This window comes from Ceratotherium simum, chromosome 7 (assembly GCF_057802395.1).
Source record: "Ceratotherium simum simum isolate JZ-2026a chromosome 7, ASM5780239v1, whole genome shotgun sequence".
Lineage (NCBI taxonomy): Eukaryota > Metazoa > Chordata > Mammalia > Perissodactyla > Rhinocerotidae > Ceratotherium > Ceratotherium simum.
In genome coordinates, this window is record NC_141906.1 from 2,084,140 (window position 1) to 2,341,499 (window position 257,360).

Consider the following 257,360-nt stretch of genomic DNA (forward strand, 5'->3'; position numbering starts at 1 on the left):
ATAGAAATTTACAAGCTGGTACTAAAACTTAGTTGGAAATGCAAAAGATTTACAATAGCCAAAACAATTTTGGAAAAGAAGAATATAGCTGGAGGACCTATAGTACCTGACTTCAAGACTTAAAAGTTCAGTAATAAAGACTGTATAGTCTTGGCACATTGGCATAAGGACAGACAAATAGATCAATGGAATAGAACAGAGAGTCCAACAACAGGCCCACACTTACACAGTCAGTTAATTTTTGACAAAGGCTCCAAAGCAATTCAACGGAGAAAGGAAAATCTTTCAGTAAACTGTTCTTTAATAACTGATATCTGTATGAAAAAAATAAGCCACAACCATGATTTCACTCCGTATACAAAAATTAATTTGAGTTGGGTTATAGACATAAATATAAAAGTAAAACTATTAAGCATTTAGAAGAAAATGTGGGAGACTATTTTTGCACCTTGGGGGTAGGCAAAGATTAGGCAGGCTACAGAAAACAATATCTGTAAAAGAAAATATAAATAAACCTAAACTACATCAAAATTAAAAATTGCTGCTGTTCAAAAGTCACTGTTTACAATGAACAGGCAAGCCACAGACTTGGAGAATACATTCACAAAATATATATTCTGAATATGTAAAGGGCTCCTACAGCAACTCAATAATAAAAAGATGAAAAACTTAATTTAAAAATTGGACAAAAGACTTAATAGACACCTCAAAAAGTGGAGCACATGAAAAAGGTATTCAATTCCATTAGTCCTCAGGGATATGCAAATTAAAATCACAATGAGATGCCACTTCACACCCACTAGAATGGCTAAAATGAAAAAGAATGACAATACCAAGTATTTGCAAAGTTGTAATGTAACTGGAACTCTCATACATTGATGGTAGGGATGTAAAATGGCCCATTCACCTTGGAAAAAGTTCTGGCGGTTTATTATCAAGTTAAACATGCATCTACCCTTGACCCCATAATTCCACTCCTAGTTATTTATCCAAGAGAAATGAACACATATGACCACAAAAGACATATACAAGAATATTTATAAAAACTTTAATCACAATAGACAAAAATGGAAAACAACCCAAATCTATAAATCATGACTTAGGAAGAAAACCGTGAGAAATGATGGTATGTTCATACAATGCAACACAAAAACAGAGTGAATTGCTAACCACACAACAAGAAAAACGAATCTCATGGATGTGCTGAACGAACGCAGCCAGACACAAAAGTGTACACGCTCACAATTCCACTTGCATGTTGTATACTTTTATGCTTGCATATATTTTAGAATAGACAAAACTCATACAAGGTTAAAAAACATCAGGAATGTGGTTACTTCAGGGGCCGGGTTTACTGGGAAGGTACAGGAGGGAACTTTCTCAGGAAACTGAAATATTCTATGTGATGATAGAGAGGTGGTTACCCAGGGACACCATTGGTCAAAACTGCAAGACTAAAATTTGTGCATTTTAATGTATGAAACTTTTACCATAAAAAACTGTAAAAATTATAATAGTTCAGTGGAGGAGGGGGTATTAGATGGAGGTAGAGATGACACAAAAATGCCAGAATGTTGATAATTGTTGAAGCTAGATGATGGTAACTTGAGGGTTCCTTATACAATTTTATTTACTTTGTACATGTTAGAAATCTTCCATAATAAAAAATATTTTATACAATCAAAGATAATTTCTATCAGCATCTCATGCACATTTATCTTAGCTCCATACTGAGCACATATGCTTTATAAGAATAAGGTTTGGGACCTATTTTGGCATTTCAATATCACACTCGTAAGATTTACTCTCTGAATAATATATGCACAAGAAAAATCACTTTTATACAACCAAAGTTTGTCATAGGCTGGATAATCAAAAGGTATTTTCAAATAATCAAACAAACAAGCCAACAAACCAATGATGTAAAGAATATAGTGGCGAAACTGAACATTTTATATTAAAAATCAGTTTATAAGAATAGTAAGACCATAGAATTAAGCATGAGTACAATGTAGTAATAAAACCAGACAAAAATGTCCCAACATCAATCAGATTCCAATAGAAAGAGAGAATCCACTCTGAGTGTTTAAAACAAGGGGATTTTAATGCAGGGAATTGATTACACAGCTGACAGAGGAGCCAAAAAGCCAAGAGCAGACGACGAGGTAACCCAGAGATTAGCAATAATCAGGAATGTCTACCACTCCTATGCTAGAGAGACAAAGGGGTGCTCATAAACAGAGCCTGGGGCTGTAGGCTCTTGTTGGAAGTTGGATCCATGAAGAGTTCATCCAGTGGGACCTGGACCTGCTGAGGGCAGGCAGTTGCTTCTGCAGGTGTCCCTCAGCCAGAGGGAGGGGGAGCAACTCCCTGGCTTCTCCCCTCTGCCCACCCTCCCGTCTCCAGCCAGAGGCTCCCGTTGGCCAAAGCCAGCTGACCTGGGAGGCTGGGAAACTCAGGCTGCAAGGGATCCAAGAATCCTTAGGTCCAAGAAGAGAGTACCCCCAAAATAAAGTAGATAATAAAGGAAAAAGATAAAAGAAAGCTTTGGCACAAAGCCCATGCTTCAGCCTCTATCGACTTACTGAACGGGTCTTCGGTTTCGTGTTTGATATTGCAGTAAGCACAGATGCTCAGCGTCTGAAGATTACTTATAGAGCTCTCCATCTTCTTCCTCACTCCAGTTAGAGGTGGATTGACAATGCAGCTAATGATTCTTAAACCTCAGGGCCCCACCCTTGCTCCAGCCTCGCCTAATGTCCTAGGAAAGATCCTAGCAATTTTTAAAATTTTATAATTGTATATTCTTTTTTAAAATAGAGGATCCAAAACGTTGTACAAATGTCTTGTCCCATAAAATCTGAATCTGCCCCTTTCCTACCTGCTCCCCGCCCCCCACCCATTGTATCCAAGTTAGCTTCCTTTCTCGCATTTCCTTCTTTAACTCCTAGTTCATCAAATGAAACCAGGACCCAGGACCAGATGAGCTCGGGAAATTCTAATTCCATCTAGCAAGGTGTAAAAACATGTTATTCCCTTCAGGGAAACTTTCTTTACAAGGAGAATTACAAACTCAAGCTCTTTCAGGGATCCAGGCAAGCGACGAATGAATGAATGAATGAAAGAGCACAAGTGGGGACCGGAACAGCCCCAGGCTCACGCACAGGTCGAAGGGAGCAGCTGAACTCAGCTCCAGCCAGTTGTTGCGTGGACTTGAGCTCACCGTGTCCAGATCTTCTTCTTTTTTTTAAGAGAAACTGAAAATATAATTTTTTTCCAAGTGAAAATGTGAACTCTTTTGATTTTTAAATGTACACTGAAAAAACTTAATGCACTGCCGAGCAAAACCAATCACAGCCATGTGCTACACTGAATGGCCCCAGCTGCCGGTTCATAACATTTGTTTTACAGGAAATATGCATAACTTGAGAAATTTATAACCATTCTTTGCAGAAAGTCTGATTCTTTCTTTTCCCAACGTCAAAATCAAGAGAAAGAAAAGAATGAAGCTACTTCAAGAAGTCTCTGTTTGAGTTCTGTAACAGGTTATTATTTATTGTAATAAAAAATTAGAGTTAACAAAATCAGTTAGTGCCAAGCATGTTGCTGGTGCTGGAATATAAAAGTGGGAGAGTTGAGGACAAAAGAGCGGAGGAGGCCAACAGATATATGACTAAACAGAATACTGTGATGATAAACTAGCTAGCATTTACTGAGTCCTTACCATGTGCCAGACACTTTGCTCAGGGCTTTTGTCAATCAGACAGTCAGTCAACACTCATTTGTTAGGCCAGGCATCATTCTATGTGCTGGGATAGAGCAATGACAAGACAGAGGACCCTGCCTTCTGGAAACTTAGAGTCCAGTAGGGGGAGATAGAAAATAAACGTGTAAACAAAGAGACACATAAGATGATTTCCATTGTTCTGTGATATAATAAAGAATATGGGGTAATGGAGTAGGGGAGATAAGAGTTGTCACGACAGGTCCAGGAAGGCCCCTCTGAGGAAGTGACTTAGGAGAAGAAGGCAGTCACAAAGCAAAATTTATGAAGTTTGCTCCAAGCCGAAGGAAAAGCAAATGCTAAAGGTCCTGAGATGCTACAAGTTTGGCAAAATTGAGTGGTGGAAACTGGGCCAGTGTGAGTGGAGTGAGGGAAGAGTGGAAGGAGATGGGCTCAGAGAACAGCAGGACCCACGAGCCTTGCAGACCACCATCAGGAAGTTGGATGTTCATCTCCTCCGTGCGAGGAAGCCCCTGGGACCTTTAGGCAGTGCCTGGGACGGTTTGGTCTAAGCACGAAGCGCACTCCGGCTGGTCAGTGGAGGAGGACGTGTGGATGGTGTGCAGGGCTGGCCTAGGCTGCAGCGGTGCTGAGGGTGAGACACGGGCAGATTTTTCATCTGTTTATTTTTAATGGACCGGCTGTGTGGTCTGAAGGCAAGACCTAAAACAAGGACAATCTTGGTTTGGAGCTGACAGGAGCTGCACAGGCCACCACTCCTGGCACCACTTCCATTATCTGAGTCCCCTGGGCAATCGCCATCGACCACCCGCCTGGTGCCGGCACCGTTCCCAAGCCCCATTACTCTCTGCCGTAGCTGCCGGGGGCTGGATCGTTAGGTGATTTATAGAGTCAGTAAGTAGAGGATTTCTCTTTACCAGCCGGTATGGAAGTATTTTAATATTTTAACAACTGATACAGCCATACCAGGGCATACAGCTAAGTAGCTCTCTCAGACTCAGGAATTTGAAATCTATCCTGCTGGACATGGGACATCAGTGACAATGTCTGGCCAGCGGAATGACCTGATCCGAGTCAGGTTTCCAGGCTGCTGACCTGGCAGCTGTGTGCATGTTGAGCGAAAGTGGAGGGAGAAACTGAGGCAGGGAGATCAATTAGCAGACTGTTCCAGAAGAGGCACAAGATCAGGTGAGAAGAACACGAAATCCCCCTCGATTTTGCTGTGAAAGTCAGACCTCGATGGGAGGAATGTAACGCAATCCCTCCCCCTTAAAGTGATTTGTTGGATCTTATTACTGAGGGGACCAAGTGAATATGGGGCTGTCACCTACATGCCCTGTGGGTAAATGATAACATTACCCTCCCTGCTTCCTCTTTCTTGAGGGAATGAACTTTAGAACTCTGCAGTAGGGATTAGGAGTGAATTCCTGAGGTAACTTGGTACTTTCCCAAGACAGCGTCTATCTATGAACTTTTGACACGTTGGCTAAGCTGGGAGACAGGGAGAGATGCACACCTTACATGGAGAGCATTCAAAAACCCTTGAAAATATCCTTAAAATATATCTTTGCTTACTTATGACTGTCAGAATAGACAGAACAATTGAGGGAGAGAGAGACAACAGAATCGTTAACAGTTGAACAACTGGTGAATTTAGATGAGTATATGGATAATCTTTGTACTGTTTTGCAACTTTTCTGTAGGTTTGAAATATTTCAAAATAAAAAATGGGGGAAAATAATTTGCTAGTTTTCTAACTGTTCTTTCTGGGAACTAGCTAACCTACGGTTTTTAGTATAGGTAATTTTAACAAGTCACTTTATTTTCTCTCTTGGCCAGATCTCTCTGTAGGTTGAATAATAAAGTGAGTCCCTGCGTCTGAATCAAGGGACCAAGGTCTTGAGTATCTCTTAATGTGCAGTGGCTTTTCTCTTCTGCTTTTAATTTTTCTCATTATTACTATACAGGCAAGGGACCCTCTTTCCTAGGGTTTCCTAGGAAGAAGCTGCCTGTGCTTCTCTTTGCCGTTTAATTGTTATTAAGGTTGACAGAGAAAGCCCTCAACCCAATCACTAGATGTTTTGTGTTATCCATTTATGATTTGTTCTTTTGAGTCTGTGATAATTGTGAAAGTGTCTGCTGTGTTGAACAAATCTGTTATAATATTTAAGAATGTCAGAGGATACTTTAAATTCTATTTATTTTTCAGTCCATCGCTTCAAAATACAATCATGAAGTAAAAGTGTTCAAATCGCTGTAGCTTCTGTAAACTGGAACAAACTCCAGGGCAACTCCCATTACTGTTAGAATCCACAGATAACGTTTTTGCCTTGTAGTTTACTCAAATTTTAAAATATTAGGTTGAAGCATATAAAATTGACGTTTTGTAAATCAAAAACAGTCAAATATTGACAATTTCATATTAAAATTAAATTAAATATTTCATCGACAATTTCCTATTAAAATCAACACATATCCTGTAATGTTGACATCAGATAAAAATATGATTCATATTGCCTTTTTATATTGTTTTCTCCCTGATGAAAGCTCATAGCTTACAGAAACATGCAGACGTACAGTTTATAGATCCTCAGAGCATGAGCACATGCTCTCAAAGCAGTTGCTAGTACAAATATAAATGCTCATGTAAACTTACAAATGATAGAGTTCAGCATGCAGCTTCCAACTCACTATTATTTTGTTCCATCATCTGGAGGCTGGCAGCAACAGAAGCAAAGAAACTGTTGATTAAGTTTAGCTATGTTTTTTGCATATTCTGTACATATCTGTACAAATTTCACATATTCTGTACGAATTCTAGAAACCATTTGAACGCCTTTCCAGTGGATTCCCATGATTGTCATTGTCAGAGAGTGCCACTTTGCCTGTCAAATGGAAACCCACTGAAGAAGTTGAAAGGTCACCAAGTCATGTTAGTCTACTGGGCAACCTACAGCTTTTTCTTTCATTTTTTTCCTGAATTACAGCTTCCGATAACCTCTGACAGGTGAAAAACCACTCAGGATTCTCTTACTCTTTCTTTTTAACAAGTGGATATTTTCAATTTAGCATGTATCATACTTAACTGCCAAATCCTGAACGCACCAATGATGCAATAGAGCATCGATTATCCTAACTGCTCTGGTAAGTGCTATAAAAAGAGTCTGAATAATTCTCATAATTTGGCCCACTTACAACACGGGACTATCTCTTCTTGACACAGAAAATGTATTTTTCCCCTCAAATGACTACTGTTCCCTTGGATATTTCTCATTAATATCCTTAAATATCATAGTCCTGAGAACTGCAGTTTTTCCAGAAGCAGAAAGTTATATAGGTTTTTTTTTATTGAGGTAACATAGGTTTATAACAATTTTTTTAACCAAACCCTCTTAACAGAAAATAGAATATTGGCGCTTCAGTACAACAGAGCTGCTGTTTCTATCACCTCTTCAAAACTACAGCAGCAAAATGAGGGAGGAGCTGAAAGACAGGCTTCTTTGCTTACTGAGTTCACTTAACAGTTTTCTTTTCCAGGTGCTTTAAAAGTTCGCTATTCCAGTCAATAAAGAGTTTTTTTTCTTTTTTGGCAGAAAACGCACACATTTCCTCATGTTACATGCCTATCCCAATAGTAGAAATAAGCAGAGGAGAAAAGGAATAGGAAGTTAGCAGCACAAAAAGTCACCTGGAGAAGGGGAGGCCTGATGAGGAGAAGTGACACGAGGGAGACAGCAAAGACGGATCATGAGGGGTCACGAGGAAGAAGCTCCTAGAGAAATCCCAGTGTTCAGTGCACAGACAACACCGCCCGGGGCTCAGGCCTCATCGCAGGACCTCCGCAGGTAGCACGTGTGGTGGCTGACAGCCTGGACGCCGGGGACACAGGCCTGGGTCCAAATCGTAGCTGTCCTTGGGTGATCCTAGATAAACCGCTTGCGCTCTGTGCCCCGGTTTACGGGTCAGTGAAATGGGTATAAGAATGGCATGTGTAGCTTTTATAGTATCTTAGTAATTTCTTTTCTGGCCTTCACAGCAGAACCCTCCAAAACGTACACACAAAATCATAGTCCTTGGCAACAGCTTTGGAAAAGAACTCTGAGAATTATATGGATTCAGACGAAATCAAAATATAAGCTAATTGGATTTCGCAATGGTTGAGCAGCCGTAGCAACTTCATCAGATGCGCCTGCAGAGATGCAGTGTGCCATAGTGGACAGAGAGCGAGCTCTAGAACCAGGTAGGCCGGATGCTACTGTTAGGTGTGTGACCTTGGACAACTCATCCGCTCTCCCGGAGGCTCAGTCTCCTGACCTTCACAACAGGGATAACAGCACATCCACTGTAGGATTGCTGTGGACTAAGCAATGATGACCTGGCAGGTGCTAGGCGTGCCATGGCCTCTCAGGAAATGGCAACTCTCCTTCTTCTCAAGGGTGGGAGGAGGCTACTCAGTGCAGTCAGATGAGAATATCAGAAACCCAGCAGGTGACAGAGTCAATGCAAGAAACCTTCACACTTGCTTAGAAAGCTTCTGGCATAAAGTGATATTTTTAATTTACTCAAAATTTCTTTTGGTCACCCTGCATTCTCTTTTATTGTCTTAGATGTTTAAACTTTCACAACTGCAAGAAATTTGAGACTGAGGTCAAATAAGATAAAACCAAAAATCCACCCCCAACAAGAGCTCGCTTTTCTCCTTGTCACTGAGCCTCTACTGTGCGTCCTACACTCGGGTCTGCGGCCAATCTGAACCGAGTCTGTTAGTGCTCAGATGATCTTAGAAGCATTACCTTAGAATGCAAAAGCAATAGCTGAGTTTCAGAGATGTGAAACAAGTCACCTATAAAGCTAGTTAAATACACTGCTAATATTATTCAGTTCTTCGTCTGTGCCAAGTACTGAGGTAAGTACTTATGTGCATTATCTCATTTAAATCTCAATCCATCCCCTGAAGCAAATATGATCATTTTCTTTATTTTATAGGTGAGAAAACTGAGTCTTGGAGATGCACTGTCCAATGAATAGCCACTAGCTGCATGTTCCTATTTAAATAAAGTTAATTTAAATAAAATTTAAAATCCAGTCCCTCGGTTGTGCAGGCTAGATTTCCGGTGTTCGTTGGAAATCTAGCTGCTGTGTTGTTCACCTCAAATTGTAGAAGACAGAACTTCATCAGAGAAAGTTCTATCAGTTTGGACAGTGCTGGCTTGAAGCTGAGTAATCGTCGAAGTGAGTTCAGCCAACACACGGTAGAACCAGGACTCAGGGAGGCGACGTGACTCCTGCACTCGTCCTCGCATGCCCTTTCTGCCAAAGGCAGAACCAAGATGTCCCAACGGCCACCTCAAGGTTCTTTCCATCATCCATAATTTCCTCTTAGAATATCACTACAAGCCTCGGTGAATTACATGCTCCATGGTGGCATGGCACTGATAATCATGAAACCAGAATTTTCCAAACCTCAGCCATCATGTATTACTTCATGATGTTTAACACGTCTACATCCAGACTTATTAGTATTTCCTCAGTTTTTAAAATTTACTCACATTTTTATTCAAATTTATTTATTTAAAAATTTATATTGCTATAGTAAATGGCATGTCTCTATTACTTGCCTTATATTTGTATTTATAAAAATAAATACAATGAAAGAGAAATACTTTTTTATGTTCTATTCAGATACTACGAGATTTTCCTTTCTACACAAGAAGGTTTGTGTGTTATTGGTACTAAACATAGACTAGTATAAAACAGATACTTTTACTTGTCCTAATCCCAATTATTGAAAAAGAATCAAAGAGAGATTCCATTCCTCACAATGTGACACTCCATTCCTCACTGTTCCATGCCACATCCGTAGAACCACCTAACATCTCCTCTCCCCCCGGAGCTTGTGTCTCGCACTTTAGGAGCTCTGCAGCAAACGCGTGGGGGAAACAGCAAAGCCTGCAGTAAAGGTCAGAGACAACCACGCGCACAAACTGTGACGCAGACAGGGGTCCAGAGACGCAGTGGCTTTCAAGGAACAGGTTCTTGGAAGGATGTAGAAATGGGCTTAAAAGTGGAATAAAATGGGAAAGACTATTTTGGCCAAACATGCATGAAAGAAGGAAGGTACAAGGAGTTCTGGGGGCAATGAGACCATCAGCATGACTAGCATTACAGGGACACCTTGGAGAATTTTGGGAAATACAGTTAAGTAAATTTGGCGAGGATCAATCTGGAGAGTGTTGATGCTGGATTAATACAAACTGAGAAGAAGTGAGATCAGTTTAGAGGAGGCTTCATCTTGCATACAGAAGGGCCGGGATGGAAGCTGCCGTATTATTACTATTACAGGAATTAAGAGCAATGAAGAGCTGGATAACATCATAGAACCAGAATATTCCACACTTTATCACCCGTGAGTTGGAATTCAGGCCCCTTTACATTAATATCCCAATATCCTTCATAAGCCAAATCCCTTTACTTGATTTAACAAAATCCAGTTTTCTAAAGAAACTCCTTTCCCAAATGTATTTCTAATCCCCAGAGGTGATATATGTCATCACTACCCCACCGGTCCCAAGGCTGGATGCCTGGCTCAGGGCTGGTGTGGGAGCAGTTCACAGCCACTGCTGACTGGAGGCTGGACATGTGGAAATCCACCCTCGGCGTTTTCATTTTCACGACTGGTCCCCCACACGGTGGAGAAGAGAACACACCTCCCGCTGTGGCACATCTGACATGGCGTGGTTTTAGACCCAAGTGAGCTGAGAGGGCTCTGGAGCCACACTGCTTGAGTTCAAACCCAGCCTAACCAATAAACCTTACTCCTTCCTCTTATTTAAAATGGATCAATAAAACAATAATACCTATCTCACAGTGTTGCTATTAATATTAACAAAATAATTCATGGAAAGCATTCAGCTCCTGATTTAATTCATGCCAGATGTCTTCCTATTATTAACCCCAAATTATTATAGCTCTGAGTCACTCATACACAAGCACGCAAGCACACACACATTCATATTCCCCAGGAGGTTCACATCCCAGTGGGGTAACTGGTTTGGCATCTTTCCCAGTATTGGCCATCTTATCTACCAAACACATCATCACCATCACCACCCTCTGATACCTGAGCCTCGGTGCTGGCTTGCTGAAGCTGACTCCCTCACCTCCCTGCCTCCTCACTCCAGACACAGTCCCTACAGGGACTGTCCTTTGCCTCTACTGTGCCAAGCTCTCACCTACCTCAGGATATCTGTACCTGTTAAACCTTCTTCCTTCAACAGATTAGTGCTTACCAGAGGGGAAGGGGATGGGGGGAGGGCAAAAGGGGTAAAGAAGCACATATGTATGGTGACAGATAAAAACTGGACTGTTGGTGGTGAACACAATGCAGTGTATATAGAAACTGAACTAGAGTGATGTACACCTGAAATTAAAAAAAAAAAAAAACCTTCTTCCTTCGAGGGTACTCTGCCTGATTAATTTTTACTCAACCTTCAGGTCATTGAGAAGCCTTCCCTAAACTTCCATCTAAATGAGTCACTTATTTATCCATAAATGTGCATGTATGTATATCCTTTCTTTGTCATTTCCAACTTAAGAAATTCATAGACATTTGTATAAACAAAGCTTTGCTTTGGAACAAAGCCCAGTCAGCTCTGTTCACCAAGGACTGAAAACACAAGTGGTCATGTACAGTCACTTTAATCTTAGTCATCTTGTTGCACTTTTCTAAGTTCTCTAGAGTTTGTTATGTTTGTGCTTAATTTCGAGGTGTTTTATGAGCATAATTAATCTCATTATGTCCAATGAATGTACAAGCAGTGAGAATGATGGAAAATACTAATTAGCAGTGTAAGATTATGATGGAAACAAAGTGAAATCTAACATTAATTGATGTGTGTGTTCATCACTTGTAGAGCATCTTTTTGGACTTAGGAACAAACAGACTTATGCATAGTCTTTGGAAATTTAACTCATCTGTACCCAGAGGAGCCTCTATGTTAGGTTTTCTGATTATATTTTGATCTCTCTCTCTCTATCTCTAATCTAAGTTCCATGAGGCTAGGAATCAATGTTTTGTTCAACATGGTATTGTAGAGTGTCTCAGAGTGACCGGAATGACCTCTGATACTAACTACCTAGAGTTAATTCATGGATTAAGGGCACAGTTGTCCACAAGACTGCCCTCACTTTAGACACCAGCCACAAGTTTGAGTCCCCAGGCTACACTCTGACCAGCTGCTACAAATTCAAAATTTCCCACTACCCTTTCAGGTTTGATAATTTGTTAGAACAACTCACAGAACTCAGGAAGGCACTATACCTAACAATTATAGTTTTATTATAGCAAATTACACAAATCAGAACGAGCCAAAAGGACAGGTGCATAGGATGACATCTGAGAAGGTCCCAAATGTGAAGCTCCTTGTCCTGAGGATGCACGTTACCCTCTAGGCACACCAGTCTGTGTGGATATGCCGGGTATTTGCCAACTGAGGAAGCTCACCTGAACTTCAGTGTCCAGAGTTTTTATCAGAGCTTTCATTATGGAGGCAGGATTGGTTGAATCATTGCCATGTGACTCAATTTCCAGGCCCACCCCCTTCCCCAGAGGTCGGATTTATATCACATAGCTCAAAGCCCCAAAGTCTAATCACACGGTTGGTCTTTCTGGCATGGCCAGCCCCCATCCTGACTCATCTCATTAGCATACACGTCTAGGAGCCCACCACGAGTCTCCTCATTAGCACAAACTTTCAAATGTGGTCTGAGAGGTGTACCATGAATAACAAAAATACACCTATCACTTGAGAAATTCCAAGGGTTTAGAGGTGACCTTCCAGGAACCAGAGACAAAGGCCAGTGAAATCCATTATTACACAGTGATGCGTAGTAGGTGCAACAAATACCTGTTGAGGGCCGGCCCCGTGGCTTAGCGGTTAAGTGCTCGCGCTCTGATACTGGTGGCCTGGGTTCGGAGCCTGGGTGCGCACCGACGCACCGACGCACAGCTTGTCCGGCCATGCTGAGGCCACGTCCCACATACAGCAACTAGAAGGATGTGCAGCTATGACATGCAACTATCTACTGGGGCTTTGGGGGAAAAAATAAATAAATAAAATTATAAAAAACAAACAAACAAACACAAATACCTGTTGAATAAATGACCCACTGGGGAGTTAGGTCAGGCTCAACTGGATATTGCTATGACTATGTCCAGAAGAAAGATAAGAGAAAGCATGTGATTGAATCTAGGAATTAGGTGATTGTAGTCAAAGCAGTTTCAGATGTTAATTGATTAAAGAATAAATGGGAGTTGACGTTTTGTAGACTACTCTAGTGAGATGTTTGTTGGTGACTAGAAGGTGGAAGATATAGGATATAGAGACATCAACATATCTGTAGCATGATGGGAAGGAGCCAGTGGATTAAAAGAGATGAAAGAGAGAATTGACTGGGCGAGTCTGAGGTGACCTTATGGGTGACTGAGTCCCCAAGCACTGCTGGTGGCCAAATATAAGCCTCAGGGATGAGGTGGAGATGATTCACTCAACAGGATAGCTTCTAATGAGCCTTCTGAACCTCTGTATAAATACCATTGTTTAAAGAAGTTTGTTTCTTTAGGCAAGCAGTTCTTAATCGAAGGTGATTTTGTCCCCCAAGGGACCTTTGGCAGTGTCTGAAGGCACTTGACTCAGCAATTCCAGTTGTGTCTATATGCTCAAAAGAATTAAAGACAGAAACTCAGATAATAACAACAATAAACAAACACATAGGGACAGAGATTGGATTGGTGGTTACCAGAGGGGAAGGGGGGAGGGTGGAGGGTGAAAGGGATAATTCGGTACATGTGTGTGGTGATGGGTTGTAATTAGTATTTTGGTGGTGAACATGATGTAGTCCATGCAGAAATAGAAGTACAATGATGTACACCTGAAATTTTTGCAATGTTATAAACCAATGTTACTGCAATAAAAAAAAAAAGACAGAAACTCAAACAGATGTCTGTATACCACGTTCACAGCAGTGTTATTCACAACAGCCACAAGGTAGAACCAACCCAAGTGTCCATTGACAGATGAATGAATAAACAAAATGTAGTAGAATGGAGGTTACCAGGGGCTGGGGGGAGGCGGGAAAGGCAAGTTATTGTCTAACATACAAAGTTTCAGTTTGGGGAGATGAGAAAGCTCTGGAGAAGGATGCTGGTGATGGTGGCACAACAATGTGAATGTACTTAACGCCTCTGAACTTGACACGTAAAAGTGATTAAAATGGTAAATTTTATGCTATGTATATTTTACCAAAATTTAAAAAAAAGACTCAAGTGCTACTAGTAGCTACTAGGAAATGAAATAAACCATTTTAGCAATGATGTGTTGTTTCAGTGTATATTCTGTCTAAATATAGGTAATCTGATTTAAATTCTTGCGAAAATCATGTCTTCTACAGATGACTTTTCTACAGAAAAGGAGGCACCCTGGTTTAAAGAATGTCTTTATTTGTCTTGTTTAAAATCATAGAGAAATCTCAGTGATGAAAAATCATTTTTTCCCCTGGGTGCACTATCTTTTAAAAGGGAATAATGTCTCCTGTTAAATAACTAAAACAAACTAAAACTTGAATGAACCATGACAGTAAGGGAAAATTATCCTTTACATTTTCTTCCCATGGGGCCACTGGATCAATGGCCTTTCAATTCAGTCAAATAAACCTCCGATCCAGTTGAACAATCAGTGAGTCTTACCATTTTCAAGAAATTGAGCAGCTCATTTGATTGAAAATGATGGAGGCAAGTGTGTGTGTGTGCGCGCGCGCACGCACATGTGCGTCTGTATGTTGAGCCACCACATTTGACACAGATTAAATACAAGTGAAAAAGGACTATAGTTTGAGAAACAATGTCCCTGGAAAGTTTTTTAGCATTTTATTAATTTATTATTTGTTTATTCCTCCAACTTATTCTAAAAAACGTTTAAGGCAACTCTGAGTATTTTTATAATCTTCAGGCTCTTGTCTTGTTTGGAATATTTCATAGACTGGTTCGTAAGTACTAAATTATTAAAGATCATTAAAGAAAGAAAGAAAGGAGGGAGGAAGGGAAGGAAGGGAGGGAGGAGTCTAATGTCTCCTAACACCCCATGAATTCCTTTATCTTGAAGACTATTTCAATAACTTCATTCAACAACACCATTAGCAGACAGGACATACATTTTACTTGTAATTAATTTGTATTCAAGGATACTATAACTATAGAAAATTGTTTAAGCAGAATGAAGTGTGGGCTGAAGGGTCTCATTGTTTTTTGACTTTCTGTCATCCATTTGCCTTTCTGAAAAACACATCAATTTCTTTCCCCCCACGTGACAGTCTTGGTGGGGACGACAAACCCAGGTACCCCCCATCCTCCTGGGGAGTCCCAGGAGCTGTTGGGGGATCTTTCTACCAAACCTTTTCTGCATCACTCAGGTTCAAGCAGGGGTGGATTTACGGTCTCGCTCGGCCAGAGGATGTGCTCTCCAAGACTTTGACTCCTAAGCCATGATGCAGGATTGAGGAGACATTGGAGCTGAGTCATCCTGGTGGCAGCACCATGACCCCCTCCTAATGCTGCAAGAGATTCCTCTAGATCCTGGCTCCCCGATCTCGGCGTCTTCTCTCCTTGATTCCCGCTTCCTGCCCAAGTGTTCCAGTTACTACAGCTGTGTAACAATCCACCCCCACCCCCACCTTAGTTATTTAAAACAACGACAATAACAATGTCTACTTTGCTCAAGACTGTACAGTCTGGGCAGGCCTCTGCCGGGACAGCCCGTTGCTCCTCTGCTCACTTTAGCCTGGGGGGCTGGACAGGCAGGGCTTGAAGCCATGCTTGCACGTGGTCAGGGAAGGCTGGAACAGCTGGGGACATCTCTCGAAATCTTTATATGGTCTTTCCAGTATGGCGGCTTTAGGGTGGCCACACTTCATACGTGGCAGCTCAGGGATCCAAAGATCCACACCTCAAGAGAGATCCATGCAGAAGCCCTATCTCTTTTACTGCCTAGCCTGCAAAGTCACCCAGTGTCACTTCTGTTGTAAAAGGCCACCCACGTTCAAGGGGAAAGAACATAGACCCTCCCACCTCTCGGCAGAGTACCGTCGACATCGCACTGTGAGAACACTGGGATTAGAATATATATTGGTGCAATCACTTTGGGAAAACTTAATCCACCACCCGGTGCCTTCTGATTGATGTAATCCCGTTACTTTTCAACAAACTCCCTGTTGCCGGTTTTAGCCAGGGTCAGATTCGATTACTTATAACTAAAGAATCCCAATCTAATAGAGTGAGGATCTGTTTTATTAATCCCTTGGTAATTAAATGCCACTTTAATGTTGGATATTTAATTAATATCACCATCAACAGGTTGGTCCTTATTCATTAATTAATTACTAGACACACCTGCGTGACTCAGAAGAAGGCTTTGCTTTACCGGTGAACGACTCTGACTATTTTATCAAGCCTCACTCCGTTGCTGCAAAACAGACACGATTACGAGAAAAGAGCTGAGGCAGAGAAAGGTTATTTGGTTTATCACAGATGGCAATGAGGAGTGCTTCCAGAAACAGACCCAGAAGTTTTCGTTCCCTCGGCCAGGCTGGACCTATTAAATCACATAGAAATACCAGGAAAGATAAGCTCCATGAACCAGCGATGGCTGGTGCTAACCACTCCAGAGAGCTCAAAGAGCCCTAGGGCCTGCTGTTTATTTGGAAAACCAGAAAAAAAAAAAAGTGGTGAGAGCATGGGAGGGTGGAAGCCTAGCTACATATTAGCTTATGATTTTATCTGAACCAGGCTTATTGGAAGAATTTACATATGAGGGGTGCATGAGCTTATGAATCTATGTGTTTAAAGTACTTTAATCCTTTTCTAAAAAGCTTCAGGGTACGTGTACACATTTTAAATAAAAGTGCATGTTCCAATAAATATCATCACTCAATCATCAAAATATCATCCTAAAAAGAAAAGAATTTTAACGTAAGAGCAGAAGAATGTCAAAAAAGGCAGGTTAGAAAAATAGCAAAAGATATAACTAACATGTAGACTATGATGTTGCTTTACTAAAGATGAAAGTGTGAAAATAAATACTGAATTCAGAGAATAAGTTTGTTGTTTCTAGGAATATTCCATCCTTCCTTCTGGAACTTATTAGGCAATTTCCCTAAGATGCCAGAAGGTTCTAGAAGATTTTTTTAAAATGTAATAGTGTGATTGACTGCCTATACTTTCAAACTCTTTTATTAATGAAGTTGTTGGCAATAAAAGAGAAGAGGAAAATATGGCTGTGATTCAGGCCACTGATGTTTTCAGGCTTTAATTTTAGTGTTCACATATTATATTTTCATCTGCTCTGAGTCTCTCTCTTGCACACACTCCATTTCCACCTCTTCTCCTCTCTTGGTTCCCTTCCAGAGCTGCTCTTCCCCGTGACAGACGTCTCCGCGGGCTGTCCTTTGTCACCACCCGCTGTGTTGGGAGGACTGTTGTGGTCCTGCTTTTCTTCACGCCTGTCAAAGGCCACGGAGTCTGAAAACAGCCCGAGCCAGCAAGGGCCCCAGAGACTCTCCACGCATCTCCATAAGCTTCCAGTGGCCTTCCTTTTACACACAGCGTCTCACTGTGGATGCCACGCTTGATCTGAAAAACATCACACTGAATAGCACTGTGGACGAAAAGGTCCATCCAAACGGAGAGATGTTACTCAGGATTACACCGAATACCTTGGTTTTTCTCCGTCGTGTATAAAACCACTACTAAAACCCAAGAAAAATCATTCCTGTTTGCTTTAGAAGCACAAATGTCCTAAAACCTTTGATTTGAAACCCCTGTGGCCCAAGCATTTTAAGCCATCTTGCAGAAAATTCTATGTGTGTAAACACACTTGCTAGGACTATTTTTCCAAGAAATGATTCTCAAAGGATGTTAGTGGAACACCTTTCTATTAACTAATTTTGGAGCTATCACCTCACTCTTTACTCTTTATATGTGTTTATCCTATTTATTAGCAACTATTGCTGGATTCAGATGTATTAATATTGGGGGGCAGCCGGGTTTTTTTGTGTTATGTTACAATACGATAGTACTTTTAAAATGTGACATTTTTACCTCTGTGTGAGTACAGAGCCATGGAACTAAACAACATACAGAACTCTCAATCTATCTTCTGCATTCCCTTTGCATTAGGTGTAACACTGGCACAAAAATCAGAGCCCCTGCTCCAATTTTTCCAGCTGTCTCTGTTGCCCTGTGATCTTTTGGTACAAATTTTCTAGCCTGTTTGAGAAGGCAGGCTTGTACCCCTCTTTGATTGTGCCTAGGCATTCTGCCAGCCTGAGACATGGATTAATACGAGCAGAATCACAGACGTTTCTGAACAGAAGGCATTTACGTGCGTTAGTGGCACACAGAGCAAGAAAAAGGCGGACCTCCATTGCCTGTGTTTACAGAGTCTGGATAGGTTTTGATTCCACTCAGTCAAGAACAAAGCAATCTCTGACTTTTCCTCAGACTCAGCCCGTATGGAATGACTTCTAATGACTTCACGAACTGCTAGCCTTCAGATGACTGGTGCATTTTTCACTTTCTAAGTTTGCTCCTTCCACAATGTTTCATGATTATACCTTATGGTGCACTTCTGTTTTTGTTCTTCATGATTTTCTGAGTGCTTAAAGTCTATAGTGAACTTTTTTAATCCTTTGGCCACCGTCACATGTGATTTTCAGTTTGGGGATAATGTGGAGCGAGGGTGTAGTCCCGTGCCAACCCAGACGCCGCATTCCCTAGTGAACGAGCCAACTCCGTCCCAAGTCTGAATGATTTGAGGAGACGTGATGTCATTGTCTACTTAGAGATAAATGGAAAGGAGTCTGGGTGTAGACTTCTGCAGTGGTCTTTGTAATAATAGTAATTAAAAGGGCATTACCTCATATATTTAAACTTTTTGTACATACCATGTGCTTTTCTCATTTTTACCCAATATTACTCATAAAGGGCTAGTGGTTCTGTTCATTATTTTTGAAGCACTGTTTGATGACTCTGGTTTAACAGTTTCTCACAGTTCACTGCTTCAGTTTTCATCAAATTATATTTCTAGTTACAGTAGACACTCTCATCATCAATTTCCATATGCCTCAAAGACACGCAGGGACCAGTTTGCCAACAGCAAATTCAGATGCAGGATAATAGCTGCTGTAGAACACAGTTTTCTCTTGGTACAGCCTTTTCTAAAATGAAAACTTTAGAATCCACCAGGCCAACCTCTTGATACCCAAACACTCATATTTGTCTTAACTCAATTAGCCTGTGTGTGAAAGTTGAGGATTACCATAGACTATTTAATTTTGATGTGCAAATCTTATGATAAGATAAACACTGGCTGTATACACCTCCACATACTTCATATCCCAGCTGGTGGAAAAGCAGCAGCCGTACAATTTGCCAAAGAACTGCCAAGTTCCAAAGAATTCTTAAATCCTCCCTCCCTTAAATTCTACAATTTTCCCATGTTCTTGCCATCACATCTCCAACCTCCTGTTGTCAAATGAATGCTGCAGATCAGGGCCCATTATATTATCTAAACCACTCTGAAGTATGCAAATAAGTGTTAAATCAACAATTGGTGGTAAAGTTTAAATATCAATTAGTCATCGCTTCTCAACAAACTATCAGCTTACTTGTTTTGCTTATGAATTTAAACAGCATAAATAACCAAAAGCTGACTGCAGCTAGCAAAACATAAAATCCTTAATTTTCTTTTTAGAATATTATTCATGCCTCAAAAAAAGGGAATTAATAAACTAAATGCAAATATTTTGGTCTTTCAAAGATCAGTTCAATCATTCCCATAAATATGAATATCCGGAGGATTTTCTTAATATGTTTTAGGACTACTGAATCCTTAAGGGAACATCTTTTAAAGTAATCTCCGTTATTACAATATGTGTGCAGTATCCTGAAATGGAATATGGACTGCTGGGTATTCTGAACTTATAACACACATAGCACTTCTTTTAATGAAAGTTCTGGTCTGTAGAGGCATGGGAAAGATGTTCACGGTATTCTACTCATTTGAAAGAATAGGTTATATAGGTGATGGGATGTAAGGGAGAAAGGGGGGAAATTTTTCTTCTTAATGTACTTCTGTATTTAATTTATTTACAATGACTGTGTATTAATTTTGTATTAAAAAGATTTAAAAGCAGATTATAAAACTGTATAATAATTGCTTGATATGCATCAGGCATTACTCTAATCTTTAAACAATATTAACTTATTTAATCCTTGTAACAACTCTATGAAGTAGGTACTTTTAATATCTCCTTTTTACAAATGAGGAAACCAAGACACAGAGGGTTTAAGCAACTTACTGAAGGTCACATAGGTAGTAAGAGGCAGAGAGGAGATTCCAGCCCCGCTTTGCTCTCAATTACTATACTATACTCTTAACTGCATTCTCAATTTTATTCCATTTTTGTAAAATACCTTTGACTGAAAAACTATGTAACAAAATATTAACAGATACTTCTGAATGAGGAAATAACAGCTAATTTTTAATTGTTTCTGCTTGCCTGTATTTTCCATTTTTCACAAAACGATCAATAGAAAAAGTAAAAAAATTGGAAAGGAAAAAAATAATCTTTTTAAAGCTGCTTCTGGACTCAGCTTGAAATGAGGATTTTGATATAGCACTGTGATTTTTTTTTTAACTCTCCTGCAGTAAACCTTCTTTTTATTTTAGCATCTAGTAAAACCATGTGCCCAAGATCTTGGCTCTTCAACTGTTCTCTTGTGTGCAGATTTTACTTTGTTTATAGATGGTCACTATGGGGAATCATGAGAACAGAAGAAGAAACTGATGGAACTTTCAAAATGTGGAAATGCCAAAAAGAGGTAAAGTTAGAAAACATAGTTACCTTTATAGAAGTCCCAAAATGTTTGTATATATTTCTGTTGCATCTTTTCTTGGCAGTCTGAGTTGCTAAGCAGCCATAGTGACTTAGCTTGTGCCAATAAGGAACCCAGCAACTAGAATATCTTCCTTGCAATGGGTTTGTGAAGGCTGATTGGGTCCATGTGGAATAATCCTGCACCAAAAGAAGAATATCGTTACTTGTAATGGGTGTCTTTGTATTTCCTCTGAAAGCATATCTGTTTCTTTGAAGATGTCACTTAAAAAACAACCACTTGTTAAGAATTCCTTAATATTATTTGGAATATTAAATACAAGCAAACTAGTTCCGTTGAGGACAGACATGGAATTGATGTAGCATGTAAAGGAGAACAGAAATACAGTTAGCTCCCGCATTTATACTTCATACGAAATAAGAACAAGTCCATATGTGGGCCAAAAATGGGTGTGGGACACTGAATGAGGGGATATAGTTTTAGGATCTGTATGTTTGAACAAAGTTAGACTAGTGACATTTTATGCCAGCGTTATACTTAGTACTGCAGTTCTTCATGACAAGACAGGATTCTAAAAGGTGTGCGTAGGATAGAGTGGAGACACAGGGAGACTGGGCTGTGAGTGGAAGGAGGGGGTTAAGAAAGGGAGTCGTTAGGTTAGGATGGCTCTCAGCCCTTCTGGCTGGGTACTACCATACCTTCAACCAGTATTTCAAGATTCTGGCAATCTTTGTTTTTATTAGTAATTATTCAGCTCTCTTGAGTCCATTTATGTTTCTCCATGTATCATCTCTTCCAAACTGTCCTGCTGAAGGCCACCATCACCTCCAGCTCCACGTCTGCAGAAGCTCTGCTTGGCTTCCCAGTGTTCACTCCAGCCCAAAAATCCATTCTCCATGCTGGGGGAAGAGTGACCTTTCAACACACACATCTAATCATGTTAGCCTTTCTGCTTAAGATCCTTACATAGCTTCCAGTTGCCCTCAGGATACAGTCAGACATCTTGAACAGGGCCTCAGCTGTGACCTTCCACGTCTTAACTTGGCCCTTCTGTTCTGGCCTCTGAGGACAGATCCAGGTCCAGAGCCCTCCACGCACCTCGCAGTTCCTGGCTCAGCATCTGCCATGCTGCCTCTCCCTCCCACGACGTCCTTGTGTCCCTTCCTCCAGAGATGTCTTCACTCGACCTCAGAGGAGAAAAGTCTCCCTATTTTATGTTTTATTTGCAGCAGGTGCCTCTCCTCTTCATAGATATAATTTATATTTATTTGTGTGATTATTCAAAGTCAGTCTCTCCGTGCACCCATGAGATTACATAATTCGTAATGCAGGAGAAAGCTCTGCTTTTTGCATCTTTAGTCCATTGGCATGGTTTAAGTACTCTGCCTGGCACAGGGCAGAGCTTAAAAAATATCTGTTGAATAATCCAACCATACATTAGTAATACAGAGAGAAATGGGATTCAGATTCTGCTGTTCTCTCAAACTCAATTTTTAAAAAATTAAAAAAAATGTATTCATTCATTTATTTTTGCTGAGAAGGAAAATTACATTATATAATGCTTACTCAAAATATTGATACATCTTATACTAGCTTGTCAAATTGAATTATTAAACTTGAAGACCCCCATGTACATTTTCTTTAATCAGGTTATTATGGGTTTTCCACACTGCTCATCTTTCAAAAGAGACGACTTGGGCTTTCGCTTCAGTGAGAATGCTCTTCTGCCATGACTAGCCCATCCCAAGTACCACCAAATTCTACCACCGTTCCAGAACTGGGACCATGACATGGGGACAGACAAGAGAACATTAACTGAGAGCAGAGATCATGCGAGTCTGTGAGGATGGAAAACACACTAACACGTGCTCAGCATCTTGTTCAGATTTTTTAAATTAATTATTAAAATTATGATGGCATAAATAACACTTTTCTGATTTGTTGACACATGCTAGATAGACATTGGCTAGTAAGTATGGTAAGAATTAGTGAGTGTTTTGCAAAATTTTAAGATCTCCACTTCCCTCCATGTTTGTTATTTATCTGCTGGATCAAATTTAGCCTTTCTAAGATAATGTGTACAAAATTTATTTTATGAAATAAAATTTTCATCAGTTCTAGTGTTTCATGAATCTTGCTTAGCCATGAACATTTTTACTGGTTAACCGAAAGGAAATTTTAAATACAAAGGACAAAAAACATTTTTATGCTTATTTTGAGGACCTCAAAGAGGATCTATCAAAGAATTAGGTTAATCCCATTAGTTTCTTTTGAGACTATATCTTGGTACATTATCTCTGTAAATTTTAAGATATAAAATTTACTCTGCATTATTATTATTTTTTTTGACATCCTACTGTATTTAAAAAGAAGGTTGCCTTTAAACAGACATGATACATAACCTTCAGTTGCTCTCTGAGAAAATCCATTTCTGAAACAGTCTTATGTATTATTTCATGTTTCTAAAGACTTTAGCAAACCCCTTTAAATGTCCTATTTGAACTCCACGGGAAGTCCTTCGCTCTTATCCTGACCCTGGCCTCCTGACATCACTTCCGCTCCTGCAGATCTGGAGCCTTTTCCTTCCCCCTGTAGCTGCCGCCTTCATCCATGCTTTCTCTTACTCACTTTCTCATCTATTGACCCACACGGTCGTTTAACAAATGTTTCCAAATTTCTACTATGTGCATAGTACATAAGCATGAAGGGCACAAAGGAATACAGGACACAGTTCTTAAACTTGAGGGGATTACAATGAGAACATCTGAGATACGTCAAAAAAATGTAAAAACTGTAGGAATTTCGAATAAAGGTATTTGTTGGCAGATTTTTCTCTCATTGCATCATAATAGTAGTTCTATTAACAGACTCTGATTTCTGGTAATATATATCTTAGCCTTTGCTGGAAAATGATAAAAATGCAGACAATTTAAAGAAAAAAGAGGTAAAATAATTGCTGCTTGTTTCTAGAGTTAGATTACTGTCTATAATTTCAATGAAACGATTCAATGAAATGCAATAGTTTCAATGAACATCTTTCTGAAGAAGAACCACAGGATTGAACCAAGTTTCAAGTTGTCCCCAAGTATCCCTGAAGTGTTGGAAATCCTGTTCTCCGAAAGAGAACAGAGGCCACTCCAAGTGAAGTAGTGAGCTTTCAAGGGAAGAGGCATTCCCGTCCCGAGCCTCCACCTACAGTTCTCCCAGGCGCCCCCCTCACGTTCCCCCTAAACGCATTCTGAAAGATGATTTAAAGGATGGTGCAGCAGGCTATCAGGAAGCGTATCTGCCAGTTCCTTGATGAAGTCACTGGAGAAAGGGTCCAGATTTATAGCCCATTAAAGGAAAAAATTTGTAATATTTGCATAGAAGCAATCATAAACTTGGCATTTAATTTTTATTCTCTTTTTCTTTGTCATTATAAACAATAAAAATTGAATTTAACAACAAAAAAATGGAGCTTATAGGCTCACTTATCTTAAAAAAAAAAATCGAAGCCCATTGCATTTAAAATTTGGTATAATGAGGCTGGAAGTTTCAAAGCTGAAGTCAGGGGACAGACATGGTTCACATCCAATCATTTTAAAACAAGCTTTTAGTGTAGGTAGCTACACTGGTGGAGAATATGATTTAATAAAATGCAAGATGTTCGAATCCATGCAATGAGAATTATTTGAGAAGTGGCTTCCTTTTGTTCCTGATTTATTATTTAAATTTACTTACATTTCTCCAGCTTTGTTATTTTGGTAGCTTAATGGAAATAAAAACTCAGAACCCTAATGTAGCTTGGCCACTGCTTCTCTCAGTGGGTAATTGATCAGCAGGGACACAGTAGAGAATGACTTATTCCTACACTATGTCACAATTTTAAGTTTTTTTGCCTCAATTTTTCCCCACTCAGTAAAATGATACACAAATCTTCACCAACTTTGTAAAGGATCACTCACTTGATTTTTTATAGCATTACATATCCTGCAGAATGTGTCACTGGAGTGGGACACATTATTATTTATCATCTGTGTGCAAATGTTTAGATTCAGGATCATGTACAAACTAGTTTGGCTGTTTTGATTGACTACCAGTTAGTGTTGTTTTTTTTTTTTAAAGGAAGAAAACCACAGAAATAATTTGGTTGTTGCTTTTTTTCTTTTTGACTGATTAAATCAGCCCGTATCAGTCTAAAAATTCAAACCATTTAGATAAGAGGAGAGTATGGCTAACCCAGAATAAGGGAAACAAAACCACACATTTCTTCAAAACCATGATTCTTGTCAGCATTCGCTGCTGGGCTGGAAAACAAAAGCAAAATATAAAGCTGCCCCCACCTCATCTCTGTCATCTTCTATGTCAATGTCCCTGGCAGTGATTTGTGTTGGGCCAGGAGTCACTGTTCTCTTGATCCCAGCACATGTGACCAGTCCCGACACTCTGGGCATACCGCACAACAAAATAAATAGATGAGTAAGACCATTTCCCCTCCATTTCAGCCCAGGCATGAGAGATAGGTTACTTAAAATTCAAGTGCAGGAAAGCCCATTGTAAAAGGGAAATATTTTCAAGTGAATTCCCTTTGATCTTTTTTTATAGGGACTCCTACCAGCCTGTCTCCCTTCCTCCCAGACCCTGGAAACCAATTAGTCTCAGCACAGAGGCCACAGACCAGGTTGAAATGGCTCCTTTTTATTTTTAGGGGATATAATTTCAGCCGGGATGTGTAGTCAGCTGTCACACAGTCTACCCAGCACACGTCTCTCTCTCTCATCCACTGGATTTCCCTTTGGAGAACGACTAGATCTCTGAGTCTGACTCCTGGAAAGGAATTAGATCTGGTTGTCGTCCAAATCTTTCAGCCCTGACAATGGCATCACTTCACAGACAGCCCCACCAACCAAGTTTTCTGAACGCCTTCTCTTCCTTGTTTTCTAGCATTTCTGCACTTTTCCCTTCCTTCTGTGGTTTGCATACAATTCTGAAAACCTTTTCTTCCATTATCCAAAGTAGGAGAGAATAGGGGACCAACTTTGATTTTTAAAATGATTTTGAAGCGCTTATTTTCGGGGAAAGCGTGCCCCAAAGACAAAAATGGAAATAATTAGTCTTTGCCGCTCCTCACCTCCTCACCCTGATCCTGATCCTGCCTTCATTCACGGAGGTGAAAAACATTATCGTTTAGGTTGGCCTTTTCTTTCTCAGGCACAACACTGCAGAGAGAAAGGGTGTGTTTGTGTGTGTGTATGTGGGGGGGGGGGGGTGTCTGGCGCGTTGAAAGGCTTCAGGAAAGGGAGCACTGCTCTCCCCCAGGAAAGCCTCAGCTCTCGGACCCAAGGGGACCCAGGGTCGCCTTCCCTGGTCTGAGCGCAGGGCTCGAGCCGCCCCCTTTGCCCCCGCGGCGAGCTCTGCGCCCTGGAGCTGTGCCAGGACTCCAGACAGCGCCTGGCAGGTCGGTGGGTGGGGGCCTGGGTGTTCTCTTCGCAGAAGACGCCCATTTGGAGGGGAAACTCCCTTTATTTCCCTGGGACGCGATAACCACCCCCCCCCGGGGTCCCCTATCATTTTTACGCTGATCACACTCATGATGATGAACTTGCAGCTCGGCTTCCTGCCGCCTGCTTGACCCGGGAGCACCAGCAGGCTGCGGGCCTCGCCCTCCGCTCCCTCCTCCTCTCGCAACCCCGGGGCCTCGGGGCGCCGGCGGGGGTTCCAGCGGCCTGGGCTGCAGGAGGGGCGCGCGGGGGCGCGGGGTCCCGCCGGGGAGCGCGCACGGAGCGGCGCCTCGGCCGCCCCGCTTCCTGGAGCTGTGCTCCTTTGACCCCAGTGGCAGTCCCTGTCACTGCACCGCTCGCGCTCCCTCCGGCTCGCCGCGCCCTCGCTCCCTCTGCTCGCCCCCTCGCTCGCTCTCTGCCCAGATCGAGGCTCTCCGGTCCTTTCTCCCCCGCCTCCCCCTCGCGCCGCGCCCCCGGCCCCCCGCCCCGGCCCGCGGCGGGACCTCCGGGGTCGAAGGTTCTGGCCCGCCCGCGCCCCCGCGCCCCCCGCGCGCCTGCCGCCGGCTCGGGCCGCTCGGCGATGGATCGCCTGCTCGCCGGGCGCTGAAGGCATCCCCGGACCGGAGCGCAGCCCGGAAAGGTAATCCGCCCGGGAAGGGAGGCGCGGGCGGGGGAGGGGGAGCGGCCGGGCGCCCGGTGCCGCGCGGAGGAGGGGAGAGAGGCGCACACAAAGCGCGGCCGGGAGAGGTGCCTGGTCGGAGGCGCGTGCGGGCGCGGGGGCTGCGGACCGCGGCCGCCCCGGGGCCCTGGCGCTGGCGCGGGCGGGCGCTCCCCGCGCAATTCGGAACCCGAGCGGGGCTTGTTTTCCACCCCGAGCGAGGGCGATTCCTCTTTGGGAGCCGTCTCCGCGCTCCGCATCTCGCCCCTCTGCCCTTCTCCCCTCCCCCGCCCTCGGCCCCGACCTCGCGGGTCCCACCTCCCGCCCCCTGCTCCGCCGGTGTCGGCGGGGGCAGCGGCCGAGCGGCGGCGGGGCGGCCGTGGGGACGAGGGCACGGCGAGCGGCCGCTGCAGGTCCGGGCTCCGCGCCCCGACCGCCGGCCTAGGCCCGGTGCATTGTGTCGGCCGAGCGCGGTGCGGGCCGGGGAGGCGCCGTCAGCTTTGTGCTCGGGCCGGGCCCGCCGCCCGGCCCCGCGCCCGTCTCCACGGTCCAGGGCGCAGCCTGCCCACGAGCCGGCACCCGCCGGGCGGGCACGGCCGGAAAAGTAGCCGCGCCGCCGATGGCTCCTCGGCAGAGGCAGGAGTTTCTTTGCTATTTACACGTAACAGGGAGACCTTTGTAGGGCCCTTGAATTCCGGGGTTTTGCGGCCTAGGAGGTGAAGGGGGCATTTTTCTGCAGCTTGGGGAGCGGGTTAGCATCCACCAGCAAGAAAAGAAATTAAGGATGCCCCCGTGGGGAAGAGTTACAGCACACTTACCTTCCCCCTCCCTCCGCACACCCCAAATTAAGTGCAAATGCGGGTCATGAAAAATGTGTAATTGATTTGAGATGCTGCAAACACGCACAGGTCAGCGTGGAAAAAACAAACAAAACTTTAAGTGAAAGAAGAGGTGTCCAAAGCCGGGACCCGCGGCCTCCACCCCCCGCCGCTCCAGGGACGCAGCCGGCGGCTCGGGGACAGCGGGGCGGCGGGGCTGCGCTCCGGGGTTCGGGGACCCACGCGCCCGGGGCGGACGTCGGGGCGTGGGGCGGGGATGCTCGCGCGCGGAGGGCGCTGTCAGAGCGCCGGCCGCCGGTGGTCATCGCTCAGGTCGGGGCCGGCCAGAAGCACAGAAAGACAGACAGCAGCGCCAGCAGCGGCGGCGACGGCAGTGGCCGCGGGGGCCGAGCGGGTCGGGCGAGGGGGTGCTCGGGGACGGAGGGGAGCTGCAGCCGGGACCAGCGGGCCGGGTCAGGGCGAGAGTGTGCGTGTGCGTGCGTGCGTGTGTGTGTGGAGTCGCTGCAGCCCCCACCTCCCGCCACTGCCCACCCTAGATTTAAAACAAACAAACCAATCCAAAGTGGAGGACCGGGCGCCCCCGCCCCGCCGCATTTAGACTCCGGCGTGGCCCGCGGCGCGGGAGAGAAGCCCTGCCCGGCCGCGGGCGAGGATGCGCCGGCCGGGCGTCCGCAGTGCTGGAGACGAGTGCAGGTGTAAGAGCGGCGCTCCGCGCACACGCACGTGGACTTGCGCGTCCCTCCCAGAGCCCGGCGGAGCAGCGCCGGGAGGTGTGGGCATCGCTCCGGGGTACGGGGATGAGTAGCCGGAGGTGGGCACGACGGAGGAGGGGCGTGGGTGGAGAGAGCGCCCGCTCCGTGCGGCGGAGGGAGGAGAGCGCGAAATTTGGCGGCGTCGGAGCAGGAGCAGGCGAGTTCCCGGGTCCGGCAGGCGGTCCGGCGGGCGTCTCGGGCCAGTGAATGAAGTGAGCATCCTTGTTAAAGGGGGAGAGCGGGCTCCTGCCTCGTGGGCCACGCCCGGCGGTGCTCGGGTAGAGAGGTCATGAGCTGGTGCTTTGAAACTTTTGGTAAATTGGACTTGTGGTGTCTGGGAGGTGGAGATAGTTATTTAATTCCTCAGCTTTTAATCCCTTCATTGCCAGCAGACTTTAAAAGGGTTTCCAACTAGATTCCTGAAAAAAACAGTGCAAGTTGCACAGCTTAAGGGACAGGAGAAGTGATTGCTGTCTAGGAAATGCAAAATGTGCTCACATGTTTTTTCTTTTTTTTAAAGAGCAAATCAGTCTAGCACCAGCGTGAATGTTTGGCAGTGTGAGCTCCTTGTAGATTTTTCTTTAGGATTCCTGGCATTTAGGACTGGGTTCCTTTGTTTTGTGGAGCAAATGCATTGAAGTATAAAAGGAAAATTAAAAAAAAGACTACTGGTCTCTTTAAATATCGTATGTAAGAAGTAATGTAAGTGTGGCGAGGATGAGGTGCTCTGGAGCCTGACCGTTTGGAAGGTTTTACCGCCTGAATATGTGAAGCCGGTGAGGCAGCTTCTTGACGGTTTTCTGTCTTGTTTCAAGCTTTTTCCAGATTTCTCAGGTTGGAGGAGGGGACCACTGTCTGCTGTCTCTGAGAGTTTATCCAAAAAAGTCTTCCCGTGTGTTGGGGTTTAACGTTCTTAGGCTGTGTTCATTTTGTGATGTTAGTGGGGGTGAACATAGCATTTTAAAAAATAAGGCTTGGACTTGCCTTGTCTGTAAAGATTCCTGTGAAAGTTTTGAAGCTCTCTGCCTCAGTCTGACATTTTCTTCAAAGGACTCCAGATTAAAGAAGATAGACACTGCAGGTGCACTGTTTCGATAAAACATTTGAAAGAGAACATGGCAAAGAAGAATTCAGATGAGGTGCCAGCCACCCATTTAGCCCTTCACAGTTCCAGGGGCCTGTGCTTGCTGATGAAAAGATGTTCTGTTTGTCTTGCTGGGGCAAAGGTGCAAAGAGGAACGATGTTCACTTGATAGAAAAGGCAGTCCTCTGTTGACTTAAGGGTAGATTGGGCCATCTGGGAGTGTGAGTTGGTCACCCTCTAAGTTCTGCTTCTTCTGGCTTCAAATGAGGGTCTAATGCAACTCCTGTAAGTCTTTGCATAGATATTTACACAATAGGTATGTATATTTCATGTCCAGGACGTTTTGCTTAGTTTAATTAGTGAGTTGGCTCCAGGAAAATTTAAACTGTTTCTGGTACGGGGTGCAGAGATTGTTCCTGAGAGGTCACAGTGGTCTAGACATGGATTTTGTTTCCTTTGCTTATTAATGTTCTGCCTTTCACACAATAGACACTGATGGCAGGAACATAAGAATTGCCTTGTAATTTTTACACCACTCTCTAATTTATGCAAACACTAAGTTCTCGAAGTCTGAACATGTGTATTTTTTCCCTCTGCGCTTTGATGGCTAACATTCTTTTTAATGACAGTCATTTCTATAACAGGAAGATGTTTTCATTTGTATTTACTTTTCAGCCTGGTGCAATTATGCAGTTTTGCGCTTCACTAGTGTCTCAGTACTTTGTGTCTCAAAAGAGAATTACAGTACTTAGAACAGGACTGCAATTTGAAGCAGGTGTTGTGTTTTACTGTTATGCAAAATAACAGTAAAATATAATTGTGGGGGAAATTAAGGAAACAGCTGCAAACTTGGTATGAAAACTGCTACATTATGATTTGTAAGCGGTTCTTATAGATATCTTACATCAGAGGCGGGGAAAGGTTTTAATTTAGTTAATCCTACTGGCCTGGTTGTCTATCAACTGGTGCTTAGGGGACTCGTACCTCCCATGAGGTCAGGAAGAAGGAGCACCCTAAGCCACACTTTGTGCACAGTGCCGGAGCCCCAGGGGGTCGAGTCCCCGCATTGCCCTTGTGCACTGGGAACGCAGGCCAGGTGGGGGTTACCTAGCTTGCTCTGCTGATAGGAAGAAGGCAATGCTTTGCGTAGAACACTGTGGAATTTCTTAGCCCAGCTAGCATATGGAGGACTACACAAGCCCCGGGTTGTGAAATAATAAAATAAATGGCCTATGGCAGGCCATCTGCCTTTGCTTGATATTTAAGGTGTTTCATGCCAAATTTAAATCTAATCTTATTATTCTAAATATTTTTGTTTGAGATAGCAGCTGATTCCGGAGCTTAATGGTGCACAGGGCAAACCTATCCTGATGTGGAGCACAGAGAGGAAGAGTGTGGGTCACCCCCGGGGTTACCCAAGGAGCTGCTGCCGCTTCTCTCCAGGCACTGATCAGTTGCAGCAGTTTCGAGGCCTGGATTTGCTTTCCTCAGTGTCTGCACACCTGAAATAAAAATAAACATCCCCAGTTCTGAACCTGGGGCAGCAAATAATGTATTGACGTTTATAAAAGAATCAAAACTAATGGAAAATTTTTAAAAAGTATGAAACTAACTCCTGAGAATTGTGCAGCACCAAGGAAGAAGGAGGCGGTAGACGCAATGACTGCCTCCTCCGCTGCTCCGTCGGGCTCAGAGAGGGGCGCTGATGCGTGCTTCCAAAGTGGTGGTCCCAGCCTGGGTGTGTTTGATTTCCCCCCAGTGACGGAGGGTTTAAAGAAATCATGTTACATGCAGCAAGAAGGATTTGCTTTACCATAAAGTTCTCGGCAGGAGTGGAACGCATATGTATACCAGGCATTGAGTACCTATGCACTTTGGGAGCTGCTTGTGAAAGAAAAAATTAGGTGTAGTGTGTGTATATATTAACGTGTATATTGTGGTTACACACAGGTATCTGTTATGAGCACAGCATTTTAAATGTACATTTGTCATTGTGTTATACGGCTGTGTGAAGCCTTGAGATTTCCAATTATTGTATGACACCAACTTTGTACAGACCAAACATTCCAATTAGCAGGGAAGGTTTGGAAGATTCTCCACTTCGAGCACAAACCATTTATAGTTAGACACCATGGCAACTGTGGATCTGCCCCTTCCGTAACGCACGTTAAGTGCCATAATTATAATTAAAGAGGAAATCTTAGTGTGAACGCCATTGAAATGATTTACTAGCAGCCACAGTGTCACGTGGAGTATGGCGTCCACTCTGAAGGGCACGCAGGGCAGAGAGTTGGGAAAGGTTGTATCCAGGAGGCAACAGCACATATTAAGGTTTTTCCTGAACCACTTTCATGTCCAGGTGTCACATTTGACATCTCTTAGAACACGCTCTTGTTCTTTGTTCTCATTTCATAATTTCTTTTTCAGACACGCGCAGCAGTTTTGATGAGCAGATCCTTGGGGGCAGAGGCTGGCTGAGGCGCACCATGCCTGCTTCCCTCCTTGGTTCCGGAGAGTTGTGAGTTGCTCATGCCGATAGGGAGGAAGGATGGCACATGGGATTCCCTCTCAAGGCAAGGTGACCATAACGGTGGACGAGTACAGCTCAAACCCCACCCAGGCCTTCACGCACTACAACATCAACCAGAGCAGATTCCAGCCGCCACATGTACACATGTAAGTATTGCTCGTGAACTTAACAAACGAACAGTCAAGAAAATAGTAAGATAAGAAAGGCACTGATGACTTCTGTCGGGGAGAATAAAAGGTCTGTGATTGGCAAAACAGATGGGTATCCGTGCTCCCAAATACAGCTCGGAGGAGTCCCCACGTCTGTGGAACGTTGCAAATTTGCAGTGTTCTTTCAACCACAGTTTGACATTAGATCTTCAGAGCCTGTGAGGGGTGGTGGCAGGTTTCCCACCTTTTGTGGATAACAACAGAGAGGTTAAGTATTGCCTAATGTCACATGCTGAATTTTGGCAGAGTCTCCTGACCCTTAGTTCAGTTTGCTTTCCGTTGCATTGCTTGACTCCATGATGAAATATTTCTTTAAAATTTTTGTATTTTTTCCCCCACACCTCACCCCACTACTCCTTTACGTTCAGCTGGGAAATAGGCCAAATTAGGACTAATTGTCTAGCCACTGCTAAGTCCATTGTCTTGCCTGTTGCTTGTAGAACGTGGGCTGCATGCTGCAGGACAATATGGGGAACAAAGGATTAAGGGGCAGGGGAACAGTTGGTTCCAGGAATTGTACTTTTCTCTCACTCCCTAATACTATTTAAGCCGCGTTGCGGTTTCAACTGTTTAAGGGGCGAAGTGGGAGAAACTCAGAGGCAGGGTTCTGCGGACCCGGATGCACACCAGTGTGTTCTGTTCCTCTGCTGCGGGGTCCGCTGGGCTTTCAGCAGAAGGGCAGAAGGTCACCATCTCCCTTGTTTATTCAGGGCCTGGTGCTCATTTTCCATGAGCCCCCTCCAGTGCCTACCACGGCTCTTTCATGGTGGGACTAAACCTCTTTGAAAACTATTATATGGTCAAGAGAGAGAGGAGGTTAGGGCTCTGTTGACTGTTTTTGCCATTGCTGGCAAAACTGAACTCGGGGCATGTCTAAGCCACAAGCTCTTTTTTTAGAAATTCTTTTATTTGGGCATTTAGAAAAATGGTAGGACTCCCCTCCCCCCCCAACACACACAAACTCAACTCCCCTCAAATTTAGAAACACTAACCAAACAAAAAGAGCCTTCTCTTGACTGCCTGGGTGTTAGTGTAAATACTAGGATGCTACTTTGCAAGTATATTCTGTAGAGCCACTCAGTTACCTGTGATGGGATTTCTGCAAAATCAAAAAAAAAAGGAAGAAAAAGACAAAGAAATTCTTGCGAACAGTTAGTGCTGAACTGTTTCTAAGAATTTCATACTTTCTTTACATCACAGTATAGTCATGATTATGAAGGATCGTTAACTTCATCTTAAGGAAAAGTTTTTAAGGTGAATAAGATTTTTCTTTGTTAAATGGCTTTTCTGAACAATAATCATGTGTTCATTTCAAATATTCCTTTTATTCCTCCGCTTATAGTGATTTCTTTTTCTTGGCATGTGTTGTAGGATCTGTGCAGGGACTTAGGATACCTCCAGCTCTGTTTTGCTGGTGTGATGTTTTATATTAAAGAATCACAAAGAACTTTGTGGATTCTGTTTCCTTTCAGGCAAAAGAAAGTTTGCTTTGCCCCAGAATCCCTGGAAGACCACTGATAGGGAATCTCGGCCTAGTCTCCATGTGTCTATGGCCGTGAGATTCCCATGGTGAACTGAGAATGCAGAGATACCCTAAAACCATGTAACCTTAGCGCTGATCTGCTCAGATCTAGCCATGAAAAATTTGAAGGATCAAATTATACCTTTTTTGAAAAAGAGGCTTGAAAATGGGGTTTGCAGTGGCCACTTGGACGGCTGCACAGCCCCGTCACCAGACTTCCTACCTTTGGGTAGAGGATTCTCCCACAGGCAGGGTGTCCCACCTGAACTCCCAGCTCCACCCTTGGCTCGCCATCACCTGAGCACTCTGGCCTTCCCATCTTGGTGCTTTTGCTGTTTCTCACAGCCCAGTCGCTCACGTTGATGCTCATCCAGAGGCCTCAGAGCCAGGCCCCTCTCTGTCTGTGAACCTCTTCTGTCTCCCCGTCCGGACTGCCTGTGCCTGTGCCCACCACAATGCCGCGGCACTTGGCGTTCGCTTCAGACCACAGCACCTCTGTTATTTCTCTCTCTCTGTTCCTCTCTTGCAATTGCATCATTGGTTTCTTAAAGGCAGGGGTTGAGCGGGTAACAGGTGCTCACAAATACCGATTGATTGATGGATCCTTTGATTTGCTTGTGCCCTGAGATGAGAAACTGTGGTTGAGAGTTGGAGGCTTTCACTGTAGTTTTCCTGTGCTGTCCTGACATTTGGCGCATCTGTGCGAAGGTGCGTGCGCATCATCAGGATGCTGGCCCACATTTCCCTTTCAGTCTTGGTGCCCTAGCACAGGGACTGGCCCGCACTGGGCATTCAAGTATTTTGGTGAAATGCAATCGTGTTATATTCTAAAAAAAATTGCCCTTAGTCTAAATAGAAACTTAAATCGACTGGAAAATACCCATAAAATATTTAGTCTGAAATTTCTTCAGTTTTTCTGAAGTTTTCAACAGGTCGTGGCAGAGCTCCACTCCTCTCCCTAAAGATCTTTTGTCTTGTCCACTTGAATAGCTGCTCATTTATTTTGCATGGGATTCTTAAGACATCTGCTTCCCTTTTCCAGTTACAGCTGAGATCTGTGCAGACCCGTGGTGGATCGCCTGGGTTGGAGTCACAATCCCGCTCCCTCAAATGACAGAAATTGTTCTCTTTCATACAGCCTAGCAGGGTTTCCTCACCTTGATTAAGGAGTAGCTCACATCCCATTAAATTCACTCAGTCTCCCCTTGGCGTTAAGACTCACCGTGGGCAATTTCCGTCCCTTCTCCAGGCCTCGGTTTGCTCATCTGTAAGCATTTGAACCCAGTGAGCGTTCTGGATCTTTTCAGCTCTGACACACTAAGATTAAGATCACCATGAAGACAACATTTATTTGCAAGGTGTTGCTGTGGGGGAGCACAGATAGGTAAGACCCGGCCCCCGTCTGCATGAAGCTTGTCACTGACTGCAGGGCTGTCTGTCACCTGGCTGTAAGAGACTCACTGCCTGGTCTTGGTTTGGTTTCACCTGGGAGTTCTGAGGAGGCTGCCACTGAACTTTCTAAGAACCCCGGGCCTGCCTCTCTGCCTGTGACGTTGGGAAGATATTTTTTAAAGAAAGCAATCCTGTGTGACCTTGGAAAAGGAAATGAAGGCTCAGCTGGAGTTGGCAGGGCAGGGTTGACCCCAGAATTGGTGCGCCTCTCTTACCAGACCCTTGAACATGTGGGATGGTTGAAAACCAGCAATTAAGAGGCTTTCTTTTTCTACAACCCCTTCATCTTTCCCAAACGGAATGTTGAGGAAATTATTTAGTGTTTTAATGATGGTGGAAGGAGGTGCTGAAGGAGCCAATAACACCATAAAGATTTTGTATGTTTTTAATGATCGGAAGCCTGATAGAGTATTATTAACCTTTTTAGTAGGGTGTCCAACCGTCTCAGGTTTTGCACTGAAGGTCCCATGTTCTGGGAGACCCCTCAGTCCCACGCTAGCCGGTTGGTTGGTCACCTCACTGAGGTTAATTCCTCACCTGTGCTTTAAGGGTTGGCTGCTAGGAAGCTCAAAGCAAATTTTGTTTTCAGTTTAGTGCCTTTGCTTGTCACGCCTTGGGTTGCCAGCACCCCGGAGTCTTCCTGAGCCCTTGTCCTTTGACCTTGTTTCTGGGAGGCAGTGTAGCACAGTGGTCGGCATCTCCAGTGGAATCAGGTCGTTGGATTTAAAACCTGGTTGCGCCAGTTACTAGCTGTGTAACCAACTGTGGAGAGGTGTATGAGCGTCTCGGTGTTTTCTCTTTCCATTTGTAAAATGTGGACGATAAAAGTAGTGCCTATGGAAAGGTTGTTGTGAAGGTTAGAACAGTATTACTTGTGGGGCCGGCCCGGTCGTGCAGCGGTTGAGTTCGTGTGCTCCGCTTTGGCGGCCTGGGGTTTGTGGATTTGGATCCTGGGCGCAGACCTACACACCCCTCATCAAGCCATGCTGAGGCAGGCGTCCCATATAAGGAAACTAAGGACGTACAGCTAAGATGTACAAGTATGTACTGGGGCTTTGGTGGGAAAAAGGGAAAAAAAAGAGGAAGATTGGCAACAGATGTTAGCTCAGGGCCAATCTTCCCCCTCAAAAAATCTTAAATAAATTAAAACAAAAAAAAGAGCAGTATTACTTGTGGAGTTCTTAGAGGAGTGCTTGGTACATGGTCTATGCTCTATACGTGTTAGCTGTTATCATAGTCTATACTCCCTACGTGTCAGCTGTTATCATGGTCTATACTCGATAAGTGTTAGCTGTTATCATAGTCTATACTCCCTACGTGTCAGCTGTTATCATGGTCTATACTCGATAAGTGTTAGCTGTTATCATGGTCTATACTCGATAAGTGTTAGCTGTTATCATGGTCTATACTCGATAAGTGTTAGCTGTTATCATGGTCTATACTCGATACATGTTAGCTGTTATCATGGTCTGTACTCCATACATGTTAGCTGTTATCGTGGTCTGTACTCGATAAGTGTTAGCTGTTATCATGGTCTATACTTGGTACATGTTAGCTGTTATCATGGTCTGTACTCCATACGTGTTAGCTGTTATCGTGGTCTGTACTCGATACATGTTAGCTGTTATCATGGTCTATACTCGATAAGTGTTAGCTGTTATCATGGTCTATACTCGACACGTTAGCTGTTATCATGGTCTGTACTCGATACATGTTAGCTGTTATCATGGTCTGTACTCCATACATGTTAGCTGTTATCATGGTCTGTACTCGATAAGTGTTAGCTGTTATCATGGTCTATACTTGATACATGTTAGCTGTTATCATGGTCTGTACTCCATACATGTTAGCTGTTATCATGGTCTGTACTCGCTAAGTGTTAGCTGTTATCATGGTCTATACTTGATACATGTTAGCTGTCATCATAGTCTGTACTCCATACATGTTAGCTGTTATCATGGTCTGTACTCGATAAGTGTTAGCTGTTATCATGGTCTGTACTCCACACATGTTAGCTATTATCATGGTCTGTACTCGATAAGTGTTAGCTGTTATCATGGTCTATGGTTGATACATGTTAGCTGTTATCATGGTCTGTACTCCATACATGTTAGCTGTTATCATTAATGACTGTTTATTGATTCTGCATTTTTTGTTGTAAGCTGTCTCAATTCCTGTTGAAAATCAGTGGAGTATAGGTAAATGAATAGATAAGAAAGTAAGTTTTGTCCTGTCTTCCTCATGGAGTCATTACCAGCACACTCTTCTAGGTGGGGCTTTGTCCGTCAGTGTTGGCAGGGATCCTGACTTCGCAGTGCCCGTCAAGACCCTGAACAGCCTGGGAGTGTCTCCCTCCCTCCAGTGACTCCACGGGGGTGACAGGCCCAAGGTGGGAGGAGTCCTGAGACCTGGGTGTCACCCACGTCTCTGCGGAATCATGGCGTCCTTCCTCCACTGGGGCTGCTCGGGGACCTTTGTACCCCCATCAGTGTCTTAGGCTCCCCACCTACGGCTGTGGTTAAAACAGAAGCATCACAGGTTAACCATAATTAACCAGGATTGAGTGCAGAGGGCACAGCGTGGGCTGGGGAGTGAGGACAGTATTCACTCGAGAGCTGAGCACGTGGTCTATAATCAGAGATTTCTGTACAAATGTTGATCCCGCCAGTCACTGGCTTGACTGGGAGATGACGGACAAATTACTGGATCTCAGTGTTCTCATCTGTAGAATGGGTCTAACGACCCTTTAAGATGGTCGTGAGCATTAAATGAGATGACGTATATAGCATATGATGCCTGAAAGACAGCGCTTGATAAATAGGCGCTGTGATAGTATGTATGGTCTCGCCCACTGGCTGGTGAGCATGAGAGAAGTGTTAACACCTTCCTTTCTGAACCGCTTGGTTGTATAAAACCTGGCAAGTCTAACTTGTGCTCTTGTTGTTTGTTGCACCATACAGCATCTGGCAGTGTTTGCTTGGGTCTTGCTAATCAAAAATGACCTGAAGCTTTTAGGGTATCTGGGTGATCATTCCATGCCAAATTCCTAGAGGATTTTGTTTGTTTGATCTGATCTGAAGTTCATTCTTATGTGATAGGAAGTAAATGCTCATTTCGGACTTGTATTAGGTATCCTTAGGTGCAAAAATAAAGTTACAGAAGAGTGTTATAGAATGGTGCCATTTGGTTAAAAAATATAAAAGTATATGGAAAGATAAATATCAATATTACTTGTGATTATTTAGGGAATACATTTGGGAAGGAATTTGGGGGAGAGACGGTTACGTAAAGACCTTTCACTTTTATACTTGCGTATAATTTGAATTATTTTTGTAACAAGTATGTAATACTTTTATGAAAAAAACGTTTTTTAAAGAATGATAAAAATGTAATTTGTCTACAAGTCCTTCTGCTTTGTCTTCAACATTTGCGTTAAAAGCTCGCTCCGATGGTCCCAGCTTCCTTGGGTGGCACCTTCTTCTATTTTATGTAATAATCCAGGAATAGACCAAAAGCTCTTCCTTGGTTCAGTATTCAACTTGCTCATGTGTGGGAAGATGAGTGCAGAGCCAGGACGCTGCCCACTCCTTCGTCCTGCACCTGAGGGGCAATCTTTAAAGTGTCTTCAGATTCATGTTTGGAAGCCAGCGGAGTATACAGGAAGTGTCCAGGAAAGGAACACTTGCTGTGCTAGACTACTCGTCAGTGTTCCCGGGAGCCTGGGTTCTAGTCCTGCCTTGGTCTCTAATCGGGTCTGTGGTCCTTCGCAAGCTGGGCCTCTCTTAATTTCAGGTTCCTCTGCAGCCACTGGACTTGATGTCCTTCAGCATCATTCCTCCCCACCCTGGCAGTCCAGGGCTTCTCCTGTTTCTCATCTTCAGTCCACTTGAAATTAAGAACACAAATCCCTCATCCTTGGTGATATTCTGGAGGCAGAGACTAAGGTAGTGAGATGTGAGGGTCTGGAGGAGGAGAGGAGAAGGCCCCTAACCCTCCCGCAGAGGAAGAGTCGTGTCGACGGACCGGTGGGTGCTGAGGCTCTGTAAAATGGCCCTGTGCTAACACGGTAGAATTCATCCTTTGCTCCAGAGCTGGGCTGCGTTAGCTGTTAGGAAAAACATTCTAGACATTTTTCTCTTGGTAAGCCACCTTCTCATTCTCATTACAAATTTATCACTGGCCTGCACATTAGCATGGCCATAATTTTTGTTAATGTTTTCAATCTGAAATTCGTCGTGGAGATGCTGAATGGCCCTTTTAGTTTGCACTCACATATAAACACAGGGTATTTTTCTTTTCCTCTCTCATTTCTTTTTTAAAATAAGTTCTTTTTCCTATCCACTCCCTGAGGGCACTGGTCTTGTGGTCCGTGACCGTTCCACTTTTTTCCTATTCTGTAGATTTCTTTGTTTGCATTCAAGCATTAAAAAGGCAACCTAAAATTGGATGGGTTTTTTTGTCCATATGGATTTGTTCTCTTAGAACTCTAGCTGTGTGTTCCTAACCTGGTAGTATTTTTTGTTCGTTTGTTTGTTTTTTGGCTACTTGACTTTTTGGGAGGGTAAAGAATTTTGATAAATAAAGCACATCTTGTGTACCGGGATTTCAAATTCTGCAATACTTACCTGCACTTACAGAGACAAAGATGCCTAGGGAAAGTGTGGCCACAGTCAATGGACAGACCTATCCTTAAACCAGGAAACCACCCATCACTTCTCCTTGTGGATTGAATCCTCCTGCTCTAAATACTGGGGGGTTTTTTGTTTTTTTTTAAAAAAAACTTCTTTCATGGAGATGTTTTGATGAAAATACACAAAATGGCAAGCAAGCTAAACAGGAAGTAGTGTGAGAGGGAGTCTGTACTTGAGACATATTTAATTTTAATAGTGAGATTTTAGAGCTTATGAAGATGTGGATTCTAAGATATAAAAACAAAGCCAGTGCGGCTGAACCAACCACATCTCGTGTGACAAACTCTAGGTGGTTCAGAACTGTTTCCAAGAAGAAGAGGGAGCTCACCGAGGCTGGGAAGATCCTCTGTCAGCTTGTTTTCTTTCCTTCCAGTGTCCTTAGCTCTCTCCTCCCGGTCTCCTTCCCTTTCAGACCCTCATGGCAGACAGGAGACGAGACGCTTCAGCAGCCGGCCCTGTGTGATTACGTGATTGGGCTGTTATTTCAGTATCAGGACGACAGAACTACCTCACTTGCGCAGACCACCGTGTTAGTCTGCCTTTTTTTTAAATGTGAAAAGTACACTCGGAGGCTTTGTCTGTGTAGAAACACTAACTCTGCAGAGAGGAAATTCTGCTGGATTTATTGGCCCGTGCAGTATTTGCGTCTGCATATTTTTGTTCTATTTTGCTTTGAAGATTTTTTTCTTAAATTTCTGTCCCGGTAGAAGGGTAAAATGTATGCAAATAAGAAAATGCATTTTGCAGGCTTTTCGTTTTCTCTTCTTTTCCACAAATCAAGAATATAGGCCCCTCTAGTTGGTTTAAATTTTTGTGCAGTTTTGTATTAAGTAGTAAAGCTCCTGACAGTAGTTGAAAAAAAAAGAAAAAGAAGAACTAGCACCGTTTAATAAAGCAAACAGGTAAATTTTCAGTACTTGGCGTTACTGAGCGTTAAAATCCCAGTGAGCGTGCAGCCATTCTTGTAGTTCCTCTGTGCGCAGCCCTTCCTTCAGAGACTGCAGGGCCCTGGACCAGAGCATGGACTCTGCGCAGACCCGTTTATTTCTCTGTGCAGACAGTCCCTGAGACCTTCCAGCTCAAAGACTCGATAATTCTTGGGTTGGAAGATATCTTTTCCCATCTTGCGGTGGGCTGTTTTGGCACTTACACTGATTGGCTAAGAGTGACTTACTAGTGGTATTTGGTTTTAGGTATTTGGGCCACAGACCAAGTTTCAAACCGTTTACATATTGTACACTTAGTTTAAAATGTGTTTTCCACAAAGACTTTAAAACTAAAATCAAGAAAAAAATGAAATCTCCCCACAGCTACAAGGCCTCAGCACGTCTCTCCGATTTCCTGCAAGATTTAGCCTTTCACTGTGACACAGACATTTCACCAGCTCTATTTTAGTCCCGAGTTTTGGAAAATTTTTCCCTTTTGTTTCATTTTGCTTTGCCTTAACAACGTCAAAGATAACCACAGAAGCCTATCAGACTGTGTTAGACGTTTTCTTGAAATCACAAATATCATACCCCCTGCTCTCAGTTTCACTTCATGTTTAATATATGCCATTTTTAAAAAAATTACCAACTTTGACCTCCTGGTCCTGCTTGAGTAGGCGAGGAGTATAATGTGGAGATGCACGTTTTATGGAGAAGAGGAGACGTGGGGTCTGTGTGAAGGAGAGAGACAGACTAGCAGATGTGTTTGTTAGATCATAACTCTTAAGCACCAATGCATAAAGATACATGCACCCCTGTGTTCATTGCAGCGTTATTCACGGTAGCCAAGACTTGGAAGCAACCTAAGTGCCCATCAAGGGACAAATGGATAAAGAAGATGTGGTATTAATACACAAAGGAATACTACTCAGCCATAAGAAATGATGAAATCCAGCCATTCGTGACAACATGGATGGACATTGAGGGTATTATGCAAAGTGAAATAAGTCAGAGGGAGAAGGTCAAATACCGTATGATTTCCTTCATTAAGTAGTAGATAATAACAATAATAAACAAACACAAAGAGACAGAGGTTGGATTGGTGGTTACCAGAGGGGAAGGGGGGAGGGAGGAGGGCGAAAGGGATAATTCGGTACATGTGTGTGGTGATGGGTTATAATTAGTATTTGGGTGGTGAACATGATGTAATCTATGCAGAAATAGAAGTATAATGATGTACACCTGAAATTTATACAATGTTATAAACCAATGTTGTAAACTGCAATAAACAAAAAAAAAAAAAAAAAAAATCATAACTCTTTCTTGCGATTATGATGTTCCTGGCCTTGGGCTTGGCCCTGGCACCAGGAGGGTCCCAGGGTCCCGGAACATCAGTCAGCAGGGAGATGAGACAAATCGCACCTTTGCTTTCCGGGTTTGCGTGCCGGTGAGTCCAGCATCTGAAAGGTCAGAGTGGCAGTTTTTGATACATTGACCTGTTTGATCCTTGAGAAGGAGCAATTTGTTAGGCCTTCTTAGGAAATTCAAAACTTTAGGTTTGTGTTTCAGGATTTAAAAAACAAATCCATTTGACAAATAGTGAACTATGAACTGGCTTTTGAGAAATGTTAGAATATCTGAAATTTCAATTTCCCAAGGTTGGCCATCTGTTAGTATCTGGGAGACTTGACCATATGTTGTGCTCCAATTCTGACTTTTACAGGTTAACTAGTTTTCATTTAGTTCTTAACCCTCACGTTTTGAGCACAGCTGGTAGCACTGAAGCCTGTTTTGACTCAACAAACTTAGAGAGAAGAATTGGGTCGAGTCTTTGGGAAGAAGATGCAGACGAGGGAGGAGGTGTAACTCCTGGAGGACGTTACTTCCCGATGCTTCACAATGCAGTTCAAGGAAGAATCTAAGGCTCCGCGTGTGCACTATAAAGGCCCGAGTCCCCCGTCAGACAGGGGTGTGGCCCGTCCTGCCCCCTGCCCACTGACACTCCTGAGAAGTCAGAGGGAGCTGACACCCCGGGAGGCCGTCTGCCCCACTCGTGCCCCTTGGTGGCGATGCTCCTCTGCTTTGCGTCTGTCCATCTCGACCCCTCCACCACGTTCATGGCAGCCGGCACGCTCCACTGTTTATCTTGGAATTTGATACCGTCATCTTGGCAACCAAACTGGACCTTTACTGCTCGGATTGTTTGTCATTTGTTGTTAATTATCTGTTACCATAAATTCTGCACTTTGAGAAAAAAGGGAATGTTTTGAAATATTTCCTCCAACATGTAAGTGGAGCTTCATTTTCTGTGGACAAAAGAGGAAAAGAAATCAGCTCTTTTGGGAATTGGTTTCAGGGAAATCAGATGCCCTGGTTTTTCAGAGGCTGGGTTAAATCCCGCTAATGCGGCCAGAATTGACAGTGAAGGAACCTTTGCAACTCGGCAATGGTCTGTGTTGGTGAGAGGGACCCCCTTTTGAGGAGAAAAATAATTTAACTTTACCTAAGAGTGTTGCTTTTCTCGCGGCCTCTCTGTGCCACGATTGTGTTGTGTTTTGTGGGAGCAGAGCCTGCTCCTGGCAGTCAGTTCCTCCCTTCAAGGCTATTAAGACAAAGCCGTCCAGAGTGAAAAGTGGCTTCTGCTTACCTGCCTTTATGAGGTGTTTATTTTGTCGAGTGTAGAATTAAAATAAGCCTTCTGGCCATTAGTGGATTTCAGTCCTGCCCCACACTCTGCAGGAAAGGTGGTGTCACCTTATAAACAGACATCGCTGTTTTGCGAGGTGCTGTGCCGAGGGCCGCAGGAGCCACTGCTGGTCTTAATACCCTAATAATAAAGGGTCCACAGACGGACCCGGGAGAGGAAGAACGAATGCACGCATTTTGGAGGGGAGAGTTCCGGAGTGGAGTGGTTGTTGCTAAGCGGAAATCTAGGCACATTTGAAAATACAAAGAATGAAATCATTCCTAAAGTTCCCCCCGAAGACATGTATCCAGAGTCCAGTCTGTCTGTCCAGCCCCGAGCCCCTGCATGCGGTCGCTTACATTCTGCACTCCTGGCTCCTGCCTTCCCCGGGGACTGCCGCACGTGCTACAGGAGGTGATGGTGGAGGTGACGTGAGGTGGTGCCTGGTGCTCGGTGCGCAGTGCGTGGGGGCTGTCACCGTTCACAGCACCGTTTATAGCACCGTTTATCGTGACTGCGTCTACGGCATCAGCACCTGGGTGGTAGCAGAGTGTTAGTGGCGGTGCGTGGCCTAGCATCACCGTAACTGTTTTTGCTGCTAAGTTTGCTGTGTCTGTTTTATTCTTGTGGAGAGTTTTTCTTTTTTTCCTCCTGCTTTAAAGTTTTTAGGGTTCTCTTGTTTCCCAAGGGATTCCCACCCCGGGAGGGGGATCAAGTCTACGTTAACCTGCGGAGAGCCCGGGGCACGGGCTTCGTAAACACTCTCAGCTCCCTGCCTGCTGCCCAGATGGTGCAGCCTGGAGAGGGGCCTTGCCTGGCGCGGTGGGCCGCCTGGCCCTGCAGCCTCTGGTTTCCACAGAACCGGAAAAAGCTCCTCCCAGGCCCACGAGGAGTCAGGAGAGAAGGGTTGTCCCTGAAATAAGGCACTGTTTCTGCCCATTCCTTCTCCATTATCTTTTGGTTTCCTCTCTGTTTTTACAGGGAGGATGGGTGCACTACTTTAGAACACAGGTTGCAGTCAGACTTGAGGGTTAAGGAATGAGTGTTAAATGAGTGTCTCAGACTTCCTTGCAGTGTGGGGGCGAGAGTAAGAGACTGGGAGGAGAATGGAGGTTGGGAAAGCACCCTCAGACTGCTCTGGGAGAAGGATTTAACACTTTGGGTTTTTAGAGCCATTAAAACTCTGATGGATCAGGTTACCTGACTGCACTTCTGAAACATGAGACTCTTGCCCTAAACCGTGCAATTGAGTTAAGCTCCAAATTCAAGGCCTCCCCCTAGGACTGGCCTCTGGGTAAGCCTCATTGTGGATCAGAAAATGATTTCCTTTGAGAGGAGCAGGACTGTGGTGAGGTTTTCATGGCCGATTGAGCCTGCACGCTGGTGCCAGCCAGACATTTGGCAGCCGTGAGGCCACCTTTGGTGATCTGTCCACCAATATTTGCTGAGCTCTTCAGTCCTGTCTGCATTGGACACTGAAGGGAAGATGCGCTGTGAATCCAGCTCACCAGGCACATCTCCTGGGTTTTTATTTTTAATTTTTCCAGGTGGAGCTGTCCTAGGAGGGTGGGGAGGGGGGTGGGGTGGGGGGTGGGCTGGCCCACTGCCCGAAACTTCCAATCTCCGAGTGTTGCCCACAGCCCTCCTCCTAACACCTTGACCTTTGTTGCTGCTCTGGGGGAACCCCACACCCCTTGGATCAGGTGAACCCTGCATATGTGCCTACAGTGCCTACAAGTGGTGCTTTCTCTGGGTTGCACTGATCATAAGTGTATGTTCTGATTGTGAAATGTCCGTCTTCACTAGGCTGTAAGCTCTCTGAAGGCAGCAACTCTATCTTTTTATCTTTATTTTATTTTTTTGCCCACCTCTCTCTCCAGCCCCCGTCACAGTGCTAGGCCCGTTCTAGACACTCTCCAGATCCCTGTCGAGTGAGTGACTGAATGGATGAAAGTTGAGTTTGCAGGGGTTTAACATCCTCTCACGCTGTGCTTCCCCAGGAATTGTGTGCTCCCCGTGATCACTCATCCATTCTGAGAGTGCAGTTAGATTTGAGGGTGAACTGGCTTTAGAAAGGGTCACTTATGGAAGTCTCACATGTTTTTTTCAGGATGGAGCTGGATGACGCTCAGAGTAAGTGTTTCTGATACTCCTGCACTAATGCCATAATCTGTCCTCCTAAACTCTCATTTCTAACATAGGAAGAACCTCAAAGTTTCACTTTCAACTTGACCCTCAGTCAAGATTTGGGTTTCCTACTTTCTTCTCTAATGTAAAATTGGAGGCATCGAAAGTATATTGTTTTAACTCCTTGTAAAGTGCCCATTATTGATCCTATTTGCAGTCAACAATTACTGGTTAGAGGCATGAAATTAATTAGGATATATTTCAGCCCGATTACCAGGTGTCTGGCAACTGCCCCTAATATGTGTAGTTTACCTGAAATGAAGACCATGAAAACGGGTCATCTGTTACCAGGCGAATCGTGCATTTTGCATAGGGCAAAACAATTTTATTCTGTACTCGTATGTTTTATAACAACTTAATTTTTTTGAAATAGTGAACTCTTCAAGCTCTTGTAGAATAACTGTTTTGACAGAAATCTGTGATTTGGGTTAAGTGCAGATAACACCGTCATAACAACATTGGCGTTATATAGCGATTGAAAACCTTTTTAAAATTGGATTTAAAGGTAAGATAAATGAAATTCAGAGTAAGTATGTAATGGGGTTCTAATTCTGGGTGACTAAACTATAAACATCTTGAAAACAAAATGATTTAAAAAACCCTGTGTAAAGTGCCAAGCTTAAGAAAGAATTTTATAGGGAGCAGAACTTACAGGAGGGGAGATAATAAGAAAGAGAGGTTTGTGTTGCAAGCCCTTTGGGGCAGGAAGTTTTCAATTTAGGTGACTGACTTCAGGGTTTCCCCCTGACTGTCCTCGTGCCTGTGTCTGCTGAGGAAAGTGTAGTATAGTCAGGCTTTCTGGGGGTGCCCTTTGGCGACGACCTAATTGAGTTCCTGGCCTTGGGTATGGGCCTGAATTGGGGGAGGTTTTTGCTCTGCAGGTGGAAGCCCTTTGATGGGCCTGCCTCTTTGATGAGTCCCTGTAGCCACTGGCCATGACATTGTTTAGTGTAGTGTGGTTTAGTAATTGAGGAGTCAGTGCTCCTTAGTATATGAAAATCTTTCTTTAAAATAGGGAAGACACCAAAATCCACATGTGCAATTTAAATGAGCTTGTATTCTGCATTATAAATATGCACCGGATGCCAAGTCGAAAACCGGAACACTCTCTCAGGATGCCGTTAGGGCCAAGCGGAATCTCATTAGGGACGGCTTCAAAGATCAGGTCCTCGTGTCCATAAAAACAAGTGTAAATTATCTGGTGCGCGCCTGCTGTTCGCAGTTGCGCTGTTGCATTATGCATGATCCAGGCTGCACGGAGGAGACGCGAGCTGCTTGGCGTTCCGCGGGATCTCTGGGCTTTCTCCACCCATACATATATATTTTTGGTGCTGAGTCCTACATTTTGGAAATTTATTGTTGTGTTACAGTTAATGGAAGGTGCTGTATATAACCTGCTGCTACATTTTTGATGAATTGGAGTCAGTTCAGAGCGGCATGATAAGGCTCTGAATTGTTTGTATGAACAACCCATCTACTCAGATTTATGTATCTTGTTCGCTCACATATGGATTCAGATTAGGGCCATGGATGTGTTCTCTGCACATAGAATTGGGTGCATTTGTTTCCACTCTTTGGCCACCTGGTTAGATTTTAAAAATAAGTGTGAACACTCAGCAAATTAAGAAAGTGGAGTCCAGTTTAACATACAAGGCTGTAATAGATAGTTCTGGAATAAATGCTAAGAGTCTGGAGTATGTTCCTGAGCTTCACTGTGCCAGGAGAGAGAGAAGCAGTAAAGTGTAGTGTTTAAGAAATAGACTCGAGAACCAGATTGTTAAGGTTGAATCTTGGTCTGCCGCTTACTAGCTGTGTGACTTCGGGCAGGTTACTTAACCTCCTTGTGTTCTTATCTGTAAATGAGGGAAAAAGTTAGTACCTACCTCGACGTAGGCCTGTGGTGAGGGTTAAATCAGTTGATTTATGTGTAGTACCCGGAACATTTCCCGGGACACAGTGAGCCCTGTCGAAGCGTTTGCTCATATTGGTGTTGTCATCATTGTCGGAGGCGGGAGACCTTCCGGTGCAGCTGGGAATGATGAGGCCAGCACACCCATAGACCGAGTCCGTGAGCATATGTGCTCGAGTGGACGTTACACATGAGGGCCGAGGGAAGGCAGCGTCAGGGAACAGTTACCTCGGGGTCAGTTGGGAGAAGCCGTCAAAAATACGAAAGACTTAGTAGGTGTGTATCTTTCTGGTCCACGTCACCCACGGAAATAACCATGCGATCTTGGGGAAGGGTTAAGAACGAGCAAGAGAGGTAGCTTTCCTCTCGCCAGAGTAGACGAGAGTGTCTGTGACGTCTTCTCCTCTTTGTTTCTCAGAGTCTAGTCCCAGAACAAGAAGCACATGGCAGAGTGAAAAAAAGAGCCGCCTTACACGGTGTCACATGACTTAAATGCACAGATGTTCTAGTTCTAGCACAGCAGACCCCACGTTGAATGTACATTTGCAAATATGAGGCAAGAACCACAGATTTCAGGGTCTCCTTCCTAGACTGGAAGCCCCGTCAGGGCAGGGCTGCTGCTGCCTGATCTTGGATCTCTGCGGTGCCCATGGGCTCAGGAATTCCAGACAGCTTCAGCGAGTCAGTCAACAGCCTTCAGTACGTGTTTGTTCTGTCCTTTTGTCCTCGTGGTAAATTCTCTCTGAACTTAAGATCTTTGTGTCCCCTTTGAGAATCGTCCCTGCCGTTAGTGTGCTCACCCGAGCCCTAGTCACCGCCACCTTGCTCGCTCCAGCTCTCCTCCATACAGTTTGCTGAAAAGGTCCCTCCTGCCTCCTGTGGCTCACTCATCGACATCTGAGGGAGGGTCTGTTGGCAGCTTGGTATTAAGTGCCTGAGGCCTTCTTTTGCGATTCTCCAGTCCTCTGAACCTTTACTCGCTGGAAGTGAGAACCTCTGACATATTTGAATAACGGGAAGTTGTTTGGCTTGGTGGGCGTCTTGGAACCATCTGCAGGACAGGGAGGAAATGGGCATGCGGAGTGGGGTCTGGGGGAAGCTGGGTGTCATTGAATGTGTTTCTACCAATGAATCAGTAAGTATGGTAGAGGGAGTGTGTGGGGGCTGGGATGGTGGCTGGTTCGCCTCCCATTTTATCCCAGGGCATAGCACAGTGCCTACCACAGAGAGAGAGCTCTTGATGAAGACACAACGCAATGAGTGTCCGCCTGGGTCAGGGTAGTGTAGCACTGCGAGCCACCCAGTCCTTGTCTGCTAGGGGTGTTTGGCCTATTTAGGGAGACAATCAAATGTGTCTGAATTAGGTAATATCTGATAAAATAATCACGTGTGCATTATTATTAATAGAATATCAAGGACTATTTTTGTATACTTGTGTGCTGTGTTCGCTGTGAGGGAAATGCATATAGAGAATTTTACATATGGCCAATCAGCAGCCCAGAGAGGTTGAGTGACGTGATCGACGTCACACAGGGCTGCTGGTTTTCAGTGCGGTCTGTCTCTTTGTGATCCTTAGTGAGTAGAAAGTGCTTAAGGAACTTACAGTTTGGGGCAGATGATACATCCTGACTGAGTAGGAGAAGGGAGGGAGAATTTCTTCAAGAACGTGTCAGAAATAAGCCTTTTTCAGGTATCTGACTTAATTCTATTAAATTTTATTTCCTAGTTTTCCCCTGTAGACATATCCAGGATAGTCAAGGTGTCTTCAGGTCTGATTCTGGTCCCAGAAGTGAAGGAGGGTGTCTCAGTCTAGGCGGCAGCCTGGTGTGGAAAGCAGCATAAGTCGCACAGGAGCAGCTGTTTTCTGCCCTGGAGGATCACACTTTGCTATCACTTCGTGATAGCTCCCCCCGTTCTTACTGCTCTTGTGTTCCTTGGTTCCTCTCAAGTCTGGCAGCATCTTCTGGACCCCAGGGCTGCAGAAACCACTGCCGTTTCTTAGAGACCACATGCACTTGGGCAGCAGTTGCATTTTTGCTGGGATGTGGGAGTCGAGACGTGTGCAGCCATATGCCGTGGGCTTGGATAACGGCTCGCATTCCAAACAAGTTCCGTGGTTCTGGCCCACTGCTTGCGCCGTGTGGAAATGAGCAGACCTTCATGCTTCTAGGTCTTCCGTTTGGAGACATGAAGATGGAAGGTTTGGTGCTTCCACACAGTACATTGTACAAAGTTCTGTTTGAGTACAGTTTTGAGGCTTGGCTATGGTTGAGAGTCAGAGATCAAGGTAACCTCAAAGGCACCTCCATTTTTGAGAAGTTCTCAGGTTATTGTGTGGAGATAATGTCTCTGCAAAAGGAAGTGGTGTATTTGCACAGAAAATTGCTTCTGTTATCCATAATTGGTGTTGGCATCACTTGGGGGACAATTGAAGTGTGTCTTCTTCATTAAGATTGAGAAACCCTGTGGCCACAAGTCAGTCTGCAAGGAGCATTTCCAGCCACATGCCGTCTCCCTCTTGGAAAGCACTGTGTGGCAGGTGTGTGGTATCACATCAAACGTCTTTATGTTAAACTGCAGCTGGGCCCAAGCTGGCTGTGGCAGTGACCCTCTTTGCCCAGGGTGCTGCAGACCTAGCTATCAATGAGACTCTAGCCAAATGCCTGGGATGTTGGTGCCACGGCTGGCAGCTGGGCCCTGGTTCTGTTGCTGGTGGTGAGCCAGAAGTACCTGTTAGAGCTTTAAAAACTGAACATGACAGAAAGTAGGAGAATTTTTCCAGCTCCTTGCTTTTCTGGGAAGTTCAGAGATGGCAGCAACTTTCGCGTTGAGTTCTAACTGTTCAACTTCGTAATAGGAAAATTATCTAATGAAAGCTCTAGTTTGGGTGATGATTAAAATTAGTAGTTCAGGAATGCTCAAGACCCCAATATAGTAGGCAGAGAAGTTCATAAAATATGCATCGTGAGGAGTCCAGACAGTGACTATATTGGTTGTAGCAGTCTGCATTTCACTGCAGAAATTACTCATTTCTATTGTCTCTATACAAATACGTGTGTGCACACACGCACGCACACCCACAGATAAATGGAGGTTTACAATGGAACAGATGCAAGTGCTTACTGAACACTTCTTATGGCTATCTGACAAACAAATAAAACATTGGGCGCAGTTTGCAAGTGGTCGAACACCTCAGCTAACGATTACGCACATGGTTGACCTTGTCGTCTATTGCGGGCACCAAGAAGCCACGTTATTAAGCATATCGGGTCAACCCGGGGCTTGCGCTACCATCGTTTTTCTTTCTGTGGAGATGAAAAGGTCTTCAGCCAGATTGTTTTCTTTTTGTTCCAGGCCAAAGAAAAAGAAGCATGATTGGGGGTAGCATGATTTTTGCATGACTGTGGGTCTGCTCTATAAATAAGCAGATTCAGGCTTTTGTTTTAAATGTAATCAGCAAGATTGTATTTGCATTGCTTGTGAGCGAATCACATAAGTGAAATTACATTGCCTGCATCTCATTCGGGATCATAAAATGTTATGAGATGCAGGCTGTTTTTCTCCAACTAAAGTGTCTTGAGTTAGTATTAGGGGGCTTGCTTTCATTTTCCTTTGTGACCAAATTTGTTGCATTCTGCGGAGCCGGGCTTGTATTTTCACTTGTGTTAGTTGCTGGAGAGGGTCTCGTGCGCATTCCCCAGAATGAGCTAAGATATTGGTTCAGTGGGGGGTAAATGGGAGTTTTAAGACTATCTCGTGTCATGTTGCTAATCACGTTCTGCCGATTGTGACAACTTCTGCCCACTACGAGTGAGTGCCAGTCTCCGCTGGTTGGAAGTGTAAAGCTTTTCAGGACGTTGGCTACAGAAAGTGGTTCACATAAAACAGAAATTTCAGTTGTCACCATATTTTTAGTGACCATTATGAAATATGTATCTTAATTGGCCCCTTAAAGAGTATTCTTAAGGCAGATGACATAAAAGTCATTTTAACATTCGCCTGCTTATTTCCTTGAAAATAAATAATTTAACGCAACAATAATAATCGCTGACTTCAAAAGTCAGTAATTTCAGCGACAAATGAGAAATGCTCTATTTCACAAATCACCTCCTCCCTCCACTGAGGTTTTCTTAATTCATGAATTTTCCATGTGGATGTGGAAGGGAAGGTGTGAGTTCTGAGATGGCCTGTAACGCAGCGTGGTTACCCACAAACGCTGTTTACTAACTGCGTTATTGATAAGCCCTGCTGGGCAGCAGGTGGCTATCGTGCTGATTGAGCCCCTGTTAAATGCTAAGATGGCTTCAGAAAGAAAGCGGGTGACAGTGACACACCAGCAGCGTGAAGGGGCTTGACACTGAATGATGATCTCTGGTTGTTTGGACAAGTATTAGTAGAGAAATGGGAAGAATTAAATGTGAGAAATAGGAAATTAAAATATGAGAGGGTAGATTTTTTTTTTCTATCAAAGAGGAGACTTAGGGATGCTCAAAAGAAAGAGTAACGTTTTAAGATAGCTGACAATTTTCAGTAAGACTGAAGGAGATGTACAGTTTTGTGTTCTCATATTATTTAAAAAAGTGTATCTAGAAAAAACATTTCTTATGGGAGGAGACGATTGAGTTTAACTTCTTTTTTAATTAATAAACTTTTAATTGAAGCATAACACACATACAGAGAAGTATACAAATTAACTGTATTCGACTCAGTGAATTTTCACAAGGGACTATCCTTGTATGACCAATAATTTTAAAGATATTTGTTTTAGTCCACGAAATAGTATTCTGAAGTCATAAGAATTTAAATATTATGCAATCTGCAATAAACTTTTATTAATAAAAATTGTGGAGACCTTTGTTACTGTGGCTGTGTGGTTCACAGAGAAGATAACTGTGCGTTGGGACCCCAGTGGCCTCACCAGGATTCTTCTGCAGCTGGATCCTGCGGGGTTTCGAGTTGCATATGTGACTACTGCGACTTTGATTTAAACTGGTCTCCAAGGCATACTTTTCATTCGTAGTCACTTAAGATTTCCTGAAACCTCCTCTCTGTGACTTGAAAATTCTTTGGATAATATTTCCAAATTGATGACCTTCTCGAGTTAAAACAATTTTTTCTAGTCTAGCTTTAAAGATATCTTTCTTTTCTATTCCATTCATCACCATTTTCTCATTGAAAAAATTAACCATGCCTATCCCACTTCAAATGAGCAGCTGCACTTTGAAACTAGATCCTTCTTTTGGCTGTAATTGTCCAAATGAGGAGGACCAGGTTTGCTAACTATTTGAAAAGAATTGGTTGTGACTGTAAAGCATTTTTATGCTTTCAGTTTTTTCTCTTCAAGTTTTGGTGTGTTCCCAGCTAGAAAAAACAAAGAAGAAGGAGGAAGGAGACAAGGAAGGAGAGAGCGAGGGGAGAAGGAAGGAGACAAGAGAAAGAGAAAGAAGGGGGAGCAGTGTATGAAGTGCCTGTGAACAAGGCAGCTCTTACCTGGGAATAGCTGAACTCTCGCTCTGGAAGAAAGAGAAAGGTAAAGGAGGCCCCCAAAGCTCAGCCTGGGAAAGACTATCGAGCTTGAAGTGCGACTATAAACTACTGACCCAGGTTTTCTGCTTCTTTTTAATTCACCAGACTACATAAAATAATAATAAAACACGTACGTCCGTGTACCCATGTGCGTGTTCAGTTTGGTGTGATCTCCTGTTCCTGCAGTGCCCACGTGTCCGAGAGCAGTTCTGAAGCCTTCTCTTTAGGGGTTGCCTTTGGAGCCAGTTTGGGGGCATGTGAGGAAAGCGTTGTCCGTATTTTCCAGCTGCAGGAATCGTCTTCATTCATACTCACTCGTGCCTTCCTGGCGGAGCCCTTCCGGTGCCCGTTCAGCATGCGCCGGGAATGGAGTTCAGCAGTGAGTTCTCACCTTTGACATTCTCACCCAACCACAGGGCTCGTTAGACGCACCAGGCGAAGGGTCTTCCCTGGTGGGACCCCTCACGGCCATCTCCGTGGAGAATCCTCATACACAGTGTACTACAGCGCCTTCCTACTTGTCCACAGAGGTCTTGGACTGACGCTGGAAAGTTGATACAAATGGTCCTACATACATGGGAACTGTGGTCTGTCAGCTTAGAGACGGAGATAATTGCACATTCTGCTGTTAGGTGACCACGATGGCTGACCAGAGATGTTTACTGATTGGTTACTTAACAAGGAGCCATTCTTCTTTTTTTTTGAAGGCAACTAACAATCACAGTAGATTATCTGGCTATATATGTATGTTAAATCTCACAGTAACTAGAGAAGAACACTTCCAAAGGCACATGAATTATAGCTCTGTTTATATACTATTGTGAAAGCTAATAATTTGTCTTCATGTAATAGCTGCTTGTGGTCTATCAGGAGTTGTGAATAAGTGAAAATACACATAACTTTCCAAAAATATATTTGAATTTTTGTATTTTGATTATACACAGTTATACGTTGTCTTCAACAAAAAGTTTGGATTGGTACCTCTAGTTAAGATAGAAATATTCTAGAACTTACTTAGCCTTATGAATAGAATGGCAAATACAGCTGTCTCAGAGTTTTGATATGTATTTGCTTATTTGGCATGATCGTTCTTTTATTCATTCACTAATTCAAATATTTATTAGATTCCTGCTTGTTCTAGACAAGCAAACTGCCTGAGTCTGGGACTGTTTAACAAATTGACATGGTAATCTCATAAATTTATTATGGGGGAAAATGGTTCAGTGTAATGCCCACTGGATGATCTGCATCAGCCTTGATATAAAATTTGTCACAGTCTACAGTATAAAACTAGCCCTTATTGTTTTGATTACTTTTCCATTCTAATGACTTTTCCTCATTTTATTGTCTTACCTTGGTTAGACAGATATTTTGGGGAACCCCTTCTCTCTTTGGATCTTTTGGACTGCAGGGCATACAGCCTAAGTTAGACCAAGGAAATTTTATTACAATAATAATAATAGTAATAATAATAATAAAATAGTGGCTGCCATCTATTGAGTGCTTATTGTGTACCCAGCTGAATGCTAACTGCCTTACTACACTATCTTATTTAATTCTCACCGTAACCCTTGGAAGTAGGTGGTGTGATTCCCATTTTGCAGATGAGTAAACCAAGGCTAAAAGAGGCCGCTTCCAGCTGATCTGGTTTCTCTGTTGGTCAGTGAAACCTAAGTTTGCCTGAGTCTGGGTCATGCTTGTCTGTCAAGGAGGCAGCGACAGACCCATAGATTAAAGGTTTGGATTTTGATTGTTTTCTTTTCCAAAACAATGCTCATGATAAAAGCATGTGGAACTGAAGTCATGAAGAAGCATGAAGTAAATACAATCCAGATCCTCACACGTATTTTTGGACGAGTTCCACTGATTGAGGCTCTGCGTAGAAGCATGACCAAAGATGACTTTTTCGCTCAGATAGAAACACAAATATGGAGGAGTTCATTATCAGGAGGCTGGGGGATCCATGGAGAAAAGCGTTTTGGATTGAGGATCAAATGGTGTAGGCCTCAGTTCCCTTATCTGTAAAATGGAACTAATACTGGTTAGAGCAGATGGTCCGTCTCCAAGGGTCCTCGCATTTCAAGCATTCTTAGATTTTAGGCCAAAGTTACTCAGAATTCCTTATATTAGTTCCTGGGCTTGCCACTCCAAGGCCGCTGGGATTGGATGACAATGCACGAGAGAGTTACGAATGGAAACGTCACACTCACATGTCATGGAATTCCAGAGGCAACACTGAAGACTGTTAACTCATCAGCTAAACACCCAAAACTGACTGTAAAAATGTGAGAAGGGGGGCCGGCCCGGTGGCCCAAGCTGTTAAGTGCGCACGCTCCGCTGCGGCAGCCCAGGGTTCGCTGGTTCGGATCCTGGGCGCGCACCAATGCATTGCTTGTCAGGCCATGCTGTGGCGGCGTCCCATATAAAGTGGAGGAAGATGTGCACGGATGTTAGCCCAGGGCCAGTCTTCCTCAGCAAAAAGAGGAGGATTGGCAGATGTTACCTCAGGGCCGATCTTCCTCACACAAAAAAAAAATTTGAGAAGAAAAAGATTGTCTCTACTGTGAGGTACATTTGGAAGCCTGTGGAAGAAAGAAGTTTCCTCGAAGAACACGTTAATATGGAAGTATGAAATAAGACGTGGAGACTGGGCCCTTACTGACTGGAATGAAGAATTTGAGATCTGTTTTTCCCCTAGTTCTTAGACATGTTCATCTAAGAATGCGTCAGGGGCCTGAGAGACTCCGGGTCTCGGAGCCTGTGGTTTCAGAATTGCCTCGACTCTCACTTTGATACTGGACGAGTCTCTCAATGTCTCAGCCTTGTTTTCTTATCTGTAAGACGTAAAGTAGGTCCCCCAAACTGCTTTCTGGTGCCCAAAACTTGTGAATCAGTGTATCTTTTGATATCACAAAGCAAGAGAGTGACAGTATTGAGGTGCTGTTGGAGTGACTGGGCTCTCGAGTGACGTGAGTTATGGCTGGATGGCCAATTCAGAGGCCCTGGACTGAGGCCGTTCCTACGGGGAGGAAGAAGAGTCCAGCACTGAGAAATAATTTACAGTTGAGTGAGAAGTTTGTTCTCTGGGATGAGTCAAATGGGTGACGATAATTCTGCCGTTGTACACGGGGGCGTCAGGAGACGGTGGAGGAGGCTGGACGGTCCAGCCCAGCACTGCTGTGGAGTCCCGGAGATTGTGTGCGTTTGGGGTTGGTGTGAGCTGCCACCTTGAAGGGACGAGAGGTCGCGTGGCTGCCTGGAGCTGCGTACAGTGAACTAATGTCAGGGAGGCCAGCGCGGGGTGTCAGGCCTAGCGCAGGCAAATGTGGGGGCTCTTCTGACCCAGAGAAGACGTGGCCACAGGTGGCAGACCTCTAGTGGACGTTCTTGAGTTTGGGGCCAGAAATTTTAAGGTAGAAACCTAGCCTTAGAGGAACAGGGCAAGGGTGAATTGACTGCAGCCCCTGGAATTGTGGTGGGTTGTAGAGGCTTGTGACACGAAGGAGGCAGAAGCCCATTTACTAGAACTGCAGTGAACGGCAAAGCTGGGGGAGGAGTCAGGATGGCTTGTCCCCGAGCTGCTTGAGACAGAAATGAGGGTTTTCTGAATGCCATCTGCTGTCAGAAGCTCAGCTTGGGACTGAAGTGAGCAGTGGGGGTAGAGCTGCCGCGGCTCCGTGTAGGGACGTGGGGGCAGGGAGCCCTGCTCTGCAGTTGTTGGGAAATTTCCAGAGTGCCCCGAGGACCCTGCGCTGAGTGAGCTGCCCCAGGACCAGCCCGGGAGTCTAGGAAGGGGGTGCATTTGCTCCCTGGTTCTTAGTTTGCTTCGTAAGGTTGAAAAAAAGCAGCAGTAGTCCTTGGTTCTTAGTCTCTAGGCCCTTGACCTCATGTTTATGGTTACTGACCCTCACGAATCGTCAGTGTGGTCTGACTGCCCACAGCCTCCTTCTGGCAGTGTGGGCTTCGCTTATTGATAAGAATACTGAAATCTTTGCAACCTGAGACACACCTGCTCTGTGCTTGGAGTTGCAGACAGTGTATCTGATACTCAGAGAGCCACTGGAGGGGCTGTCGATCCCTCCTTCACGAGGCTGAATCAGAACTCAGGCCCAGCTCTCCTCGTGACAAAGCCCATTCTTTCCACTAGGCCATCCTGACTTTGGACTTGAAGTAATTTCTTCCGTTTCTCCACCTTGTTGTTAAGAGGAACAGTGAAGATGTTCAAAATTCCAGCTGCTGTGCCTAGAAATTCACAAAGGCTGTCTTCTCTTTGCTTATCCTTTAACTGCTGAAAGCCAGCATCCCTGTGTGTCTGTTGTTTTTGACAGTGGGGCACGCGGGTGTGACTTGCAGGTTGTTTCTGAGACCACACCACCCTTCCTGGATTGAAGGGTGTGGCACTGGATTTGGGACCTTAAGATGATGGTCCTGGGTGAGCATGAAGGTACTGAGTGAGTGTTGAGAGCTGACGGCCTGTTGTCTGACTTCAGTGTTACTTCCTGTGACTATGGGCAAGATCTACATTGTTCTTTCTGCCTAACCCCTACCCTTCGGCCTCTCTCTCCTCTCCCTTTTTTTTTTTTCTGCTCTTGGGAAATATTTTGTTTATTTATTCATTTATTAAATTGAGATGTAAGTGACATAAGTTAGTGTATTAGTTTTGGGTGTATAACCTAATGAATTGATATAGAGTGAAATGATCACCACAGTAAGTTTAGTTAACATCCATCACTACACATAGTTACAAATTTTTTTTTCTTGTGATGAGAACTTTTAAGATCTCTCTTTTTTTTCCTGAGAGAAAATATAATGAACGTGATACATTACTTTAAAAGTAGGTTTTATGGTGCAGTTGGCGGCAAATAGTGTTGAGTGCTGATGGAACAGTGATTTTGGAAATAAAGTGTGATGGGGAAGAGGAGAAGAGAAGCCACCCTGTACCCTGTGTTTGCACTGGTGCACACCTGCCAAAGGGGAGGTATGTGTGCTCCCTGTGCTCACTGAGTGTGGCCAGGACCAGGGAGAACATGACTGTGTCTATCTTAGCAGAGGGGCTGTAATTGCTGCCCAAAACAACTGGCATTTGGGGTTCACACATTGCTGAGCTCCTGGTCTGTTGGCATTTGAAGAGCAGGACCCCCTTATGGTGAGAAGTTATGTAGCTGCTCCCCAAAATGGCCCGTGCACAACCATGGGCAGCCCCATTGTCAGGGCTGTGTGTCTAGATATCTTGTCTGGCTTGACAGCTTAAAAGCCTTCTGGGGGAGTTCAGCAATGGGAAACAGTTAAGAAAATTATGACAAAACTAACCCATGAAATACCCAGCAGCCAGTGAAAACGTTTATAGAGAGTCTGCAGTAGCACTGAAAATGCTGACATTATAATGGTTTAGGTGGAGCAAAAAAATCCCAGAATATAGCATTTTGAATGCAGAATGATCCCAATTATGTTTTAGAAATGCGTAGCGAAAAGATGAAATGGAAAGGTACCAAAATGTTACTAGTAGTTATCTCTGGGTAGACAGATATGGGTTCATCTTTCTTTGCTTTTTATACACATATTCTTAATTTTACTAATGTTAATTATCTGTATCTTTAGTAAGCATATATTTTATAATTAGGAGGAAAAAAGCTTTTTTCACAGTAGAATAAGTAATTTCTTGTGTTTCAGGGACCCTCACCTTTGTGGATCAGGAAACTTGGCTTGTCCTTTGCGATTCTGGTTTCTCAGGTGACTCTTACTCGAATTAACACGTTACTTTGTGTAAAATAGCACCTATTTGACGTGAGTACTAAGGTGACCTAGAGGACTTGACCGTTCTAATAGTACCAGGTGAATAATAATTTTCAGAGGCGGAGTTGAATTATGAGTTACAAACTGTATGTTCTTTCCCAGTCGGGGTGCAGGGGGTCTGTTATCTGTCCATAAGAGAGTGTTGGAGCTCCATTCGGGAGAGTATTCAGGTTGTGTCAACCTAGTGGAATTAGGAGAATCCTGAGGAGTGTTGCAGAGACAGAAATGACCACAAAACAGTAATAATTATGATAGTTATTTGTCCTTCATACTTTGCTGGCTTATCTCATTACCTCCTCACACCGTCACTAGGGATAAGTGTTTTTGTCCCGAATGTAAATGTGAGAAAACTGAGGCTCGAGGCTCGGTAAGTTGCCCACATTCTGGAGGCTCTCAGTGTGTATATCTGGGGTCTGAACCCATGCTGTTTGTCTCGAGAACTTATTATGCTCATAAAGTTTTCTGGGGATTCTAGTAAATTTCATGTAGGAATTTATATGGAACCATCTGTTTTTCTTTTAAATGAACTAAGAGATGGGAGCAAATGATATTTGCACCAGTAAAAACACCTAACAAAAGACAGCACTTTATATAGTTTTTAGAGTGTTTTCTATTGGACGATATCAAAGTGGACAAAACTAGAATTTCAAAAGTTTGTTAGGTGTTTAAAAGTAATACCTAGTATTTGAGATCCTCAGATGTGGAGGAAACCTGTAATTTCTTCAATTTAACACTGGATTTGTGTAGAAACAAGTATCGGACCAGGAGGCAGGGTAACGGGGAATAAGCCGGGAGTCAGACAGACTCCCTTGGAAATGAGGCGCACCGTTTGTGGCATCTCTGACCTTGGGAAATTATTTAACCTCATAAACCCAGTATTTCGCCTCTGTGAAGTGAGATTAATAATGCCCGCCTTACACGTTCCTGCAAGGCGTAGATGCGGTGATGTTCGTCAAGTGCGTGGCCCAGGGCCCACACGCGGGAAACAGCACTCATTGGCCCGGCCCTGCTTCTCTCTCGGGGTGTGGAGGCGGGAGCCTGGACCCAGTCCTGTTGCTAACATGGGCCGTGGGCGGGTCAGTCAGCCCACCTGGATCCTAGACTCCAAGGGCAGTGGTCACTCTGCGCTGTTCACCTGTGAGCTGAGGGTGCCGTCGGATTCTACATGAAGCAGCTTTCTGAGGAAGTGGGAAGGGTTGTACCCAGCACAGGTTAGAGGTGAAGGGAGCGGCAGGCGCATCAGAGGGCAAGGTGGCTGACTCGGCTTGGGTTTGGCTGGAGCTGGAGCTCTCTCCCACAGGGGTCTGGCGTGCTGGGAGCAGGTGGGGGGTTATACTCAGTCTCCTGTGGATGAGAGCGTTAACCCTGAAACCCAGCAGCACTGTCCACGGACTCGCCTGATTTGTGGTCTCTTCAAGAAAGGGCCTGCCCCGCCTGGCCCTGTGGGAGGCCTTACTGCGTCTCCTCCCGGGTGAGCGGAGCCTTTGGTGGTTGCGGGCTCCCTCACGGGCCGGCTGAGGCCGACCCTCCCCCTCGGAGTGTGGAGAGGGACAGCAGAGCCTGTTTCCTCAGCCGGGCAAGCCGTGGGGCAGGCAGTGTGGACGTGGGTGAGCCTGTCCGTAGTCCTCGAGCCACGTGCCGGTAAAGGTGATCTGTGGGCTCAGTTGCCACCAGTGTCTGGCAAACTCCCGTGGAACTCCCTGGCTGTTCCTGCGTCCCTCTGCAGGGCCATAATGGGAAGGCTACCCGGCCCTGGGTCCTGTGGCAAACATTTCAGAGTCAGGACAAAGGAATTATGTCCCAGTCCTACTGCACTTAGTGGCACGGGCTCGTGATCCACACCGTGTGTCCTGTGCAGTGACACACTGCAGCACGGGTGGGAAAGACACCGTCATTTCTTTGGAATAGAAGCTGATGTGTAGTTGGGGACATACTTCTTTTCAGAGACTTTCTCAGGACACCGTTCACCCTGGACTCCGACAGGAGTCACGTTGTCTGCACAGAGCCCGCCAGCCCGATGCCAGTCAAGTTGAATCTGTCAGCCAGGGCCGCTTTCCTCCGGGGGCCCTGGGGGGCTCGAGGGTGATGCGTCCAGTCTTCAGCGCCACCTTGAAGGCAGATCTGAAGGCTTGGTGGGGCTGCCATCTTGTTGTTGGGATTGTTGTTCTTTTAAAGGGCAGTTGGTGGGGGAGTGAGCAGGGGACGGGTTGGACTCAACATGCCCCTCGGCCACCCCTCCCTAAAGAATGATTTAAACACAGGCAGTGAGCCAGAGAATTTTCAAGGCTAACTTTCCCACGTGGAAGAGAAAAATTATTGCAGTGCCCTTTAGCTAAGTACACTCACTTCAGCCTTTATGGACGGCCGCAGTCACGTGTCGCCTTCTCAGGAGGAAGAGCTTGAGGCCATCACCAGCAGAACCTCGGAGCTGGCGGGCGGGGGCTTCTGACAGTATGGCACAGGGAGTACCTGTAAGGGGTTTGTTCTGCTTTGGTTAAGAAGAGAAGGATTTTGAGGAATTATCTTCCTGCCAAAAAACTGAAGTGAGTGGTCTGACCTCCCTCCTGTCTTATCCATCGCTGCTCCAGCACAAGGGGCCGGCTGACAGGCCAGTCTTGGCTGACTTGCAGAGCGCCCCCCGCAGGTAAGGGCCCTCTCCAGGGGAGCCTGCATGCTGTGTGCAGGAGGAGAAGGGGCAGAAGCGTGATGCAAACGTGGTGGACGAAGACTTTCTGGTAAACTTTTAGCAAATGTTGCCACAACCGAACTGAGAATTATCTGAAGTTTATTCCCCTTGTCCAGAGTATCCTGGAAAGTCACTGGTTTGAAATAGAACAGAGTAATTTTATATGTGAACCATCATGACAGCAATAAAAGAATGTAGAAACGACATATAACCAGGCACTGAAAGAAATTGGATCTGGCCAGGATGAGAAGCAGGCTATAATTGGATTTGTGTGTTATTTTCGTGGGTGTGTAGGAGAGTGTGTGTGCGCGCACTGAATGTAAGTGAATCGTTCAAGTGCCTTGTGCAGTTTGGCCTGTGTAAAATGTGGTCTGTACCTTGGGCTCGGGCATTCTCGGCTAATACTTTTTGTTGTTTTTATGAGGATTGGAATAAAGTAACTCTTGTTCTTGGTGGTGCCTGAACCGAGTGAGTAGTCAGAACTAGTCATGATGATTTGGTGTCCGGATTTCGTGAGAATTGGTATCTGGATAATGCATTCCTACTTGGCTTTGGCAATCTTTCTGCAGCTCTGAAGCAGAAAGAGGTTTAAGCTTTAACCACTTGAGGAAAATTCAGGTCACCTTATAAATGCAGTGTCCACCAGGGAATTACCTTCTTGTAAATTTGGCACTCTCATTCACCTTCTCACCCTCAAACCTCTGTATTTTTTTTTAATACTGATCCTTTTATGCCGAAAGACCCGTTGCCCTAGCTTGGTGAACTCCTACTACTCCTTCAAGGTCCAGGTAAAGCATACCTGCTTGTATGTTTTATGGGGATAAAATGTACTCCCCATCCCAAACAGAACTAATTCCTCTCACCAATGTGTCCATAGAAGAATCTCGATAATGATGGCCGACAGTGAACACTTAGTATGCACCAGTCCCTTTATAAACAACAGTTATTTAATCTTTGTAACCGCTTTGTGAGGCAACTACTGTTATCATCCCCAGGTCACAGATGAGGTAACTGGGGCCTAGAAAAGTGAGTAATTTGTCCAGGGTCCCAGAGCTGGGCAGAGGCAGAGTCATGGTCCACACTCAGCTCTTGTTGATGCTCTGAATGACGTAAAAGACGCCCGAAGTGACTTTGTGGCCATTCTGTTCTCTCTCATTCTCCCTCCTGCCATACCCACAGAGGCACATATAGTTTATGGTCACATCGATTACACTTTGGTATCTGCGTCCTCCCAGGTAAAACTATGAGGTTCAAGATGGTAAAAATGACATCTTGGTGACCCCATAAAAGAATAATTCTTAAAAATCTTGAATCTTATATAAAAAGAACACTTGTCAAAAATTTTATTTAACCCATTAGTAACTGAGGGAACCAAGAAATTCGTTTTAACAGGTTCATAGAACCACGAATTTAAATGAAATAAAAGAATGTTGAAATGAATTTACAAATGGATACAAAACTGGAGGGGGGTCCACTGAACCTCCACTGGACAGAATTTATTTGCATCTACACATAAAAGTTATTTGTATTGCCCTCACGTCTACAAAGCAGCCCAGAGACTAAGGCCTGTGTCCCTGTGGCCTCAGATAACGCCTGGAGGCCTCAGCATTCATCAAGAGGATGCTCATTCCAAAGTCTTCGGTTTTTTTCTTATGCCTCTGAGAAACAGTACTGCATAGCCAAGGGCAGAAGCTCGTGGTTTAGACAGGCTCCAAACCCTAAGTCCCAAGCTTACTGTGTGACCTTCAGTAAAATTTGGAGAAGAATACCAAAAAGCGTGCACATGGGCATGGGCACACGCGCACCATGCGGAGATCTTGAGAGGATTAAATGTAATGATGCGGGAGAAGCCCCTGCACAGAGTAGATACTGCTAAATATCAGGTATTATTATTGGTAATCAAGTGTCTAATGTATAGTTGTTGCTTACAAAATGTTTGTTGAGTGACAAAATCAGGGGTGGACAAACTTTTCCTGGAAAGGTCCAGATAATAAATATTTTAGGCTTTGTAGGCTGTATGGCGTCTGTCACAACTATGAAACTCTGCTGTTGTGGCTCAAAAGCAGCCATAGACAATAATTAAACAAATGAATGTCCCTGTGCTTGAGTAAAACTTTCTTTGTGAAAACACGCATTGGGCCAGATTTTGCCTATGGGCTGTAGTTTGCTGATCCCTGGACTAAATGATTAAAATGGCTCGTTCACAGGCTTGGGGTGGAGGACTAATTTCTGGTCACACCTCTTGGTAGGCCTTGCCTGTGTCACTCACCAGAGAACCCTGGGCAGGGTTGGCCGGGACTGATTAGCAGCTGTACCATGGGAAAGGGCGTGTCTCCTTGTGATGGTTCAAATCAACCACCGGCATTGCTGTCATTTCTAGATTTGATTCTCTTTTCAACCACATACTAGCTGGGAGATCATGGGCAAGTCACCCACCAGGTCTGTCCTTGGATACACCAACTGGGTGATAGTCGTGGGGAAAAGTGTACTAGGAAATAGTCTCCCAAGGTGGTGAGTACTCACTCCCAAAGAGAGAAGAGAGTTGCCCTCCATGGGTTCTTCTGTGTATGGGAACCACATGAGTTTTACGGTTAGCTTTTCAGCGGGGGCTAAAGATGGAGGGTAAAACGGTTCTCTTTGTTGTCATGAAACAGTCTCCAGAGTAACATATATTGAGTCTGAAAATTATTGTATTTGATTAATTTTGAGAGGTTGTTAAGTGTTGGCATCATGTTAAGTGGCCTTACAAACAAGCATTTGTCTTGAAATGCACTTATATGATGTCCTATATGTAGCCAAAAATGGTCTTTTTGCCTTAGTGATGACTGATTTTTTGAAAGTAAGTCAATCAACTCATCCCAAAGTTGGAAAAAAACATTACAGGCCGTTAAAACCCAACTGAAATGGCCACACACTTTAAGGAAGGACCATTAGCCATGTAAATATGAAGTTACCTGCATATCTGAAAAGCACAATTAACCAAACAGTGAAGCCATTAACAACTGCCTGTGAGACACTAAGCCTTGGAAAGCTTGGCTTTGATGAGTCGGAAAGGTAGAGAAAGACAGTGGAATTCCTTCTCCTTTGACAGAGTTTTAGTAAAAAAATCTTGTTGAATCAGGTAGACCCAACACTCCTGGTGAATGCCTCCCCAACACTTTAAAAATTAAATACTTGTGATTTTGACGTCCCTTAAGGTCCTTTCTACTGGGCTGAGCTAGACGAAGACGTGTTTTTAGGTGGAACACTGTTTGAAAATGACCCACCTTATTCTTGAAGTTGTAGTTGTATTTATTGATTTAAAAAGCTGCGTGCCCCATTTTAGGACAGCATCTGCTCTTTTGTCTGGGTGTGCCGTGTGTGTAAGAGGAGATCTGCAGCTGGAGGATGGTGGACAGCAGACACCGAGCAGTCAGCTTGGCCAGAGCCACCTCGCAGCCCTGTGCCTTTGCCAAATGGCTTAATCTTTTGGAGTCTCCGTTTCCTCATTTGTAAAATGGGAGAAAGACGGCCTACCTCTGTGAGGGTTGAATGAAAACAGGCCACGTAGAGGGCGTCTCTTGGTGCATGGCTTCTAAACGAGCACTGTTGCTCCTCATCATGGCTGTTGTTATGTTCAGCCAAAAAGTTCTGTGTCAGTAGCCAGATGTCTGGTCAGCGTGGGCTGCTGTAACAAACACCCTAGCCTGGGGGCTTAAACCACAGACGATTCTTTCTCACGGTTTTGGAGGCTGGGACGTCCACCATCAAGGTGCCAGCCTGTTTGGTTCCCGGTGACAGCCCACCTCTTGCTCTGTCCTCACATGGCCGAGAGGTCATCTTTCTCCTGTCTCTTTATATAAGGCCACTAATCCCACTCATGGGAGCTCCACCCTCATGACCTCATCCCCCCCCGAGGCCCCACCTCCTAACACCATCACACTGGGGCTTAGGTGTCAACTCGTGAATTTTAGGGGAGGACACAAACCTTCCGTCCGTAGGCCAAGATTGGAGATGAGAAGGCGGACAGGATGGGACAGGAGGAGACTGGATGGTGTAGGATGTTGTCCCTCCTGACTGCTCCTCCAGTCCGTGTGCACAGTGCACGCCTGGTGACTGTGTCTGTCTGTAACATCATTGTCACGGGTTTCTCTGCCTCTCCTTCTAGCCTCCCCTTTCTACCTGGTTTCATTCTGACCGGGCGTGGCTTTATCTTCATATGCTAAATCTTTGCAGTTAATTTCGAGCCAGCCTCCTTTCTTTGGTGCCCCCACGCCACCCTGTCCCATCCTGCCTGGAGCCACTTCAGTAGGGCCAGCTTTCCTCCTGCCCTTTCAGGGGTGAGGGAGGAGGTGTTTTCTGTGGCCTCCGGCGGGTTCAGGCCCCACACTCTGCTCTCTGTGGTCCGGCCCCCAGTCCCAGCAGCCTTTCAAGCCCCCACTGCTGCTGTCACACACAGATCCCTAAAGGTGCCGAGTGCTCCCGCGTGGCTCCTGCTGTTCCCTGACACCCCTTTTTTTCTGCCTGATTGCTCAAGTCCTGTGCTCGCTTAATCCCAGCTCAGGGTCCAGCTTTAGGCCACTCTCGTGCCTCTTTTCTCTGAGCCTGAGATCCTTTGTCCCAGGCGTTTGACATTGACACACTGCCTTGTGTTCTGTGCCCACTGTAATGTCGCCTGTCCTCCTCCCAGCCCTTGAGTAGGGCCAGGCGTTTTCTGCTTCACACCGCGGGACCTCGCACGTCCTGGATTCTAACACTGCACCTTGTTTCCTAAATCACTGTTCACATCGCCGGGACCATTGGACTTGTTTATAGCTGTCTCCTCAGCACCTAGCACAGTCTGTGGTCCATAGAAGGTTTTAATAAATGCTTGTGAAATGACTAAATGACCGAGCAGAAACCAGGCATGCCAGGAAGCATTTGTTGAGTAATGAACTGCCGGATCAACTGCAGAATCCTTGAAGGAACCACCCTTGTGGCTTCCTTGTCCTTCCAGCACCTACCATGGCACCTGGCACACAGGTGGGTGTTTAAGAAATGGTTGTTGACTGCCGGCCTGCGTGCCCGCCCGTGTGGAGTAACGGGCCCCAGTACAGTGTCACGTGCTTTCTTTTCTCAGATGCAAGGCCAGAACCCAGAAGCTTAAGCCGATTAACTTGGTTGTTAGGTTCAAACAGTGGGAAACATTTAACGACAATTAGTGACAGTACGTCTCCAGTGGGATATTTATGACCCAACGATGCGCCATCTGAGAGGCTGCAGTGGCTCACACAGTCACCAGCCTGATGGGCCCCAGAACACCTCAGAAGAGACTCGTGGAAGGACCGTGAGCTCCTACCGTGTGCAGTGCTCGGGCACTGGATTGTGACCACTGAGTATTCTTTGAACGTCTGCACTGGACTTTTGTACCAGGAAACACTGACGCGACGCTCGTGCAGGGGGTCTGTTAGCTGTCGTGAGCTGGGGATAGAACAGTGTGGATACGGCAGTTCCTCGGCTAAGGGAAAAGCGCCCTTGGTACAAACGTGAAGATGTTTGTGCATCTGGCTCTGGGATGCTGCCTTCTGTGTTTCAGCGCCGCTGCTGTTCTGGGGCACGACAGCTAGATGAGGAGAATTCCACCAGCTCACAGTTTAGAAAAATGAGAACAGCCCCGTTTCTGAAGCAACGGTTAAACACACATCCTTTAATTTCCGTCTTCTTGTGTACCTGGAATGCTGGGACTTCTTTGTTCTCTTCTGCACTTTGTTCTCCTGTTGACACTGGGAAGCTCTCTCCATAGTTCTAACTTGTAGTTTCTCTACTCTTTATATGTAAAGTCTTGCTAATTCTGGTCATATTTGGATGGACCTGGGCTGTGTTGATCTTTGCATTGTCTGGAAAGCAGAAAATAAAATTGCACAGAGGAAGAGCAGGTTTTAAGCTATTTAAGAGACTGAATTGTTTCCAAGTCTTGTGCAGACTAGTAGTAGCGTAGAAACCGTGCTGATCCTCTGGGGATCCTGGGGTCCTACTCTCTTTTCACTGAGGAGCGGAGGCTGGAGGAGGGAAGCGCTTGTCCAGGGTCCCGCAGTTCGTGGATGACCTGAGAATAAGAAACACTTTTTATCTTCAATATTTTAAAAATCAGACTTTTGTGTTGCTCACCACTGCCCCCAAATGAACTGTAATATGCAGTTTTTGAGGTTTTAAGAGACCCCATTCTCCTGGATGACATATGTGAGAGTTGAGGGGTCAGTGTACGGAGCACTAGAACTTGGATATTTTTGACAGTGAGTTCCAGTAATTTTGAGCAGTCTCTCTAGATGTTAATGGCTACAAGAGCTTAGGCGATTGATTTTCTGGCATTCTATGCTTTTTATCATTTTATTCTCCAAGTGCAGGAATATTTTTATCTTCCAAAATTGAGTGGGTGGAAAGAGAAGTGAATTGGAAGTTAGAAAACCTGAGTTCTAGTTCCTTAGAGTGGGCAAACCCTAAACAAAATTTTCATAGTTATGTGTTTATCTGAATGTGCAGTTGAAAAATACAACCAGTATATCCAATTCATGACTTTATAAATAATATTGTTTGGGGCAAAACTAAAAAAAAAATTTTGTAACAACTGTAATGCTTTTAATAAAAGTTAAGTAAGACTACACAGAGTAAGGCAAAAGCCATGAAGAGGATATTCAGTGAAATGAAACACAGGATTACTTAGTCTCTAAGGTCCCTGCCCGTCCCCAAATTCTGTGATTTACTAACTGAAGCCTGATATTTATTTATTCATCATCTTGCTGGTGGGTTTTGCATATCTTTATCAAACAGTATGTCTGGAGTGCATGGTATAACGTCACAGACATAATTTGAGCTTTCCTGCTGTCTGAATTCTCAGGATAAGAGTGGAAGCTTTCATGTCACATTGGAAAACTTTCTAGAGCTAAAGTCAGCGTAATGCATCAGCACAACATCGGGATTTTCAAGTGGAATAGGGGATGGTAAATACATCGAAATCCTGTTGAAATGCTTTGTAAGGGTTACATTCTATTCGGATGCTGAACTAAAGGCTAACCGTGTACACAAGGCTTTTACTGCACGCACGGCCTAGAGAAGAAATCCATGTCATAACAAACCTCGTGGTCACAGCGTTTTTGAAGATCTGTCAGTGGGACTCGCAGCACTGGATGAATTTGTTATTGGAAAAATAACAGATATGCCCAGAAGAAGATTCCATAGTAGAAGCAATAGTACTATCATATTATGGTTTTATGGGTGAAAAACTCTGATGTGTCAAGACTGAGTGAATGGGAATGGTTTATTTGTTTGAATATGCAGTGAACTATATAAACCTTTGACAGCCAAGCTTCAAGAACAAGATTTGAGGCTTGGCACCAAACCTGGAGACTTACAGAAACGGTTTGAGATGAGAGCTCGGGCCTCTTGGAAAGTCCAGCAGCGTGTCCAGTGCTGTGGGCTCTGTCGCTTGCACTGGTGTTTGTCTTAGATGAACAGCGCACAGGTCCATGAATTCACACGGCCCGTGAATTCTGACACTACAGATGGGGGCATTCTGACCGGTCGGACTGTACCTGGAGGAGGAATTCTGCCACCTGGGTTCTGAGGGCACTTGAAATCCTATCACACGAGGGAGAGTTGAAGAAACTGTGGCTACTCAACTAGTGTGGGGAAGATTTTGGGGGATTGTAATACATGTCCTCAAATATTTGAAAAACTGTCAAGTGGAAAAGGGCCTGAGTTCTTATTCTCCGTTATTTCCGAGCGCAGAGCTAGGATTAAGAAGGAAGTGACGGGGAGGAAATAGGTGTGTTTATTGACTGTGGATCACGTGCCCCTACTATGGTAGGTGTTGTGTTGTGACTTCCTTTAATCCTCACAAGTCCCGTGTGGTGCTCGGTGTCACACTGTTGATAGACGTGGAGTGGAGTCCAGAGCCGGATAGTCTGGCTGTATAGCCCACGTGCGTCACTCATACGTCATTCTGCTCCTCTGCTCTCTGAGCCTGTGGTCCATGCCAGACCCAGGACTTGACAGTGTATGTCCTCATGGGAACATAGCAGGTTAGGCATTATTATTCCCATTCTACAAATGAGAATAAAATGAAGCCCGAGAGAAAGAAATAATTTGCCCAAAGCGAGTAACTCAGCCAGAGTTGTTACTCGGTCTCCAGGCTCCAGGCCAGGTCTCTTTGGACTGTGCTCAGCTCTCTCAGAGGTTCAGATAGATCAGAAACCAGAATGAGCTGCCCTTGGGGAGGGGACTTGGGGGCTCCCCACCCCGAACACCTTGGAAAGAAATTTCTGTCAGCTAGGTAGGAAGGGCCAGAGTGGAGTCAAGTCCTGTAAAGCTTTGAACCCAGGGCCCCAAAGGTTCTGTCCAGCTCTGCGGTCGTACGGTGCTGTTTTCTTCTCGTCTTCCCATGTCATCTGATTTTCCCCCAGGTACACCGCTCAAATGGACCTGCAAACCCCACTCTGATGTGTGGATCCGGCTCTGGGGGTAGATTGCCGTGGTACCATACTCACTTGCTAGGATATTTGACCTGACCCCCCAAGGGAGTGTCAGGTCACCTGAGAAGTCAGCAGCATGAGCAGTAAGCAGTGAGGTTGTTACCTAAGAGGGAAGACGGAAGACGAGGCCGAGGGTCCTCACACGACCCGAGTGGGTAAATCCTCCAGTGGCTGGCGGGTCTCCCTTAAACAGGCTTTCACAGCAAAAATGTTGGCTCTCTTGACTTTTCCAAGTGCTCACCAAATGCCCCATCTGGAAACAGTAGTGTTCCTAGGTTGTCTTGACTTTAATTACATCCTTGGCACTTGCCTCCTTTACTAGGCATCTTATTTTCAGCTCTGAATGTCTCTGGGTGGAAATGTCTTCCTTCCCGTGACCCCCGTATAGTCGTCACGGTGTCCTGTGGTGTGGCCCTCCCACGCTGCACCGTCTTGTCTTCTTGTAGTTGGTCCCCCCGGTAACAGTGGACATCAGTGTCTCAGGGGCAGGGATGTATGTAAATTCTGCACTCGTGTCTTTGTACCTCCCCCTTCCCCAGTCCTCGGCGTTGAGTCATCCTCCGCAGCTCTCCGCATCCCTCCCAAAGGTCTGCTCGCTCTTCCTTTCTGATGACACCACCTTGATGGTGCTGCTGGGGGGCCCTCTCTGCCAGTCTTCTGTGTTCTTCTCATTCGTTGTTTTATTTCAGCTCAAAGCTGAGAAGACACTTTTTCTCCCTTTTTCCTGTCCCCTGTTTTTCTATTCCTTGGCCTTTATTTCGCTGTTCCTTCTGTTGGTTGTTTAAATGTTTCTCTGGAGGAGGAGGGAGGGTGGGGAAGGAAGTTGAAGCCATTCAGAAATTGACTGATGTTCCAACAGTCTTAGAAAGTTATTGCCCAATATCCAGCTAAGACGGGGAACAAATTCTTTACCATGTGTTGGTCACTTCTCTAAGCTGAGTAGATTCGTAGAATAAGGGGCCTATTCAGCGAGGGGTTTATGTCTCTGCTACTTTCTGTTTAGTAAATTCAAAATGACTATGATTTTCCTCTGATACATTCGATGGACTCGTAAAGGATTTTGATGCAGTAGTTGTGCACATAGCTTGGCTGAGTTACGGAGAGGAAGAAACGGGGCTGTGTCTATACATTACCGTTAGGCGGAGAACTGGAAAATAAAGATACATAGAGATATCTATGATTGAATTTGTTCATATATTTAAAGTCTAGTGGCTGCCTGAGTTTCCATTCACGTGGTGGTGGATTCCGTATAAGTCTTCACAGTCCCGTTCTGGTGAGCATCTGAACTTTAGGTGTAGGAATAGAATCTTACCCACCACCTTCGGAGGGTGCTGCAGTCTGCTGCAGCAGGGAACAGGCCTTTGTTCTCTGGGAAGACCACTTTTAGAAGACAGGAGACTGACAAGGTCAGAACCACTGAGGCCAAGTGTAACACAGTCTTAGTGATGGAAAGGACGACACCAAACATTTTTATATAAAAAAAAATCAACATTGGATATAACCAGGAGGGTTTCCAGGTTACTCATGAGATCTCAGTGGATTAGTGAATTTTCTCCATGGTAACAGCGTTATTAATTTCTAACCTTTACAGGAAAAATCCATTAATTTTTTGCAGAAGTTAAACTTTCTTTTGGGTTTCCAGTTAGACCCACCAGTTCACAGTCCTCCCTCCCTCCGTTCTCCTGTCTCTCTTCTTCTGGCTCTCCTTTCTTCTTGCCTTCTTCTCTGACAAAGATAAATGAAATGAAAAGATTAACCATTAAAGAAATGCAAGACCATCCAAGTTGTATACTGACGTCTTTATTTCCCTCACTAAAATTGCCATCGTTAAAACAGATTGTTTCTTTTAAAAAGGTGGAAAAAGAAAAGAAATTGAACAAAGCCTGAGGAGGCAGTGCATAGAGGGAGTCAGCGTGTCTCTGCTGCCTGCTAACCCTCGAGGGCGGGCTGTGACGTGAAGTTGCCTTATTTAATGCTTTACCCTCTGGGCTCTGCATTCCATATTTGCTTCTCTGGGACCCTCTCTTTGCATTTATAACTGCTGCTTTTCACCCATAATACAAAATAAGTGTCCATTCCTGCAGAGAAATTAAAGGAAGCTGTCAGCGTAGAGTTAATATGGTTAAAGCATCCTTAACTCTGCTACAAACCCCTTAAATAATTAAAGCTGTGTGCTTGAAGAGTCCGATTTGCATTTCTTTACCAAGTTTATTTAGCACACTTTGTTACACTCAATTAAATGGGAATGTTCTGTTTCATTTTCTTTGCTTCGGGTTGATCATTTTGATTCTTATGCCCTAGTGTAATTTCACAGTGCTTAGGTCTTTAAAACTAAACATATATTAATGCACGTGTAGATCCATACACTCCCACTAAAAGGCTTACTACTTGTACTGAGTAGACTCTGCTTACTACTTGTACTGAGTAGACTCGCTCTGACTCTGAGCGTTTGAGCATCCCCAAGTAAGCTGTCGTCTCCCTCGGGCTGCAGTAACTCACTGTGGGGAGGAAGGAACTGGACAAAGTGCTTTCAACATCCAAAGTTTTTTAAAGCCCTGTTATTTTGGCATACCCTCCCTCCCCACAATTCGATCTGTGAATCTCTTAGCAAAAACAGGAAGAAATGGATGTTGAACGAAATTAAATATAAGTACTCTCTGTCTCTCCACATCTCAGCGGCAGAGCATGTGCAGAGTATTCTCCATAAATTAGTTCATTGCTTAAGTTAGGCATGTTTAAGAAGGAATAAATTAGTTATCCATTTCCTAATGAGTAGTGGGATCAATTGGAGCATGATGAGAGAGAAAATAGCATAATTTTGCTTCCCCAGTTGGGGCTCAATATCCCTCAACTTCACCGTTAATCACTCTATCAGTTTCCTGGGTTATTGCCGACTCTACATATGAGATATTCTTTCCTTTTAATTTTCCTGCCAGGTAAGTAAGACTTGTTGAATTTGCCCAGTGGGGTTGCAGATGGGTGATGCTGTCTCCTTTGCACCCAAAAGTGTCCCTTGTTATGGTGATCCCCTCTGGCTTTGCATCAGTTTGTCTGGGTGCATTCGTGGATAAGTATCGATATGTATGTGCGATGACAATTACGAGGGTTCTAACGTATTTAACTGTTATGGGATCTGTTATGTCTACTTTAGGGTCGACCCCATCCCATATGACACTCCAAAACCAGCGGGCCACACGCGGTTTGTCTGCATCTCAGACACACACTCCAGAACAGATGGTATCCAGATGCCTTATGGGGACATCCTTCTCCACACAGGCGATTTCACCGAGCTGGGACTGCCCTCAGAGGTTAAGAAGTTTAATGACTGGTTAGGTAAGGAATGATTGCGTTCTGGCGCCCCCAATTAACCTTCCTGTCCGAGTGTCACTCACTGCGTCCTAATTGAATTAGCTCGCTTGGAAGCCAGCTCAGCCACTTCTCGTATGATGCGAGGTGTGTCCAGCTTTAATCCAATTCTGTTAATTAAAGATGAATTTTTAGATATTTAATTTTACTGTGCATCCTTTCAGTGCCTGGCCTCGGCGGCTCTGGGGCAAAGGGATGGAAAGCTTTGAAACCGATCTCATCTCGCCCATTCTGCTTTAATGAGGGCATTTGTTGGCACACATGAGACCTAGAATCATATTTTTAATTCATTGGCTCTGCGATCTTTCCCAGATGTTATGAGCAAAATGTACAAATGACCTACCAGTAAGAGAACATTTCTAGGAAATGAAGGAGGTTGCACAAGTCCCTATGTGAAACGATGGTCCTAGGTCAGGCTGCTGGGGGCATCGTTCCTAAGTGAACCAGAGGGTGTCCTAAGACCTGAAGAGATAAGATGTCCTGCTGTAAAGCTCCCAAACTTGGAATACGAAACCACCCTACATACTGTGAAAAGGACAGTGGCAACTTTGTGGTTACTGCAGAGGCACCCACAGGTCTGGTTATGGGAAAATGTTGGCTTCTGGGGCAGGCAGTTGCCAAATATTAGCATTACAAGGCAATGATGGGTTATTCTTAGCTAGATGAGATGACAGATCTTTAAGAATCTTCTTAGGTGAGGGAAAGAAGTGCAAGGGTTCTGAGATTTTAGAATCTCTAAAGAATTACATAGCAAAGAGCAGAAATCACTCTGGAAGAGTAATCTTGTGAATAATATGTCAGCCAACAAGAATTACTCAGGAGATTTAGGCAGAAACTTGAAAATTCGTTTTCCATCAAACTAAAGTAGGGTTTGAGAAATTTTTAAATATTTGATTAAATGGTAAAATGTATGTGTTAATGGAAAAACAATATTCATTAAAAACGATAAAATATTTAAAAAAATAAACAATAAGCCTAACTGATAGCATAACTATTTTGTGTTTTCTTGTGACCTTGTGCGTCTCTCTGTTTTGCATAGTTGACATCAGCGTGCATATCTGCTCTTTCAGTTTTGGTTATTTTCATTTAATAGCATGGGTAAGATTTTAAATGATTTTGCATCATTTTTGTGTTTATCCTTTTTTAATAACAACATGACATTCGTACTGTTCTATGCTTGTATTTAATAAGACATCCCTCTCAAGATGAACGTTTAAATTGATAACGGTTTTTCCTCTGATAGCTAGCCCTGAAGTGTGTTTTCGTTTGTGTATGTCTGTTTGCTTCCCCTGACTTAGTTCTTAGGGTAAAATGCTGTGAGTTAGAGCACTGAGTGAGAGGATGTGGAAAGCTTTATGGTTCTTGCTGTGTGTTGGCACCTTGCTTTCTGAGGGCCTGTGGCTGTGGGCTTCATGAGCAGCGCGTGAACGCGCCGATTTACCGCAGTCTTGGTGCCTGGACGCTGCAGCTTTGTGTTTGGTGTTGCTCTAGCAGGTGTTTGGTCATCTCATTTCAAACAGCAAGATACCTTAACTATCATTCAGCATTGTCTCATTTTTACAGGTGACTCAGAGAAGCAGAGAAATTAGGTGCCTTTCTCGGAGTCCTCTTGTGGCACAGCCAGGGCTATCATCCAGATCTTTTCACTTCTCTTTGGCCTCAGTAAAATTTCCTTTTACGTATGATTATCTCTTCATTTTAGCAGCTTTTATTTATGAACTATTAACAGGCAAAATTATTCTGGGTTGAATTTTGACAGTTTTTTTTTTGTTTTTTTTTTTTGTGAGGAAGGTCAGCCCTGAGCTAACATCCGGGCTAATCCTACTCTTTTTTTGCTGAGGAAGACCGGCTCTGAGCTAACATCTGTTGCCAAGCCTCCTCCTTTTTTTCCCCAAAGCCCCAGTAGATAGTTGTATGTCATAGCTGCACATCCTTCTAGTTGTTGTATGTGAGACGCGGCCTCAGCATGGCCGGAGAAGCGGTGTGTCAGTGCGTGCCCGGGATCCTAACCCCGGGCCACCAGCAGCGGAGCGCGCGCACTTAACCATCAAGCCATGGGGCTGGCCCTCGACAGTTTTAAACTGTTCTGTGATGACCGAGTCTCAACACAGAAGTGACCCGGCTGCACTGACAGTGTTGACCTTCAAAGAGGGAATGAGGCCGTGGCAGGCGTTCACAGAAACACAAGGCAGGATGGGTGCTGGGTGTAATCGTTGACCTTGGGCAGCTGAGTCAACCTCTCTTTTCCCCTTGGCTTCCCTCTGCAGAACTAAGGATTAATCCTACCTGCCTTTCTGGGTTGTTGTACAGATTAATCAGTGAATGATTACTGCTGGTGTGTTTTTGTGGGCCATTAATAACTGGATGGGGAATGTGGTGAATGAACCATCAACAGATATTTAAAGGGTGAAAACAAGAAGAGGTCAGAGGAATTATTTAGTAGATTGAAGTAAACACTGGGAGCTCTTCTAAGGGGAAGTACCCCATAAATGGAAATGTGCCGTAACTAAGGAAATAAAATGATAAGGAAACAAAATGCTCAGGTCCAGTTGCATGGTCAGTTCCTTCTCTTCCCGTTTCCCCCTGATCTTGTGAGGCAGGAGGACGAGCGCAGAGTGAGAGACCAAAGGGACCCCACGGGACATGGATGGAGAACTTGGGATCCCCCAGGGAGGGCCCAGAATAGCTCAGTTACCCGGCAACCTCCTGGTGCTCTGAGGGTGAGAGGTGGGTGATTACGCTGCACCCCTTGGTACCGTCGGCAGCCTCTCACCTGAGAAGGTGCTTCCAACAGCAGGAGCTGCCAGGTGGCTGGGCAGAGTGGGGTCAGGGTCACATCAGTCTAGGGCTTTTGCCAGAATAGGGCGTCCAACTCCCACGGGCACGGGTCCTCCCAGATTTGGCAGGCCCTCAGAGTCCGATGAACCTCTGCTCCACGTCCATCTTTCTCCTCTGGTCCAGACTGCGCTGATGACTGGAATCCACCCCGCCATCCCCGACCCCCCTTTGCTCTCCCAGCGGGCTCATCTGTTTCTGCTACAGGCCAGGCACTCCTGTCCCTGTAACGTCCCTCTGAGGTGCTCCTGTTGTCCCCATTGCACGGATGAGGAGCTCAAAGCTCAGTTAGGTTAACTTACCCAAGATCGTGTAGCAGATAAGAAGCTCAGAGGGGCTAAGAAGTACCCGCAGGTTCATTGGACTAGTAAACCAGGGGCTGTCTTACCCCACAGTGTGAGCCCTTGTCCTTCACTGTTCTGTGATATTATGGGTAGGCTGATGGCAGCTGAGAAGCCCGCACGTTTTAGGCTTGAGCTAAAATGCAGGTGCTTCTGGCAGCTTCATGTGGAAGTTGAGTAGCTGTGTGACCGTGTGCTGTTATTTGAAAGATGTGTTTAAGCCCTGCCTGTGTTGAATCTCACTGTGACCTGCTAGCTGCAGGGCCCTCGAATCCCGTGAGTTCCCTACTGGTTCAGAGATGCTGGGTCCTGGCTATATGTACTATGTCATCTGGCAGGCATAGCACATCAAGTTGTTAACACAAAGGAATGTGTGAGATAAGCTAGCACAGCACAGGGTCATAAGAAGAGAGGACTGAAGCTAGGCGCACTCAGAGGATGGCGAGGTGGTGTAGCATATAGTGATTTCCAGCAGCTGGAAGAACCAGCTTTGAATTTCCCACCTTTGATAAGTTGCTTAATCTCCTGAGCCTTGATTTCCTCATTTGTAAAATGGGCGTAATGATAACAATGCACCCACGGTGGTTGTGAGGATTGCTCTGTGACGAAGCTTGTACCATCTTCACACAGCCCTGGCCAGTAGATAACTTCCCACACATAGTGTGGAGAGAGACAGCAGAGCCAGTGTCGTAGGATCCAGAGCAGAACCTGGAAGGGGCCACACTGGGGATTTAAAGAAAGACTTGGCGCGTGAGGGGGAGCAGCTATGAAGTAGAGGCTGAAGACAGGCCCCCCTCTTGGCAGTTAGACTAACCGGACAGAATATGGGGCTCTAAGACGCCTTGGAGTCCCACCTCCTGCCTTGGGAGAAGGGGAAACTGAGGCTGGGGAGATGAAATGACTTGCCCAGGGCCACTCAGATAATGGCCACGTTGGGCTGGACCTTGGATGGGGAGGGGGTTGAACTGACATGTGTTGTCTTTGGGTGGTGGAGTGTAGACACAGCCCCTCTCCCCCACCCCCAGTTACACGGATCGGCCCTGTGGTCCTCACAGTGACTTGTGAAGTAGGTGTTAGCTTCTCTTTTACTTATGAGGAGACAGAGTCTTGGTGAAGTTAACTTACCAGGGTCAGATGACTGGGAGGTGACCTCAGGATCTGAACTTGGGTCCATCAGACTCCACTTCCCAAGTGTGTTCTCCTGTCTTTCTCTGTTCTCAGTCTGGGGCCTGGGACCCTGCTGGAGGGGCCATGTCCCAGGTAAGATGGTGGTTCTTTGAATAACAGCCTCCCTGACACACACGTACGAGGTCACGCGCTCAGGGTCTGCGGGCGGTGTGTGGCATGCTACAGCTGTGCTGCGGCACAGCCCCCGCCTGTGAGTTGGCCCACGGGCGGGCGTCGTGAGGTGGGGAAGCATTCTTACCATGTGGCGTGGACCGTTCCGGTGGCGGTGAATTATAGCAAAGTAAATATCCATGAAGAACTCTGAAAACACGGCCAGTCGCAGAAGCTCCAAGGGGTGGTGTAGTTACGTTGTGACGTGAGCATTTCTGCTCTCGTTTCGGTCCTTGAAATGGGCAGCCCCCGGTGGAGCCTGAACATCTTGTCTTCTGTGGGCAGGTCTCTCCCACTTAAGGCCCTTGAGTTACAAATAGCCGGTATATTCTGGCAGCTGCTGCTGTGGCCCCCAGTGGCCCCTTCCTCCAAAATCTCTGCCAAGGGTTGGGGAATGAAACTTTAAATCTCTGTCTCTGCCACCCTGGGGAGCCACCAAAATCCCTGTTTTTCACCTCTCCCCGGTCTGGTGATCAGACATCCCAGGTCTCGGTCTCACAAACAACCTGCCCCTCCCTCCACCTGGCTGGTGCCCCCGGGATTGTCTTCAAGGGAACCAGCCTGGGCCAGAGAGACACATGGCTCTTATGGCCGGGAACTTCGGGTTGTGGGAAAGACGCACAGATAAATCTTCCCCAAAGAAATACTGTTTAAAATGATAGTTAATGGGCCGGCCCCGTGGCTTAGCGGTTAAGTGCGTGCGCTGCGATGCAGGCTGCCCGGGTTCGGATCCCGGGCGCACACAGACGCACTGCTTCTCCGGCCATGCTGAGGCCGCGTCCCACATACAACAACTAGAAGAATGTGCAACTATGACTTACAACTATCGCTTGGGGCTTTAGGGGAAAAATAAATAAATTAAAAAAAATTTAAAAAAAAAAAAAATAAAAAAAAAAAAATAAAAAAAAATAAAATGATAGTTAAATCCTGTGGTCCCGTTAATACGTTGGCTCAGATATGCTACAGGTATGACGTGAAAGGGCGTGGGTGAACAGCACTGGGATCCTAGCCACTCAACCGTGACAACATTTTCTTCTTTAGCTTGGCAGAAATGCGTCTCAGTCACAGACATGGCTTAAAAAGAAACTTGCCCACTATAGAGTACTTGCCAGTTAGAATGTGATTGTTTTTATTGCGTTTTAGTAAATTCTGAGCATCCATGGATTCTGACACCACCGTTGTGCCTGCGGTACGTTTTGGGAGGCACTGGGCGGTGTATGGTCTCCTTCCCTTCCCTCTGTGTTCTCGAGACCTCTGCCTCTTGGCAGTCTGTCCTGGTGCCTCGTTCTCGTCCTGCTGTCCTCTCGTCTCAGAGTGTTTTTGGTGGCCTTCTTCTTGAATATTGCGTGTACGTCCATGGCTGCTGCACAGAGGAGCGTGAGGAGACCTTGTCATTTGATCCCACGTCCACCTTCTTCTTTCTGCCTTTCAGTTACACCCACACCCGATTTCCTCCCCGTCCCTGGATGCACGTGCCCTCCGCTCCCCATTGAAACCCTGTTCCCACTTCCTGGAATGACTCCTCCTCCAGGAGCGGGAGCTCATCCTCTGTGACTGTCAGAGAGGCCGGTTGACGTGATTGTTTACTGTCTCTCCCCCACTAGACAGCGTGTGGGCCTCGAGGGTGCCCCACGTGCCCAGTTCTGAGTGTGGGGCCCTGACGAAGTCGACACACACGAAGCCTTGTCGAATCCCTGAGTGGGTGAATGGACACGAAGGTTCAGGGCTCTTTCTTCACTTTTGGCCCCACTTCAAAATTATGTAGGACTGTATGTAAAATGTCTTATCCTCCCTTCCCTTCCTTTTCTCCTCAAAGTATTTGTAACATCCAGTTGGCTGTTATTAGTAATTCCTATGTCTGTGTGGAAATACTTAAAAAGGGTTTGTGGTTGTTGTTTTATTTCCTATATTATAATTAATATTAAATCTTGGATGGCCTATTCTTTTAGCCGAGAGTTTATCTATAACAATCTAGGCCGTCAAAATCCCTTTTAACGTAACACCGATGCCATGAACTTCTAATTTTCGCTTTTCTGTGTCTCGGTTGTCACTGAGTAGCTCTGAGCTTCAGTTTCTCCAGGCCTAAAAGAAAGAATGAAAGTGCTTCCAAGGAAAATCTCAGGAAAAGGTTATTCTCATTTGTAGGAGCATTGTATGCGGCACAGCCGGGACAGAGTGACTGTAACAAACACGCCAGATCTACACCTACAAATCAATTCTGCCCCTTTCAGGATAATCGTATTGGGAGACTGTGTTCTTCCCATGAATCTTGCTATTGGCCAAGAGTTTTGGAGCCGGTCTTGAGGGAAAGCTTTCACAGCCTGAGCTGTTTATTTTATTCTTATAATACATGTGATACATGTTCATTCCTGGTAACTTAGAAAGTAGAGATAAGTGATGGAAGAAAACAAAATTACCCACGGCCAGAGGTAACCACTGTTAACGTGTTAGTGTGAATCTTTATAAGATGTTTTCTAGTGATACATATGTACGCACACACACGTTTTACCAAAATAGAAATCTTAAGACCATGTTATAGTCTGTTTTTCAACTTAACAATATATCATGAACAACTTTCTACATCAATAAATATGACTAAAATAATCTTTCCCCCAAAATAATATTTTCAATACAAATAAGATACACATACGTTATAAAAATTCAAGTATTCGATATGTGCAAAGTAGAAAATATACATTCCTTTATAATCCTATTTTCAGAGTAATTACTAATTGGTGTATCTATGGCATTTGGGAAATTTTTCTACTTTCTACTTCTGTTTTGAATATCCTCAGTAGCAGCAATCTTCACCCTTTAAGGGCTTTTTGTTTAATGACTGTTTTTTAAAATTAATAGCGCTGTGCATATTATCCTGTAACTTTAAAAAACCTAACCTGTCAGGCCCCGTGCAGCGGAGCGTCCGGTTGTGAGGTGTGCTCTAGTTTATTCATCCAGATCTCTGTTCCTGGACACTGAGGTGTCTTCATTCTCCTATTGTCATCTGGTGTCGTGGATGTCCCTCTTGCTCTCTCTTTGCAAACGCCTTTAATTATATCTGTAGGACATCTTCCTAGAAGTAGAATTGTTGCTCTAAATGATATGTACTTTTTTAAAAAAAGTTTTATTATGTGTTGTCCAATTTCCCTCTATAAAGATTGTAATTTCTCCCTAATAATCTGAGTAGTATTTGAGAGTTTGTGTCACATATTTTTGAATGTCCTCAGCGGCAGAAAATCTTCACCCTGGAAGGGCTTTTTAGTAACGACTACAAACTCTTTTTTTAGTTGTGAAAGCTTCCACACTCTTTGTGAAAAAAATGTAAAAATGGTAACAGAGAAAAAAATTAGGATCACCAGTATATCCTCCAGTTCACAGATGACTGCTGCTGTCAGCTGGTGTGTATCCTGTTGTGTTTGCGAGTGCACGCTTGTGTGTTGATGAAGGAAAGGACAGTGTGGTATAGGGTTGAGAGCGTGAGAACTGGATTTTACGTGTAAATCCTGGTTTCAGATGTGTTAACTCTGGGGTCTTCACTTTATTCAGCTGTAAAAGGAGATCTGTTAATGCTCCGGATATATAACCTACAAGGACTATTGTGAGATCGAATAAGATGGTGGTGCCCAGCGTGCACAGGCAGTGAGTGGTCAGTAAGTGTCCCTCCTGCTACTGCGTTCTCCCAGCGTGCGGACGCTCCTTCCTGCCTGCCCTGAGCTGCTCTCACTCCCTTGGAGAGCGGAACTTCAGGGAACGTGGCCTTACAGTCTTTGTGCCACGGTGACCCCATGGCCCTGCCATCTCCTTTCCAGGCACCCCAGACCCAGCACATGTGCACATCGCCTTGGATTCTAATCAGCCTCTGGACCACACACCTGAGGGGCCAGGCCTCCCCTTTCTGTCCCCCTCTTGAGTTTCCTGTCATGGCCCCCCGTCCCCGATCTGTACTCTGGCTCACTCACTCTCCGCTCCGGTGTGACCTCCCCTCCTTGTGGTACCGTCCTTGCCCACCAGCGCCTGTCTACACACTCCAGCACGCCCAGCTTTGGTGGGATTTCAGGTTATTGCTTTAAACTCTTACACACAGAATGCTTTCCAGGCATGGCTTGCTCGTTTAAGGCTTCTGATTTTTTGAAACAGTACAGAATTGTTAGGATCTGGAGTTTGTCACATGGGCCAGTGGAGATACACCATTTTGAGTAAAAATCAATGATGTGACATAGTGGCAGCTGCTCTCCTGTGAGGTGCCTGGCGGATCCCAGAGAGAAGTTTCAGAAGTGGTTTGAGCAGAGGCGTCTCATTGGAGTGTTCGTAGTGATCTAACTTACCACTACTTAGCGATCATATCTAATAAAGAGGCCAAGGTGTGAGCTTTAAGAAGGGCAAACAAGAAGACTTCTCCCATGACTCACAGAGGAGAAGGTGCCCGAGGTCCTTAGAGCCTGAGGTGCCCTGATCCTATTATCTAGAGTTTCTTATCAAAGGACTTTCTTCGTCTTTAGCTTGCTCACAAAAACAGTATCTGACATACTGTACTTTTCAGTTTTTGATTCATAATTTGATTTTCCCAGTTACCATTCTAGAGTTATAATTTATTTAACAGCTTCTCTTTCTCTTTCAAGCAGAGTTTTTTTTTTTTTTTTCTTACTATGACATTCTAGAATTTCAAGAAGTGTCTATGAGTTGTCTCTGTGTTCTGTCGTGTGGATACAAATGTCCTGCGTTCTTGTCTGTGAGAGTATAGGACGAGTATTCGCCTAATCCAAGTAACAGTTGATTCATGTTTATTATGTACTTGCCTTCTTTACCTTGAAGAATCTTTTGTTGTAAAAGGAATGACTTCATGGTCTAATTCATATATAAATACGTTTTCCCATTGAGGACAAAATTAACTTCAAAGTATAGTTCAATTTTGATATAGAATTAAGTAAAGTACTTGAAAAAAAATAAACCCAAGCACAGAGTAGTTGAATATGCTCAAATAAGTGAGAATGGATTTTGTTCCATTAGAAAGGATCGTTAGTGACCTGAGGACGTGATGGCTAGGTCGTTGGTGATCCGTGTGAACCTGATACTCTTTGCTATGGCCAGCCATTTTCTCAAATTACGTTAATTATAATGCCTCTAATTTATATGACATCTTTCCTCCAAAGGACTTAAAGTACCGTTGAGTATATTAGATCATTAATGTTTATAATGGTCCAGGGAAGTTGATGTGGGCAGACAGCATTATCCCTGTCTTGCTGATGGATGGATGGAGATTCAGAAGGTGGAAGGACAGACTAGGGTCGTCTTGTGAGCCAGTGCAAGAGCTGGGACGAGAGCTAAAGTCACTGGTCGTTGTCCTCACTCTCCCAATGTTTAATTCTAAAGCTTCCAGCTTTCTCCTTCGCTGGAATATCTCCATCTCCTAAAGAGAAATAGCCGTGGGCAAGACTCGTTATTGCATCAGCAGAACAGAAAAAGCCAGGCCAACGATTTCCTGAAAAGGGGGAATCTTTTTGCATTTTACTGTATGAAAATTGTATGCCTATTAAAAACAAATAAAATAAAAAAGGAGCTCTTTGGAAACAGAAGAGTTCCTAACTTTTCCAAACTATCTGGCCCAAGAGGGAAATTTGAAGCCCCCAAACTATGTAATGCTAAATCCTGGAGCAGGATCTTTGTATCCCAGAGCATGAAGGGACTTCATCCTCAAGAGATTATTTGCATATGATCTAAGTGTCTTTGCATATGATCTAAGTGTCTTCTAAGGGCCAGGTCCTGCTTTGTGGTGGGCACTGAGGATGCAGAAGGGAACAAAAGAGCGTGTCACTGCATTCGGCGTCCAGCCTCAGATTGTCAGTAGTTTTGCGTTGCTTGACGGAAAACGTTCTGAAAGATAGTCATTAGGCAATTTTGTTGCTGTGTGAACGTGACAGAGTGTGCTTTCAAAAACCCACGGGGTAGACCGTACTGCACATGAGGCCATAGGGGACTAATCTTATGGGACCACTGTCAGATAGGCGGCCCATCCTTAACTGAAATGTTATGTGGTGCATGACTGTGATTTCCCGCATTTTATAAATTAGGCAGCTAGAGCTCAGAGAGTTTAAATAAATGTCTGATCCAATTTTGCGCAGGTTTCTTAGTGGAGGGCCCAGGACTAGGGGCTTGGTCTTCTGCCTGAGTGTGATGCCGTTTCACATCCTATGCTAATTCTGCACGTCAAACCTGGGAGATTATTCTCCTTCTCTGAGATTTTATTTGTAGAATGGAGTACTGATTTTATCTTAATCTCTTGCCAGGTACTTGCATCTTACTGGAGACTAGGTATTTTGCAACACAGATGGTACAAGGTACATAGATACCTCAAAACCACTGTACCTCAAACTGAGTTAATATCGCTTCCAAATACTGCTCATTCTCCTGAGCTCGCCTTCTGATTCACATGATCGTTGACCCAGGCACCTAAATCTTCTTGTCTAACTGTGACTGAATAGTCGGTTTTACTTCCTGGGTGTCTGCCGGTCCCTGTTGTACCTAAAGAAACTGCCAAGACCCTGATGCCGTTCACCTTTCCTGGAATCATTTAGTAATAACGACACTTACCGAGCCCTCCCTGCTGCCTGACCCTTCACAAGAGCGAACTCGTCAGATCCTCAGCACGTTCAGGGTGGCTGATGCTGCTCTCACCATTTTCACAGATACGGGAATGGAGGCGCAGGGATCCTTTTCCATGGAGCATCCCATCTGACTGATATATTGTGGAATGCACTTTAGGAACCACTTACTGCTGGAGTGGTCTGTGGTGGCATTCAGGGCTCTTCATGAGCTGGTCCGATCTATCTGTCCAGTTCGTCCCCACCATACTTCTCTCCTTGGCTCTTTGGGCTTTTGTCTTACCGTTTTCTCTTTCTCCTCTGACCACAGAACATTCTACTCCATGGTGGTGCCCACCTTGAACCTTTGTCCTTATCCGTTTCCTTGGTCTGTCAGTGTTGGCTCAAACGCCACCTCCCTGGTGAGACCTTATTTTTCCCACTTGTGAGTCTTCTTGTTTATCGTCAGTCTCTCTCTACTGAATGCAAGGTCTGTGGGGTCTGGATGTGTCCTGTTTACACTGTATCTTCTCTGCCTACAACACTGCCTGACGCATAGGAGCTGCTCACAACAACTGTGATGAGAGAATGGATAGACGACTGAGAGCAGGCTCCAGGAGAACAGGGGCTGAGGGAATGGATGGATGACTGAGAGCAGGCTCCAGGAGAACAGTGTTTCTCCTGCTCCCTGTTGTGATGTGGGGGTGCCTACTAAGTGCTCAATAAATTTTTGCTGATTAACTGAACATTTGCTTCTGTTGGTCCTGCTGCCTGCCTGCCAATCTTGTTCTCTTTCTTCTGTGGACTCTTGTCCATCCTTCAAGGCCCCATTCAAAGGTTACCTCTGTTAAGAAAGGGGCCCTGTCTCCCAGTTGGCTGTGGTCCCTTCCTCCCTCTATACTCTGTTCACGGCATCAGCACAGGTTACTGTATGGCCTCTGGTCTCCCCTTTCGATTTTGAGTCTCCGGAGAGCGCACTGCCAGCGGAGTCTTTAGCAAATAGGGACTGTTCAATAAATGTTGGGTTTCCTTCGCTTCCGGCTCATACTTCCCTGAACAAAATGCGTAGCTTCCCTGACCTTCAGCCCCCTGGTCTCTACAACTAGGAGACACAGTCACAGGGTGGTGGGAGGGAAGTTTGAGGCACATCCTCAGAAGGTACCAGGAGCCAGGTGATGTTAGAGATGAGCATTTTGTTGTTGACATCACATCCCTCGTCTCACATCTGAGGCCCCCGCCTGCGTGTCCAGGCCCCACAGGTTTCTGGGTAAGGACAGTCATCCTTGTACCAAAGTGGCCCTGGTTTGAGTCTGAACTTGCTGGTGCTGCGTAGATCACTTCCATGGTAGCTCCCCGCCTCCTCCCAGCCACCTGCATCTTATGTCCTGCAGCCTCTTTTCCAGCCGCCCCCGGGGGCTTTGAGTGCCATTTTCCTGGCCCTTCAGGCTGCGTGGAGAGTCAGTTCTGCTTCCACTCTATCGCCCGACTCACTAATTCTTGACGTTCCCCCTCCCCGCACTGGACTGATAAATTTTCATTCTTGGTTTTGCGTGAGAGTCTTCAGGGTTCCGCTCTGCCTGACCCCTGTGGTCACTCAGTGATTACAGGCGCCCGCCGAGGTAATTTATTCACTTTGTTTTGGTGTGAACATGTCCCAAGGGGCTTGTAACTGCTGTAATCACTTGACCCTAGTGACTGTTAAATGCTTTAAACACAGTTATTTTAAATTTATAATTGTTTTCATTAAAAATCCCTTATAGTAACTTAACTGACCTTGCTGTCAACATGGCATTATGTGCAGGGGGAAGAACTGAAAATATTATGATGCAGATGATATAGTGCTCATCAGAGATACGGGCAATCATTAGCTTGCCCTCCACATGCTCACTGGGGTCGTCAGGGAAGATGAAAGAGAAGAGAACATGATTACAGTGCTGTCCACTGAGCTCAGGACGGCCTCGCCTGCCCTCCGGGCTGGCTGCTCACCCAAGGAGCAAGGGTGGCGTGGGGACTCGCGGCGCAGCAGGAGGGCCATCACGTGTGGACAGCCCAGCTCACACCCACGGGCGGCCCCAGTTGATTAATCATTTTTCAGTTAACATTTTTATACTTCTTAATTTGAATCTAATTTCAAGTTTCAGAAAAGTTGCAAGGATAATACAATGAATTCCCATATACTCTATATGCAGATTCTGCAATTGTTAATGTTTTGCTACATTTGCCTTATCATTCTCTCTCACTCCCTCTCTCTCTCCCCGCCCCCCCCACTCCCTCCCCCTTCCCTCTCCCCCCACCCCTCCTTCTCTCTAGGTCTGTCTATCTATCTATATTTTTTTTCTGGAACGTTTGAGAGTAAGCTACAGACATCATGCCCCTTTACCCTGAATATTTCAATGTGTCTTTCCTAATAACATGGATATTCATTTACATTAACCCACTACAATTTTCAAAATCAAATTTAAATTGATACAGTTCTATTATTTAATCTACAGACTTTTTTTGGATTTTGCTAATTGACCTAATAATGTCCTTTATACCAGTTTTTTTCTATTCTAGGATCCAATTGGGTTGCAATCAGTTTTAAAAATCAAAGCAAATCAAACTAAATTAAAATACTATTTCTCACTTGCGTATCCTTAAGGAGTGAGGGTTTATAATGGAAACCTGATCCTATGAAGTTAGTGTATTTATCCCTTCATTTCTAAATTATAATTATAAGAAGAACTGTATATTAAGTGGCAAGATGCTACGTGGGTGTTTTGCAAACACATTTGTTAGCTCATTCAGTCCTCCTAGCCAGCATACAAAGAAGTTATTCTTGATCTGAAGCTACAGATGCTGCCCCGACCGTGCCCTGGGTCACACATCTCTAAGAGCAGTATCTGTGCTCTGAGCCCTGCATTTCTCCCTGGCCTACAGGAAGGCTGGGACTGCAGGGTCCTAGAGGGGCAGAGGAGAATTGGGTGATGTTATATTTCTTTCATTTCCAGTTTTTGCGTTGTACTGGCAAAGACCAGAAAACATATTTGCCTTGGAGAGTTACCTAGTTTTTTTGCTCCAAGAGATGCTGCCTGGTGTCTTAATTAATTTTAAAAGTTAGTGAGATTATTAATGAATGTTGGGTAAACTCGGTTTGTTTGATGGAAGGCTGCTAGACTGCTGGCCAGAATGTGCTGAGTACTGAGATCAGAGAGCCTTGGTATCCTGGCCGGTGGTTCTCAAACTGGCGCACTCAGATCTCTGTGTTTCTGGCCTGGCCGAGTCAGCCCTTGTGGAAACTGGAAGGCGCATTCCAGAGCCGTGGACTGAAGGTTCTTGCAAAGACAGTTGGTTAGTAGGCGTTTGTAATCTAGCCTAGAAGGGGGTTCATCTCCAAACTCACAGTTAGATCCCTACACCTGGTTTGTTTTTGTTTTTTCTTCTTGTTGTTGCTTTTCTATTTTATTACTTGGGGAAGGAAACGAGAGTTGTTCTGCATTTTCATTTAAAAATTTTTCAGTTTCTCCAATACAGGCATACCTCATTTTGTTGCCCTTTGCAGATAGTACATTTTTTTTCCTTTGGTGAGGAAGATTAGCCCTGAGCTAACATCTGTTGCCAATCCTCCTCTTTTTTGCTAAGGAAGATTGGCCCTGGGCTAACATTCGTGCCCATCCTCCTCTACTGTATATGGGATACCGCGACAGCATGGGTTAACAAGCAGTGTGTAGGTGTGCGCCCAGGATCCGAACCTGCAAACCCCAGGCTGCTGAAGCGGAGCTCGCAAACTTAACCACTATGCTACTGGCCCAGCCCCACATATTATATTTCTTATAAGACCCTCCACCAGCAAAAAGATTATGACTCACTGAAGGCTCAGGTGATGGTCAGCATTTATTAGCAATAAAGTATTTTTTAATTAAGGTATATACATTTTTTTAGACATAATGCTATTGCACACTTAATAGACTACAGTATAGCGTAAGCATAACTTTTAGATGCACTTCGAAACCAAAAGATTTGTGTGACTTGCTGTCTCGTGATATTCGCTTTATTGTGGTGGTCTGGAACCGAATCCTCAATATCTCTGAGGTGTGCCTGTATGTCATTCCTGATCAGGGCTGCTGCTTGTCTGTAAGGTGCTTTTGTACGAAGTGTAAAGTGGCGTCCCCTGGACCCGGTGGGTACGTGCTTATTGAATGGCACACAGCCCCCACTCATCCCCTTGGCTGCTGCTCGTGCGGTCAACAACCTTTGCAACCATGTACAGCAAACTTCAATTTTAGTCTTCTGTTTTGATTTGTCCCACAAATGAACATTCTTTTTATTTGCTTTTTTCACATTTTATTACATATCTTTCATTAATTTTCTTATACTAGCGTTTACGTCTATTTGTCACCTTGTGACCTTTGGATATTGTGATATATGACATTTTTATGTACAGTATTTTGAAATGGGGTATTTAAGGCATTTGATTTTTGCCTTTGGAATAGTCCACAAAACACACACAATTGTAAAATAATATAACATTTTTCGTCAAAATATCCCTTTCTAATTTTGAAAATTAGAGGAGATTTTTATGATGTTCCAGAAAAGAATTACATTGGTGAAAAAAATGACTTTTATTTTTGATTCCACTTCCTGTGTTTCCTGGCTCTTTTCACATCTGGAATTTGTTTTAAAACCCCATTTAGTGCATCCAAAATGAATAATTAAGCAGCTAACTACGGCATGCATTATTGATCTGCCAGATTCAGATGTTATTACAGCAAGTTTTGTGTGCATTATAGAACTGAAACAAAATTTTTTCCCCCACGTTTCCTAAATTCTGTTGAAATTTCAGGAGCAGGAAAGAATCAGCACATTTTTTTCTTCTAATTTCAGGGTAAAGTTGTACAATTGAACTGTTGTCTCCCTTCTCCCTGCTGTTTGTGGGAATCTCGCTTATGCTCTGCTTTGAAAAGGAGGTTGGGAGGCGAGCTTTCTCTGCTTTGGGGAGACGCAGCTTGCCTGTGAGGACAGACCTCTGACTGTAACACAAAGCCTCTGAGCCTTGGTTTCTCTGTGGATGTTGAGAGCGAGATCGTGTAGGTCTTCACTTCCTGACTCTCCATTATTGCACATTACACAGCCGTTTGTGATTCAGTGCCCACAGTCGATCCGGCCCCGACCCATTTATTCCCCGTATCACCTGGGCTTGGAATTGATCACCAACCAGGAGCATGCAGTACTTGTCTGAGTGGTGGTGGCAGAACTGGGGCCACCAGCAGGAATGCTGGATTAGTAGCTGTAATTTATGAGTTTCTTGGGGATTTAGGAAACCAAACTGATATTTTCATATTCTTCATTTTCTGGGAATCCTTTCTTCACAGAAAGCCTGGATTCAGAAAGCAGTATAACCACAAAGCCTAAGAATGACTTATATTTGAATTGATAAATGAACCTTTAAACTTGTATATTTAGCACGGTGAGAGTGAGATAACTTAAGATTCTCCTATAAAAACAGGTAGAAATCAGAAATTGGAGAGTGTCTTTTGTGGTCAGATGTAGCTTTTGCTTCTGGATTTTTTTTTTTTGCTAAGGAAGACTGGCCCTTGGCTAACATCCATGGCCATCTTTCTTTACTTTGTATGGGACGCTGTCACAGCATGGCTTGATAAGCAGTGCGTAGGCCCGTGCCTGGGATCCGAACCTGCGAACCCCAGGCTGCTGAAGCGGAGCGTGTGCACTTAACCGCTACACCAGCAGGCCGGTTCCTAGATGTTTTGTTCTTTGAGAAGGCCCCGTGCAGGTTGGGTGGTGAGAGCCGTGACTCCTGCCACCACAACCGTGAGCGTGAGCAGCTCCTGCCCGCTCTGGTCCAGTGTGACAGGGACCCGAGGGTGTCCACAGTCAGTCAGAACATCAGCAGCGGTGACACCCTGTAGCCGCGTGTGTTTGTGTTTTACTGGAAGCACACAGGCCTTGGCCAGTCACCTGGGGTGGTGCGAAGCCTTTCTGTGAATGGGACACACTGATTGGAGATCGGCACTGCCTTTCTTGGGTAAATACACGTGTAGTTTATCATCTTTATCTCAAATTTATCATATTTATCCTGTGTCCCTTTTAGTTTACTTATTGGCGAGTGAGAACGTAAAGATGCTTGGAACGATCTGAGCGTAGAGTACTTCTAGATTTTATGACTCCTTTCTTCAGGTTTTAAAGTGGCCTTGTGGACTCTTTATGCAACAGCAAATTTTACAGTTTTGCAAAGTTCGTGTGTAGTCATTTTAAGTAATATATAATTACATGAGATGATTACGGTGAAAAGGACAGCTGGCATAAACTAGTCTGGGGACGCCACACGTGGGGACAGAAGGCATGGATGTCACCAGGGGTAACTGTGAGTGTGGTTAGTCACTGCGCTGTGGGCGGCACTCAGCGTGCATCGCAGACGGAGGAGAGGGTCAGTCAGAGTGTCTAGGATTTCTAGAGAGACCTAAAACAGAGACTGTGTGGTCTTGGGTAGACGTTCTGTAGCTTGTAATTTGCCATACGCTCCGACAGTGTTTCTCAGATCTAAGTTTTTATCCTTGCTCGTGATCTCTCTGCCTGCCTTGCAAATGTCAAAAAAAAACAGTCATAGATACCACTCAGTGATAGGGAACAGGGATTTGTTCACAAGTCAGTGTCTATGGGTGTGTTTTTCGTTTTTATTATGAATAAGCAAAAATACATCTCAGGGTAAGATTCCACAAGGTATCAGGAAGGAGCCTATGTTTTAAAGAGGGTCGTGTCTCCTGGAGTATTTCAGACATGGGCTCAGTGAGGTAAACTTGGAAGCTCCCTTCCCGTGCCCAGATGGACGGGTGCATGCTCCGTGGGGTTACGATGCTTCTGGACTCTGACAGGGTGGTTTCTGAAGTGTGTCTGCCTCATCACACATGCAGTGTGCAGTGTGTCACACAGCTGTCTTTAAAATTTAACAGGGCTCCTCAGTACTGTTGGTGTTAAAAATCTCTTCTACCATATGCGTGTGTTTGAATCTCTCCTTTGTAAAAATGTGTGTTTGTGGTGTGAGGAAAACATGCTCAGTGTTCGTAACACGTTTGTGTATCCCCGGTGTGAAATACAGATGCACACCGACCAGCAACAGCGCTAAGAGGGAAATCCTGCACAAGCCGTGCCCTGCTTCCTCGTCAGCAGGAACAACGCTTTGGGGGTCGAAGAGAAGCTTTATCACTGGGGAGGTGTGGTGGGGGGGCGCTCAGCTCAGGAAGTGGGGAGGGGGAAGCGCACAAATTTTAGCATAATGCATGAGGTTGAAATAAATTTTATCCCATCATAAAGATTAGCAGGCTGTGTAATTCAATTTAAAATTGGTTGGCGTGTCCTGACTATTATAAAGCCTTTCTTTTTTTGTTTTATCGCCATTCCATTATTTCGCTTGGTACGCCAAGATAGAATGGAGCATACAGCCAAATCATACAGTCTCTGTCTGAGGTTCCACCCATCGGAGAAATTGTTGGTGAATGCAAGAGATTATCTTAAAATGAATTAAGAAAATGCTTGCTCAATTGAATGCCTCCTTGTTTTCTTTCTTACTTTTTTTTTTTTTTTTTAACATAAAATGAATTTCTTCTGGGCAAGCAAGCACTGAGAGTGAAATTCTTTTAAAAGCATTTGCTGGACACAGGGCTTGGTTCTCAAAACTCCAGCGTTAGCACTTATCTGCAGTATCTTGGGCATTACTGTGCCATTGAAAACCAAGACGCAGTAGCTTATGTTAATGCAAGACTGACGGACCCACATCTGATGGCAATTACCCATACTGGGGGGTTAATACGTGTTCTTAGAATTACTGTCTTTATTTTCTTTATTACAAGAAAAAGGGGCAGCTCCTAAGCCGTGCCTCCTGCTTCTCGCTCCACTCTTGGTGACTCGCTAATTAACTGTGTTGGTTCCAGTGCTTTATGGGCTCTGCTGAGATTAATATTCATGTTAGGGAAGTGCTAAATCCTTTTCCGAAGTAGCAGGAAAAAAGTAGATTAAATTCAGGAAACATTTATCCAAGTGCTCTTCATGAGCAAGAAATGAGGAGCCATAGAAATAATAATCGTGAGACTTAGATGCACCAGATCAGTGTCTGGGACATGAACACACAGTATTTTCATATTTTTTGGTCTCCTAGTAGTGAGAGGTCTTAATTTTTATTCCTGTTCTTAGGGAGCTTCCTCCCTGAGGTGCTTTGTTGGGAAGGATCTTCCTCCCACATCCAGACTCAGTGGGGGGGTGTGACTGATCAGCAGTGTCCGCCATGTTGCGGATGGGCAGCTGGTTGCTCATGTGCCATGTACTTGTGGTTCCCGGCTCAGTGTCGCTGTCTTTGGTCACATTCATGCTCTCTGACCGTGGTAGACAGAAGATTGCCACAGTGAAAATGTATGCCTGCTAGATTTTAACTCTTTGTGGCCAATCCAGACTGTCAGGTGTCTGCATCAGAAAGTTCCCGAAAGGCCTGTGACCTTGGCTTGGTGGGGTTTCTAGGTTTCCCTCATGTTCGAGGCCGTTCGCGTCTGCTGCAGGAGGCTCTTGGTGCAACTGGGAGGCGAGTTGGGTCCAGTATATGAGTGGGGCAGTCAAGAAGACACACACGCCGTCTGTGTCCTATAGGATTTAGGAAGCAAATTAACTTTGATTTATGACCCTAGTCTATTAAGAATTAAGGTTATCTGACCACTCTGATGGGAGTTAACTTTTGAAGCCTTTTGCACACCTACTTGAAAAGGAGTTAATTGATCAACTCAGTTTGTCCTGTCGTGTCCCCCAAATCGTGGGCAGCTCGGTTTTCTCTAGTTCCAAGTTTTTGTCTCCTTCCTAAAACTGGCTTCTTATCAGAAGGTCCTAGGCAGGTGGTTAAAAATTCAGATTCCTGGAATCTAGCTCAGACCTATTGAATCAGATTCTCTGCTGGTGGGTCTGAATAATCGGAGCTGTAATGAGCTCCTCTGCGACTTTCCTGCCAGTTCACCGCGACTGTTCTTGCTTGTGACGGTGTCGACTGTCAAGTTCCAGGGTATGTTCTGCAGGATCGCATCACCCTTAGCAAGTAGGCCATTCTTTTCCATTGTGACTTCTGTGTATTTCAGTTGCTCATCTGTAAAAGGTGATAATAGCCCTTACTTCATACGGTTGTAAGGACCAAGTGGGTTAATTTATAAAGTTTTTCGGGACAGTGCCCAACAGAGGCTAAGTGTTACATGTGTTGATTCTAAGCTTTAGAATTGTCATCGTGATTTGATTTTGTTTACCGGGTCTCTGAGTATCCATGTCAGAGGTAGCAAATCACGAATCAGGATCTCTTACCGGGCTGTTGTACGGAGGAGTACAAGGTAGACAAATAGCATTGTTTGGGGAAGCATTATTAATGAAGCATGTGGAAGTATGAACGTAGTGAGGAAAATCAGCCAGGAGGCTCTTGGCTGCAAGAAGCAAAATGGCTTAAATGACAAGGATTTATTATCTCATGTAACGAGAAGGCTGGAGGTAAAACGCCTTTGTCAGGATCCGGAGGTCAGGGGCCCAGGTTCTTTCAGTGTTCCTTTCTCCTCTCCTCATGTGTCATTAGCCTTGCCACTAGGGTTGGAGAGTGATGTTGAAGTTCCAGGCAGAGCATGAAGACACGACAGTGTTCAGTGGAAAAGGGGGCCGTGCCCTGTTTGCATTGTCTCTTCGTGCAGGTGGCCACCATTTCCCAGAAGCCCTTCAGCAGACTGCCCCTCGTGTCGCATTGCCCAGGACTGAGTGACATGAGTGTCTTTAAACCAGTCACTGGTGAGGGAAATAGAACTACTAATTAATCAAGACCCACTGGCCTGGGTCTGAGAGTAGGTCCACCTTTCTTGAGCACACGACTTCCCGGGGGGATGCATAATGAACGAATTTGGGGGCTCTGTCTGCTCTCGTGGAAGCTGGGGTGAGGCTTTGAGTAGGCCCTCAACAGTGTCTGCTCTGTGAGTCCAGTAAGGAAGCATCTTTGGTGACACCTTGGAGAGAGTAGCCTGTTTTCCTTGAGTGGAGTTCGTTCCGTGTGACTTGTGTAATTCAGGAGACAGCCTCGTGGCGTGGCTTGGCCAGTGACTGAGACGGCTGTGGGTGACACTTCCAAATACTATGCTCATCGCCTGTTTCCTGTTTTCATCTTGAAATTTTTGACTCTTTTCTTTTGATCCTTTTTCTCTTCTCTTTCTTTCTTCTGTTTCATCCCTTGCCCTTCCTGTAGAGCAACCACCAGGCCTGACGTATTAGACAGGAGGATTGGCACTAGTCACCTACGTCCCTTTCCAGTAGAAATGATGTCGAGAGAGAAGGGTACAGGTTCCTGTTATGTGGTCAGATTCCAGAACTTGGAGAAGCTGACCCCGTAATTGTGTATTCTATTTGATGGCTGTCTCTTCAGAGTAGCTTCATCTTTCTCTCTTACCATTTAGAGTTGGCACATCAGGATTCTGGAAATAGCATAGGAAGTATCCTTCTAACAATACAAATAAATCAATTGTCACCATCAATTTGTTATCAAGAGATGGAAAGACATTGGAACCTGAACCCACTGTTGCAGGGCATCGAGGATCCCCTTCTAAACCCTGTGAGAGACGTGCACAGTGGGCAGGGCCAGCAAGAACAAGAAGAGAAACAAGAACAAACGGAAATGAATGACACCGTGTGCGTTTCTAGTGGTTTTGAGCCCCACCCCTTCATAGATGAATTAGCCTGAACCGTGGTGGGCCAAGGCCTCCCTCCGCCTCTGGATAGAATGGTAGATTCCACCTCTAAGATAATGCTGGCCCCTGAGATCTTACCTAGTTGCTGGAAGATGAAAAGAAAAAATGGAAGTGCCAAAAGGGAATTTTTTTCCTTAACATCATGGGCCACTCGGAGTTAGAAACTCCCAGAGTGGAGCCTGGAATCTGGTTTCTTTTAACTCCCTACATAATTCAAATGATCAGGCGCGCACGCATGTGTGTGTGTGTGTGTATGCACACACGAGTGTGCTTCCTGCCTCCTTGCATTATGTTACACACGATCAGGAAAGTCTGTTTCTTACGTATCTTAACTGATTATTGATAAAGGGCTGGGCAGACTGGAAGTGTTGACTGATCCCCCTCAAGGACGCCTTCCTTGATCGCCGTATCCCGGTGGATTTCCCGTTACTCTTTCGTAGCACCTGCTAACTCCCTTCCCAGCACGTGTCGTGCCCTGAGTTACGTTGCAGGTTCTTCTTTGTTGTCTGTTGCCTCCAGCTGAGTGTAGCTCCACAAGGGTTTTGTGCATCGTCACATTCCCAGCCAGCACCAAGCGTACTGACGGGCAGTACCCCAGGACCCCAGGAAGAGTTGTTGAATGTTGTAGGAAGACTATGACCATTCCATGGGCATTCTGGCCCCCTGTTTTTTTATCGAATCTCGTCCTGACTTTTGAGAGGGTCAGGGATTTAATGAGATTTAATGGGATCTGATAGGATTTCTTTTCCCCAAGGCTGCTGGATTAGAAAATTAGGTTGTGACCCGACTTTGCAAGAGCTTTGAAATGAGCCAAAAGGGAAAGGAAACCACAAAGTGGGTGAATCTGAGAACATGGAGTGGAAAGAGAAATGCCACATGACAGAGGTAAGAGAAGAACAGGTTAACCTAGAGAACTGAGATCTTTCAGACCTTCCTGTGAGGAATCGATTTAGCAAGCCTGGACGGCTTGGGATAGAGGCGGTTGGAGTTCTTGGCTGTGGAGAATTATGTTAGACCCAGCAGAAATACCTTCTTTTCCTACAAGGGTATCTGATCTCCAGTTTCTGGCCAGAACACTCCAAAGGAATTTATTTAAAAAATAAATAAATAAAAGTAGTCTTTTTCATAAAAGTTTGACTCCCTTTTCAGCATTTAAGAATTGATGATACTGGCCTTACCCCTACTCTGAGGAGAATAATCCCAGTGAAAAATGAAAGCTGGTACTTCAGAGATACGTAGAAATGAAACACCCTGGTCAAGATGAGCCTGTGTATTATAAGATGTTGGTCTAGAAAATCTTTTGCTCAGACACTTGGGAAACCACCTTGGTATTGGGTGTGAAAAAGGGGTACCATATTGGCCGAGAGGAGCAAATATAGTCCCTTAGCTACTGATGGAAAAAAATAAGTAAAAATTGGAGTGTCGGCCCCATGGAACAGCTTTACCATTGGGTTTCATCAAAGACGCCTTAGTGATAGTGCCGGAGATAGAAGAAGAGCTCGGAAGGACTGTGGAGGGGGCCAGAGAGCTCATTGCTATTATCATAAGTTACTCTCTGACTTAAGCTCACAGTTAAGGTGGCCAAACAGATGCCTTCCAAGGGTCACGTGAAAGAAAATGGTCTTAAACGAAAATGGAAAAGGTTTAACAAGAGGGAAGACTCTCCCAGCACTGGACTTGGCACGGTCCTGAGTGTCTGCGAGACAGGAAGGCGTCAGTGGCCGTCCGCCCGGGTGTTGTTGGACCGCACCTTCAGGTGATGGATGATCTTAGGAGTCAGGATTTACGCTTCAGGCACCGTCTTAGGAAAAGCCTCTCGGTTTCTGCGAACCTGAATTTCCTGGTCTGTAAAGCAAATTGTTTAAGCTCTCTGCGACTGAAAAACTGACTGTAATTGTGTGACGGACTATTAGAGAAGGGGAGGATCGGTCAGGAGTTCCCCCTCACGGCTGACTCCTGGGGCGACCTTGGAGCAGCCAGTCAGCCCTGCCGCGTCTTAGCTTCCCTTTCCATAGAAGGAGTGATTCTGGTCTCCGAGAACTCTCCTGGGTTGGAATTTCAGTGAGCCTGGAATTAAAGGATGAGGTCGGGAGCACCCTGCTGCCTCTTGGTTTTCTGTTGGAAGCACAAGGAAAAAGCTGGCCCTGCAAACATGCTAGCTTGGATTTTCTCATCTGACCCAGTGCCTGGGAGCCTGAGAAGACGCACACGCGTGTCCTGTTCGGCCCGGGCAGCAGGCGCATTTGTGAAGAGTGGCCTCTGCAAAGCCAGCTGTCAAAACAGCAGTGATTTGCCTGAGAGGCCTAGGCGTGCAAACTTGCAGATGAAGGGATACGATGAAGAAGAGGTACAGGCCCCTTCCTCAGATAATGAATGGCTATTCCATTAACTCCACTATTGATTATCTCCTCTGAGCTACCCAGCCCTGGGAACAAAGACTGGAGGAATCTTTAAATGAGTAATGTTAACAATGCAACGACAGTAATTCCCTTCTCTTTTGAAATTGCAACACATTATTTGTGTGATGTGTATAGCTGATTCATTCATTCATCGTCTATTCATTTCTTCACTCATTCCAAAAATTGAGTCCTTGTTTGCAGGCCAATCTCTTTGCTCCCATCTGCTTCCCCTCTTGTAGGGGGGGAATCAGACTTAGTTTCTCAATTGCAAATGAATAGTATACCTTGTGATGTGTGTAATTGGTGATATCGTAACACTTTAATGTTACAAATGGAATCCAGAATTGAAGTCTAGCTACTCATATCCACGTGGTTCTCAGCCAGGATGAAATGATTTCTCCATCCATTCATTCGTGTGATAAGTAATTACTGAAGCCTGCAAACATGAACCGAATGTGGTCTGAGCCTCCTGAGGTCAGTAGTCAGTGGGAGAAGAGCCCTGTGGACAAATTCTCCTCTGTGAACTTCGAGCACTTGGCAAGGTCAGAGCCCAAGATTGAGTGGAGGAGTGGCTGAGCAGGCCCAGACCACAGAGCTGTGCCACCCCCCGGGGAGTTTGCTCTTTGGTCTGTAGGCAATAACAGGGATCTAGGAGGATTTTAAAGTGGGTGAGTGTAAGTGTCTGCAGGGAGTATCCACGGTCAGACCTGTGTTCTGCTAAGGTCACCTCAGCTTTAGTGCGTAGGGTGATTAAGCAAAGTCTGCCTAGTAGGAAGGTGTATTAGGCATCAAAATGCCAAGACTGGGAGGCTTAAAAAACAGAATTTATTTCTCATGGTTCTGGAGGCTGGAAAGCCAAGATCAAGGTCTCCTGAGGCCTCTCCTTGGCTTGCAGACGGCCACCTTCTCACTGTGTCCTCACGTGCTCTTTCCTCTGTGACTGTACATTCCTGGTGTCTCTCTGAGTCCATAGTGTTTCTTCTTATAAGGACACCAGTCAGACTGGATTAGGGCCCATCCTACGGCCTCATTTTAACTTAACCACCTCCCTAAAGGCCCTGTCTTCAAATATGATCACATACTTGAGGTGCTGGGGTGAGGGCTTCAACATGGATTTTAGGATACAATTCAGTGCATAAAAGAAGTGAACCCAAAAGTATGGGAAATCCATGCCTTTTCAGAGGGCATGGATGTGTACCCTAAGGGAGAGAATTGGACATAGATTTTAATGGACAATTTAAGGCTAAAGCAGTGTGTTCTCCCCTGACTTCACATGTTCAGGAACATGTTCACAGAACAAGACCACCTGTGCTCTTTTTATCATTTTACTGTCTTGCTGGGAACAGTGTTCAGCAGACAGCTGTGCTCTCCAACTGTGGCCTGATTACCTGGATTCCTTAAAATATTTAATTGAATTATTTAAAGGAGAGCTTTAAAGAACACCTTATGTATGCTTTAAGCATACTGCTTATGAGAAAAGATGGATTTAGGAAGACACAGTGAACATTTGTCTCTTGAACTGTAGCTTTAAGATGCTGGGGGCTAGGTCTCTAGAAACCAGAAAACTGTGATGTCCTAGTCCGTTCAGGTTGAAAAACACCACAGACTGAGCCGCTTGTACACAGCAGAAATGTGCCTCTCACAGTTCACAGTTCGGGAGGCTGGGACGTCCAAGATTAAGGCTCCAGCGCGGTCGAGTCCAGGTGGGGACCCTCTTCCTGGTTCATAGATGGTACCTTCTCTGTGTCCTCACATGGTGGAAGGGCTAGGGAGCTCTGTGGGGTCTCATTTATAAGGACATTAATTCCATTCGTGAGGGTTCCACCCTCATGACCTAATCACCTCCCAAAGGCCCCACCTCCCAATACCATCACATCGGGGATTAGGATTTCAACGTATGAATTTTGAGGGAACACAAACATTCAGACAATAACATATGGGTAAGGAATAAAAATGGAGAAAGCGAAATAGACCTCCATCTGTACTTCCTGGAACCTCGGGCCCCAACGGCCATGATGGCCTTCCCAGAAATCCTTTCTTCCTGAGGAGTTATACTACGTACTTCGTACCACTTCACCCCAGAGGGGAGGCTTGTGGCATTAGGCCACAGAGCTGTTCCCAACGAAGGAGATCAGAGACGGATGGAACAGGTGTTTCACTGAAACCCCAGCCTATCAGTAGGAGACTTCATGGTTTCACACCCCCAGGAAGTCTTCTCTGTAGCTTCTGATTATCTGGAGCTCTTATTAGTAGAAAATTGTGCCAGTTGAGGGCTGAGGGAGAAGCAAAAATGGAAGAGGAAATGAATGTGGCCTCCATTCCCTCTGTCTTGTCGCTGTCACTACTGATCAAAATAACCTTCCCTGAGAGATTTCTCTTAAAATTTTATCCGTGAAATGCTTCATTAAAATTTTGAGTTATAAAATGGGAAAAGTCGATTTTATTGGATCCTAAATTTTGCTCTGTGTGGCTTCCTGTCCAGAGTGCAAATTATTAAAATTGACGTAGGATGTGTGTGCAAGGTAATATCGCCTTTCGTAGGCTCTTCTCTAAATTTCAACATATTCTGTAGAGGGGATTAGATTATACCGTGAGTGGGGACTCTGCAAAGAAAATAGAATTGTGTATTGATGCCTTCAGAAATATTATTTGATGGCAATAAAATATTCTCTGAAATTCCCTTCAGAGGGGAGAAAATGGAGTTTGTTTGCGGTAATTGCATTTTCTAGCATTTGTTCTCACACTTTCCAATATAAGCCAATTGGAACCTGTGATTTGGTTTTGCTTATTGGCAAAAGTACCATGTAAATTGATCTGTGATGCATTTAAAGAAGATGCTTTGAAAGTTTGGAAATTGAGATGGCTTTTTCTTATTAGATTTCGAGAGTATTAGGGTTCATTTCTATATTTTAGTCTAATGTAATATTAGCCAAATATGTTCTTTTTCAATTTAGTTTTAATCAAGTTCTAGAAGACCATTTTCATCCAGCCCCAGTGGCGCTGTTAAGGCAGAGATTTTATTTCCACTGTCAACCCTCTGTTCTGGCTTCTGTGGACCAGCCCCTTGGAATCACCACACAATGAAATCCTGCATTCCTCTGCCCAAACATTGTTTCAGCTTGCAAAAATAATAGTAGTTATTACAAAAAGGTTTTTTATTACTATTTACGGGGTTAAGGTGGGGAGGGAATCTAAAAAGCCTCTGAAATTATTGTTTCTTTTACAGAATATGGACTTTATGCCTGTGTTATTTTTATTTAATTTGATTTTCACTATACTTAACGGTTTAAAATGCAAACACATAGGATTTGCGTTTGTTCCTCTAATTATTCAGTAGAATAATTGCCACTTGTTTTATAATTATTGCTGGAAGGAACACCTTTTTCTCAGTTGCTTTTTAAAGGCTTTGTGGGGAAAAAACAATAACATTTTATTCTTCAGCTCACATAGACTTTGTCAGTCAAGACTACCAGGTTATTAGAAATATTTATTGAATACTCTTTTAAGGTGGTAGGAAGTAGGAGATGGGCCCTGTATCCTGAATGAAGTTACAGTGCAAAATAGAAGACGGGATAAAAATAATGATAGGACTTGTCATCCTTCTGTGTGTCAGATTTGTGTTAGGTCCTTTCCTGATCTCAGTCTGTAGTGTGGATTGTACAGTCATCCTCATTTTTTCTGATGAGTAATATGAAGGTTAAATAGCATGTTTTGAGTTTGAGTTTCACAAGTAATAAGAGACAGAACTAGAACCTTGGTCCCAAATCTGTCTGACTCCAAAGCCCACGATCTTTCCCTCGTGCCTACATTCCAACACGTTTGAGTGATAGAAACATGCACACAGCTGCTTGAGATGAGACTTGACAATGTCTTTGCCAATTCTTGTGACTATCCAGTGGAACCCTGATTTGGATCCGGTTTTATGAAGCTTGAGGAAGTAGATTGAAGGGTCTTTAGAAGATAGTCTCATTGTTCAGATCGAATTCGTTTTATGGGGGATAAATCTTTCTCAGCAAGCCAAGGCCCTCATTTGCAAGGAAGAGGTTGGACAAAATGAACAGGGAAGAGACTACCTGTGGTTCTAGTTGTCTAGCCAGATGGTGACACTCAGGTATAGTTGGAGCTGCACTTCAGCAGTTACCACCACAGCTTCACGTGTAGAACATGCCGTGTTGGTCTGGGCGGCAACGTAGAGATACTCAGTTGGGAAACAAAGAGGATATTGTCATTCGTTTCTACCGCCTTATGGTTGTCTTTTAAAATGGATGAGTATGAATGAGTGTGTGAATGTATGTGTGTCTGTGTGTGTGTTGAAGTCACAAAAAGTTATGTTGGAATAAGAGTATGGTTGAGACAGGAATGCATGCCAACACAAGAGCGGCAGTCACCTCTCCGAGCTGTTTTCAAGTCCCTAATAGTTACTATCGGCCTGCTCCCTCCTAGTCTACACGTCTTAGCGTCATCTACCTGCCATCAATGCCATGGTGACCGCTCAGATCCAGAGGGGGTCTGCTTTCCTGGGTGAAGGATGGACTTTTGCCTCCTTTGTGTGGATTCAGGCTTATAACATCTCCAGGTGCTTTGGGATTCTTTTTATGGAGGAGGCTGAAGAAGAGCAGGGAGCGTTTCAGCTGTGGCTTCTCAGGCTAGCCCTAACTCCTGCAGCAGACCACCGGGCTTTCACTCAGCATTCCTCACATTCTCCTGGGTTTCCAGCTCAGCCCTGACATTATTGTAATATAGTTTTCTGTGTTTAATATTTCTTAGACTTGGTTTTCCATTGCAAGCATGGAAGAAACCCTAATGCATGAGTTTCAGAGGAGAAGGTAGCGGTCTGAACCTGCTGTGTGGCTCCATCAGCAAGTGTGAGTATTAACGTGAGAGCTGTCAGGACTTGTGAGAATTAATGGAGCCTGACGGGGGACAGACCGAGGTCAGAGGCGGAGCTTGCCCTGGCTGCGTGTTTCTGGTGGCTTTGCAGCCAGGGCAAGTGAGTGCGAACTGTGGAGCCCAGAGGGCTTGGTGGAGGTCCATTCGTTCATGTAACAAGTAGGCAGTGGGCACCGCTAAGTGCCAGCCATTTCTCTTGTGCTGGCAGTACAACAGGGGAGGCAAGCTCTGCCTGCTCCAGGCCTACAGAGCCCTGTCCCTGCCTCCTGGCCTCAGCCCTTCTCTGCCCTCAGCCCCCAGTCGTCAAGGAGGGACTTTAGATGACATATCTCCTTAGTCCATCCCACAGCCTCATAGTTCTTCCATCCTCATAGCCATTGGTAGTATTTTTTTTCTTTTATCCTCCTGCAAAATTTTCTGCTTGGCCAGTTTTCAAGCCCAAGTTATTCTTATTCAGTCCTCAGTGGAATAGAGAGGCTTCTAGAGTTCGAACATTTTCCCTCTCTGCTGGAGTCACGATATTAAAAATATCATAATAATTTTAAGCAGAAAAACCTCCCGTCTTTTATCCACCTTGGGGGTTTAACAGATCCCTTTATAACATGGGCATCAGGGAACAGTGTTTTAGAACTGGCCCCTGGCACTGCCCACGCAGGCCAAAGGTTTCAGAAATGGGATTGTATTGCAGTAGGTCTCTTTTGTTTAGAAGCAGTCCTGTGATAATAGGGTCTGACTTTACATCTGTTTTATTCTTTTTAATCTCAGAAAGTTAGATATTTTCTCGCCCATTGGCAGGGGAGAGCGAGCCTGGAGGTGTTCCTGTGTGTCTGATTTCCTGGGCACCTGGGAGCTGTAGCAGGTTCTCCTGTGTTGTTTTATTCTTGCTCCAGAGTGAGCTCTAGTTAATAAGAGTGTGATGCCATAAATGTTCTTGGTTTCCTCAGACATTTTCAAAGTCTATAATTTAGGAGTATGGAGGGGAATAGGCATAGGGATTGGAGATCTGAAAATCTGTCACCTTTGTATAACTAGGTTTTCTCTCTCCCAGGAAACCCGGAAAGGTGTGTTTGCTTTTGGATGCTCTCTTCCACAGAGGACTGCTGTTGTACTCTGGGGGTTTTCCCTCGGTTTTAGCAGAAGCAAATAGGAGAGAGCAGTCCATTAGCCTTGCCTACCAGATCCCTGATAAAAACGGGAAGCGGGAAGGTGGTGTTTGGCATTAGCCACAACCCCTCGGCTTTTTGGTTGCCCGGTTCCCACATTCCCATTCATGGGGAATGGAGAGGGTAGGGCAGGAGCCGTCTTCCGGCAGGTGGTGGGTAGATTGCCAAGGAAGGTGACTGCTCTGGAATTGACCTAGGATTTTCATATGACCTGCGCTTGGGTTTCCGAGAGGAATACATTCTACAGTGATTTATAGCAGAAAAATAGGTTGTAGTTGTCTAACACTTAATTTTGAGGGACGTGAACTTTTTTTGGTGGGGGGCAAGCTAGCAGGGAATCTGGTTTTCCAGAGCAGAGCCTCTCAGTGTGTATTTTTTTTTTTGCTTGAGGAAGATTCACCCTGAGCTAACACTCGTTCCAGTCTTCCTCTATTTTGTATGTGGGTCTCTGCCACAGCGTGGCTGATGAGTGGTGTAGGTCTGTGCCCGGGATCTGAACACTCGAACACAGGCCACCCAAGTGGAGTGCATAGAACTTTAACCACTCGGCCATGGGGTCGGCCCCTTCAACGTCTGTTTTAAATGGTGATGCACTTGAGTCCCCACTGCCCTCCATTGCTTTGTTTTACCTCTCTGGTCCCTGTAGGCATTTGGATCTATTACCTGGGACTTCTATTCTACCGTCAAAGTCTCACCTTAGTTCTCATAATATAGCCAACATGTCTTTAAATTCTGGGATCCTGCATAAAGTTCAGCAAAGGAGGTTTTTTCCTTCTCCTTCCCAAGTCTCTGACCTTCCCTTCCTCTTGGGTAGGCTCCCACATTCTCTTGGGAGTGAGTGGCAAAGAAATTACACCCAGCTGCAGCAGCGTTGGGGGAATGCCTTAATTGAGCCAGGATGTGTGTTGTCAGAATTTGAGGCTGACACTGCTTCACGTCCCCTGGAGGAGTAGTCCATGATACAGCCAGAGAGGCGTCTAAATGGGGAGTTCATGTCACGATACAAACAAAAAGGGCCACAGCCGCCTAGAACTAGAGAGGTCACCGTAGGTGAAGAGTGCTGTGAGGAGCACTCAGGTAAGTGGTAGGTCTGGAGCCGAACTGCACAAGGCTGGTAGAAATGCAGAGCCCCCGAAAGAATCTGGGAGGCAGAAGAGCTGTTCTTGTGCCCCCCAGCTTGGCCTGTGACTTTGCTGAGGCGGTGGCAGCTCCTCTCGGGCTCTCAGCTTCTCCGCCAGTAAAATAGAATTGGATAAACCACTGGTTTCTCTTTAATGTTTTTAGGCCAAGGTTAACTTTCTTCCAATGAAACCTTTCCCCGATTGGTAAAATAAAGGAAGCAGTGCTGCTGTGGCGAACGTGGGAGCAGGTCCCGCCTCTCGGCCCATCTCTGGCCCCTGTTGTCCTGCTCCAGCCCCGGGGAGGCTCGCCGAGCACAGCTTTCAGATCCCCAGATCAGGCCGTCTCGAGGATCCTTCTGGGTTTGTGTGCTGGGATTCATGGAAGCCACTCTAGGGGACACGTTAAATGTCCGGAGTTTGGTGAGGAAGGGGAGGCTGACCTTGACACAGTTCGTCGTGTGTTGCTTCAGAGTCATGATGGATTTATCAGACGTGTGCGTCGCCAAAGATCTTACGCTTTTCTAGATCTTCTGTTCCTCTCTACAACTCATGGAAGAGTGCCGCCATCGGATTCTATGAGATGTTAGGGATATACCAAATGAGAGAGACTCCTGAGAGAAACAGGGTCTGCATGTTATCTATCATGGTTATACTCTGCGTTTGCGAATGAGGGGCCAGTCCTGGCACCTTAGTTGGTGTTCAGTAAATATTAGAAGAGATGGGTAACCGGACAATAGATGGAGGGAAGAAGCGACATGTTCAGGGCACGCGTTTTGCAAGGTTGGCGTCACCTCGGCAGAGGCGCTGGGTTGTGCTGTGGAAGGTTGACGGCTTATAGGCCCCCCACCATCACCTCTACATCCAGACGCCTTATGAACCCTTTTGTGAACTTGAAGGACGTGCTGGACCACGCCAGGTTCTGCCTTTGGAATATCGAAGTTTTCTTTTCCATCTTTAGATGCTTCCTTTTGAGAGTAGTGACGTTGTGCCATGTGACCAGGGAGTGGTCCAGTTTGTGGGTAAATTAATATTTTCTTGGATGATGAATGGGAAGGGTAATCATTGTAATAATTATCGTAACACAGCTAATACCTGTTGGGTAATCATGAAGGGCTAGAAACCGGGTGGGTTCTTTACACGCAGTGTCTCATTTAGTGCCCACCAGACCCTGGGGTGGGAGTGTTACTCCCCCCACTTATATTTGAGGAAGCTGAAGTTTAAAACTGGTTTGTTGGAGGTTATTTGACTAGGCCAGATTCTTGGGCAGAGATAGGACACTTTGGGAGGGCTGAAGCTTGGAGGCACGCGTGACCCGGTTAAAGCTTGTCATAGCCAGGATGACCAGCTCCGTTCCTGGAATTCTCCTGAGGAAGCTCCTGGAGAATCTCGCGAGGGTCGTTCACTCCTTCACGTATTCAGTAAAAGGATCCTAACCGTGTGCCTGCCGTGTGGAAGGTATTGAACTGGGTACTTTGGGCGAAACAAGAAGCCACAAGCCGCGGTCCCTGCCTCCAAGGGCCTCACAGTCTGGGGGATAAGTCGCAGGCAAAAAGCAGAACTAGAAACTGGAGAGCAAATACTTACCTCGCACTGGTTGTTTCCTCCACGTGGCGCGTGTGCCGTGGAAGCTTTATCTCAGGGGGGCTCGGCCGCAGCCCCTGAGGCAGGTGCAGCAACCATCCCTGTTTTGCCAGCACACTTCAGAGACAGAAGGACTCTGTCCAAGGTCGTGCAGCTGGCACGTGGCAAAGCCACAGCGTCCCTGCTCTCAACACCATGCTGCCTTCACAGTTTAAGTTGCAGTAGCTTAAAAACTGAATTGTGAAGAACAGAAATGTGAGGCGAACAGTAAGAAAATATTAACTGATGTCCATAGAAGTAAAGGTGAAGGGGAGAGTGTGAGGGACTCTCTGAGAATGAGGAGGGCGCAGCGGAAGCGGAGGAAGAGGGAGAGCGGGGGAAACATCAGAGAGGGCCAGCAGAGCTGGAGAGTGCAGCATCAGTAATCAGGGGACAAGACACCTTCAGGACAAGCATGTCACTGCATGTGCTCAGTGCAGATGAGCACTGAAGAAAGTCTTGGCTTTGGCTGTTAGGAGGTTACTGTCGACATTCCAAGGAAGCTTTTGGAAGAGAACAGAAACAGAAGCCAGGTTGCCTTGGGTAAATTCTGAGTAACTATTTATCTCAAAGTTGTGAAGTCTAATAATAGAGTGGCCCATCAGGCAGCACAAACGTGCTAAGTGGGCCAGGTGTGAGAAGTAACACGGAGTGGGGAGGTCTGTGGCAGACTGGAGGTCAGTGTTGTCTCATCTTTTGATTTTCCGAAAGAAGCTAGAAACCCAGAATTTTTTGTGTGATATTTCCTGATTTCTAAATGTTAGTTCAATTTTTTTTAAAATAAAACGTGGTTGAGCTGTAACTGTAATACACCTGTGGGCTGAATTTTGCCTGCCAGCTACAATCTTCTGGAATTGTCTTTCCAGAAAGTTAGAAGTGAAATGAGGAAGCATCTCAAAGATGAAGCAAGGTTGGGGATGTTTAGGAGTGTGTGTGTGTGCGCATGTGTGTTCATGTCAAGGACTGCTTGTTTATTTTCTTTCCTGGGGTGGGAAACATAAACTCACCAGGGAGGAGGATTCAGTGGAAAGAGAGAGAGGCCCAAAATATCAGCGAGAGATGTCTGGAAAAGGACACTGCCAGCGAGAGTGGAAGGAATGGGATTATGAGGCCAATTATTAGATGAGAAGATGGAGTGAGAGGAGAGCGAAGGGAAGGGAGTGAAGAGAGCCCACCGTGAGGTTCAAGGACATACTGTGTGCCAAGCAGGGAGTCAAAAGGAGCCTGGGAGCTAGAGAGGAATCTGGAAGAATTTTGCGATGGTTGCTTAGGGCGGTGGCAAGAGTGTGGGATGATCAGAGCTGTGGAGGAGGAGTGCTGACCCAGCTGACTTTCATTATCCTTCACTTACTAAGGGAGCATCTGTTTATGTGGTAAAACTGGGCGATACGGATACACTAGAAGATACAGATTAGAAGAACACTTAACTGCTGCCTCCAAGAGCTTATGTTCTCTCTATAGTCTATGACTCTAACCTGAACTGATGGGCTAGTTTCCGACATTTTATTCATTCGCTTGCTACAGTTGTCACTTTGCCATATCTGTGTTATCTTATTTGCTCAATGGTTTTCTTTAAATCATCTCTTATTTTGTATATAAAAATGAAAATAGGAATGAAAAGTAGTAAAATAGAAAAATGAAGCCATATATCATTACTTGTACTGTTATATTGTATTTTTTCAAATATGCATTTTTAAAACATACAAAATTATCTGACATTTTGTCAAAAGTTTGTCTCCATTCTGCCTAAACTAATGTTACATATCACCGGTAGAGCATATACCATGTCTTGGGAAAGCTGGAACTGGTTAGTTGGTAGAGTTCTGTAGGTCGTTCAAAGCAAGAATGTTTCTGTGCTGGAATAACTCTATACGGCCTTGGTTTTTTATTCAGGCAGGTCAGCCTCGATGGCCTGATCTGAATAAAATGCATAAAGGCAGGCACCTCTTTGTCTGACAATTTTAAAGTGATGCTATTTGAATACCAAGAAGTTTGGAGCTTCACTGCAGAGCCTTCCAAATTAATCTATTCTGGAAAAAAACTAGAACGCCATCGCGTAACAGGAGATGTGTCAGCTGCACTCTCACACTTTTCACATAAAACATAAAAGTGGGCGGATTATAGCTGAAAGAAAGGAAAGACGCCTGGCAGTCTCATGACGTGGAAACAGAGGACGGGGTAGGAGACTCCTGTCGAGTCCCAGAAGGAGGGTGTTGGTTGGCAACGTGCAGATATCATCGCCTTTCTGCGGCTCTTTGTTTCGGTGGGTGCTGCTTTACGCTGAGTCTCCAAAATTTCGTTTACAAGCCACCAAAGAGGCCTGTCTTCCTGAGGAAGATTTACCTTGAAGCAGTTTTACCTTTTTTAGACTGGCTGAAGGGGAAAATGCCCTTCCTTTCTCTTATCTCCCAGGCGCACCCAGGCCTTCCCCAAACCAAAGCTCTAAACGGAAAAAGCGGGTGCCAAGTGCTCGTGCGGGAGCGGCGGTGCGTCAAGGACGGGCTCACGGGGAGTCTGTCGTCACGAACAGTGGGGGGACCGGGCAGCTGCCTTGTGGCTTGTGCGGACACCATGCTCTGAGATTCACGCGGGTGGGCCCTGCTGTGGAACAGATTGCTGTCCAGGAGAATGTTCCAACTGTGGCAGCACAGCTGATTCTGGGGGTGCGGTGTCGTGGGGGCCACAGAGCCAGGATGTCAGAGTTGTGGGCCATCTCACAGATTTCCAGCGTCTGCGGACTGGGAATGTGCAGCCTGGTAGTACTTCTTGCATCTGTATTTAAGCGCAGGGAATCTCATCGCTCCCTGAGTACCATCATTCTGTCAGGTAGCTGGGACGTGCGTCACGCTCCTTACTGTCTTCTGCGAGTGCAGATTGTAAACTCACATGAACGTGCGTTTGAGAGAGGCTTCCCGTTCTCTGTGAGCTCTTCATCCCAGCCTTGTGGGTAACTGAGGCCATGGCGTGTCATGCAGCATTGGGGGCTAGTGTCAAGGAGGGCCGTTGACGCCTGGCCACAGTGTTTTTGGTTTCATCTTCCCCCAGTGTTATTTTCTGACAGCCGTCATCTCTCTCTTAAGCCTCCCCATTTACCCTCATGCGAAATAGGCAGTTTTATTATGGTTGGAAATCTAAAGATTGAAAGCTAAAGAAAAATCAATAGCATTACAAAGCATATTCTGGAGATCTTAAAAATCACTTCAACCTTAGCAGATACGTTTGCAGAGTGCTGCTGGGCTTGTGGACTTAGTGTAATCTCTGCAGCTTGCATTGCTGAAATCCAAGTGGACCTACAACAAAACTTGCTCCCCACCCTGCCCCAAGTATAATTCTCTTCCCCACTAAACTTCACTAATTAAATCATTGACTCTGGCTTGCTGGTAAGGACCAATTCTTACAACAAGTGTATCCAATTTCCTGCTAGTGGTAACTTGCATTCTTCCTGGAATAGCGAGAAACATTAATTTTGCATTGGACCCAGGAGTCTCAGGAAGCTGGAATTACAGGCGCCATTGTCCCGCACTTTTTCCCCTCAAAATAAAATGAAATAAAATGAGCAGCAGCCCAGCGGTGAGGCTTGAGGGATGGATAATGACAGAGAAGAGAAAGGGCATTAATTTCAGGATGGGGACAGCTGCCCGGCACTGTCTCCCTTCGGATTTTGGTGCCTCTGGCATCACGGTGAGTTATTAATATGTATGATCTGCACTTCATTCAGACATTATAAATCTATGCAGAAGTCTGGTGTTTGGGTTGTCCTTTATAGCTTTCATTCTTCTTCCTAGAATTATCTCATTTTGATCGGGAAACTTTTGCATAAAAAGCACACACTGAGAACTCGCATTTCCATACCATAAATATTAAAAGGGGGTTAAGCTTTACAGTTTCTTTTCCTGTCCCAATGGGAGGAAAGTTAGCCTTCTAATCAAAGGGCTGTTATTAATGTGCTTTTTATTCACAAGCCAGAAGGTAAACTTTAACTTGCAATATGAAATTGTACCATGTAGTTCCTTTCATTTACTGTATGTAAGTTGCAGAAGGCTTGGCTGGGCCTCATCTTTTGTATGAAGGATATACTAAAAATTTAGCAGTTACCTGAGTTGTTAAGAAGAGTTGATTGGCTTATTTTTTGAGGACCAAAGCAAGTCCAGACCTTTTTTGAGGATCAGGATTAAATAGCTTTTTGCTGGATAGTTACAAAGTGTGGATTCATCACAGTGAATTTGATGAGGGAAAGGGATACAGAAAACTTAACATCTTAGTAGCTTTTTAGCTTCTTAGCAGCTCCCTATCTCCTGTTTATTGTCATTTTCGTTAGCCTAAAGGAGTTGTCATAAATTTCGGTTCCCATGGAAATCCAGAGGAACGTGTGAGCTGCTTCACTTGAGTGTGCTGTCTGCCGATGGCGTAGGCTCGGCACGGGCACTTCGTGATGGGAAATGAATGTGCTAATTGGTGCTCTCCTTCTGATTTCAGGAAACCTGCCGTACGAATATAAAATCGTGATTGCCGGGAACCACGAGCTGACGTTCGACAAGGAGTTCATGGCGGACCTCGTCAAGCAGGACTACTACCGCTTCCCCTCTGTGTCCAAGCTGAAGCCGGAGGACTTCGACAATGTGCAGGCCCTCCTGACCAACAGCATCTACTTACAGGACTCGGAGGTGACGGTCAAGGGGTTCAGGATCTACGGTGCTCCTTGGTGAGTGCTCCTCGCACAGTCTTCCCTCTTTTCTGGCTCGGCGCTTTCAGTGGGAAGGAGAAGGGTGGAGAGAACCTTCTCGCTGTGTTTCCAGCGTAACCCGTGCCCTGACACCGCTGCAGAGCACAGGGCGTGTTGTCCTCGTGAGGCGGATTTCTTGGGGCGGCTTGGCGGGAGCAGGGCTGTGGTCGATGTGTATATGTTCATGTGGCGGGCTGCATGCGTGTCGGGGACACGGAAGGATTTGGGGAAGGTCACCGTGTTCCCCTTCACGCAGACTCAGCTACGCTAACCTCCCTCGTCACTCATTGCCCCCCATTTTACACTGAAGCACTCAGAGCGTATCTTGCTTAGGTTAGGGTTTCTCAGATGTTGTTACACATCCGAATCGCCTGACCAGCTCTGAAGAATGCAGATTTTGAAGCCATACGCCCCGAGACTCTGGTTCTCCTTCCTGAGGTGGAGCCCAGCAGTCCGTGTTTTTAAGGCTCTCTGGACGAGACAGAGACACAGGCAGCGTAGAAGTTACAGGGTGAGGTTGGGATGAGAATTCTCGGCCCTGAGCTCTAGAAAACTTGAAGCAGGTGCATATTCTCTGGGGCCAGACAGGAGGCGTTTTGATCTTGGCTGTACCAGTTGTCAGTTGTCTGGTTTTGAAGAGGATGAGCTTCAGTTTCTGCATCGATGAGATGGTGAACATACTACCTGCTTTAGAGGGTTATTCTGGGGATTGAGTTAGGTGACGTTTGCAGGGGTATAGAAGAGTGCTGGTGGTTTGCTTAGGAGAGTGACAGGGCCTGGGCTCTGCCACCAAGTGTATTTATGTGAACTTGACGAGTCGCTTAGTCTCCAGGCTGGTTTCTCCATCTTTAGAAAAGGAGTGTTAGACCAGAAGATCAGTATCAGAGAAGTCTTGGATTGACTGATTGATTGATTGATTGACTTTTGGAGAGCTCTGTGTGTGTATAGAGCAGACCTAGCCTTTCCTCACCCAACCTGGAAAAGGATCCCAGTGGCTGGAAGAGGACAAACAGTATGTTGAGGTTGGCCAACCCACTCAGCTTGGTTTGTCCTCTGTAGAGTAGAGAGTTGAGATATTTTCTGTAATTTTCTTTTCCACCTTTACAGGTTAGTATCTAGGACTGATGAATGGATACAGGAAGTATATTTCTGTTTAAAATCAACCTGACAGTGATTGTGACCTCTGGAGTACTTAATATATGCCAGGCTCTGTTCCAAGTCCTTTCTATCTGTTACCTCATTTTCTTAAAATACCTTTAAGAGATGGGCACTCTTCTGATTCCCAGTTGGTGGATGACAGAACTCAGGCACAGAAAGGTTAAGTAACTGTTCAGGAATCACACAGATACTAAGTGGCGGCCTCCTAATTGGAGTCAACCGCAGGGCACCCAGTAGGACTGGGTGTGGTGGTGGTGGTTATATCCACTTTATTAATGTGCGTCAGTTAATTTTTTTTACGTGTGAGAAGGTGGTAAAGGGCAAGAGAATAAACCGCAGAAATTAGTCCTATCAAACAGTAATCTGAAAACTGATCTCAGGGTAATGTAGGATGTTGATACCCCCGTTAACCATGGGGGACATGTTCCAGGACCCCCAGTACATACCTGAAACCGTGGATAGCATGGAACCCTATGTATAGTGTGCTTTCTCCTCTACATACATACCTATGATAAAGTTTAATTTATAAATTAGCCCCAGTAAGAGATTAACAACATAACTAACAATAAAATAGAACAATTATAACGATATACTCTAATAAAAGCTATGTGAATGTGGTCTCTGTCAGAAGATCTTACTGTACTGTCCTCTGGACGTGCTGTACTATCTCTGTACCACGTGAGGAGATGAAGTGAGTGAAGGACACAGGCCTCGTGACGTAGTTATTTTTGGACTGTGGCTGAGCATGCGTAACTGAACCCGAGGATCGGGGGGACGACTGTATTAGTTTTTCTGGGTAGAGGCAGGAGAGAGAGCTCCTCCAGCCTCCCAGCTCTCTTCTTAACGATGGTGCAGTAGTGGAGGAATGAATGACCTCTGATAGGCAGAGAAGCTCTACATGGAGTTAAGATCATTTTTTCAATAACTTAAGATGATTTTTGAAAAATCTTCGACAGGCACAGAATACTGCAGGCCATTCCGGAACGAGCAGGACTTTCAGAGATGCTCAGATTGAGGTTGCTGAGATGGTGACAGCAAGCCAGCCTCCTCTGTTGTCTGTCAGGTTCATATCTGTGTAGGACAGGGTTTAGCTAGACCGGATGATGGCCATGATGAGTGAGGGGTGATTTTGGATCCTGAGGCAGATCTTGCAGCGTCTCAAGAAATGAAAAGACACAGCAGTTCAAATATGTGATGTGATGGGGAGTAATCCGTTTTTGGTGGTGGTACAAACTTTTTGGATTGATACATTCTAAACTTTTCTATTTTAATATTTAATATTTTATTTTAAGTAAATGGGCTGTGTTAGTCTTCTGAAATGTTAACCTGAAGCTGTCTTTACACAGAATTTGTTGGGATTTCCAGAAAATTTGAACTCTTTCCTGCCCAGCACCTCTTTACAGTGAGAGAGATCTTTAAACGGATTTTGTCTTGCCCCTAGGAATTGTTGGTAGTTGTCTTTTGACCAAGAATACAGAGGTTGACGATGAGGAAATTTCAGTTTCACCATATATTTTGGAGGCATCAGTAGTTTGTCTCTCACTGTGAAGATATTTTGTGAAAAGTAATATCCCCAGGTCTGCTGGTAATCGGAACACTGACTTGGGAATGCCCCCATGAGCACTTCTGGCAGGGACGGGCTTCCCCAGCTCTGCCGCTGACTCAGCCCTGGGACCTCGGGCGAGTTTCTCAACATCGCCGTGCCTCTGTCTTCCCATCTCCAGAGTGGGAGACGGCAACTTACTTCGCTCACATAAGTGGTTGTTATGAGGATGGACAGTCCGTGCGTCCGCGGCACGCAGTGTGTTTGTTAAGTGTCGGCCATTACAGACGTAGTGGGGTTGGTGTTTCAATCTACTTTCTACTTTTGTCCACCTTCATGCGAAGACTGTGCCCCAGGAGTCAGATTCGGTGGTTCCAGCCCGCGTTCAGCCTCTGCTGACTGGGTGACACGGGACAAATCACTTAACTTCCCTGTTCCTAAAACACGGGCAATGAGGTCGGCCCTCGCTTCTCTCATAGGCCACGCACTTAAATGGTCCCGGAGTCAGAATCTTCAGAGTACACCTATTTGCAGGCGTCCTTGATCATTTTAGTATCTTGTAAAGTCTTTAACCTCTCTCACTATTAAGACTTTGACTGGAAGCAAAGTTTGGGGCGTCTCTACCAGAGCTCCCACTCTTCTCTCTTCAGAAGTTGGGTTTCTCCTTCCCTGTGTTCCACCCAGAGGTGAACCTGCCTAAAGACCCGTTAGATGTTCCAGCCCCAAAATAGTGTAAACTGACTTAAGGTGACTTTCGTGCTCTTCTAGTGACTTTTCTGGAGGAAATAGTAAGTTCTGATTTGCTGATATTGCTAGTGGTTTTAGTTTAAAAACAGAAATCAAAATAAGAATCTTGATACTAAGGATTTCCATCCTGTCGTAGGTTTCTCAAAAGTAATTGCTCTCTGACCAGGAAGATAGCTATAACTCATGTATTTAAAAAATGTGGATTGTGACTTGGTTTCGCTATAGAAAAGGAACATTTGCCTTTATTTGGCACATGTTCCTAACTTGTAGCACAGCTGAAATCTTCCTGAAGACCAGGGAGAATTGAAGCAGTGTCTCCTAATTTACGATTTGGCGGGAATTTGTATGTGGACAATAACTTACAGTCAGCCCTCCAGAGCCTTCGTGTGTGTTTGCAGTTGGAGGGCGCTGTGGTCCTCACAAGATCCCCAGGAAGAGGATTTGGATGTGGTTTGACGGGTCTGGGAAAGCTCGGTGGTCTACACTGAAGAGACTGAAAGTGGGCTGCCTTGTCGTGGGAGAAAGGGGCTCCCTTGAAAGGGGGAAAGAGCTAACGAGTTCCTGGGGGCACTCCTGCCTCTGGAGGCCTTCTGGCAGGTTCTGTGGCTTCTGTATATATGCCTTCACCATCTCGTTCTTCCAAGAGTCTTGAGGAAAGGAATCAGGCAGGACATAGTGTCGTCTTCGGAGTCACAGTTCGGTCACAACTTTTCCTAACTGCTCCGATTGTGTTTTTCTTTCCCTCTTTGGGGGACAGGAGAAGAGGGTCTTGTGTTGCCAGGCGGTTAGGTCTGCCCAAGACTTTGCTCTCACAACAGGAAAGCTTGTGCGCTTCTTACATCCCTCGTGTTGATTCTCTTCTGCCAAGACGCTGCCTGATTTCCTCTTGAGATCACTCTCAGCTCTGCAGCATCTCTTCTAAAGGCTGAGTCTGGTCAGAGGGAGGAGACAAGGTTCCGCTCTGTCAAATGGTAGCCCTGGAGTAACTGCTGGTCTGGCCTGGGTGGAGGGGAGGTGGAATTTTGAAATCATCTTTGCATTTTTGGTTACTGGGTCTGTAGCCACCACTTTAATGCGAGCAGGTTTTGGTAAACTCACCCGTGGGACTTGGCATTTAAAAATGGATTGGCCCCTTCTTTTTCTGATTTCAGTTGCTCTTTTGATACTAAGATGCTGTGTAGAAAAAAATGAGGGTACTCATTCATCAGCTGCACAAGGTGAAAAGTCCATCTTGCTCCAACCTGAACGGAGCAGTCGTGTGGTTCAGCCCCAGCCGGCACCTTGTTCCCTCTGGAACAGAAGCACAGGGCTGGTCTCCTGTGGCTTTTCATGAACATGAGTGGGCCTTTGCGACGTCCATGAATTTGATCTCCACGCTGACTAAGGGGTCAGGACAAAGAGCACACTTCTTCACGTTAGAGTAGATCCAGGTGTAATTTGTCAGCTTTAGTATCTGTGGAGGAAGTGCCTTAACTTCTGCAGCAGAATTAGCTTGGGCCCAGGCAGCATGATTCTAAGATGGCTGAACCAGCAAGAGGAAGCCCGTTGAGTTGCATTTTCAAAGGAAGTGTGAGCGGGATACTTTTCCCTCCTCTCTTTCCCTCATTTCGATCGTAAACACGTTGAGTTCATTCATTCATTTAGATGTAATTTTCTCAGCGTTTTTCAGAGTGGGAGTTAAGTGTTGACTGCAGTCTCCTGCAGCATTTGGAATTGTGTTTGTGTGCACGTCGCTACGAGGCTGCTCGTGTCTCCCTGTTCTGCTCAGTGCAATGATACTTCATGTTTACGCCGTCAGGAAAGCTTCAGATGTTTTTATTTCCAATTAGAAGTTTTGTAATGCATCATGTATTTTGCTGACAGTCTTCAGTTCCTGAAATAGCGAACAAATTAACAGCAGATATGGAGGAGAGGATTAGAAAACCGATTGGCAGCTCATGTGACAGAATTCAGATATGAGGACGGGCAGAATGGGCTCGTTTATTTTATTTTCACAGTCACACTTGGTAATTAACTTGGGACAAAAAAAAAAAAGAGAAACATCTCCATGTTCAGCAGGAAAGTCCTTTCACACTGAAGAACAAGACTGTGCCAACAATACTGTTCTGTACCATGTTTTCAGGATCCCAGCTTTTATTCCAGAGGGTTCGGGAAGGTACTGACCCAGAAAAAGGTCTCGTGTGTGTGTGTTAAACACATATGCTTTTACATGGTTCTGTTTAAAGGCCCAGGCTAGCACTGCATTTTTCTTGGCGCAGGGCCCGCCGACTCTCCCATTAGGAGACCTGTGGCTGCTCTGCCCGGCTCTCGAGTTTCAGGCTCTGTTTACATTTTTGCCTGTTTCAGAATGCAGCTGACTGCTCTTAAAGCCGCACGGAATCGGATTCACTTCTGGTTTAACAACTGCCCTGTTTATTTGAAAAAGGAGAAAGCAAAACCAATCCCTTTGCCGCCTCCCTCCGTTGATAGCCACATCGGTAAACATCGTTTGGAAAGCCAGTGTCTGCGGAGTTTGTGCTGCTGGATCCACCTCTGCCTGTCCTCCAGCTCCGTCCTGACACCTGTCCGGGCGCCTTCTCTGATGTGCTGGTGTGGATCGTGCAGAAGGACGTGGAGGGCGTGTCAGGGTGTCCCTGAGCGTTCATTTATGCTTCATGTCAGCCACTGGCATAATTTAAATCTTCCCCCACCTTCTGAGAGACAGATTCAATTAGCAAACAACAGTAATAGTCTTCCATGTGGATGGTGTGTTTCGCTCAGAGAACTTTCACTTGTGCTATCTCATTCGAGCTTCACAACAACTCTAAATAAATAAAATTTAAGTTAAATTAAAATTAAAGTAATTAAACTTAAATTAAGAGAACAGTTCTAGACAATTAAAATAGCAGAGTCTGTATCAGTAATGACAGTTGCTAGCAGCCAGTGTCTACAGGGCTGTGTGTCGGTGCTGCCCAGCGTTGCCTCCTTGTGACAGAGGGGACCAGGGTGCAGTTTCTGACAGAGGAGTGACTTGCCCGAAGTTGCAGAGCTGGTTTGGAGGAGAGCCAGAACTAGAACCCAGAGTTCCTCTGCTGAGTTCTTTACGCTAAAACAGGATATCCTGGTGACCTCAGATGTCCCTCTCCTCCTTGACCTGAGGCAACTCAGGAAGCGGCCACTTGGAGGACTTGGCTGTTTCCATCTCATTGCAAAGAGGGTAGACGCCAGGCCAGCACCCTCAGGGCTCCCAGGACTCGGTGGTGAGGTGCTTATGGGGGAAAATGGGAATGTTGAGGGGACAGAACACAGGACGATCCGGGATCTTTTGCACTGTGTGCTCCAGAACCTAGGGCTTTAAAAATGAGAAGTCTACGTCTCAGTGTGTCATAAGACACGGATCAGCTCCTTCTGGTCCTTCTGCCCCATGGAGACGACTTCTGCTTCCTGTGTGCACACGCTGTGGGGCGGGTATCTGTTGCGTGTGGCTTTCCCTCTGCGGCACCAGGCAGCAGCTGAAGGGGGCAGCAGTTCAGGGCACGTGCATCAGGAAGGCAGTGCTGGCAGGGCGCCCCTGAAGTCAGGCCTGGCCGGGGGCCCATGCACCGAGCTCGGAGAAGACCTTGACCGTCACACTGAACCCAGCCGCTGGCTGCCGGTGTGCTCTCATTTTCCCACGTTACACTGACAGCTCTTGTTTGTAACCTGGCCTTGCTGCCGGCGGTGGAAGGAGGTTATCAGTGGCCGTAAGCTCCGTGAGGGCAGGGGACTGTTGGCTTTGTTCTCTGTGCAGATCCTGGGGGAAGTGCCTGGCACATGGTGGGTGCCCGGTGTGTATCTGAATGAATGAGTGAATCAGGGTGGTGGCGGTAGAGCCGTGTCTGTGGCTGACGGACTGAAGGTCTACACAGATGGGACACAGGGTGGGAGAAGGAAAGAAAATATCTCCAATACAAGGTCAAGTGTAGCCATGAACCCACAAGGAGGACTAGAGATGGCAGAGCAAAACGGAACCAAATGAAGCCCTGAACCACGTCTGTGCCCTTCGTGGACACATTGCGATCCTTCCCAACCACTCAGACATGGAGGCGGATGGTCAGTCAGGGTGAGGAGCGGGGTGGTTGTTCGCACCTGACTTGAAGGCGGTGAGACTTGTCAAAGAAAGGCTCCCACAGTATTTTTAGGCTCTACGTTGTCATTTCTTCACTCAGACGCCTTATCCCCGTGCTGTGAGCAGTGGTGGAAGTTTCTGTCAGACTTGGAGACTCTTCACGCTGCAGTCAGAGTGGTCAGTGTGAAGTGGGAGTTTGGTCAGAAGCCAGACCAGGTGGGCCCGCAGACGTCCCCCGGATGTCAGAAACCAGGTGTCAAGTGTGTAGGATTCCCTTTCCCTGGTATTTGAGTTCTCAGCCGTCGAAATCCTAGAGTTGAATTAGCTCACGTAGATTGTGTATCATTTATTTTCCAGCTATTTGACACACATGGATTTCTTCTTTTCTGTCCTGACCTGTGAGGTGACCTGAGTGTCTCGAGGTCCCACCACACAGAGAGCCCTCGGGGGTCCCCCGGCCGTGCTGACCCCCTTTGCCCGGTTCTGGTCCCCGCTGCTGGCCTTCCGCGGCCTTCTCCCCCGAAGCACAGACGGGTTCATGGGAGCCAGGGGGCCCCACGACGCCTCAGCCCTCCTGGTGGTCTGTGAGGATGCGAGGCGGGCCAGAGCACGTGGTTAGGGGTGGTTGTGCCCACATCTGCACAACCTCAGGGCGCCCCTTCTGCCCCTCTGCCAGGTCTGCGTGCTGCCAGATTCGTTCCACAGCAAGTCCTGATGGGCAAAGCTGTGCTCGCTATGTGCTGACGGGGGCCAAGGAGGGGTTGCCCTCTGCCCTTCTAGGCTCCTCTGGGCGGCCATCGCAGCACAGTCTCTCTCCCCCTCTCCAGAATGCACCTCTGAGCCCGTGGGAGGCTTGCTGGGGGACAGGCTGAGCCCTGGTGTGCTCAGGGATGTCCCTGTGCCAGTGAAGCCCTTGTTGAGACTGGGCTGAGCGCTTCTTGCTGATTCCCTCCCTGCAACCATCAGTCTCTCAGGTTGACAGACTTCTCGCAGGACCCCCCAGCAGGAGGACGCCACAAAAGTTCTGACTTGCGGACTGGACGTAGCTCACACAGCTGCTGCTCGGCCCTGCCCGCTAACCGAGGGAGGCCTGTGTGGTGTGGAGGCTGCAGGCTGGGGCCTTTGGAAACAGCCGTCCCAGCGAGCTTGGGCCTCAGCTTTACCACTTAGAACGCGTTGACCCTGTTACCCGTGGTTTCATCTCTCTGAGCAACAGTTCCGTCGGTCAGCTGGGTGTGCAAATGATGATAACTACAACAGGTACCTTATATACCATCTTTTAAAGCCTCACAGCAACCCTGTAAAGAAAGTAATTGTTACCCCATTTGGGAGATGATAAAATTGGAAGTTGGAGAAGTTAAATAACTCACCCAGGACACTCATTTCCTAACCAGTGGACCTGGAAGTCAACCCCAAGCCTTTTTTCTTTTCACTGCTCAGTGCAGGTTGCCCTTGCTATCTGAAAGTAGAGCGTTCCTGTGAAACTTTTTGTAGCCGAAATGGCGTAAAGCGGAGAAGCCATTGCTGTTAATTTATATGGGAAAAAGTTTTGAGTGTTCCCAGACTCAAAAACTTAACCTGCCAAAGTAAATCGAGATAAAGCGCAGACACGGTTCAACACTGGCGGCTGGATGCTGAGATGCTTTTCACAGAAGTGAAAATCCTCTCACAGGTACTGACACGGGCCTTTCGTGAAAGAGAAGTGGTGTAAAGCGAACTTTCAGAGAGCGGGGAAACCTGCATTTTTTTCCTGGGATTAAAATGTGATCGTGTGTGTTAAATTCCTGGCACTTACTCAATGCTCAATCAATGTTATTTTCTTCCCTGAAAGGTAACAATTGTGTGGTTTTGTAATGGCTGTTATCGTTTGGGTTTTGTTTTCTTTGCTTTTTGTTTTTGATGGTGGTGTGTGTACCGGGATAGAAGAGGAGAAGCAAAAAGAAGCAGAAGTGAGGTGAATAGGAAACTTAGTCTAGGAAAGTGGTCACCCCTGTGTGTATGGAGGGGTGTGTGTGAGCGAGAGAGAGAGAGTTTATTAAAGCAAATATTGTACAGTCTCTTTGCACGGCAAGGTGCTTATGATCTGGGTAAGTGGAAACCGTTTAGGAAAGGAACCCCGTCTGTGGGCTGCATGTGGTCCAGAGACGTGGAGGAATGAACAGATGTCTGTTACCTGCAGACGTATGGGGCATTTTTAAGGTCACTTACGTGAAGTATCGTCTTAAATGTATGAATAACGCTTGGTAGTGCGTTTTCACCCGGGAAAGTAAGGGTAATCTTGGATGGGGACTATAAATTGAATGTGAAATGTTCCGTCAGGGCTGCTCAAACAGGAAGCTCGTGGGGAATTCGAAAGCCTCTGGGTTAGCAGAATGTGTCTGCATTCTGTAAAGGGCAGAAAAGACGGTAGCAAGTCTGCATTAATTCAAGAGAAGAGGTAGAAAGACCATTTCCTCAAATATTAGAAAAGATCGGCTTAAAGTGCAAATACAGTTACTGTGACTAATAATGTCCAAGTATGAAATTTGCAGCAAAAACTGAAAAGGCCACGAAGAGGAGCTCCTGGTGTCAAAGGCACGTTAGAGGAAGGGGTCCGGACTAGCCCAGGATGAGATTCCCCGGATCTAATTCTGCAAGGGAAACACTCACCTGTAGGTCCAGCAGAACGAGTTGGAAACATGAGAACCCTAAGTGCGTGTGCAGAAAGCTGGCCCTGACCTCTGTGCTTTAAATGACTCCTCCCGGGGGCAATTCCTCTGGTTGTGGCCTGCATAGCTGCTTCAGAGGCAGCCGGGAGAGGCCAGGGAGTTGTCGGGTGTGGAGTGCCTTCCTGCGTTCAGACACGCCGTGTGCGCCATTCAGTACTGCTATCAAAGGGAAAAGCACATAGCAAAGAGGGTGTCGCTTTTTAAGGTTGTTTGCCATAGGAATTCCCTTCTGTAGAGTTTTCTGTTCTGAAAGCCTCAGAGAAAAGGGTCACTTCTTTGGAAATGTTGAAGTTTGTCTGGCCTCTAAGCCACAGGCCTAACTGCCCTGAAGTCTGTGCTGAGATGCTGTAACTGTTGATATTTGTGATTTCCATTATGAATGTTTTTACTTGTTGATTGTTGCAATAAACAGAATAACTGGATTATTGATCAAGCAGAATACAGACATGCCAGAGAAAATCCATTCTCTTTGTGTTTTGAATCAAATTCTATTCTTCTGAATGAGGCCAAAAGCTTTTGTCTTCCTGGATTTCTATAAGTAAGAATACGAAAAAAAAAAAAATGAGAGGAAAATAATTACTGCAGAAAATCATCAAGTATAGAAATAACGCAAAAAGTTGACTTTTTGGTTCCTAAAGATTATGTTTCCCAAGCTGTGTAAACCCTCCTCAGTTAACCAGACACTCACATGGATGAAGATTTTACGATTCCAGTGAAAATTCGTACCTTCCCTTGGTCTTAGTCATTCCAGAAGTAGCATCAGTCATCAGCTGTGGCATGTTTTTCTTCTTCTGTTTAGCAGTAAGCATTTCAAAAGCCATATCCCCACCAAAAATGTACAGAGAGATCATAACATCATAAAAAAAGTACATAAATATCTAGAGAAAATGAAAACTGAGAGGTCATACGCCACACGTACAGCAGCAATTTTCTCTTAGGAATGTTCTTTCTTTCTTTCATTCTAGTTTCCTGGGATTTTGTATGTTCTTACAGTGGGTAAGGTTTATTTTTAGTCAAGAGAAGAGGCCCCGTTCTCTAGTTGTGAAATGTGTGTCTCTGCGTAACACGGACATTGACTCTCTCCTTCTAACTTCATGCCGTCGTTGTGTGTGTAGTCCTTGTGTATTTGTGGGCCTGCACATGTGCGACACTTCACAGGTCACCCGTGTGACAGGCCACTGCAAAAGACGGGCGGGGCGGGGGAGGTGTCTGTCCTGATCAACAGCTGCTAGGGTGTGTCCTGTGGAAATGGAGATCCCCCCAGAGCACCCGGAGCCCTGCGTCATTCTGCTGAAAAATGTCGTTTCCTCCTTTCAGTCAAAATCTTATAAGAAAGTGGGACCTTGATGGCTCATTTGGTGCTGGGTTGGCAGATGGCACCCAGGCCTCGGGTGCTGCATTTTGACCTGCCCCTAACGTGGCTCCCTGGACTGGGGCTGTGAGTCTGGCCGCGCAGGCTGCGACTGCCGTCAGGAGAGCCTGGTGTCTACCTTTGCTTATTTGTATTCCAGTGCGGTACCTCCGCCTCCTCTCCTGGGTCTTTGTTCTATTAATCTGCAAAACAGGGCTCGACTTGCGATTAGACCTTGGAGCTTGTTTCTGTTAATCAGTCTGCAGAACAGGTCGACATGGACGCTTTTGTTCAGAGCTTAACGCCCTCTCCTCGTCAGGCTGCTGCTTTGCCTGAACCAGGACCAGGCGGCGAAATTTGGTTTTTATATGCTGATTGCATTGTCTAGAAAGAAAATACCGTTTGAAAAGACAACAAGGAAATGCTAATGTCGGCTTGTAGAGCTATGTTTAGGGCAGAGGAAAAGTTTATAGAAAATATGACTGTGTCTCCTGGATGTGTTTTACAGTAAACTGCCCAGTGCAGCGACCAGAGCAGAAAAGAAGGCAGCGTTCATATGATGGGGTCTAGAAGTGTGCTGTCGAGCAGAGATTGCCTGTTAATAATAATTTTATGTGTATTTGAAATGTGATTCTCTTTTGATACTTAAGGTGGGAATATCGTCCTTTGAGCTACAGTTTTGAGTAATACTAAGAAGACCCAACACAATTTTGTGAAGTTCCTTACTTTTCACCCGCCTTGGATTAAAATTATTCTACCTGTTGGATTAGGGAAACTGAACCTCAGTTTTCTTATCTTTATTATCGAGGGGCAAGCACTGACCTAATGGTGGAGAGAGAGTGTGGATTAACTGAGTCATGATTATAAATTGCTTTGTAAAATGCTCGTTATCACCATTTAAAAAATTCTGCTAACTCCAATGTGTGAAGGATAGAATCGCTGGAAAAGAATTTTAATACATAACTTTTCCCGGTGACAGCGACACTGTGGGAAAAACAGTTTTCTATTGGAAGGCGTCTCTTACATTGCTAAAAATTTCTAGTAAAATTCAGCATTCATGACTTGTGTAGTAACTCTACTGCCCTCCCCACAAAAAAGAAATCTGTTGAAGTATATGCGAGGAGCACACTGCCATGGTCTCAAATTCAGTTTGCCATCAGTGATAAATTTTGTGCTGTACGATACTTTAATAAATGCTTCAGCTTGATTTATTGGTTTTGTTAGTTAACCGAGTATATTATGTCTTGTACAGAACTTCACAGAAGAGATTTCTGACTAAACCTTCCTTGATTAAAAAAAAAATGAAATCTCACTTTAGTTGGGGTGGTAATTATTTTAGTACTAAATTGGAAGGTAAGCACACTGCAATCCTGTCATTAGTATATAAAAAAAGAAAGAAAAATGTCACAACGTGAAAGGGAGGAATTCAAACGGTTGCAGCTCTTTCTTTCTACATGCAGGCCCTTTCGTTCCTTTGTGTGTGGGAGCGTCTAGGCTGTTTTCCTGGCCAGGGCGTAGGTTGCAGCCCCTGTGTAGATAACTGCTAATGAGTGTCAGGATTCAGCTGCTAATTTGAAAGGCTTTGTGGCTCTTGTACCCCAGACACTGGCAGCTTCATTAGGCTCTGCTTTGTCCAGCCAGACCTTTGCTGGCCCCTGGATCACAGCTAAATACCCACATTACACCAACACCTCCCGGTTGAGATGGCCCAGACCTGACTCCTCTGGTGCGTATCTTATCAGAATCTGCTACTGACAGAAACTTGGGCGCCCCTCGAGCATGCCGCATAATTAGGAATACCTTCCCCAAAGAGGCCCTCTTTCCTCACACCCATGGGGGTGTTCCCTTGATTGGAGATTTGAATTTTAGAGCAATTAGCAAATTTCTCTGTCCTTTTTTAAAAAAAATGTCCTTTTATAAGGCATAGCTTTTAAAACGTGTTTTTACGGCTATTTCAGTGAAAGCAACAAAAAGAGGTTTTTTTCCTTGACTTGGGAAAGGAAGATACGTACAATTTGTTATTAATGCCCTCAAATAAGAAAAAAGAAAAGAAAATCTAATGGTATTTTTTTCTTTAGAGGTTTGTCTTCGGGAGTCAAACCAGGCAGCAGGCTGGTGGAGGGGAGCTTCGTCGTGCTCTATTAAATATCCTGAGAACTCAAACGTTGGCACGATTTGTCAAGCTTTTGGTTGTCGGGGAGGAAAGCCTTGATTATCTGGTGATGTGGTTTGTAGAGTCTCCTCCTGCTGTTCCCAGTTCCCAGAGAAGTTCCTCTGCGTCGGTTTAGAATGTGCCCCAGCTTTGCTCTGAAGCAGCAGTCAGGTGGCGGTGTCTTCTGCCTTGGTATGCGATTATCAGCCAGGAAAATAAATCTTTATAAACTCCTTTTTCATCGGTCCAGTCTCCCAAGCCAGGTCTGCAGTGATCTTATTTTGAAGTGGTTTGAACTCTCCTTCCTTTTCGCAGAGAGTCATAAAATTAGAGACGGGAATGAGCTTTCCGATTGCATCACTTTTTCCACCCCTTTGGCCAGTGTGGTCTCCCTCCCTCCCGCATATTCCCTGGTGCTCTATTCAGCCTCCTTTAAGATAGAAGACCCGAGAGGCTTCTCGTCCAGTGCCCTCTGGGGAAAGCGTCCCACGGCCCTTGACATGTGGATATGCGCCTAGGCGTGCAAGCCGAAGCTTTCTCCTGCTTTGAGAGTACTTCGGCATCCTGCTTCAGTCTGTTTTCTTCTCACTCCTGGCTTCTGCACCCTCAGGAACTTTTCCTGTCTTGGTCAAACAGCTTGCACGTATTGTGAACAAAGAAACAAAACACACATGCATGATTTTGCTTGTTATCCTTCTCGTTCAAAACGACAACATTGTTTAGGGGTTTTCTCATTATTAACCATGTGTCTAAGATGTGCCTAAATTTGAATGGGCCGTAATTACCTATAAATGAACATCATAAATCTTTAGTTGTGTCATAGACCCTGTGACGAGAGGGCCTCAGGATCTTGTTGGTACTGAGACTTTTCAGGAGTCTGTGTACACGATGAGGACTCTGTGAACATTTGTTTTTAGATGGACAGAATTAAATCAATCAGAGTCCTCGGTTCACGACACACTGTCGTCACTGGTCTGTGCATAGCCCTTATTATTATCGTGTTATTTATCCATGTATGAATAACGCAGTGAACATCCGTTAACCCACTCCATAGCCAGAGAACTAGAACACTGACGGTAATTTGTGTGTATCTCTGTGCTTTCCCCTCTCTTACCGCTTTGCCATCCTTCTCCAGGGAGACATTAATTTGAATTTTGTCTTTATCATTCCTTTGCTTACGTAGATTTGTCTTAACACACGCACACGCGCACACACACAAATATCTAAACAATATGTTGTTATTGGTTTTGAACTTTATAAAAAAGATATTATGGGGTTCTGCTTTAGTTGTGGAGAAATAAGCTCCTAACAGATTGAACCTCCCACAAATAACTATAAATTCTGCAAAAACAAAAGATAAACTACCTAAGAGCTTTGGAGAATGAACACAAGTGGGTAGATTTTTGGAAGGGACTTGAACCTTGGAGGAGGCAACTGTGTAGAATGAGTTTTCCATTTCTGTGATTTTGCCCTGAGGGCAGCCACGGGTGGGTCGGGTTAGGACACAGGGTGGCTGGAACTCCATAGAGAGCCGGCACTCTTCTGGCCGGAGAAGCCATTTGAAGGAGTTCAGAGTAATCAGAGCCACCAGAGAGTGAGGGGGAAATCCCAGACAAAATAGAGTCAAACAAGAGGAACACCACATTTCATATATAAACCCTGCCCCAGTCTCTGGCCAATTCCTGAGCCAGGTGTGCGTGGGCTGACTGAAAGCAGCCTGAACTGAGAGCTGAGCCTCGGCCCACCACAGGCACGGCAGAGTTTAGCGTTGGATTCGAACCAAGTTAATCACCTGCTAAAACAAATCACGAACTCTCTTCTGAGAAATCTAACAGAATCCAAGTCTCCACAACATAACACTCAAAATATCTAGTGACACTTGACACTTGACAGGTGAAGAGCCAGGATAACGTGACCCATTGTCAAGGAAAAAGGCAATCAGCAAAGGCCAACCTTGAGATGAATCAGGTTTTAGAATTATCAGACAAAGGTTTTAAAGCAACTATTATAATTATTCTAAGTGAGGATAAAGAAACTATGTTTGTAATGAATAAAAAGTTAGGAAATATCAGCAGTGAAATAAAAAATAATGAACCAAATGGAAATTTTGGAACTGAAAAAATATAATGCCTGAATATATCATTCACTACTTAATAGCAGATGGACTAACAGAGAAAAGAGTGAGTGAACTTGATGGTAGATTAATAGAAATTATACAATCTAAAGAAGAGAATGAAAAATTATCTAAAAAATTGACAGCCTCAGGTATCTGTGGGACAACATCAAAGGTTTAATACACAGGTGATTAGAGACCTGCAGGAGAGGAGAGAAGAGAACCAAAAAGTTAATTGAAGAAATAATGCCCCAAAGTCCTCAAATTTGGTGAAAGACATTAACTTACAGATTAAGAAGATATTTTCCCCGTCAAGCAAATTATGCCTAGGAATGTCATAGCTTGCTGCAGACCAAAGAAAATGAGACAATAGTTAAGGCAGCCAGATGAAAAACAACATATTACATACAGGGAAACAATGATTTAAATGGCCTCAGTGAAGGTCAGAAAACATGAGAACAGCTTCTTTAAACAGCTGAAAGAAAAAAATATGTGAACCCGGAATTCTACAGCCAATGAAAGTATCCTTCAAGAATAAAAGCAAAATAACATTTTCAGATGAAGGAAATCAAAGAACATTTATTGCCACCAACCCACAGCACAAGAAATGCTGAAGAAGGTTCTTAGGCTGAAGGGAAATGATGCTGGAGGGGAGGTCGGACCTTCAAGAATGAATGAAGAACATCAGAAGTGGTTAATATCTGGGTGAGTATAAAAACCTGTTTTTCCCCACTGATTTTTTTCAAAAATACTATGACTGTCTAAAGCAAACATTAAATATCTTGTGCTTATAATATTTATAGATGTAATACATATGACAACTATGTCACAAAGAAAGGTGAGGAGACTTACATGGTTGCAAGACTTTTACATTTATGTGAAGTGGTATAGTATTGACTCTAAGAAGGCTGTAAAATGTTAAGGATGTATAATGTAACCCTAGAACAATCCCTAAAAATGTAATATAAAGACGTATAGCTTAAAAGCCAATTGATAATACAGAATTCTAAAAAAAATTTAAGTAGTATGAAGTGAATAGAGGAACAAAACACAAAGGGGACAGACAGAAAACAAATAAGAGTTAACCTACATCTACTCATGTGAATAATTACATTACATGAACTTAAAAGGCAGAGTTTATCTGAATAGATCAGAAAACAACTGTATGCTATTTACAAAATACACCTTTTAAATGTAAAGACACACTTCAAAGATGCACTTTAAATATAAAATACAAATAAGTTGATGTAAATGGATGGGAAAGTATATACCAGGCAAATGGGAGGCACAAGAAGTTTGGACCAGCTCTATTAAGATCAGGTAAAATAGACTTTCAGAAGAGTATTACCATAGATAAAAAGGGACATTCATAATGATAAAAGGGTCAATTCATCAGAAAGACATAGCAGTCATAAATGTGTATGTGCTTGGCATTGGACCTTCGAAATACATGAAGCAAATATTAACAGTGTTAAAGGGAAAAAATAGACAATCACATAATCATAACAGATATTAACACATCTCTGTCATTAATTAATTGTAAAACTAGACCCCAAAACATCAGTAAAACACAAAGGATCTGAGCAACATTACTAACTACCTGGACCCCATTGTTATTGGTGGAACACTTCACCCACGACAGCAGGATATACGTTCTTTTCAAGTGCACATCATACTTGCACCAAGGTAGACCACATACCGGACCATAAACCAAATTTCAGTAAATCTAGAAGGATCAAAATCATACAGAGTGTCTTCCCTCAACACAACAGAATTTAGTTAGAAATTAATAACAATAAGATATATCTGAAAATTCCAAATATTTGGAAATTAAGCAACATGTATCTACATGAGTCAAAGAAGAGCTCCTCAAATTTAGAAATGATTTCAAATCGAAAGTAATGAAAATATAACATATTACAATTCGTGGAATACAGATAAAGCACAGGGTAGAGGAGACTTCTAACTTTAATGTTTATGTTAGAAAAGAATGAAGACCTCAGGCTGATTACCTCAGGTTCCGTTTCAGGAGCCTAGAAAAGGGACAGCAAAAACAGCTCCCCCGTGAGCAGAGTGAAGGACTTCCCAAAGTTAAGAGCAGAAATCAATGAAATAGAAAACAAAATAACAAAGCTAAAACTCATTCTTGAAAAGATCAGCAAGATTGATAAACCTTTACCTAATGATCAAGAAAGAGACAGAATATAAATCACCAATATCAAGAATGAAAGAAGAGTTATCACTACAGATCTTATAGAACATTAAACGTGTAATAAGAGAATATGATGAACAACTTTATGCCTTAGATGAAATGGACATATTAAAAAAATAAATACAATTTACTAAAAAAGACGCAAGATAAAACATAAAATTTGAATAACCCTGTATATAACAATAAATTTAATTCATTTCCAGAAACCTTCTCCACGAGAAAACACCAGGCCCAGATGGCTTTACTTGTGAATTTTATCAGACATTCAAAGAAGAAATATCAAAATCTTGCACAGACTTGTTCTGAAAAGAAGACGGAATACTTCCGAACTCAATTTATGGCCAGCATAACATTAATACCAAAATCTAACCAAGACTTTACTAAAAAAAAAAAAAATACGCCTCATGAACAGACACAAAAATATTTGACAAGATTTAACCAATCAAATCCAACAAAATACAGAAAGGTTAATATATTATAACCAATTTGGGTTTATCCCAAGAATTCAAGATGGGTTTAACATAAACAAATCAACATAATTCACCCTATTAACAGAATAAAGGAAGAAAACTACATGATCATTTCAATAGATACAGAAAAAGCATTTGAATAAATTCAACCCTCATTCATAATAAAAACTCTCAGCAACTAAGAGTAGACGGGACCTTCATCACTCTGATACAGGGCCGCAGCCTATAGTTAGCATCATAGTCAATGGTCAAGATTGAATGCTTTCACACCAAGATCAGGAGCAAGGTAAGGATTCCTGGGCTCACACTTCTATTCACAATTTTTTGGAGGCCTTAAACAGTATAATAAAACACAAAACAAGAAATAAAAGGCATGAAGATTGTAAAGGAAAAAATAAAATTGTCTTTTTTGCATGTGACATGGTTGTTAATTTAGAAAATTCTAAGGAATCTACAAAACAACAAAATTCTAAGGAATCTTCTAAGAATCTAGAAGTAATAAGTGAAGTTAGCAAGGTTATAGGATACAGGGCTAATATACAAAAATCAACTGTATATTTGTATACAAGCAGCATAAAATTGAAAATGAAGTTTTTTGAATGTTAATTACAATAGCACCAAAAATATAAAATGCTAAGAGTAAATATAACAAAAGATGTGGAGTATCTCTTCATTGAAAATTAAACAATATTACTGAAAGAAACTAAAGAAAGACTTAAAGGAAAATATACGCTGTTTGTAGATTGTTCACTTCTCTCCAAATTGATCTGTAGATTCGACTTAGTCCACGGACTGAGCCACAAATCTCAGTACACTTTTGATATTTGGAAATAAGCTGATTCTAAGATTTATTTGAAAATAAAAAAGATCTAGAATAAGCAAAAGCAATATAAAAATAAAAGTTGGTGGACTTAACGTTTTCTGGTTTCCAGACTTACTGTAAAGCTTTTAGTCATCAAAACAGTGTGGTGTTGGTGAAAGGTAGACATATAGATCAATGGAAAAGAAAGATGAGTGCAGAAACAGACTCACACGTATATAGTCAGTGAATTTTGATGCAGGGCCACGGCATTTTAAAGGGGAGACGGTAGTCTTCAGTAAATGGCACTTGGACAAATAAATGTCAGTGTGGGAAACCTTGATCCAAACCTCACACCATATACAAAAATAAATACAAAATAGATCTTACATGGAAATATGAAACTAATTCTATAAAACTTCTAGAAGAAAACTTAAGAGAAAATCTTTGCCACCTTGGGGTAGGCAGAGATTTCTTAGGACACACAAAAAGCATGAACATAGAAAAACAATGACAGGGCCGGCCCCGTAGCTTAGCTGTTAAGTGCGTGCACTCCGCTACTAGCGGCCCGGGTTCGGATCCCGGGCGTGCACCGAGGCACCGCTTCTCTGGCCATGCTGAGGCCATGTCCCACATACAGCAACTAGAAGGATGTGCAACTAGGACGTACAACTATCTACTGGGGCTTTGTGGGGGGGGGGGAGGAAGAAAAAAAGGAGGAGGATTGGCAATAGATGTTAGCTCAGAGCCGGTCTTCCTCAGCAAAAAGAGGAGGATTAGCATGGATGTTAGCTCAGGGCTGATCTTCCTCACCAAAACAAAAAAAGAAAAACAATGACAAATTGGACTTTATCAAAATTAGAAACTTTTCCTCATCAGAAGACACTGTTACAAAAGTAAAAGTGCTGTCCACAATCTAGGAGAACAAATTCTCAATACATACATCTGACAATTATGTAAATCTCTGTCCAGAGTATTCAGAAGACTCTTACAATCCGATAAAAAGATAAACACAATAAAAAATGGTCCGAAGTTTGAATTGACTGTTCATAAAGGGATATAAACAAATGGCCATTAAGCATAGAGAAAGATATTCACCATAATTAGTCATGTCTGGCCTGCAGACTAAAGCCACAATGAGATACCGTTACACACCCTTTAGAAGGACTAAAACTTGAAAAACTCACGATACCAGGAGTCACAAGGATGGAGGAACAAATAGAGTTCTTATATACTGCAGGTGTGAATATCAGATGGTGCAACCTTTTGGGAAGACTTTTTGGCAGTTTCCTAAAAAGTTAACCCACACCTACCACATAACCTGGCCATTCTGCTCCTAGGTATTTACCCAAAACAAATGAAAATGTATGTCCACGCAAAGATTTGGACACAAGTGTTCATAGCAGCTTTTTTCACCATAACCAAAATCAGGAAACTACCCGTATGTCCATCAACAGGCGAATGGATAAACAAGCATGATATATCTGTACATTGGAATACTGCTCAGCAATAAAAAGGGAATAAACTACTGATACATGCAGCAACATGGAGGAATCTCAGAATCACTATACTGAGTGAAAGAAGCCAGACACAAAATAGTATGTAAAATATGATTCCATTTCTATGAAATTCTAGAAAACACAAACTAATCTAAATTGACAAAAGAAGATCAGTGGTTGCTTGGACTGGGGGCAGAGGGAAGGGCATACTGCAAAGGCATGAGGATATTTGAGGGGTGGTGGAAATGTGTGTGTCCTGATTGTGGCCATGTTTCATTATCACAGATATGTATACCTCTGAGAAATTCCATCAAATTGTACACTTTAATTGGATACAACTTAGTGTACGTAAATTTGATCCCAATAAAGTTGATTTTTCAAAGGATATTAGGCTGAATATAGTCTTCTGGGGCTTTTTTATTTTATTCAGCATTTATTGCTATGTTTAATCAAATAAGAGAGGGAGGGAGAGAGGAAGGAAGGCGTTAATGAGGTATACTTATGTCAGTCATTTTTTTCATAGGAGAGGAAAAAAAGAAAGAAAGAAGTTCAAGTCTAAAGAAAACAACCCAAATTCTAGATTCCATATCTAACCATCTTAGATATAAGAGAATGGCCTTTCTAGAAACAAGCTTACCATAACTTACAGTTCAAGGCCATTGCTGCTTTTAGCAATCAGGAAAAATTTCAGTTTGTATCAGCAACATTCTTTGTCAAGTCACACAGCTTTGTTTTTTTTGTTTTTTTTTTTAACATTGGAGCAGCAAAGCAGGATGGGGGTATTAGTTAAATCCATTCAAAATGACTCAAGCACAAATGGAAATTATTGGCTCGTGTAACTTAGAAGTCATGGGGATAGCTGACACTGCCCTTGATCCAGATACCCATACGTTATCATGGAATCCGTCTGTTTCTTGGCTGAGTCTCCAGGTGTTGCCTAAGTCTGTTGACAGACTCTCCCTTTGTGGTGAGCTGGCAGTTTCAGCTTTGCATCCAATCAAGAGAGTAATCGTCTCAGCGTGATTTACACGACCTTCGCAGAACAGTCAGTGTGGGAAGGAGGATGGAATGCTCTGATTAGCTGGCCTGGTCATCCGCTCCCTTCTGAGGCAGGCTAGGCTGGGGTGGGCCCCACCTGGACCACTTGAATCAACGGTGGAAGACAGGGGAGTTTTCAAAGGAAAATTGGTGCGATGTACTGTTACCGGAATAGGTGGATTGAGTGTTCCACCGACATCGATAATAGTCGTCCCCTCCTCCAGTCACAGACACGCAAGATGCATGATGTGGGTGAGAAGAGAACTCTTGCAAGTGGTCAAATGTTTTGAGTTTCTGGAACCACTTGTCTTACAGCCTCTTTTTTCAAGAACCATGGTCATTTGTTCATCCCAGTGTCTTTGCTTCTGGCCCTGGAAGCCAGAAATGCTCTCAGCAGTGGGTGGTGGCGAGAATGGATTGAAAATTCTGGAGTGATACATACCTTTATTTATGTTGGGCCCAGCGGTCAGAGATTCTGACGTTGTGGTCATCTGCAGCTGTGTAAAAAGTCACCACAACATTTAGCTGCTAAGACAACAGGCCTTTATTATCTCATAGTTTCTCTAGGCAAGGAGTCGAGGCAGAGCTTGGCCAGGTCCTCCCACTATGGGTTCTAATAAGACGACACGATCAAGCTGTTGTCCAGCGCTGTCGTGTCATTTCGAGGCTGGACTTGGGTGGACTCTGCCTCCAGGGTCACTCGAGAGGTTGTTGGTCAGTCTGGCTCCTTGCACGTTGTTGGGCTGAGAGTCTCAGCTTCTCCCCGTTTCTTGTTGACTGCTGGCCGGTGGCTTCCTCACTTCTTCTCCGTAGGGCAGCTCACAACATGGCAACTGGTTGGAATCAGAGTGAGCGAGTGAGAGAACAAAGGAGAGCCAGCAGGGCGGAAGCCAGGGTCTGTCGGCAACCTGACCTCAGAAGTAACACCCTGCCACTTTTCCCATGTACTTTTCATTGGAACCAGTCGCTGGGCCAGCCCCTGGCTTTCCCCCAGGGGGAAGGGATTACGCATGGGCATGAATGCCAGGCTCTTTGCGAGCATCTCAGAAGCTGCGCGTCACGGCGACAGTGGCACTGGCAGTGTCTGCAGAGGGAAGACCTTGCCCGTCTCCCTGCATTGACGTTGTCTGCGGGGAGCCTCGATGGTGGCCTGGGCGTGAAGCAGGCCCAGGAAGCTCCAAGCAGTCCTTCGAGAGCCGTGGCGGGGCGGGGGTGGGGGTGGGGGTTGTGTGTTCCTGGTTAGACATGCAGTCTGATAAGAAGGCAAGGCTGAAACTGTTGGAAGGTTGGGTTGTGCTGTACAAAAATCATTACAGAAACAGGCTGAGAAAAGAGTCATGTAACAAGAGGTGAAACAGAGATACATACAAAGAGTTTTATATAAGAATGTTCATTACAGAGAATTAGCAAAAAAAGAAAAAAGAAAATGATTTGAAAGTCCAAAAGGCTGGTTTAAGATTTGCAACATATCTATGTGACAGAATGTTATGTAGCTATTAAAAAGAATTTTTTGGAACGGTAGTGTTTAAACTTTTTTGACCATAACACACAGTAAAAGATCTGTTTTACACCAAAAATAAATATATACAAACTTTTAATTGAAATAAAAATTTCATAGAACATGCTTATCCTTTGTACATATGTTACACTTTGATTTTTTTTGATATTTTGATATTTCACTTTTTAAGTTGTGGTAAAATATATATAACATACAATTTACCATTTTAACCATTTTTAAATGTACAGTTCAGTGGCGTTGAGTACATTCATACTGTTGTGCAACCATCACTTCTACCCATCTCCAGAACATTTTCATCTTTCTCATTTGAAACTCTGTATCCATTAGACATTAACTCCGGTATTCCCCTTTTCTCAGCTCTGGCGTCCACCATTCTACATTATGTCTCCATGAACTTGACTGTTCTAGGTGCTTCATATAAAGGGAATCATACAATATTTGTCCTTTTGTGACTGGCTTATTTCACTTAGTGTAGTGTCTTCAAGGTTCATCAGTGTTGTAGCATGTGTCAGAATTCCTTCCTTTTTAAGGCTGAGTAATATTCCTTCGTAGGTATAGACCACATTTAGTTTATCTATTCATCTGTCAAAGGACATTTGGGTTGCTTCTAGCTTTTGACTGCTGTGAATAAGGCAGCTATGAGTGTGGGTCTGTTCAAGTCCCGGCTTTCACGTCTGTTGGGTATGTAGCTAGGATTGGAATTGCTGGATTATGCTTTGTTTAATTTTTTGAGGAATTGCCATACCATTTTCCAGCAGCTGCACTGTTTTACATTACCACCGACGATGTACGAGAGTTCCAATTTCTCCATATTCTTGCCAACACTTGTGTTTTTTTGATAATAACCATCCAAATGAGTGTGAAGTAGTATCTCATTGTGTATTTCATTTTTTAAATGCTGGTCACTAAACTCCTTTCATGACCTACAAATGAGACACAGTCTTCAGTTGGGAAAAAAAATTCTTTTAATGTTTAATGAAAAAAGTCAAGTTAAAGTCCCAACTTAGTGGCGGAGCCAAAAAGCTATTTGCAAAATATGAAAAGGCTTTCTCCAACTAGTGGGATGCTGGGAATATGAGGCTGAATGAAAGAAAATGCTGACCCTAGAGGACCTCCTAAGTCTCTTACTAAAGAGAGGACCAGTAGATCATTTAACACGTTGTCACACGTGCTACAGCTAATTTTGTAAGAGTACTTTGGAGACAGATATGCTGAGCTCCTGAGTCAGCTTGGGTGGGTAAGGAAAGCTTCAGGAATACTGAGAAGAATCCAGAGGAGGACATTTCAGGCCAAAAGAGCCACACGTACAAGGAATAGAAGCAGTTAAGAATTTAGGATCTTCGAGTAGTTCCATTCCCTGCAATAATGCAGGGTGTGGTAGGATAAGGCGGCCGTAAGGGCGTGAGGTGCCGGGTGAGAGCTGGGACTTCATCCTCTGGTTTTGGTGAGCCATGGAAAGGTTTGAAGTAGGAGAATTATTTGGCTGTATTTATCTTTTGGAAAGAACTCAAGCAGCAGGGCAGACCAAAATGAAGGGAGTGGGGAAGGAGATGAGACCAGGAACAGTGATCAGAAACATTGCTGAGTCTTACTTAAAACATTGTCAGGGGGGATGAAGAGGAGAGACTCAAGACAAGTTGAGAAGATAGAATTGAAGGGTTTAGGACTGATGGGCTGAGGGTAAGGAGGAAGTTAAGAGTAGATTTCTGCTTGCTGACTAGTATTAAACAATTCCAGTAACCTGATAATGGACGCTTTACATTAATTGCGTCTTTTCCAAGAAGTCCTGCTGTGAGAGATGTTTGATTATGTGCCTAGGATACAGCCGGCCACCTTTCCCAGGTAGCACATCCCACAAGCTTCCTCCTTTCCTTATCCTTGGAGGTATATTCATGCAGAATCTTAGAGGCTTATACAGGATGACTTGAGGCAGATGAGGTGGGACAAGAAGCAAGGAGAGAGGCAGCTACTGAAGCCAGACATTGGGCACAGGCGTTGGGCTAAAGGGGTAGCAGATGAGACTTCAAGTAGAAATAAGCCACCAGGTCCTCAGCAGGAATGGGGCCCCTATGGAGTACAGATACGAGGAGCTCAGGGCACAGATGGTTAAACCAGACCGTCAGTGATGTGAAGATACAGGCAGTCTACTTTTAAGCAGTGCCTGCTGCTGGTCGTGGGGGCTTGTTTACTTGAAGGCCCGTGCTGGGCCAGTCGGGCAGGGGACAAGTGATAGTGTCTAAAACCTTTTGTATTTGAGTCGTGAACTCTCTACCCAGCTCTCCACTTCATGGTGGACCATCCTGTTTATACCTGAAAAGTAAAATGTTAAATGGAATTAAATAATAAAGCTGTGTAAAAGAACATCCTGACATAAAAGTGGAAAGAATGATTAAAACTGACAGCTAAAAGAATTCAGTCACCAGTCAGCAACTATAACCACTCACAGAGAAGCAAGGCTCTCTGAGTTGAAGTGACTGCAAACCATAAACTAAGCATGGCTGTCAAAGGACCGGTTCTAGTTGAGCTGAGGGCACTCCCCCTGGAGTTCCTGGGGAGCTCCCAGGACACAGGGACAATAAGCCCTCACTCCTTTCCTTGGAGAGTTCGTAGGGATTGTTCCATGCTCCTTTCGTGAAATTGAGTTGTTTTGTATCATCAGATTCATAGGTGCAGAGAGAGAAGGAGGGAGAGACAGGGAGAGGGAGAGAATTTTCCTCCTAGTCAGTGGAGGAGATGGAGGAAGGAATGATGATGATGGAGATGATGGTGATGAAGATGATGATGATGAAGATGCATTGCGTTTGAGGGCTTAGTCTGTGGCTGGCACTCTCTGAAGTGCTTTACACACCTCCCACTTAGTCCTCATAGCAACCTGCATCTTAGACACCAAACTACAGAAGAGGCTGGGAGGAGGAGATGTTAGGTAACTCCCATGCTAAAACCCTTATTTGGAGAACCGGGACCAGGCTAGGATCTCCCTGCCATGCTCTTGCTACATCTCTGATTCAGTTTCCTCATCTATAAAAAGGGTACTAGTATCCATGCATCCCCGTGAGGTCGTTTGTTGTGGGGACTGGATGAGTCAGTTCATGGAAACTTCTAGAACCGTGCCTGCCATCTACTGAGAGCTCAATGAATATTAGCCATGATTTTATGTATTATCATTATTCGATGTGACTTTTAATATTTGAAAAAAGAGGGGTCATACTTTAAGAAAAAGTCCGCGGTGGGGGAGCAGGAATGTGCACACACAGTGGAAATGCACTCCTCTCTGCGTCCATCAAAGGCTGTGAAAGCATAGGGCCTGCTGTTGTGTATTTATTCAGACATCAATCTTCATCAGCCCCTTTGCTGCTCTGGCAGTAAGGGCATTGTAATTCTATTTTTATCCGTTCCTTCCTGTGCACCAGACATTCAAAATAGCATGAGTAAGGATCAAAAATATCTTAATGGGTTTGGTTCCCAGAGATGTGAGTGACCAGAGGAAGAGTTGTGCAGAAATCTCTTCCTGAGCTGATAAGGAAGGTGAGCGAGGAAGGAGCAGAGGGCTGGCCATGAGCCTGGGTCCCCCCAGAGCACAAGGCAGAGCTCGGGGGGCAGGCGGGCCTTGGGGGCCCGCAGAACCGGAGGATGGGAGTGCAGACGCTTCCTATTTCCAGATTCACGCTGGGGATCAGCGCTGTGATGGTTTGGGACAGTACTGCCCCTGCGTGAGCCACCGTGGCTGTGATGGACAGACCTCCCGCGTGATCCCTCGCTCTCACCCGTGCAGGCATCAGAGGTCCCTGTGCCAACGTGGTTGATAGAGGTGGTTTGGATCTCCTGCCGGGGCAGCTCTTCTCTCTCCTTCTCCCTCCTTTCTTCTTTCTGCTTTCCCCTTATTGTTTCATCTCTTCCTCCTCCTCTGCCCCTCTCTTCTCTCTACCCCTCACTCTCTCTCAGTACCGTCCTATATTCAGACGAGGCATCATCAGAGGTTATCAAAGCCTGGAAACTGGGATCAAGGGACGAGAAGATGCCGTCAGAACCACCGTAGTTCTTGCAGAAATGTGTGTGGTGCGGTTTCCCAAACTGGGCTTAGTTGCGCCACTTACGGAAGCAGGCCATCACCTCAGGCGGCGCACAGAGGAGCCCTGGGTCCTCCGTCGTCCTGTGCTGTGTTTACTGCGAGCATACTGAAAAGTGTGTTGTGTGAGTGTACATGTAGCACACCACACTCATGTGATTTCATGGATGTTGTTGTTTAGGGTGATGATTAATGTACTTAAGTAATAAAAGTGAGTCCCTGTGTAGAGAAATATCCAGTAAATATTAGTACAGGTGGTACGCAGATGCGGTAAGTGAATCATGACTCTGGTGCACCAGGACTGAAGCTTGGGAACCACCGTTGAAATGTATGGCATGTTTTATTTGGATCTGGGACCTCCGGGGAGCTTTTTGCCTGCTCTGTAGAATGTGAGATGGGTCCACCAGAGTGATCTCTAAGAGACGTCCACGCCGTCCTACTGTGGTTCTGTCGCACCATCAGCGAGTCTGTCTCCGAGGTAAGGATTCTGGAACATAACCACCCCCCCAGCCCCCAGCAGTTCCACAGCTGCATCTGCTGATGAAAGCCCAAGGCGAGAGCCGTGACTGCACCAGCGACTTGAGTTTTCAACACTGAGACGACTGTCGCAGGTGTGCATTAGTCCCTGTGATACACGAACACAAGAAGTTTCACGTCATCATGTTTGTTTGTTTGCTTTTGGAATTGAAATAAATCTACGTCAGAGCCCCTACCCCTCAGCGTAGAAGAAATTAGATCTCCCTCGTGACTGAACCTCCCTCTGCCCGGCTCCTGACCCGGGGCCCTGGAGGGATCCAGGCCATGTGGACGGCCCTCTGGACTTTGGTCCACTGCACAGTCCCTGGAAACAGGTAACCCAGTTCTCCCTGACTTGGGCTGGGATCTCTCCCCAAGCTGGGAGTGAGGGCAGGGTTGGCGTCCTGGGGGGCGTCACACGCTGTCCTGCTGAGGGCCCCTCACTCCCTGCCCACCCTGCCCGGTGGGGGGAGTTCCAGCGGAGTCCTCGATACTCCACACAATGCTGCTTCCCTCAGAGGAGGTCCCCTCTGTTTGTCTTGCCTCCCCCTCCCCTGTCCCCAGGGTACTGGCAGCCCCCACCCCTGTGCCTTGACCTAGCTTCTTGCCCTCAGTGAAAACAAAAGCCAGGAAGGGCGGGGGAGGGGGTGTTTCTGGCAACTTCTGCTTAAACCATGATATCCAGACACCCCTGAGGCAAAGGAACACAGAGACCTTCTTGGAATAAGGGAGAAAAAACAGAGGAAAACAGATTAATATTCCTGTTAACTGTTCTGTCATGTGTGAAGGTAAACATTTGAAATATGTGTATATGCTAAAGGTATTTGTTAGAATATTACACTTTCAAGTCAGAGGCTCAGAAGTGTGTTCAAATAGGGATAGTGTTAGACGAGGTTTCCCATTCTTACCAAAAAGAGCAGGCTCCGAAGTCAAGATCAGAATGTCATGGTTGTGTAGGCCCTAATAATGATCTCTTTCACATATATTTTGTCTGAACATTCAGTAGGTATTTGGTGCCAAAAATAACTGTGTCCGTTGAATTCCCAGAAGCACTGAGAGTGGAGGAAGATAGCAGAACCACCTCGGCCCGGCCTCTGGGTAGATCTTCGTGGCATTGCCCCTCTCTTATCAGTGCTTCAAGACTCGGCTGGAGTTGTCCATCCCCACCCCTCCCTGCTCCTCTCTGTGTCACGGGCACCGAGGCCAGCTGGCCTCCTGCGGGGCTCTGCTGTCGGCTCCCCCAAGACCTCTTTCCTCAGTGGAGCCAGCTTCTGCTCCACGGGCCATTACGGTCCCAGCCGTCAGAGTGGTCCTGGCCCCAGGAACAGCAGCCACTCCCTTCATCACGCCGGCCCCCTGGGGGGCAGTGGCACCCTGCAATTGCTAAATCCAAGTTCCTCTTCAGTGCCTTTGAAACTAACTCTCACATCAACATTAACCCCTCTGTTGAATTACCTGGCTGTCACACATGGCTCTCCTAGGCAGGTCCACATTCAGAGGGGGAGATACATCTGTTAAATGTCAAAAACCAAAATTCCTAGTTTGAAAGTAGTGATTCTGAATAAAAATCCACAGTAGCAAATGATAACACCTTCCATATTTGTCATTATTTGTCATTCAGCAAATATTTATGGAACCCCTTCCGTTGCCAGGCTTAGGAGCAAAGTCTGTGCTCTCATGGAGCTTCCATTCTGGCAAGAAAAAGGCAGAACAAAAATAAAAATAATGTAGAAGACAACTGTCCAGTACCGATAAGTGCTGTGCAACAGGAATGAAATAGTGACGTGTTATCGAGTGGCCACTTAGGGAAGGCACTAAAATCACCAGGAGCTTGAGTGTAGCTTCAAAGACACTACCTCCGTTGAAACCCACTACTCGTGTCAGACTCCACCTGCCAAAGGCCTTAAACTAGGAATTAGGGCTGCGTTTGGACCCCAAATGTGTTGCTTTCCGTGTACAGTATTTTCTTTAAACAAGTGGATAAAGAAACAGATGAGCTCACAGGTCCTCCGTGGTACGTCTGTGTTCCCCTGTGCCGTAGACCCATCGCTTTTTCCAGTTGCCTCGACACTGCAGCGTCACCTACTGACATACCTGCATGGCCTCTAAATGCATGTCCTCCTGCATCACTGAGGTGTCACTCTTCCTGCTTGACTGAGGACTCACCATGTGCCCCACATTGTGCCGAACTGTTACTTCGTCTTCACAACCTCGGGAGGAAGTATTACTAACCCTCAGTGACAGACCCCGGAGCAGGACCCACAGGTGATGTGCCTGAAATCGTACAGCTGGTGAGTCAGGGGTCACTCAGTCTGCTTCATGTAAAGCTGAGCTCTTAGCTGAGCTGGACTGGACCAGAGAGCCTGCCGGTTATCCAGGCGTCCCCTGGTGTTAGCACTGGATTCCCAACCCCATAGGTTCCTGGAGGTTCCTCATCTAAATCCTTGCACCCTCACAGTAGAAACGGAAACATAAAATAAATTAGAAAATTAAAACTTTATACAATCATGAAGCATAAAAGTGAATTGATTGAAGACCAGCAACAAGTCACAGCTTTGAATATTTCTAGATTTTTCTCTGAACTTGATCAGAGGCTCTTCTCATAGGCAAAATAGCCCCAAAGTAGCAGGTTTCTGTCCAGGGTCACAAAACAGACACATGAAATGCTAATGGTTTATCCAGATGATTGAGAAATAGCCAGTCTGAATTAGTGAAAAGCCTAAGTTTCTAAATGGTTTATTACAGTCAATACATCAGGAAACTGGAGGTAAACTTTCACCATGTTGTCGTGATGAAGTGAGAAAAAAGACTGTGTGTGTGTGTGTGTGTGTTGTAGTTTCATTGTATGTTATTAACGTCTTTTCTTGGGAAGAATTATCCTTCATTCTGAAATTATGTTATCCTACATTTTGGGCTTTAAATATTTTTTTATTGAATGTAGTAGATGATAGTCAAGTGTGGTATGTGTGTTTGTGAGTGTGCGTGTGTGTGTTTGTGTTGACGCATCCTTTCGTGGGAGAATAAAAGTTAACAACTTATGAGTACATAAAACATTCCTTGAAATTTCCCTAGTCCCTGAGATCCAAAAGGTTGGTACCCTCTGGCTCTGATAAAAGATCGGATCAAAGAGGCTGATGTGTATTACCATTTCACTTATTTGTACAAGTTGTTTGTGTAGTTGTTAAGATATCTTAAATATGTATCAATATAATTCATCAAGTTTTTTTGAATGCTTACTATATACTACTTATGGTCTAACAGTTTAAATGTTCCTTTGAATCTTGTTTCTTTAGACGCTACATGGCTAAGTTCCACTCAGCCCTTCCCTGACCTACGTTGTCTAAAATTCACTAGTGTGGGGTTCAAATGAATGATGTTTTACTACATTAAACATATTTTGGGGGCCAGCCCATTGGCGTAGTGGTTAAGTTTGCATGCTCTGCTTCCGTGGCTCAGGGTTCTCGGCTTCAGATCCCGGGCGCTGACCTACGCACTGCCTGTCAAGCCATGCTGTGGCAGGCATCCCACATATAAGGGAGAGGAAGATGGGCACGGATGTTAGCCCAGGGCCAATCTTCCTCACCAGAAAAAAAAATATATATATATATTTTGTAACAGTTTAGTCATAGCACCATATTAGTAAGGAATTTTATGTTGCAACTGACAGAAGATTCGCTCCAAACTGGCTTGAACAAACAGAATGTATTGGCTCACTTATTTGAAAAATTCACAGGTAGATATGGCTTTTAACATAGCCTTAAACATGACATTGGGACAGTCTCTCCCTTTCCATTTCTTGTGGGTTGACTCCATTCTCAGGCATACTGTCTCCTCACATTTTCAAGATGCTGCCAGTGGCTTTGGGGGACGTAAAGGGGGCAGAGCCTGTATGTAGGGGAAAGGCTGACTCAGCAAAATCCTGAAGCTGATCCTGCTGGCTGGCTGAGTCCTGTGCCCATTCGCCGGGGCCAAAGGGATAGAATGCGCTAACGGCCTCAGCCTAGGTTGCAGGCTCGCCTCACTGGGCCTGAAGTGCAGTCCACTCACCATAGACGCCAGGTGGAAGCCAGGGCTGTGGGGAGGAGGAGGAGGAGGAAGGAGCTTGAGAGAGCACCTGACAAATGTCCACTCTGGGGTGTTCACTGGGGACGGGGTGGACAGCCCCCCTTGGAAGCTCGTTTCCTTTCTGTGATCACAATTATTTGGTGTTTATTTTCTTCAGTGGTTCTCAGGATTATTTTGTAACTGATATTGAGAATTGCCCTGAATAGAAGGCAGAGAAACCTTTCTGAGTGACATAAATGTGACAAAAACAAGGTGTTAGGGATGTTTTACCTCTTTTCTCTCTTTTATGATTTTACTATTTGAATAAAAATTGACAGGTTCAATTCCAAAGTCACTCAACTATTCTTAACTACTGTATTTCCTTTTTTTCTAAACCACAGGTTCTTTAGGAAAGTCCATCTTTCTTTCCTCCAGCAGTTAACCGGCTGCCTTCCGTACAACCCTTTTCTTTCCAGGTTTAAAGTTCCTTCGTATGTGCCTTTTTAGATTTCTTATTAAACTTTCCATCCATCAAATAAATACCAGATGATAGGGACTGTGCCCTTTTCCATACTTTTTGCCATGTGGGTAATAAATACATCTATTTATTTCAGTTTCCATCAATTAAACATACTACAGTGGCTTTTTATTTAATCAGTTGTGTGGAAGTTAGTGTGGATGGGAAGGGCATGGTTGGACTCCTTGTTCGCTGGCACTTGGACGTTAGTAAACTTCTTTTGGAGATCCAGTCCAGGAAAATAGATTGAGGGCCAGAAATAGAAACAGGATTTTTTTTTTCCCTAAATGAAGGAAGTCATTGTTTAAAATAATGCTTAAAAGAGGCTAATTTCCCGTCTCTTTTTTAAGAATATTTCTGAACATACTTTTAAAAGACTCTTGGTATCTTTACATTATTTTAAATTATTTGCCTTATTTATGCAGTGATTTCTATGCAGAGCATCTGTTGAGGTCTCATTGTTCCTTCATGCCCAAGTTGAATCTGCAGGCTGTGGGTGGTTTTTCTCTTTCCAGATGAGTCACAGAAGCACATAACGAGTTCATGCTGGGGGTTGGCGCTTGTCGAGTTTTTGTTTGCATTCTGCTCTTCGCTGTTTTCAGTTTCTTGTTAAGTCAAAGGAATGTTTACATCATCGATTGCTCCCTGGTATCAGGGTCGTCTTTACCCTGGAAAGCAGGGGTAATGAAGAGCAGTTGAATGTGAGCTTCCAGTTTATGTTCTCAGAATGTGCCCCGAGCCAGGACAGAGCTTTCCACGGTCTTTAGTGCCAATGGCTGTGTTGGTAACTGCAGTATGTGCCCCCGTTCCCCCAACCCCAGGCCCCACTCCCAGACCTCTGAGTCTGGCAGCACCTGACTAGGCATACACACTTGTTGAATTACGATTGATAAGTCGATCAGATGAATTTATGCCAGACAGTGAGTGTGCAGCCTCTCTGCCTGAATGTTTACACAGAGTAATCTCCTGAAGCACAGCGAGGTTTCCATTTGTGATAGGAAATATATGGTGCTTACCTTCAGAATCTGAAATAAGACTTGGGAAAAAAGTCTGGAGATTAAATTGTCAGGATGATTTTCGCTTAAATAGGCGAAGGCCGAAAGAACATTTACTCTTCATAAAGAAGATTTAGCCATCGTCGTCAACTTCCAGGGAATGTTCTCTCTTCTCTGAGGTCCGTTCATCGTGTGCCTGCCTTAAGGCGCTGGACTCTACTGCAGGGTGTGCGTATCCTTCTCTTTATCCTGTAGCCGCCCTGACAGTCTTTAGGGCTTCTGCTCGTGATCCCGATGTTGGGTGTGAGCTGCGGAAGGTGGAGGATCCTTTCCACTCCTGCAGGGATGAACTCGCTGGCTCTCATCTTTGCTGCAGCACAAATGAAATGCTAACCAAGTCCCAGTCAGTGACATCTTTGGTGCAACATCATCATTTTCCTATCAGATTTTTTTTATTGTGGTAAAATATACGTAACATAAAATTTACCATTTTAACCATTTTTAAGTGTATAGTTCAGTGGCATTAACTACATTCATAGTGTTGTATAACCATCACCACCACCACTCCAGAACTTTCTCATCATCCCAAACTGAACTCTGTACCCATTAAACAATAACTCCCCATTCCCCCTCCCCCAGCCCCTGGCACCACCATTCTACTTTCTATCTCTATGAATTTGACTACTCTAGGGACCTCATGTAAGTGGAATCATACAATATGTGACCTTTTATGACTGGCTTATTTCACATGACAGTGTCTTCAGGGTTCATCCGTGTTCTACCACGTGTCAGATTCTTCTTTCTTTCAGAGGCTGAATAATACTCCACTGTATGTGTGTGCATATTTTGTTTACCCATTCGTCCATCGATGGATGCTTGGGTTGCTCCCACCTATTGACTGTTGTGAAGAATGCTGCTGTGAACGTCGCTATACGGATATCTGAGTCCCTGCTTCCACTTCTCTGGGGAGTGTGGCCAGAGATGGAATCGCTGCGCTAAACAGTAATTCTGTGTTTAATTTTGGGGAACTACTGTACCATTCCACAGCGGCTGCACCACTTTACATTCCCACCGCCACTCCATCAGGTTCCTTTTGGCAGACATAATTCCCAACCCCCCCACACGCCCAGAATATGGGACTGGTGGACTCCTCATCAGTAAAGGTTTTCTTCATTTTTGGGGGGTATTGGACTCCACATTTATATGGTGTCCGAGGGAAGCAGGGATGTATAAAAACAGATAAGAAGAACAAGTAAAAGCTGTGACATAACAAATACATAGAAGAAAAGCCAGCTTTCACAAGGAGTACAGGAGCCTCTGGATTGAAGCAGCAACTGCTGTAAGCAGGACGTGAGTCTCTCGTCTGTGGGTCGCTGCTTCATTTTCGGGCGCACCTGCTCTCGGTTGTCCCAGTGCACGGTGCCCTGTGTGCCTGCGTCACGGCCAAGCCCAGCGCCTGCTCTGTCCTATGCAGGTGTCCACGGGGCTGCAGAGAGGGACGGACACTGGGTGGGTCTCAGGTCAGGACTCCTTGATGCCATTTGCCCAGAGTTCACACCACGTCCTTGTACTTCTGGAAACAGCGTCAGTTTGGCTTCTGAAGACAGTCGCCACCCTTGGGCAAATCAGTTGTCACGATACGCATGTTCTGCTCGGGATTTCCAAAGAGAAAAATGTTTGCCGCTGGTCTGTGCGACTCTCAGGCGACTCTGTTAACTCCCAACGCGTCCTGGAATGACATGACCAGAGGGAGAGCTTCCCTGTGAAGCTGTGGATCTGAAAACTGCCTGAGTATTTCTGAACTTCTTGGTCACTCTCCTGCGTATATACTCTCCCTGCGTATAACGTGACCTGAGGTGCTGGGACAGCTCCTTTCTGATGAAGACGTGCATGTTCCCAGCAGCGGGAAACCTCAGGAGATGCAGCAGGTCCACGCCAGCACTGGGCTTCTACTTTGTCTGCTGGGATGTCTGTGGGCTTCCTTGTTATAAAATTAGGGTTGTCATAGTGACTGTCTATTTCAGACCAGGTATATTCCATGGTCCTGTAAAAGTCCCGCTTTAGGAAATGGGGTTTGTGTATGAAGGTGGCACAGCACTGAGAAACAGGCATCTTTGGGAGGTGGGGTGTTGGGTAAGTGTAAGTTTCTGAGACTTAAACAAAAACTTTTATTTTAATAACTGTTCAAAGTTGGTCTAGGAATTTTGAGTCGGGGGTGGGGGGAGGTCTCCTCGTGTCTCCAGGTGACCATCATTAGCAGTTTTATTGGCTTCACTCGTCCAGCTGTAGAGCATGTGGTTCCGGAACACAGGTCACCCCCCTGACCTCGGCTCTTGTTGATCTGTGCTGGGCCCTGCCTGGGCGTGAGTCAGAGCACGGCGGTGGCGTAGGCGGTGTGCACTTCAGCACCAGGGGGACTTCCCGCCACTAAAACGTGAGAACAGCTGGCTTTGAAGTCATGGGTGCTGGAGCTGGCTGTGTGTTTATTCCTAGAATTGCTCCTTGTAAATCGACTCCTGGCGGGGACGTCTTTCTGCCTCTTTCCTGTAAAAGTGGAGGGCTGAAGAAATAAAAATCCAGTTAATTCAGCGTCTGGGTTGGTTGGGATATGGATAACTGTGATTTTTACTGATTTTTAAATATTTTCCCCTTAATTGTGTGTTTCGTTTCAAGCTCATTCTGCTCGGTGTTGAGGAAGGAGGGTTGATGTGAAGCTCAGGGACCTGGATTACATATGTGGTTCACTTCCTGCTCCTGTAATTTTGGATGTCACCTCGTCCCTTTGGCCCTGACTGGCTTTATGTATAAAATGAAAACGTTGTACTAATTGATCTCTGAGTTTCTTTCCATCTCTAACATTTTATGATTCCTTATTTTATTTTTTAAGTTTTTCTCTCCCAACCTCAAACATTTTCTCACGGGTGGAACTGGAAAGGGCCTCTGAGACCATTTAATCTTCGTGTCTCGTTTTGCACCAGAGAAAGCAAATGAGAAGCAGACAGGAGGTGCTGCCTGGGCAGAGCCGGCACAAGGGCCCCGACCGTGCTCTGGAGTCAGGGCTCCTTCCACTGTGACATGAACTGCAGGTCAGGGGAGGGGTGCCATGTCCTGCGTTCCAGGAACACCCTGTGTGCAGGAGGGGCTGCAGCGTCAGAGGTGGCCCTGGACATCTGAAAATCAGGAATTTAATGCAGATTCGTTCATTTGTGTCATCAAACCATGTCTTCACTCTGAGAACATGGATTCTGGGGAGACCCAAATATGAATATGGCGGTCCGCAAGTAAACCCCGGATGGCTCTTGTTGCTGCCTCTAGAACGCCAGGACTGCACTAAAGCCACGCGTCGCTTAATGGCGGCGATATGTTCTGAGAAAGGCGTCGTTAGGCGAGTTCGTGGTTGTGCGAACATCACAGAATGTACTTACACAAGCTTGGATGGTAGAGCCTACTATGCATCAGGCTGTAGGGTACAGCCTGTTGCTCCCAGGCTGCAAACCTGTACAGCATGTTGCTGTACTGACTACTGTAGGCAACTGTAGCACAATGGTAAGGATTTGTGTATCTAAACCTAGAAAAGGTACAGTAAAAATATGGTATAAAAGAAAAAAAATGGTGCCTCTGTATAGGGCACTGACCACGAATGGAGCCTGCAGGACTGGAAACTGCTCTGGGTGAGTCGGTGAGTGAGTGGTGAGTGAATGTGAAGGCCTGGACATCACTGTACACTGCTGTAGGCTCTATAAACACTGGACACTTTGGCTACAGTAAATTTATAAACAAAGATTTTTCTTTCTTCAATAATAAATTAACACTACTTAACTTGTAACTTTTTTACTTTATAAACTTAATTTTTTTTAACTTTTTGACTCTTGTAATAACAGCTTAAAACACAAACACATTGTCAGCTGTACAAAAATATTTTCTTTCTTCATATCCTTATTCTGTAAGCTTTTTTCTATTTTTAAAATGTTTTACTTTTTAAATTTTTTTGTTAAAATCTAAGACACAAACACACACGTTAGCCTAGGCCTACACAGGGTCAGGATCATCAATGTCACTGTCTTCCACCTCCACATCTTGTCCCACTGGAAGGTCTTCAGGGGCAATAACACGCGTGGAGCTTCATCTCCTGTGATAACAGCGCCTTCCTCTGGAATACCTCCTGAAGGACCTGCCAGAGGCTCGTCTTGAGGAGGGGTCACTCTTTTCAGAAATACGTCCATGGCGGTTGGCTTGGTTTGTTTCTTTTTTTCATCATAGATTTGCTTGTAAGCAGATAATGCACATGAACGTTCCTCTCTGTTAATGAAAACCTTTTGGTGTTGGGGTCCATGTTTTCCAACTTTGTAAGGAGCTTGTTGAGGTCCGTCAAAGCTTCTGCTAATCCCTTCACTGTGGGTTTTCTTGGGGGTTCTTCTTCCTTTTCTTCTCCTGCAGTTTCCTTTCCTCTCGCGTCTTCTTCAGCTGTGCGTTCTTATTCCAGTTCCAACAACTCCTCATGAGGCAGTTCCTCAGGAACCACCTCTAGGAGCTCCTCAGTGTCATCCTCATCCTCACCCAGGTTAAAGTTGTTTGCCGTCTCAACCACAGCCTTGTTGATTTCTGCAGCCTCCTCGCCCTCGGCAAATCCTTTGAAGTCCCGGGCGAAGCTCTTGAGCGTATTCTTCGGAGGCACTAGGTGACGGGAATTTTCAGCTCCGTTATCATCTCACGGGACCACCGTCACCTATGTGGCTCCTCGTTGACTGCACCATCATTATGCAGCATGTGACTTTATCGCAGTCCTCTGGTGTATGGGAGAGAGCATGGGTTTTGGACTTAGAGCTATGTTTGAACTGAACCCCAGCTAGCGTTTACTGAGTGGGGACCCTGAGCAAGTCACTCGACCTCTCCGAGCCTCTTCAATGTGCAGGTGGTGAAACAGCTGGTTTGCAGGGTCCGTGCAGTCACATATGTAAAGACTCCTGGAACTTAGTGGGCGCTGAGTCAATGCTGGCTTTCTTTCATGTGCCTTTATTTACCTTTTGGTGTTATTGGGGTCTGAAACTTGACAACCTTGGGGCACATGTCAACAATTTGAAAGTGCCAAGGGTTAAAACAGCTTCTCACATGACTTAAGGAGGATATCAGCTTTCAGCGATTTAAAAAGAAAGGGCAGTTTTGAAAAATGAGAAGGTCCAAATGCCAGACTAACATGTGAATGAGAAAGTCCTTTCGAGCTTTCTCATCGTGGGTCCACATCATCCTTCAGGACGCAGCCCTGCGAGAACCCTGTCACAGCCCAGGCAGAGACCCTCCCCTCCTCGTCTTGTCCTCGGCGTCCCTTCGGGACGGTCCGGGAGCGGCCCTGGGGGTGCTCTCCGGGCGTGTCGGCTTACCCCGCAGACGCCGGTGAGACATTTGCACAGACGGGCTGAAACCACGTGAGCTAAGGGACGGAGAATAACGTCTATCAAAGACTACGAAGTTGGACCCTGCCAGGACCTGCGCTTTCTCTGCAGCTTATTCCTGTCTGTGCGGCGCTGGTTTTTAACAGGGTGTGGCTCACGTCTCCAGGTGTGCGTGAGTGCCTGTCGCTGTGTCTGTGTCGGTCTGAACAGTTTTATTCCTGTTACCGGCTCTGTGGCTGCATGAGTAACTAGTTCTCACGTGGTGCCTTAGGCGACGAACCTTCGGATAAAGGGTCCTAGACGTGAATCCGTTATGGCCCCGTTTAGGAAATTGGAAAGACCCGAAATAAATATACTGTGCCTGCAAGGAAAAGTGGGCCAAAAAAATAACAAGTGGAGACTAGGCCATTTCTTTTCATTCCTCTTTCTATTTTTTTTTTTTTGAGGAAGATCCGCCCTGAGCTAACATCTGCCAATCCTCCTCTTTTTTGCTGAGGAAGACTGGCCCTGGGCTAACATCTGTGCCCACCTTCCTCCACTTTATATGGGACGCCGCCACAGCATGGCTTGACAAGCGGTGCATCCATGCACGCCCCGGATCCGAACCAGCGAACCCCGGGCTGCAGCAGCGGAGCGCGTGCACCCAACCACTTGCACCACCAGGCCAGCCCCCCCTCTTTCTATTTGATTTTTAGGATTATAGAATCTTTGGATTGCAACATCCTTAAAGTGTATCTAGCCATCCAGTGCCTCAATAACAGTCCTTTACTACACACACACACCCAGAGAGAGAGATTGAGAAAGAGTGGATTCATCCACTCCCAGCTTCACCGCCCACGTAGTATTCTGGAGTGTGGCCAGGACGCGGTCACCCACGTATGGTCATGATTAACCAGGATTGATTTTGCTGATTGAGTGCTAGTTAGCGCCCCTTCCTCTGGCTTTGCTGTGCCTTGGTTCCTCTCAGCTGAGGACCATTCACGTTCTGCCAGAGCTCCTTGTCCGTCTAAGCTCAGCCACACGTCAGACAGCTCCTTGGGTAGTCAGAGGGAATCTGTGTTTTCCTTAGCTGTCCCTTCCCCAGGTGAATCTCCCCCACATTCTTCATTTGCCCCTTGTTATGGGGAATGATCAACAGCATGAAAAGCTTCCTCCGTTATTCACACCAGTGCAGGCTTTCTCTAGAGAAATGGTATTTATAAAGAACAACTAAAGCCGTGTCTGGAGAGAGTTAAATTCTTGCAAATTATGCTGTCTCCCCTTCACAGGTAAGACGTGCAGGCTTTGAATTCAGGATGTGATGAACTGTTACCCAGGCCAGTGTCCTGTCTGTTGGAGTGGGAAAACTGAGTCACAGAGCCTCTTGGGCGGAGCATCAGTATGTCAGCCTCAAAGGGCAGAGTGGCTGGCAGGTTAACGAGTTCTGGATATGCCCAAAGGCTGCTCTGATCTTGGCAGGACTGGCCGGGTGAGGAATCTTTACCTTTACGAGCAGGGAGCTCCCATATCTCATCACATTGAGCCAGGCTGATCTGCAGAGTTACCTTTACGAGCGGGGAGCTCCCATATCTCATCACATTGAGCCAGGCTGATCTGCAGAGGGCTGCTTCCTGGGGGAGAGCGACGCTTAATTGATTGACACTGTTGATGAAGCACAGCCGGCCTCTGATCCCCTCCCGTCCCATATGGGGAGGAAGGCGTAGGTTGTAGAAGCTGCCTTTTGATATTAAAAAGGAGAAGAAAAAACAAGACACCTGAGTAACCTAAGGATATATACTTAGCTTTTTAATTTTTTTAACACTATGAAAACTAGTTTTATGTACAAGTAGTTTTTTATTTTAAATATATTTTCTAGTAATAAAAATTGAGTTATTGCCAAAACTCACTCCAAAAGGCAGCCTTTTATTAAAGCATAGAGGGAAACAGAGAGTGAGGGAGAATGTGTCCTTTCTTTCCAGTGATAATTGTCCACAGTCCCTCCTCGTTAGCCTTTTGGGAGGGTCATGGCAGAGCTGTTGGGTCCCCGTTGGCAGTGCCGCCCAGTGGGACAGAGCAGAGGCTAGAGCGCTGGGCTGGCTCCAGGCCTGTGTGCTGAGTGCTGGCCGAGCCGGGCGGGCTGGTGCTCACCTGTCATTGCAGCAGTATGTGGTGACAATTCAAACTGCTGGCGTGGAAACAAGGTAAAAACTGCTCAGGACAACTGGGAAATTTCATTTAGACAGTGTGTCAGACCTTCGTCTCCAGTGTAAATACTAGCGGCTTGGCTCTGTCCAGTTTTGCAACAGCATTCGGTGTGAGATGAAATCAGAGGCCAGCGAAAATCCAGGTCGGCTCGCAGTGTGTTGAGTCCGTTTATGTTTCTCCCTCATTTAGGAGGCCTTATGCTTCTCCCCCTTTGGCTCCGACAAGTACCTGGAAGAGGCCCCAGAAGCCCTGAATATGATGAATGTGATGCTTCGATGCTCCATCACAGAGGAAAATGCAGAATTGTAGACCCCCTGGTTAAAAACACAAGTGCTCCAGCGTCCGGCCTGGTGCTGCTGCTCTGCCCGGCGACCTGCCGTATTCTTGGGGAAGCAGGACTTCAGCTTCTAGAAGGGTGCCCTGCATATACTCACACGCCATTCTATTCGTTTTTCAGATACAGGATTTTTTGAAAAGGAGAGAGAACAGGGTCATTTTCATCCTGTTGCCAACCCTTTTGATTTTTCAGGGATGAAATTATCAAATTTCAGGAAAACTTTTTTGTTTTAACTAGGTCATGAGTTTCAAAGGTCATCTTTACTGTCCTCAGTAGAAACATTAAACTTGTAAAAACAGTTTATAAATTTTCCTCTAGTGAGTTTTTCCCCTTTTTTCCCACACACACAAAAATGCTCGGGGAGAATGTTTCCTTCACTTCCTGCTATTCAGCACTGTGCATTGTTAAACCGAGGCTGTGTTTATACACATCGTGGTTATGGCTGTAGCCCGCCTATTGTTGGAGGATGTTAGACAGCCATTTATCACGGTACGCCAGTAAACCCATTGTAAAAATGTCCTACTAGTTAAATGAGGCTTAGATTTAATGAGGCTGTGAGAATGGAACGGGCTTTTGTCATACTGTAAATAAGGTTCCTATAGCAATGTCATCTAGATTAAGGTGCAGATTCCTTTTGTTTTCAAGCAACAACAGTCTCCTTGCCAAGGTAAAAAGAAGCCCCTTCCTTTTTAAAGGACTCTTTTGAAGAAGTTGTTTCTTGCTCAAAGAAATGCGTGGGACAAAGGTGTGTGGCACGGAGACAGGATTGGGGACGACCTCTTTGGGAAAGCAGAGACACTCCCCTGACCTCTGCTGTGTACTGAGGCAGCAGAGAGCACTAGAGGAAGTTTCCTTGTTGACTCTGCTGCGTGCACATGCTGTTCCAGTGCCGTCCTGGTGCCTCTCCGGGGGGGCACAGCCAGCTCCAGAAGGACCATGTCTGAGATTCCCGCCAGCCTTTGAAGGGCGTAATTGAGTTAGACGCAGCGGGGGGCATCTGCCCTTTGGAGCCAAGTGGGGAAGCTCAGAGAAGAAGAAACCCTCTTCTTTACTTGGTCTTATTAGTGTCCAATGAAGTCTGCCATTTCCAAATCACAGAGCAAACTGTAGAAAATGACCAGAAATTTTGGTGCACTCAATTTTCCCCATGGGAAGGGAAAATCAGTTGTTTTCTTAATGTCTAAGGAAACGAATTCAGTGAGAATGTCACCGTCTGCAGCCAGGAACAGGGGTGTGGGGTGCGGTGTTACTCTGGGGGCTGCAGTACACTATTTACTGAAATAGCCAGTCTCCAAATTGCCCTAGTGGAGAGAAATTTGATTGGCCCAGAAATAAAATAAAGTGATCTCCGTCTTCATTTCGCTAGGGCCCCTGCAAAGCCTCAGTTCAAAGAGATGGTTTTGAAGACTGAATTAAAGGATGCCTGAAGGCCAGTGGATAACACAGGGGCAGCGCGTCCCTGGGCAGGGGCCCGGGCCCTTCTGGACCTGGGATGCCTTAGGGTGTGGAGGCTGCAGCTTAAATTGCAGTGCACCCCTTCCTGCTTGGGCGCCAAATTCTCTCCTCAGTGAAAAGGTCATGGGCAGTCCATTGCTTCTATTGTGGTGGTCACCAGAGGCTTGATTTTCGCTGCTGATAGCTTAGCCTTTTATATTTATTTGAAGGTCTGAGTAGAACAGAAAGCTCAAAGGGCAGTGTTTCCCTTCAGTACCCACAGCTCCAACTGGATCACACATCCTCCAGGGGGCGCCTCTGACTCCACCAGGAGGCCGTGTGTGGACCAGGTACCGCAGCTGGGCATCCTCAGCCAGGACGGCCTCCCTGCCATGTCTCCGTCTTCAACCCCCCAAGGCCCTTCCATCGCAGACCCCGCTCTTGTTCTAGGTCCCGCCGTCCTTTATGCAGAGCCACATAGAGGGAAGTGGGCACAGAGACGAGGCACGCTCTGCTGGCTCTCCCTCGCAGCAGCTGGCTCTTCCCAGAGCTCCTCCCTCTTTGGAGGCCCACGGTAGACAGAAGGTGTTTCTGCAGACATCTTGAGGGAACTGTCTTCCAGTCACACCCTCAGGACAAGATCTCCGCTTGCCTGCGTCTTAAAGGCATAAGCTGTGTATTCGTCCCGAGGGTTTAGTGGTGCCTTCTCTGTGCCAGGTTCTGTGCTGAGCTCTGGAGACAGCGAATCCAGCGTGGTTCCTGGCTCTCGAGAGCCCATGCGCTAGCTCGGTGGTTCTCAGCGGGTGTAGACATATCCCACCTCCAGACGGGGCCATCTGGTGAGCTTGAGGGGACCCTGGAGTCTTCATTTCTGTCAAGCACCACAGGTAGTTCTCACGCAGGGACCACAAGAGAAATACTGATACAGTGGGGTGGGGGCACAGACCATCCTTAATTCAACACTGCAGAAGCTGCCAGAGCAAAGGTCTGCATGGAGTCCTGTCAGAACAGGGGAGAGGTATTCGTGCTAGAACATGGCCCAGGGCAGGTCTGTGGCCCTAGACGGGTCATGTTTAAGTCAGATCTTGAAGGATGACCCAGCCTGGCCTCTTGGCAGTGCTGGAGCAGGAGGGCCTACAGAACAGGACATACAAGGTCAGGGAGACTCAGGTCAGAGGTTAAAGGGCGCAGAGGGGCCAGTGCAGCCAGGGCTCTGGGTGCAGGTGAGGACCCTGTGTGGAGCTCAGAATTTGGGGTTATTCTTAATCAGTGAAAAGCCCTTGAAGATATTTAAGCGGAGAAGTGAAATGATCTGATCTCTGCTCTTATTCTGTAGTTGTGGTTTCCGGCAGCATTAATGAGCAGAGAGGGCAAATGAAAGAGGCAGGAAGAGGGAACCGCCTCCCGGCTCCCTTCTCACCACACTCCTTCGAGGCGGGCCTAGTTGGTGTGATTCTCAGTTTAGGGAGTTGAGGGTCCACGACTGGCCCGTGCTTGCATCCAGGCACGTGCAGAGCGAGGCCCGGGGTGCGGGTCTCCTGCCTCCACATCCCCGGTGATCCCCCGCAGCCTGCCCGTCGGGGAGATGAAGAAAGTCCCCACCCCACCCCTTCAGCTTCTGCCATGATGAGGCCCACTGCACAACGCGTTGTCTTGTTGAAAGTTCCTCCAACTTTGTTGGAGCACACAGGAAAATGGTAAAAGTTAAGTGGACATTTATGGAAACAGGCTTCTTTTAACATTAAAATAGCATCTCCCATGGAGATGGGGGGAGAGGGGGAGATGGGGGGGATCCTGATAAGAGTCTAAATAGACTACATTTGTGGCCCTACGGTAAAGGTTCCTCAGTAGCGGGGTCCCTGAACGACTGGTTTAAACGATAAATACGAGGGCATGGGGCATTGGGCATCTCCATCATCCATCACAGCAGGCACTGGCTGGCAGGGACCCCTCCCGCACTCTGAGCCCCTGCTCCACCCTGCACGTGGGTCAGGTCAGCAGTGGGAGCTGTGTTTCTAGGACCTGACAGCAAGGTCTTTAGTCATGAGGGGCCAAGCTTTGTCATATCTAATTCCCGAATGTCAGAAAAGCAGCCAAAAGATGAAGAAAGGAAGCCAAAACAGAGAAGGAGACCAGGGGTGACATGGAGCTTCATACTGGGTGTCCGAGCTGGAAAGTAGCTTGTGGATCATGCAGTCAGGGTCCCCTCCCTTCTTTCCTGGAGAAGCAGCCGAGGCCCAGAGAGGGGAAGGGGATGGCTCTGGCCCCCAGCTTGTTAGAGGTGAGGCTGGGACGAAGACCCCACACCGAGCTGCTGCTCTCCTGTCGAGTGGTGCTGCTCTGCCGCCCACACACTACTTTCCAAGGGTCCACTAGGATAGTTATGCATCCTTTAAATGCAAAAAGTATTAAAATGATTCTGGGAAGCTGGGGAGCCTGCAAGACCAGGATCAGGACGCGTCTCTGCTGCTTGGCAGCTGCGTGGCCCTGAGCCAGACCTTCCCTGAGCCATCGCCTCTGAAAGGAGGCTGGCACTCTCTTCCCTCTCGCGGAGTTTCTCGGGGGGTGAAACGTGTCATTTTATGTGGAAATTCTTTGCAGACTGAAAAACCCCATTAAGACATAAGCCATTAAACTCTTGGCTGCTGAACCTGGGTGCAGAATAGGGCCCAAGGAAGTTCACATGTATAGCTCTTATTTTTCTGTGTCTGTTTTCTGGGTGTTTTCGAAACACCTAGATGCAGCCTTGCTGCCGATCCCTCAAATCCAGGCTTCGGAGTCAGCCCCAGCTGCCGTGACATCCTGGCTCCCCCGGCTGCCCCCTGCTGGCCGTTGGCAGGTTACCTCACCTCCCCGAACTCAGACTGTCATCTGTAGAATGGGACTGAGAGCAGCGTTTAATTTGTAAGATAGCTGGAGCATCAATGATATAATGTGTGCAAATTACTTTGTGCAGCCTGAAATATGGGAACAGTTCAACACACCTGTGATTACCAATGTTGCTCCAGTCACTGTTTTTATTATTCATTCTGATCCAGACAAGGAATGAGACTGTGGAGCCCGTGAGGACAGGGTCAAGGCTCTTTTGTTAACTGAGCCCCCGGGTCTGATGAGGCCTGGGGAAATAAATGCTCAATGAATAGTTTAGCGTGAAGTAATGAAATCGTATTCAAACACAGCAGAACTTTAAGATTCATGGTATTCTGATTAATGTCATTTTTGGCTGTACTTAGGGACATTCACTCATTCATTCATTCCACAAAAAGTTGTTGAGCACCCTACGTGCCAGGCCCTGTGCCGGGAAATGGATGGATATTAGGCGTGAAGGGGAGACAGCTCCTGCGGCGTAACCTTAAAATCCAGTCGGGAGACTGAAGAGATGCAAGTAAAACAAATCAGTCCAGGTCCGCATTAGCATAACTGCTGTGGAGGAGACAGAGAGATGGCTTGAAAAAGAAAGGGGATGCTGCTCTGGGCTGTCAGGGAGTGCCTTCTGAATGCAAACAGTTGCCCCTGCGTTTCATCCCTGTGGATGAAAGTTGTCTAAAGCGGCTCAGTCCATTTCCTTGTGGTTCAGCGAGGACACAGCAGTGGCCTCAGACAGGCTGCTGTAAGAACCAGTGTGGTGAAGCTGTGAAACTTGAGTGCACATCGTCGTCTTCTGTGGCGTCCGTGGAACAACCAGGAGCCGGGGCCTCTGCCCGGGAGTGAAGGAGGCTCTGCCCGGTGGGCACCCAGCGTCCCACCCAGGGGTCTCTGGGGCTCATCCTGCTCCTGCTGCGCCCTCAGGTCTGGGCGCCCCGTTCACTCCGGGGCTGTTGATCCCTTTGCTGGCTGCGTCCTTTGAACATCACGCCTCCCCCCACAGCAGCGGGGACGCCGCTGCCTCCAGCATAAGATGGGGTTCAGTGTGTGTGACATGAAGACAGTCTTGAGTCCTGCAGTGGAAATCCTGTAATGAAAACGGTGCCGTGTGATTTGTCTCATTCTCCCCGGCAATGATGCTCCTTCACCTCTGAAAAATACCCCTCAGTAGGAGATGGTGACGGTGGACAAGGAGCTCTTAGCCAGGGTCCCGCCTGGAAGTGTGCCTCGGTGGGCTTCAATTCTGTAACCCCCTGAAATTGTCTGTTACATTCCTGTCTTTGGTGTAAATATGCACTTTCTCTTTTGAAGCTCCGTGGCGTTCTTTACATTCTTAAGGGAGTCTGCTCCCCAAAACGATTAGCGCAGCCCTCGCTGGTAGGGCTGGCCTCTCCAGCGTCTTAGCGCTGGCACGGGGACCGGGGCAGAGGAGCCTTTGAAGAAATACTGATTGCACGGAGTGAAGACTCATTTTGAAGCAAACCCTTTCAGCTCTCAGCAAAGGACAGAAGCGAGGTCTGCCTCCTCTCCCTGGCCTGCCCTGCCTCACTACGTACGCCCTCTGGGCTATGCCACCCTCGTTGATATGGCCCTCTGCTCCGGGCCCCTAGTTATCAGCGATCAATACCCGCTGAGGGCTGGCTCTCATCGGTCTAATTCCGAGTTGCTGCTGCTGCCGCTTGACACCCTGCACTTTATCAGCTGCACACTGCTTGGCTCCTCTTACCACTGGTCTCGGCATTTCGAATAAACAGCAACACCAAGGCCATATTTCCTGGGCCCTGTCAGACCGCCGCTTTCCTGGGTAAAATAAAAGTCCTATTAACATGCTGCTCCTCATTGCCCCTGACAGTTTGATTAATTAGGCCTCCTCTTTAGATGACCTCTGCACTAACACGACAAGGAGGTGAATATAAAATGAATAGTTTGCCCACATAATGGGCTACTGTGGGCTTGGGATTTTTATCAAATCAGACTGTCAGAAGTTCTGAACTTGTATGAAATTCCGTGGCACGTGGCAGCCCAGGAGGATGGCTTCTGGTCCACTGGGTCTGTCACATTCAGAGAGGACTTGATGCCAGGCACTCCTGGGCAGGGCCATCACCCCTGACAGACAGCGGCCTGACGCCCAGAGGGACCCGTCGTTTATGCAGCCCAGTCCACGGAGGACAAATCTAATGCTCCTTTTACGTTATCAAATAAAATGCCCTGTTGTTTTCAACAGCTTTTCTTTCCTCCCTTCCTCCTTCCCTCCCTGGTGGGAAGCACAGTCTGTTAACTTTGTGGCTCTTCTGCTTTTAGAACGCTAATGCAAAACCATTGCAAAGAGCACGAGTTAAATGTTCGCATTTCCATTATAAGTCGCTGTTTTCAGGGAAATCAGTAACTTGGACATAAAAAGTCATTTTGGACTGGAGCTCAGCGTCCGGGGGCTCCGACAGTCTTGGCAAACGAGTTGGTCTGCTTGCTTTCCATTATGGGTGGGAGTGTGGATCGGGGGGGTGCCTCTCACTGCCCTTGCTTCTAGCGCTTCTTCAGGAGGGAATGGCTTGGGAAGCCATTAGCCAGATTGAAATATACAGGCTCTCTAATTGCTTTGCCGAGCAGGCTCCGCAGATATTTTAGATCCTGCCTGCAAGGAAGAAGGGAACAGCCTGGCAGAGTTGGAGGCTGCAGCAGGCGAGCAAACAGGGACAGCGGTGCCAGGAGATGGAAGGATGTTTGTTTCTACTGCTTGCTTACACTGGCTTTTTTTTTTCCTTGCAGTGAGTTAATTTATTCTTTTAAAGCACACCATATAACAGCTAGCCCTTTTAAAAACGTGCCATTCCATCACAGTGACTTCCAGAGAGAAAGGGAATTAGTGATGCCAAGATCCAGCCAGTGAACACCTAGCACAGAGTCCGTGCTTGCTGGGTTCTCAGTACGTGGTTGTGGATTGAACTGAACTGAGAGTCTGCACAGGATAAATTCCCAACGGGTGAAACTCTAGGAGGAGAGGGGGAGTGGGAACTTGCCAGTCTCCTTGAGTGTATCCCGTTTTCTCTACACAGTTGGAATTCCCAGGGCCAGGAAGGAACTCAAAACCTTTGATGTTGACTGCAAAGCTGTTCATCTTGTGTCAGTCTCAGTTTGGGCTGGGTTAGCAGTTTAGTGCAATACTGGGCGGTCCATGGAGAAATGATGGCCCTAGTGGAAAACAGGATCCTCAAGACAGTACTCACCCCTCTGCAACGGTTTTAGAGACGATAGGGAGGAAAGGGAGAAACTGCTTCATCAAAGGTTATGTTAACTCGAGCAGCTGTTAGGCACCATGTTTGTAGCAGCATTGTTCACGATAACCAAAAGGTGGAAGCAGCCGTGTCCATCAGCAGACGAACGGATGAACAAACTGTGTACCCAAACAGTGAACTATTATTCTGCCTTAAAAAAGATGGACATTCTGACATATGCAACAACATAGATGAACCTTGAAAACCTTATGCCAAGTGAAATAAGCCAGACACAAAAGGACAAAGATTGTGTGATACGAAGAACCTACAGTAGTCAAATTCATAGAGATGGAACGTGGTAGCGTGGTGGCAGAAGCTGGGGAGGGAGGAATGGGGAACTAGTATTTAATGGGGACAGAGTTTCCATTGGGAAGATGAAAAAGTTCTCGAGATGGAAAGTGGTGATGGTTGCACAACAATGTGAATGTACTTAATGCCACCAAACTGTACACTTAAAAATGGTTGAAATAGTAAATTGTATATTATGTATATTTTACCACAATTTAAAAAAGGTTACATTAATTAGTGACAGATTGGACTGGGACTCAGGTCCCTTGAGTCCCAGTCCAATGCTGGAATGGGAAGATCTTTGATCTAGGAGTCAGAGAGTGTGGAATCTAGGTCCATGTATTAATGCAAGGTCTTCTGACAAATCACATCAGCCCTTTGAGCCTTAATTCCTGTCTGTGACATGGGCGGGTTGACCAGTACTCCCCTTACACCAGCCTTGCCCACCCAGAGCCCTCCCTCGTCCGCCATGTTCTCCCACTGGACGTGCTAATGAGTCCAGCCTGGTTTCTGCTCTCGAACTTTCTCTCTGTCACAGGTCGTTCAGGCAATGCTGCATACCTAGACTAGACCTTGTAAGGGGAGACGAGGGAAAGAGAAGACGGAAGCTTTAAAGGGACTGTTCACCTCCCCCAAACTTAATTTCACAATTCCCAAAGAGGAAAAAAAATTAATGTGGTTGCTGTTATGAAATTGCTGTGTGTCCTGTTCTTTCATCCCTATGTGGGTGATCACTGACTCCCAGAAATCCTGACAAATAAAGTTGGAGGACACGCTGCGATTTATTTAATTAAGGTAGCGCAGGGGCTGGTTCCATGTCACCCTAGAGTTATGAGGATTTAAGAAATTAATGCTGTCATGAGTACATCTAAGATTTCTTTAATGTTTTGATGCATTACTGAATAACTTAAACATTTTTTAACTAGACTAAATTAAACAAGTGGGAAAAATCCCGGCAAACTAACACAGCCCAAAAAGTACGGGTGAAAAACCAAAGGAGAAGTAGAATGCAGCAAGATTACAATAAACGTCTTTTTAAAATGAGTTAATTTATTTATTCTTTTTTAAAAGTCTTAACTTGTAACATTATTTGGGATCGCAGTAAACATGTATTTTATTTCTTGTGTCAGCCCGAGGTGAGTTTATCTGGAATGCTTATTTTAAATGGATTTAGCCATCATGGAGTTAGATCATCTTGGAAAAATGTGTCCCATCTAAAAATAAAAACAAGGATGACGTTCTGTGTCTTTGAGAGTAACTCAGAAACCACTGTTAATCCCAGTCTTGTTGTGGACTGCCCCGTCAGACGGGCGAGTGCAGTCGACGTGTCTGAGGCGCTTTGTGAGACAAGCAAAACTGGGAGCGTTTGGCAGTGACAGGTCTGCCCCGCACAGGGCTTTATTCTCCTTACTTTACAGGCAGGTGGAATGCAGATCCCGCCTCTCCAGTGGCCTCTCCCCATTTCCAGTGTTCTACCTTCCTGCGCCCTGAGGGAAGGCTTTTCACCTAGCCGGGGTTCCATCCTGTTTGGTTCCCATGACTTTCCCGGTGCATAGCCATTTGTTTTATAGCCATTTGTTTTTTATTTGTCTTTGAGCTCATTACAAAACGCTTTAATCAATTTCCTTTCAACATAATTGCTTTTGCTTTAGCTCGAACGAGATGACAGGAACACAAAAAGACGTTTATTAGGCTTTGAAAGTTGTGCTTTTCCAGAAAATCGTGTGTCCCTTCGCAGTCTGCGTTCCTGCACTCACCACGCGCGGCCTGAGAGCTCTGCAGGTTCCAGGCATCTGGGGGCCGGGAGAAGCGACAGGTGGGCTCCTCCCTGCTTTGGAGGAGGTCTCGGTTTCCTGAGGCGTCTTCCTTCGGTGAGAAGTGTCACTGATGCACTGTTTTCAGGTACACAGAACTCCACCACACTAGTTACTGGTCATCCTCTCGAGGCAGAAGGTGCCGGAGGAAGGGTCTAGTGTTTATTACCCCAGCTGCACACGAAGCATCACCTGAGTTCACCTGCAGGAGCGAGATTTGAACCCACATCTGTCTGGCTGCCAAGTCTGGGTGCTCTCCACGTGGCCGTGCCACCGTTAACCAGCCCTGGTGCTCTAGTGGGTAAGATCGGCGCTGTCACCTCCGCGCCCGGGTTGGTTTACCACCACGTCAGGGAACCGGACCAGCCGTCTGTGGGTTGTCATGCTGTGGCAGCTGCGTGTTGCTGTGATGCTGAAATCTCTGCCACCAGGATAGCAGTGGAACGTCGTCTGATGCAGCACCGGAAGGAGAGCGGATGGGGCAGAAAGAACGGGCAGGGTTCCCTCTGCTTTACCAGGGTGGCTGGGAGTCACAGTCCCCTCGATGGCGCTCACAAGGACCTCTCGCGCCTGTCTCCTCTCGCTCCGTCTCTCCCTCCCCTGCTACCACGGGAAAGGAGCTCAGTGAGACAGAACACCAACCCTAAAGTCAGGCAGACCACAGCCTGTGCTGGGTGACCTTGGGTGACCTCGGACAAGTTATTTAACTTTGCTACATCTCGGGTTCACAGCTCAAAACAGAGATGCTGTTACTTCAGTAGTAACGCGAGCCCATCGTCTAAAGCGCTCTGCCTGGTGTCTGACACAGAGGAAGCTCTCGTTAATGTAACTGCTGTTATCTTTACCGTCTTCTCATCACAAATGCTGTTTCTATCTTACGACTTTTTAAAATGTATCATTTCCTCCCAGGTGCCAGCAGAGTGGATGGGGAGGCAGGGTGGGTCTCAGGAGTCCGTGTTTCTGTGAGCAAAGGGAGGTATCGACATGCGTCTGAGGAATTTCTCATGTGATTGATCCAAAGCGGGTTAGAATCAAAGCTTACGTGATAACTATTTAAAAAAGAAAAAGAAAGGAGCCCCAGTGGATAGTCAGCTTGCATGTGATGTTCCAGAACTTTCCCAGGTCACTACGCAGACTGAGTGCTGGGTAACGTTTGTTGTGTGTCTGAATGAATGGCACTTATCACGTTGTTTTAAAATATTTTCACACTGAGTTCCCTTATCAGACCATGGAATTGCCCGGTCTCTGCTGCCCGACATGTCTTCACGGAGTTGGCAGTCGACAGTTCCCTCTGTGGCTTGTGTAGACTCCTTTCCTATCAGAGACAATTCTCTGAACATAGATTGTGTTGGACGAGGACCCATATCATAGATCGGCGTTAGTTGGGCTACATTTCTCTTTTCTGTAGAACACTCCTTAAGTATTTCTGTCTGGAGACTACTCTGCTATCTTTCTCTCCCTCCCAAGTCTCAGGATTTTCTTCTTAAACTGCCATGCTTCAGGGATTGTCTCGTTCTTCTTCAGATTCTTCCCGTCTCTTTCCACAACTTTGCCCGGTTCTTACATTTCTACTTAAACTGGCTGTCTTGAACGTATATGAAACCCTCCCTTCTCGCCATCTCTGAACCAGTTATTCCAGCGAGCCAGAGATCAACAGAGACAAATATTTATTTCACTCCAAGTAGGTGCCAACTCTGGGCTGGGTAGTCAGGATCCAGTGGTCAACAAGACCTGTCTCGTGGGCTGTACACTCCGGAAACGAAGCGGGTCCAAGGTGGTGACTGTGTCAGTGGTCATTCTGGATGAGAGCCCGGCGTAACCTGCCCGAGGGTGGGCTCTGAAGGCTGAGGGCCCAGCACTTGTCTCGTCGGGTCTCACAGTCGGGAAAAAGAAATGGGACCAAGAAACTGCAGCCAGGCACTGTAACAACGTCTGGGGACCGCAGCCTTCAAATGTTTCCCACTGTCATAGCTGGGATTGAATTAGAGGACAAAGTGGGAGAGAAATCTGAGACTGACCCGCAGAATCGCAGATCTGCTGCCAGGCTCCCGGGATGAGGGGCATTTTTTGGAGGCGTAATTAAGCGGTTACCACAAGATTGTAGTCAGTTGTAAGTATTTCATACATTACGGATGTTTCTAGAGTGATTGGTTTCATAGAAGGGGATTGTGGCAAATGTATAAAAACATGATCTCTCCCTGTTCCATCTCTGATTTTCCACATGGAACAGACGACCGTCTCATGGTCAGCTCAGGGTATGAAGGTCTGGGAAGATTGGAGGGAGCGTAAACTGCTCCTTACCTGTTCTCTCGGCAGCGCTGGAGAGCGTGTTTCTGGTGATAACTCCTGGGAACTATTTGGTCAGTAAATGCTTCAGCTGTAATTAAAAGGGCATTTCCTTGGTTTTAATTTCTTTTAATTAATTAAAAAATATGTCATCTGGGTACGGGGAGGTATAGTCCCTTCCTAAAAACGGGAAAATACTATTTCCGAGACCAAACAGCAGCGTTTCCCAAAGAGTGTTCTGAAGACCACGGTCCCACTGGGTGACTCGCGGGATGGGGAGGATCGATAGGGAAGTTCTGCTTGCTCCGTCCTCTTGGAGATGCGCCCTGTGCGCTAACCCACTCAAGGCCCTGAGAAGTCCCGTGGTAGAGAAACCTCTTTAACTCAACTTTCCACAAAGTGTTTGCCCTGTGGCACCGACCATGTTACCCTTCCACAGAACACACCGGGGAACGTCGCTGTGGTGGGATTTCTTAGCGTCTGTGGGTGCGTCCCTGTGGGGACTCTGAGCTGACAGGACTTACATCAGGTGGGCCTCACACAGAAGTGGAGGCACCAGCTCAGCACAGACTGTTTGTTGAGTGAAAAGAGCGTGTCGGTGAGTGGAGTGGGGAGAGCATGGGGCTGACAGCGGACGGCCGGGGCGTGGCCTTGGGCTCCACCTCCTGCCTCTGCCACCTCAAGTGAGGGACGCACCCGACAGCTTCTCTGTGGCGCATCAGTGCCGTGACAGCGCCGGCTCTGCTCCTACCTGACCACCAGCGCGCTCTTGGTGCTCTAGAGCCTGGAACCGGCAGGCGCTGCTCCTGTAAAGGCCGTGGAGCGAGTATCCTAGACTTCGTGGACCCCGTGGTCTCTGCCCCTGCAGCGTGGAAGCAGCCACAGACCACACGTGAGTGGACACGTATGGCTGTGTCCCCAGAACATCTTACTTAGAGACACAGTCACCAAGCCAGATTGGCCACAGGCCGTGGTCTGCTGACCCCGGGTCTAGGGTTTGTGGAGGATTGTATATGTATTACCTCTGATTAACCCTGTGGGGCACTGCAGATAACACCTCGATTTGTACCCGAGGAAACTGGGGACACAGATGCTGAGTAGTCTGCTCAGGGCAGTGTAGGTAATAAGTAGGACCGAGGATTGTGCTCTCACTGCCGTGCTAACCTCCCTTCCCCACGACATCACAGAAACAGGTCATAGATGACAAAGGTATGCACAGTTAGGATGTGGTGTTATCTGTGGAAATTCCCTCTGACTTGGGCTGTAGGAGGCACTTCAGGAGGAGGAGTGTGTTTTATACGTTTAGCTCACACTCCCCCGTCCCTCACTCCCACGTCCGAACCACGTCCAGGCCCTGCGTCGAGCACACCGTGTTCTCCACCTTCTCCTCGGTCAGCAGTGACCAGGGCACCACAGTCCAAGAGATCGCCTTTTTCTGGAAATTACAAAATCCACCCTCAGTCTATTAAACATAACAGTGACACTGCAGATGTGCTGACACCTCAGACATTAAAGCGTGGGGATGCCGTAGATATGGGATGGCAGCCGAGGGTTCCAGCAAACCCAGACGTTTCTTAATAAAAAATAACCCCGTGTACATTCACTTATATGTTTCCTCCTAAGTGGAGTGCAACTAGCCCTAGAGGCAAGTTTGAAATTATTTTCATAATTTTAGGTGATTAAGACACTTCCCAAATCTCATTAGCAAAAGCCCAAAATAGAATAATTGCCATATAATTAGTGATTGGCAAACCTTCAGAGGTTTGCAGGGTTTGCTCTTTTCTGAATCTGGAAATACAAGGGCATGACCTGACTTTATCTGAACCCGGGGTGTTTCAGAACCAGACCGCGTTCCTTCCTGTCTCACTTGTTCAGGCCCACCTGATCTGTTCTGCAAACCCCATCTCCTTCTGTGAGTTCCTTGGACACGTTTTGTCATTTTCTGCTTATGTCTTTCTCCCTTGCTGGAGTCCTGCTCCCCACAACTGTTGAGTGTCTTCCCTCTGTGTATCTAACCTCGGGCACAGGCTGCAGGGGGACGGGACCAGCAGAAGGTGCTGTCTCTGCCCCTTGGGGGCTTCCCATCTGGATGCGGAGCCAGGGCTGCAGGGTGACGGCTCACAGAGGATGGGGCGCAGGTCTTTCAGGTCAGGCTGTCGTGCTCTGAGGTCTGGAGTTGGAGCAGGTGTCTGTGGGTTAAAAAACACCTAGTCGGGCTGGCCCCGTGGCTTAGCGGTTAAGCGCGTGCGCTCCGCTGCTGGCGGCCCGGGTTCAGATCCCGGCGTGCACCGGCGCACCGCTTCTCCGACCATGCTGAGGCCAAGTCCCACTTACAGCAACTAGAAGGATGTGCAACTATGACATACAACTATCTACTGGGGCTTTGGGGAGAAAAAAGAAGGACGATTGGCAATAGATGTTAGCTCAGAGCCAGTCTTCCTCAGCAAAAAAGAGGAGGATTGGCATGGATGTTAGCTCAGGGCTGATCTTCCTCACAAAAAAACAAAACAAAACAAAACAAAACACCTAGTCTCCCGCCCTCTGGCCCCACCTGTTTCTACTGGATGCACAGCACGTGGTTTCCTAAGTGTCTCATCCCTCCATCTTGTCAGGAGAAAGAGCGTGAGCTCTGAAGTCAGGTGGCTCTGCGTCCAGATCCCAGCTCAGCTGCTTGACTGTGACCCTTAGGTCTTAGCCGCCTTCTTCGTGGGTGACTTGAGACTGTAATACCCACCTTGCAGGCCTCTAGCAGGGATTACAGAGAGGACAAACATGGACGCCTCATAGGTGTTCAATAAGTGGAAGCTGTTGTAATTACCATCCACCTAGCGTTCACTGCACACACATTCACACTGCCTACTTCTTCTCAAGTCTGTCTCCTTCCAGACCATGACCTCCTTGAGAATCAGAGCCGTTCTTGGTCGTCTCTGACACATGGCAGGGCTCAACATATTTTATTTGTTTAACAAACACCTAACACTTAATGTGTGTCAGGCACCATTCCGTGTTTTACATGTTTTAAGCTTCATGATAATCCCTTGAAGTAGAAAAACTGTTATTCCAGTTATACAGATAGGGAAACTGAGGCACAGGGGAGTTTGCCTGATGAGTGTGGGCACAAGGATTCAAGCCCAGTTGTCTGGATCCAGAGTCCATGCTCTTCCCCATCATGGCTGCTATCAGGTAGACTGGGTGGCCGAGCCCACCAGCTCTGTTTCCAAGATTCCTGCTCCATGGGCCCCAGAGGGTCACTTTGTGAACAAGTCAGAGGATTCTCCCATGAGGCCAGATTCCCTCTGTCTGCCTCGTGCGCTGCTCTTGATCTCTTGATGCTGAGGTGGCAAGTCAAGATGGAGCTGAGCCCCAGGCCTGAATTTCAACGCAGGATCTTAGAGGTGGTTGAATGAAGAGGGAAGGTTGCTCCTAGGTCAGCTGGTAGGGGAAGGCTGGAGACTAGATTCGGGCTAGAATTCACATAAGTCTTGATCCAGAAGAGCCCCAGATCATGTAACTACGCGTGGATAACAAGGCAGGTTCTATTCCCTGCAGTGAAGGGACTTAGTCAGAAACACGCCAGCAGGCCCTTCCAAGCCCGCTCACCGTTCCAGGGTTGGAATTTGCTGAAGAAAAGAGAAACTTTCAGGTGTCACTTAAGAGAAAGCGGCAAAAAAGGGAATCCATCTCCCAGTCCTTGTTTGAGCTTCCGTCTCATCTAAGTGAGGAGTTGATCATTTGCAAAGGTGTGTGATCAGTTTGATAGTCACAGAAAAGCTTGCATGAGCAGAGAAAGGACCACACCAAAGCAAACAAGAGGTGGTAAAAAGAAAATCCCCTCTAGTTGTGGGCGGGTGGGGCTGCGTTTGGGCCCTGGTTTTTACTGCATCCCAGCTCTGCCAGCACAGCATCTCCGAGGTAGGCCTGCTGATGACAATACCTATTAAAGTTAATTTCCTCATAGAGGCCACTTAATCTAATTGTTGTTTCAGTTTATCTCACTGCTAGTTTCCTTCAGCTTAAATAGAGGGAGCTCTCTGCACCCCCACGGCCAGCCCGGGCGGTCGCAGAGAGGAGATGTCCATCGTGGCCTTGACCATCCAGGGATGACCGTCATGGCCACACTCTCAAGGCTGGAGGTGACGTCTTCATTTACTGCTGGAACCTAGATGTTGCCTGATTTGGAAAATATAGTGCTCACCTTAAAAGTCTAAAGGTACGTTGACTTGTGAAGTGAGAAATCTCTTTCTGTTACTCAGCAGAGGCCCAAATCCACACAGATCTTAACAGAAAGATGTGAGCCCACCGGGGTCCAGAGTGACTCCAGGATTCCCAAGCCATACATCCTCGTTTGTTGTCGGAAGAACTAATACAGACACAGACTGAAGGATCAGAGCAGGAGAGCAAAATTTCCCGGTAACCATGGCAAACGTGGGGTTTATGATGCGCCGGGCCCTGCTGGAGGTGTTTCACACACGGGAACCTGTGAGGCAGGTGTGGTCGTCTCTGCATTTCTGCAGACGAGGGAGCGGATGCACAGAGAGGTGAAGTGCGTTGACCACCAGGATTTGAACCAGCGAAGTCTGCCGGGGAGCCAGCTCTCACCAGAACGCCCGTGCTTCTCAGACTCTGGTCCCAGGGCCCACCCACCAGCAGTACCAGGGACTTTGTTAGAAAATGCACATTCTCAGGCCCCCTGGACCTGCTGAGCTGTGGGATGGGCCCTGCAGGTGATCTGATGCTCTCCAAAGTCTGAGAACAATGCTCTGTCCCAGCATGTGACCTCACAGTCCATAAATACTTGTCAAGTGTCTAATAAGGGGCAGGCGTTGGAGATTCAGCGAAGACAGTGCCACCCCTCCAGGAGCGTACGGCTTGGAGAGTGAGACAGACATGAAGAAACGCCGTGATTCGTACACAGACCCCACGCTGTCGTCTCAGGTCAGCAGATGGCGTCGTCAGTTAGTGGGAAACGTGCTCACCTCGGCCGCTGCCGCTGATGGCGGAGGAAGGGACAGCCATCAGAGGAGTCGGGGACTTACCTCAGGTGACACGGCTGCGATCATTCCACGGCAGGCAGAAGGCCCGGCCTCTTGGTGCCTTACCACCATGTCTTTCTGCTGTGCGACGCTGGGCATGCGTTCCAAGCTCCTCTGTTCTGTGTCTTGTTGGGAAAACCGTGAGGTTTGTAGACAGCTGAGCCGAGACCAGGCCCCCACCCCGCACTTGCAGGCTCATCCCACGTGGGTGAACGTGGGATGTGACGGTCGTGGGTGGAGGCAGAGTGGAAATGCACCCCTGGCTACCTCTGGCTCATGGAACCTGGAGACTGCAGTCCAGGGAAGAGAGGAATGTGGGCGGTCAGCCTTCATCGGCCGGCCAGCTGTCACTGCCCTCGCAGAGCTTCCTGTTCATCTTCGTGAAGGTTTCAGGACGTACATTCCCTGTCTTTCTCCCTGTGGTACACTTAGCCGGAATCCTCAGAAGCAGCACTAAGTTTGCGTGTAATGTCAGGTATTCTTCCAAATGCAGAGCCACTGTCACTGAATGTCACTGCACTGCTGGTTCCAAGTTTTCTGTTTTAGGGAGAGCCAGCAAAAATCTGACTCCTAGAAATTTCCAGTTGTTGAAAAAGTCTAAACCACTTTTGATTCTGTTCACTAAAAAGCTTTGAGAAGCAGGTAAGGGATTGGCTAGGGGCTCTGCCATTTCATGCAGGAGACGGTGCATCATCAGACAGAGCGAGGTGACTGGAGGAGAGCAGGGACACAAATTCTGGTTCCCTCACCCTCTAAAACACCAGCACCAACCAGGAAGGAAGCGGAAATGTGTTCTTTGCAGAATTGATAGCTCAGAAAGCCTTCCAACAAGAGCCCCTGGGAACTGAAGCTCTGCTGACTGCCTGACTCGTGGGGTGACAGGCGCTGCTGGCCCCACGGGAACCTGGGCAGCAGACCTGAAGGAGAAATGGAAATGCTGAAGCTGTGGGCCCTGGAGGCACGCAGTCTGGGTCCCCACTTTGACAGTCCAGTGTAGTGACCCTAGTCCAGCGACTGAAACCCTGTAGCCCTCGCTCACTGATCACCTGTAAACGGAGAAACAACAGTTCCATCTCGCAGGGTGGTTGGGAGGCTGAAGGGGCCAGTGTATGGAAAGCGCCTGCAGGTGACTGTGTAATTGTCCTGGTCGTGGTGGAGAAACAAGGACCAGGTCGAATTCTGATACTCACTGAGAGCTTCCCACGGGCCAGGCCCCGACCTAAGCATTTCACAGGCTTAAGTTTATTTACTCATCACTGTTACTACTGGAGGTAGATTGTGTAATCTCCATACACTCTGACAACAGGAAGACTTAAAAAGTGTTGTTTTTAAGCAGAACCAGAAATATACCTGGGCTTGTAATATGAAAATCATGATTTCAGTTTTAAGAATCTCAGCATCTTTAAGGAAAACTGTTGTTCCAGAAAGATAAATCAGGATGATCTGTGGATTTGGGTGTTCCCAGCATAGAACCATGCCCCCGGGGACGGGCACACACCTGTTTGAGAAGTACAGCCCTGCCTTCCGTTGTTGCCTCTCCTCTCTGTTCAGGGTCCTGTAGCTGAGCTGGCGATGATAAAGGGGGAAGGCCAGGCAGGGAAAAGCCCCGTGACCTTGTCTCTCCCCTTCCCCTGCAGTGGAGCTGGGGGCCCCAGAGGAATCTCCATCTGCTCCCTCCCACCCCTGCCAACTCCAGGCCCCCGTTTTCCTCTTCAGCTCTCCATCAGCACAGCACCACTGTGAAAGGCAGGATAATGGCCCCCCAAAGAAGTCCACATCATAATCCTACATCGAAACCTGTGGCTGTTACCTTACGTAGCAAAATCAGTTTTGCAGATGTGATTGTATTGAGGACCTTGAGATGGGGAGATTATCCTGGATTATCTCCGAGGGCCCATCTTAATCACAGGGGTCCTTAGAAGAGAGGCAGGAGGTCGAGGTGAGAGAAGACGTGACGACAGGAGCAGAGGTCAGATGATGAAGGGCCAGCAGCCAAGGAATGTGGCGGCCCCGGAAGCTGGAAAAGGCAAAGAAGTGGACTCCCCCTAGAGTTTCCAGAAGGACCCAGCCCTGCCAGTACCTTGATTTCAGTCGCGAGACGGATTTTGGACTTCTGACTTCCAGAACTGCGAGAGAATAAATCTACGATGTTTGAAGCCACTGCGTCTTCGGTAATCTGTTACCGCAGCAAGAGGAGACCGATACACCGGCGTGGAGTCAGCTGGTCCCTAGTGTGGTGGAATCTTTCCTCAGTCTTCGGTGAATAAAGACTCCTTGTTAGACCGCGTCTTTCTCCGTTGCAGAAGAGGGAGACTTATAACCCTGGGAAATGTCCAGATGCAGCTTCTGAAGACTCGGGGGCTGGGATGTGAGAGTGGGACTAACATGAGGAAAGAAGGGGCCTGGGGGGCCTGGGCCTGCCTACTGGACAGCGTTTCCTCAAGGACTTGAAAGGGGCCGGCCCTCCTGGGTTTATTTTGCATGGTAGGTAAACACGGGTCTCGGTGTGACTTTGGAAATCGCTCACCTCTCTCTGCCTTGGTTTCCACATCCATAAAACAAGGTTAATCTCAGCCTCCAGCTCAGAGGGATGCTGTGGGCATTAAATGATTTCATGTGTGGAAAGTGCTCAGAACATTCCTGCCACATTGTGAGCTGTTAACAGGCCTTAGAGAGAGAAGGGGGCAGGGTGCAACCATCCACATGTGTGGAGCCTGTTCAGCTGTATCAGGTGAAACGTGCTTCTCTTCTGCAGGCTGCTCAGAGCCTGGGCTGTGCTAGTGCTCACTGACACCCCGACCTGGAGGGAGACGCAATAGCATCTCTCAGACTCATTGAACTGTAGAGCCCACTGTGATCAGAGCAATCCCAGCAGATGGATGGTGGACACAGGGTGGGCATACTGCCCTGCAGAGTCACACCGGGAAGCCTCGGTTCACCCCTGTCCACCTCGCAGTCTCTGCCCCTGGCCCCAGAGCCACCGCTGAACCAGAGATTAGGGGCTCCGTCCCACCAAGGCAAGGAGCGATGGGTACCCAGCATCCAGAGCTGAAAAGCAGGCCTTTTTCCAAGTTCATGTTGTTCTGGGCAGTGTGGAGCTCTGGCGCTGTCCTTGTCACTGTATGTTAGTTATCACATGACTCCGCGTGGCTCCTGGGACTTGCCTGGGAACCTGGCATTGATTCCACACCACCACACTTGACAGCTTCCAACCAGGAACAGCTTGGAACAGTCAGTTCACGATTTGGGGACCAATGAGCTCAGCTTCAAAGAAGTACTGTTAATTTGTGAGCAAACAGCCTAGCACTTCTGCACAGACATGGTGGTTGCCCTGCTCAGAGGCTGCAGTTCTCCAGGAGGAGTTGTGTGAGCACTGTGTAGGAGGGAAGGAGATCATTCAGCTCATCCCGGGGCATATGTTTAAAAAAAACAAAACAAAACACTATAGTGTCAACAAAACCCACTGTAGTGTCATCACTTTACGTAGCACACCGTGTATAAACAGAAGAAAGATTTCTTCTATCTAATTTCTGGGGGATTTCGTTTCAAGAAATCAGGCCTGGCTCACGTAAAGATACCATTCAGAATAGAAATATAACACATTTAGTTGAGCTCAGGCTGTTTTGTTTTGTTTTGAAAGCTACAAGGAAGTAAACTATAACCCTCTTTATTTTTAGCAGACACCTCTAAAAAACCTTGAACAGTGTTCTATTTATAAAACAAAGAGTCTGTTTTCACACAAACTTGCTTAGTCTCTTATTAGAGAAAGAGCAGGACCGAGTATCAGAAAAATGAAATGTTTCTTTTTCAAAATTTCTTGAATTCATCAGCAATTCTTTAAGAAACAACAAAACAATTAACCTGGTTATATTTTTGACTGATGGGAGGTCACCTGGAGATTGATAAATTGTGCTTGATATTCTGACCGAGTAGATTGGAACCGAATGAGTAACATGCTGGGGGGAGGGAAATGTGAAAGGAGAGTACCGTCTGGCTTTCATAGAGTTGTGCCGCTGAGTGAGAGACAGCAGACCGAAATACTTCTCCGGTTAAATTATTTCACCATCATGTTCTATAGAACATTTATAATTTCATCACATTTATAATTTCATCATTCTTCAAGGCAATAAAAAAGGAAGATGAAAGCTTGGTTGAGTAAATTCATGGGCTGTAAAAGATCTAGAAATGGAGGGAGGTGAACCAGTGCATCTTAGAAGGTAGTGCTGGGAGCAGGTGGGTCCCACCCTCGGCTTTGTCTTCCTGGTCAGTTATATCATGCTGTTTCTCTAATTTTTACAATCTTAATAATAAATTCAACATTTATTTAATGCTTATTAAGTGCAAAGAACCCCGCTAAGAACTGTACATAGATTATTTAATTTTCTCAACAGTGTTTCAATGAAGTAGACACTATAATTATCCCCATTTTACAGATGGGTAAGCTGAGACTGAGAGGTGCAGCGGGGATGTTAGCGCTGGTCTGGACACAGGTCTGACCCCAGAGCCAGGCTGTTAAAACTACCCGGTTCCTCTCTGAGCCAACAGTGCGCACCTGCTCAGAGCCAGAGGCTCACTGCCCTCGGGTCACATGCTGATCTCCACTCTCCCTTTTTATGGTAGAATTCCAAGAAAGCTTGGGAATCCGAGGAAAAACCCACACGACTCCTGACCCCTTGACCAAAAGAATAACTTGCTTGTTTTTTTTCACATTTTCCTCAGTCATTGCTCATCCCAGGAAAGCCTAGGCGTGGCCTCCTTCAGGTGCCATCTCACTTGGTAGATATTTCCATTTGCACACACAGTTGTTTGTTTACCCAGCTGTCTCCCCGTTTCCTTTCATTTCCAGTTCAGTCTGCCTTTAGTGCCGAGTCTGGTGCGTAGCAGTCACTCAGTAAGTGTGATGAGTAGGTGAGAGAACGTGCCTCCATTCAGATTGTGCATAGATTCCCTGCACTGTGAGCTGACTTTTTCAAGCAATATTATGTCTTAAGACTTTTCTGTGTTGCTACCTAGTCTTCATAATTAGTGCTTGCAAAATATACATTTTATCGGACATTCCAATAATGGTGATTTTCTTAACCATTCTTATTTTTATGCAGAGTTTAGGATATACTTGTTCCCAATACCTTGCTCTTATAAATAACACTGGAGTGAACAACTCTGTGCATAGCATTTTTGCTTACTTTTGGATTATTTCATTAGGATAGAATCCCTAAACAGGGATTTCTGAATCATGGTGGGAACATTTGTGTACCTGGGACAGTGTTGTCCATATAAATATAACCTGAACTGCATGTGTAATTTTAAATATGCCTCATTAAAAAATGAAAAAAGGTAAAATTCATTTTAACAATATATTTTATTTAACCCAATATCTCCGGAATATTATCATTTAAACGTGTAATCAATGTAAAAGTTAAGATATTTTTACATTCTTTTTTTGTATAAAGTATCCAAAATCCAGTGTGCGTTCCAGGTTTGTGGTGCACCTCGATTCAGACCAGCCACCGTTCAGGTGCTCAGGAGCTCATGGTGATACCGTAGTTGGTGGCACAGGCCTATGGGACACGTATTCCAGGGTTTTTAAGTCGCCTTTGTTTTTTAAAAACTGGAACCTTCATCTGTCCTGAGCCCTCCACCTCCCCTCTCACCCATCACCTGGACTCCTCCGTGGGCGTTCATTCCAGATGCTCCCGCTTTTTCCGTTAGGATCTTTTCTTGACGTCTGTTATGTATCAGGCACTGTGCTAGGTCTTGGGGACCCCACTATAAATAGGACGTGGCTCACTGTCGGCTGGGGAAACAGACATTCTCGTGACACAGGTGTGACTCAAATGCTTGCTGGAATGAGGTGGGAAATAAGCAAAAACACAAACAGGCCAGTGATGGTGCAGAGTTTGGGAAAGTCCACAAGTGACGATTAGACAGAGTGCTCAGGGGATGGGGAAGGCTTCTTGGGGAAAATGTGGGCTGAGCCTCAGTGCAGTTTTAATGGGCAGAGATACGAGAGAACAGTTCTGCCTGCGATGGTCTCCTTACCCCAACCAGATGGCAGGTGGGAGGGTCTCGCCTTGCGTTTAGAGCTCCCTGGAGCGCCTGCTGCGGCCTTGCAGGGAAAGGTGCTCCATCATGTTTGCGGAGCCCGATTAATAATATAGGGTTGGCTGGCCTGCAGGGAGGCGACACCAGGTCTGTGCCCACTCTCACCTCTGCATGGAACGGGCAGCTTAAGTTTTCCCTCCATCCTCGGATTGTGTGCACTGCCGGTTTGAAGTCATGGTTTTCTCACTTTACGAAATCGATCTGGGCTGAAACTAGTCGTGTACAGCCAAAATGGTGGATGAATGGAGGCCAACACTTTAACTTTCATCTGACCTGCTTGTCACTTATTCCAGTTCCTCCGAGCTTATCAAACAGCACCAGCAGGCCGGTGACTTGGGAACGAGAAGACGCTTTCCTTTGGTTACCACTCGCTCAGAAGGGCCTTTGTTTGACAGCCTTTCGAGGTTCACAGGCCTTGCCTTCCCCACCGCACCGCCAAGGAAGCAGACAAGCAGTTAGGTTACTCGCTCCAGGTTACACAGCACCTGAGTTGGAGCAGCCGGGTCTCCTGGCTCCAGGTCGGGCCTTCCCGTTGTCCGGAGCTGGTCCACCTGGATCTGAAGACCATCACTCGTTGCTTTGAGATGGATCCACTCAATTCTTTGGTGTCTACGTTCTAGATCTGAGAAATGGAGGGAAGTACGCTTTGTGGGGATGTGAAGAAGATACGTTAGGGAGCAAAAACCAAAGAGTTGGTGATTGAGTATTTATAGTGATATTAATAACATCCATAATGACGATGACAAGAGTAACGTCTAATTCTTAATAAATTCCTAATCTAAGTCAGACACTCTGCTGAACGCCTTACATACATTCTCACATTCAGTCCTCACAGCAGACCTGTGTGCTCGGTGGTGTTATCTCCGCTTTATAGTCGAGAAAACTGAGATCAGACGATGGGCTTGCCCAAGGTCCCAGAGCAGTCGGAATTTGCACCCAGATCTGTCGAACTTTTAACCCTGCGTACGTAATCACTGGACTGCAAATTTAGGTTCATGCCACCTCAGCTGTGGGTGACCTTGGGCAAGTTACTAAAATTCCTGTTTCTGTACTCCATTTTCTCTAAACTTAATACCTGCCTGCTTCTTGGGGTACCGTGAACTAATAAATGTGAGAGCGATTTGTAATAAGTACAGTCCTCTGCAGCTATATAACATTATCTACATTTAAACTGAAATTCCTCAGTGAAGTGACAGCTGAACCACCATCAACACGCTGTGCCCGGCACAGAGCAGCTGCCTCAGTAAACGTGTCTGGGATATATAGTGAATATTGAGTTACTCGAAGGAATAAAAGACTTCTACTGCTGCCAAAGACGCCTTTCCATCCCCAGAATGGTGGTGGGAGAGGAGAGGAAGCAGACAAGCCCTACGTCAACTTCCTGAGCAGAAGTCCCCCAAAGCCACCAGGCTCTTCACCCCCTGGAGGAAGCTGCTCTGCAGGCAGAGTAGCGTCTAAGCGGATAATGAGTCCTCCACATCTCCATCCACCCTCAGCTTGCATTTCGCTGTATGGAGATTTTTATGCTAAATAACTTTTTCTTTCCAAATAATACATAGTCAGTATAGAAAAAGTAGAAAGTAATAGACAAAAAGAAAGAAGGAAAAACATCACCCCTGCTCCTTCCCCCCACCCCCAAGATACCCATTCAGCATGTTGGTCTGTTTCTTTTTTCTAAGCATGTTGTATATGAGTTCATACTGATCTGCAGACTAATACTCTGCTTTCCACTGACCACCGAGGAATACACATTTCCTCATGAAGCCGCAGACTCTTCGTGAACGCGCATTCCCCACGCAGCTGACGAGTGCGGCAGCGTCTGCTCTGTGCCGGGCGCAGCACAGGGTGGTGAGCCGGGTGAAGGCGTCGAGCTCCCAGCCTCCCTCGATGTGTTTCAGAGCTCACAGTGCTCTCTTGTCCACTCACCACTTCCTCTCTTTGGGTCGATTTTTTGGGTGGCAGCGTTCTTCCCAGCCCCGTTCTCCCGGCTCTATCCCCCTGGTGCCCTAGAATATGGAATAGTATAAAAGGAAACCGACGTGAGCAACATAAGTGTGCAACCACACACACTCACACGGACACATTCCACAGTAAACGTAATGAAACGTTGCGTTAGCCTCTGTTTGGGGGCAGAGGTCTCCTCAGTCCATCCCTACCTGTTAACGTCAATTCCTGAGAGTTCACTATATAACAAAACAAACTCTAGCTGATCCTGAGGCCACCTTCCCTCTTTTTCTTACCCTTTTGGGAAATCTGTGTTAGAAAGACGCTGTCTAGCTGCTGAGTCTCTGTGAGGTGTCTTCGGGCAGGCGAGGGGACGAGGGCGGTACAGCTGCTCTGTGGAGGCCCCTCAGGACTTGGCAGCCTTCCCGCCTGCTCCCCATCCTGTCCGTCCTGTGCCTGGAGCCAGCCAGGCATTGACACACACCGCCCTCTCAGGCTCCGTCTCTGGTAGGTTGTGGTTTTGTGTTTCGTGGGCCTGTTTTCAGCTGCAGAGCCCTATTAAGGAGTGTGCAGGAGGAAATGGAAGGACACCACCCCCTGAAAGTCCTGACAGAAACGTCCAGGTCACCTCCTGGCCTGAGGGCCAGGCTTCACCTGGAATTGCTGGATTAATTCTCAGATCATGCTGATGTTCCCCAAGTTCCTGAGACATTAGGCTACTTAGAAATGGAGGCCAGGGGCCAGCCCAGTGGCGTGGTGATTAAGTTCGTGCATTCTGCTTCGGTGACCCAGCGTTCACCTGTTCGGATCGTGGGTGTGGACCTACTCACTGCTCATGAGGCCTTGCTGTGGCAGCATCCCACATGCAAAATAGAGGAAGATGGGCACAGGTGTTAGCTCAGCGAAATCTTCCTTAAGAGAAAAATATATATATATTTTACCACAATAAAAAATACTGCCAAAGAAAAAAAGAGGAATGCTGCTTTTCTTCTCTACTTCTCTCCATCCACCGAGCCTTCTGTTTCTTCGTGCCTGGACGAGGGTGCTGTGATGTCCCTCTCTGAGGCGTTCCCCCTGCTGGGGTTTGATATCAATACAGACCCCATCAGGGGCTGCTCTGTTCGGGGCCCGTCCTCTGGTCAGGGCACCCTGCTACCGTGTCCGCTGATTTCCTGGGCCATAGAACAAAGGGCCACTTCGGGAAGCACCAGGGCCTGTCCCAAATGCACTTCACCTGCCCACCACAGCAGAAGTCCTGCCACGGCCATTCCTCTGCCCATCAAGCTCTCTGCTTGGTGGACGGGTATCATCCCCCTGGCAGCCCGATGGGACGGGAACGGAGTGAAAGTCTTCCTCTTCCTGCCGTGAACTTGTTGATGAGATAAAGGCAGGTAAGCTTGGGAGAGCCGCGAAGACACTGTTATTTTTAATAATTCAGGGCACACCAAGTTCAAAAACAGGTCACAGTGATTTTTTTCCCTCGGTTCGTAAAGCAAACTCTGCTTACACCATTCCCTTTCCAGCAGGGGAAAGGAAAATGGGTGAGAGAGGCTTCGTTCTGACACTTGTTCCTAATTAGTTACAAAAAGGGCCACGGCTGGCAAGTATGTAAAGATGGCATGGCCTACTGCCCTGGTTTACGGCCCTGTTCATGGCTCATGGGCCTCAGGTCACCACCTCAGTGTGATCTGTACCTATCCAGTCCACGGCACCCAGACCACGTTATTCACCCAGGCCTGCCGTTTATCAGAACAGTATCTCTTTATCAGAACAGTGTCTCTTCTCATCCCGAGGACGTGGTCATGAAAGACCAAGTCCCGAAGTCACAGTGAAGAGAGGGCCTGGACAGCTGTGCAGAGCAGCCGGCAGGCCGTCATAGGCAGCTGGGCCGAGTCCGGGCGGGCAGGCTCCCGAGCAGCTGCATGGGGAGAACCTCGCCCTGAAGTTGAGCTGTTCCTCCTTCTCCTCACGAGGTCAGTTGGTCTGTGTGTCACTTTGCTGCATGAGGTGTGAGGTTCCCTGTGGCTAATGCAAGGCGTCTTTTTAATTGCATGCAAGAGTAACTTCCAGGCTGCCGGGTGGAGTGACTTGGTGGGAGAAGGCTGGCTTCCTAAACAAACTCCAGAGCTAAGAGGAGGAGAGGAGGCGAGGAGGGGAGCACCAGGTGTCTGCCTTTGAACTGGGTGTTGAGGATGACACAGCTGGTGCAGGGAAGCTGCAGCTCTGACTGACAGAAGCCCTGCAGTCAGGAGGGCTGAGCTGTCAGGGGGCTGGAGACCAGGAGGCAGCGTGACAGCTTCATGGCACGGGAACGCCGGGGGGAAATTAGCTCCTCCTGGGCCTGGTGTGATGCGGGTGGAGGGGGCCGATGGTGTCTCAGAGGAAGGGTACACTTCCGATGAGCCACCATTTAGAAAAGACACCGCCTGTGGAAAGTGCCCCTGGTTTCTGAGTTTTGCATAATGGAAGTGCCCTCGGCAGTGATGGCATTAATTAGTAGCTTGCCAATCCCTCCAGTGAACCTCTCTGAGCCCTGTATTATTACTATTCCAAGGACCCAGAGTAACCCCCTCCCTCGAACTTCCCCCATGTAAGATCCCGTCAGAGTCTAGCCACCCCTACTAGCCGGCTCAGCAGCCCTGACCAACCGTGAGGCCCTGTACTTCCTCCTTCCACGCCTCCTCTGTCTAGGTGAGAGGAGCCAGCGAGCGCCTTCCTGAAAAACTTCCACTCAGAAGTGAGCGGAGGAAGTCCCTTTTAGTAAGTAATCAGCTGAGGAAGTCAGGCTCCATCCAGCCGTCTAGTGATGCCGCCTGGTCACTGGGGACTTTTCCAGAGTCTGGAGCAGGAGGGTCTGTGATCTGGCGAGCCCTAGCTTGGGGGGTTCTGGAGAGAGGAAGTAACACAGGCAGCTCACGTGGTGGGGAGCTCAGGTGTGTATACATGTGTGTATACCTGCCCGTATGTTGCTACTATATAGCAATTAAAAGCTGCACATTAACACTTTGTGCCAGTACTCTGCCAAAAGTTTTACATACATGATCTCACCGTACCCACACTGGCAGATATTGTTTCTGTTTGAAAGATGAGGAGACTGAGGCTCCGAGATGCTAGTAAGTAGCAGACCTGGGAGTTGAACATGGGTCTGTTTGACTCCATGATCCATGCTCGTACCCACTGCCTCCAGAAGAGCGGCCAGCTTCACAGAGCCCCAGGTCCTCACAGCTCTGAGTGGCCCGGCCAACGGCCCGGCTCTGCGCCCTTGCCCCGTCCCCTTCGCAGCTTCCGTTCAGGATCCCAGTGGAGCCCGCCCCGGCTTCCGAGCCTTGCTCTTTGCAGGAGGCGCCCAGGAGCCTATCAGTGAGAATCCCGAGGCTTCCTGATGCAGCCTGCCGGGGCCCCGTCTGGCCATGGAGAATTTGTGGACACCGACCAGCACCAGGCTGTGGACCTGAGGAGCCGTCACAACAGAACAAGTACCAACTTCCCTGTTCAAATCCTGCCTTCCCGGGGCGCGCCCGGCCCCCACTGCGTCGGCAGGGGACAACAGCCGTCACCTGTCCAGACCTGGGGTGTACCATCCGGCAGCTCCCTTCTGCCCGCTCCGCAGCGTGTGACCTGCAAACACAGGTGACCTTCGCGGTGACTCTGTCCCACCCTGCGTCCGCAGAGAAGACCTGTCTGCACGACTTTGTTTGGAACGTGCTCTGCCTGTGTTAACTCCCGAGCGCCTGCCCCTGGACCTTCAGCCCAGAGAGGCCGGGGCCTCTATTTCTGAGATCAAGGGGAGGCGCCTTGAAAGCAGCCCCAGCTTCCATCCATCTGAGGCTTCAGGCAGCTGAAGGGCCCCCTCCTGCAGGGTCTCTCATCCCTCCTCGGCGGGGTCACGGCTCCGACCGGCCCACTGTGTGTGATAGGGTGCTGTGTGGAACGGTTTCTGACAAGTTGGTTCCCATGTGGTGTCTCTTGGTCACAGCTAATTATTAAGTCCTTGGCCGAGGCAGCAGACATTGTTCCCCTGGATTCCGCCCTCCCGCCTCCCCTCGCCCCCATGGCTACAGAACAAAACCCATTGTGGGCTCTGGAGGCTGGCTCTGCACGGACTTCCAGGCAACCCCTGATGGGCTCACTGCTGGGGTTTCGTGTTTCGGCTGAAACTCAACTGGATATAGCATTATTCACTGATGCTGATGCGTTCGGTCTCTGCTCTTTGGGGTTACTTCCCCCACACTGGGCCGGGTCCCTTATAGGCAATTGAGGTAAATTCACCGAGAGCAGTTCACAGCTTTTACTCAGCACATGACTAGTCTGCACAGAATTATAGAATGTTAGGATTTCCAGATACAGAGAGATCATCAAGGGCCGGGTTTTGCCAGCTGTGCTCAGAGGTGTGGGTCAGAAGGCAGGAGCGGCTGAGGGAGTGAGCAGGGTCGGAGCGCCTCCGCCCAGTGCCCCCGCAGGAGCGCTCCTGTGTGCTCCTACTCTGGGTGCGGAGCTTCGTCGTAAGATTTCTGTAACCCAGAAGCAATCCTGGAATCAGTGATCGAGTCCACCCACTCACGCATTTCTCAGATGAGGGACCTGGCCCACCGAGGGTCCTTGTCTATCTAAGGTCTATATGAGTTAGTGAATTGATGCCACCATGAGAATTAGCACACGGGTCTCCCACTTCTCTGTGACCCATTTATTGCGCCGTGCTGGGATAGTTCTGAAACCCACCACTGAGCTGCCTTTCTCATTGCCTGGCCACTGTCTAGTGGAAAAGGCCTTATCTGGAGGAGCCAGAGGAGCGGAAAGCCCTCACAACACTGTCGAGGTCACACTGCATCTTTCCCAAGGGCCAGCTGGATCACACACGCCATGGCACCCTCTGGAGGTGTGCGGTGCACAGCCTAAGAGACCTCGCGGGGCAGCCCGGTTTTCAGCTAGTGTATGTGAGAGCCAGAATCAGAACTGGGCCAGGAGGTTTTAGTTCAGCAAAGAGAGAGCACAGTCTCTGGAGCCAGCAGATCTGGGTTCAAATCCTGGTTCTGCCACTTCCCAGTCCTGGGAACGTGAACAAGGGAGTTGACAGCACTGATCTTCAGGCCTTTTATCTAAAATCAGAGCTGATGACGTCTAACGCAAGGATTGGCAAGAGGAATTAAATGTAATAGTCCCTGTAAAACCCTGTGTAAAGCATATCAAGGGCTTGTCAAACATCCCTTTCCTACAACTCAACCCCTCTGTCTCTCATACACGTCCAGGTTTGAGTCAAAATAAAACGCCAAACGTTTTTAAAGTTTACCCATAACTTGGAAACTTCTGGATTTTGTCACAAGCTTAACGTTAACCAAATGAAATTTGTGGTGTCTGTAGACCACAAGCCTGTCTGAATCTTTCACAGAGCTCTTATAAAACTGAGTGTTTCCTGGGGGAACAGGGCTGTGGGTTCCCAGAGAAAATTCTGAGGGAAAACTGGGAAGACTCTGGAAGAATTCAGTCCTGTTCCTTTGACTTGGAAGCCCTGGGATGTCCTGGGGGTTCAGAGGCCGACGGCCGCAGACACTCTGGCAGTGCAGTCAGACCCCTCATTGTCCCGCTCCTTGGGTGTACTTGGGACACTGTCAAACCCTCCTTTCTTCGCCGTTCAAGCAGGAACCATAGGCCCAGAAGCTTGTTTTCAAAATCTAGGAAAACAGATGTTTTTGCTTATTTTTCTCTCTCATGCTGTGATGCTCACTGAGTTTTCATGGGGTTCTGAACTTGCCAATTTTTTTTTTCTTTTTACTTTTAAGACAAGTCTTGGAAAAGAGTCATTGTAAGATGAGGGGGACAGTTGGGCATCCCAGACTGGGAAGGCTCTATTTTAGACTGTAATGAAAATATCTAAGAACCTGAAGGCGGGGAGTCCTGGAGGGCAAGAGGGCAGGTTGGACGTATGAGCTCTGCGTGGGTCTGCTGGGCCTTCTCCCTGGGCCTGCGACGCTGGCGCCTCCCCGGCAGGCTGGGTACGAAGCCAGCCGTGTGGCCGTGGACGGGCCGTGTTGATTGAACGTGTGCCTGTACCAGGCGAGGCCCAGGCCACTCACAGGCCAGGAATGTTACAGCCAGCGCAGACATCTCAGGTACGAGTCAGCGTTCCGTTGCTGCTGTAGCAAATCACCACAAATTTAGCAGCTTAAAACAACACGTATTTCTCACCTTATGTGTGCTGCTCAGAAGTCTGACTTGGCTCTCACGAGGCTGCGCTCCTGTCCGGCCGCTCAGTGGGAGACTCGTTCTCCTTCCTCGCCTTGTCCAGCTGCTGGAGGCTGCCCACACTCCTTGGCTCGTGCTCCTTCTCCTTCGCTTTCAAAGCCAGCAAGAGCAGGTCGAGTCCTTCTCACACTGCCTCAGGGCCATCTCCTCTTCTGCCCCTCCTCCCCCTCTAGGGACCCACGTGATCTGGGGCCCACCCAGATGATCCAGGGTAACCTCCTTATCTCAAGGTCAGCTGATGAGCTCCTGAACTCCATCTGCATCTTACTTCCCCTTTGCCGTGTAAGGCGATGTAGGTTCCAGGGATTGGGACACAGGCGTCTTTGGGGGAGGGAGGGACACGTCATTGCCTACCATAAGTACGTAGGTCATTTTTACACTAAATACGATAATTATATATATTAGGACTCTAACAAACGTGCTAATAAAAAGAAAAGGATTTTATTGGCTTACATACTTGGAAGAGGAAGTGTGACTGGCTTCAGGCAGAGCTGGATCCAGGTGTCCAACAGGGTCATCAGGGCACTCCGTTTCTCAGCTCCGCTCTCTTTGTGCTGGTTTGGTTCCCAGGCCCGGGCTATCTGCATGGTGGCTAGGACAGCTCCCAGGCACTTGTAGGCTTACATAGTTCTCAAGACTCAGGATCCCAGAGAGGAACATGACCTCTTTTTAGGTAGCACCAGCAAACTCCTGAGCATGACTCTCTTCGGCCCAGCTTGGGTCGCATGTACATCTCTAGGCGGGTCAGTGTTCAGGGAGATCCTAGTGCAGGGACGAGTCAGCCCTTGCAGAGCCCGTGCACCGAGTGGGGGTGGGAAAGGGTCTCCAGAGGGAATTCAGATGTCGTTACCAGGAGAAGGGGGAGGAGCCGGGCAGACAGAAACCACAGGGGTCCACTCTACCCTCTTGTTGCTGGATTTCAGAACCTCACAGCTGATGCGCTATTCCCGTTCAGAGATCATTTGGCTTCAAACAACATGACGCTTGGACTTGAAAGAGATCAGAAGAGGCTCAGCCAGGGCAAGTCGGAAGTTGATTCAGGAAGTGTATCTCTAAGAAGAGGAATGCTGGCGGTCGAGAGCATGGGTCTGCTTGGGTTTATATCCAGTCTGTTGGGTGTGTTTACCTGGCCTCCCTGTGCCTGTTTGCTCCGCTGTAAAATGGGGTTGGGAGTGGTACCCACCTCGTGAGTTTGTCATGTGAGTACAAACAGAGTGTGAGAACGGTGCCTTGACAAAGAGTGCACACTCACTAATTAACCACTTTAATACTTATTCCTGTCACTAAGGAAGCCCCCTGAGGACGGCTCAGGGACTTGGAAAGTGGTTAGGAACCAATCAGTACTTCCTTTTTTCTCTTTTTGTGGCTGGGGTCACACAGTCTCTTATCTCTGGAACTTTCTCTCTCAGCCACCTCAGTGAGATCTGAGGTTCCCACGTGTAAGGTGGATTTTCACATGGTTTTCAGTGGGCAGCCTCTCACCTCTGGCCTTGACTTGTGTCCACCCCCAAATGGATGCGGGGTCAGTGTACCTGAGGTCAGAGTGTTGAGAGCATCTGGCAGTCTGGCCCGTGACCGGCTGTGAGTCAGAGTGCACTCCACTTGATGGGCTGTGGCCATCAGGTTACCTGGTGCCCAGGTTACCTCTTTCAGTGGCACGGAAAGGGCAGCTTCCATTGAAGGCAGCGTTGACCACCTTGGCTTTGATGTGTCTGCCCTAGCAAATCGGAATTTTCCTACAGAACAAGAGAGAGTCAGTCTCAAAAAATAATGGTTGTGTCTAGATGTTTGGGAACAGGACGGCACTGGGCACTGCTTTGTTCTGATATGATTTCGCCCGTAGTATTTGTAGAGAAAAATTGATCCTTCTCCCATTATTATCAATGGTAGAGACATTTTCGGCTCCAATTAGAAATGCTTGTTGGGTGGACAAAGACCCCATTCATTGTACACGTAGCATCGATCTCGGAAACCCACTCCGGGAGCAGAGGCTCCTGTGAAGGTGGGATGCTCACATTTGCTGTCAGCAGAGTGGACTCCAGAGTGACCAGGGGTGCCCCCAGAATCGTCCCCTTGGTGACAAGAGGAAAGCTCGCATTTGCTTTTGCTCCCTGTGTCCCTCCGCACCTCTCAGCCCCCGTGTTTTTCCAGTGTTCTCCGTCCAGGGGGCTCCAAAGCATCTCCACGTGCAGGGGCTTCTGCCTGCAGAGCTCTTGTCCATCTCTCCGAGGACTCGCATAGGAGTCTCTAGTGAGGTAGTTCCGCAGTGATGGGGAGGAGGAGGGCCGGCTAGTGCAATTCTTAGCCCTGAGACCCTGCAGCAGGGTGGAAGTGGTCTGGATCTGGGCCGGCATCTTAGGAAGCGCTGAGATTTGGGGGAAGACAAGGCATTGTTCAGATTTTGACAGAGCTCTGCTGGGAAGGTCTCCACTGTACAGGCTCTCGTGCCCCTTTCTAGTGGAACAATTCTCGGGCTCCGCGCTTGCTTTCAAATGTGGTGATTTTGAAGCAGTCAACAAAAAAGCCTCCTGCTGCCAGGGCCAACATCAGAAAGGGAAGAGAGAGGGCTGCAAACCGTGGGGGATGTGCGGGAGAGAGACAGCGCAGAGTGGAAACGCGGCTCTGCGGGCCTGATACGTGTGCCTTGTCTCCCCCAAAGGACCCCGTGGTTTAATGGATGGGGCTTCAACCTCCCCAGAGGCCAGTCGCTGCTGGACAAGTGGAACCTCATCCCCGAGGGCGTCGACATCCTCATGACACACGGACCTCCGCTGGGTGAGTGGAGCACGGCTGCCCTTTCGTTGTCCGAGAGGCCGTTTTTCCCAAGCATAATGAATTAATGAGTAATGCTTCAGGGACATAATCATTTTCCTCCCCAAAAAAAGCAAATACAGAAAGGAAAGTCAATGTCTTTAAAGAAACCGGTACGATAATTAAACTCAGCGGTTCTGCTGGGCTTATAGGTGTTCTTGAAATTAAATATTTTGATTTAGTCGAGTCAGGGAGAATCAGATGAGTGTGGAGCACCACAGTCCTTTGAGCTCGATGATTTATTTTAAGAACTGTGTGCACTTTGGAGTGAGGGCGGTGGGGGTGGAATGGGAGGCAGGCACGGACCTCGCAGTCCCGGGGCCGCAGTCCCGGGGCTTCTGAATGGCAATGAGATGAGGGTAACTTTTGTTCAAAGGAGCTCATTTTCCTTTTCTATATAAAAGTGGGACGTGGGAGATCTTTAAAGTTTAACATTTGAGCTGATTATATGAGAAAAAATCCTTTTCCTTTTTCTCTAAAGTATTAGGTAAGGATTCTGTTGAAAGTTAGAGACACTCATCCCACAGACCAACTAGCCTGCGTGCAGGGTTACAGTTACCCAGGCGACAGGTCAGAGGTGACTGTCTGACTTACGTAATTATCTCCTGATTACCCGGGAGCTTGCTGTCTGTCTGGCTTGGCCACAGGACGTTTCTCAGCAGGACTACCACCTGGATCCCCATCCCCGGGGCGTCTCTCAGGCCGGGTCCCTTCCTGTCCAGCGCAGGTCTGCTCAGGAAACTCAGACGCTTCACTCTTAGTAGGAGAGCTTTCTTGTTTTTTTTATTGTGGTGAAAAACACACAGCCCGAAATCTACTCTTCACAAATTTTGAATGTACAGCACTAGCACAGTGTGCTTGATCATCTTGGTTTGGAGAGAGGGGGAAACAGTACAAAAATAAATGATTTTCATGATTTTTTTCCTAGTTTGGAGTTGTTATCCATGTCACTTCCCTCCTCTGTCAGCCTCAAAAATACAAAATCTGGCTTGCATCCCTAATACGAATTTAATCTCTGTAGATATTTTCCCTCCAAGCCATGTAGTGCTGCTTTCCGTCCCTACGAGGGACGTGCTCTGTGCACATAGAGACGGGGCGGGGGGGGGGGGCCGGGGCTGGGCCGCAGTGGCACGTTTTAATGACGGGGGAGGCAGAAGAAGGGAGCCAGTTCTGTTGCAGACACGGAAATTGTACGCATTTGCACAAGTCAGCTCTTCCTGACTTTCTCAACACTTCAGAGTCACCGTCCCCAGCTTTTTTCCCAACTCCATCCCACCCCATCCCATGTTTCAGAAGATTATATTTATCAGCAACCTTTATCAGGTCATAGTTAGTTAATTTCCCTATTTCCCAATCATAGAGACTAACTGAATCATGAATTGCTAGCTGAATATTCCGAGCAGCATGAGTCACCCAGTGGGGCCCTGCGGACCGCATCCCGGCCAGCTTGGTCCTCCCTGCGCAGCTTCCCGGATGCAGGCGTGATCCCCCTTCGGCTGTTTACTGTGGGACTTGGACATCCTCAGCACAGAAACATTTACGTGACTCAAGTGTTGTTTGGATATAACTTTGAATGGAACAATTGATTCACAGACTAATCAAGTCATTAATTTTGGTACAGAAGCAAGTGGCAGTAATAGGAAGTCTGAATTCCAGCTCCAAAGAAATCAGACATCCCAGGAACTCTTCATAGGGAGGCTGCTATCCCCCCCCCGCCCCTCCGTTGTAGTCAAGACGGGTAACCCCGGGTGGCTGTGCGTAGAGCAGAGTCAGGTCCATGTCAAGGAGTTCCAAATAGGTCAGGCCGAGTGTTCCTGAGGTGGAGGTGAACCCTAGTCTGTGCAGGTGTTAGGTTCTTGTGATAGTGCTGGACTCGGGGGTTGGGGGTGATTCTCTCCTGCTGGGAAGGGAAGCCATCGCACGTGGGACTTGACTGTGATGGTGTGAGCAGGATGCTTTCTTAGGTGATTGTATATGAAATATTCCTCCTTCCAGAAAAACACGTTCATGCAGGAATATGCCAATCACTGTGGGCTAAGGATTTTTTCCTCTAATTAACAAGGTTTGGAAACCCCTGGTTGGATTTTATGGGCCCTCACTTTCGTCTGATGTTCTCCAGACTCTGGCCCCTTCCCACACCCTAGCTAACGTGTCTCTACAGAGATGCTGAATCTTCACGTATACAGTGTCGCCAAACAGAGTGGAAGAAGCTTGTCCGTCCCTTTCTGCCCGGTCATTTCTAAATAGTAGGATCACCTCGTGGAGCCGTGGAACAATTTCCCACAGATGACGGTTTAGCCTTTCATCTCACTGCCTCTTTCTACCCCATCCTGGGAGGCGTGTGGATTCCATTTCAGACCGTAATCATCCAGATAGCTGACTTTTGCTGTAATTGATGTCAGTTTTTATAGATTTTCTGCATTAAGCGTAGAACTAAGTGGCTTTTACTTTAAAGGCAGTCAATTAGTCCTAGCTTGCTGGGTGCCACTACCAGGTCACGTTGTTGCCCACTGCTAGCGAGGAGCCTGGAGCAGGAACCTGGCGTTACCCGCTGTGGTCATCAGGAACCATCGAGGGTTAAGGGTTGATGGATCTCAGGAGAGCGAGGGGTCTTGTGGCCGGCTCACAGGCAGCCCCTCCCAGCCCTTCTTCTTTGAACCACCTTGGAAGTAAACTGCTATAAGATAGATATAATAAAAAAATAGAAAGTAACTGAATTGAGAGAGAAAGAGATATTATGGGACTGCTGGGAATAAATGTCATTGGGCTCATGAAGAAGGTTTGAAACCCATGGCTGAATAAATCACATGCCTTACAGAAAAAAAAATGTTAATTAACAGGAAGAAAAAAAATGGAAACCAAAAAAAATTTCAAGAACCTAAAGAAGACAAAGTGACAGGTGAAAAGTTCCTTAAAAGCCATTGTGAGCCTTAATGGCGAGGCTAGGACTGCAGATAATGTAATAAACCTGGTGTGAGTTATGGCTTCCTGAAAGCCCAGATGACTCCTTACCTGAAGAACGAGAATTAAGAGTATTGATTGTATTTTGCCTGTAGGTTTTCGAGACTGGGTTCCAAAGGAGCTTCAGCGGGTGGGCTGCGTGGAGCTGTTGAACACCGTCCAGAGGCGCGTCCGGCCCAAGCTCCACGTGTTTGGGGGAATCCACGAAGGTAAGACCAGACGCAGGGCGCTCACAGCTTGTGTCCCTATCCGTGGGCCACGCCACAGGGGCCCTGGCCATGCTGGGAACAACGGGCGGGGGTTCAAGCTGCTTTTACCAGTGGAACCCTCTTGCAGGATGAATGGCAGGAGAAACACTTGCGTGTGGAGCTGATGCGTGTTTTCTAGGGAGCAGAGTGAGGGCAGGAAGCAGATCTGGCCCACCCTGCAGGAAACCCGCACTCCCCGGGAGCCTCTGGAACCTCAGAGCTCTGAGGAGGAGCCTTGATAACCACCCCTGGAGCAGCCGGAGGTAAAAAGGGCCGATTTCCTCTTGAGGAGAGTCAGAAGAGACGGCCCGGAGTGTAGACCAGAGGACTTCCGTGGCATCCTCCCACCTGTAAGCACTTTCGTGTGGAACACACACAAAGCCCCAGGAAGACAGGGCACTCGCTAGAAAATAACTTTGGACACGAATGAAAGACAGAGAAGAGAAATGGCAGGAACCTGCACATTTGCAGGTAGATGGTTCCTTGCTAACCTCAGAAAACCATTTCGTCTTCTCAGAAACCAGGGGCGCTATGAGCCCGGGCTGAGGATAACAGTCACGAACCCCCCTCGGCGAGAACCGGTCCAACGCCCTGTTCCGCCTTTCAGGGCGAGCTGGAGTCAAGTGCACAGGACCTGGGAGCCTCGCAGGAACCTTCGGGGTGCTGGGTTTTGTCTGTCCTTCCCTTCTCAGACCAGGGGTAGCAGGGCCTTTGCGCAGACTCCGAGCCATCTTCCAGCAGGCCACAGTCTCGGGCTACCGGCCTCGCCCATTATGCAGGCTTGTGTGTGGTGGGCGTGGTGGCTCCTGCTTACACTGCCCTCTGGAGTTACTCTTGACAAATCTGCAGGTGAGCTGTTTAGGGCCCTGTGCCTGAGGAAGCAAAAAACAAAATTTGCTTTTCAAAGCCCACAAATCTGGTGGCGTCCTGCTCAGGCATGGAATAAACAGCATACTGAAAACCATCCCACTAAAGCCAGGGAAAGTTCAGCTGGCTCCCGGTGCAGGCACCAGCTGAGTGGATGGAGCAGGGGTGCAGCGCCCCGAGAGAGGGTGTCATCCTGCCCTGACTTTGAGCTGCACCCCCTGAAAAGGACGGCACTTCTCTACGGCATGACACAGGTTTTGGGGGATGGGAGCTCATGTCTACACAGCATTTCTGGGGCCAGGTCTCAGGCTGGAATTCCTACAGCATGCCTGTGAGTTCATATTTCCTTTTTTTTTTTTAAATCATTAATTAGCTGTAAACTAGCCAGACGATTGGGGAATTCCACTGAAGTCCCAAAATAATAAACTTGCTTAAAAGGGAGGAGATCATATTCAAATAAACTTGTCTCGCTTTTATTCACTTAAGACAGCTGAAGAGGGCAGAGAGAGGGCAAATACCAGCCTCTTGATGGAGAGAGATAACAAGACTTTATGACCCCAGAACTAAACAGTGCACATTTTAAATGCCTCTTTTCTTTTCTTAAGAGATTTTTCCATTGACTCTCATTAAGCTCTCCACAGGCTTACTGAGAGAAATTTTAGCAAATGGAAAAAAACTAACCCTTATCAGTTATTTCTGTATGTCCTGGTGATTTTATTTTTTCACAGACATATATTTCTATGCCATAAGAGCCTGATAACAACATAGAATTACAGACTTAATTGCAGAGGCTATAAGGCAAATATATAAGATGTCCAGGGAGATGTGCAAATTTGCAAACATGCTAAAAATTTCAACGAATTAAAAATTGTAAAAGGAAGGTACGTACCAGAGACCCAGAGAAACTTTCTTATCTTTCTTCCAATAGGTCACAAGGGATTTATACTGCATGTGTGCTGTGGTTTTCTTGGTCCAGTGTCCAGGCAAGCTTAGGAAGCAGGGTCTTCTGGTGATGTTTCTCCACATCGCTTGGATGTGTGATTACTTGACTCTTTTGAATGAAATAGGCTCAGCATCAAAGCCACACGATTCAATAAGATCAACTCCCTCATTGTTAACTCTCACGGAGGCAGTTTAGAGATTATGTCACAGCTCAGAAGCTGCGTGTGCCCACTCCCGCCTCCCAGGGCCGTGCTCTCCCTCCTCCCCTGTCCCGGGGCCCATGTGCAGCCGTGTGCCTTGGAGGAGTTCCTTATGTTCCTCACCCTCTTCCCTAGAACTCGACAGTTAATACGGGGCTTTGAAATGAAAATCATATTTAAAAAAGGGAAAAAAATTCTTTATATTCTCACTAGTAAAGAAATCACAGCCTTTCCCCGACAAATCTAGTATTTAAATAAGGAAAAAAGAGGCACTTTTCTTTGAAGGAGAGGATTCTCCCTTTAAAGAAAATAGAATAAAATTGGGAGGCAGCTTCTGAAAGCTGTTGTATGTGGGAGGCTCCTCTGCGTTTCATCCCTCTGCCCACTGGCAGGGACGTTGGGTTTCCCGGCCTGACGGCCCTGCGCTGAGTCACACCACTGGTGTGCGTTACAGTAAGCGTGGCGCTGTCTCTCCGCAGGTTACGGCATCATGACCGACGGGTACACCACGTACATCAACGCCTCCACGTGCACAGTCAGCTTCCAGCCGACCAACCCTCCAATTATATTTGACCTCCCGACCCCGCAGGGCTCCTGAAGCTGCCCCGTGCTGACTGGAATGTGAGGGAAGGTCTACAAACTGCCGTTTTTCTAATTACAAACTTACATCCTCGTACTCGGTTATTTCCAAATCCTGTGAGTGCTTTTTGTAAATTGCTGGAACACAAATGATGCTAGAGGTCGTGCTGCCTCTTTGTTTTTTTTCTAAATGGGGCGTCCATTGGAAATCAAAGGAGCGTTGTGAATTTGTAAAATGACTTCTGTTTTCTCAAAGGCCACGCCGTTGTACATTGTTAGTGTTCCCCAAAGGACAGCCGAGCTTTCTTTTTAAAAGGTGATAAGAGTCTAATTTTAAAGTGCTTTAAGCTGGAAGGAAAAGAAAAGAAGAAACAGGTAGGCAGTGTTTTAAAAACCACCCAGATTTGCACAGCTGTTTGAGAGTATTGTTTGAACTATTTTGTGTTTTGATGTTTTGTTGTTGTTTTCTTGGTAATGCTTCTTCTTTGCAGACGTGGCCCGGATTCATAGCAATCTTTTCAACAAAAGTAGAGGTGGACGAGCCGTCTCCGCACTCTCTGTGAAGAACTCTGTGCCAAGGGAGGAAACGGCCCTCGTTGAAAGGATGCTTAGCTAGTGAGATCCACGCTGTGGTTAGCCTCATTGTTTGTTTGTATCTTTTAAATTATTTTAGCTTTAAAAATATGGAAATGGAATCTCTCAAGAGCAGGTATTTCATGCAGTAAAAAAATGAGCGTGCAGACTCCTTTTCAATAGGGGTTTATATATATAAATATTTTTTGTGTGTTATGACTGAGGAGTTTGGTATTGCCGAGGACAGTACAACTGTAAAGGGACGCTGTGAGCGGGGCATCGGAGGTCCCGAGGAGCTGACGTTTTCTCAGAACTCAAGGTCTTAAAGAGCTTGAGTCAAATCTAGGTACATTACAGGCGTGTATAGACGTAAATGGATGCAATGGAAGCAAACTAAAATAAGGCTTAGTTGTCCTTTATATTTAAATACCCCGAATTGTCTTCTTACCCCCCCGTTTTGCACTGTGTGTTGATGCAATCTTCGCTAGCACAAAATATTGTCGCTAATAGTCATTTCTGTTCTCCCGTTGTAAATGCTGTTGAGCTTAATTCTATTTTATGTTATCTTGCTAATGAAATTTAGGAAAGCAGTTGTTTCTTTAAATTTATTGTGATATTCTATATCTAGCGGCCTTTATATGCAAATAAAATTGCAAGATTTTTAAATCTGTGCTGTTTGGAGGGTGGTTGGTGGGAGGCTGGTGGCTTAGTCCTGAGGAGGGGGGATTTATTCATATGCAACATCAGTGCACCCTTTCAGAAGAATTAGAATAAGTGACTTTTTTTCCTAATTTTCAATCAGTTTTTGTCCCCCACCCCTCAGGGGCCAGCAGGTAGATCTGTAAGGCATTCAGTGTGCCCTTCCCTTCCATCATGCTGTCATCTAACCTGCCATAGATTTCAGAGAGGGGAGACTTCGTCTTTGGCCATTGTAATTTCCACAGGAGCAGAGCGAGCACGCAGTGGGGCTGGAGACGCTGTGGACGTGTGTGTGGACGTGAGATGACGGACCCGTGATGATAGAGTAACATGTTCTCAGTTGTCCCCAGGAGCAGTTACCATCTCCCCTCACTGTTGTTTTAATGATGCCCGGCACTAAAATGCTGCGGCCCCCGGTGGGGTGGGGAAACTGTTGCCTTCTTTATTTTCTCTGGAGGAGCCATTGAAGAAGAGCAGCATGGTCTTGAATCTGAGTATATCCCAAGTCTGCACTCCAGGGCCCATTGGATTGTATCCTGACACATCTTCCTTCCTTCCTACCCACTATGGATTCTTTGGTGTAATTCCTGAGAAGAATTCTTGATTTCGTACTAACAGAGTAAAGAGAACGTTCTAGGCCAGAATTCCAGCTCACTCACATGTAATCATCTTGGGCCATCATAGTTGTTAATATTCATTAAGGGTCTCAGATGCCTCCCAGAGCCTGTGGTGGACACTTTGGTCTGGGCTCGCTGAGCAGATGCTCAAGCTTCCCAGCCAGAGGTGGTCCATGACTGTAGTAGCTAAGGTGGGCCAACAGAGGTACTGAGAGAGGTTAATGACCCTCCTCTGACCTGCTACCTAGTAGAAGAGGGTATTGGCCCCCTAGCCCTCCCTCCTAGGGAGCCGCAGGGAGAGGAGCACTGAATGAATGGAAATTTCCTCTGGTTACTGTACAAGGAGCCAGGCTCAGACTTCCAGAAAAGAAGGCTTTCCAGAAACAGGTGGACGACCGTGATGACAAGTGGGCGTGCACAGCCCTTGAGAGCACGTCTGGACACAAACGAATTCAGCTAAGCACTTACTGAAGTGGCTTTCCATGTGTGGAGGCAGGAAGCAGGCCAGCCTGCTGAGTCTACAGGGTGGACTGGCTCGTGGACAGAGATTCCTTGAGCCGGTCCAGTTCCCCACTCCATATGTATGAACTGCCCCCAGGGGCCAGATGGCTCTCAAGAGGCCTGACGCTTTCCCTACCCCTACCGGAGAACAAGGAGACAGGGAGACATTTGAGGAAGCTCTTACCAGTGGGGGACTTCCACCTTCCGTCACAGGCACTCTGCTGAGCAGGTCTCGTGTCTTGTTTCCGATCCTCAGAAAACCTTGGGGAGGTCACATAAGCCCCATTTTACAGATCGGAGACCAAGGCTCCCAAAGTTAACTAACTGTCCTAGGAAGACGGAAGGTCCGAAGAAGGTCTGACTCCACGCCCTTTTCATCATGCTGCCTGTGGACGAGAAACGCTGTGCCTCCCCGAGCTGATGGACCCCCACGTGGGCCTGGGACGTCTGTCGCCCTGCAGGAGCCGCTGGAGACGCTGCGACAACATCAAGTTGGACCACTTCCCCTCTGCCGGAGGCCCCGCACGTGTGGTGGGTGAGCTCAGAGCCGAGAACCAGCGGCCTGCCCACATCCAAGGGTGCCTTCAATGGGTGCTCACCGTCTCTGTAAGACAGGGTGATGACGACGGTGAAATTGTTGTGAGTTGTGTGATATGTGATACGGAGCTCACTCCCTGGCCTCCGGTCAGGGCACACGCGTGTGTGGTGAATGAGACCCTCTGCTGCCTGGGATGCTCCAGGCGGGACCTGTCTGTGGACTCACCCTCCAGAGCACCAGTGGCGTTATTTCCAAGAAAGTGTGTTCGTTTTCATTCCTCAGAAACTATAAGAAATCTCTCTTCATGAGAATGTGAAGAACCCCAAGGCCGCCGTGAGAGGCAGTTATGGGGCCTGGCTTTTCAGATTGGGCATCATATTTTGTAAAATCCCTTCTAATCTCAGAACAGGAAGGGTCTGTACTCCTCCAGCTTGCTTCAAGTGGCACTGGTGGGTCAGCGTCTCTCTCCCCATGGAGTCTTCTCATTCCTTCTCACCGTCTCCTTCAAGCTCAGTTAGTGAGGTTTTTTCTCTGCATTTCCTCCCAATCCCCTTTTGTCTTATAAAGATGTTGGGGGTTGCTGAAATCCCCTTAAAGGCAGGTCACTGTTACTGTGACAGGTGGCCAGCCTTAAGCCTACCTTCTTCTCCATCACTTAAGTAAACAAATACTGTGACCCAGGTCTTAAGTCGGGAGAAGCAGAGGCTGGCAGGATTTGGGACTTGCCAATTGCAGATGAAATACTTGCTGTGCCCAGAATAAGGCCCCTCCCCAACCCTCATCCCACAAGGACGTGCTGCTTTGGCAGAGTTGACATCCATATGTTATTTTGGCTTCCCAGTATCTTTTCATGCCCTACTCCCACTTTCCTAAAAGTTTTAAGGTACTTTCTGTTTTATTATTAAACCAAAGTGAATTAAGGTCTACTTTGTCTTGAGAATTTGGCTGTGAGCTGAAGCATCTGGAAACAGTGCCAGGCATGGGCTGGAGGACGTGGATGTGGGGGGTTCCAGGACTGGGCAGTCTTAATGCACCATTTCAAAACACAAGGCTCCAGGCCCACTTCCGGATGTCAGCTTCTTAATGCAAAATGTTTGTTCTCCTACTTCTCAATGAAGTCACAGGATGGCTGTGTGTGCTCCGCTCTCCAGCACAGTCTCCCAGAAGTTCAGAGCTACTTTCCCTGCCTTTTCAAGACATCACTTCTACTTTGCTGCTCCTGTCCTGCCTTTCTGTGAAAGAGAAAACCACAGTGATTCAAAATCTTCTCTGAGAAGCCTCTCTTTTCCCTGCTGCCCCTATGAAGTCAGCCTGTGCCGCTCATGAGAAGTTCAGAGAGGCTTAGTGGCACCACCATGGTCACACAGCAATCAAAGAGCCTCACACTGGCATTTGGACTCTTAATTTTGAACATGAACTGCTTTTTCAGCTTGACATTCAGGAATAATCGAAGATGGGGAGATCAGTTTGGGCAGACGTAATGGGATTTTGTAGCATAGAACGAACCACCTATCTGTGGCTTATTATTATTAAACCTGATTATTTGAAAGAAACCTCAGAATCTGGCCTCCGAGTGTTCCCATGAGGGTTCGATTTCTGTCCCTTCAGCCAGTCCACCTACAAGGACTCTGGTGGACACCCAGTTCTTCCTCCTACAGGAGAGGTGAGTGCATGGCTTCTGCCTCGTCTGCCTCTGAGCTTTGACATCGTTGCCGTGCGTTTCGACACACACATACATGTCCGGTCTGGAAAACATCGGGTGTCAATAAGAGCTGCCACTCACGAAATCAGACGCGCTCGTTCTCACACCCCAGCTACACCATTTACTGTCTGGGAGCCTCCGACTTCCTGCTTCTCTTTTGTCCGTCTCAGACCCCACACCCGTATAATGGGGATAAGTCCTCCCTCACAGTGATTTGTCACAGTTGACGTGGGGTCATATCCATAGGGTCCTGGGCCCAGTGAACTATTACAGTAAATGGAAGATTTTATTATGCTGTCAGTCATAATTTCTTAAGGCAAAAAGAAACATTTAGCTAATTTTTCTATGTTAATCAGAGCCCTTCACAAGAGAAAGTGAATTCCTTGAACCGGAATGAGTCAGGGTGATGGAGCTGCAAACCCAGGCCACACTAAATGGAGCTCTTTAAATTCTCATCTCTCCCTCTTTGAACTACCTGACAAAATATTTGTGGTAGGTTCTTCTCAACTCCTCGTTTTCTTTCTGAATTAGGGATGCCTTAAAGACAAAAATCTTGAGGTAAAAGGCCTTTCATATCCAAGAGCATCTATATCTGGGGTAATGGGAGAGGAGAAATGCATTTCCATTAGGCAGCATGGCCACAGAGGTACTAAAAGCACAGGTAGATGGACCCACGCAGGCAGAGCGCCTGTCTCCATCAATCAGCTTTGATTTTTATGAAGCCTCAGCTGCCATGAGGTGTATCCGAATGCTCTCAGCCCGCTGACCAAGGGGGAGGCCTGTGATTTCATAGCCCATTTCTGCGCCAACCTTAGCAGATGACCTCGGGAATAGGTTGAGCTTTTCAGCAGAAGCTCCTGAAATAGCAAATGACTTGGAACCCAAGTGCTCCATGCCTGGGCTCTCCAACATGCCCTTACACACCAGCTGTAATGTCCAGGTGACAACTACTTAATCCTTGAAGGGACTCATATTTCCTAGACACCTTCCCTGCCTGGACCCAGAACACTCCCGTCTGGTGCTACCGCACCTGCCTCTACCTGCACCCCGCTCTGATTGTTACTCTTCTGCCCGTGAGCTCCTGGAGGTCAGCGACCAGGTCTCCTTCTCTGCGTTCCTGGCATCTAGGTCTGAAGAAATGCTTTGTTAATGGATTAATCCGTGTTAGGCAGACAATGGCCAGGTATGTGAGGAAGATGGGGGAAATTAATCACAGGTGAAATCAATAAATGCTTACTGCACACCCCAAGCCTGGTGCCATTCTAGGAAGCATCATCTGTAAGACTCAGTTCTTGCTGTGAAAGGAAGGGCCTTACAACTTGGTGAAGAAAACAAGATATTGACACATGAAGTTAAATAGCAGTAAGAGACTTAAATAATAGTTCAAGACAGCAATAAAAAGAAAATCGGGGTCTGTGATTTCTGCAGAAGTGCGAGCTGAGGGTGTGCGCCTCAGACAAGCACTGGGGCTAACCTAGGAAAGGAGTCTGAGGGCCAATGATAATGTCAGTCCCAGGCAGCTTCATTCCTGGAGGAGAAAAACTGGTCTGGCCAGTGGCAATTCCAAGTGGGTCACGTAGCCTGTTTGTTTTCTTAATTTACTCTATGAAATGGTTTTCTCTAATGGCATGCCTTTGACGAAATGCACCATAATGTCTCCATCCATCACCTCCAAATGCTTTTGCATGCATCAGTTGTTGACTTGTTTTCTCTGCTCAGCACATAAATGAGAGGAATGATTTATCCAAGGCCACCAGTTACTTTATGTGAAATCTGAAATCGCTCTCTGGAGAAACGATGCCCTGAGCACGTGTTTCTTTGTGCTGCTCTGAACTTGTATTGAAGGGTGACTTTCGCATAGGCTGCCCTGATAGCCCCCTGACCAGTGTTTCCTGGGGAGCTGGTCCAGGTGTCCATTGTGGTCTGCAACCCTCAGATAAAAGAGCTTGTATTCCCGTGGGTGTGACTATTAGGGTTGGACTATGGAGTATGGAAACCAGAGCTTTGCTTTGATTCTGCCTGTGGGCATTTGAGCAAGCAGTGAGATCCCCCATGAGCTCTCTTGAGCCCACACTCACCATGAGCACGTTTCCCTTCCTTCCCTCAATTTGTCTGCTTCCTTGGACTCCATCTCCCCATGCTGGAGACGTCTGGCCTCTGCCTCCTCTGAGATCCGTAGATGAGGAACGAAAGATCAGTAGGAACATCAAGATAAATTCTTATCTGCTGGAGGTTCCTAGAGGGAAGGTAGAGTACAGCACTCTCTGAGGAGGGTCTGGTGCTGACTCAAACACCAGGAGGGGCCACTCCACGAAGTTTTCATCTTATTAGATGATGGTGATAATGAAGATACGTAGTTGAAGCATCAGATGGTACAGAGATCCTGGGATGTAAACATAGTGCTTCTGTAGCATTAATGAATTCTGGCAAGATTTGAAATACCGTGTTTACCTTCTTAGTTCTTATCTCAAAAAGTTGAAAAATATAACTTGGAGGGTTTCACCTGAGAAAATTTGTTGAAATCAATTTTATAGAAATAAGAAAAATAATGATACTCGTCACACTTTGTTTCTGCATTAAAGTGTCTCTCGTGAGAGTGTGTGTGTGTTTATGTCTCTACTTCCACAATACTCTTCCAGTATATAACAAATTAACCATTTTCCTTGACTGGCTATATTTCTGGGTATCAATGGTATTGAAATAAAGTGTACAGAAGGATAAGAACGTTCCTTGCATTGTTTTCTAAAGGGCTGAATACCCAAAATAAAAAATCTGGAGCTCATCATAAGACCACTGGTTGCAGAGGGAGCAGTATGCTGCCTTCACGTCTTGTGAACGGAATCTGTGTTCTGAGAAGATTCAGAAGCTATGGTAGATGGGCATTGCATTTCTCACCCAAAGGGTGAGGTCTATGGGTACAGCATCCAGGAAGAGCAATAAAATATATTTGAGTTTAGAGATTATGCAGAGAAATTTACTCAATACAAAGGCGAGGTGGGGCAGGGGATGGGACTAGGAAGGGCAGAAAGCAAGAGGTCAGGCCCAAAACTGAGCAAGCCTTTTAATTTTCCAGGCCCATAAGTGAGACTTGTGTATATCTTTTCATCACTTTCTTTCTCTAAACTATGGATTGATGTATTTATCTCCTCTAGTGTCAGGACACCCCTGAACAAAGGGGGCAAGTGAGGAGCCTGGTTGTTTCATTCATGTGTGATCCGCTGGCTTTTATAGGGACCAAGAGAGCTGGACCCCTCGTCAGAGTCTGTATGTGATGGGTTTTTCCAACACAATTAACAAAGCAGCACAGGGGAGACTGTTTTTTGAGGATGTTACTCTTCAAGAAGACTTTTCCCAGGAAATAAATTACGGATCTCCAGTGAAGAGACAATGGGCAGGCTATTCCAGCTATACTTGTGGATTCAGCAGGATCGCATTTATTGATATGAATGTTTGTATCCATGCCAGAAGTGCTGCGGTTGTTGGGTATTTGCAGTGAATAGCTTGGCTGGGATGCTGACGACATCACCCACTGTTAAAGCTCAGCGTTCTCCAAGCTGTTTAAAGAACCCCTTCATCACCACCACTTTGACCCAAGTTAAAAGCAACTCGATAGAGGCATTGTCCTTTCATAGCCTCCCGGATAATTATTGCTGACCTAGAGGCATTCTGCAGGGAGAGGTATCTTGGCCATTTTTTTCTCTTATGTAGTTCTCTGTCATCTGAAACTTTTGTAAAATTATAATTGTCATTCTTCAGTTGAATCTATGGACAGTTCTTTTAATTTGTTAGAAAATGTTTCTGCTACTCACCTGAAGTCAAAGAGATTCTGTTTCAGTCCTCATTCTAGGAATGAGGTTTGGAAGTGGGATGCACACCCAATGGATATCTTTTCAGGAGTTTTCAGTGGCCAGAAACATGCACCTGGGGGATGTTAGATTGAGGTGAGGGATGCAAATCTGCACCTCAACAGCCATGCACCGGGTAACTGATATTTATCATGTGGCCACTCTGCGTCAGACCCTCTACTTAGCATAAGATTCAGTGCAGAGTTGGGCCAAAGAGAGGCTCCAACCGAAGCCTTAACCAGCGGTCTAACTGGCATCACAGCAAGTGAGCCTGTTTCCCTCTAAGTGACCGTATGAAATCAGCGGTGCTTCTCCGTGTTCTCCACCTGCTCTCCTGTGACTCACGGTCTCGTCTTCTACCGTGATTTCTGCTGACCATGGTTTCTATTTTATAACTTATTTTTTGGCCATGATATGTATAAACAGGAGAAGGTATCAATAAATTTATGTAAGAATGTTTGATGATAAATACATTTTATTGGAAAAAGAGATGAACACAAAGTAGTTGACCTTTGAACTGTGTAGCTGGGAGTACATGTCTGTAAGCCAGAGAGGTCTGGCTAATGTTAAATCAGAAATTAAAGTTTTAAGCCTTTTAAACTTTCATTGTTTGGATGATATGTCCTAAAAGAGGCTAATGAGAGCACTCTCTGTTCTTCAAGGATTTAGAGCTTCTCTGGCTAACATTAACATTGACATCTGCAGAGTGATGTTGAAATGGACACCCAAATAATGAAGAATGAAATATATCTCCCCTGGGCTGGGGCCTTGACTCCTTTCAAGCTTTTGGGCAGCTCTTGAACTTTCTTACAGTTTTAGGGCATCTCCATTTTATCCCAAGTCAGTCAGTCAAAAAAACTTCTCTTCACAAGTATGTCTCTCTAATTACAGTTAAAGAATTAAGTACAAACTCAAGATTTGAAATATTTCTCCAGTACAGTGCTGAGTTTCAGAACTCTATTTGTCAAGCTGATATATAGATATACAGATATAGGTATAGATGGATAGATACAACATCTCAAAAATCTGTTTAATATAAATATACTCATTTTTTCCAGAAATTTTCTGTCTATTCTGTTTAAAAGCAATATCTTAAAGGTTAGAGATAACGGCCGTAATTTGATATCCACAATCTACAGTCTTTAGCTGATAGTTCAACCATTTATTTTAGAGACTCTATTGAGGTCTTCACTGCAAATGAAGCCTCTCTCGTCTTCACCCATTGTCCATTTACACGTGAGTAAATATGTTAAACTGTTCGTAAAATGATAAAATAACTGAGGGTAAATGCAAAGTGACTTTTACCAAGACGCGAAACAGTACATTACATTCTACTCTGGGTGATGCCTGCCAACATTCCAGAGGCCAGAGATTTGATAAAATACCAATTTAAAGGATGAGAAGAACTGGTTCCTTGAGTGAGGAATTCCAGTTCCTCGGGATGGGAGTCTAACTCTGGAGGAAAGGCGAAACATATGATTTTTTCTTACCTTTGTAATTCGGCAATTCTTAAGCTAATAAATTAGAGTAAGTGGTTAGTCTGAGACATGGAGAAAATTGGATACAGCAGGAAAAATTAACAGCAGTGTTAATGAGAAAGTGGCTGGCTTGTAAGTCTTGTGCTTGAATTTAGTATGCAGGGTGATTAGGTCTTCATAAAGTTGTTTATTGAAAAAAGAGTATTTGATCTTTTTTTAATGTTTCCAGACCCTGCCAAGGTCAGAGAAGACAATCTCTGCTTTGTCACGTTACATTCTGGTGTGAGAGTTGATGGTTTAATGAAATTGTTCTAGAAGAGCCAGCGGCCAGTGTGCATCAGACTTGTGTGTGTCACTGGGCGAGCATCTTTCACGAACAGTTAGCTCTCTGTAAGACATACGATAGTCCTCACATTTATCACATACGTCCCATGCCTCCTAAATAAAAACACCATTTAAAACCAACCAAAATTCATCTGGGCCCAACTGAAGAGAAGGAAGTCACCCCCTTAGCTCTTCGTGGGCAAGTTAACACTTTCAAGTCTGACACATACCATTTTATGCTCTTCACCCATTTGTACTTCCAAAGAGTTCTATCTGACGTTAAAGGAAGCCAAAAACATCTTTCTTGTCCAGGTGATGTTTGTTTGCAAGGAACCAAAAGTCATTCTAATTTATTAAAAAAAAAAAAAAAAAAAAACAGGTTCGTTATAGGAAACGGACATAATAAAGAACAAGAAACAAGCAAACCTAGGGAGGTAATGAACCAGGACTCTCCGTGCACCTCAGTAGCAGTTGCTCATGGAGCTTGCATCTGATGCTTAGTAAACATCATCTCATCAGCTTCTTCCTAGTCAAGGTATTGGTACCCCCGGTACTGTATCCACCCGATCTAATCAACAGTAGCCAAGGTCATGTAAGACCTAGAGCTACCCTGTCTGTGAATGACTGAACAGGTGGAGTTTAGGTCAGAACGGTGTGTTAATGAGGACAAGTATTGTCCATTATTCTTGTCCAAGGCCCCAGACATTTCAGCCCTACCACCTTACTGATAACTCATCAGGGTGACCATGGAAATTGTTTGAAAGAATATAAGTGAATTGAGGCAAATCTCTCTCTGCTACGGAAGGGGAAAAAAGCAGCAATAATTCATACCCCCTGATGTAGCCATAGGAATCAATAGTACCGTGTTTACCTGCCAGGATAGTGGTTTATGAGGAAATCCCCAGCCCAGTTTTCTTTGTTTCCTACAAATTGGAGAAATGAATTGGTCACACTCAAAGAATGAATTGGTCAGGCTAAGCTATGAAGCATCTCTTGCAAGATGTTTGGTCCTGCCCACATTAAAGACCTGTACTAGACTGACTTGGGGCTATGGGGGTTAAGCTAGGTCACAAGGTCTGAGGTTGAAAAGCTGAATCTAAGACGACGGTGGTGGTGAGTAGCTCACAGCCTCAGTATCGTGTTTGAAGCGTGGGATTTGGAGTCCGGCAGGTTTGGTTCAGCACCGGCTTCTACCACTTGCCAGCTGTGCAATTGTGACCAAATCCCTTAATGTCTTTGAGCCTCAGTTCCCTCATTCCAAAGAGGGTGATAACCGTACTGATCCCATAGGATTGTTGGGAGAAGTCAGTGAGAAAACGGATGCGAGGAGCTTCCATGGCGCCTGGCACATGCACGCCCCCGTTATCAAATCACTTATGTAGACCTTTATACATGCCGCTGGTGGATTTATGACTTATCTCTTTTGTACTTTGCTACACTCTTTAAATTCTACTTTGCATGTGCATGCGTAACTATTTTAAGTTTAAGTTTTAAGCAAACAAAAAAGAACATTCAACTAATGATTGAGATGGAGATAATTCTGTTCCGGGCACTCAAATCGAAATGTTAACAAAGAAAGAATGGAAGCTGATCAGATGCAGGAAACTGTGACTCTGAGCTCGCAAGTGAACCTGGGATTTCCTTCAACAAATTTGGTTTCCTCCTCCGTCCCCTTGTTTTGTTGAGCTGAAATATGGAATTAGAACACACATATTCCAGACCAGTTCTGCGAAGCAAACCACCAGCCACTTGCAAAACTTAAATTTATAGCACCCATAAAATGTATAGTTATGTACCAGCATAAGGAATAAGCAGAGTAGAGAATAGGAAATTTAATAAGAATTGCAGATCCACACAGCCAGCTGCTAAAGGCTGGAATGGGAATATTTTCAGTGGTGGACGTGTGCTGCCATTGAATACTTAAATCGGTGCAGGTGGGGCATTGAAAGGCTTCTGAAGGGTCAAGTTGCTCCAGGTGCTCTGCAGGGTTACGTGGTCCGTGAATGAATGATTTGCACAGGGCAGTCAGAGGACAGAGTACTCTCTTTGTCCAAGGATTCTCATCTGTTGTGACTAGTAAAAACCCAAAATAGGAGGATGGGGCGTAGATCCGAAATCTAGAGCCTTCCTGGAACGCGTTGATCCTTAGAAGTAAGTGTCTCGGTGTGATAAATACGAACTCCTCAAGCCCGTTAGGGAATGGAAATTTAAGAACCGGTCAGGTCAAAGATCAGGAAATTTATGACGATTATCTGCGGTTACAGTGTAGAGTGTTGCAGGATGGTTTAAGCCAAAGAGTCCAGCGCCTGTAAATCTTGAGAGTGATATTAATACCTCTGTGAGCGTGTGTGTACAACGTTTCTGAAAAGATTGATTGCAAAGGCCAGTTCCCAGGAAAGACATGCAGGTAATTGGCATTTAATTAATGAGAATAAGTTATATTAAATTAAAGACTTATAATCCTTGATTATTTATCTTCCTGTAGCCAGTGTGACAGTCTACTCTTAGATTATTAACTCAGCACTATTTTTCAAGAGGCCAAACTAAACCTTCTGTTCAGACTGTATAAACAGGAATATGTTTGCATCTCAGCCATAGGAACAAAATAACTTTGGGAAACCACAGAGGGTTTTTTTTTTTTAGTCATAAGTGATTTTTTAAAAAGTAAATCCAGAAGAGGTGACATGAACTATTGTGTGGCAGACAGGGGGTAAGCTTGAGGGTCAGTCTGACCTGGGGTTAACTCCTGGCTCTGCCTCATATTAACTTGACAGCCTTGGGCATGTTATTAAAATTCTCTGAGGTTCAGTTCTCTTATCTTCAGAAATGGGAAAATAATACCCATCTGGAATGCATTGTTTTAAAAATTAAACAATACTGTAATTCCCATAGTCCACTGCTATCACATAGATGGTGCTCAGTAAAGTTTTTTCTCTTTCTCCTTTTGTAGTACAGGATGACAGCAGTTAAAAAATTATTCCAAACAATGTTGGAGGACTCACACTATTTGATCTTAACAATTACCGTAAAGATACAGTACTCGTGACAGTGGTATAGGTGAAGAGATGGATACGTCCTTCAGTGGAATAGAATAGAATGTCCAGAAATAAACCCACACAGGTATGACCAGTTGATTTTTATTAAAGGTGCAATGGCAATTCAATGAAGACAGGCCAGTCTTTTCAACCAATGGTGGTGTTCAACCAATTAGACTTCATATGCAAAAAACAGAAATAAATTTTGACCTAAACCTCATACCTTACACAAAAATGAACTCAAAATGGATCATTGATCTAAATGTTAAACATAAATCTATAAAACTTTCAGAAGAAAACATGGGAGAAAATATTCATAACCTGGAATTTAGGGAAAGAGTTCTTAGATATGACACTAAAAGCACAATCCATGAAAGAAAAAATTGGTAAGTTGGACTTTATTGAAATTAAAAACTACTTTGGCTCTGTCAAAGACACTATTTGGAAAATGAAAAGACAAGTTACAAATTGGGAGAAAGTATTTGTAAATCACATTATGTCTTGTAACTAGAATATATTTTTAAAAGTCTTAAATTTCAATCAAATTAAAAATGGGTAAAAGACTTGAATAGACACTTTACCATAAAGGATATATGGATGGCAAATAAGCACAAGAAAAAATGTTCAATATCGTTAGCCGTAAGGGAAATGCAACAAGTTAAAACCACAATGAGATACCATACATGCCTATTAGAATGGCTAAAAAAAAAAAAGCAAAAAAATAAAAATCTGACAATACCAAGTGCTGACAAAGACGCAGAGCAGCTAGAATTCCCGTGCGTTACTGATAGGAATGCAAAATGGTACTGCCACCTGGAAAACAGGTTGTTTCTTATGAACTTAAACATACGTTTATCATATGCCTAGCAATCCCACTCCTGGGATTTACTCTAGAGCAATGATAACTGAGGTTCACACAAAAACCCATACACAAATGTGTATAGCATCGCTTTTCATTATCACCAAAAACTAGAAACAACTCAGATGTCATTCAGCAGGTGAATGGGTAACCTCACTGTGGTGTATCCATACAATGGCATACTACTTGGCAATAAAAAGGAACAAACCATTAACACACACAACAATATGGATGAACCTCTAGGGCATTATGCTAAGTGAAAGAAGATAGTCTCAAAAGGTTGCATTCTGTATGACTCCGTTTGTATGATATTCTCAAAAAGACAGAACTATAGTGATCAATGGTTGCCAGGGGTTAGGGTGGGGGGAATATGTGCCTCCAAAGGGGCAGCATGGGGGAGTTTGGGGGATGATGGAACTGTTTTGTGCTCTGTGGTAGTGGTGCTCACACAAATCTATACGTGTGTTAAAACTCATAGAACCAGATGCCAAAACAAATGTCAAATAGACTGTATGTTAATTTTTTAAATACAATAAAATAAAAAGAAAATGATTCCATCAAGAAGTCATTCTGACTTACAATAAACAAGACACAACACCCTAGAACTCTGGGACTCTTTCCTTAAGTATCATTACTCATGTTTATTGAGCACTTGCTGTGTGTCTTCATTGCTGTGGGTTTGGGGAATGAAGCACTCAGCGTGACAAAAACTCATGGGAGCTTGAATCACCATAAATAATGACAACACAGTATATCAGGTGGTGTAAATACTACCACAGGGCGAATAAGAAACTGGGGGCATAATGTTGCCATTTTATGTAGGGTGGTTGCAGAGAACAATTAAACCACAGACACAAAGGAAGAGAAGGAGCAAGCTATGCAAATGTCTTGGGGCTGAAGGCTGTGGACAAAAGGGGCAAGCTTAGATGGAACTCCAGTACGGTACACAAGACTAGTCCAAGTGGACCACTCTCATTGAGACCAAGAGGAAGATTCCCAGAGAACCCTTCCAGAACCCTAGGGTTTGGATGAGGAACACGATGTGAAAACCACTAAGCCAACCCATCCCTGAACAGAGCTTATTTTTGGTTTGAGGTGAAGAAAATATCTCTGTTGGGTAAGAAAAATCTCTTACCCAAGGCCAAGATGGAATTCTCGTCTAAAAATCCCATGAGTTGGAGGCACACTTTATGTCTAGGACCTAAAGAGCACAGAGACTAAGGATGTGGTGAGAGCAGAAATCAGCTTGCCCGTTAGCAAGGACGCGTAAGGGAGGAGACTGGTGATGCTATAGGTGCCCAGCAGCGCAGTGGGAAGGCAAGACTCTAGCCCAGAAGACTGATAATTGATTTGAGAAGAAAAAACAACCGTAAACAGGAGGTCATCTCCAGATTGCTTGCAAATAGAAGGTTCCCAGACTCAAGGCACGATGTTCAGAGAAGTGGTGGCTGAGAAGAAGCTGAGGGTTGAGCGAGGCCAGCAGGAGGGACAGGGCAGACTAAGGCCAAGTCGATAAAGTGCCGGGACCCACGTGTAGATGCCAAGATGTTGGATCATGTGACTGGAAAGAAGCTAGTGGGCGCATTGAAGTCTGTTTGCCTGAAACTCTGAGCAGAGCTGGAAATGTGCACTTTTCCCCAGATATTGCTGCTCCTGTCCTCCGGACTCAGTGGTTGCTCCGGTTGAGTGTGTCTTGAAGATGGGAAGACCTCGAGTGTGAAGCATGAAAACTCCCTCCATCAGTGTGTCCATCGCTATCCCACTCCGTTCTGTGAGCAGCTCAGGAGAATCCGTGGGAACCCGTCCCCTTTAAGAACCAGTGGCCGCAGGGACTGGCTTCCTGCCAGGGAGGAAAGTGGAACAGGAGACATTTAAAGCCCTGTTTGAAAACTGTCATTTTTCCAGCAGCCTCAGATGGGGTGATTAATCAAGAAGCAATTCCGGAGAGAAGCCATCTTCTTTACCTGCTTAAATCTCCCAGGTTAAGTTGTATTTTAAGCCCTGGCTTACTTTCAGACAAGCTTATGGCTGTTGCCTAACCCTATGTTAAAGCAATTATTGTCTGCGGGGTCATGCAGAGTTCAGAAGAGCTGGAAATCCCGCAGCCCTTAGCATTAATGGGGTGAGCAGCCTGGTCGGGGTCTTTTCCTTAAAGAGACAGAACAGGGAGAACGGGCGATAAGGACAGAAACACGTCTGATGCCTCTGGACAGGGAGGCCTATTTCTGAGGCTTCTGGCCCCAAATCAGACAAACAAACTGTTCAAGTCAAGTCGGTGATCGTCTCCTCCAGGACAGTGTTCAAAGGATACCAACAGATATGTTAACTGAACTCAAGAGGGAAATTAGAAATTCAAGAAGCGAAGGGAAGAAAAGTCATGTTTTCACACCTACTGTGTGCCAGGCCTTCACATACGTGACCTTCGTCCTCGCGTCTGCTCCTTCGTGTGTTGTATGTGCTGTTACCACGTGCACTTCGCGGACGAGGAAAGGAGAGGGGAGTCTTTTGCTCGAGATTCAGCGATTGGTAAGTGGCAGAGCCGGGAGCAGAACCCAGGTGGGCTTGACCACACGTGCGGACTCTTCACACCACTCCCTGGCCCACGGGAAGCACACGATAGGGCTTCGAGGGTCAGGGTAACCAGGAGGCTGGGTTTTCTTTATTCTTCGTGTATTGGTAGTGGGTTCTATAAATATATATGACAATACTCGTTTCAGACACACTTTTCAGTCTGACTTCTGCATCTTTAGAAAATAATGAGAAGTAATATTTGAGACCTAACCAAGGCCAGATATGGAAGCAAAATGAGATGATCTCGTTGAGTCCACATGTAACACACATACACAGATGATGAAGCATTCGAGCAGATATAGTCACCATCGCATTTAGCAGAGGAGGAAGTTGGGGCTGGGAGAGGTCACGTCTCCTGTTCGCATACTGCAGCCAGTATGTGGTTGGGCTGGATTCGAACCCAGGCGTTTGATTTGAGAGCCTGCTCTTACTTGCTGTTCATGCTGGGCCTATGACTTTCCTTCCCTCCCTGGCTGGTAAAGCTGAGCCCCTGCCCCAGATGCCCCAAGGGGGAAGCTGGGCCCATCTGCAGCCTCACTGGAGAGCGGGTGAGCAGAGCCAGAGAGGATGCAGTGACCACGTGGGAGGCCAGGCCTCTTTACCCTTCGTCTCTCAAGCCACTTGACCAAAACGCTGCTCAGCTGCCCTCCAGAGGAAAGCCACTCTCTAAAGGGCGTGGGGCCTGAAGCCTTTCGACCCAGTGCCCCAGCTTCTCTGAAGGCTCTAGACAGCCCTCCTCTCGCCTCTGGGACCTGCAGTCCACCTGTGGCGTGGTGGAAGTATGTTGTTTAGTGGCTGCTCTTAATGGTGTGTTGTTGAATTCCTTCTATCCCATCCAGGCCTCTTTGCACTGTAATTTTGCACCCTCCCAGCCAAGGGTAGAGTCCATTTCTCCATCCCTTGCCCCTGGGCTGGTGCCTGACTTGCTCTGACCAATCCGCTTGCACCCTCTGTGAATGCTGCCCTGAGGCCACCATACGGGAAGCTGATCTAACCTGCCAGGAGGTGAGAGGCCCAACAGGACAGAGGTGAGGCACCCCAGCCAACAGTCAGCACTGCCCCACATTCGAGGGGGCCCCCGCATCTCGACCTTTGAGCCCAGCTGGCCCTCCAGCTGAATGCGGCTGCTTGAGTGAGCCCAGGCAGACCTGGCAGAGTAATTGGAGCCAATTCACAGAATCGTTGAAAAAAATAAATCATTGTTTTTGGTTTTTTAAAGTAGGTTGATTTTTTTTTTTAAGGTAAAGTTTTTTTTTTTGTTTTTGAGGAAGACTGGCCCTGAGCTAACATCTGTTGCCAGTCTTCCTCCTTTTTCCTTTTTTCTCCCCAAAGCCCCTGTAGGTAGTTTGGTGTCATAGTTGTACATCCTTCTAGTTGCTCTATATGGGATGCTGCCTCAGCATGGCTTGATGAGTGGTGAGTAGGTCCACTCCACGCCCAGGATCCGAACGGGTGAACCCCAGGCCACCAAAGCGGAGCACACAAACTTAACTGCTACGCTGGTTACAGTTACACTGGACCAGCCCTGATAAATCATTGTTTTAAGCCCTGTTTTGTGGTGGTTTGTTACACAGCAAAGACTAACCGAAGCAGTGCTTGTTGGAAGTTCTCAGCAGCATAAGGGTGCATCATTGGCCGACACGCTTCTCTGGGACACTTCAGAGGCTGCCACGATGCAATCGATGAAAATGTTCTCCGAAATCCTGCCTCCGTTACCGTAAACTCCTCCAGAGAAAAAGGGTGGTTTCAGGGCTCCTTTATCCTTTGGGCCCATAGGCAGGGCACCCAGACTATTAGACTGAAAATGTTTGAGATCTGGAAAAATATCGTCCTAAGATTTTAAAAGAAAGCTGAAAATCAAAATTAATAAATAGTTGAATGTCTGCAAATGCAATAACATGCCAACTAGATGCCTGCATTTCAACACTTATATACAAAATACATTCCATGTGAACCGTTAGGCATGAGTCAATGATCTAGTACTCTTCCTCCAAAAGGCAGATGGTCTGGGGCCCAGGAGGATCGTGAGGACCTTGGACGTTTTGTGTGCTGATGGACCTGGGAACTGTGTATATTCGGCCATTAAGTTCCACTCTGATGCCCCAAACTCTTACTGTGTTGTGCTCTCCTGTCTTAGCTGTGTGGTTCCTAAAACTAAGGGTGCCCCATCTACCAACTCGGTTACCGAAAAGGCAAACTCTGCCTCAGCCTCTCAGCCTCGAGGCAGGTCAAGGTGACTCAAGTCAGCAGAGAGGCCACAGAAAAGCACTAGGGTGTTTTCTAGAGAAAGAGAGGGCTGTTGGGGCACAGTGCCTGATGGGGTACATAAATAAAGCCATTAAGGATTACAGAATTCATTAGCTCATTGAGGATTATTTTAAACCTAGATCCCACCTGAGGAAGCAGGGAGTTCCCCAGTTTCTGTCTGTTGGAATCATGTCCACAGCCACACGTTTTATGAAAACATAGAAGCAAAAGTTTGCATAGCACTTTGCAGAGGGCCACGAAGAACTCTCATTGCCGTGTTAACCCGCAGAGAACGGGCAATCCCCAGGACGCCCTTGTCAAAGGCGAGGGTCAGCCATTCTGCCTGAGTGGAGCTCTCGGGGAGGCTCTGTGGTGACCACACGCCCTCTGTCTGTTCTCATCTTCTTCTGTCTCCTGTGTTTGGGGATACACCCAACCTTAATCAAGCTTCCTCAGATCCAGTCTCTGTAGCCTAAAGGCTGTGTTGAAGGAAGGCTCGGCCTTACTGGAGGCCACGAGGATCATGAAGTAAACCCATGAAGCCCTCCTGCACGGCCACAGCAGGTGGCGAGGCCCTGTTAGCAGCCAGGATCGCTCTCAATTTAACGGAGCGCAGTTGGTGCCCTGGAGAGGCGCCGGGGGTTGTTTATGGGAATGGGGACATAATCAATACCCCATCAGAGAGGGAACCAAATAACTTAGGTCACGTTCATCTGCGGGAGGGCAGACTTTCTAGAAAGGGCATCTATAATGTAGTGAGGGAGAAGGATGGAGGGAGGAGGGGAAGAAAGGAGAAGCGAGAAAGAGGGTGGAATAAGGGGGATTTGGACATTTTTGTCCTAATCAGTACAATGAGGACAAGCTGACAGGCTTCTCTCAAGACGTTTTTGCCAGATTTGTGATTCCTCAACAGAGGTCCACTAAAGGCCGCTGTGGTTTCCTCCCCCCGTGGCTGTACCTTCTGGAGCAGAAGCTTCAGGGCTTCCCGAGAGTCTGTGTCCAGGCCGACCCTGCACCGCATCTTCCAGGCTTCCATCCCCAGCGACTCAGTCATTCATGGCAGCTGAGCAATTCCTGTTCCAACCCAAGATGTTCACCCACAGTGGGGAAGTCAGGTCGCACGTTTCCTCTATCTGTTGCGAATGCTTCTGGGCGGACATGTCCGTTGTTCCAGATGGTGTCTGGGCCATGAATGAGAAGAGTAGGACCGCCCTGAGTGTGAACTGTTTATTCCTGCATTCAACAGATACCTTTCTACCAGTTTACACCTTTTCAGAAGGTAATATTCACACATGCTAGGAATTTCAGTTTTAAACGGGTTTAAAGTGTAAACCGAGGCTCCCTTCTGCCATCATGACCCTGTCCAAGTCCTCTGCCCAGGGGTAACTAGGACCACCGCTGTTCGTTTTCTAACCTAAGAGAACGTTCCTGACACTGTTTGGCACCTTGCGTTGTTTTCACTTAGCAGTGTGCTTCGGACCTCTTTGCTTGTGAGAAGCTGTAGATGTGCCCCGTGACTCTGTGGGCACACAGGACTCCATCTTGTGTGCATTTAGCTTGCTTCTCGTCTTTTTTTTTTTTTGGTAAATCTTTGGAGCGTCTCCAAGATACTGCAGACAGAAAGATGAGTCAGGTGTGGTCCTTGTCTGCAGAGACTTCTGGGTCTACTGGAGGGACAGGCACGGCAGCAGTGAATTGGTGACTGGATTGATTAGTGTTGTGTGGGCTACAGTCCTGACATGAATCCAGAACCAGAGAAGCGTGTAGGAGAAGACGCACAGACCTGCTTGGTGGGGGCACAGAAGACCTCCTGGAGGAGGGGCCGGGGAGGCTCCCGGGTGGACATGCAGGGGAGGGGCAGGGGAGGACTCTGCGGGAAGAGGACGTGGCCTGTGCCAAGGGGAGCCTGGGCAGCTGTAGGAAGGAGTTGCAGGGGGAAGGGAGAGACCCATCAGCCACAGACCACCGAGGTCTGCAGACAGACCTAAGCCTCACGTCCCCAACAGACAAACGCCCCCTCCTGCTCCTTCTCCCCAAGTCCCCAAAACAGCTTAACACACAAGCCGCAGGGAGAACATTCTCAGGCCCAAGCTGGGCCTCCTGGGCACAGAGTATTTGGAGGCCTCCGTGGGAGCGCGCCCGGCCCCCTCAGCCGACCCCTTCCCTCCGGGGCCGAGGCGCAGTGCACCTGCCCCTGGATTGCGCCCGGCAGTTGCTGGCCGGGAGCGGAGTGACACAGCAGGTGCCTCCAGCCTGCAGACAATTCCATATTTCAATGGAGCGTCGCCACCAAAGCTTATTATCTAGGGCAATAAAGTTTGGGATTAGGGGATTCAGAATGATTGTGTGATTCTCCACAAAGCTTATCTTCTAATAGAACAGCTGCTTTATGAGGCCGCCCCCACCCGCACGGGGCCCTTCCCAAGGCATCCCGAGCCCCAGGCAGCCGAGGGGCCTCGAAGGCGCAGCGGCAGACAGCTGGGGGTATCGCATCACCCTCCGTCTCCATCTGCGAGTGTTAAATTACGGCGGCCTCCAGCTGGGCACACCCGCTCCCACCTTCCTCCCACACCGCCCTCCCCGGCAATGTCAGCGTCTGCCAAGGACACGCCGGCCGCCCTCCCCCGCTGGCCCCCACCTCTGAACTCTGAAGGGTCCAGGTCTTGTTTGCTATTAGGGGCTTCCGTGTCGCTGTCGCTGTCCCGGGGTGGAGTGCAGTGGTGTGGAGGGCTGTAGAGAAGGGCAGGGGCACGGTGGAAATTTGTGTTGCACGTGGGTTCAGCTGGAGCTGTTCACTGTCAACGAGAAAGGGGGTAGGATTGTGCCCCGCAGAATCCCAGAGAAGCTGGCTGCTTAGCGAGCTCTTGGGTATTTTCTCCCAAACAGGAAATTAGTTAACCCTTGGTGGTCTTGGGGTCATTCCCACCCCTGCCCCCGGCCCATCGCTCAGTTCCTCTGCCGGCTGGAGCAGAGCTTGGGGACCATGTCTTCAGCCCCGTGTGGTCGGCAGCACTGAGGCCACCCTCATTTCCTGTCCCTCTCTGAGAGCCTCTTTTGTCCTCAGTCCCTGGCAGAAAATCTACTCCGAGTAGGCGTTTATTAACAAGCATTGATAAGCATGCTGAGAGGAGCATGGGAGTCTGCAGCTATGTTTGAGACAATGAATGTGTGGCCTTGTTTTCCTGTTCTGCAAACGTGGGTTCCATCACTCACTCTGCAGGACGGAGGAGGGTTAGAAACACATGGGAGATGGGGTGGTGTCCGGCGTTCAGCCCGGGCTCAGTCAGGGTTGTTGTTGTTACTGTTATGACTGCTCTTGCTGTCAACACTGTGACCTGACATGCATCTGTTAGTACGGCCCTAGATTGATCCTACTGGACCGAGTGCGGGCAGGAATCACCCACCTGAAATCTCCCCCTCAGTCGGCAGTGCTGACCGTGGGGCAAGAGCTCGAGAGAGGGACCAGGACGTGAGCGGTGATGCGAGTTCCTCCAGTTCGTGAAGTTCGTCTAACCTGTGTTCTCTTCATTCACTTATTCAACAACCACGTTCTGGGCCCCTGCCGTGTGCTGGCCACTGTTCTAGGCTTTGGGAAAACAGCGGCAAATGAGCATTTGGAAGTCCTTGCCCCTGTGGAACTCAGATTCCTTTAGAGAAAAAAGAAAATATGTAAATTTTAAAAATAATTTCAAATTGTGATAAGCCCTGTGAAGAAAATAACCAACTAATAGGGTAGAGGTGGAGTGGCAGGCCTGGCGGGGGGCTGGTGGCATTGAGGAGGGTCGCCAGAGAAGAGGTCTCTGATGAGAAAACGTATGTGAAGACTAAGTGATGAGGATGAGGCTCTGGGAGGAAAGTGCTCGGCAGAGGGCACAGCAAGGGCAGAGCTTCCAAGAAGAGAGAGCAGGAAGCAAGGCCGCTGTGGCCGGAGCGTGATGCACAAGGACGGAGGAGGGGCTGGGAGGGCGCCAAGTCTCCAAGGCCCCTGTGGGCCCTGGGAAGAGTTGGGATGACATTCTTTTTTCAGCTTTATTGAGGTATAATTGATGAATAAAGTGGTAAGGTATTTAAAGTGTATGTCGTGGTGATTTGATACACGTTTACACTGTGAAAGGATTCCCACCGTCTAGTTGATAAACACATCCATCACCTTGAGTATTTGGTGAGAACGGTGAAGTTCTACTCTCTTGGCAAATTTCAACTTAGGCTTTCATTCTAATTGCCGTAGGAAGATGGTGGAAGGTTTTAAGTAGTCAAATGACCTGATCTGATTCATATGTGGGGAAGGTCCTTCTGGCTATGAGTTCAGTGACCATGCCCTTGCATGAAGGGCCATCAAAATATCAGTCAACACGGACGCCACCACCTGTCGTGACAGTTCAGACAGCCAGGACAGCAGGAGGCCTGAGCCACCAGAGACCGAGGCTGGACACTCACAAACAGCCCAAGAAAAGCATGTATTGAGGACAAGTTCACAGGAAGTGAAGATGTATCGACGTTGCATTTTCTCTGGCTTGGGGCTTTTGCTCCACCTAAACTAACAGCTGGGGCAACAGTGACAGCTGAAGATTTGAGGACAGCACCTGATTATCCTTTGAAATGGCTACCACGTCTGTTGCTGTTTTTCCTAAGTCCCCATCCCTTGCACACACGTTGCAAAACTTTGCCTCAACTCTTTACTCTCATATGATTGGAGCAGATCACAGAGGATACCTGCTTAATAGGGAAAAAGGTAAGTGACTCTCATCCTCTATTTTGGGAAACTACTGGGGGTATTACACAGATGCACACAAGGCCTACTTGCCTGCCTTGTCATTCCGTAGCAAACTCCTGTGAGTCTGGTCTGGTAGGGAACATATAGAATTAGCAATCAAGAAAGGTGAAGTTTGGTTCTACTTTGCTTCTAACTAGCAATGCAAACTTAGACAAGCTATTTGTTTTTTCAGGTCTCAGTTTCATTTCTATCATATGGGTCTAGAGTAATACCTCCTCTAAAAAGAATTTGGCTCTCCTCAACATGGTTGAGAGTCAGATGCAATTTTTTTTAAATCCTCTATAAATACCAGGCTAGATATTATCCAATTCACATACAAAATCTCCTACAGTACAGACAGGAGACATCTCTTTTCTATACCTGTTTTCTCATACTTTACACACATTGTTAATACACTTGGTTATTGATTCCTAAACTCACTACATAACATTACAGAGCAGAAGCAGATCCAAAATGAGAAGGATTCCTGTGCACTGACATCAAAGAAATATGATCCCTGTGCATTGGGAGTGTGTCTTTATTCTTTGTAATCATGAAATCTAGCATATAATAGGCACTCAATCTGGATGATTGCTGAAATAAAATTGATGCTATCAATTGTCACTGATTTTTTTTTTTTAAGTCAGAAAGCTCGAGGATTCAAATAATTAAATAAATGCCTCGGTCAGGTAGGGTAGCGGCCAAGAGCCTGATATGTCTTAAGCCCTAAAATCATGGTGGTAAAATACACAACAAAGTCACTGGCAATGATTCAACAATGATCTTGCACCCCCAAGAAATTGCTAGATTATGGGCAATATTCTCTATTTTAGAAAGCAAGAAAGCCTTTTATACTTCTCAGCAATAAATTTACTTAGATTTTTAAAACTCCAAGCTGTCAATTACCCAGAAAAATAGAGCTATTTAGAATAAATTATGTATTGTTTATTTCTACACAAATATTTATGGACTACTGGGAGAAACTGGATGGCATAAACAGACAGGGCCCCTTGCCCTCAGGAAGTCTGCATTCTGTTGAGAAAGCCAGAAAACAAGCAAGTAGACAGAGAAATATATAAGAAATTTACCTCAGGAATCTCAGTGGCTGAGGGTCTCCCCTAATAAAACCTCATAGGTCCATCTGAGGAGCAATTAAGAAATTAAACCTAAATGTGCTATAAAAGTTAAATGTACTCTAAAAATGTGCAAGTTTTATTAGTAATAAAAGGTATAAAGAAAACTTCCAGTTATTAATGCCCATCTTATTACTATGTATTCAGATTTGGGAAAAAGTGAAAAAGTCAAATCTCAGTAGTGATTCGACTATTGATTGTGCATTGAAAAGAAATTCTATTCAAGGGCTTTCCCTTTTTAAAAACCACTCGTATAATGTTTGATTTTATTTTACTAGGGACTTGTATGGCTGTTGTAATTTGAGTGTTTTTAATGCAAACATAGTCAAGGGGACGTTCATGGGCCTCTACAAACAGGCGTGTGTGCGTTCACAAGAATCCGACTGTGTGTGAGACAGTCGCCGTTAAACATGGAAAGTCTCTGCCGTATCCAGCTTGGGTAATGAGGTAGAGAGGAAAATTCATCACGACGAACTTGGAGATAATTCCTTTAGCACAGAAGGTGGAATTGCTCATTGATGGATGTGGTGCCCACGCAGGGCAACACGTTTATCTCCTGAACGTGACGGCTGCAGTTGGCAAATGTCAAAATAAAATGAAATGAAAGCCTCTTGAATTGGGGTGATGGGGGAGAAGAGGGGGGATGACTTTACTGGGCACCAAATATCTATTTTCATTGACACAAGGACCTCGGTCCAATTAGGATGTCTCATAATCATGATCCTTGGGGCAAAAATCAGGACAGCACCTTTCTCCTTCTTTCTTTCTTTCTTTCCTTGTATCTTTTTTTCCTTTAAATATCTTCACTCAAGATGAAGTGTACAAAGGAGCAAAAATGTTTTACTTTTCAAGAGAAACTTCTTCCACTGGAAGACACTCCACCAATCTGCGCCCGTGTTTACTTAGGCAGGTGGCTTGAGAAGCACCGTGGTGATTCTGAAGATCATAGTCAAGGTGAACAAACATTTCTCTGGACTCACACCGAGCCTCACATTACTACAGAAGAAAACAAATCCTCCTGATCCTGACAAATCCAAATTGAAGACTGCCTACCTGGACAAACCCCGGCTTATCAATCAGGCCGCTCCGAGGAAGCTAATCCCCAGTCTGGGTGCCCTGCGCCCAGCCTGCCGGGAGTCACCGCTGGCTCTTGCACTCAACGTTTCTCTCCTCTGAGTACACAGGTTACACACCTGGGGAGGCCCTATTAGACCAACAGCAGCCCAAACAGTCAGATAGAAAACAGGCCAAGGTGAGAAGGATGCCTGAGTGCTTCTGAGCAACATCCAGGATCCTCCCACTCCCAGGGGTAACAATTTGCTTTTACCTGGGGCACCGAGGGATCCCGAAGAAAAGAGGGCGGCAGAGGCTTGTGGTGAGGCAGGGCTGGGTTCAGCTTCAGACTCGGCTAGACAGTAGCTGTGCAACCTTGCCAAGCTGCTTCCTCTCCTGAAGCCTCAGTTTTGTCTTCTGTGTCTTGGAGACAATGATACGCACCTCCGGGGGTTAAAGGAGGATTAAATGAGAAATGGAAGTCAAGTATTTGGCGTAGCCTGTCACACAGTGAGCACTCCACATTTGAAAGTGTTATTATTACTGAGAGAAAAGAAGTTAAATTCTGAGTTGAGGCTTTGAGGGAAATTGGTGTAATCGGCCAAGCAAAATCCTTGAATGTGAGATTGTTCCACAATGGCGTAGGCAGGCGCACAAAAATGGGGAGTTTCATCTATGCCGCTAAAGCACAGCTCCGCAAATGTACTGAAAGCTTTGGGTGAATTATGTCATTTCTCTGAGTTCCAGTATCCTTGTCTTTCAGTGGGTAATGTTTCTATCCTAATCCTCGTGAGCTCGGAGATCGCGTAGTTCTACCTCTGAGTAATGTCACATACAATAAGCACTGATTTCAACAGCCCAGAAGTAGTTGAACAGCTATCCCGGGTTTGCTGGCATCCCTCAAAGAAGGTTGTGGAGGATTTAAAGACTTGGCTCACAGCGGTATCTACTCCATCTTCACCCTGTCTCACCCACTGAATTTACTCCCTGCAGCTGCTCCAAGCATCTCTCCTCAAATGCTCTGAGAAACTCAACCCCACCCCATCACCACCAATAAGGCACTCGTCCCCCACCCCAACCAGTTAGAGATATTAATTAGATCTTATTAATCAGATCAGTGGTTAGCCCCTTTACCAGCAGGAGAGAATCCTTCCTCTTTGGGAGGGAGGATTGGGGGGAAATTGAGATGGAGATTGCAGGTGTCTCTCTGTTGGACTAGAAGTCTGTGAACATTAAAAACAGTTATTTGCTTACATCTGCCTCGTGAGGCTGTTCTGAGAATTAAATGAGATAATGTATATAAAATCTAAGCAAAGTGCCTGGACATCGTGAGTGCTCAGTAAGTGGCATTATTGTTATTACTGTCACCTTTAGGCTGAAGATGGTGCATGTTCCACAAATGGTGTAAATTTGTATCAGAAACGTGTAGCAAAGTTGGAACGCCCAGACCAGAGTTCAACCTTGTTCACAGGTGTCTGACCTTGATATTCGACATCTCTCCTGCTTAGACCTGCCCCTTCTTAGCTGACCTCCATGGAAAGGACCCTTTGTTTTTCCTAGGGAGTCTACCAGACCTTTAATTCCCTGGTCCCCCTGCCAGAACTATCTGATTGTGACTGTCACCTGGACTTCCACAACGTTTTCTTTACATCATCATGTGTTCAGCAGAGCTCTGTGGCCGTGAGGGTTCTCAGTGCATGGTTGTCATTGGATTATCCTGTCATAGGAATAGAGAATATTTCCTCCCAGATCTTTTGGCTAGGCTTCTGTTGATCCAGACTTCTATTTTCTACTTCTAGCCAAGGGAGTAAGTCGTGCAGAAAGGTCCAGCCCACTGCCATCTTGAGTGGCATTCCCCAAGCAGTGGGGGGTCTACATGTAGCCGAACCTCAGCGTACACCAGGAGGATGTTTACGCGTCTGCCATGTCTTCCTTTGAGCATTTGCTGGTACTGTTCTTGGGAACTGGTCACACAGTAACAGTTCAGATGATTCAGGGGCCTCCCTTCCCCCTGCCTACACACATACTTTTAAAGATCAAGCTTTACTTTTTGCAGAGGTTTATTGACATCGTCCAGCTCTGACAGCCCCAGTTCCACGACCAGACCTGTTAAGAGGTGAAATGGACTTAGGAATGCCTTCAACTTTCATTACTCAGCCAGATCGCGGAGTCCATCAATTATCTGAGCATTGACAGTCAGTGAATTAATTGGTGCATTTGGCAAGGACAGCTATTACCCTGTGTTGTTCTGACAGCTGGTTTTGATATCGGGAATTTGTCAGCCTCCCCTCCTCGAGTGAATCAGGAGAGGACATTTCAGCCTCTTCTCCCCACTCTCAGCAGGGGCAGGTCGTCCTCCTAATAGAATTGCTGACACTCTTCACCTGAGCATCCTGACACGTCAGACCTCCACACACAACCGTCTGCATGGAGTAGGGCTGACAGAATGAGGAAAGGACCCAGAACGTGGATGAAATATGACACTGAACTGGGAACCCTTCAGGAATGACCTCAAGGGCCCTTCAGAGACCAGTTACCTCACTGCGCCGCACTCTCCTGGGCCCACTCACCCGACAGGAGCGGAGCCCTCATCTTCATCAGCGATAAGGCAGCTTCTAGTCACCTTTCTTTGAGAAGATGTTCAAGGCGTGGAGATGCAAATAATAAAGAACTTTTAAAGTCCCTTTCAATTTTAAGATTCTGTGATTCTAAAGCTTTTTTGTAGCTTCCACAACAACACTTTGTCATTCTCCTAACCAAGTGACTTGGACTAGAGAAGAAAAAAATGGAGCGGGGATAGCCTTCTGACTTCTGTGTGACCATGAAGAAGTGACAGCCTTTCTCTGGACTTCTGTAACCTGCCTGTAAGATGGGAAAAGTAGCCATTCTACAGCTTTCAGATGCAATTCTCCAAGATGAGGCAGCTAGTAAGACAGGGGTAGAAATTCGAACTCTTTGGAAGACAAGCACAGTTAACCCAAGTCGTTGCTCGTACGTTCCTCCTGGGCTTTTGCTGGGTGAAGAAGAACCACCAGAGTGCTGATTTCAGGGGACGCTCTGGGGCCAGGTGTTAACCACGCTGCGCTATGGTCATTTGCTATGACTCATCTCAGACTCGAGGGCTCAACACGAGAGTTACAGCTCAGTAGGTCTGCAATGGTCCAGGGTTGAGCAAGAAGTGCTGAGCAGTAAGCGTAATCTACAATCCATAAAACTAAGCCTGGTGGAGAAATGCAGTTCAAGACGTTTAAAACAGTTAAGCAAGAGAAAAGCAAACTGATGTTTGGTTACATTTTCCGGGTGGCATGTTGGGCTCATGGTGCAGAAGCAACCCCTTGAAAAGGTTAACGGCAAAGCAACTGCCTCCACGTTCGTGAGAAGTTGGGCCTTTCCCTTAGGACCTGATTAGGTCTTTAGAAGCTTGTAGAAGGTGTTTCTAGAAACTGCTGTGGATTCCCTCTCAACTGCCCAACATGCCATGAATCTCACTTCTGAGCCCTCAGTTCCCCTTCGTGAAAAGATGGCTGTGTTCCTTGTTCCTTGGCCTGCCTCACCCCCTCCCTGAGATTCTACTGTGAGAGCAACGTTGGGGGCCCAAGGATGGGTCTAAGGGCACAATAGACAGGAAGAAACAGAGGATCTCAGCATCAAAGCAGATCTGAAAACTCGTGACACTCGACCAGCGCTCCAAGCTTGGGCCCACAACAGTGGCCGTGCAGGTTTTACTGAAATAGCTCCACTGCCATGGAACTCACTACTCCTCATAGCTTCCCTCTTCATCTTTGGAAGGCTCTGGATATTACAATGTTTTTCTTAAATTGACCTGAAATCTGTCCTCCTGTAACTCCCACCAGTAATTATGTTCTAGCCCTCTGCTACCATATGACACAAACCGTCTTTGCATAACAGTGCTGTGAAAGTAATTAACCCAGCCACAGGGATGAATCCAAGTCTTGTGAGACCTGAGTTTATACAATCTGAGAGGCCCTCTTTAAGAAAATGGTACAAAGTTACGAATACAAAGGTAGGTACAACAGTAAATATTTATTTTGAATAAGAAAATAAATCACAACAAATTTCACATTTTTAAAAAGCTGACAATAATCCAAACATCACAAAATCCAGAAAAAGAATATAATTTTGTTAATTGCCCAACACATCTCTCTAATCCTGTCTCATTTCTTACACTTTTTTGGATCAGTTTTCTGAATAACTCCTTATTTAATAAGGATTTTGTAATATTTTCTAAGGGAAGAATAGAAAGATAATTCAATCTTTCCTCTATCATCAAAATTTGTCATTTATTTTTGATAGATTAGAAAAATTTTTTTTCAGCTACACCAGTTGTGACGAGTAACATCAATAAAGTTTTAGAATTATTGTCAAATTGGGGAAAGCTTCCCTAAGCTTCTTTTCTATATGAGCTCTAAGACTTGGAGGAATTTTCCACAGACCAACTTCCGGCTGTAAACATTTCACACCTTGCTTCTCTCCATTACCTATAAACATCTGATGCCATGCACTGGGTGACGCTTTGATAGTGCCACACAGCCTCGGCCCTGTGTCTTCGTGACATGCGCGATGATGGGTGAGCCAGCACGGGCAGGGAAAGGAATATTCCTGGAAACCATTTTTATTTCAGGAGAGCTCGCCATACTTAACTGTGTATAGAAGTGAGTGCAAACCACAAAAATATATCCCACCAGACCCAAACTCAGTGTATCCCCACCCCAAGTTCTCCTGAGCTGCAGCTGAAAATGCCCACGGCCCGGCCAACACCCCCTGACACAAAGGGGCGTGGAAGGGAAGGGAAGCCCGAATGGAAGAGACAGTGGCCTTAACCAATTGTAGTTACTTCTTACTTTTGGGAATGTTAGTAAAATTCATGACCACGTGAACATATTGTTGGCCCTCCCTAGGACTTAGGAGGGGCCCTTGCAAATCAGGGGCCTCAATCTTAAGTTTCATGAGCTTCGCAGAAGTCTGCCTCTGTTTGCGAGTCCCCAAAGGGAAATGGCCCGGCTGGGACAAAGAGACAGCAGTTCCCCGTGAGATGGTCCTAGGACCCAGCTAGGAGAGGGACGGCAGAAAACCAGAGCATCAGACAGGACCAGGAGGGGGGCCACTCATCTGCCCTTTGGTGGCTGTGGCTTCTGGATGTGGCACAAAGCTGAAGCGGTTACTGGCAACCCGATTGATCCTCGCTCTTTGGGCCGTGGTGTTTTTTTCCAGTAACAATCTGTGTACCCCCAAGGCATCAGCTATGGAAAGGGAAAGCTGGCGGTAAATTGTGAGCTGGGACCAACCTGGGATCCGGAATCAGCTTTCCTTCGAAGGGAACATTTCCATGCCTGTCCCTTGAAGTTTTCATTGGGCACATACCCCTTAGCCTCCCATTCCTTGACTGTGCAAATGCAGACCAATAAAGGTGTGTTATGTTAGCGACTCAAGCACACAGCACAAAATAAAGCGCAGTCTTCCCTCGGTGTCTGTAATCATTGCATTTGTGGAAAGTTATCTGTATCTAAGAAGTATGCAAAACATACTTTGTAAATAAAATGAAATCAGGTCCTAGGCTCAGATAATTATACACAGGTTTTCACTAGTGAGCCCTTCAGAAGGCGTGTGGGCTGCAGGACAATCCTTCCTTCTGCAGGACTGTCCCAGGCATTGCAGAACATTTAGCATGATGCATCTGTGGTCTCCACCTGTGCTGTTTTTTCCAGCACCCAACAACAAATTCCCCAACACCAACTGGGTGTCCAACAATGCAGTTCAATTCTGACACTATCTGGAGTTAGTGCAGATCCCACAGGTTAAGGGCTCGGTCCCACAAGACCACCCCCACCCCTTCAGAGGCCAGTTGCAAATGGACCCCCCAAGCTATTGACGCTTCTGCCCTACTTGACTACAGAGTTGGGAGTCACCACCATCTCCCCACCTCAGGTTTAACAATTTGCTAGAATGACTCACAGAACTCAAGAAAGTGCAATAGTTATTACTACAGATTTATTACAAAGGATGCAACTTAGGAGCAGCCAAATGGAAGAGATGCGTAGGGCAAGGTATGGGGTTGGGGGAGGCACAGAGCTTCCGTGCCCTCCCTGGACATGCCACCCTCTTGCACGGAGATATGTTCACCAACTCCGAAGCTCTCCAAACCCCATTGTTTAGTGGTTTTTATGGAGGTTCCATTACATTAACTTAATCATTGGCCATTGGTGACTGAGCTCGATCTCCAGCCCCTCTCCCCTCCCCAGATGGGGAGGGTGGGGGTGGGATGGGGATTGGGGCTGAAAGTTCCAACCCTCTGATCATGGCTGGTCTTTCTGGCTACCACTCCCCTCCTGAAGCTATCTGGGGTCCCCACACTCTTCCCCACACCCCCATCTCCTCCCTGACTCCCTGCCTAGGAGTCATCTCCTTAGAACAAAAGACACTCATCACTCAGGAGATTCCAAGGGTCTTAGGAGCTCTGTGCCTGGAAACTTGGACAAAGAGCAAATATTTATTTTTTATTATACCACGCCACCCCATAAACGTCGGTAGGGCTCTTCAATTATTATGACAACAAAAAGTGGCTCCACAAGTTTTTCAAATTCCCTTGATTAAGAACCACTGAAATAATGTATCTCTGAGCAGCTGGTGTAGTGCCCAGTTTGGAGGGACAATCGAAGGCAGGCGCCTTTCATTGGTCACTTCCGCCTTCTCTCCCTCCACCAGTGGCGTGTGCCCCGAGGCACTGAAGGGTTGGAAGGGTGGGAGGACAACTACGGCCAAGTCACCCCTCGGGGATGAGGCAATGAGAAAAATAAATGTCAGTTAACTAGAAGACACCATCCACGGGGCCCTTAGACATTTTTTTGCTCTGCAAGACGTCTGTTCTCTGTAAGGACACACGTCCACCTAATTTATTGGTAGATGGGAACTTCATCATATTCAAATAATTTAGAAGCAGCTGCTAAAGGATTAGGGGACTCGTCTTGGTTGTGTTTGCTTTGAGTGGCATTGAAAACAAAGGTGACACCACACTTCCCCATGGCATCTGTTTCATGTCACAGGGAAACTGAGAGGGAACTGCCGTAGAGAGAGGAGCACATTTGACAACGGGAATTCCGGTACCTCTGTGGGGCTGACAAGAACCAGCCTCAGCTCGAGAGTCCTTGTTCCACCAATACTTGTCCTTCGGGAATGACCACGGAGCTTTGAACTTGGGGCTGGGGGCAGGAAAGGGCTTTGGAGAGATAAGGAGATGATAAATTGGGTTAATTAGAATCCTTTCTGGAACTCATTTTGATGCTTCTATCTGCCAGCTCAGTGTGCCTTACGGATGTTAACTCCTTCATCTCATGCTGTTTCTCTGCGTTCATTATAGAAGAGAGCCATGACAGCATTTCAAAAGATCAAGTATTTCAGAAGGCAAAGAGGAGAACAACTTTGATGAACATACAGGTGAATGGGTGAAATCTCTCAGATTCTTTGATCTTGTAGAAATGGTGGAATCTTGATGAAATAACATTGAGAAGAAAATATCAGAAACATCTCTTGAGGTTTTCATTAAGTTATCACTTAGAATTAGATGTATTATGAATATAATAATAATACATGTCTCCTCAGTGCCAAGTATTGAAACAAGCATTTCCAACCCACATAGCAGTGCAAAGTAGGTTTTGCCATCTCATTTTACAGATGAGAAAACCGGGATCCGAGAGGTTACTTGGCCAACAGTCTCACAGCTGAGAAGATGACGTGAACTAGGTGGGAACAGAATCCACCTGACTACGAGCGCCTGTGTTTTCCCCTTCCTGGCTCTCTCTCAGGTTCAAATATCACAGGGGAAGGTCTTAACTTTCCTTCACGCTGAAGTAGAGCTTGGGTCTTTCAGGTCTGGATAGGCACATGTTTAAAAATATACACAATAATAAAATTTACAGGCAAAGAAAAAAGTTTGATAAATTTGACTACATAAAATTAAAAAATTTTGCAGGGCAAGAAACATTTTTTAAAAAGGTCAAAAAATAACCCACAATTGGGAGAAAATAGTTGCAACATATACTGCAATAGGCTAATCCATTTAAGAACAAAAGAACTCTTAAAAATTGAAAGATAAGGACCAAAAGCATGATACAAAAATGAAAAAAGACATGAACAGACAATTCACAAAAAAGATATAAAATGGTTCTTAAACATATGAAAATTTGTTCAAACCCACCAACCATTGTTAGAGAAATGCAAATTAAAGCAACACTAGACTTACATACATTTTCTCACCTATTAGATTGGTGAAAATTAACCAGCAGATATTCGTTCTGTTGGCAAGACTATGGAGAAACAAGCTCTCTTATACATTGCTGATGGGAATGCAAATTGGTGCAACCATTCTTGAGGATAATTTGGCAATCCCTAACAACACTACGTACTTTTTGACCCAGCAATTTCACTGCTGGTAATCTATTTTGAAGGTATATTTCCAAGAATATGTAAATACATATGCACAAGTTTATTCATTTCAGCATTGATTGCCGAATTGCAAAGTATTAGAAAGAACTTAAATGCTCACACATAGGGGAGTGGTTGGATAAACTATGGCACATTCACTCAGTGGAGTGCTGTGTAAGTGTAAAAAAAAGACTTGGAGTAATTTCTAGGATATGCTGTTAAATGAAAACAAGCAAATGTAAAGGGTATTTATAGCATGGGTATTCCATACCCTTCATGGAAGAAAGAAGGATATATAAGATAATATATAGGTGTCTGCTCCTCTATCCAAGAGAAATACAGAGATGAAAAACTAGAAACTAATGGAATTCGTTACTGGGGGTGGGGAGGGTGGTGGGAGCAGGATGGAAAGAAAGGAGGATGCAAAAGGGGCAGCAGGGATGAGGGGCCCAAAGCTTCTCAAGTGTATTCTTTAATATATAGCTCTGACTCTCAGGTACATTAGCACATCCCCAAAACAAATTTGAAAAGTTCAAATCAACCAGGATGTGAGGAGATCCCCAAGGGAAGACAAATAATAAACATGAACCCAACTGTGTGAAAAATTAATCATATAACTACACCAAAAAGGGGAGCAGAAGAAGGAAACTAGCTCAAGTGGCTTTAGAAAGCAGGACTTCATTATTATTCGGCTAAAGACAAAAAGAATTCTATACAAATATTGTACTCCAGTTGGTACATTTAATTTTTTCACAGAGGTATGAGCTAGCAATTCTGAAACTCTTTATATACGTTCCAGGATTGAACATAGAAATGAATAAAGGTATTGTGCACAATGAGAGCCGGGTGTCTCACTGCCGGAGAAGGGGCTGCCAATAGGAAAAGGGGGAGAGCAGGATGGACGCTGTGGAGCTGGGCTGGAATCAGAGGTGTCGGCGTGAAGTCGTCCACCCATCGATCCTGGGTAGATAAGAAATAGAGATATTTCCGTACGTGTGTGAGCACACTGTGCTTATCTCCAGGCTCCGTCCACTGAGAGGGCCTAGAAGCAACGATTCCTGGTAGCAACGGGCTCGCCTTGTGCCAGGTCGTGGTTTCTCCAACAAAGAGAACCAGAACTCCTGGGAGAAATGCTTGATTCCAGGGCCGGGGAAGGAAAGTACAAGATGATTCTGGAATATCTTGTGTGACAGAAAGGAAAGGAGTACTCAGAAGAGGATGAGGACATGTTAAAAGAAGACAGGAATGAACTTGAAGAGGCTCTGAATGGCCAAATCTGGGATGGTTTGAGAAAAAAAAATTATAGTAATGATAACCTATGAATAAAATACGTAACCATGAGTCCTACCTACGTAAAAATAATTGAATCAGTAAGTAAATGGAGGCAAAGTGACAACTCTTTCTTACAGAAGATTTCCAATTAATAAATGTGGAATGACAGAAATAGAAAATCACCATTAGGAAAACACAACAAGGAGAACTTTTACAGACACGAATCATTGACAGACACTGAATTAGTAGGTAAAAGGATGATGAGAAACAGAATTTTCATGGTCTCAAAATATCTTCCCACAAGATACTTATTAAGTGATGAAGTTAACAAGACCAGTATAAAAATATGTCAACATCACGTGACTCCTGATACGATGCACTGAGCAGGGCGAAACATGACTTGTGGGATATTTTTGCCAAAATGTCAAAAATGCATGAATCTAGCCTGAGAACACCTCAAATGAACTCAAGTTGAGGAACATTCTACAAATAACTAGTTAGGATTCTCTATAAGTATCAAGGTTGTTAAAGACAAGGGAAGACGGAGAACTGTCACAGAGTGTAAGAGACTAGGAGACATGACAACCAAATACCACGCGGGACCCTGGGTTGGATCCTGAACCTGAGAGAAGATGTTAGTGGGAAAACTGGTGAAATTCAAATCAGCATTCCATCATCAATCAGTATTCCTGATTTCAGTCACTGTACTGTGGTTTTGTAAGATGTTTATACAAGGGGAAGCTTGGTAAAATATGAAAACTTTCCATACGTTTTTTGCAACTTTTTTGTAACTATCTTAGTTCGGGCTGCTATAACAGAACACCATAGACTGCGCGGCTTATAAACAACAGAAATTTATTTTTCACAGCTCTGGAGGCCGGGAAGTTCAAGATCAAGGTGCTAGCAGATCTGGTGTCTGGTGAGAGCCCTCTTCCTGGTTCATAGACGGCTGTCTCTTCTCTGTGTCCTCACATGGAGGAAGGAGGAAGGGGTGTCTCTGGGGTCTCTTTATAAGGGCACTAATCCCATTCGTGAGGGCTCCATTCTCATGACCTAATCACCTCCCAAAGGCCCCATCTCCAAATATCATCACAGTGGGCATTAGGATTCAACATATGAACTTTAGGAGGACACAAACATTGTCTATAGCAATAATTCTAAAATTATTTCCAAATAAAAAGTTAAAAAATATATAATATTTTTCCTCATTCCAAAATTAATGCCTATTAATTATAGAAAATTGGGAAAATTTAGAAAAGGACACACACAAAATAAAACCATCAATAATTCCATCACCAAGAGACCAAATCTATTATTATTTGGGTATAATTGAACACAGATTCATTTTGTTTCCAAAACTAGGCTAATAAAATATTCATTGTTATGTAACCTGCTTTTTTCCAACTCAATAATGTATCATCAGCACTTATCCCATGGAATCGATCTTCTTTAACATTGTTTTAAATGGCAGCAAAGAATTCCATAATACAGGTATGTAAATTTATTTAACCCCATATTTCCTGAAATATATTTTGCAGATTGCTAGTTCTGGAGTATATCAAGAAGTGTTATGTAATAAAGGGGTTCTGTGGCCAAATGAATTTGAGAAACACTAAGTTCAACATGGTTGAGTGGATTTCCTTTTTGCAGGAATTCTTTAGAGAAGATTCTTGCTAATATGTTTTGCAACTTCTCAAAAGAGGAATATATTATGTGTGTCTCAAACTTATTTAATCACACAACCCTGTGTGTGTGTGTGTGTGTGTGTGTGTGTGCGTAGAATATTAGGAGACCAGTTTCTACAGAACACATTTATGGAGATTCCAGTCTCCCTTAGATTATTTTCAGTATTTCACCATCATAAGTAAAGCTGCTGTGACTGTCTTGCCGTATAAATCTTGTCATATAATCTTATAGGTATCTCTGCTTTCCTACGATCACATCTTAGAAGTACAATTGTTGGGTCAAAGTCTACATGTTTTTAGAGTTTCTTGATGCCCAATAGCCAAATTGTGCTCGTGAAGGAATGATCGGCTACGTTCCCACCAGCAGTGTAAGAAAGGAGAGAACATAGATCTCAGATGCTGAAGGAGAGGACTGTGAACCTGAATTTTGTCAGAGGTACTAGAGGAGACGCTAGTTCATTTTTCTGAACTTTTTTACTAAAAGGGCATTTCAATATTGGGCAAGACGAGGCTCTTAGAAATTTTTCATGCGAGAGTTCAGTAGTGGTGCAGTGATGGTTAGTTATGCAGTAATGGCTGGAACTAGCTCAGTCTTTGCCAGTTTATAGCTACTAAAAATATTTCACTCACTCATCTCCATTTTTTCCCGAATGTTTTAAAATCATTTGGTTGCATTAGATCAGAGAATTCCCACACTCATTCAGAGTCAAGACTGCTGTCACATCGTTGCTGTTTGGAGCCCAGAGGGACAAGGCGAGTGGGGACATGGTTATCCTCCTTGACATGGACATTCAATTCTCGAGAGGTCATCTGTCCCAGCTGCCAGCCCAACCGGAGGCAGGAGAGAATCCAGAAGCTGTGATGGTCTCTCTGATCCCGATGCCTGGCCCAGAGAGGACAGTGGTGTTTGGCTTCCTTTAGAGGTGAGAGATTTTTAGCTTACCTTCGGCTACAGGTGGACCCAAGAAATCAGAACCCTGAGCTAGATTTTTAACAAAAGTTCATAAAACCTAAAAATCATATAATGACGGTGTGTCTCTGGGCCATAACTGCATATGGAACCAGGTACCAGACTAGTTTTCCAGAAAAAGTGACCTTTGGTAAATTATGTGAAGACCGTAGGGAGGCAGAGTGGTGTGGTTCAAGATCACCACCCGCCAACGCAGGAGCCAGGGCTTCCTTTGGTCTCTTCCACTGAACTCGCTTATTAACCAGCTGTGTGACCGTGGGCAAATTACTTAACCTCTCTGGGTCTCAAATTGGGTCTTGAATTACCTCAATTTGCATACCCAGATTTTGACAAAAACTCGAAATGATTGCAGGGAAATAAAGCACTTAACTTGTAGTTACCACAACAGCTCATGGCATATCAGTGAGTTGGGTGGCAGCATAGATCACCGAAGTTTCTCCATGAGAGAGCATATCAGATGCGACATGGCCTCCTGTCTGCCTTCCGAACCTCCGTGTTCTTTCCCACCTCGGGGCATTTGCACTTGCTACTGCAAAACGTTTCCTTTGACCTGTAGCTGTTTCCTTTCTCCTGCCTCAGCTAAATCTCAGATAAGACCTCCCAGAAGAGGTGTTACCTGGCAGCCCATCAGCCACTCTCCATGACGTCATCATCCCGTTTTAATTGCTTTGGAACGTTTGAAATGATCAGACTTACTGGTTTATTCATGTGCCTATTGTCTGCTTCCCTCCACAGAACATAAGACGCACAGTGACAGATTCTGTGGCCTTGCTCAATCTGTGCCCAGAACATTGCCCAGCATTAAAGATACCCCAAGGCCAGAAGGAACTTAGTGGGCGGGAGATTAGAAAGGAGGCCGTGTGGCTGGAGCTCGTGGGTGAGGAGGAACATGGGACAAGGTGAGCAGGGAAGTAAGTCGGGTCTCGGTGGCTCTGGTGACAAGTGCGAGTGAGGCTGTCACATGAACAGCTTTGAACCTTCTCAACGGTGTGCACCTCTGAATAGGAAACCGCCTACAGACACCTGTACACCTGTTGCTACTTACCAGCGACTCGAGACCTGCGTCCCGGCTGACCACCACGTCGCGATATGTCACCGCTTTATAGGATGACCTCAAAGGCAGGATCCCACCCTGGGCTCCAGGGAGGGGCTTCAGAGAGTTTGCGAGTCCTTGAAGGGAAATGGAAGTTTTGCTGTTCAGTGCAGGCAGGCAAGCATGCTCCTGGGAGAGCGTCCCTCGGCTTCAGCGTGTCCTCAGTGGGGCTCCATAACCTCTACCTTGACGGCTCAGTGATCCCTGCTCTTAGCTTTCTCTGAACACCTTGATCTCACTGCACCTTGTTCCCGGCTGGCGAATAGGCCTGCTGTCTATTTAAATCACAGCTTAAATTTGTGAACAATACTGTCTTCAATAAGCAGGCAGGAAAGCAAATATGGGAAACATTTACTCTTAAAAAAAGATCAAGGGGCCGGCCCGGTGGTGCAGCAGTTAAGTGCACGCGCTCCGCTGTGGTGGCCCGGGGTTCGCCGGTTCGGACCCCGGGCGCGCACGGACATACCACTTATCAAGCCATGCTGTGGCAGCGTCCCTCATAAAGTAGAGGAAGATGGGCATGGATGTTAGCCCAGGGCCAGTCTTCCTCAGCAAAAAAAAAGAGGAGGATTGGCATTGGATGTTAGCTCAGGGCTGATCTTCCTCAAGAAAAAAGAAAAAAAAAAGATCAATTAGTGAATGACAGCACGTGATGAATTGATGCCCGTGTTCTCAGTAACCTGGGTGTGGGTGGCAGGCGGGTTTTCCTCCTGATCACAGTGGCTGAAATATCCATATAAGATGATCTTTAAATATTTGACTGGTGCCTTAAAATAGCTACCTTGATTTTTAAAATAGAACATAATTTTAAAACCCTTAGCTTATTTTTAATTTATAGTCCTTGAAAAAAAATGAGTGGCTGGCCCTATCATTTATATGCCTGAGCGAAAGCCATGCATCTATATAAAAGTACAGTGATGTATTTCTGTTGCTGGTTTAATGTGCTGCTCCTCACCCTGTATGTTCTGATTCATTGGAGAGTAGCAATCATGTCGACAGCGCTGTTCTTCAGTCCCCATCAGCGACAACTAAAGGCCAACTCAAGGTTGTGGTAGGGTCGTGAATCTAACACAGGCGCTGATAGAACAATTTCCCTTCTGCACGCATTGTCAGAGGGCCACATCGGGAATAGCCGGGGAGGCTGGCTGTGTGTATCTCTATCTTCTCTCTTTTCCTTTTGTTTCTGAGCCAGTGTCTGCGGTGTGTACCAATCCAGCATCATTAGGGAATAGAGGGCCACTCCATGGAAAATTGATAAGGGAGAAAATTTCTAATGCCTCAAGAATTTAGGGAAAAAAAAGTCCTGTCCCTCTGTGCAAACAAGTCATCTAACAATGTGTTACAGCACGGGCAAGAGCAGAGAGAACGGGAGAGGCAGAAATAAAGGCCTGCTGGTTGGAAACAAGAGAGGTCTCAGGGCTTACAAAGAAAATGTTTATATTCCAGACACTCGGAGGGTTAATGAAACCACCGAGTTCTCCGTTCTTTCATTTCCCAAATAGCGTCTGTGTGAGGGAGGATGCTGCCTCTGCAGTTGCTTTGTCTCTGCTCGTTACTTGGTCCAGGCTGCAGCCTAAGGTTGACCAGAAAGCCGAGCCTTACCCCACCCATCCCCAGGGTGAGGCAGGTTTGATTTAAAACAAAGTCCAAAGGTAGAGCATCTTGGATGAGGCTTTCAGAGGTGGTGTCGTGACTTTTGTGGGCTGAGCCTCAAGACTTTTTGAGATTAAAGACATCTGGAAAGTGGGGTGAAAGATGAGAACAAGGAACCAGGCTGGTTGTGAGACAGGTTCCCTCCAGTGGATGGTCCCAAGTCAGTTTTCAGAGAGCGTCAGCATCAACAACATTTCACAGAGGTGTTAGACACGGTCTTGGGGTGCAGAGAGGGCAGGGACGGGAGAAGAGCTCCCTCAGGGACAGGAGTCCAGAGCTGGGTCACTGGACTCACCGCTCCCCGTCTCAGATCCCACATGGAGGAGGTCACCTGCACGTCCACCCTCCACGTGTCCTTCGGAGCCCCAGACAGCAACAGCCCCACAGCAGGCCTGGTTCTGAGGGTGGCGATTCTTTGATCTAATGGAATCAAATGTTTCTAAAACATTAGGAAACAAGTTTAAGAAGAGTGAGTAACATGTTTTTGGTTTGTAGTTTATAGCTAACAGTTCAGCTATAAACTGGCAAAGACAGAGCTAGTTCCAGCCACCAGAACATAACTGACCAACGTAACCAACCACAGCATAACTAGCCATGCCTTTCTTCCTACGACAAAGACAGCTACCTAGAAGGAATAATCATAAACACTAATGAAACCCAGTTCACAAGTCCATATGAGAGGCAAGTTCCCCACGGCAGGTCTGAGCTTCACTTTAGGGACAGTTGTTCTGCTTTCCTTTCCTTTTTTTTTTGCAAAAGAAAAGAAGCTCTACTTTTTAAGTGCTACTTTTACCCATTATGAAATGAATACATAGTTAGTATAGAACATTTTGGGAGTACTGAGAGATAAAAGAAAGAAATTAACCAGCCATAGTCCTACAGCACCGTTAACATCTTAGTGCATTTCTGCTTCACCTCTTTCGTATGCATGGTGTTGGTCAGTTTTCTAATAGTCATACGGCATATGTAATTTAGAAAGCTAATTTTTGAAATTTAACTTTCCCATGTAAGCATTTTCCCATCTCTTTATAAATGTTTAATAAATATCATTTTAATGGCTGCTTAACGTTCCAACAAGTGGATATTCCAGAGTTTACTTAATGATTCCTTTATTGCCAGACATTAGGTGGTTTGCGATTGTTTGCTATTACAAATAGCGTCATGATAAATATTTGGGGACATTTTCCACATTTCAGATTATTTCCTGAAGGCCAGATTTACAGAAGCAGGATTGCAGGGTCAAAAGGTGTGAAAACAGTCCATACTCTCGAGAAATGCCGTCGCATCACTTTATAAAAGGGTTGATCCCGTTTCCACCACCAAAGCGAGTTGGTCAAAACTGCAAAGAGACTAAAAGCCGATTATGGAGTTCGGTCAGAGCTTCTCAGCCTCACCCAGGTGACCTTCGGCCCGGTAATTCTCTACTGTGGGGCCTGCGCTGCGCTCACAGGACGCTTAGCAGCATCGCTGGTATCTACCCACTGGAGGCCCCAGTTGTGACAATGACAAATGTCTCCAGGCATTGCCAAAGGTCCCCGGGGGGCAAATTCACCCCCTGGTTGAGACCCACGGTGTTAGACAACCCTCCACTTGTGTGAGCTCCCCCTCATGCTGACACGCCAGTGAGGGCGGGTGTTTGATCCCCGTGGCTCATCATTCGTTCACTGTAACTGGGACGATCACGCTCAGCTCCGGAGTTGGCTGGAAAGACTAAGATAACACGACTCAGGTATTTCACATGAGGCTCGGCACACAGTAAGAGCTAGTAGCCACTTGCAATGAAGATCATGGTGTGAATGCTTCTGGTGCCCAGTGAGAGCGCCTGGCCATGTGTGTGAATGAGGGAGAGCTGGGTATCTCCCTTGGTAAATCACTGATACTCGTTCATTTGATACGTACTTATTGAGCCCTTACTATGTGCCTAGAACCAGGCATTGTTCTAGGCACCAAGGACGCAGCAGTGAATAAAACACTGTCCCCACGGAGCTGACATTCAAGTGGGGGACAACTAAGTAAGACTGAAGAAGTAAATTATCTGGTACATTAAGAAAGGGGACCGGAATTGCTTGGGAGAGGGGGAGCTGAAATTTTAGGCAAGGAAGCTCAGGAAGTCTCTATAGAGAAAGCAACGTTTGAGGTAAGACCTGATTTCACCACGTGTACACAGCAGTAAGAGCAACTCACACAGAGGGAACAGCAAGTGCGAAGGCCCTGAGGCAGGAACAGCTGCAAGTGCTCAGCACTAACATGGGGGGATGTGCCTGGAGGAGGCTGGAGAAGGAAGGAGGATGGTGGGTGAGTGGCTGGCTGGTAGCTTGTTGATGGCAACCTCATAGAGACTTGGCTTTTGCTCTGAGTGAGATGGGAAGCCCTAAGACATCATTGTATCCTTGAAAATAATCTCTGATAAGAAGCCATTGAAGGAGGACTAGGTAATGTGGGAGGGTCAATCCAGGGTGTAGACTGTAAGCTAAGGGTGGAGAAGCGGAAAAACCTGCTTCTGCTTGTTGACAGGGCTTCTGCAGCCAAGCTCCCAATCTTGGCAGTTTGGGAATTCCGTCTTATCTCCACGGAGAGACCTGAGTTGGCTGAAGGCAAAGTTTTGGGTTTCAGAAGAGAGATCTGGCCTCATCATCCGAGCAGAGGGCTCGTTTAGTCTCCTCTTGTTTGTGTGTGTGACATCCACGGTCATGGGCGCAGTGCTCTCCTCGGAACGTGGAACCCCACCCTCTCTCCCCTCTCTCTCCTGGAATGTGGAACCCGACCCTCTCTCCCCTCTCTCTCCTGGAACGTGGAAACCCACCCTCTCCCTCTCTCTCCTGGAACGTGGAACCCCACCCTCTCCCTCTCTCTCCTGGAACGGGGAACCCCACCCTCTCCCTCTCTCTCCTGGAACGTGGAACCCCACCCTCTCCCTCTCTCTCCTGGAACGTGGAACCCGACCCTCTCTCCCCTCTCTCTCCTGGAACGTGGAACCCCACCCTCTCCCTCTCTCTCCTGGAACGTGGAACCCCACCCTCTCCCTCTCTCTCCTGGAACGTGGAACCCCACCCTCTCCCTCTCTCTCCTGGAACGTGGAACCCGACCCTCTCTCCCCTCTCTCCTGGTAACCAGGCTTTTCAAGCAGCCGTGAAGGTCTGTCCATTGCTCTTTCTCCTTAGATGATTGGGAAATGAAGAACTAGAGTGAGAAACTGAGACAACGACTAAAAAGAAAGAAGTGGTGTGGGGAGGGCTGAGGGCCCTCCGCCATCCTTTGTTCTGCCGGCTGCAGAGTGAGTGGGCAAAACGTTGAAACAAATTTCCCCGTCTCTTGGGGGATTTGGAATGTTGACTTCCTCAGTGAGGCCGTGTCGGTGGTGTGCATTTCTCAATAGGCTTTTCTTCCAGGATTCTGACTCAGATTTAAGGTGTATCCTTTATGCACGTCAACAAGTATAAACACATGCTTGAATGTTTTTTCTCCTTTTGTCCAAGCTGATATTAATCAGAATTCATTTCAGATAAAAATCTCAACATGCACTTGAACTCAAAGGTGAGAGTGCATTCCATTCCGTTCTGGGTTTGTGGAGAGACTCTCTGGCCAGCTCTGCCTTTGGCAACTTGAGTCTCTTGCAAAAGAGGGTTCTCAGGAGGCCTCGAGAGTGGGAATGTCTCTGACACCCACTCCCACCCTGCCATGAAGGCAAGAGGGATTGGCTGCTTGATGTTTCACAAGGTTTACAGCATTTGAGGCAATTCTGTGAATCTCAAGCTTTTAAAACATCTCTTTATATTTTTTAAAAGTGGGATTGTTTAGTCCAATTCTGCCTCCCACTATTCATTTCAGGGTTATCACAGCAGGATTTGCTAAAGGACCAAAGACAACTGCCCACCCCTTACGAGGCAGTTCTCCTGTGTAAACGTCACACAGGCAGATTGCCTGCGACTGCATTTACTCATTTCCCAACATTCATTACCGTACTTCCGCTCGGATTAGTTTCTTGACAATGCCTGCTCGTCACTTCGTGAGCTCCGTCCCTCAACGGGAATTTAGTCACGCTTCTGGCCAAGTGGACAGCCTTCATCTACTGGGGATGACGAAGGTCTGTGGTCCCTTGATCCAGTCACCTGTTCCTTAGTCAGTGTCCCTTCCGCAGAGGCATCTGAGCTATTGCGAGCACTGCCAGCCTGTCTGATGACTTTTAAGTCTTTCCTTATCACGTAATGAACCTGGCTTTTCAAAATCTATAACCTTGAATGTGAAGAAAAACTGGCTGTCTGTGTAAACATGAATGCCCCCTCGAAGGCGATCACTCCCGCCCTTGTGTTAGGACGGTGCAGGTCCCCGCCATCTGCTCCCAGTACCGTGGCTCCACAAGTCGCTCCATGAAATGCACCGGAAATTCCCTCCCTGAGTTCTCCGACCTGACATCCATGAAGTCACTTCACAGGGGGACTTCTGCAGCCCCAGGAAGCAGCCATGGCAGTAGTGGGGCTCACTCTCTGGTCTCACGTGTAGGGTCTGGTTTGTGATCATCTGCAATGGCAGACCAGACCTCAGGACCAGGAATGGAGTCTTGGCAGGTGGCACGAAAGGATCCTTGCAACAGGGATAAGCAGATAGGCGTTCAGCCAACTCTCACTTCATTAGATGTGTCTACCATCTTAGCTGGAGAAATATTCAACTTGAACCAGTTGGAGTACCCAGAACAATCTATACTAATTTGCTGAACTCAGAAAGGAATGGAATTCAAACATTTTCTTCCACTGAAACCATGACCCAAACCAGTATCCCCACCCAGCCCACCCACCCCACCAAGCACACACTCTGGGAAGGGAGAGAGCTGCAGAGTGGTGAGCCAGTGAGAAAGGACCCATGGATAAAAATAAAGACCAAAGGATAAAAAAAAAAAAAATCAAGTAATTCTGCACAGTAAACCTGAACTAAAGCAAAATGATATCAATCCTCCTTTTTCAAAGACTGAGCATTCTGGTAAGTAAAATGAAACGATTTGGGGAAAAGGAATTCACTTTAATGGAAATACCATATTCTAACTTAAGAGTAACTTACATATAATCAGCAAGTACATGAGAGACAGTGGCATCAAAGTGTCCTTTAATCTGTAATAAACCAGCATTAGAATGAGAGCAGTGTCTACACAGCTCTGCCCATCTTGGGGGCCATACCGAAGATGAACAGCCCGGTTTAGCTGCAGAGAGGCAGCCTCCATGACAAGGAGGTGACTGTAGTCCTTCCTCTGTGCGCGGTGCTGGGACCCCGAGTGTGTAAACATCAGGGACAGGTGTATCCTTTTTCTGGTCTTCACAGTGGAGAATCTGGAACACTCCAGCCGCCTCCAAAACTGGCAGCAGATAGGGTTAACCAGCTATAAAAGAACGGAAAGGCCGTCTCTGAAGGGACAAAGTCTTTCAGACCCTGGGCATTCTTTGGCCCCTCCTAAGAGGCTGTGTCCACTCCACACTCTCCTAGTCTGAGCAAGGGCTGATGCTCGCCAACCTGGGGTCCAGAAGCGTGTCCATTGCCGCTCCACGATTTGTTTTCTGAACAAGCCCAAATCAGAGACAGATCAAGATCCAGCTCAAACAGAGGATTTGTAGGCCCGGGGTAAAACTCAAGTTTTCTGATTAGAGAATGGAGAGCTGAGGCGAGAGTGTGCTAATGAAAGATTCCAGGCAAGGCCGCCGGGGCCGGCTGCCAGCTCACAGAGCAGCTTGGCAGGCAGACAGTGGGCTCTGACAGGAGTTCCTCTGTGCGTTTTAGAGAAGGCAGCGTAGATCCAAACGCAGCCAACCTATTGATTTATCCTCTTTGTACTGGACATGGCTTTTTATTAAAGAAAGCAGATATTCAATAGTGTTAACTAGTAATGAGAATTGACTTTTCACTAATTGCGCAGACCTTGGCATTAATACACTTTAATGGAACCTGGGCTCCACGTCCCTCGGATCAATCCTGAAGTTTTTCTCTAACTCTTTCTGGTCAAAGGACATGAATAGCATTGTAACTGAGGGAGACCTTTTTTAATCTTTTTTTTTTTTCTTTAAATTCATGGAGTGAAGAGGCTGAGGACCTTTCTTTAATCCAGAGGACCAGAGAGAGGGTGGTTTGTGGCCTGTAAAATCCACAGAGACTGTGGTCTGAGCTGACTGCAGACGTTGGTGCCGGCTGTTTGGAATGCAGCTCTGAACGCTGGAATGGAGCTTGGCTTCCCATGCACCTGGCTGAGTCCTGCCCTTGCTGGATTCTCTGAGGCAGAAGACTCATCACTTATTTATCATTCATTTGTTAGATTTATTAAAAGTAAATAGGGTCCCTGACAGCTGCTGGGCTCGCATACGGACCTGGAAGCAGGGACATGGGAATATATGCTGCTCTCACGAACCTCTATAAGAATCTGACCTCAGCCAAAGGCAGAACAGCATGGAATACCAGATCCTGCCAGGAGGGAGGGCATTCCCGAAGTTCCCAGGATGGCAAATGTCCCATCTCCAGTTCTCCAGGATTCATTGCTAGATTCTTTCTCTAGCCATGCTGGGCAAAGATGACCCTCTAAGCCAGTGATTCTTCAAACCCAAACCCTGGGACTGTGAGTTCTCAGGCAGGATGTTTGTACCTTATTCATCTTTGAATATAACGATGCTTGGCGTCAGAGTGACACCCAGTTTAATTCAGGGCTTTACCTCTTTCTAGCTGTGTGGCATGAAGTAAGCCAGGCTCTCTAGACCTCTGTGTCCTATTTGCAAAAAATGGATAAGAGAAGCACATGTTTTGCAGGGGTGTTGAGAGATTAAATAAGATATTGTGTTTAAAACTTTCAGCTCATTGAGGGCACATAATAAACCCCAATGAATGGTAGTTATGATTACGATTATTTTTGAATCCTCTGCACTGAGACATTGGGCATTTTGTGAATGTGAGTTCAGTGACGGGTTCATTCTTTGCTTCACCTATTCCTGTGCCTACTGTGTGCCAGGCGCTGTTCTGCAGTGAACAGACAGACACACCCACTGGCCTCGCGGAGTACACGGTTTGGTGGGATAAAGGCAACGAACACGTAAATGAACGGAGAAACCATCTGAAATGTAATTTAGAATAGCCATAAGTGCTGTGAAAGAAATTAAGCAAGATAAAGGAGATAGAAAATGACCGTGTGGGAGAGGGAGAGAGGGAGAGAGAGACACACAGACCCACAGAGATGGAGAGAGAGGCCGACAAGGGAAGGATGTTGGGGAGACAGTGAATAAATGAATGCAGAGGGATTTTTCCAGGCACCTGTCGTGCACCTTGCCAGCCTGGTTTAATTCCTCTGACCACGTGTTAACTCAACAACTTCTCTCCTCAGCCAGTGGGTTTTTGTGCTGTGGAGTTTCTCCCTACACGGTGAGGTGAGGTAACTCCCTCACCGAAGCCTCCTTATTCCTTTCCGTGCTGGGCCTTCCATCCTTTCTCCTAAAGTGCCCCCACCCGAACCCGGGACGTCACCTCAGAAATGAAGACTATAACCCGGAAATTCTCCTGCAACATGTTTACCTGAGGGAGTCAGCGAAATGCCTCTTTCTGTCTCTCACTTCCGCACCTCCAGGCTGGCCTTCTGGAAGTGGACAGCTGTGGAGTCAAGATGTCTTGAAATCGGGGGTTGTCTCTGCTTTCTATTTGGCTCTGCAAAGTGTTACACAACTGGACTGCCATGATGAATTATTTTCGGCAGTAGAAATTCTTCAGTGCCCCGACTCAGTCCAGGCTCTAATTTGAAAGTAATAACATTTGGGCAAATCTCAGACGCACTACATTGCTGCTGAGGGCTTGGTGGGTTTGAAGTAATTGCTTTTACTCAGTTGCTGATGCTTCACTTGGACAAATGAGAAATCAAACTACAGCTCAGTTTGCAGAAAAGCCCACGTCAGCAGTTTAGTCTGACTACTATTTCAGAGCTTGTTATGTTATTGGCAATAAAATGCAACTAATATACTGTTAATTAATATTTCATCCTACAGCTAATTTGTCATCTTATTAATCAGAGCGATAAAGCCAAGGAAAATGGGGCTCACCTCTCGTGTCTTTTCATCTCTTTTAAACACTTGTATTTATGCACAAATACAGGTGTTGGTCAACACGCCAAGCGTTTGCTTGTTCCTGGATGAGCGTATTCTATTTTCAAACAGTAACTTGCCCCTCAGGAATATTTTATTTAGCAAGACAAGACTTAAAGTGAAAGGGTAACCATTTCTGATCGTAACCTTGGCTTGTGCTTCGAGTAATTATCCTTTAATTGCATTACCCTATTTGAAATAGAGTTGTAATTGGAAAAAAACAATTTGACATTCCCTGATGCTTACTCTGACATGCACTATTTGCTTTTTATTCAAATGTAAATTTTCTCCATAATACTATCAAAGAAAGAAAAAAAATTAAGCAAAATTGAAATGTCAGTAGCAATTTCTGACATGCAGGCAGTGTCATTCACTGGTGCTGTCTGGAAGGCAAGACTTTCAGTTCAGATGGAAAAAAAATCAAACTCTGAAATTAGCATGCTCTGAGGAGAGGGAGAGATGGATGGCAGAATCACAGATTTATCCCTTTGGGATACGTGTCCACTTTGCACAATGGCTTCAAAATATCAAACAAGCTGCCAGCTATAATTTTGGGATGAATAATCCTTTTTGCTTTACAACAAAAAAATGTTTTTCCTTAAAAACTGAAGGGTAATAAACTTTAGAGTTATTCCACCTTGGGCTTCTTGAGGAGGTAATTTTTTTTTTTATTTTCTTTATTTATTTTTCCCCCAAAGCCCCAGTAGATAGTTGTGTGTCATAGTTGCACATCCTTCTAGTTGCTGTATGTGGGACGCGGCCTCAGCATGGCCAGAGGAGCGGTGCGTCGGTGTGCGCCCGGGATCCGAACCCCGGTCTGCCAGCAGCAGAGCGCACGCACTTAACCGTTAAGCCACGGGGCCAGCCCTTGAGGAGGTAATTTTAATTGGAGGCATGTGATATGCATAGCCATCCTCTAAAATGGCTCCAATGACTTCAGTCTCCTGATAGTCACACCCTTCTGTAATCTCCTCCTTTTGAGTGATGGGTGGACATTTTGACTTGCTTCTAATGAAGAGAACACAGCAGAAGTAAGGGGATGCCACTCCCGAGAGTAGGTTACACAAAGTACTGTGGCTTCTGCCTTGGGCTCCCCTTCGTTGCCCTCTCCTGTGCTCACTCTGAGGGAAGCCGACCGCCATGTTGTGACCTGCCCGATGGAGATGCCAGGTGGCAACTGAGGGGGGCCTCTGGCCAACAGCCAGCAAGGAACTGAGGCCCTCGTCCAACAGCCTGTGAGGAACCGAATCCTGTCAACAGTCTGGAAGCGAATCGTCCCTCGGCTGACCGTTCAGACGAGCCTGCAGCCCCAGCTGACACCGACTGTGACCTCAGGAGAGACCTTCAGTCAGAGGCACCCGGCTGAGTGGCACTTGGGTTCCTGACCCACAGAAACTATGAGGTAATAAGTGTTTGTTATTTTAAGCTGCTAAGTTTTGGGGTAATTTGTTATGTGGCAATAGATGACTAATACAGGGCAGGAGAGAGTGGTTATTAAATAAATAATTTTAGACATGTTTGGCTTGCCACGTAGTTTGGTAGAGAACAACAAACAAACGGTGGAGGAGGAAAACCACGTCTGTGCCGTCACCTCAGGGTGTGTCCTCCGATGAGTTGAATAACCTCACTGTGCCTCCACGTCCTTATTGTGTAGGTATAAGTTACAAAATTTCTTGAGTTGGAACTGAAATGGCGACTGCAAAAGCACTCAGAGAAGTTCTAAGCACTGCACATACACGAGATGATTAGTATTAAAGCTTTCCTGTGGCTTGGACAAGGACTCGCCCAGTCCCTCTCCGAGTGGAGGGCTCTCGGGTAGTAGACCGAGCACTAGGAGCCAGTAACCTGGACTCCAACCAGGCTTTTCCTCTAACCCGCTGTGTGACCTTGAGCTCTCGAAGTCTCGGTTTCCTGATCTGAGCAACCTCTGGGACCCTGAGAGGAAGGGAAACAGGACCAGTAAGTTTTGATCGCTGAGAACAGCCCAAGAGCACGGGTATGGGAACTGGGACTCTGGTCAAAAGTGACAGAAATCCAACTTGAAACAGATTATCTCTGGGAGCTACTTTAGGTTTACAAATGTTGATTTTTAGTATTTGGCTTTACCTCGGTTTCCAACAGACTGTGATTGTAATTTTCCTTCACCTAAGAGTCTACTTTTAAGGACATTTGTGTGTTAGGGTGAGTGAAAAACACGTGTTTCTCCAGAGCATGCTGGCCGAGTGAATCAGCGATCCACACGGGCACGGCGCAGCGGCAACGGCGACAGCCGCCAGGCCCGACAGGGTGACCGCAGTGCCTGGTTCTGGTCACCCGACCCTTCGCCCAGCCGACCTCCTCACACTGAGCCTGGAAGAGGCGTCTCCACTTCGGGAGGTGTCGCACCTAGAGTGGGAATTGTGCAGCCACGACCTTTGCGGTGTCACGGGGCCAGGGCAAGCCTGCACGGCCCTGAGAGTGGTGTCTCCTCAACTTGTTCCCTCTCGGCACCTCGCTTGCCTCACCCCGGTCCCGGCCGTGCACTTCCCTCGGTCCCATCGCCCTCTCCTGCAGGCCGAGGAACAGGCTGCCTCCCCAGAGTTCTCGGAGTCTGTGGAGCCCCTTGGACCACACCGTCTTCCTCATCGGCCTGCATCAGTATCCAGAAGTCTAAGCTGTGAGTCACGTCCCAAAGCAAGAAGGTAGTGGGAAAAGCACACAGGATTTGGAAGCAAAGGACAACGGCTGAAATTCAGGTTCTGGTAGAAAATAACTTAGAAGAATTTGGGCAAGTTGACTAATGTATCTGGGCCTAGCTTCTCTATTCTGTAAAGTGAGGAGAGCGCATCTGCCTGTCTCTGTGCACGTTTCCATGGAGCAGGTGGGAACCTGACTGGAAATTCCCCGCAACGTGAGGAGCGGTGCATCAGGGCTGGCTGTGAGGGTCAGGGGAAAACACGCTGTTCCCTGCGGTGGCAGCCAGGAGGACATCTGCTCAACCCCAGGGCTCTGGAAGGAAGGGAGGCAGGCTGAGGAAGCTCTAGCTGATGAGCACAACGCGAGAGCGAGGCTCTACCGTCAGGACCCTCTGATCAAAAATGAAAGAAACCCAACTCAGAGTTCCTTAGGAAAAAGAAGAAGGAACTTTCTGAAAGGGCGTCGGAACCTGGAGTAGAACAAAGGCGGAGCCAGTCCTCAGGGAAAATGGGAGAGGGACTCAGATTCGCCCAGGATTCGCTTTTCTCCTGGGAGAGCATCCTTCTCTACCATCCAGCCTGTCCGCGTCCATGCCCCGGGAACCTGGCTGATGGCCGCTCCCGATGTTCAAATCCTGTGGCTCCCACCACCCAGAGGAGGCCGATCCTGTCCTTAGTTTCAGTTCTAAACATTCCAGGGAAGGATGCTGACTGGCTTGGCTGAGGTCAGATGCCCACTCCTGGACCACTGAGCCGGGGAGGCGGAGTCTCCTGGGAACACATAGCACCCGCCCTTCCCAGGGGGTGGAAACCCTGGGAGCAGCCCTCCAAGTGGTGGCCTTGCAGTGAGGCCCTGACGGGTGGCTGGGCAGCCACAGATAGTCGTTCGGGTGTGCGGTGGGCTGTCCTCAGGAGCCCCCGCTGGCTGGGGAGGAAGCTCTATGCCAGGCAGCTGCATGAAAGCACTTTTCTCAAAGCGGCAGCACAGGAAGCCGTGCAAATGTTAGTCCTAGTGAGAGGGGATGGGAGAAGGTGGCTCTGGGAGGCAGGACACGCTCCTGCCAGAGAAGCCCTTCTCAGTCCTGCGGTCAGAGCCTGTGGGTGCAAGGCCCCGGACTGGGCTGGGTGACTGTTCCCTCTCTCACAGGCACCCTCCACCTTCCACAGTGATGCAATGGAAGGGGAAACCCCGCACAGCCACTAACGTGAGGAAGGAAAAGGGCAAAGTACAGACTGAGAGCTCTCTTCAGACTTTGAAGAAGTGACCGCCCTGGCCAGTGCTGTTGGCGGCATCTTCCAAATTGTCCCGGTTGTTAACGTAGGACTCACCCTGGTTACCTGCTGCCAGGGCGGCTGAGGGGCACTGACCCCGCTCCATGCCTCCCGCTGAGGGCTGCTGGCTGGCCCTCCTCGAGCCCGTGCCTCTCACCTCTCTCCATGCCTGCAGCTTCTCGTCCAGCACCCGAGCCCCTCACGCCACGGCCCCAACCTGCCTTTCCAGGTTCATTCCCGCCTCCCCTCTAGTCTATAAATATAGACGCTTGTTAGCCCAGATACGTCCCACCGAGCCCCAACGCCAGGCCTGTGGGTGGGCTATTCCTCTGCCTGCAACGTGCTGCCTCTTGAGACCTGCCCTGTTTGTCCTCGTGAAGCCGTTCCTGACTCCCCGATGTAGACATGACTTCCCCTCCTCCAGGACTCAGGTGTGCCTCCTTACGGCACTCGCCACACTCTGTCTTGTGTAATATTCGCGCTTGTTATAGTCCATCCTTCCAGGTGAAAAGACCTTTGAAAAGAGGTAAAAGAGGTGGTGGTAAACACGTATATGTCTTACTATGTGCTGACACGGCTACATATTTCAAGTTATTTAATTCTCATGACAACCCTTTCTGAAGATGAAAAACTGAGGCACAGAGTGGTTTAGTAACTTGCCCAAGGTCACACAGCTAAGCCAGCATTTGAACCCAGGCAGTGTGCCTCCTTGAGTCCAGGCTCCTGGCCTCTGTCCTACCACTTCTCAGGGAGGCACAGGCACCTTTAGTGTTAAGCCAACAAAGCCCTGTCCGAGGAATGTGCTTAATTTTTATTTATAATTTTGTATTCTCTTCCTTAAAGAGGCCCTCAAGACTGTGTGAACTTCAAGCTCTATAGAACTGGACGGAAGCATCAGGTCTTGCTCACCTGTGACTCCTCTCGGTCTTGTTTGGCGATGATGACCATCACAGTGATGATGACGATGGTTCCAGGCCTTGGGCAGAGCACCCACAAGGCCTTCTCACCATCTCTCTGGATCCTCACAACAACCTGAGAGTTGGCATGTCACCGCCATTCTTACAGATGACAAAACTGACCTCAAGACACTGCGTGATTTTGCCTAAGGCCACCCAGCTGGTGGACGATGGAGCCGAGGAGGAGCTGGGGTTTCACATCCTGGATGTCACGCCTCCTCCGCGTGATAGAGCTGCCTGTGGGGTCAGAGAGCTTCCCAGAGCTTAGTGGACGGTGCTCCCCACCCCTCCCCACGCAGACCCATTTGAAGAGCACTCCGTCACATCCCACAATTACCTAAATTGAAGATGTCCATCCTGCCTTTTAAGTTCTTCTCCAGATAATGAACCTTTTCAACAACACAGGGTCCTTGATGTTAATCACACAGAGAAATGCAAGCTGGATCCGTCCGCCTTTGAATAGGTAGAGCCTAAAAGGTATAGGAGTTGCATTCAACTTCCAAGCCCTAATCTTGATAATTTCTTATGGGAAACGTCTTCAACTGCCTGTCTGCAAGAGACTTGTAAAGCCCGCAAGCAACTGCCAAGTGATACTAGAAATATATTTGCCTGTATCCAGAGATTTTTGGTAAGTAGCCTATAGTTGATCACTCTGTGTTACAGAGAGCCTGGAGAATTTATTATACAGAAGCGCTCAGCTTTCACAGTGGGTACGTAAACATAGTCCCAAGCCAGAGAAGCCCTGGATCGTTAGCACCGTCACACTGACCCTGGAGAAACCGCTGTGTGTCCAGTCGTTTCCAAGGACCTGCCATCTCTAGTGTCGTGCGGGGAAGTGCCCCCACCGCAGGCCCTTGTCTCCTCTCCCAGGCAGAAGCAGTCAGTGGGAGAGAGGTCAACGGAGGAAGCGGTTGAGAACGTGGTCTCAGGAGTTACGCCAGCCAGGGTGTCAGCCCAGCTCCCCCACTGCCCAGCTCTATAGCTTATGCACACGGCTTAACCTCATTCATTGATTCAGCATTTACTGGGCACTTACTCAACACCGGCCAGCGGAGTAGGTACCGAGACAAAGGAGAGAACCAAACAGAACCACCTTGTGGAGGGTCCATTTTTCTGCAAAAGGAAATGAGTGAAGCCCCAGCTCGTAAGGCTGTTTAAGGACTACAACTCAGCGTGGGAACTGGCTCAGACTTAGTACTAGAGAAGATAATAAAACAATCTTGGTTCTAGATTTTAGAACAACTCAGGGTTGTTCATTTGTTTACATTTTGAACCTTTCCAAAACCCGTTTTTCAGAAAAATCTTGAGGTGTTTCCTTTGATGGGGCCCAGCAAGTCTGAGAAACAGTTTTTGGTTCCTCCGGCCATGTGGGTGGGGACTGTGGCGTGAGGTAGGGCAACGGGAGGGTCGAGTACATCTGGTGAGCCCAGCCGTTCTCAGAATCTGCTCAGTGGCCAGGGCGGGATAGTCACAAGAGCTCTTCCCTCCAGCCTTACACCGAAGGCATCCTGCTGGTACCGTTTCACCTCTGGAGTTTCTGCCTGTCTAGAGCGCTATGAAAAGGTTTCAAAGGAAGCAGCTCACCTAAACCTCTGATGCTGTGGCTCCCATTCCTTTCTTCTTGCCCTCCGGGTCTCAGGGGTGGGGTTGAGTCGGATGGCCCAGCCAAGAATCCTCGCTCCTGCCCGGGGCTGGGCACCTGTGCTCTCCCTTGGCCTCTCTGTGACGTGCCAGAACCCAGGCCGTGTGCCGGCCCTTCCCTCCTTGGTACATAGACACGGGCACAGAGTCGCTGTCTCTGACAGCCAAGTGGGCTGTGCCTCCCCCCCCCCCCCAAAGTATCACACTGCCTTCCTTCGTCTTCTTATCATTGCAAATCCATTTCCCAGTAGGGTAATTCCATTTCCTTGCCCCCAATTTTTGAGATGGGGTGAAACAAGAAGCAAAGTCAAATCTTATGAAATTGCCAATATCAACTATTTTTGATCTAAGGGAAGGAAGGAAGAAAAGCTTAAAGAAGCCAAGGCTGGAATCAGGTAACCACTCATCTATTCTGCTCTTTAATAATACTCATTATAGTTTATTGAATGCCTCTCTGTACCAAGCAGCAGGCTGAGCAAAGTTTTACATACATCATCTCTCTTAATCATCACAGTAACTGCAAGAAGTCCCTCCCCCGACCCCACCCATTACATTATTCCCATTTTAAGGATGCAAAAACTGAGGGTCAGGGTTGTTAAGAGACTTGCCTCATCTGCTGTATGAGAAGGAAGGGATGCGAATAACTAGCTCCAACAGCTTCCGCCACCTGTTTGTAATGCTAGGTTTTCATGATTATTAGAGTTACAGTGTTCAGTATGGGAAATTTGAAAATTGTAAAGCATATGATAGAAAAATGACATCAAATCAAACAGTTTGGAGTCTCTCTCAGTTTTTCTGCTGTATTCTGCTTTTTAACAAATTTGGAATTGTCCTGTTTGTCTTGTTTTGCACACTGCCTTAAATAATAATTAACATTATGTCACGAGTATTGCCCCAAGTCATTAAAAATTCTCCAAAAACTTATTTGGTTGCACTATGTTGATACATAAAGATTGTACCATTAGTTGTTCAACTGTTTGCCTATTGTTGGAAAATTAGTTGACAAATTTTGCTGTCATGTGACAAACATGCTTGTACAAAATCTCGACTTTTAAGCCCCAGGGGTAGCGTGTTTGTCAATGGAGTGATTTCCCTGTGGCGAGAGGTGCCAGCCCTTACACTTCCTGGTTGTTGAGTCTTGCTGACCTCCATGGGTCGGTGCGGCTCATATGTCGTGCCCGCTGGGAGCTGACGCAGCTGGGCCTGGGTGTGAAGTGTCCAGACCGAAGGCCACCAGCAGCAGTGACGGGGCCTGCAGCTGCTGTCCTCCTGCAGCCGCTCTGGGCTCAGCCTGGTGAGGACTTCCCGGAGGAGGCAGGGAGAGCGGAGCGGAGAGGGCAGTGAGAGCTCGGGGGTGGCTGCCGTCCTGGCCTCCGAGAGCTCACCACTGGAGTCTGCTTGGCGCCTGCCCCGGCACCCAGGGCTGCCTCCTGGCGGGGCCAGGCTGTGGACACGGCACTTCCTGTGGCCCCCAGGCTTCCGCCTGCAGCAGACTCCCTCCCCCAAGGAGAAAACAGCAAGGTGAGGTGAGCACAACGCTTCCTTTTATTTCTCTTCCCTCCCTTCATTCCCCAAACCTATTCTTACCTGGTCAAACTCACTTCCCACTCAGAGAACAAAGCGGGGGACCACTGCCTTACAGGGGCGGGAAAAAGAAAGGGAAAGAAGGGGGTAAAACACAGCAATGGACTACGTTACCAGTTTTCTCCCTGGCTGCCTGCTTTCTCCCTAAAGTGTAACTTTTCTTCATATTTTAAAATATTTTATTCAACAAAATTTATTGGAGGTGTACTATGTGCCAAGCACTGTGTTCAATGCAGCAGAGATGTGAATGGCCACAGCCCATCTTAAAGGGACATTTCATATGACTTTGTCAGATTGGCTGCTTGTTCAAAGCTTAGGAGATTGCCTGTATTAATTTTCCTACACACTAGAAACTTCAAGCCCTTTACGATAGAGTTCTAAAACTCTGAACTAAAATCTTTAGCTATCTTTCATTTATTTTTTCCACTTGGTGCCAGAGTTTTCTGTTTCAGATTGCCAAATTTAGCAAATAAAAACATAGGACACCCAGTCAAATGTGAATTTCAGATAAACAAACACTTTTTAGTATAGTTCATGCAGTACCGGCAAGTAAGTCCCAAATATTGCCTGAGACGTACTTATACTAAAAAGTTATTTGTTGCTTATTTAAAATTCAAATTTAACTGGGTGTCCTGTATTTTATCTGGCTATCCTATTTCTGTTGAATAAGAAATCACCATTTATCGAGCATCTGTATTAGCTCGTAACCTGGCCCCCATGATCCTCACCCCATCTTTGCAGTGTAGGGACCGCTATTCATGTAGGGCACAATGTAGGGCCTCCAGAACCATGTGACTTGTGCCAGTCACCAAGCCAGGAAGCGGTAGGGACAGCGTTCACACTCAGGTTTGTCTGAAACCAAAGCCCACATTCTCTGCTCTAGATTAGAAATACTCACAATTGAAGTATGGACTGGTTCTGGAATATTCCACTACAATCTGTACTTCCATAGAATATTTGATTTCCAGTTGAAAAAGCAACTTATGTAAAAGTGAGGTGGTTGGGAAAGGAAATTTTTCTCTTCTCCACATAACATTTGGAAACATTTTTCCTCCAAAGCACTTGAGCAAACGCACTCTGACTCTACTTTAGGAAATTCTGTTTCTAGATGTTTGCTTCTCCAAAGCAGGGTGACCATTCCACTGGAAGTTTGTGGTAAAACGTCGCCCTCTTCTGGACGTATGGGTATCATACAATGGGGATGGGTACAAAGGCTTTTTGAACAACAAGTACCGTTCAGTTATGTGCCCAGAGACACAGTGAAAAGCTGTTGTTATTATTTATTCAGTGTGTACCCTACTCTTCAAAGTGACTCCTCAGAATAGAAGCAGAAAGACGTTTTGGAACTGGCCGAGCAATAATTTTCCATCCTTTTATATGGAGGTGGCTGAGTACTGGGGACAGAAGTAGGTAAAAACCTTTAACTACAGGACACACTTTAAGTAACCAAACTGTAATAACACCTATACCATCAGAATCAAAGAGCGCCAATGAACCCTGATAGGAAGAACTTGGCATGAATAAGATGAGTGGAGAAAGAATACAGCGACCGTAGGTCAGCATTTGCATTTTGGAGTCAGACCTCATTTGATTCCCTTCTCTTCCATTTATAAGCTATGTGACCTTAAGTTGTGAAATTCTTTGAGCCTAGTTTCTTCATCTGTAAAATCATAATTATAAAAGTAGCAGCTTAAGTGAAATAAGCCAGACAGAGGAAGACAAATACTGCGTGGTATCATTTAAGTGTGGAATCTAAAAAATACAAAAAAAACAAAACAACTCTTAGAGAGTAGAAAAGTGGTCGTCAGGGGCTTGGGCTGGGGGAATAGGGAGAGGTTGGTAAAGGGTACAAACTTTCAGCTATGAGAGGAGTAAGGATCTAATGTAAAACATGGTGACCACAGTTGATGACACCGCACCGTATAATTGAAAAGAAAAAGTAGCAGCTACGTAGGACAGGTGGGAAAATGAAATAAAATAATACCTGATAATACCTTAGTCCATGGCTGAGTGTTAGACTCAACACCTGTGAAGTGGCATTTATTGTTAGGCCTGCCACAAATGACTAATTGTATAGAATCAGCTATTTTAAGTTTTGAAGCACAAAAGTCAACAACGTAGAAGTATAAAAACAGTTTCTTTTTCTAGAGTGTCTTGCTTTATTTTTACCGAAGTTTTGGCTAACAGCAAAGGTTTAACAAACCAAATATTTCTCTAAATTATCCGAGTTTTAGAGCTGTATCCTTTTTCAAGGAAATCAATGCTGTCCCTACAAAGATGTTGTGTAACTGAAACCTCAGAGATATATGGACTTATGAAATTCATGGCAAAGATAAGCTAATTTCAAAAGTGAACAAGACTTTAAAAATATGTCAGTATACTAGAATATCAAAAAAGAGAAAGCATCTAAGTTTCCCCATCATAAATGATTAAGCATACCCAGCTTTCTAAAACACTGGCAGGTATCAGAAAGTCACTACACATTGAGCTTTTTGGCACTATCATTATTGGAAGAGTCACACAGGAAACGTTGAGCTGGGCCCAGCTCCCTGTGTCTGGTGGGGACCACTGCTCACCATCTCCCCTGCAACCACACAGTGAAGAGGCAGAGGGAAGGGCAGAGGGCAGAAGAACCAGAGCCGGCGACGCTTCAATCAACTTTGCCAACAACCTATTGTAAAACACAAATTAGAGGCCGTGATATGCCTTTAATTGCCAGACAAGTTAGTTAATTCAGACTCAGCTATTAAAAATTTCTGATCATTTAACCTAAGACTGAGTTCTAGATATGAAACAGGATTGCAGAGAATGCTTCAAGTCCTCAAATAATTGTCAAATACTCTAAGTGCTTTAGAAGCAAGTAACACCAACCAAAACACCCAACGCTGATATCTTAATTATAAGCCTCTTATCTTTATCATAGAATCTCAGAACCTAGTGGAAAACACCACAGTCCATGTGACATTTGTTCTAAGGGGGTTGAGCTAAGGTCCATGAGAACCTTAGAGTGAGACGGTTCTGCAAGGATCTGGGGAGGAATGATGATGTGGCTGCAGGTCACGGCTGCTTGCTCTCCTACCTTAAAATATGTATCACTTCCAGGGGCACGAGTGTTCAACAAGCCATTCTACCCTTGAGCTCTGGTGGTTTTTAACCTCAGATGAACAGAGGAAACTCTGCATCCAGTCACCACCTCATATTCACTTAACAGCCAATCATGGGGAAAAAGAGAAAACGATCGGCCCACGTAACTGAAAACTCCAAGGCTGACTTCAGACATAACAGGATCCAGGTACTCCAAGCCTGGCTATTTGTCTTGGTCTTTGGCTTCTTCTTTTGTCTATGTTGTTTTTATTCTAAGGCAGATTCTTCTTAAGTGGTGTCCAGATTAGCCACCAATAGGTCCAGTCCTCCTAAATCTATGAGCTTAGTGACCCTCATTGAAAAAGATCATCCCTTTTTCTCTAGTCCCAGCAAAGCTGATGTTTACTGGCTTTGATTGGCCCGGCTGGTCATGAACCCGCCTTACAACACTCACGAAGGCCAGTGAGATGCCGTACCCTCACGGGCCAGGACGTGGTGATGCTCCACCCCTGGAACCACAAAGTGAGGTCCAAGCCAGCCCATCCACACGGGCTGAGAGTATAAGGGTGGTGCTCAAAGGCCAATTTCAGTGCTGACACCAAAAGTGGGAATTAATCCTGGGCATGCAAAACACTAGTAAGCTTTAGCTGGGCTGGTGGAGACAAAATAAAAATGCACAACAAACCCAAAGCAGATTCCAGAATGTTCCAAGGAGCAACTGAATGGATCTGATAATATGAACAGAGAAAGGAGTAAAAGATGTCTGAGCTATGTATTCATTGACGCACCTAAGGCCAGAGATAGCAAAAAAAAATCTACTGAAGGGTGTGTACTCTTTGGTTTAGATCCGGGACCTTTCTGGGAACGAATCTGGAACAGAGACTAATTAGGTCACTGTATTAGCCAGGGTTCTCCAGAGAAACGGAAGCAAGAGGATGTGCACATACATGCAGAGACGAAGATGTATTTTAAGGAGTTGGCTCACACGATTGTGGGGGCTAGCAAGTCCGAAATCTGCAGGCAATTTGGGGACCGAGGGAAGAGTCGACGTTGCAGCTCAAGTCTGAAGAGAGTCTGCAGGCAAATTTCCTCTTGCTTGGGGTAGACAGTCTTTTTAAGGCCTTCAACTGATTGGAGAGGCCCTTCACGTTATGGAAGGCAATCTGCTTAACTCAGTCTGCTGATTTAAATGTGAATCACATCTAAAAAATACCTTCACAGCCACATCTACGGCAATGTTTGACCAAAAACTGAATACCATGGCCCAGCCGAGGTGACATAAAACCAACCTTCACAGTTACCCACTTGAGTTCTGAGTGATCCCCTCACTGAGTCAGAAGGGAGTTGGCCTTCCAATGAGACCCAGTCCAATTAAATCAAATACCTAGGGTGAGGCCCAGGCAAAGGTATGTTCTGATATTCCACAGGTAATGCCCGTGTGCGTCTAAGGTTGAGAACCACCGAGTAGAGAGGTGGTTTCCAGACTGGCCACTTCATCATCTGCAAATGTGCTAGACATGCAAACGTTCGGCGCTGCTCCAGACCCACTAACTCCGAAACCCTGCGGCAGCCGTGGCCCAGCAGGCGGCGGTTTAACAAGCCCTCCCCGTGAGTCTGATGCCTGCTCGAATCTGTGAACCACTGGTCTGGAGTTCTACAATGATACAATGTCAGCACACGCAGGAGCGTAACACCACTCCTGCACTCCCTTCTCGTAACTAGAAGGGCCGGTGGATTAGTAAGGCTCTCTGGGTGACACAGTTAACTCCTCGTTAAGGTTTTCTGTTACTTAAGTAACGGAGTGTTTGTTGCAGGAAAATAAGAAGGATCTCGATTGTGTGGCTAGACTTCAATGAGATTGGGTATTTTCAAGATACAACACATGAGGGCTGGCCCAGTGGCGTGCTGATTAAATGCGCGAGCTCTACTTCAGCGGCCTGGGGTTTGCAGGTTCTGATCCTGGGCGCAGACCAATGCACCGCTCATCAAGCCATGCAGTGGTGGCGTCCCATATAAAGTAGAGGAAGATGGGCATGGATGTTAGCCCAGGGCCAATCTTCCTTAGCAAAAAGAGGAGGATTGGCAACAGATGTTAGCTCAGGGCTAATCTTCCTTACCAAAAAAAAAAAAAAAAAAAAAAAAACCCAAAAAACAAGATACGACAGATGTACCAATCTGACAGCAGCTCTGGTGACTCAGAGGCAGCTTCTGTGGTTGTCGCCTCCCAAGAGTTAAGGTGTAGAACCCCAGTGTTCCAGATAACGCCTCAGCTCTTCTATCGTTTCCTCTTTCCTTGTACCAACTGCTGGATTCTTGCTCCTTTATCTTCTAAATCCTGGAGAGAATCCGATCGGCTCAATTAATCACTTTCGTCATTTGGTCAGTGTTTCCTTAACATTTGCCCAACATAGAAGCCCTACTGGCAGACGGGAAGATGGGCTTTCCTAGGGTCAGGTTTCCCACCATGCCCCCTCAGTTGGGACCAGGGGAACATGAAATACAGCATGTGAAGAATCTCGTAGGGCCATTTCCCTCAAGATGTCTGAGGAGCCTCCTAACGCGGGCCGTGGGTGTCACACAGGGAGGCTTGGTCCGTTGGAGATGCTTAGCTGGGCTCTGACCCTTACATCTCTGCAGCTCTTAGACACAAAAAGACATCAAGGAGAAATTAAGCATTTGTTCAACTATAGCTTTTGGGGATGAGTTGGAAACTTACTGAAAAACTTTGGAAAAGTTTCCCTTTTGATATTTCCTATAAGAAAGTCTTCTTGTGGCTGAATTTAGGAATGCCATGAGCCATATCATCTTGGAAAAAAATAATCTTATTTACATGCAGGGCCTATATTTTATGCAGAAATTCTCTTTGCATCATCTCATTCACTAAGCCATAAATGACTAGAAGCTTGATGGTATTTTTTAAAACCTCATTTACCAAAAAGAAAAAAAAACCTCAAGTGGTAGTTTTCTCTAGATCATTCCAGATTGGCATTCCAGGCTGTTTTAATAACTGATCTGATTTCACTGTGCTGAGCTGAACTAAAAACAGGAAAAGTCGAATCCACATCCAAAGGCTAACGGGGAAGGCACGAGGTTCTTTGAAAACCTTAATGATGCCACAATTCACTGAACGTCCTGGAATCATTTTACCTCTCAATGCCAAAATTAAATTTGTATTTTATCCAGAGTCTTGTAGAACCCATTTGTTTACAGGGTACCAGGATTGCCACTATTGGTTACCTTATGCCACCAAATAACAATTTCTAAAATAACTACAAATACTATCTTCAAGTCCAAATCGTAAATTTGAGGTACCAGAATATGAAAACCAAAATTTAATTTGGATTTATCAAATTATTCATTGTAACTGATTGTTAATAACAAAGGGACATTTACATTTTGAATTGTTCAGGTCTGCTTTTAAAGTCCATACTTTGCAAACTTGATTTTAGATAAGTTTTCTCTTGATAAGACTAAGATCCTGCAACCCTAAGCCAATGTCTTGTTTTTACTTTATTTGATTAAAATAAAATGTGCCCTCACCTCAAAATGTGCCTCTAAAAAGATTAAGAGAAGTATCATCCAGCATGTTTACAATGAAAATCATGAGCCTAAAACTTTTGTTTTCAGATATTAGCTGCTGAAATTGAGACTTCTGGAAGGTTTTGGCAATTTTAGCAATGTTCGCAAACATTTTATTTTTGGTAAGTCCATTTATTTCAAAACCATAGTCTAGGAAGATTATGGTGACTCTTTAATAAAACATATTAGTCTGCTTGTGGTGATATGAAATGAGAAAATTGAAGTTTCTAATCATTAAGTTTCACAAAGAAATTATTCCCTCATGGTTTCATGGGGAAAAAATCAAGACATTTTAGTCGTGCCACTTCATCGGGCTGTAGTTAAATACTTCCAAATTGCATGTAAATATGTAGTATTACTAACCCAACTGAGTTAATAATCTGTTTTATCTGGTAAATTTCCGTTATCTGTAAACTACCTTGGTAAAATGAGTCCATCCTCACAACAAATAATCTACAAGGTGGGGGATATACTCTACAGAAGTCTATTACACCTTCCAAATGGAGTGTTCAAAGAAGCGCTTGATAATTTTTAAAAAATAGATACATGCATTATTTTTCCAAGTCTCTCCACTTTATAAAAATAAATGAAAAGAAATCCAGAAGCGCCTATGCATATTTTTGTATCCTCACTCATATTCTTAAAAAATAAAACCTAACATGGTTGACTACTGCTGGGCAAGACCTAAGGATGCTACAAAGAGAAACCATTCTACTTTGAAGATTTTTAAAATATCCCGCTTCAGTGTAATTACCAGTGTCCACAGTTTAATTCAGAAGTGAACACATTAAGTGTTAAGTCGTAGCAGCAGAGTTTATTTTCATGAACATACCAGCAGATGTCAGCAGAAACTAAGGCAGTGTCACATGAATTTATACAAGGA

The 257,360-nt window shown here is 46.0% G+C and overlaps 1 protein-coding gene across 2 annotated transcripts; it reads left to right on the plus strand.

Moving 5' to 3' along the window:
* The first annotated feature begins 31,674 nt into the window (after positions 1–31,674).
* MPPED2 (metallophosphoesterase domain containing 2) lies at positions 31,675–193,792 on the plus strand. Of its 2 annotated transcripts, XR_015552644.1 has the most exons (7): positions 31,675–32,185; positions 73,264–73,445; positions 110,976–111,201; positions 186,605–186,720; positions 189,813–189,926; positions 192,454–192,928; positions 193,045–193,792. XR_015552644.1 is itself a non-coding variant. In XM_004418552.3 (6 exons), the coding sequence occupies exons 1-6, from the start codon at positions 32,058–32,060 to the stop codon at positions 192,570–192,572; spliced, it is 885 nt and encodes a 294-aa protein (XP_004418609.1). In that variant the 5' UTR covers positions 31,675–32,057; the 3' UTR covers positions 192,573–193,792. The 2 variants fall into 2 exon arrangements, 1 of the variants encoding a protein (XP_004418609.1); XM_004418552.3 differs by having other exon boundaries at positions 192,454–193,792.
* The last annotated feature ends 63,568 nt before the right edge of the window (positions 193,793–257,360 follow it).

Coding starts and splice junctions, on each gene's coding strand:
- MPPED2 (XM_004418552.3), top strand. CDS start 32,058: ATGGCACATGGGATTCCCTCTCAAGGCAAGGTGACCATAACGGTGGAC. Junction 32,186..73,263: donor CAGCCGCCACATGTACACAT/GTAAGTATTGCT, acceptor TGTCTACTTTAG/GGTCGACCCCATCCCATATG. Junction 111,202..186,604: donor AGGATCTACGGTGCTCCTTG/GTGAGTGCTCCT, acceptor TCTCCCCCAAAG/GACCCCGTGGTTTAATGGAT.